Genomic DNA, 241,260 nt, shown 5'->3' with positions numbered 1-241,260 from the left:
ACAATTTAAACAATGTAATTCAACTGGTGTCAGTAAGAGTCCTTTCATTTGCATCAGTATGAAATGTGATTCGGCAACTTCTGATAAAAGTTTTGAAATAGTTGGTGTGCAAGGGTCAAAGTTCCCCCTTTCATTCTGTCCAGCATTAAAAAAAAAAAAAAAAAAAAAAAAAAAAGGTTAGTCAGAGTGGCCTTGATTCTGGAAAACTTCTGTTGTTCAAAATAGCACTTAAGTACATGCTTATGGAAACACTTGTGCTTTCCTGTACTGAGGCTGGGGATACTACGGCCATGTGTATATTACAATATGTCTACTGGAGGAATCAACATAATAGGTTAGCGGCTATTTCAAGCTGAGTCTTTTTACTGTATTAAGAATACATTATTCGTACCTTTTTCACTGCTACATGTCTACGGACCTGAAATACAGATGGAGCTGTTAGCATATAGAAATACTTTTTTTTTTTTTTTAAACTAGATTATGTAGGACAGAGGGTAAATGATCATTGATGCATTTCATTTCAAACATGCTGTAATGATAAAACATTTCTTTAGGCAGAGTATGTAAAAATTTCAGTTTCTGCTCTTCATCATCAGGAAGCACACATTATATATGCAGAGATATACTCAACTCTTTATGGCCAAAAGTTATATACTATTGGTAACATTTATTGCATATATTTCACTTTTTACATGCATTTTAAATGTTTAAGCACAATAAAATTAAAGCATTTGAAAGTACTAACTTGCTTCAGCATTTTTAAAATACAGTATGCAGAAGTTTAATGAATTACAGCTGCAGCTGCCTCAGAGTAGCCATTTGTAATGCAGATTGCTTCAATTCCTATCAGAATTTAATTGCTTTCTACCTGTGAGAAATTTTAATCTCCTCTTTAATGAAAAGAAACCTCTGTCTTCCTCATGCAAAACTGCGTAAGTGGCACATACAGCGTCTGCCTAATACAGGAGTGACCTTTGTAATCAGTGCACGGAAAAGATCTCACTTTTCTGTGTAGCAGAACTTTGTTTTACCAGGCTGAACATGATGTAGTTTGGGGGCTTAAGTACTTTATTCCAAATCTTCCTATGAACTACCAAGAAGAGGTACACAATGGTTGTTCTCTGCCTTGCAGCCCTGACTTAGAGAGTTTACATTTATTAGTATGGTACCTTGCTATGTAATTCTTTCTTCAGAAATTAGTTAGCATTTTCTGTCTCCAGTGTTTTGCATTTCTGTTTCACTAAATCTGTGGAAACATTAAAAATGTAGAATTTCAAATACCTTGATGCTCCAGCCTGTCTCCTTTTGAGAAGTAGTCAAGCAGTGTGTGGTGGCTGAGAAGGTGAGGCTTGCTATGAGGTGTTTTTAGCTGTTGAAGGCTGTCTATATTGAGGAATCATGTTTATTTAATATACTAATTCCAAAATGAGAAGTATGGAGCTGTTTTGTACTTTATACTTATCAAATAGCACCTCTAACTGAACTCCTAATAACTTCTGGTGCATCTAGATGAAATGGTTAGGAAAGGGGAAGGCTGAAGTACAACTGCAGAGTACTATCTGTTTGAGTGGTGGTGGTGATCTTTCTGCCAACTGGCTAATTTCCCAGCTGGGTAAGGTGGGCAGAACTGTTGAAGTTAGGCCTTTTTTTTTTTTTTTTTTTTTTTTTTTTTTTTTAGGAAATAGGATCCAGTCATGAAATAGATCCCCATTTTGATGAAGTAATTTCTGTATCTGCTGAAAGTTTTTGTCAGAGCAATTGTGGCCAGAAGGTTTTATCCTCTCGGAGTCAAGGTGGATCAGCTCTGTCCTTGTCTGGCTGCTCCTCTTCAGAACTTGCCTCTGTGCAGTCCTGTCCATTGCAAGCAGCTGTTTCCCCCTCACTTTGTCAATTGATTGATCTCCCTGTTGGACTTGAATATTTTTTCTTTCTTGCTCAGTCAATTCTAGAGGGCATGTAAAGCATTAAAATAGAAGTCCTCACACTTGTAGCTCTTTTTGAAGTATGACATACTGAATTCAATTAAAAGTTATTTAAGGATTGCTTCCATAAGACTCGAGAGGACCAGGCTTCGGTGTGTAACGTGATGTCCCTTACACTGGTCAGTTTGGAACAGCAGAAAGGAAATTGCCCATATGGAGGCAGTTTGTTTCCTGAATATGGATCCTGGCAATACTTCAAGAACCGATTAGGGTTGATGTGGTCGTACATGCTGCGCTAGAGATCTTGCATAGTCGCTGTAGACTGGCAACCCTTAGCTGTATATTGAGTGAGGAAGGCACGATGTTGCATCAAACTCGGTTTTTCCTCAACTATAATACTATGCTCAAACTTTAGGGGAATTTCTTTCAAACAAACAAACTAAAGCTTGGGTTGATGGATGAGAGGCATGCCCGTTGAGTTGCACCACTCGTGTTTTGTTTTGTTTTTTTTAATTTGCCTTAAATACAGGCAGAAATTATATGGACGACAGAGATCTTGCATTGTTTGACTGGTTAGTGTGTTTTTTGTTTCTCTGGTGGTTATGAACCAGCCAAAGTAGGGAAGAGTTGCTCTGGTTAAGAGTTTACCCTGGAAGAACTCCCAGAACGGTTTTGCTTAAACTTGTTGCGCGTGATAACATGTGACGTTGGGCTCTTCTGTTCAGGAGTCTGACAAGTCCCAGGCACATGATGTTCCTGATGTGATGGCAGGAGACGAGCAAGGGGCAGTCAGAGAAGCAGGGCTGCCCATCCTCCTTCGCAGAAAGTTGCATGTGGGTCTGCTCGCAGGAGTAATGGGCCCCAGCAAAACCCCTTTTCTGCTTGGAGTTTAAGCATCTTTCCTCTTACCTCATTCTGGTATCTGTTGTTAGCATGTGAATTCTGGACTTTAGAGAAATTTTACTTTAAACAAATGAATTTAAAGAATATCATTTTTTACAGTACAGCACCATTATGATAAAATGAGTGATAGATACGCATTTTTAGTTTTGCTTTAGTCTCTCCCTTTTGACGTGCTTTCTATACACCAGTAGATGAAATCCAGTTCAAATGGCATTTTCAGTATTAGGCCTGTATGGTTTTTTTCCTTTTTTTTAATGAAGAATTCAAATGAAGCAAAAATGGCCACAGTTTTAACAGCACGTCGGCTTAGGCTATGCAGCATTTTCCTTTCACTGTTATCCTCCAGAAATGCTGATGGGGAGAGATGTGAAGGAGGGAGAATATAACAACTGCCCTGAGGATTTGCCAGGAGATAGAGGCAGGTGTCTTCTCTGCTTTGTAGGCACACAGGTGCCATAGTTGGCCAGGGTGATCGGAAGGAAACTTTCCTCACTGTAAATCTTAGGTTCTGAATTTAATTCCAGGGTAGTTCATCCAGAGCTGTTTTAATGTCAGTGACCTCAGAATGTAGCCAGCGTATTTTTTATGTTGCTGTTAATAATCTGCCTGCTGTATAGGATAAAACTCGCTTCTCTACTAGGCTTGCACAAGATCTAGAGCTCTTGAGTGCAATAGTACAGGTTACCTGGACTAAAAGGACTAGCACAAGACCATTGCCTTTAGGAGTATTTTAACTCTTGTAAGCAGTTCAATTATTCTTTCTTGCACATAATTTCATAATTAGGTCCCATATGGATAATATACCTAATTATTTTCTGCTTACAGTCACTGGACAAATGATTACAGAATTAAAGCACATGTTGCTTTATGATTTGGTCTATGTCTTATTTGCTTTATAATATTAAGCAGTTTACCTACAACTTTGTTTTGAACTACTGCAATGTTTTTGACAGATTCAGCTGAAGCATGAAACAGGAACTTACATATCTGTTACATATTCCAAGCTATCATGATAGCCTAAAAATATCTCCTATATAGTATGTTTTTATGAACCATAGTAAACCATTCCTGGCACAGTTGCAAAAACAGTGCATCAAAATAACAGAAAAACATGATTGTTTTACATATTTAAAAGCAAGTGCAAGATATACAGTCCCAAGAAGTGGCTTTAGATTATTAGGACTTTGTTTCTTTGCTGATTTTTATGGGTATTTTACGATTTCTTTTTTGTGCACTTGTTAAATGAATAGAAATTCAACTCCAAAATCCCATTTTATTCAATCTTATTTGTCTTTGTCTTACTGAGACAAAGCTTTTAGTGACAGAGTCTATAAGGATTTCATTATTATTTACCTAAGTGCCCATAATGCAGTTAGTTCTAAGAGCCTCAGCATTGCTGTCTTAGGCACTATAAATATTCTAAGAGCAACTGCCCTTATCTAAAGAGGGCCTGTAACCTAAACCTGAAAAGAGACTGCAAATGATAACAGAGAAGCTGGTGAGCACTATTAGGAAAATGTCATTTATGAGACCTTAATGAGAAATTCCCCAAATCCACTGAGGAAACAGGGACATCACCTGAAGAAAATGGAGTATCCAACTTCTACTGGATATAAGCTGAAGCCAATTGTGTTTCAGAAAATATCAGCTGTGGCCTTTTTGGAAATACATTCTGCACAGCTTAAGGAGTAGGTAACTAAGGCATGGTGCTCCCCTTCGCGTGCTGCTTTCTTCTCACAGGAATATGCTCTGGACATTGGAGAGTTGAGATCTTTTTTACTTACTCAAAATCATGACCAGAAAGCCACAGTCTCTTGTGCATGTAGGATGCCATCTGGGGCAAGACGGGATTAAATTCTTTCACACAGAGATTAATCCCTCCTCAAAAACTGTGTGACATGCCAGATAGGCAGGAAAGAGCATGCCGGGGGGATGGCTGAGCAGGGGGTTGACTGATGCGCCGTGTAGGCGTGGGCAGCTGGCACCACCGAGGGAACTGCTGGAGACGGGCAGGGACCCAGACCTGCCCCACGGACACGCTGGGCTCTTCATTACTGTAAGGCTCTTAACTGTTTCCCAGCTGGAAGAGCGGGAGAGTTGACCACCACGTCAGCACAGCAGATCAGCATGGTTTGGTGAGTTTTGTCAGAAAGAAGTGTCGCAGTCTGCTGTGTTTACACTTGAATGGAGTTGCCCTCTGCCCATCCCGTTTTCCTCTAGCTGAGATTGGAATATCTTTCTTTCCTGCTTTTTGAATCTCTGGATCTAGCTTTCAAGTTGACTGATCAGCCTGTTGTACTCATGCTATCTTTACAGGGAGTTTTCCTTGAATTAGGACTTTTGGATGTGGTTCTCGTTCTGCTTGAAAATCACTTTGCTAGGAGACCTCTTTTTGTGAACACAAAAGTGCCGGAAAAACATTTTATTCTATTCTAGTAAAATATCCCTTATTTAAGGGGTAAAAAGAGCATTTGTGGCCTTTCTGTACACGATGAATTCTCCATCTGCAATCAATGTGTTTTTCAGTAGTTTCACCATGATTCAAATGCACATATACTGTTTTTGTTCTTTTATAGCTGAATGAAGTATGTACGGATGTGTTCAGCTTTTTCAAAAGGTAGTGCTTTAGCTTATAAACCTTTTAACAATAAACACTTTCAATAATAAAAAGTACCTCCAGAGCCATGGTTCCATAAGATGCTGAAAGGTGAAGGTTCACCTTCCTTTTGTGGTATATTTACAAATAAAAATGAACAAAATTTATTTGCTTCAGGGTTAGGGGATTCTTCAAAGACTTCTTTTATGCATCATGCAGATGAATTCACCCATTTTATCACCATGCTACTATTTCTTTTTAATTAACATTAGCAACTGCTTTGGATTGGAGCTTAACAATTTAGTTTAACTGCTTTGAAAATTTAATTGCAAATATAAATATAGCTTTTTAAAGTCTCATTATCTCAGTTAATTTTATTTTCTTACATAACAGTCTGCTCCTAAATGGTTTTGCAACTTTCTTTTTGTTGCTTATGAAAGCTCAATTAACAGTTCTTTCCCAATTTGGTTCTGTACTGCAATGGTAAAACAGACTTTGATCTTCATTGTTTTTATTATGCGTAAGCATGTGTTCTCAATACAATTACTTTTTTCCCCATCCCACAGAAACAGAGTGGCAAGCTTCTTTAGCTTGGGAAATTGAACTACAGTGCTTTAAGACTTTTATCTCTACTTTAGTAAGGCTTTTTACAGTCTCCCATAACATCCTCATAGACAAGCTGATGAAGTAGCTAGATAGACATAGACAAGCTGAGGCTAGATAAATGGACAGTGAAGTGGATTGAAAACTGGCTGAACTGCCCAGCTCAGAGGGTCGTGATCAGCAGCAGAAAGTCCAGCTGGAAGCCAGACACTAGTGATGTCCCCCAGGTGTTGATACTGGGGCGAATACTATTTAACCTCCTCATTAATGACCTGGATGATGGGACCAAATGCACCCTCAGCAAGCTTGCAGATGATACGAAACTGGGAGGAGTGGCTGATGCACCAGTTAGTTGTGCTGCTGTTCAGAGGGACCTCGACAGGCTGGAGAAATGGGCAGAGAGGAACCTCATGGAGTTGAACAAGGGGAAGCACAAAGTTCTGCCCCTGGGAAGGAATAAACCTATGCAGCACCAGCACGTGCTGGGGGATGACCATCTGGAAAGCAGCTCCACAGAGAAGGATCTGGGGTTTCTGATGGACACCAAGTTGAACATGAGCTAGCAATGTGCCCTTTGGCAAAGAAGGCCAGCAGTGTCTTGGGCTGCATTAGGAAGAGCATTGCCAGCAGGTCGAGGAGGTGACCCTTCTCCTCTGCTCAGCACTGGTGAGGCCGCATCTGGAGTGCTGGGTCCATTGCTGGGCTCCCCAGTACAAGAGAGATGTGGAGCTACTGCAGTGAGTCCAGTGAAAGGCCACACAGATGATTAAGGGACTGGAGCATCTCTCATATGAGGAGAGGTTGAGAGAGTTGGGACTGTTTAGACTGGAGAAGAGAAGGCTCGGGGGTGTGTGTGTGGATCTTATCAAATTATCTTATAAATGCATGATAGGAGGGAGTCAAGTTGCTTGAACCTCAGGGGTGCCAACTGGCGAGACAACAGACAACGGGCACAAATTGAAATACAGGAAACTCCATCTGCACATAAGAAAACACTTTTTCATTGTGAGGCTGGCTGAACACTGGAGCAGGTTGTTGTGGACTCTCCATCCTTGGAGATATTCAAAACCTGACTGGACACGGTCCTGGACAACCTGCTGTAGCTGTCCCTCCTTGAGCAGGGAGGTTGGACCAGATGATCTCCAGAGGTCCCTGCTAACCCCAGCTATTCTGTGATTCTGTGAAGGCATTGTATACTTGCACATCTGTATCTATACATCTTTTAGAGAGTAGTTATTTATAATATGCCATATAAATACATATACTCCTCCTGTGCTAAATGTTCCTTGTAACAGCAAATCTGTTGTCTTGTGTGATCATGTATGTTTTCCCTGGTATTCCAGAACAACTTAATTCAAGCCTCCAAACTCTCCCTGTTGCCTGTATATTACAGTAGTGAATTCCAGTGTGACAGTTTCATTTTTTTGGTCTCGGGTTGTTTACAGTAGATTTTACTATCTGTAGATATGTGTATATGGGTGGATAAAATTCAATAGATGCATCTTTCAGTCCTATATATCAATACAAACAAAAACAACAGAACTGTAGACTTTCAAATATATTCCAATATCAAATAATGTTTAAACCTTTAGCACGCCGTTCTTCCCTATGCAAGTCTCACTTGAGCTGCTCAGTTTTGTTCTGTCTGTTAGCCATGCTTCAGGCACACCTGACATCTACTGATTTTTTTCCTCTGCTCTTGTCCTTCTTTGAGAGTTCCTGACGGAGGGGCTGATGCAAACTGCAATTCAGGCATCACTGTTATTAGCCAGAAACTGTATTCATTAGCAAAAAACTGACATGTTCCCCGCTGACCCTGGCATTCAATGAATGGTGCAGATCTGAAGTCTTCTAGGCAACTTCCAGGTGACATAAGGGACTGTCCACCTCCCTGATCACCAGATCCAGTATGCTGGAAAGAACAAAAAAAACCCTCAATAACTGCATATGAAAAATAGGTAAATGATGTTAATGTGTTTTGGGGCTTTAATTGCTTCTAATTGTGCTATTTTGGGTGATCACAGATTGGAGTAAACTTCCTTTGCTGGAGAAAAACTTCAGTAGTTCTTTAATAATTTAATCTCAATAATCTTAATAAATAATATATACAAAAAAAGTCTAGAACCAGCTCACTTATTTTCCTTGTATTTATCAAACTGAAGCAAAGAGTAATCCAGGCAGATGCTAAATGATGTTGTTATCTAAACTTGCTTCAGATGTGACTGGAGGACAGCATTAAAAAGACCAGGACCTCTAATTTCTCAAAATGTGTCTTTAAGCAATGGGATTTTCATGCGCAAAGACAAGCAAGCAAAATCTTTTTGATCTTAAGAATCACGTGTAACTTAGGGCAATGACTTCAGTATATACAGCTACAGATGGGCTCTGTAACTTGGAGCTGATCCTTTTTTTCTTTTTTTTTGTGGATTTTATTTTGTAATTTTTGCTAGATGTTTGAGTTTACTTTTCAGAGCTAAAATCTGTGAACCTTTAAAACACAAAAGCAGTATGAAAGAAATTTATATATATATATATATATGCTAATGTGCAATCGACTCTTACCATCAAAAAAGAATAACCTATCCAAAGACTTCTCCAGTTCAGCGGGCAGGGAGGAACTGACTGATCTTGGCTATGAACTGCTACAGCTTGGGCTGGGGCCTCACATACAGCACATCTGCTTATATATGGTTGTATTTCTTCTTCAGAGAGTGGCATCATTGGTAAAGGAGCAGCACTTGACAACCAGTAAGACTTATCATTTCGACTGGCGTAGTAACAAACTTGGTTGATGTTACAGTAAGCAAAGGGCATGGTATTAAATATAGGAAGACAAGATCCTGCCAGACCTGAAAATAATAACAAATGATGAAAACTATTCCACTTTTTTCCAGGTAAGTTCAAAGCAGTATTTTGACCAATGTTGCCACAAAACTGTATGGCTTAACAGATGCCACATAATTCACAAATCTTAAATCTCCCACCATCTTGTTTACCAAAATGACTAGTAATACTGTAAATAAACTTTTTTTTACTAATCAGTATTTTCCTTTGACCATTAGCATTTCAGGACGTCACAATCCAGTATTTAAACATGATGCAGTTTGTCACTATGGGAAACAGTTATGCCAACAAATTTCTTAACTGTGACAACGCTGAAAAATAAATTAGGCAAGAGGTGGCAGCTGGTTAAAAAGGAGATTAGCTATTTACAAACTCACGAGGGGCAGTGAGAAACCAAATGCCAAAATTGATAAAATAGATAATTTTTGTAAAGTATGACAAGCCATTGCTACCAATGAATTAAGATGAAATCTCAGCAGCTGTTCTGTTGCCTTCCAGGTTGTTGCCTTCCTGGTTTCACAGACTCTCAAATTGAAGTAAAAAGATTGCGAGATTTCACAGAGCCTATCCTGCAAAATTCTCATCAGCCAGACATTAGCGGGAATTAAGGAGTGACTAGCACATACGTCAGATTCAAGTTCTTCTCCCAGAATTGGGTTTAGAACAGTTTCATGATGACTTTTTAGTTAACATAATAATCACTGAAAATGTATTCTGCCTTGAACTTCGTGCTTGATATATTATTTCCGTAATGCCCCAAAACCTTACTGTCTGCTGTAAAGACATATAACACTCCTATACAAAAGACAGTTTTGCTTATCACAGATAACATTCCATTCCAGTAATAAGAAAGCATCTAGAGTAGCCTGGGTAAGGAAGAGGCCTGCAAAAAAGAACACATTTTGGTCATAGGGAACAAGGATTTTATTTTATTTGGCTATTTTTACTGTTGTTATAAGGCACTGTGTTACAACTTTGGCTATCCTGGGGAATGCCAAACACATAATAGTCAAAACATTTCAAACCAACACTGTTGTACTAAAAACATCTATTTTTATTATTTTTAGTAAGTACTTTTAAACACTTTTTTTTCACTCAGCTTATTAACTCCTTGATCTTTCCTCCTAAGGGGCTTCTCTGCTCCTTCGTAAAAAGATGACAAAAATTAAAGAAATTTCTTCTGTGCAAATTGCAGCCACTCAGTTTTTAAGGCTGCAGGTCAGGCTACTTATTTAGACAGCTAACTTTAGTCAAGACTGGTACAAGTGGCCCAAGACACCAAAATGGACCTGTCTTTGGGAGAATTTTGTCTGTCTTGTCCAAAAAATATTAGCTTCTGACTATCAAAAGCATGTGATTCTGTTGTATGTGTGATGCCTAATTTTACTTGTAAAGTTTATTTACACTATCCAACTATAATCACCTAACTTAACCAGCTATTTTTCCCAAGTTGAAAGTAAAAAGGAGCAGATCCTCCAGGAGGGATTCAAAGCAGCCAAATGAGATTCCTGATGCAGGAAAATATCTCCAGTGAGTTCAAAGGCAGCCTAAAACAACTAGACAAGATGGGTGAAGCAAACCACTCATCTCTAATATCTATTCAAAATTACTTAGATGTAGAAAATTTTTTTTTCATTTAAATATAGTAGCAGAAAGCCACTTTTAAATCGGTCATGTAATAGGGAAACATAACTGAGTTCATTATAATCAATATAATAATAAATCTTGGAAATTAAGTATGGAATCTGCAGAAAATAAGCAATCGATGATGATTCTTAAAAGCATGCTCCATTGGACTTTTTTTTTATTGTATATAGAGCACATCACATTAGATCTTAACTGGAGAGTGACTACCATGTAGTGCAATACCTACCAAGATCTTGATTATGAGCTTTCTCTTGTCCTTCCAGGTACAACAGACTATAGCCAGTCCATAATTTTGGCATCCCCTGCGGACAGAGTGGTTCTCTGTCTGACTGACTGTGAAGAACAAGCAAGAATCCACTTGCAGATCTAATTTGAGGGCCTGGTGGTCCTGGGATACCAGTCTGGCCGGGTGGACCTTACACATAGGAGAAAAGGTAAAACAATTTTGCTTGCATGAACGCTTAACCAGTGGGAGCTTTTATCTTTTACTCTATTTTAGTGTTCAGTAAGGGGTTCCTGACTGAATATAATACAACTTCACATGGGCAGTAAAGGTAGCAGAAGACTCATGTTATCCTCATTATTGGAGAGAACTGAAGTAAATTGCCGCTGAATGCTTTGACAGTTGGCTTTTGTAGTCTTGCCTCTGTCCTGTGCTGCATGGATATTTGCCCATGAAGAAATGAACTTAGGTGGGCAATAATTTTATGGACTTGCTCACTAGGATGACATTGCTGTCTGGATTGGATTTGAATCCCTGAAGTAACAATCAATGCCCTTTCTTCGCATATGTATTAAATCAATAATTTATTAAACAGCAGTCACAGCTGAAATACAATTTTAATTGCTCACAGACAGTTGAACCATTAGTCATGACTCAGAAATGCATACCTATTGATATACAGTATCTAAACATGTATGCTTGCTTGGCGTTCTGGTTAATAATGTATGTTGAGATTTTTCTTGAGCTGGGGCCTTTTTACATGTTTTCATTCACAAGTGTTACTACCAGTGCTTGAGCTGAGGGGGAAAAAAGTGATATGGCATCTCAGGTCAGAGTGAATTGGGGTGGAGAACTGGGGTGAATGGGGGGAGCAGAGAGAAAACGTGGTTTGTACATCATCTCACATCTCCCCTCAGTCACGTGACTGGTTGCTGCATGAATAGCACTGATGGGTAAACAAACTCCCATCTCCCTGGTCCTGTAGGCTTCCCTCTCCTGTTGAACTTTGGTTTAGCTATGCTCAAATACAGTGCCCTTGTCAGTCTGTTCTACTGCTTTTGTTTGAGCTTGTTGAGAGCAGTAACTCTTGTGGAGTTCCTTGAAGGGAGTCACCACTACCCAGAAGCATCAGTAAGTTTATCTTCAAAATGAAGAAATCACAGTATCTGCTTATCCCATCCCATGGTGGTAAACAGACAGGAAAAAACAGCCATTCTTACCTTGCGGCCCAATGTATCCTTGTTCTCCTACAATCCCTTGATCACCTGGAAGTCCAGGTGGCCCAGGTAAGCCATCTTGACCTGGCAGGCCACATGACCCTTCTTCACCTTTTCTTCCTAGATAAAGTACGTACTTTTCCTTCATATGGCTGCATTTAACGGTTGGTCCAAACATACACAGCATGCAATGGGCCAGTTAGCAGAACTGAGACCACCAAGAAATGACACTTAAGGAACAAAAGGGTGTAGGACTGTTTTCTGTTGGGAATTTGCTTTATAGCTTATTCTCTTTCGTTGTGACTGCAGTGGTAGTTCAGAGGCAGGAGTGTGAAAACAGAGCAACTGCTGGTAAGATTTTATGTCCTCTGTAAGGAACTTGTGTAATTTAAAATTGAAATCAAACCTCTGACAAACATTATCATGCAATCCTCTTGCAGAGTTGCCATCAGTATCTACACCCATGTAATGAGTTACAACTCATCCTATGGCAAGCCTTCATCTTTTAGGACACAATTCGGCAAAGCCTTTAAACATGTACTGACCTTCCTGTGAAGTAATGCATGTAATAGTTCTTTACAGAACAGAGAGGGACTACTGAATTGGATTCCATCCAGTGGGGAAGGGCAAAGAAATCTTAGGCTCTCAATGTCCTCACCTTTTTTATATATATATATTTATGTGTGTATACATATATATTTTTTATACACTAGCAGATAATGCTAATGAGGTGTGGCCATGTCAATAATACATATGTCCTATATACAGGCCATAGATAGCAATGGTCCTGTCCATTGGCTACATTTAAAAATACCTGAATTGAATATCAAGTTCCACTTGTCAGATATTATTGCATTTGGCAGTGGTTTTCCTTTTTTGGTGAAAGAAATTTTTCAGCTGAACACGTCTCCTGTACCTGAGTTGGTTCTCATAAATGGTGTGTGCTTTATTCCTTGCAAACTATGCTAATTGTTTAGCCTTCAGACTTGAGTGTTTTTTGAAAAGCTGTCTCACAACATGGAGAATTTCCCCATATTACTTTTTAAGTTAATTAAGAAAATCTAAAACAGTCAAAACACTTTAACAGCTTTTCAATGTCTATTGCATAGTTATTTTGCCAAAGTTCAAGTATATGGAAGTTTCAGTAATAAACTTCACTTTTGCCAGTAAAATCTCCAGTTGTCTCATCTGTCTGTGTAGCTTTCCCAGCTGGGACAAGATTAGATTCTGCTGTTTTAATGAAAGAAATAGCATCATGAAGTGTTTCTTTTGTCAAACCAGTATGAGTATGTATCACTGTACTGCCAGGTTTTACAGAAACTATTTAAGGATGTATTCAGTGGAAACACACCATTTCAACCCCAGAGACAACTTTTAGTTGACAAAGCAATTAAAATTAAGCCAAACAAAACTAAATGGTTCACTGAAAACTGCCTTGTGTTCACTTCCATGAGAGCAATGAACCCTGCAGGGATTCTCCTGGGAGAACATGATGGGTTTTCTCTCTGGAGACGTTGGATGGCCAGTCCAGCCACCACAACAAACCTGGGTTTCTCAAATAATAAATGTCTGAAGGCACAGGAGGGATTCCACTATCTAAACTGAAAACGCTACTGCTATATTTCTATGAAGACAGTTGCTCTGTTGAAATCATCAGTACCTGCATCACCCCTTGTTTTTTTGTTGTTGTTGTCTTTTTATATCTTTCAGAAGAATGTTTCAGTTTTCAGAGTCTTAACAGTTTCTTTTTCAGATCTCTTTGGCCAGTTTTCTTTTGTTATAACCCTTTTCCCCTTGGTTTAAGAGGAAAGAAAGTGCTATCGTATCTGCCACTCTTGCCCTCAGTGGTCTTTCAGGACATAGGTTAGTATAGCTTTGTGAAACATTATTGCTAAATTTTAAAGCATGTAGGTTTTTAACATCCTCCAAATATACCCTGCCTGGGCCAAACCACCAGTTAGTGCCAAACCATAGAGGAGGTTTGAGGCATTGCATTTTTTTTTGCTGGTGAAAAGGAAAAATAACATTTGATGAAGTTTGTCTCAACAGTACATGATGCTTTTGCCTTCCCTCATCTAGGAAAAGGGAATGTAGTGCAGGCAGCCTCAAGCAGCCTGGTTCAGCCACACTTTGATCAGTCATCCTCAGCATTGACCAGCCCACTGTATGTTTCTGGAAACTGTTAATAAATGCTTAAGGAGAAGAGACAAGATAAAACATGGAGAAGGGACACTGACATGCTAACCCTTTCCAATACCTTGTCTGAAAGGCTAAAATAGATATCCAAGCTTGCAAAACATGAGCTTACCTTGGGGTCCAGGGTGACCTATTGACCCTGGTAATCCTACAGAACCATCATCTCCTCTTTGCCCTGTTTCTCCAGGAGGCCCTGGGATTGCAGGGCATGAGTCATTTATTTTTCCTGGTTCACCAGGGTCACCTGGAATGTGTAATAGGAAACAAATCAGACAAAAAATTGGGTAATAGCTCCCATGAGAAAAATCAACATAACTGTTAGTTGATTTTGGTATTCAAGTGTATATTTTAAGTGAAGTATTTTAAAAACTTGAATGATTGGGTCTCACTGTTTTTAACTTCACTCTCAGTCTTTAAGAACAGCATTTAAAAGGATGGCAAGCATGTGTTCATAAGCGTATGCTAGCTGACATTTTTCAAATGTTTAGTGTGCATTGTCTCTATTCTGTGTTAATGTGCCCAAAACTGATTACCGTTAAAGCCTAAAGTCTATCCAACTTCAGCTCCAACACTTTAGCACATGTTAATGTTTACAGTACTTTGCCTACACTGTGGCTGAATCCTGCAAGCCCTAAATGAGTAGGCCAAAGGAGGGGAGCTAGCTGTTCTATACCACAATGCTGAGAGAGAGAATGGCCACATTTTATGTGTTACAAGTTACTAAGAGTTATTGGCTATTTGCATCTTGGAACAAAAGCAAAATCAGGTCAGTTTTAATCACATTAAGGGTTAAGTGTCGGTCTGTACTAATCCTGTGTAGGATTCAAGCTTTGGATAGGTTTTTGGCTAGGTAGTGTCTGCTGTGACAAGTGAAAACAAAATACTCTAGAGTGATAAAAAACTTGAAATGAAAGTTTTACATGTCTCTAGACAGAATTATAACTAAGTGACATCTTAGCATGAGCCTTCTCATGTAGCACCATTATGATATTGCTCTGCTTGGAAGTGCTAGCTATTTATGTGAAAAATCCATTAGAACTGCATTGTTGTGGCAGTATACTATTCCTAGCAGCCTAGCTAAGAAGAGCTTCTAATTAGAATGGAGTGTATCTAAACAGAAGGAAGCCCAGATGAAAACAGTAATCAATAAACATCAACTTACCTATGAAACCTGAAAGATTTGAAAAATGGAAAGCAGATTGCAGCCATTGTGGTGCAGGTAGGAACAAGTTTCAGGCATGTAAATTAGAATAAAGAATGGAATGAGAACTAAAATCACTTGCATGAGGTGACATCAATTAAAAAAAAAAAACACAGTTCATAAATTTTTACCCAACTCTCATGAGAAACCAATTTAGATTTTCTAAAGTTGTTTAAATTTTCTATATCCAAGTAAATGTTAGAAAGAATATTTTATATATGAATACAAAGATCACAGTTATAGTTGAGTGACGAACAGCAAAAGGTTCAGAAGTACCTGAAGGACCTTTAGGACCAGGTTTTCCTTGAAAACCTTGGTCCCCTGGTTGTCCTGTAGCACCAGGTGGACCATGTGGGCCAGGTATTCCCATAGGACCTGGAAAGAAAAGAGCTGTGCAATTACATGTGATCACATTCCAAGGTGAACACACAAATAAGACAGACTGGCTGCTTGAGTAACACAAAATACTTGGGACTGCTCAACTCCTTTGTCTCACAGAAAGACAATGAGAGAGAAGACCTTTTCTCTTCTCTCCCTGCTCTTGAACTTAATTAAAATTTACAGCCTTTCCTTTTGTAGAGAATGGAAAGGATTTGTGTAGATACATCTTCTCTACCATCTGTATTGGAAGCACAGAATTTAGATCCCTGCTTCCAAACTAAGGAATCTGTTGAAAGCCCACAGCCATTTATATGGTGGATGTGAGAGACTGTTAGTTCATATGCATCTGTAGCTTCCATGGTTTCTCAAGATCCCTGCAGACAGAGCCATGTTTTGTTTTATCTGGCAGATTCAAAAGTTCACTGCTTCAGAATCTCAGGTTGATGGGGAGTGTTCCAACAAGTTGCTGGAAACAGTACGTGTGAATCTGGCACTTCTCCCCCAGCCCTAACATATCTGTAGATAAGAGGGCAGAACTACAAAATGTCCAGCCCTCCCTTTCCATCTGGGTACAGCAGACTTGCCAACAGCAGTCCCCTGTGCGCATGGCTCAGTTGCATAGGGCCTGGCTTATATCAGCATAAGTGCATGAGCCAGTTAAAAACTTCACATCATACCCTTTGGGCCTCTTCTTCCTTGGTTCCCTGGAAGACCTTTGGCTCCTTGTTGCCCTCGCTGCCCAGGAATCCCAGGTGCCCCTTGAATACCGGCATCACCTGGATCTCCTCGCACAAAGACAGTCTCTCCAGGAGGGCCAGGATTCCCTGGCTGGCCTACAGTAAAAGCATTTTATTCTGAATAAATGCACAAAGCATAAGCATCTAAAAATAGCCATGTTCCACTGATTTTTTCACTGGGATGTGGTACAGCCCTTGCATGTTTTTGGCAATATTAGCCTTAGTCTTTCTCCAAGGCCCTGTTAAGAAGGAAATCAGGGGAATAGCTCCTAAAACTACACAGATTCTGTGCAAGGAGAAAGCAGCAAGTCAGTGTTACCTGCATTGAAACACTGTTTCTCCATGTTTATTATAGTGGTGCTGACCCTTCCAATCTCCACCCCCTATTTCCCAATAGAAGGCAAGTCTTTTGACTAGGCAAGGAAAGGGTCAGATAATTACCTAAGGTAAAAAGGTCAGAACAACTGAAAGAGCTCAGTTTGGACCAGGGTCTATAGGAACTGACTGGATCCCTTGGCAAGCTCTGCTTGTAACAGAGGAAGTGCAGTCTGTATAAATGTTTACAGAAGAGTTACAACTTTAGCTCTCCCAGGGTTGGATTTAGATAAGAAAGCTTTTGTGGGTTTACTACCAACTGCAGGTAAAACTGTAAAGAGGAATCTGAAGAAAATGCCCGCACAAACTCTGGACAATGCATTTTATCCTTCTTGCTAGAAAGGGACACCAGTAACCTTATTTCCATTATGGCTGTGGGGAAATAGAGATATGTTATAGCAATGGAACTTATACAGAATCACCAAACAGGCCAGAAAACTGAATCTGGAGATCGGTATTTTATTCTTGCTCCAGTCATCTATCCACTGTTTCCTTCTCTGTGTATTCACAGAGGTATTGATTGGTTTCTTTGCTCCCTATGCACTTTTGTATGTTGTTCCACAGGCAGCAACCCAGTGACTCCTGACAGCACCAGGGCTCACATTTGATATTTTTGTTTTTTAGTACCTCTGATGCCATCTAAACCAGGTGGTCCTTGATCACCTGGAAGACCAGGAGGAGCACTATCAGGAGATCTTCCCATAGGTCCAGCAGGTCCAACAGCTCCTCTTCTACCTATGGGATCATGTAAGAAATGTGCTGAGTTTCCAGTCTGTTTTTATTTTAGATTACAGAAATAAGTTACTAAATAAAAGTATGCTGAAATGTGAAGTCACGGACATGGAGGTAACATGCTCTCAGTTGTATACTGAATGTACTGGTGATTAAGCTAATGAAGACTTTCACTTTGTAGAAGTGAAAATACTTGTTACCTTCTAAAATTTTTAATTCCTTTCTATAAAATCTACTTAAACTGAAGATGTCCCAGAATGTATCATCACACATGGACATTATTACCATAGATAACGTTCTACCTCTGAGTTCTAACAGTCACAGAAATTGTAAAAATGCAAGACTAGTAGGGACCCTAAGACCATCCTGCCTGGGGCAGCATAAGTATTCATGGACTGTTCCTGACAAAAGTGAGTTCAGCTATTTTCAAAGAACCTCCAGTAAATAAGATAAAGTTACGACTAGCCTTAGGTGTATTGTTTTTCTAATGTTTAATCTGAATTTTTGCAAAATAAGACTCTTAGTGCCCTATGCATGACAGGTAGAAAGAGCTACTAGTCACCATGCTCTGCATAACACTTTTGAATACAGGAAGGTTATTACCATGTGTTGTACCCTATTGCCTTCTCTTTTCTACAGAAAACGAATCTAATTTCTTCAAGCATGTTTTCAACTCCATCCTTCTATTTACTTTCTAGCGAGTTCTCCCTCATTTGTCAAAACTGGCTACGATATGCCAGAGGAGGCCTTGCCCATCCCATGTCAAGCAGTATTAATAACTCTTGGAATGAAACTTCTCTCTTTTTTTAGTCAACAGCATCATTCTGTTGTCTCCCTCAGTTCATGAAAACTGGTAGCTGTTTGAATTGAGAAAACAACTGATTGTGTGTTCGTCTTACAGTTATTCACCTCACCAGAATTCATCTCAGGTAGTTTGCTTTGATGATCCTGTGATCTTTCCATACTTGGAGTTGCCTGAATTTTTTCCTTACATCTTGTACCATTTCTTCATACCTCTCTCTCAAACGTTTGCTTCTTCCTATTTCTGTGCAATTCCTTCATCACCAAAGCGCTTAAATAATCATAGTAATCTTGTGATATAGTTCCATCTTTCATTTACATCAGGGCAGTTGATAAAGTTACTGTATTTCTGTGACTACAAGCTCTCCTGCACATTTTTTCTTTAGGAATTTCTTCCCAAGAGGCAATTCCTAGCAGTTCCCTGAATCTGTCCAAGTCCACTGCCTTCTATTCTCATTCCTTCCTGTCCTGTAACATAATAAACAATAAATACTGGGGTATCTGTATCTAGTCAGGAAGTGCCAGTGTATTATTACAGTGGTAATGGTTTTCTTAGTGAAGGAATCTCCTGTGTATGTATTCATGTACATGCTAACTGGGGAAGAGCCAGCTTCATTTCATAAGCTTCTTTTCAAGTCTGCAGGGCATGATGAGGAGAAAACCCTCCTTACCTGGAAATCCTGGGAATCCCCTTTCTCCAGGGGGGCCTGGAATAGAAATACCAGGCCATCCAGGTTCACCTCTGTCTCCTTTTGGTCCAAGTTCTCCTGAGTATCCTGGGGTCCCTGTTTCACTTTGACCTTTATAGGGAAACAATTATGTACATATAGCCTACAGTAAGTACAATTACAGATGTGCAGAACAGAAATACCAGCTGCAGATGTTCTTCCTTGCAAGGGTGGCCTAGCACTACTTTTCTGGTTCTCTCTTGGAAGCTGGATAGAGCTTTGTTGAATCTGGCCCTTATTCATTCATCTCTTTCAAAGGAATTAAGCTCTTTGCTTTAGGGTCCTTCTTCAGGGGTTATTTTATATGGTATTATTGTCTGTGATTTGAAATGTAAACTGACTTCAGGGTCCTAAATTTAATTTTCTATCAGCAGAAATTTGTAATCTCTAAATAGATGATGAGCACAGATTTTAATACTGCTTCAAAAGCACCTTTTGAAAGTTGCAAATAGATTAGCATGAGTGAAATTCAGGTTCCTCTGAAATCTGTGGCACAACTCCCATTGACTTTAATGGGGCTGGGATTTTGTAAGTCTCCTTTTAATTTGTTAGTTTATCTTTTACATATAAAAAAAACCCTGGAGACTTGGCTTTACTTTGAATCATCTGCACTGCATATTTTCATTGTAAAAACAGCTCTGAAAGCTTTCAACAAAACTATGTCAGTAATGGAAGTTTTAAAGTTTTCTCCACAAATAACTGCAGGTGTGTTATAAGGCTATTAGCTTTAGGTTCTGTTTGAAAGTTTAGCCTGACCCTTAATGTTCTCTTCTGGGCAAGGCAAATATCAAAATAACATGCACCATTCCTTGTACATTCAGTCATTTAAGAGATTTTCTGTTCCACATGGCTATTTTCATTCTTTACCTGGAGCTCCTGGGGAACCCTTTTGACCTTTTAGTCCATTCAAGCCATCTAGTCCAGGCAGTCCAGGAAGACCTGAGAGGTATTACAGGTGTGATTGAATGCCACAAAAATCCTTTCAACAGTCAGAATTAAAAATTATGCAGTTTTTGCTGACAACAGTCTGGATCAAGACAGAATAGTTGCTGAATTTGGTTCATATTGGCAAGTGAAGAGGAGACCACACTGTAACTTAGCACAGTCTTCTTGGAAACGGAAGTGTGAAGGAAATCTGAAAATAGCAGTCATAACACCCTTTCATGTCAAAGCAATTAGAAAACATACACTTTAATCCTTTAGGTATTTCTATACTGCAGCTAGCAGCAGAAAGCTCAGCATGGGCTAACTCACTCTGTCCTGAACCTGATGACTGTGGCTAGATGCAGGTACTGCTACCTGCGATGAACTAGTCCAAAGTTAGCTATGTTATCACTAAATGATGCTGTAATAGCCAGGTGACTAGAATGCAGACCTACCTAAAATGACTGTGAAGAGGGAACTTCTTTACAGCTTCTGTTCTAAGTTTAAGTGCGGTTTTAATCTACCTCCACTAGAAAGAAAGTTTTTACATGGCTTTTTATTTTTTCTGGCCTTGCAGATTTCACACAGAAAACTGGTGTTTTGCATCACACTATTGCAACAATTTTTTAAACTGAACAGCACAAAGTTTTTGAAGACAACAAAATTACACACCTGAAATTGAGACCAGCGCTAACATATGATAGTATACAGTAGCTTCGTCACTAGTGACATTCAGTAGGTGATCAGATCACAAGCTGAATGCTCATGGCAGTCAGAAATTTTTTTTAATAATCCGTGCTTTTTTGAAAATTACTAAAATACAATAAATAATAAAATAGATGCCATTATTACCTCCCCCCACCTTTTTTAAGAATTGAACTAATCTGAAGTTGTGCTCTTTTTTTTTCAGTAAAGGGTAAAATAGCACCATGTCATTAGCATTTTATAGCTTCCTAAATTGTATAGATGAAGTATCAAATAGCAAAAAGACATACACTTATTAAATACAAACTGCAGACTTACAGTGCCTTGTTGTCTCCATTTCAAACAATAAAGAACTACAAATAAAAGCACTTCATTTTAAGTGAAAGTCAAAGTTCATTCATAGTTCATTAAAAATAGTACCTATATTCAGGCACTCCTTTAGTTTTAAAAAAAAAGAAAGTTATTTTACACAAATGCTGATGAAAATCAGTAATTTACAAGACTTATTATAAATACTCTAGGATTAAGACAAAAAGTCTCATTAAAAATCCTTTCTCAGTCTTATTACTATGGTATTGTTTCTTGGGAAATAAATGAATTATGTCATAATGCTCCTAGTTCAGGCAAAACCAGAATTCAGAATTCTGCTACAATTTAAAACTGGAACAATCACAAGTTAGAAAATACAGGATGGAAGCCATCCTATTTCTTATACTACCTAACTTAAAGCTGCTTAATACTGCAGCCTATTTAAAGTTCTCTTAATGTAGCTTGCTTTTTGTATATTAAGATCTTGGTGTTTAAAATTGGGGGAGGGGAGGGGAGAAACCCTATCAGCTGGACATTCACCTGAGTAACAAATAGGAATGCAACGTTTGGGTGTGTTACTCCTGCTAAGGATGTAACTGGTAATAGGAATAGATTTGACTTAACTGATGGGACACTTGGCAACAGGTTTTAGAAAGATTTCAGACAGAGGAATAGACTCGAGATGCTTCTTGCTCTGGAGAGGAATAGACTACAGTGGACGCTGATCTTCAAGACATTCAACACTACTGTCAGTGCCTGTTCCTGTCTTTTCACCACTGTTGCTTACCTCTGCCTAGTTTCCTTCCGCTGCCGCTTCCTGATGCTACCATGCAGGCCTTCCAGTCCAGTTCTACTGTTTTTTCTCTGCAAGTCTTGAGTTTTACCTTTCTGTGTCTCTCCCCTTCCCTGCCTAGCCATTTCCTGACAGAAAAGATAGGCTGTCTATGCCAGTTCCTGTGCTTGATCCCACCATGTCCTGCACCATACAAATCTGCTGTATATCCAGAGCATGAATCATGGGAAAGTTTATTGCTCTACTAAGCACACATGAATGGATGTATATCTTTTTTTCTTTTTTTTAATTTATAAGCAGGTCAAATTTGGCATGGACAAATTGCTGTAAGAACAGCAACAGGAATGTCCTTCATCAAATGGTTCACCAGCCAAATATAAAGGTCAAAGACATGGTCATTTGAGAAGGGAAAAATAAAAGGTTACTAGGGTTCTTTAATAGACATAGAAAATAATAATCCAATGCTTTGTTCTCAGAAACTGCGGAACTATTTTAGTTAAAATTATAAAAAGGAAAAAAGCAGACACCTGCCCAGAAAAATTTCATTCCAGAAGATTGTTTGAAAACCTGCAAGACCTTGATAATATACTCTGCTGTGTAAGGAATCCCCTTTAATAATACGGAATGCTAGTAATCCAACCTGTAATATCTTTTGTGCCCTTAATTCATTGCTCTTTAACTTTTCATGACGTTTGCTCTAACTTTCAATCCTACTTTCCATAGCCTGCTTGTGCTGTGGGGATGTTGCCTTTTTCAAGTTTATGTAATAGTTGCATGCCAATTTGGGAAATTTAACAGTGGTATTTTTAAAATTATTATGAACTCTAATGATTTTTGGCACCCAGTTCACCATTTAAAACTTTTTTGATCTTTAGCTTATTCAGTCAAGATTGATGGCCTGGTTTACTTGCTTTCCAGGGAATTTCTGACACATTTGCCAACAATCCATTATAACATCAACACTTGTAATTCTAGATTTTGGACCGCTATAGTTTCATATTTCTAGGTACAGCTGAATTGGCTGACCTATATATGAACCACCGTTTCTGTGTTTTACAGACCAATTCAGCTTTTATTCACACAAGTAATTCTGCTGATGTTACTAATACTATTTGCTTCATCAGGGACTATTCACACAAGTAAGGTTTGTCAGCCTGAACCCTAAAGCAGTAAAATTATCTCTGTAATAAAGAAAATGTGATTGTTCTTTGGTAGATGCTATTTGACTAAATTTTTTAATCTAAAAGTTCTTCAGGCATGAGACACGTAACGTAAATGAGAAGCAATTAGACTAACAAGGCTGTGTCCTTAACAACGAACAACTGATTAACCATTTCGCTTCTAATGCTAGTTATTTACTAAAAATAGTGTAAGATCTACATTCTATAGTGAATTGGAATACTAATTCCATTTAGTTCTTATCATTGGGTAGAATTTGAAAGGTACTACCCCTTCTTTTCAACTACGCTGGCAATATAAAGGGTCTAAGCCTTAGCAGGCAACTTGGTCTCTAATGAATTTCCGTTTGGAACTGAAATTTCCTTTCCCCAGCATACGTGTTAATTTGTTATGTTTCCTTTGCAGGACCTGGGATAACTTCTGTACAGTGTAGGAGAGAAGTGTCTGACTGCCCATAACAAGACGGAAAGGATCCATCTGCTACTAAGAAGTTTTCCAGAGTGCAAAGCTTTTCTTTTTTCTTTCTTCTTCATACTTGGATATCGTTGTCAGTGCAGCAGCAAATATTGTTTGAGACAATGAAATGTTGTCTTGCAGATTATGCACCAGCAAGGAATCTGTCATGACAGTTTAAACCAGCACCACTTACTTTTCTACAAGCAGTCATAAATGGTTTCCATTTTTCATTCATTTTTTCAGTAGCTTATAAGAAACCTTCCCAGTTTCTCCTTAGGCTGAAACTGAAAAAGTGAATCTACTGTCCTCTCTAACCATTTGTCATAGAGCCAAGTGTTACTCTACTGTGATATCTGTATACGGGTCACTAATATTACTATTTTTACCCAGGAACAGGTTATGAAACACACTATCACAGTATATATAAAATTATAATGTAACTTTTAATTTCGTTATTAACATTTACTTTACTCATAATGATATATTCTTCTCCAACAGAAACAATGGTATAGATGAACCACTGTTCAATCTAAACATAACAACCACTGTGAAAAGCATAATTTAGGATTTGGGGGAAATGTTTCTACATACAATCCACCAAAAAAACTTTTTTTTTGCAAAAAAGTTATTTTCATGATCACAACTTGATAAAACAAATTGAGATGTTTCCTACGCTTGAAGACATTACTTTTTTCAGCATTAAAACTGTCCACAGCATTCTGCTCTTTTTGTAGGGTAACAGTGGCACTCCATGGTCAAAAGGTAGAACAGCATAATTGAAGTGAAAAATCTGAATTATTGCAGAAAATGCCTTTTTCTCTGCTTCACTTCTGTCATCAGTTACATCAGCTGAGCCAGAATATGTTTCTACTTTCTTCCTTACTCAGTTTAGACTGTTACCTAATTTGGGGAGGTAGCATTTGTGTTACTTGAGTGCGATTTTCAAAGATGCTGGGAACCGGCTTAACTCTTTTAGTGGTCTGTAGGAATATGGAATCAAAATCATGCTCATATTAGGCACGTTTGAAAGCTCTTTTCCATTTTCAGTGCTAAAAGGACAGTAATATCTGATGCTGTTACTTTACAAGTAGCACTGCACTGTATGGTGCTTACCTTTTCTGCCTTTGGGACCAGCTAATCCTTGCAATCCTGGAGGTCCCAAAAATCCATGTTTCCCTTTTTCTCCAGGTCCTCCTGGCAATCCCTGAGGGCCCATAGCACCTGAGGATGAAAAAAAATCTTTAATATGCAAATCCATTAAACCATTGGTTTTTTTTCCACACTATCCAGCACCAGCATTATTCATAGGTACCTGAAAGTGTATGGGAATGTCTGAAGAACTGACTGACTTTGCTCCTCTGAGAGACTCTGAGCAGATTCTATTGCTGCTCTCTGTAAATACCAAAATAGTCTCCTCCACAGAGGTGCCTCCTCAGCTGCATTGGCCTGTTCTGTATCTCTTTTGAACTGTTACATGACACTGCTTTTTAAACTTTGTCATTACCTGGAAATCCAGGTATTCCTGGGTATCCAGGCTGCCCCTTGGATCCTGGTCTTCCAGGTTGCCCTTGGATACCTGATGAACCCTTCTCTCCTGGGAATCCACAGAGTCCTTAAAGAAAGAAAAAACTAGCAGTTTCTCATTTAATAAGTTACCCATTCTTCATCTCATATTTAAAAATATAAAAGTTCAGTATGGTTTTTCTTGAATAGAAAAAGAATTCTATTTTAAATACTTAAGATCCTTGCATCTATTTGTTAGCACTGAATTTTCTGATCTCTCTGGTGATATCTTTCAAGAAAGAGTAGAAATGGCTAGCCAGATACAACCAAGCCAGGTTTTCTTCTGGTGGGTCTCAAGATGTTCGTCACTGGTGTACCAGACAATAGCAGACTGTACCCCCTACGTTCATGCTAGCCATATTGTATATTGTGATGCCTCTCCAACCCCTTGGTTTATAACTATAGAAAAGACAGCCCAATACTTAGAGAAAGCAGAGCTTCTTCCCGAGCCTCCCACTCCTCAACAAAACTTCTAGAAAATTTCTTATGTCCAACTTTTTCTTTAATAAAACAGAGGTACCTGGTAATCCTGGATCTCCTGGAGGCCCTTTTCGACCACGTGTACCAAGCAGAACAGTTGGGTCACCTTTCTCACCTGTTAAGGTAGGATGAATTTCATTTGATACAAGTATTCTTTTCATCCACAAAATCAAGACTGGACAGTTTTGTAGGACTGAATAATTTACTCACAGATATTAACAGCTAGAAGACAATTCTATAAATGGACTGAGAGAACAGAGAATGCAAAATGCTTTGGCATATGGAAATTATCTGCCAGTTCAGGCTACCTTGAAGTACTCGGTTTGTATTTAGCATGACTCCTGCCAGTATCAATGCACGTTTCCCATAATAAAAACACAAAAAACCCTGAACCATTATGGGAACTCCCCTAGTATTGATAGCATATACTGAATACGAAAGGTGTTACATAAATTCCCTATAACACTTTAATACAACACAAACAACTCCTACTGAGGTAGGTTTGTAAGGATCCGCAAAATCAATGCAGCATGAGTCCACTTACTCAGTAAAGAACTTTTAGGGGCCATCTGGGGGCTTTAAGCCAGTGCACCTTCTTCTGGTGGTGCTGAAATTCCTGTTTATCAGACTCAGTAATTCCAAGGAATTTTGCCTTACATTGTCTGTACAGATGTCTGACCTCTCCTACCTACTCATGCTGTCTCCAGCTTCTTTGTCTGATTTTACTGTGAAGGGTAAGAGGAAATAATTGAGTTCAAGTATTGCTAGAGATCTTCTACCATAGCAATCTCCATCTTTTTTGGCTATTTCCTGCTTTAGTTTTAAAGATAACTTTTCCAGTATGTTTGTTTTAAATCCATTTGATAAAAGTTCCCTTTATATCGAGTATTGTTCTTTGTTTCTTGTGGAAATATATTGCCTGGCTGAGAAGGTGTTGAATTTTTGAAGAAACAGAAAACATAACCAAGGAAAGAATTTCTCCAGTCACCTTACTTTTTTTTTCCCCAGATGCTGATTTAATTTCATTATTTATTGAGATATAAAATCATGCTCCAAGGAAATCTGGAAAAACATGGGTGACATTTTATATTTTGTTTAAATGTTAATTTTTTTAATCTAAATATTATACATCAAATTTTCAGAGTGATCTCAACCCATGCAAAAAGCACATATGTAAAATCTCAACTTTTCAGTTGAATGGCTTTGGATGCATGGATAATACAAAGTCTGCCCATTTTTTTATGTTACAGAAGTTCTAAGAATTCAAATATCATAGCCTAAAACCCTGGAAAATAAGTGATATAAAAGTAATTATAAATCATGTTGTACTATTTTAAAAACTCTACATATCTGTAAAATGCAATAGATAATGGTATTCTCTGTCATTTGATTTGACAGATTTAAAAGATATATGACAAGTGCGTTCTTTTCCTGGTTTTGGTTGGAATTTTAAAACTCCATGAACTTTAACACAAATTCATCTTCTAAACTACTAAGAACTATTTTAAGACGTGATACAGCTAAATGTGAATTTTGCCTTCGGGTATATCAAACTTTTTTCTAATGATATTCCCATTTGAATTCTGTTCACTTCTGTCCTGTTTCTCTTGTGTAGTGAGTGCTCACCATGTATCAAAGTATATACATCCTAACAATACTGCTCTTTTTCAAAAGCACGTCTATATCAACTTATTACCTTTAGGTCCTTTTGGGCCAGTCAGTCCTGGACTTCCAGGGATTCCTGGCAAGCCAACATCACCCTGATTTATTTAAATACAAAATAAAAATGTTTCATGTATGACATATAACGTGTAATAGGAATGATCTATAAGAGCATTTGATTCTCTTACAGTGGTAAAAAGACTAGCAATCAATCTGAACAGTAAGACTAAAACTCGACAGAAAAGCATGCTGTATTTGTTACTGGTCCAACAACGACCATTAATGCTTCCAAGAACCTCTAGAATTTCTAATCATTTTGAATTTGTGCTTTTATAGTTTATGCTAATACTTGGCTTGAACATTTTAAATTCCCTAAAAAGGGCTTGAGTAATTTGATTTAAAAGGTACTATGAAAATGTACCAAACATTATTATATTTTTACCCAAATATTACTATAAACATTAACCAGAAACGTGTTGTGATATAACAGTAAAAATGTAAGCTTTTTTAATTTTCCTTTTAAATAATGACCTAGAATCAGCAAAACACAGTTGTTCTTCTAAGAAATATAATAAAATACAGGCCAAGCTCAGAAAAAGTAAAGATATGTCCCTCTCCCCAGAACGACAACCCTGATTTATGCTTCATGTAATCTCACTGCCTGTCTACATAACGTACAAGCCAGTGAAGAATTTGCCCCTCCATCCACACATGATGTATGTTTGCTTTTGTACATTTGTTTTTGAGCAATAGTGCCTGCCTGGGTTCTGTTCAGTACAAGTTTTCAGTATGGGCACAGAGGACCCTGAGCCAGTGGCTTGACTGACTGCTCTCTAGTGAGACAAGAAGCAGCCATACAAACTTCAGCCTGGTGCTGCTGCTATCTCATGATCTGTGCAGTAAGTAACTTGTCAATCTGCTCTTTAGAATAATGTTAAAGGCTTGATTGTGCATCCATTTTTTTTCCTAAATAGTGAAATGTAGCCTGGAGTTCCACCAAGTGGCAATATAACAAGATCACAACATGCATCTAGGAGAGAGGCAAGAGGCTCTTCATTGACATTGACTACAGTTCCTTCACTAAAATGAATTCCAGGCATGGAAGTGTTGAATTAAGGAACTGACTTTTCATAAGAGATTGAGGCTCTCTTCTCAGGAGGAAGGTCTAATGGGTAAGTACAATATAAGTACCCTGTATCATATTTCTTGGATCAGGAGAGATGTAACTGCAAAGTCTAGGACATTCTATTGTCACTTTCAATTTACCTGGTCACCTGGTTGTCCTTGAAAACCCGTAATTCCTTTAAAGCCTTTTGGTCCTGGAAAACCCCGTGATCCTGGAAACCCCATCAGTCCGGTGTCACCATGGTCACCTGGCAGTCCCGGGAGACCATTTTTTCCTGGAAATCCTGGGATGCCTCTGGAACCAGCACTGCCTTTTTCACCTGAAGTTAATTGCAGAACAAGATGACCAATTTACTCAAGCTGTTATTTGACACTGATTTTGAGTATGGCTGTGCATTCACACTTTTTAATTTCCTTGGTAACTGCTCAAAAAACCTGATCTGCTCATATAGCTTAAGAATCTATAAATGCAATGAGGTAGCTAGATGTTACTGCAACTGTGAGTACAAACCTGTGAAAAACACCAGCCATTTTTACCAAATCAGATGAATGTGTGCCTGTGCACAGCTTTATTTTATGGACTTACCTCTTTCACCTCTAAATCCATTCTCACCAGGAAACCCTGGTTCCCCCTTTTGTCCTTTCTCAAGCCGAATGGTAACGCAGCCACTGTCTCCTGGAGGTCCTCTTTCACCTTTGAACCAAACATGGAATGTAAGTAAATCCTTGGTGACTAAAATGTCCTGAAAAGTAATTTTAGTGAAGGCTTCCCTCACAGAGAAAGTCTTCAGGTATTGATGCAGATACTAGTTGTTTCAGCAGGCTCACTGCTGACACCATTTTTTTTCTCTTCTCTTGCTTTTTATTTAAATCAGTAGTAACTGAGCCCATGTTAAATCAGAATTGTTCCCTGCTTGGCTGGAATATGAAAAAGGGCAATTGTACTGTCCACCATGCGGTCTGTGATTTTGAATGACTAGACCTTCAAAATGGTTATTCTCTTTTCCACATTAATACTGAAAGAAGTTATTTTCTGTACATTTTACATAGAGTGAACGCAGATAATATAGGAAACGTGAAAAATCTGAAGTTTCAGATGTGTATAGGACAAAGTTCAAGTTTTGTTTGAACTGGTGATCCTACTTTATGTTTGATCTACAGCAGTAAATGCATCTATTGATCTGAGTGGAATTAATTTTTCTTTAGTGAGTTTTCATTATGTATTTGAAAGTGAGAGAACTGGATTTGGTATATCTGGAAGTGGAAGAGAATATACTGTTGTAACAAGCAGAAAATGTAAATATATACCAAACACAGTAGTAATGAAACTACAGAGTGAAGCTGTTTTTTACATACCTTTTATTCCTAAATCCCCACATTGTCCACCAGGCCCAGGCAGACCCATTTCTCCTTCTTCACCTTTTAAACCAGAGACTCCCATTGGCCCTTGTGTTCCTGGGAGTCCTGGGAATCCTTGAGGTCCTCGAATCCCTTTGCTTCCTGGTAATATTAAATCGTTTGTTACATGTTGTCTGCTATGTTGTTGCTGTCATACTCTAAGAAAGAGTATAAAGCAAAAAGTAGGGAGTTTAGAAAGACTCCTTAGGAAATCAGCAAAGCTAGAGAATCAGTAATTAGAGCATGGCTTCATGCCAAGTCCAAACTTGTCTAGAAATCCAGAGTGGCTTGAAGCAAACATCCCCTCCACTCCTCCCCTGCCCCAAGATTTAGGCTATGCTTATTACTAAAGCAGTTATCCCCAACACATGCCTTAAATACAACACATAATCTAAGCCACTATATGATTTTGCTTGTGGCTACTAGAAATCATGACTCCTATTGTCCAGATTGACAGAGAAAAACAGGATTTTGCTACAGTTGCTCAGAACTTTTGCTCACAAGCCAGTGATGATTTGGGACCAAGGTTGTACTTAGATGTAATGAAAAGTGGTATCTAAAGCTCCTTGGCACTCTACCAGCCAACCATGAGGAAAGTTAGATCTCTCTGACTTCTATTTAGAGGTCATGTCCTCCAATTCCCATCAGCCATATCTTTCCACAAAAAAGAGAGCGGAGTACCCAAAATATTTTAATACTGCTTTATGCTGACATGGGGCATGAAATGGTTCTGGTGACTTTGGACAACTGCCCTATCAGTTGACATTTCACCTTCCCCTATTCTCATTTTTCTGGAAAATGTCCTTCCTTTGGGATTTAAAATCTCATACAATTCTTAGTTTCAAACCAAATAACTTTATTTTAAAGTTTAAGGAAGAGAATTTGGCTGTTTGCACATGTACACATTTTTAGTGCCTCACTAAACATCTCTTAGGATGTGTATTCATTTCAGAGTTACTGCCAGGTAACCAGCACTCAATTTAATCTAGGTGTGAATGTCCCCACAACTACGCCTCCTGTCCTTACTCACCCATGTGTTGTTGTTATGCTGTAGTTATTTGCATTGAAATAGTCTAGGATTCCTTTCCAGATAATGGGAAAGTTGCACAAGAACTTGTTTTGCAGAAAAAAAAAACTGTGGAAAGTGTGTCTGAAGATAACTGGCACAGTAAGATGGGCTTTTCTTTTTTGTTCCTTTTTTTTAATTCTCAGTGGGATCTAGCCTTAGTTAAATCCAAGCACACCTCTAACCTGTATCCCTGCTAACTAGGTTAGTACAGCCTTAGTGCACCTCAAATTTTGGATCTGTTTTTTCTGTCAATGGTAAATGTAGTTTTGGACTAAAACCTGTGGAAATGCCCAGTTTAAATGCTGCTTTCATACTTCAGCAGCTCTTAACCCAGCGTAAGCAGGGACTTGCTGCACAATTTCTCACATTCTAGAGTATTACACATGATGTGAAGCTACTTCTCCCCTTACTCATCAGCATATATCCTGGGCACAGAATACAATCAAAGACTGTCTTAGTAAAGCAGATACTCTAAATATAATAACGAGTATATTGTTGTTATTATAACATATTACAATAACAACCTATTACAAATAGTCAGGAAATAGTACATGAGTATATATCAGCAAGCTCTTATAAAACAAGCAAAATTTCAGGATGCCCCAGTGGTTCCTTAATCTTCAAACTCCTTTCATTCCTATGCTTTTACTATAAGAGAAAGAATAAAGGATGCTATTGTTATTGCCTTCGCCTGCTGCAGAGCCTTATTCTAGAAGCTGGAAAGAAAAGAGAGTGCAAAGTATTTCTTAGCTTTAACAGCAGCAGAAAGAGCTCCCCCTACAAGAGTGGTTACAGATGTGGTGGTTCGCATGATGCTCAACTACCTGTTTGGCCTGGGAAGCCAGGTGCTCCCCTATCCCCGGGAAGTCCTGGAACTCCTCGGGAGCCTGGAGGACCTGGGGGGCCTGGTGAGCCAGGAGAGCCTTTGAAACCTTTTAGTCCAGGTGGCCCTACGAGGCCTCTGTCTCCTCTCTGACCTTTAAATCCTGGTAAGCCTGAGAAAAAACAGTTTATTATATTCTATGTATGTAAGTTGTACATAAATGAAGAAAAAAGGCTCAGCAATTGTGTTTAAAAAGTAGAAAGTGGTGGATTTCGGTATAAACTTGAATATCATCAATCATGGCAAAATGACTTAAAAGCTTTGTCACCATGCTGCACAGGAATCTTGGTTCTGTCTAGATTTTCATCTGGAATATTTTGTTTTTTATAATGATTGAAATATCAGTGGAAGCTTCCTGTGAAAAATCCTAACTTTTAATTCAAAAGTACTTTCAATATACATTTCTTCCAGATCTTCTTAAATCACACTTATGCTTAAGAATAAAGATGATAAAATTCAGGATTAATGTCAGGAGCTAAGTTAAGTTAGTCAGGACAACAGTGTAAGAGATAATTTACTCTTCTTTTTATTATTCCACAGTAAACACATTGTGATTTGGCCAGTTAAAGAACAGTATTTCTGGGAAGGAAAGTTGGGCAAAATCTGAGATGCACATTATACATTCCCTGAGTAAAGGGAATGTATAAAATATAATGTACATCCCCCACTAAGGAGCGGCCACTGTCTATACTAACTATAGAAACTGTGTTTGTCATGCTAGCCACAAAAAACATGTGGTTAAGTTTGTTAGAAAAGATATGCAAAGCTTAGTGTTGTGAGGCAACCTGATGGATGTTGCCTACCTTGAGGGCCTGGCAGGCCCATGACACCTCTGAGTCCTGGTGGCCCTGGTAAGCCCATGACACATGGTGGACCAGGGAAGCCTGGACAGCCTGGTGCTCCTATATCACCTTCTGAGCCTCTAAAACCTTTGGCACCTGGAAATCCTGGGGTGCCGGGCTGTCCTGGAAACAAAAAATATTGTAAAAAGTTTCCCTTCCATTACTCACCATCCCTCAGAATTCCTAACTGTAATTCTGAAGTGACATATTCAGTTATTGGAATATTTTACTTAACCTCTAGTTTTTGCACAAGTTGCAAAAACTGATGCTTTTCTGCAATTTAGAATTAGCTGTTGTGGAGAGCTCCCTTCTCTAATAGAACAAATACAAATTCAGCTCTCGCCTACAGGTGAGGGGGGCTTTATGGCATGAGACACTAGCTGCTTCTGATGTGTAGGAGAGCAGAATGGAAGGAGCTCACAGGTATGCACCAGCTACAGAGAGCTGGATTCAGTTCTATAGGGGTTCTCTGCACAGAAGGGCATGTGTGTGTTGAGGCAAAAGGAGAGCCTACGGAAGGAAACAGGAATATCTGCTATGAACCAGGAAGGAAGTGGTGCTGTGGAGACACAGATTGGGGGTTATACTGTATAACTCTGGGCAAACAAATTCAACTGTCTCTCCCTCAGTGTTCTCTCCTCCTTTTTCAGATTTGAGTAAGAAATTTCAGGCAAGGACCATATGTATATGTATGGAGCAAAGCATAAGACCCTAATCACACATGGCCTCTAAGAGACAAATAACAGTAGTAACAATAGGAAGCTGCATTGTTACTCCATGGATTGGGGAAAGGCATCCCCCTCCTCCTGCAGTGCAGACCTTCCACAGTGGCTGATCAGCTGTAAAAATGCAAATGTAAAAATATGGCGTATCTTCACAGTCAGCATTATGGATCCATGTAAGGGTAAGTTACATCAGAACCAGCACTGACCTTGCTCAGACTTTCTTCTTTGAACATATTGAAATGCTTTATAAAAACTGGCTCATACCTTGAAGCCCAGGAATGCCTGGATCACCCCTTGTTCCTTGAGCACCAGGTGGTCCTGGCAGTCCCCTATAGCCTGGGATTCCTGGAGGACCATATGTGGTATCACCTGGAACACCTTTCTGACCATCTATGCCAGGTGGACCTGGAGGGCCATTTTTACCATCAACCGTAGATCCTCTTTCACCTTCATCACCAGGATCACCAGCTTTGCCTCGAAAGCCTGTCAGTATGATTTTGAAATTCAAATAGGGCATAATTCAGAGGGTTTTTAAGAAGTGTTGAACACTGTAATGCAAATTTAACAAGAACTAAATTATCATTTTGCAAAGAAAAATGACATAATACAGTAAATTTCAGATTTCTCCTTTACAGCTAATGATACATGAGGAATGAAGGAGGTTAGACATTATTCCTGTGGGAACTGACACTGATTTTGTTTGGGGCAGCATCTATTTATCTTGTGTACTGTCATTCCTTGTCCAGTCCAATCTATTGCTAAAATGGTACTAATTATTCTCAATTTCCAGTGCAAATTTTTATACACTGCACTTATTTCCTCCACTGCACTGAATTTTAGGTCACTGCAGTACCTGCTGGAGGAAAGAAAGGAAACTGGTAAAGATTCCTCTACCCATCAGCTTTAGTTGAAATGTACTTCCCATTCTAATGTACCATGATAGCTACCTTACCCTGTATGTGTGTATTATAGCCTGACCAGCAGGTCTCTTCGACTAAGAAAAGCACATTTCACCTTCTGGCCCAGGGATTCCTGCTCCCGGCCTGCCTGGCTGGCCTTTCTGCCCATCAAAGCCATTTGGTCCAGGACGACCAGGGAGTCCTTTTAAACCCTTTTGTCCTGGAAACAGAAAGAGAATACGCAACCTAATAAAGCTCTTGGGAAACAGTATTGCATCTTTATCCCATGCTACACAGTATAGGGTTTATATGCAAATACAGGTACTTTGAAGACAGGTGGTTCATGTGTTTCTAACATTCTGGGCAAAAGCTGCCACTTTGGCAATCAAATGAATGGTTGCTGTATTTCTAAAGGGACTGGTATTCTAATCCATAAACAGCAGACTGCAAATCTCCAGAGCAAACCAGTAAAAATAATCATTATGACATTTTAATGTCACAGGATATCAACAATATTAACCTTGTGAATGATGGGTGTCAACTCAATTTCTTATATACACCTGTGCTACATGTTTATTCCAGAATGGTGCAGATGAACTCAGTACCCTAATCCCTCTTCTCTCATCTCTGTATGAGATTTAGCTACTGCCTGCAATACTGATGTCAGGGAGCTGTGTAACACCATCTTAAAGTGACAGCTCGAAAATCCAGTCTCCTCATTTGTTCTGATCAGCATCTCTGTATTTTCATGAGATTTTTCCAGATGTTTTGGAGGTGATCACAAGCAACATTTGGCCAGTTCCTGGTTCAGTTCTTTGAATTTAAATTAATTTGAACGGGGGAAGTCTGGGTAATAAATATTCAGATCTTAGGGTTCAATCATAACTTTGCATGAACAATATCATTCTAGAAATTACAGACTTGCAGCATATCTTTGCTTAACACTCCTTTCTTTCCTGGTATCCCAGAGTAAGTATTCCAGGTCCTGTCCGAGTCCAACCATCTGCCTATTTTACAGCCTCCCTCATGCATTTTAATTGAAGCAGGACAGTTTCATGCTGCTACCTTCATGTAATCATTTCTATGGAGGCAGCCCGCATACCTTTTGATCATGCAAACTGCAGCTGTCAAGCCTTTGGTTGTATTAGATTAGTATTGTATGCACTTGCAATTTTACATTTTGAGACATGTATCTGTTGAAAATCTAGAATGCGTACTGTATACTTATTTTTATGATAGCTTATTTTTTTTAGTTAGCAATTAAAACTCAATTTCAATTAAGAAAAACAAAAAATTTCCCCATCTGCCCTTCAGTAAACATACCTTGAGCACCTTTAAAACCTGGGGGGCCTGGACTTCCAGGGTATGGTGGAGTAATACAGACAGTCTCACCTGAAGCAAGAGGAGAAAAAGGAACTGGCAACTTTATTTGTGAATAAATGGAGTCTGACCATTTACTGTAATATTTCTGTGAAATTAACCACGTGCACAGGTAAAGAGAAGGGACTATTTATACATATCGTCATTTCCGTACTATGCTTTCAGTGGAGGTTTGGTGGAGAATCTTAAACCACATTTTTCTTGCTGCTTATTTTATATGTGTTATATATGTGTTATATATGTGTTATATATGTGTTATATATGTGTTATATATGTGTTATATATGTGTTATATATGTGTTATATATGTGTTATATATGTGTTATATATGTGTTATATATGTGTTATATATGTGTTATATATGTGTTATATATGTGTTATATATGTGTTATATATGTGTTATATATGTGTTATATATGTGTTATATATGTGTTATATATGTGTTATATATGTGTTATATATGTGTTATATATGTGTTATATATGTGTTATATATGTGTTATATATGTGTTATATATGTGTTATATATGTGTTATATATGTGTTATATATGTGTTATATATGTGTTATGTATTCATTGGTAATGAATCGAGATGTTGTAATACAGCTGTGTAAAGACAAAGATTGTAATTTTACTTTGTGTCAGCATAAATTTGTCTTTACAATAGTCTGTGTTGAAAGAGAGAGAAATGATATTTTAATCTCAATTCTGTGTACATTTCTGGTTTATTCATGTTGATACCAATGTAGAATTTTTTTTTTAAACAGGAAATATTTATAAACAAAGACTGAGCCTCAAGCACTTGAGTTGTCCTTCCTGCTCCTTCGGCAAAAATGCCTTGCCCTGCAAATTCTTATATATAGGAATACTCTTCACTCCAGAAAGTAATTACTCTGTCCATGTGCAAGTAGCAGTTTGCAGGTTCAAGGCCCCTAATGATTCATATTCTCACCAGTGTGTGCTGCTAAATGCAGACAGCATTCTACTTTTTGGTGGACATATTTCACATGACCACTAAGCTTGCCATAATTGCTTTTCACTGTAAATGAATGAATAACACTGCATATAATACATGTTTGGTATGATCCATTACAGTTCCATAAGCATTTCATGATCTAGCTCTTAATGTAAATATTCAGAATTACCTTTCTGACCCTTTGGACCAGGTGGCCCAACGTTACCAGTATCACCAAAGTCTCCAGGGACTCCTCTGACTCCTAGTGGGCCAGGAAACCCCAAGCCAGGCAATCCCACCTGTCCTTTTACCCCAGGACTTCCTGGGACCCCAGGGAACCCTTTATCACCCAGCAGCGGTACTCCAGAGTCACCCTAAAAGAAAAGAAATTGTAGATAAGAAGTAACAAGACCTAATTTCTTTCCTCTCCTTGGTTATCAAAAGCTGTGTTAGAGAAGTATCTGGGGAAACCACTGTACCACAATTAAGTGACTGCATGGATGATATGAGCAGTTTAAAATATTCAAAGGCAATAGGAACAGAGGGCAGAGTTTGTGTCTTCCTGATCCCATAACATAGACACAGTATATGCAGAAATTATACCCAGGAATCCCACAATGAAAAGTAGTATTTATAAGGGAATCATTTTTCAATGGTTAATAACTATGATTTTTGTTTGACCAACAAAACTATAAAATGAATTAATATGCTTGGAATTTGGAATAAAATTATACTTTTCTTTAAGTAGCTAGCCCTTTTGTAAAACAAGATATTAAATGAAATGAAAAAAAATTCACTGAAAGTCAAACATACCTTGGCTCCTTTTTCCCCAGGCAATCCTAGTTCCCCATCTCTACCATCGTTACCTCTTTGGCCTGGAAACCCTGGAACCCCACTAGGACCTCTTTCACCTTTTATTCCTTAAAACAAGTTAAAAAATGAAATACAATATTTACAGCAGCTTTTTTTTTTATTTCTTTCTGCTCGTGTAAATGCTGGGTAATCATTCATTACATCTGAATCTGTACCAACAATTTTCACTTCCTGAATTCAGATTTCCTTTTTTTTCCTTTTTGGGCTTAGGGAGGCAGTATGTAGTTGGACACCTCATGGAACAACTCAGTCTCTCTGTAAAAGGCATGTTTATAGGCACCACAAGAATGCAGCTTCTGTTCATTTAATTTGCAGAGAGTAAAAACATTTTGCTATTGAAATCAGTCAGAGTTTTAATCCTTGATTTCAGTGAAATCAGCACATAGCCATGCCATGGGATCCATGGGAGCCATTTGCACCAATGTTCCTGAAAGGTTTTGGGTTTTTTTTGTGCGTGTGGATTTCTCTTCCACACGCACAAAAAAATATAATTTTTGCATAAAGGAAAATAAAGGATTCTTGACACAGCATAATAAATCTTTGGGTCAGGATACCCAAGGATTCATTTTGCTGTGTCAAGAAATCCTTTGCAAACAAACAGCAAATGTTTTGCCCTGCTTCAATGTCTGTAAATACACACAGGCATCCAAAGCTAAACTAACTCCTCACGAACAGTAAGATAGACTATTTTTTGACTAATTAATTTAGCATTTCTAATTAAGCCTTGCCATCAGATTACTGTAACTTGTTGTTTTCAGTTTCTTTTGCTTTTGCAAATCATAACCGTATCTGTGGAGGGTCTTTGATCTGTTTAACTGCAAGAATTTCAGCTGTGCAACTGGTGGCCTACTGTTTCTCTTCAATGCCTGGGTAAGAGTAATTTTTAGAAATAGGAGCAGGAACTTGAAAGGCCCTTAAGATTTTGAATTTTTCCCAGGGAGAATGTTGTTGGTTTAAGGGGAGGTAACAGCTGAGATACTGGCTTATAGCACTTCAGGAAGCGTGTTCCTGTACAATAATATTTCTTCATACTTTGACAAGAATTGTGTTCTGTTTAGTCTTAGCTATACAGCCTCGATAGGACCCTGATTATCACTCTGATTATCACTCATGATACGAAAAGTCATTTGTTACCATTAATAGCAAGTTGTTAAACCTGTTTCATGTCTCAAAGTAAAAAGCATAACTTGTGTTGAGCAAGAAGAAGATGAAAGAGATGGTACCAAGAAAGTAGTCTGGATAAACAGGACTTCTGGACTTCAGTAACTTGGCAAATAATGGTTTTAATAAGAGTACATGAATGCGGTTCTCTCATTACCTAGGAAACAAAAAGGCTAATGATAAAATGCAGACTTACCTTTTACTCCAGTTCTCCCTGGATCACCCTTCTCTCCTTTTTCACCATCTTGTCCAGCAGAACCAGGTGTCCCCTTACCATTGAACAACAACAAAAAAGTGTCAGTTACTCTCAAGCAATGAATCAATATAAACAATGGAAATTAAATATCTATATCTTACATTGGTTCTAAAGCTAGACCAGTTTAGGTAATATGTGAAAAAAGAAACACTATCTTTTTTGACATCTATAAAGACGTGTGTGAAGGCAGCCTGGTCTTTTCAGCCTACCTCTGCCAAATACGCAGAGATGCAACTATATAAAATTAAGTAATGCAGGAAAGAATTGGGCCTTGTTCAGCTGTAGCTTGTAAATGCAAGAATATTAAGATACAAACAATTCACAAACTCTTCCCATTGCAGACTGTGACCCAGAATCCACTAAGGCAAGTGACTGGAGCATCACAACTGCTGAATGAGGCTGCCCTCCCCTCGGTGAACGTGGCAGTAGGTAGGTAATGTTTATCTGCTTAGTTAAAGCCCACAAAGCTGCCAATATAAAACCTGATCTACATCTAGTTTGGTGCCTAGCATTGTTAGAAGAATCTACAACTTGACAGGATTAGAGGGGGGGAAAAAAGGACTTCTCTGTATTTTTACATTGACTTAGCTCTCAGTTCCCCAAGCAGAGTCTGTTTTATGCATCGTGATTAGTGAGGGTGATCTTGCAAAAGTACACCTGGGTAAATACATTTTCCCTATGAAACCTACACAGAATCAAAAGCCCACCAAGGCTGGAAAACTGGGGCATTATTTAGCCAGTTTCCTGTTATTCAAAATCTTTCACCAAGAAATAGGTGGAGAAAATGAAATTATAGAGTGATTGTAAACCATAGCAATTATAAAATATGCAGGAGAAAAATGTGGTATATCTGAAACTAGCAGTGACTAATTGTTAAAATGTCCACATCTTCAAGTTGGCAGTGCCCAGGCTTTAATGTTCCAAAAGCTAAATAAGATATTTGGGAAGAAAAGACAGCAAAAAAATGGAAAAAGTACATAGATAGGAAATGCATTAGACCACAGCACTCCTGCATCAAAGTGAATTATTTCTCTCCAACCTGATAACTTTGTCCCTGTTTTTTACATAAGTAATCTAAGAGGTACCTAAGTGTTCAGGACAAGGCTTCAAGCATTCCTTCAGAACCAGAAGGGCTAAAACGTACTTTCAACATACTTTCAGATGGGGTTTTAAGCAAAATAAAAACAAATGGAAAGCTTACAATGAAATCAATGGAACTAGAATGACAGTACCCCTCCAGCTCCTTCCTTCAATCTCACAAAGGTTTTTTTTTTTGAAAGTGAATGTTTTGAAAAATTTAAGCCATTCCTCTAAACATGTTAAAAAGCACTCTGCTATCAAAAAAAAAAAAAAAAAAAAAAAGAACTTGTGATGGACCAATCATCATAAAGTCAGGTATAGCTACATATATATTCAAAGAAATTGCTCTCACACACAGGAAAAACAAAAATCACCATCTGGCAGCAATTTGGTATGCAGTATCCTGGATGTACAGTCTATGTGCCAGACCAGAGCATGTTGAAGTGGAACAAAATCATAGCAGGTCCAATAAATCATCTTAAAATGTATACTAAAGGCAGTTAGATTAAGTGGGGTTTTGAATTATTGCTCACTGGTGGGAAATAAGATATACTTTATGAAGCACATTAAAGAAAATAAATCTGTTTCCAGAATTAATAGCTAGTTTCAGCGAGTTAGGCAACAAGCATCATCCAATAAGTTATCAACCTAGGAAATATCTAGGTCTCAAGCTCAAATTTCCTTTGATACGTTAATCCTGCTGACAGCCTATCTTGCACTGGAATATACATCTGATCTAAAGGTACCTTTAAAATATCATTATAAGGCCTTCCCCCCCCCCCGCCCCCGCCTTGTAAATGCATTTATGAAAAACTGCATGTCAGGTTTGATAAGACTGGAATGAACTGGTAGTAGGGAAAATGAAGACTGTATGCAGATGTGAAATGATTCTTATACTCAACCCCCCCCCTTTTTTTTTTTAACCAAAAGTTCATTCAGCTTCTATTCCTGAGAAACTTTGACCAAAATTATTATACTGCAAGGAAGCTATTCACACAAATTGAAAAGACTTTATTTTGATGGTTATAGTAATTTTTCCTTCTAAGGACTATTAAATCAAGGGCAAAATCCTGACTCCATTTCAGCTTTGTTGCTAATACATGTATCATAAAGAGACAAGCTGTTGCCTTTAGTGGCAGGTTCTCATGGAGAACAAACTTTGGCTGAGTAGTGACCAAAAATGGGAGATTATCCCTTCACTGTTCCATATTACTTTATAAACACAACTCAAAAAAAATAACACTGCCTTTCAGAATCTGTGGGAGTGAGAGACTCTGTATTCAGACTGCCTCATCAAAGAAATTAAGACTGTGGACACTGCTCTAAGTATTTCAAGTAATTTATAAAAAAGGGGAAAAAAAGAAAAGAAAATTGCTTGAAGTGTCTGACTAAAATGAAAAGTTCCTTCCCCCGCCACCCCCAGATGAACGTCAACATAAAATCTATCTTGACCTCCTGACATCATGCAATTCTTTGTCTTAATAACATTTTTCTGGAAATCCTTTCTTTTGAAATAACTGAAAAAAATCTTCAGTGAGGAAATTTGTGTGTCAACAACATTATCATGAAAAATGGTGGGTATTCAAAACTAAAAGTAAAAACAAGTTGAAACCAAAACAAAATGAACACACACCAGCCTTCCCAAGTCTCCCGACCACCCCACAGATACAGCATGGGATTCTGTCCTTCAGTATAAAACTCTGCCCCCTGCTGCAAGGAAAATCATAAACTATAAAACTGTGCAATAAGGAGAAGCAGATGCAACTTTCAGAGAGTTTTGAGAATAGTTTCTCCCACCCCTACTCACCCCCCCCCCCCGAATATCTCCTGTATGAGTGATGAGTTGATGTTATTTATTTACTGAAGCTCATGAAAACTACTCACAGGGAGCCCTGGTGAGCCCATTGCACCAGATAAGCCTGGATTACCCTTTTCTCCATGTCTTCCAGGGTATCCCACTTGTCCTTTCTTTCCTTGAGTACCTGGAGGTCCTTGTATACCACGGGGACCAGGAGGACCAGGCCTACATGAGCAGAGGCCTTGATTTCCTGTATGAATGTTGCAAAATTATATTCAAACAGTTGCAAAATTAATAACACTGCCTTTTTCTGTATGTGTAGTGCTCAGACTATTTTATTTCATCATGGCCTTCAAAAAAGTGAAGCGTATCAGTATCCTTTTGCAGTGTTGAGAAACTGCTGTATCAGGATGACTCTGCTAACTTAGAAGCCACAATGACAACAAGCCATTTAACTCCCCCTTTTGATAGGCCTGATCCTGCAAGTTACCATAAACTTCTGTAGATTTAGACCTGAAGTGCTGATAGGTTTGGCAAAGCTCTCATATTTAAAATGTTGCTATCTAGGCATACTTACCCTTTTCTCCTTTTTCACCTTTTCTTCCTGGAAGGCCTGTCTGACCTTTTGCTCCAGGTTCTCCAGGGATCCCTCTGTCAGTACAAATTACACCTTTGAAGAAACAGAAATTGTACAGCTAATATAAGTCAGGCTTACTGTTTCCACAATTTAATGCACATGTTCTCTTCTCCCCTATTTTGGCATCTTCACATGAGAACTAGAGATCTAATGAAATGCTTTACAAGTCATTGCTTACAGATCATACTACGAAAGTCAGTCTGGCTTGAGTTCATGTTCACACAAGTGCTTTTTCTTTGCTACTGTTTCTTCCCTTTCCCACTGTCGAATTTTAGGGCTCTTGTTTCTTTACTAAGGGATGCTGATTTGGGCTTCTCTCCCATTTGTTCTGTTTTCAAATTCAGGTGCTGTATTTTTAAGGGACTTTTTTCATACGTGCTAGTCTGTGGGTCTAAATCACCCAGAAAACTATGAAAATCTTAACATGACATTGATGACAATTAATGGGAAAAACATGTTTTCTATATCACACATCTATATCAAAAGTGGTGGAGAAAGAAGAAAATTTCTGTTAGTGCTTTCTCACTGCACTCTTGAGTCTATTAATGTGCAAAATGATGTTCTCACAGTACAAGCTGCTGTTGCTGCTGAACCTACTGGGTAGTCCAGGTAAGCCTGGTCTTCCCGGTTGTCCTGGTAATCCTGGTGGTCCAGGAAATCCTGGTCTTCCTGGGATTGATTCACCTGTTTCAGGGAAACCAGGGTCACCTTGAAAACCTTGCAGTCCTGGTGCCCCACTTGTTCCTGGCAGGCCAGGCAGACCTGTAAAGAAAATAATGATATATGGCCCATATAGCATCATAATAAGGATTACTACAAGATAGCAAGGAGGAAATTATAGGCCATTCAGAAGAGCTTCTATAACAAAGGCTTAACTGGCCAAAATCCCCTGAAATGCATCTTTTTTTGTCTAGTTTTGACCTCTAAATTTTTATGTTCTCCAGAATTCCCAGGAAGAAAGAAAATCTTGCTTTGGACCTTCAAATACCTCTCCTCCCCCTCCCCATTATCTTCTTCTCCAGTCACCCTAGCCAATCTTTTTGTTCCTTACACATAGCAAAGTCCACACCTTTAATCATCCACATCACCCTCGTTTATACCGTTTGAGACAGAGAATAGAATTTCTGGGCACAGCACTCCAGATACAGGCATACCAGGGGTTTACAGTGGACAGAAGCGTTCTGTTTGTTCCTTTCCTAGTAATTCCTCATGTTCTGTTTGAGGCTTCTTCATTCTTTCTTGGCTACTACTAAGTGTTGAGCTAACATTTTTATAGAACTGTCTGGAAAGTCCAAATCCTTACTGTTGCTGACCTGCATCAAACTAGAAGAGGTTTTTTTTTTGTTTTTTTTAAACTGACGTATCTCCTACTGGTATATTTCACATTTTAATGTGAATGTTCACATATACACATATACTGGTATAGTTCACATTTTAATCTCTACATCTCTTACCTGTTCCATCATCTCCCGGTCTTCCTAGTGGGCCTGCAGGGCCAGGTGGTCCAATTGACCCCATATCACCAATGGGACCTGGAAATCCAGGATCTCCCTGCAGACCTACACAGGATTTTAAAATATGTGAATTTAACATCTTATGCAATTGACAGCTTAGAACTAAATTAAACTGCAACTGAAATTATAATTCAGGAACTACACAAAAGTAAAATACAGTAACTTCTCTTTTGTCTTTATGAAACAGCTTTAAATGTGTAACAGCCTAATTTTAAGGTGGGAGGATTTGGTTGCTTATCTAAGGATTACTGCCCATTTCATGGACACAGTTTTAAATCTTTGTCACTCAGTAGAAGTAATATCTTTGTGCTACATATTTCAAAACACTTATGGAAGTGTTTGCCCAAATAAGTACATGTAGCATTTCCATCAATGTGCATCTGATGTTACACACAGTTGAGAAGGCACTCAAGGAGGTCATTTCAGGATCATCCTAGTTCAAATGATCCAAATTTTAAAAAGTGTATTTTGAACATTGCAATAACAAATAAAAATGCTTTTGTAATTACTTAGTGATAAAAAAACCCTTGAACCAGATGTAAAGGGCTTGATTAAATTGGAAAAGGAAAATATTGATAATGATGATGCTCTCACAAAACCCTGCTAAAAAAACTGTTTTTCTGAAAAATGTAGGAATACCTCAATATCCATTCACACACCGTGCATGTGATTAACTTTAAATGCTACTTGAGATATTAAAATTAACTATGGGGTTAAGTCTTTTGCCGCCTGAGCTGAAAACACACTGAGGCCAATGGAAAACAAATTTAACTGATTAGGCATTGAGTCCCTGTCTAATGGGGAGGTTCTGCTAAACTGGGTTTCTTTTGTAAATAATTTGTGTGTTCAGGATCAGCATTTGCTGTACTAGAAATACACTGTATGGGAAGTTCTTTATAATCCTCTTACAACAGAGATTACCTAATCGTGAAATGCCAACACAAACACATTGCAGGCAGTGTGCTTCGCTGCTCCCTACTGCTTCCTGCTGTGAAATAAGAACTTCCACACAGCATTATCACCAATGAGGTGATAAGGATGTGGATAAGGGAGGTAGAATTTAAAATCCAGTCTGAGGCTGTGGTAGGAAGGCAAGGAGATTAAGAGGTATTCTGTTGGGTGCACTAGTTACAGATGTGCGGGGTAAAGATGATATGTAGTTGAGGGAGGAAGAGAAGGAAGTATGGCTCCCTCCTGCAAATGAGTATGAGATAGTGCCAACTGGTATTTATTGATGGTATCAACAGCTACAGTTGCAGCTGCCAGGGCTAGCCAGGCAAAGAATGTTTGGAAATGCCTAGTCTAAAGCATTAAAGTTATTAATTGTATTAATGAGTGAAAACACAATGCTAAGGTAGAACCAGTGTGTGTTGATGCATCCTTTTTTTTTTGCAGAGAACCACAGAGCGCATCTGCCGTTTTATACACACATAGCAAATTTATTGCTTCTAGGAATCATAGGACCTCCTGTATGTGTGCAGGCTGCAAAACATGCATGCAGTTCGTTCAGCACTTCCTGAAAAACATTGGTTCTTCTGGATGTGTTGTACAATCATGGAACACATGCTCTGACTGTCCAGGAATTCTAGAGGTAAGGTTGAACAAAGCATCTCACACTATCACACACATACTCTATGGCACAAGAAATTCTGGGTAAACCTAGTAATTTCCCTAAATCTGCCCAGATTAGATTTCTAAGGAGGATAAAAACAGCATATTTGGGGAAGAAAGGGGAAAATGATGGCTTATTAAACTCTGAAGCCTTTCATTTTCTTATGTTTGCAGCACTTAATGACACACTGAAATACAATGGTAATAGTTGGAACTCCTATTAACCCAAAATAGCTTTTAAAAGCAGTGGAACTCCATAACAAAATCCTGTCTGAACCAGTGTCAGGGCTTTCCACAAACTTCTGAGCAACCAGGATTTCACCACTGCTATGCAATAGCAGGCTTAATTGAAGTCTAAAATCTGTGTGTTGTGGCAATTCTGAAAATAAGAATTCTAAAATACAATGGGAAGCCTGGCTTGCTTATTTGTAGACCATTACCTAGCATGGGCTTTTTTAAAATATGCTCAGATCCAATAACTAGAGACAGTCTGACAGATCTAGATGTGACTATATGCATAAAGATCTTTAAAGCAAACATTTAATCTGAAGTGTGTATGTCTAACATAGTTCAAGATCAGTGAGACTCAAATGAAATGCAGAAAGTGGCAATTAGGGACACAATGTTTTAGGATCCCTGGTGAATCCCTAGTGATCACTTTCAAACACCTTAGCGAAATAGGTCCTATACACTTTATACAGCACAAAGAGTAGTTAAAACTAGCTATAACCTTTTACAGGAAACAGTGGAGTCCCAACAGTTCCAGGAGGACCTGGGGGCCCTTTTTCTCCGGGATCCCCCTGTAAAAATCCAACAATAAAGTTTATGGATAGATACAAACATGCAATTTGCTATCACGTAACTGAAAATTTCAACAGTAGTGGGGGCACAAGAGTGGTTCTGCCTATACAATGTGTTATTCCTTCTCCACGTGTTGTCTCACATTTGTTAACGATGCCCCCAACTGAAGTAATATGCACATCAGGGTGAGTATTTATTAACAACACAACACTCAGGGTTTGATTCCAGTTTTGGGGGATAATGGACTGCAATGATCTTTCTGCTACCGAATGAGACATGCAATGTTTCCATCTAATTAGCATCTGAATGATCCTGCATTGTTATAAAGCTGACAATAGGTAAATGGCAGAAAAATGAACATCCATGGATATATTTTTTTTCCCCCCAACTATGACTACATAAACTCAGGATAACCATTGGCAAACGGGATTCACCAACTCCTGTGGTCAGCAATATGGCGTTCCCCCTCTAATCATATGCACTAAGCAAGAAAGTTTACTTCTATAGTTATTTACCACTACTGTACTGAGTAACTATGACTATCATGAAAATAGTAAATCTTAAAAGTAAATATGAATATAGATAAGGCAATGACCTAATAGGCAGGTATATTTGGGAGGAACCATTAACATTTATATAGATATATGTGTATATGTGTGTGTTTTTGCTCTTTTTACCTTTATGCCTGGATAGCCAACTTGTCCGGGAAAACCAAAAACTCCTGGTTCTCCCTGGAAAAGATTACATAAATATCTTTGGGTAAATCTCTTAATACATTAATATAATTAATGTTGAACAAAAATCAATATGCCAGTCATACTGGCATCTTACAGTAACATTCACAGTTTGTTTCAGAGAAATTAACTGAATTTGTACAACAGATAGCATGTTTCATAGAATCTCTTCGGTTAAAAAAAAAAAAAAAAAAGCACATCTTTTTATCTATCACCACGTTATTTTAGAGAGTGGTCAGTGGATCCAGTGCAGCTGGAGCACAGAACTAGCTGGAATACATACTAACAGACTCTGATAGACTGCTTCTGTTTAATATAGCTGAAATTGGCTCGCTGCCTGCTGAATGACCCTCTTAAACTATTACTGCATGGAAAGCAGCTGCATATCAGCTCCTCCTGTCCTTTTATGATCTATTAATATATTCATTTATCCAGTGTTCAAACTCTTTGAGCTGATGGTGGTAAAAAACAGAGTAAAAAGTAATTTTGCAAATAATACAGTCACCTGGAGAATAATTCCAGAAGCAAGTATCTGTACATTAATGTGATTTATGAATACTGTGACCATTACATTAACTAGATTTGGAAATAAATTGGGAAGAAGAGACAGGAAAAAAAGCAAGACATATCTGCTATGCTTTAATCTAGTAAGATGTTGTAAGTTCATAACTAACATTTCACAGACTTAACAGCAAAACTAGAAGTTCATGAGTCAGAAAGGCAAACAAAACATATACATAAGATAAAGTGATAAAACTTGCCATGCTATGTAACTTTTCTGTCATGCTATCTGCATGTCCCACTGGCTATCCCTCTTGCTCACAACCTTGGATCCCATTGCCAGTTTCAGCCCAATTTCAGAGAGGGCAGCAGAGGTCCCAAGACAAGGAGTTCATACAACTTTAGTTGCTACAGGTAGCAGAGGAGAAATGAGGGAATGCAGTATGAGCTACCAAGTATCAAGGAATTCCAAATCTGCCCAAATCCATAGGAAATCAGACCTCACTGATCCCACTGCTCAGGTTGCTGCTTGGACTTTCTTTCTTACCTTTATTCCAGGAAAACCTGCAGGTCCATAAGAACCAGGATTACCCTGATAAAAGTAAGCAGATGATCGAAAACTAAAACAGTGAAAGGCTATTCAAAATGGCATGTATTCAGAATCGCTGAACACTTAATTTTCCTTAGATAATTATTACTTGGCATAATATTTCCCAATAGCTAGCACTTGCAACAATTTTGCAAATACTTTATATGAGAGATGGGCATGAGTTTGAACTATAGTCAAGAAGTCTTCACTTAAATTTGTATTATATTGTACCAAGCATAATAACAGATATATTTCTCCATGTGAGCACTGTTATGAAAATCAAGTGGAAGCTGCTGCAAACACTTGCCACCAGTGTGTACCAAACACATTAAAATTAGTGTGTTAGTACTGTGCTACAGCACAGTAGCTTTGTGCAATACTAAATATTTGTCGGATAAGCCCCCAGATTTGTTGTCTTTCCAAGGACAGAAAATACCTATGAGTTTATGTTTAAATCTTGCCCTGGGAGTCACCCTGTCCTAGACATATGTAAATACTCTATATAGAAAGTAAGACAGATTTGTTAAAAAAAAAAAACAAAACTTAAAATCTTTTGAAATGCATACTTAAACTAACTGCCAAATATTTGCTAAAATAATTATAATGACTTTGTGAAATAATTTATTCTGCAGCTTTCTTACCCGCACTCCAGGGAATCCAGGAATACCTTTTTCACCCTTTTCTCCTCTCCCAGATACACCCTGGAGCATTCAAAACACTTTGTTTAAACAAACTGCTTGGTGAAGTGCTGTCATAAACTTTATTTTATGTGCATGTTTATTAGGTTATGTATATATTAGGTTAATGGAACTTGTTTCACTTCCTAGGTCAATCACTGGGGTTTATTTCATACAGCACTGCTTCAATTATTCAGTTATAGCTTTAGTTATTCAAGGAGCATAAACCTGCTAGATCTCTTCTCCTAGCTTAATGGGTCTTCAGCAGTTTGGGTTTTTTTAAGTTCTGAGTTTGTGACCTTTGGGGCCACATCAGGCACTTTCTCAGTTACTGGCTGCAACTAATGAGCATACTGTTATCTACATGGACAGCCAGTACCCCTCTTTTTCAAAGTAAAACTTAAATGAAAGGTTTGTCGCCTTTCCCAGGGCTGAGTAACAGTGGTCCATTAATTTACAAAGGAAAATGACTTCTTGAAGAAGTGCTAGACTTAGAAATGTGATGTTCAGGCTTCTTGCTTCTTCTCTTCTGCCTACAAAGTTAAATAAGTGTTTAACATAGATTAACTAGCCTTGTTCTTTTGTGCCCAATTATCTTCTGTTTCTCTGAGATCTGGTAGTTTCCTGTCTGTGGATTCCTCCCCCCCCAAATTTATCAGAAATGAAGACTCCAAAATCATCTCTGTGGCTGCTTCTACTCAGCATCAAAGATCTCCTTCCTGGCAGACCAACTTTTAAATGAATTATGCTGAGAGAAGAAAAGAAAGGCCAGATGGGACAGCAAATAGCATCTCTCTCTCTCCAAACAGGTTTTGCCTCTGCTACTCTTGAGGATACCCAGAATCCATGAAGTTAAAAGTCTCTCCCTAACATACTTATGTACCCTAATATGACCCATTAAGATCCCATAAAATTTAAATTTATCTTCTCTATTTCTCTTCTTGAGAAAGAATAATCTGTGCTTTTATTTTCTTCACTATCCTAGTCACTTATGTGTCAATGACCCAACTGGAAACAACACTGACCTTTCACTACCAGGCAACATTTGATAGGCAGGTATCAAATAGGACAGAATTTTTCCAAAGGGTTTTGAAACATTTTTGCTTTCACATTGATTTAGGTGGTGATTAAATTTCATAACACAAGTGCTATTATTTCTTACATCACCTTGTGCTTTAAAAGATTAACTTAATAACCATAGAAGTTAACAGAACTTTGCCAGCACCATGTAAAAAAAAAATCACATTACTTACTTTGGGTCCACGTGGTCCTCTGTATCCTGTCATCCCAGGAAGTCCTTTTTGGCCCTAAGAATACAGGGAAAGCTTCTAAGTGTATTTTAATATGCACGACATGCCTATGCGTCATTTAACTTTTTAAAGTCCTGTTCTGAATTACAGCTATTAAAATGGTACTTTCTTAAGCACTGGGCCTGTTCCTGTAGGTGTACCAGGCATAGGAAAATAGGAAAAATAAATATGTATTGATTTTTATTTCTGTTAACACTGCCAACCAGCACCGCCACTCTGCAGTAAGAAATATATCTTTCACATCCAGAAATGTGCTAACTGGGGCTTTGTTCCTACAAACACACATGACAGTAGTTCTGGTCTGTTTGTTGCTCTATCTAGTTTGATGCAAGTATTCACTGCATCTCAGCTTGTGCAGTTCAGCCCCAGTCTGAATGAGATGCATGGCTGGCATGTCACATTCAGCAGTAACAGAAGGAGTACATATAGGTTCTTGTGGTCCTTCACCTCGCCCCCACAGGTCCACAGCTGTACATAAGAACCATGTGCATGATCAAAAGCTAAGATCCAACGTGTGAAATTCTTAGCTCCCTGACTTGAGGCTGAAGGGCTGGCCATGCAGGATTCATCTTCTCATTTGTGTGTGTGAGCAAATCAGACTTGAGAACTACAGAGACTCCAATATAGGGCTCCATAAGGTAATTTTGGTATCTTCTGTTCTTCTTTAACAAGTATTCCAATGTTTTAGGGCATACAATGAAGAATGATCCAGGACTTAAAAACAGGGGTGTTAGTTTGAATCTATTTTGACCCATGAAGTCCTGTAATCGTGGCTACAGTAGGCATGTCATTGAAGAAGTACAGTAAATAACAGGATTTTGCATTAAAAATACACAACAGAATCACACTTATTTTTCATTTTAGAGGAGCAGGCTAGAAAGGTTAGAGCAGATAGTTCAAAATGTTACACTGAAAAAAATTCAAATAGAACAAATGCCAAAGATCTAAAAAACAGTGTTAGAACTATGAGAAAAGCCACAAGAGATTCAATACCAGAGTAATCAGCTTCATGTGAGATGCCTGAAACATTATGATTTGCTAATGATAAAAAGTGAAGAAAACCAAAGCAAGGGCAGTATCTCCTTACTGTGTTGAAACAGGCATCTCTCAGGTAATGAGCTACATCTCTCCTGAACGCCTGTGGGAAGGGTGCTGAACAGGATTTCTACTGAAGTTGATGGCTTATTACAGAAAGATATGTCCTGTTTATGCCATCCTTGCAAAAATTACATCACAGGATTGTACTTGACAAGTTGAGCACAGTTAAATGCAAATAGAGATTAACACCTTTTCTCCTTTGAACAGCTGAGCTCCAGGAGGTCCAATTAACAGTGGTGACCCTGGTGGCCCAGGAAGTCCAACATCACCCTGCAGAAGCCAGAGGAATGGCAGAAAGAAATCGTCTGTTCAGTGTAGCAGTTCAGTGAGACTTAGCACGTATCCCTATTGTACTGCAGAACAATGTATTTCTTTACTCACTGAACATGTGCTGACACCTGTAGATAAATCAGGGTTTATATGGAGGTCTGTAAACCTCTCTACATTCTTCAGCATGACTGAAAATCTTAATCCCCTTCTATTCCTCCCCTTCATTAAAAATAACATTACAGTTAAGGAAACAAATGAGAGCTCTGAAGTCATGGCTCCTGCTCTGAGTCTGCTATGGAGACAGTTACATGATTGTCAAATCTCTTTGCTTTCCATACAATTTCTCATGTTCCAGCCTGAAGCCTTTGAGCACATGGCTTCATGAATGTAAAGATGAGACCTGCTATGGAAAGTTATGCATGTTAGAAACCTATATGGATTGGATTGGACCAATTCATGAAAGAAAAATCAAATATTCTACTTTGGTGATGAAGTCCTGAATATGCTAATAGGTGGAGACTGGGAGAGGAAATATTACTATGTGGCTTGTCCTGTTCTTACAGGATCACTGCAAGGTCAGAAAGTCCAAAGCCACACACGGAACCCACACACCTGTGTATGTCCGAACCAACAAAAACTTGAGCATGCATTTCTGTTTGAGGGATCTTCAATAAATGGAACTTACTTTCTTAGGATGTGCTTCTAATTCTAAAGCAAGGACAGCTTTAATAATATTTGTTTTCTTACCGGCTCCCCTTTTTGTCCATCCACTCCAATGCCTGGATTTCCCTAGTTGACAAAAAATGTATGCAGTTTGAAGGTAATCAGAAAATGCTGATATTAGAATTTAATTAAGAAATTTCTTTGAGAAAAACTGATAACAGCCATAAGAGACATTTCAGATATCTGTATAAATTAATGCATTATCTCACTAACAACTTCAGGAAAAATAGTTGCCTACCTGTTCACCTGGCAAACCTGGGAAACCTGGAACACCCTTTAAAAGAAAGTGAAGAAAAGTTAGTATGTCTCACATAAAGAGACAGCTTTGCTTTGAAAATTACACCTACTTGATGGCATCACACAGGGTCAGAATCTCCTCTTGGCGTGTACCCCTCCCAAACTGCAATTTACCTCACCTGGTTGCTGCTTTCAGAAGGGCTGAACTCTGCTCCCCCCTTTCCTGTCTCCCACAAGGTGGCCTTGGGGAAAGGGAATAATGGAGAGAGCCCTACCAGCATTCCTCTATGACCACAGACTGCTAGGATCAAACACATTCACACAGGCATGGGAAGAAACAACGTATGCTCCAATTCCCATACTTCCAAACTCACAAGGTAAGGCAAAACCCCTCTTTTTATCATCTGCCTCAGAAATGATGTCTAGGCTTGAATTCACACTGCCTTAATTGACATTAAGGCAAGCTCTAAAAGCAGTAGACCAGAATTCATGCATATCCTGAAAATACAAGGCTATATAACCATGGTGATCTTACAGGCAAGCCTGGTTGGCCTGGGTATCCATGTGGGCCTGTTGTACCTCTTGATCCTCTAGGTCCCTGAAAAAGATGGCAAAAGGCTTGTTTGTGAAAATACCAATAGGTTATCCTTTTCTTCACAAAGACTGTCCCTCTAAAATGCCTGCATCACTTGGACTCAGTCTACTGGCCACTGACTGCATTCCACCCACGTATCCTTGGCCTGAAGTTTATACCACGCCTGAAACCTAATTGTCACTAGAGCAGCTCTGCAGTAGTTTCTGGATGATACTGTACACATACAGATACTGGGCAATGCACAATTATATAGTATCAATGGATTGAAAGAATACCTTGTTAGCAACTGTGCTAGAGTGTGGGGACTTGATACAGCTCATCAATGAATACTTTTCTGAAGGGCCTCAAAAGAGGATCCCAGAGCCATAAGAGTGTGAGTCCATAAGAGCTCAGCAAACACATTAAATCCTCTTTCCTCCCTCTGACATACTTTTATGGCCAAAATGTGGTAGCATGCTACATGTTCTTGGAAGACCCAAAAGATACTTTTGAAGAAGGTGTCACAGCTCTTCACGTCTTGAATTTCATAAATTAGATATCTGGCAAAATGTGAGTATATCAGGGGTAACAGCTGCTCAATACACTGCCAGTGCTTGGGCCCAAACCACAATGCAGTATGGGGCAAAATCCATTTCTGCTCCTTTGAGCAAGCATGAACTGGCCATGGGGGCAATCTATAGGAAATGAATTTTTGTTAGACTCTATTCTGGAATTTTGCTATTAAAAAAAGGCAGGGAGAAACCCCAATATTGCTTTATTATATCCAAAAAGCATGTATAGAACCTGCTGATTGTACTTACTGGCATGCCGGGAGGTCCAGGATCACCTCTGTCTCCCTGTAATGACAGTCATTTAGCAAATAGAGTATCACAAGCTTTGACTTTTAATTGTTGTGGGAATTTTCTAGCTTTATAGCTTTTAAGGTCTCAAGCTATCTGTTCTAGTTGTATATTTGCATTTAATTTTGTTTACAGCAAGCTTTATTAAACAGTTAGGATTTTTGAGAACTAAATGTGCCATACATATTTTTCTTTAAGATATATACATACGCACACACATATATACATATATATATGTATATTTGGTGTAACCATATACTCACTGGAGGTCCTTTTCCAAAATGGGAAACATATATTGAATTTCCTTTTTCTCCTTTTTGCCCTGGATACCCCTTTAAAGTAAAAGAAGTCTTGTAAAACATCATGCTTCACTTTCTGATACCATAGATTCATTGATAATTCCCTCAGCTGTGTTTTTCTGGTGCCCATACGTCACTAGGTAATCCATAAGAATCACTATCACTGCATTAGCATTTTGCAGTTATTTTGTCTAATAAGACCCTTAAATGTAAAATTACCTTCTTACTGGTGAGCAAAACAGCTCCTCACAGCTTTTGGACTCCTGCTGTTAGGGCCTCGTTAGCTCTTGCATGCGTCAATATTCTAGAGTCTTTCCAAACCTTGCCTTTCTATCAATATTGCTGTCTTTTATTTCACTGGGTCAGTGGCTTTATGTATTATGCACTCTGCTTCTCCAAAAGTTCATGCCATGATTTAGAAGAAGCTACAGTGATTCTGCATACAGTTAAAAAGCTGAAAGCATGGACTGCTTTACATGCATAATACTCAACATTTCCAGACACTAGTAAATACATTTTACAGTTTACACAAAAAGTAAATCCAATGCCTAAAGGCCCTGTTTTTCATAAAATTAAGTTCTCATGCTACTTGTAGTGGAATCTTCACATAACTTAGCCTATCCCAACACCCTCAAAACCTCAGTCTGACTTAGCAGGAATGATGATTGCTTTTGCAAAATTTTATTTTAATACTTAATTCACTATTATGAGCATAATACATATATATTTAAAGAACAGATATATAAAGGCATTACTTCTGAAGTTTTCTCACAAGAAATCCAAGTGTACTGGGTATAATTAGTTGGAGTCTTGAAACCAATTAGCTATTGGCTTCAATAAACTGGGTACTGTTATTCACAGAATTTAACCACTTTAAAACTGTATTGGTTTCCTGATATCTATGGTGGCTGTTTAAATCCTGAATCAGAATAAAATAGGTAAAGTCCTTACCCCTGGAATGCTACAATAAAGAGTAGAGAGTTACAGCTGCCTGCAGCTGCATATATCTACAGTAGACTGGATACAGATTACAGGTCAAACAACAGCTGCTTAGGAACACATTAAACACATGAAAAGCTATATTTGTCTTTGCATAATTTAACTCATGTTTCTAAACACATTTTACATCTCATCTCTTACATAATAAAACCTCTTTATTAGATTCAGTTTGTTACCTTCTACATGACTTAAGTAAGGGCTTACAAATAGAAACCCTGTTCTTTTCCAAGTTATTGGTGAGATAAATGTACAGATCCTAAAAGATAACAGAAGTAAAGCTGACAAATGCATATGCAGTGTTACATAAAATTATAAGAGACAATGTTATAAGTAGGAAATAAAATATGTTAGCTGTAATATAGAGTCAAGCTGGTACTTGATGCAACAAATTGATTTAAAAACAGGCAATTTGCATAGAGAGGCTGGAATGACATTCTTGTACACAAGTAAATATGGTTACTATGTCTTGCTTTTCTGGGTAGCCAAATTAATTTGCATCGGAATTTTAGTGTGGATATCCAAGGTTACATGCCTATTGTGTCTCCATTCCCTTTTAAGTTGCAAATACTTTTCTAGGCCTGCCAAAGAACATGCTCCTGGAATTGGAGGATTTATGCTATAATTTGTCCAGTGTCTCATTTTCCTTTTATGTCCCTTGGCTGCTGCAATTACAGGCAAATTTCATTTTGAAAGCCACAATAAGTGAGAAGAAGTGAGCAGAAGCCATTTTACCATTTTGGAGGGTAATGAGTTACCTTTTGAGAGGTGTAACACATCAGGTATTATCAAGTTTTTATCAGGTTGTGAGTTTCATAGCATCTATTATAGGTCCAAGACTGGAAATACATGGGTTTTTATTTACTGTATTTTAGTAATGTCTTCTCACTATCTCACCCTTCGCACAGTTTTTGATCGCCTGTGGCTGAATCAGCATGTTATTTAGCTCCCAGTAAACACATTTGACTTTCATTTAAACTGCAGTTGTTTTTTTGTTTTATTTAGAAAATTTTAGAGAAGCTCCTAAACCAACTAATGAGCTATTAATCATTCACAACTAAAACCTGTTTCCGCAAAAAGTCAAAGACTAGGGACTAGATATGTTCAGAACAATTTCTTTAGAGCTATAGCAATTTATATCATTTACTGATATGACTTTGTGTTTTTATCTTCATTAGTAGGCATTGCTAGCCTAAATATTTAAACAATGTTAAAATGCTTCCCATTTTAACAGGAAAAGTGAACAATATTAAAGTGCTCATTTTAAACATTTTAACTAAAAAGATGTCTATGTGCATGGATAAACACCCAGGCAAGACTGGGTGTGCACACAGCAGTCATGAGTAGATATGCATAACTAGCAGCACATGGCCACTTACAGTTGTAAGACCGTAAGTTTGGAGGAGATCTGTTGATATACTTGTGTGATCTGAAAATCTTCAATTGCTACAGAATTTAGACTTGCTGAAACTTTCACTGACTGCTGAGTCCTCTCAGATATATCCCTACTATTAAGGCTTTCAAGATGTTTTAAATAGTGACAAAAGGTACAACGGTTTCAAGCTACTCCTTCTCAATTATACTTCCTTAAAATGGCGTTGGCTTTGGTATGGTTATGTGTTAGGGAAACAAAGCAGAATTTAACTCTCAAGTTAGACAAATATACTTTAAGGATAAAAGAACTTATTTCACATTCAAGTTTAGACTTAATCTGGCAAGCTACCAAGTGTCCTTTATTCCCATTAGCCTTAGCAAGAATGGAAGGTGTCTGGAACTTCATGGTGCAGTACAGAAAAAAATCCTAACACAGCAGATGAACCCAAGGACCCACAGCCATAAAACTAGTGCCATAGTCTAAAACTCCTTTCATTTTAAGACCTATTATCTTGGAGGGGAAATGCAGATATATGTTACCAATAGACAATAAAAAATCTTGTAACATACATAAGGACCTCTTGGTCCAATGTATCCATTTTCGCCTGGGAATCCTGGATCTCCTCTTGAGCCATTGCAGCCATCCAAACCACGCTTGCCCGTGGGTCCTTCACTTCCTGGTAATCCCTGACAGACAGTTTAATATTTATTACAGATATACCATGATAGATAAGGAACTACTTTTTTATTGAACAGAATAGTTCAGAGACAAATATGCCAGAACTGGAACAGAGGACATCTCACAATGGTCCCAGCTTCATACTTTTTAGATTAGAAATGTTTTCTGTTGTGATCAATAGAAATTTTGTGTGTGTGTGTAACAGGCAAAGAATCTGGACTCTAAGTTTTTTATATCTTTTTCTTTGATGCCTCACAAATATGACAGGGAGAGCACAGGACAGAAAGACCAGAATCTGCTCTTACTTGAGTCAATAAATAACGTGTTATTTTCTAAAGGAAAGCAGACTCTGGCCCTCAAACTGTAATCTTTCTTGTGGCTGTAAGGAAAAGCCACCCTGCCTAGGAACACATAGTATAGCTTTATTATTTCTGAAAGACACACACAGAGGTCATCTCAGGCAGCCCCATATTTTTTAACTGATTAGGATAAAAAAATGAAAAACAGGACAGAGCTTGAATCAAGCATACAGTAACTGCAGAGCAATATAACTGTACATTCCAGAACTGAGGAACTGATTTTTCAACCTAGCATGAATTAACCAATATCCAGACTGGCTTCAGTTGTACTGCAAATGAGACACTAAACAACAGAAGCAGTGAGGAAAATTCCCTTGGAATGATCTTTCCATGTGAGAAAAATTACTTTCACAAAATTTAAAATTTTTGTAAGGAAAAAATAATTTTGCCCCAAATAATTTTTTTTTGTTTTGTTCTGAAAAATCATCAGGAAAGTATCCTGGCCATTTGCCTGAAATGCTCTTGTTGATGTTACTTTTTTCCTGTCTTTAAGACTCTTTAGCCCAAATTGTGGAAACTTATTCTTAATTAAATTTTTTCCTGAAAAGGATACCTATTTCTTGGGAGCTCTTCTTTCTTGTGCTAAATCTTGGCCTTGTGACCTGCCCGTTACACAGGCATTCTGGCAGTACTCCCATTGTTAAGTACGGACAGCTGACAAGCAGATGCTAAGGCACTCATTCAGTTTCTGGTTCTCTGTTTTCACATTCAAAATTCAACATTTTTACTTTGTTTGAGCTGCATGAAACCAATAACAGCATAGGAATTCAGTTACAATAAACAGCATTTTTCAAAATACTGGATCTAACAGATATTGTCTTTCTTCTACCACACCCATTTCCACACTGAAAACCACAGTCACAAAAATGCATAATCACATGCACATAAAGATATACCTAAGACCCACTTTACTTCCTCAGTCCCTATTCAGGTAAAACTCACTGGACTCAGTGGTTGCTTTTTTTCCTGCAAAAGGACTTCAAGCAAAAATCAAAAAGTTTGAACAAAAAAGGATACATAACTTGAGATACTTTTGGAATTAAGAATGCAGAAAGCAGCCTGCAGCCTGCTACAGAGCCTGAGAAAACAAACTCATTGTTTTTAATCCTAGCTCTGACACTTGCGTGCTCTGTGGACTTAGGCCAGTCTCTGCCTTCACTACCCCCCCTCCATGAAAATGATTTACTTTATTGGGATTTTGCGGAGTTTATTATTATTAATAAACATAGTTGTTAACACTGTATTTTACAGTTTTGCAAAATATGTAATTCCGTAGGTGACACAGTGATAATGGGTATAAAACCAACCAATTTATTGAGTATGTTATTCTATTAGAGAACTTGCTATGACTTTATAGACTATAATTCTTATAAAGCAATATTTACTCAATACATACAGGAACACCATCTAAACCAGGAAATCCCGGGACTCCTGTTGGGCCCTAAAAAATAGGTGACATGGAAAAACAAAGCTGTTGAGGTCATTAAACCTTAAAAAGAATGAAAAACAAGAATATGTGATACTATATAGTGAGAAACAAGAAACAGTCTTGTTTGAAATGTGAATCAAACTCATGATTGTAATCAAAAATAAATATCTGATGAAAGGTACACAGGCTTAGCATGAGACTAGCCAATAGTTACACATATACAGATGATCCTGGACAAATGTCAAATTTGCATACTTAAATTCATTCTTGAAAGACTGTAAAACTACACATAAGAGGAAGTTTGCTATAACTTATAAAATAATTGTGTATGTCATTTCACAACTCTGCTCCTGTTCTGGTAATACCAGCAGCACACTTTCTATCGACTACAGCAGCAGGGCTTACATTTCATGAATGCTAGGCACTGACCTTTGTGATTTGAATTACCCACCGAGATCAGTGGAATTAGATCATTAAACTAATATAAAGCACAAAGAGCCAAGCACAGGGATTGTACAACTATGAAAGATAAGGACCTGAAGCGCTATTTATACTCCCATCACAGAATAAGTGGCAATAATGTTTTGCTTAGTGTACAACACTGTTTTAAAAGCACCATACTCCTCCCCCAAGCTCCACATTCCTTCCACAGCCCTCGCTGAGGTTAATAAGGATGGTATGGTATATGCCAATCAGAGACTGGATCTCTTTCATTTTATTTGTTCTTCTGACAATTCTAATGTAGCACTCCACAGCAAACATCCCCCCCATACATTTTTTCAAAGAAAATTGTAATTGATTTCAGTGACAATTTTACGTGAGCAAGAGCAGGGTTTGGCAAATGTTTTTTGATCATTCAGGTTCTGTTTCACTTAGCAACCTTTACCATTACATATGGCATACACCCAAAGAACTCTCTGTGGTGTTTCCTACCTTATCACCTTTTTCTCCAGCTGGCCCAGGTTGCCCAGTCTCACCTCTCCAACCTTTTTCACCTGGCAGACCAGCTGGTCCTGTAGATCCCAAGGATCCAATTGGACCTTGAGCTCCCAGCTCACCAGGCTGACCCTGAAAAGATCCAAAGAAGTAAGTGAATAATACTATAAATCTCAGAGCAGGCAGCATTTTGGAGATGACTCTATGGATAACACAAGGCTTATGATGCACACATACTCATGAGTCAAAGCAGCTTGCTGCACAGACTGCAGACCTGTTCCATGCATTAGATGCTACAGGAACACAACTTCCAATTTAAAAACTTCCTCAGGATGGTAACTTCTTTTCATCTTCATTGGGTCTCCAACACCACCTCTGAGATACCTGTGAGAACTGCAGGTCCTCCTGGCTCTCCCAGTGTAAGTAGCACCTTCTGCAAGCCTAGGACTCCACTGAGCATTACATTTTTGCCACCAGAGAAGTGATGCTTCATTTTAGGCAAAAGGACTTTGTAGACATTAGAACAAATTGAGAAAGTTCACTCTTTCTTTCAAATCATACTGTATGTTCACTACCTTAAGTTTTTTTTAGCTCAAACATCTACCATCTCTCTCAGATCTTAATGCCTCATTTTAAAAGTTGCAAAGTTTCCAACAGGAAAAAAAAAGATAATTATTAGCAAACATATTCATGAAAAGTATCAGTTCTAACAGATTGTATTAACTGTATTAAAAAGGAGGTGCAGAATATCATTTATCTGTGCATAGCTCTAAAGTGAGTATCTGTACCTACAGCACCATACCAACCATTTCTATCTATTTTTACTAATTTTTCCAAGGTAATACATATTCTCCAGAAGAAAAAAAGCTTCCCAAGCCAAAGAGCAGCTGGATTTTTCAGTCTATAGGAGTGGTAGGAGATTGTTTTGGTGTTGTTGCAGTTTTTGTTCTGTGCAGCTAAGCAACTATTAAATCATAAATTCAAAGTGCAGAAGAAAATAAGCTTTCTAATCAAACAAGCTTGAAATGTGAAATGTCTACACTTTTAACCCTGCAAATCCTCTGCATTTACAGGTCTTTATTTCTCATCTTTAACATTCTGTATATTTGTTTTGCCCTAACTTGTTTAGTCTTCTAGCTGAAGAGTGTTTTGCTTTCTTTTTCAGAATTAACCTATCAATTATACCACATTATTAAAAGAAAGAGCAAAATTGAGCCCTGTGCTTTCCAGAGAAAAGTACAGGGCTCTAAGACCACTCAGGGCAGTACAGAATTTTTCAGTACAATCTCCATTCAGAGAAATGATGGATCATACATTCATTTCTATGAATGGGTTGAAGAAAAACAAATGTCAGAAATCAAAGGTGTTTGTAGACAGGTATGTTAGCTTCAGGAGTCAAATTACGTTGAAGCAGTAAACTGCATTATACTCAGAGTAAACATTTTAACAGACTGAATCCATCTGAACAAAGTCTAGTTGTAAATTCCAAGAAGAGTGCTAACCTTTTTTTATTTATTCTCTATTTTTCTTCTAAAATATGATTAAAAAGAATATTACTTGATATTTTGGGCATGAAGTGAAGAAAAGTATGGGATGCATCATTCAAACAAATTAGCAAAGAAATAGAGTAATGAGAATGTAATTGACTTCAAACTATTTGCTTGGTACAGCAACATACTGTTGGCCTAGGCAGTACAGGAGATAGGACTGGATCACTACTGGCCCTGAAGCTATGAGAAGTTTAGTCCACAGACTAGGAAAAGAAGTCCTACCCTTACAAATAACGATAGTAGAGGAATTCTTCGGAAAAAAATCCTTGTGTAACTCATGTTCTAGTTGTCCTTTCTGTCTCTCCTCACTTAAGCCTTGATCCTGCCGCCAGTAATGTCACTGGCAAAAATTCCAAGGCAGAATCAGCAAGTTGTCTTCAGCAACAGTTACAATTTTCTTGATACTCTAATTTGAACAGTGTAAAATATTATGCAAATTCAGGGCTAGTGGCAGTAGATTCTGCTGATCCTGAATCCTTTTAACAATGAATGGACAGTTAGGGTTCTGGGGGGTGTTATTCAATTTGAATGTTTGCTTGCATAAACAATTGCAGCCTGTCTGTTGGCATTTCAGCAGGGCCTGGCACATCCTCTGTTGTAAAACTGAATTTATTCATTTAAGAACTCCTAATGCAGCTAGTAAACCTTTTAAATACTTGATAAAAAAGACTAAACAGCCATTTTCATCAAAGCATTATTCTGAGTATAAGAAAAACAAAATGAATGAGACTAATAACATAGTAAAATACAACTGTTTCAACCATTCTTTCTAGTGGGAGAAGTACTGTTTTTTATTATACTGAATTAGCTGTTACTACACGAAACATAGTACTCATCAACAGGAAAAAAAGGCATTAGCTATTTTTCACTAATGCTCTAATGCTCTCAGTGTTAACAATGCATTTTGTTGACAAGAAGCTTCTGGAACAACTTAAATATTTTTAATTCATAATGTACATGCTCTGCTTTCATGAGTTGAAAGAGAAAAATTTCAAATCATGTTATATTCTTTAGACAGTTGAAGACATGATTTTGACAGTACTCTGAGAAAACCTCAGACACTGCATGAATTCTAATTATCCATCACAATTAATCAATAAACACCTCCAGGACAAGTGGTCCTTTAGGCTGATAAATTGTCTTAAGTTAGTTGCTACCTTGTGAATTTAATTGACTCCAGGGTTTATGTCTACAGTAGGAGGTAGTGAAGTCAAAAAACCAGATTCACTGAATCCAGAATTCACAGCAGATTTGACAGCTGGTACAACTTTAGCATGCCATGTGAAGCCGGTGGATTGTCTCTCTTTCTTTCAGCTCAAAGACTGATCATGACTCATAATGACTTTGTAAAGACCAAACTGATACCATGTCATAACATCTATTATCACATCTATTATTTGTGCCCATCCAATGTGACTACCACCGTAAAGGACAGCTGTCCAAATAAAGAGGATGAAGGTAGTCATGCTCATGTGAAAATGACAAATTAGCTCAGTTAAAATGGACCGAATATTATGCCTGCTCTGCCATCTGATGCCAACAAATTCCTTTAGGATTTCACTGACTTGTTAATTGTCTAGGTCAGGAACTACCCATGCCAAGACTATGGTCTGTTATTTTAGCATATCCTGGGCTTGACCTGCATTAAGAAACTGACTTTTGACAAAACAAGACTGTATTTTTTTTTAATTAAGCATGCTTCCTAAGACTAAGACTGCAAATACTTCAGAATCATGCAGCAAAGCATTTAATACTGTTTAGAAAGGGCGATAGCCAAGGTTATTTGGAATGACTCATCATTTTGGTTGCCTGATTTGAGACACCTAAGAGCACCTGATTTTTGGAGTGCCACGAGCACTAATTATGTAAAAATTAGACATTTTAAAGGAGTCTCAAGCTGGAAATGAAAAAAATGGAAATTCTCCAAATATCACAGATCACTGGGAAATCTTGACTCATGCTATTGGACTAAATTTTGTGACTCTCTTCTCATTGCTGATCAATTCAAAAGAAGTCCAGCTAGTCCCTTCAGTTAGAGCAGTACCATAGGTTACAGCCTATGTGGACGTTTCAATGATCTGTGAATTGCATTTACCTTCTGTTCACATGAACAAAAATGAAAGTACTCAGCAACTCCACAGAATTGGGTCCTAGGCAAATAATATAGTGCCCTTTTTCATTCTGCACTAGAGTCTGGCATGTAACCAGAGCCCTTCTGATATTACCAGGGCAGGATGGAGAAAGGGAAGGAAGTGGAATAGTTTGGGGGCAACAGAGGAGAGCACACAAGGACATTTGCAGACAGATGTTTTCTTATGTAATCTGCTCAGAGGGATGGGAGCATCTGCTGCTCCTCTCAGCTTCACCCATGTCCTCTCCACTTCTGGAAGAGTGAGTCTATCACACAGGGCCAAGGCACAGCTTCCAGAGTTTGTAGGGGTGTCCACTCCTCCACTGTAACTATGTAGGACTGGGACCAAAATCATTTTACTGTAAGCCAATGTTCCAAAATCCACCTTCTAAATATTAACTTTATGAAGACGAGATACAGATGAAAAAACACACAACTAATTGGCATTAAATCCACTCTCTTACCTTTACTAAAACAATTTTTTCTTTGACTGTGAGTTAAATAGTGATCAACTTATTCTAATATATGGGATATACTTTATTCTCAGTTTGTTCAGGAACAGCAGATCACTTAGTGACTTTTAAATATTAGGTAACTTCTTTCTATGGACAGATTTTGAGTTGGTTAAATGCAGTAGTAACCTTTAAAACTTGACTGGTCTCTGCATCTGGATCATGCTTGCACTCTGTTGGAAAATTCTATGCTCTTTCAGCATATTTTCTAATGATCCAATATGCTACAGGAACATACCACCTGGTTATGCAGCTTAGAGTTCACAGTGATAATTCACTAAAGCACCACAAAGCACAGTGAAGAGCTGAAAACATTTTTCACAGTGTACTTTTTGTTTTATTTTTAATCCTGTGCAACCATGTAGAGAAAAAGCATCCAATAAGCCATTGGGTGTCACTGTTGTGTTAGAGAAACACTGAATAAGAGGGAGTTTGGCACTGAAACTTTTAAGAAAGACTGTTAATGGCTGAAAGCAGAGAGCTGCAAATGGAGCATTTTACGCCACAAATACTTAACATCAGATTAGCTAACAAAATCAAATTTACTTTTTTTCTGATTCTGAAAAAAGTCAGTGATTGTGAATATTTGTGTCACTCAGATCTATGAAAACTGAATGGTTTTGTAGAGCTTTGCAATCCCTCAAACGGTCTTGCTCAGTGTGGAAAAGGTTGCCAATCTATAGCACTGAGGAAAAACACTATATATGGTATGGTGGGACAGACAAACCAAAATTATTGAGGAAAGAAAGATACCCAAAACAAAAGAAGAGATTATTTATCAAGATCAAAACTTTCAAAGAATCTGGAAACATATCTAATATGAAAAATGCTGATTTACAGATGCTCTAGGTGGACATGGTGTATGAAGAACAGCCTCAAAGAGACTTTACAGCAAGGAGAGTGGAGTGATCCTGTTGCTGTTCCATACCCTGGTAAGCAGGCTCCATTCCCTACCAGTTCAAAACCTAACTCCTGAACCCAGGCAACTGCCTGCTGCTCTGTCCAGTTATAGATTTGTGGTCTGCTTCAGATATAGGTCTAGGGGCCTAGTTTCTCCAGGAACGTTGTTCTATGGTTCTCAGCTAATGTATGTGAAATATGATAGAAACACTTCAGATATGTATAACTAGCTTCAGAAATCTTCCATTTTAAAAATGTATTGTAGCTAATATACTGGGGAAAAATGATCCAAGAGTATGAAGCAAATAGCATTTGAGGAAACTCAGATCTGTCCCACTAATGTGTATGCACCCCTGATAGTGGATTCAGCTAAAACGTGTATTTGATGTCAAAAATATGAATTTTATATATTTGCTTCCTGAGTGTGCAGCTTGAAAACTCGAATACAATGTTGGCTGTTCCATGTGAACAACAGACTGACATTTGTTTATGTTCTATATGTCCAACATTTCAATAACATACTAGCATGCAAATAAGCATGGTTTAACAAATGCCTCTTAATCCTGAAAACAGACAATTAACACAATTTTCCAGTTAGTGAATCTTAAAGGTATTTATACTGTTCTATAACTTGGACTCAGTTAACCCACAGGATCTATTATGGAAATGTGGTAAGAGTAGTGATGCCAGAAGACAAACCTACCATAGAGTTAAATTTCACCATTTTTACCTCACTGCCCTGAAGTATATACATCAGCTGACTTTCTAACTTACCTGTGACAACAAATTGACTCAGAATCTCACATGAACGCTTACTCCTTATACTTCATATGCCAAAAAATGTGAGACCTTCCTCTTAGATTTGTTTGCTAGGTTCTCTCTTACATGGTATCAAGGACAATTTTAAAACTACTGTGAAAACAGGCCACTTGCTTCATATGCAAAAGAATGAACCTCAGCCTTGCTGAGTTATATTTGCTATTCACTTTGCTCCAGGCATTTCACATGATCTCATAGCAGAAGCTAGATCAGGTCGGGTCATGAATAGACGCTTGCTTTCTAAATCTACTTAACTCCATAAACAAAGCCAAAAGAATTGAATGGGATAAAACTCCGGGGTCGGCACAGGACAGGTTTATAATCGGTCAGTGCTAACTGCAAACATTTTCTTTTAACCATCTAAATTCTGTTAGAGCATCCAGCATTTTTGGGTGCCTCTGATGCGGTACTGCAGGAGTTATCAAGGAACTGACTTAGAGAAAGGAGGGAAAATGGAGGAAAGGTTCCACCATCAGATGATGGACGTATCAGGAGAAAATTAAAATCAAGGACTGTAGGAAAGCAAAGCGGAAGAACAAAAAGTACTTATGTTTGCCTATAATTAATAAAATTGGCTGCTCTTGCCTCTTGAAAGATCATACATCTTGACTGGGAGAGAAGAGGTGGGAGGAAGTCTCAGTTATTCAGGACTGGTAGAGTAGCATGCTCATTGGTTTATATACTTCCACTAATGACTTTCTTTCCTCATTTAACTGTTCCATAGTTCTTAAATTAATATGTATAATGGCACACAGTATGTGCAAAGAGATTTAACAGCGCAGTTTAACAAAGCCCTATGGCAGAAAGAGTCCTTTCAAATTCTGACAAAAAATCAAGAGATAAATAGTATAATGCAAAACTAATTTCAACAAGGTTGTAATCCCAATTAAATATAAGTTGAACTTTCATTCTGATGTGTCCAACTGTAATGCTATTAGAATGGGATATACTACTAGGAATATTGACGAGAATGTTCTTCAGACTGTGGTTTCTTGCTAATGAACAGTAATGCAAATCTGTGTAGAGAACAGTGTTATCTAAGGGTGAGAGAAATAAAAAGAACAGGTACACAAGCTCTTCTAAAAACCAGTATAGCAACCAATGCACGTGTATGCTTGGTTATATAAAAATATTAAATAAAAGTTCAGATATTTGCTCCTACTTTCCTTCCAACTTGTCTAGTTTCTCTTCATTCAACTATGGCACCAGTTCTCCAATGATCATCCTTGTTTTAGCTACAACCTCAATTATCCTGTCCTCCTTCAGTGAAGAAGACTTCCTATGTTGACACTGTAAAAGATTTTCAAATGGAGAAATAGAAGTTAAACTTTCAATTCCCATCACATTCACAGTTGGCTATACAACTTTCTTACGCTTTCCTGCTAATCACAGCTTTAACTAATCATACTAACTAATCATACTTAAACTGCATGCAAAAAAGGATAGAAAGAAAGCTCATTATGTACTATGCCAAAGATACGGGGGCAAGACCTGAAGTCCTGCTTTCCTATGGAAACTTCAGAGTATATACCACACTTGACAGCCATTCATACTTACTCAGAAACTTAAATATATTTACAAGTCCAACTTTAGCTTTCTAATCTCTTATTATCCTAGTCTTTGGCTACTTTAGGGGAGAGAAGTTAAGGAAGTCTGCTCCAAACATGGAAATAACCTATTTCTTCACTTTACTAGCTAAATTTCCAGTGGGCAATGCTTCCACTGAAAGTCTAAAAAGGAAAGCAACTTTCTAAAATCTGTATAAGGGCAATGTCATCAAATACCTGTCACAGTGTTTTGTAGGTCAACAAAAATCCCTTAAATGAAACTAACAACAATATTTGGTTCACAGTCCACTGACAAAGTGAATCCCTTAACACACATGCACACTTTAACTTCGAGGCTAAAAACTGCTGTCTTATCAGGAGGTAGAAAGGTATCCTGACTTCTTGAAAAGTCCCCTTTTCATTAGTGCGAGGAGAAGGATGTAGGGGAGTGACCCCTAGCAATGTGTTGAAACATGTTGCTTGGATTCCTATTCAGATGTCGAGCTATTGCTTCTAAGTTGGCCCTACAACATTTGTCTAGCAGAAAGTCTATATAAAAGCAGTATCTTTCCTATGTATAATAATAATACACATTGAACCAGATCTATTACAAATAATGCACTTTGCTAGATAGCTTCTATCCCAGACTACTCTTTTAGGAGAGATGAACAATGTCATATATTAAGGCTAAATTATAAGGCATCTGTAAACCTGGTTAAATTTTCCACTGAAACTGGAACTGTTTGGAATTATACAACCAGCAACAAAGACTCAGAATAACATATGAATGGTCATGTTCTAGCTAGTCTAGTGAAGGATTTGGTTGCAGGCCTTGGATGAGTTATCTGAATAACATGTTTACTGAATTCAAAATGAGTCTGACCTAGTGTGTTTCTAACATAGATGATACCTTACCAGTACAATAACGAGACAGTCTGCCCTTGCTCCCCAGGAAGTCTTAGATTACCACATTCAATGCAAGATCATAAAGGGAATGCCCTACATTCGACTCCCTGTGGCAAAACAGATAAAAGCCAAAAATACACCCCTCCAGAAACAACACCCCCCCCCCCAAATGGGTGGTCTTGGTTACATATACTGATGTGGCTCACCCAAATCCTGCCTCTTATCCAGGCTCTGCACAGGCCCCCAAAACTGCAGTTGGTGTAACAGAGCTAAATAAAGATTTGGTATTTTTGGAGGGCTGCTACAAGGCAGGCTTTCCAGCTGCTCTGGATGGGTTTATTGTGGCGTTGCCTTTTGCTAGCAAGATAATTGAATGTGCCAGAGTCATTTTGTGCTTGCAGTAATCATTTGCTGAGGGGCTAGCTCATCCTTATTTTTGACAGCTAGCTAACTACTGAAAAAAGGGGAAAATATGGTACCAAACAACCGCATATATGCTGTTGCCACATTCCAGATTTTTAACAGAGAAGATTTATTTACTAATCTGTATACTTCTAAAAATTTGTGCTTGCATACTGTACAGTGCCAGAGGCTTTCAATGTTTATCTATTTCTTGCACTTTAGAGACAGGACTGAAAAAGACTGGAACCTCAGAGGAACCAGCCTAGCTGCAAAATTCAGACTAAAATGTAGATAAAACATTATGTTTTGTGTTCTGGAAAGCTAACAATGAGATAAACATGTCTTTTATTTTGTAATGGGTAGTCTCCACAAAAGCTAGGAAGCAAAATTAGTCAGTGTGTCAGAGTGCAAAGACAGAACACAGTAGAGTTCATAAATGAACAGGGCTATAGGCTGAAAACAAAGATTAAGCAATCCTATGTAAGAGAACTCATCACTGTGCATTAGTATAGAAAATATTTGCAACAATCTGAGGTGATGTTTATTTAAGTCATATTTCATTCAGTGGCTAATAAGTCCTTTTACTCTTTGCATTTTGATGAATGGTAATAATTGTATGGAGTATAAATTCATGTTACCTTGAAAATATTGTACCCATCAGTGCGTATTTGTATTTCAGTGCTGTTTCAGGGTAGGGTACAATTACCAGATTTAAATTTGCTTAACTGCACTGAATTTATTTTAAAAATATTTATTGTTCTACTACATGCCTATTTGGCACTTAGATCCAGATCCTTGGAAGTATTTAGAAAACTAACTGCAAATGCATGAACAGTTCAGTTCAGTTTAGCTGAGGTGGGGAGGACAGCTTAGTAAAGAGCCTTCACGACTGCAGTGAGTATTTATTATTCACTGAATATAGGCATGTGATTCAGAACTTCCAGGCTATTGAAAGAAAACTAGAATCAGGAGAAATTTCATCATTCATTTTTTTTCTCCAGTTTCAGTCAGTTGTTTTTAAATGACACTTCAGATCAGTTTTTTTGATATCCAAATCAGTCTATTCAGTAGCACTGAGAGACACTATGATGCTGCTAGCCAAAATACTTTTCCTGGGATGCCCCTTTGTTAACGCAGCGTTATAGAGATAGACACATCCTAGGCCCTGTATTATGAAAATCCTACAGCACAAGGGACTTTCATATAGACATAATCCTGGAGGATTAGGATAGTATCCAAGGACACGCGGGCAGTGATCATGACACAGCAAAGCATGCAGCTGACTGCAGCAAGCAGAAGCACGGGAAGCGAAAGGTGTGCCTTGCTTCTGTGGCCACTTTCCTCAGGCTGGGACACAAACAAATGGAGCAGGCAGCTGTTCTTCTCAAAACTGATCCACGGTCTTTAAGTTTTCTAACCCTAAACTCTAACATTAGTGCTTTGAATGAAAACAATTTCTTTCACTAACTGAAAATTTTCAGTTCTTTGTTAATCATGGAATGTATCTAAGTAAGTCCTTTTCTCATATAACACTTAAAATACATTTGCTATTACTATATAGCTAAATATATTTTGAGAAAGAATTGTCAATATATAAAAACTAGTTATAGCTGGACCATATTTCAATTGACAAATAGCAACATACACACACTTCCAAGAGATGGTATCCAGTTCTCACAGGTGGTCAAGTAAATATCAGGACAGGGAAGATACACAGGTTCTGGTGTATTATAAGAAAAATGCCTAGGCTTCATCTCACATTTTACAATTATTTATAAGGCAATGACAATTCAGATTTGATTTATATTTAGTGCATTAAGCTAGTAAGATGAAAAAAATCAAGCTTTTTCAGAATGACCTAACCAAAACAAGAAACACCTAAGTTATCATAAAACTGGTAAACAGCAAAAACAATTTCTTAGGAGAAAACTAGTATAGCTTTCTAAGCTTAATACATCTTAATAATGACCTTTGTCTAACCACCAGGTTGATCTTAAAGAATCTTTTCCTTAATAACAACAACAAAGCTACTGAGATTATTACAAGCCTAACTTGCTAGCAAACCTGCTCACAAGCAATCTTAACTTCCTTTGACTGTGGCTGTACTTCATACCAGTGATAGAATTATGCTAACTTGCTATATACAGACTTGTTTATTTTCACTTGTTTTTGTTCACCAGACATTGATTTGAAACAAGAGTGATGAGTACAAAGCAAGCAGTATTTACAACAAGAGTTATCAGTAGTTCTACTTATCACTTACTCTTGATCCTTTTTCTGGAAAGCACCGACAAACTGAACAATCCTGTCCCCCACATGGGTCAATATATGCATATTCTCCCTAAAAATTAAAAGTTTATGAATTTATTAATATGCAGTAGACAGCCGTTACTTTATCACATGACATGGCACTTCATTAGTTTTCTTTAAATTGTTAGGTATTCCTGAAAGGGTAAAATATTAGGAAGAAATTCTTATTTAAGTAAACCTATCTGTTAAAGAACTAAACATAATTTGTGGATTCTCTGCAAGAATGTTATCAGAATTAAGACTCTCTTACTTCTTTGTATACAACTAAGATACACCCTAAAACTTTTGATATGTGCAAATATTGTCTAAATAGTTGATTTTTAAGGCCAAAAAATTGGCTACCCTTGCATAGCCATAGGGCAATCTTCTGCTGAACAAGAAACTTGGCTTAGCAGCAAACTTCATAATATAGTGTAGCACTTCAATTTGACGCAATAAAGAGAGGATGTTTTTGATCTGAGGGAAAAATCATTATCTTAGAGGAGTGATGCCCACACTTTCAAGCTGGTGAGCCTGCTACCTCATCCTAGGAACAGTGGTGATTTGTATATCTATCTGTCATTTCCAAACATGTGCCTGTAATTGTCACATGGGTTGTACCTCGGAGTGAGGCTTGGGTATGTGCTTTGTCCCACATTCCCAGGCTTCATTTGGAAGGAAACCCTCAGGTGTAGGCAAAGACCTACACTCCATTAGATCCTCTGGTCTGGCAGTGGGGAACACTGGGAGCACAGGGCACAAGAAACGCACACCCTCTGCAGCTGGGAGGTGGCCGGAGAGCTTCTCTGCGGACCATGACAAATGCACAGCATGGACGCAGCTCTCCTGTTCTCAGTGAGCGTCGGCAGCACAAAACACTGCTGGAGCCTAAAAGCTGTTCTCATGGGCTAAGCTTGTCCTTTGTTTTGCAAGTCACAGGGCAAAGTGAGGGTGAATCTCAGTACCACAAGCAAGTGATTTGTGTGTCTGACCACTCATAATTGTTCATATTAGTGATACAGAAGATGCAGCAGATCTTTGAAATTTTGCTTCTCTGAGGACTGAAAAATGATGATGCCTCGGCATCTTTTGTGGCAATCCACAAGTCACATATTTGCTATGCTGATGTTTATTTAGGTGATGGGTTAGAAGTTGTCTATTAGTATCATATGAACCTTTTCCAGTGCTTAATTAATAGAACACTGCTACCCACATTTAAAATCCCCCTAAACTTCTTGGACATCTTATCAGCATAAACATGCTGGCAAAGTAGAAGAACAAGCAACAGCATGATGTAGAAGGTGTAAGGTATTTGCTGCAAGTTTCATTTAGTAAAGCTAAATATTACACCTAAATATAAATAAGGAAATAGGCCGCATCTAGAAATATTTTAACAAAGTCAGAATTGAACCTGTTATAATTTGTAAACCCATTGCTATTAGGCTAGGACATTAAGTAAGATGAAACGATAAAATGCAAAATAGGCTGAATATCAAGAAGACCACTCAGCAATAAGGCCTTATGTTTAACTCTTGTTGTATTAAATGAAAAAAAAAGTAGTATGTGCATGGTGTAATTATGCATTGCCTACCATTAATTTACTTTTTTTTGTATTATAACTTTCCATCGTTGCACTGTTGATAGCAAGGAAGCGACCATTTTATTTCACAAAGTTGAAATGAGGGGGGAAAAGTATACTTGAGGAGAACCTAAAATATCAGAAAATGTAAATTCAGTAGATTTACCTTGTGATAAATGAATCTGATTTTATTATTCTTTTCTATTTCCCAATGACTAGTATTAAAGTAAACACATACTAATTATACACACCATATAAATTTGTAAACTTTTTTAGGTGGTTGGAATGTCCATTAGGTCACATTATTTTTTCAATAGAATTTAGTGTGTAAATGATGAAGCAGTTTTAAAAAGGGTGACAAGAATTTTAAGATTTAAAAATAATTTAAGTAAACTAATAAACAGTGATAGCAAGAAAATAGTTGTTCAGCGTGGATTACATTTTTATCAAGGTCAACATTGTTTTGTTACTGGTTTTAATGATTAGCAGAACACAATAGGTTCATACTTCCAATTCTTCAAGGAGAAAGACACTGACAAATATTAGATAAGGAGGGAAAATTCTGTTCTTTCTATCTACAATATTTTTAGAATATCTGGTACTCCCAAACCTCAGAACAGGAGGGTATGATGGTCTCTCTCACAGACTGCTTCTCTTTCACATACTGGATTTCCCATGAAATTATTAATCTACTCCACAGTAGTCCCTCACCTAGTTATTAAAAACTTATCTCTACTGGAATGTCAATGGAATGCAAGTTTCTAATAACAGGTAGGCTGTTTTCCTTTGTTCTGTTAGGACACGTTTATTTTAAAAAACACATCCATCATCAACACTGCAGCTAAAAATGCAAATATCACAGCAGTCACAACAGACATTAAAGCAAACTGCTCCTACAACCATTATAATTCATTTGCATTAACAACTAGAGTCACACAGTTACTTGAAATCGCTACTTTTAACTTCCAGTCAAAGTTTATGTACAGATTTGGTATCCTGCTTTTGTATGTTCATTTTCAAAATGAGGTAAATATTTTCAGCCTTTTGATTTATTCCATCTTTAATCATTGCATAGGCCATTGCTCACTTTTTAATAGCAAATGTAATATGGAATAATTTGTGCAAATTTTTAGTGTCTATATGAAACGACAACTGAAGAATTTGCAAGCTCAGGCTGCTCTGAAATGTGACAAAAAATATCATTCTACTGCTTTGTTTGGGAGAAGCTATAGAAAAAAGTTAATTTTTGTGTTTAAGATATTAGCATCAAACTGCAGATAATTAAATAATGTCCTGAGAAATCATACATGCTTCTCACTTTCAGAGATAACACAGCTGAGGATACTAAAAAGAACAAAAAAAACAAGAGCCTTTTTTAGAAATATTGTTCGAGGTATGGGAGTTGGGTACCAGTACTGAACTTTCAGCTTCTTCTGTAAGCCAGTCATTAGAAGGAAACAGGATAGACACTGCTAGAGCTGTTTATGCATATAGTGTCAGTATTTAATATTGCCTACAAAGAAAAGTGGAGGTCATAAAGGCAGAACAATGGCAAAGAGGGTGAAGTAAATTACTTAAGAAGCCTCTGTTTGCTAAGTCTTGGTGGGTTTGTACCTGTGACCCATTTTTCTGTGGAAGCCCACCACAAGTAAAGGGGAAGATGGGTGACCCTTTGGAAAAAAACAAAAAAGAGCTTTTAATCAATATTTGAAAGAAGTAAAGAGGATGGACTTGAAGTTTCAGTGAGAGCGTTGCAAACATGAGGGTAATATAGAGGACAGCACAGGGAGGAAGGTAAAGTGGACATTGAGAGTATGTTATATATGAAATCGTGGCTTCAGAGAGATGTGAATGTACAGAGATACCAATTTAAGATCCAGTTTAACAGAAAAAGAGCTTGAAAGCTAGAATAAGTAAAATATACAGTATAATGTAGAGCCATTGAAGGGACTCATAAGGAAGGAGACAGATTCAGTGCATGACAGTTTTATAAACGAGCTTTCTGAATGCATCTAAAGATGCTGAAGTTAGAATCTAAAAGAATCCAAAGGTGAAGATTACAAAATAGTTGAGTTGGGAGATAGGTAGGGCATGCACAAGTAGCTTAACAACAGGAACAGAAATGAAAAAGAGAAGTGCAGAAATACTGAAACAGCACAGTTTTCCTACACAATTATAGGATGTTTTGGTGTACATAATGTTACTTGTTTGAACTATACCATCCTATTTATCAACTCTCTAAAGTAAATATCTGTATCACTTACCCCATCAATTTCTTGCACTGAAAAAACAATCAGCAGCCACCTGATTTAAAAGAAGGAAAAAGCTAGATTAACATTAAACTTCCAGTATCCAACCTTCACAAAAATGTATCCTCTAAAAAGTTATAAGTGTGTACACCTGATTAAGTCCTGTTTGAAGTGATTATTTACTAAACAAATACAATTATAAAGGGTACTACTTTTCATTAAGAAATGGTCAGCACATGCTATATAATTTTATCTTTTTTGGATATGTGAAACTGACAATAAACAGACAGGGATGCCTAAGACTATGTAAAAGCCCTCGTTTCACTCCCCCCTCGTAACCTACCCCAGTCCCAGAATTGAGAATGGCCAGAGAGCAACCATGCCAGACAGACCTCTGCACCTCCACACACACCATGGGCTGGAGCCTGAGCAAACAGACACCGGAGGTGGCTTGCATGGGCCCCCAAAATGAGCGAGATAATGAAAAGAAGGCTGGTACTGTTTCTGGAGTGGGGGGAGGAAAGGGGGGGCAGGGGGAAGCAGGGAGCAGAGCAACACTCAGAATAGCTACATGATCCCAGAGCAGCTGCTGGGGAAGCCCAGGTTCATGCCAACCATTGCTAGTGAACGTCTATAAAGTTGAAATCTTGCCCTTTATGATTTCTACGTGCACAAGAAAAAGATAAAGTAAGATAGAAATGTAGGCCAAAACTTCTGCAGCAATAAAAGAAATAAGCCTGATGTAAGTGCTCACTCACTGTATAAAAAGATAAATTATATCTGGCTATAATGTGTCGACTACTGTATATTGCGGCATTTCTACAGACTACAGTAAAACCTGTAACAAAATTACTCCAATCCTGCAAATATTTAGGCATCAGAATAAATTTCCCAAAGTCCTACTGAGTTCAACCAGACTCTACTTTTTCTTTAACTGTTTGCAGCATTGAGAACTGGGCCAGTAAACCTAATCTTACTGTTCCTGACTATTAATTATTCACAGATTCAGAATGCAAATTATACAACCTCTGTATGCATTGTAACATACTGATAAATTCAATACTGACAAATTTAATGTATTTTAGCTGTTTATATACATTTACTGTATACACTTTTTAAAACTGTTTCCTGCTGCTTTTTTCTAATTGCAAAACAAAATATTTATAAAAATAATAAAAATATTTATAAAAATATATTTATATATTTATAAAAATATTTATTAAAATATTTATAAAACTTTATAAAAAATATATTTATAAAATATTTATAAAAATAATTAGTGGAACTGAAGACAGAAACTAGTACTGTCACTTGCCAAATGAGAAACAAATGATTGATTAAACAATATGAGATAACCAGATAATCAGCTACAGTGGTAGCTGGTAGAGAAGTTTTGCATAATGCTGTTCTCCAAACACAGCTGAGAAAGTCTACTGAAATAAAATCAGACTTAGAATATATGTATAAATACCACGATTTTTACAGCCTTTTTTCATAAACAAACAGCCCTATAGTTCAAAACTTTTCTCTGCTGTCAGAGTTGCGTTTCATTAGATTCATTATCATTGGCTCCATGTTTAGTCCACTGACATGCATCTCTGAAGAGGTGAACTCTGAGAAAGCACTGGGTCTAATACTTTCTGTATGGAGAATCTAATTCAAAAGCCAGTGAAGATACCTAGTGTCTAAGCAATCAATGAAAACATTGCAAGGGAAGAGAGGGGAGGTATGAGAGAAATTGCTGGATTTTGGCATATGCATTATTGTTGGTGACCTTACACCCAATAGATTTATAGCATTATACCTACCTGGTGGGGAAACAAAGGAAATGCACTCTTGAGATAAGCTGGTTCAGTGAGCATTTTTTTTTTTTTAAAGTGCATGCAGTATAATAAATACAGAATACTATCCTAACTAGAAAGAATGAGATATGGAGAGATATGCACTAATTAGGAAAAAAAAAAAAGATCAGTGGGGTATAGCAGTTATTCAGAAGGTTTTGGTTTAACAAAGTAGCACAAGGTGAGGAGTAACAGCACTGCAGCTACACCAAGAGCTGTCCCCATGTCCCTATGCTGGTCACTTGCTACACACCTAGCCCCCTATCTGAAACTGAGACTATAAAACCAGAGATAGCATGGGAGTCCCAGACCAGGCTGTCTTTCATTTGCTTATATGATGGCAAAGGAATTTCTTACAGAAGGAAGATCTACTTTCCATTCTGTTCCCACAAAACACAGCAGTCTCCATTGCTGTGGGTATTACTAGTGACAAAGGATTGGTAGCTACTGTGTCCTTGCTAATCCTAGTAGTTCCTTCCTTAATGTATCAAGTGATTTGGCATAGAAAGGATTTAACTATCTGGGAACACTTCAACCAAGTAATCGAGAATAGCATTGGTCCATGCTGTGACTGAAATTAATTTATAAGGCTGTTTTTGCTTCTAACTTTCTGAACTTGCAGACAGTCTCTATAAATATTTTTTTCCCATGTTAACATTGGCCAGGTGCAAGTTATTCTTCATTCAAGAAAATGCCAAGTTTTCATGAAACTCTTGCCAATTGAAATGGAAATTTGATGATGATGTTCTTGATGTACTAGGCTGAAGTCTCCCCTTTTTCCAGTAATGTATGGCAGGCATGTGTTTGCCAGATTGTCAAGTGTCCTCTGTCATTTCAAAATCCCTGTCTCCCAAAGTCAGACAGATGTTGTCTGTGTACTCAAATCATCACAAGACCTTTAGAGGCAAGTCATTTGCAAATAGCATGAAAAAAAGGCAAGAACAGCTGCTTTGGGGAGATGGCTAGGGTGGGAGGCTGCTACACTGGGGAACTCCCAAATAGCAGGCAGACTGGGTTTGCAAAAACCAAATAAACATGAAAAAGACACTGGAGACAGTTCAGGCATATTAATACGATCGAAGACTGCCTAGCAGGAGATGTGTCCGGTTCAAGCAAGGCACGTTTGCTAGGCCAGGTTCCCAGGTAGAAAAGCATAATTTCACAGATCCTGGTGCAAGAAGGTGCATGAAGACCTGACGCAAGAAGGAAAACTGCATCCACTTTCTCTGGAAGATATTACGGAGATGGAAGAGTTGAGGCCAGAAACCAATCTTTGAACACTCCTGACTATAGTGACTCTAATCTTCTCCTCTAGGATGGCTTTCCTCCAGAAAGAACTCCTGCCATGGCTGCTAACAAATATTTCCATCCCAGGCCATGAAAGTTTTCTTCATCCCTTGTAATAATTCTCCCTCATCTACAAAATTACTGGGGACAGGCATTCTGGTTTGAGTTTGTCTTTACTTTTTCTTCCCCAAACATCTTATCACTAGAATGTATAAGCATCTTTTTCTACTATTTAAGTAGTGCCATACCTGAAATTTAAACGGTATAAACTGTTAGGCCAAGAATCAAGAACAAATATGATAAACTACCTTGCATGTTTATCAAATATATGACAGACTACAAATCATTTAACTGGTGATTTTTTATTGCTGTTAAACTGATGGCTAAGAATATATCTCAGTGACTGTAGTTAAAAATTTTAGTGATCTGTAAAACTCACCAGGCAGCTGTGATAATCTGTTTAATCCATTCAGATGAATCCTTTGTTAATGCCATTCACGCTGATTGAGGACCTGAATATGCAGCACTTTTTTTTCCTCTTTTTTTAGACAGCAGGTCTTCTCTTTTCTTATGTTAGTAGCTGGTCTATAAACACTGTTCCCTTCTGTTGTTTTCCCCTCTGAACCTGTTTATATTAAAATATACATTTGATGTGCAAATATGAATAACTACTCAATGACCAAAATGTGTCTTAACCATTGATGTATGTCATACTGCAACAGCTTTATATTGCAGCTACATTTTGTTATCCCTGTTCAGGTAACATTTTATTTTATCAGCAATCCAATCCAATTATTTCAAGGAGACTATATATGGGTGAAAGTATAGTTCAACATAGAAAGGGTACAAGATTTCACCCTAGAAAAGGTAAATCTTCACTCAATGTTTGAAATAATGAACAAAGAGTACCTTGCATGATTATTATTTTAAAAAAGCTATCATACCCACCATTTTTGATAAAAGCATAAAAAAGATGTGACCCCCTTTATTCAGTAAAGACTTAATGGACTTCAAAAAAAAATCAAGAAAATATTAGCTGCACTTTCAAGACCAGTCTTAGCAGTATCTTCTGCAAACTGGGCTGGACAACTGTCCATGTATGCATCTGAGCAAAGGACGCTACTCTGAGTGCAGAGTAAGTAATATGCATTTTGCTCAGACTTTACACGCACATATTAACTACACAGTGCGTGTGTGACATCTGACTTAAGCCCACCAAAATATATACAGTTTTATGTGCACATGTGTTGTAGCAATCTCTTTGTAAGCTCAAACTCCAGAAATCCAAAGAAGGGGCCAGTTACTGTGCAAACTTTCATATCTCTAAAATAAGAAAAAAGCTGAAATCCTTTGGAGTAAGGCATATCCAGCAGAAAAGTCACAGAGGATATTCCAAACTGAGGACTTAGAGGCTGAACTTTTCCTTTGGCATAGCACAGATTTTCATTAGCTTTTATTTTTTTACTACTGAAGTCTTCTAGATCTGGGGAGGTTAATTTTGAGGAGACTGAACACTGCTTAGAGTAAACAGACAGGGGATCACTTCCTTTGGAGAAGTCCCTTGAATAAGCAAGGCAATCAGTTACTGAAGAGGGAGCAAGAATGTGAACCTACAGCAAACTGGCTGCTCTCTGATAACTATTCAACAAACAGCTATTTTTTCTTTGTAAAGCAAATAAAAGCATACAGTTCCTGAAACATTACTGTATTTCTTTCAATTACTTAGTGTAATTAATGTCACAGCTAAATGATGTAACAGCTTTCTAAGCAGACCTCATCCATAAATAATATTAACTCCTATGTGTATGCATAGTATATTCTTATCCCACAGTAAGAAGAAGAGACTTGGTGAGCTACCATGCACTCGCTAATGAGTAAAAAGCCTATGAGCAGCTAATAAATACTGCAAGTTCACACCCTACATATACTGTAATCAGTTCATCTGCCAAATCCTTAGTCTCCTTCTGTGTCCTAGTTTCCCATCTGTAAAAAAAAGAAAAAGAAAGAAATAACAGCACTTTCCTACCTCATTGATTTTTACGGTAATAATATAAGCAAGGTTGTGAGGCAATAAAATAGTGTAGGGAGGGATCGTCTCAGATAGAAAACATAAGATCAGTCATAAAATGTTAGCCTTTACAGAAATTTGTTCTTGTTGCCCACTACTCATCTCATTATTTAATTACTCAAACAGCTTCTATCCTGAAAATGGAGAAGAAATGGGAATTTGGTACAAAGTTTGCTCAGTATTAGCAGAGAACCTTTTGATTTTCCAGTGAAAATCCATTCTGATCCAACCAGTTGACACAGTTTGAAGTCATACGTGATGCATGAATGGAAGATTTAAACCACCGAGCTTGTCATTTTCTCACGACTATCTAAAGCTTTAAATGGACCCATCGTTTCTGGACAAGCTTCCTATAGTTTGAAGTGTTTGGCAGCCAGTGCAAGAATATAAGGATTACGAAGTTATTTAGACTGATATGTCAAACTGATCTCATGTTTTACATTTTGTAGTGATCAAAACAGTTGCCTCCATAGAATACTTACCTAATTCAAAAGCAGATACAAATAACCCCAGGATAACACACACAACACTCCCGCAGGAATAGGTTTTATACAAGCATCACAAAACCTCAGCTTAAAGAATTCCCAAAGGTCTGAGAGGAAAAAGCTGGCACTTTAACATAACCTAGAACTTTAGCCTCTAGTGGATCAAAAGGAAAGATAATTTCATATATAGGGATTCCGATGAAATAGGACCACAGGACTTGAACCATAGTTTGAGGCAGACACACAGCTGCAATTATTGAAGAACAACAAATTAGAACAGTCCCAACTATATTATCATTATATACAAATAAGCCAACATCATGTGTAACAAGAACATTGAAGTTGAAAAGACAAGGATTCAGAAGTTAGGAAATAAAAATTAGGATTGTGTGTTCAATTTTAATGTATTTCTTTAATGTATATGATTAGATTAGTGGTTTTAAGTACAGGAACATATGCTGTTCTCCACAGGACTCCTGCCTCATTCATGATGCAGCTATTTCACACTCTTTTCGCCCTTTTCTTTAAATATCTAGCTCCATTCCTTATTTTACAGTAACATATAAAATCTTGCAACTTATATTAAATTCACACAACTGCAGTGTTTCCCACAAAAAAAATCCTTATCTGTAAAGAAATAAGATACTGATATCCTTGTTTTAGTATAGAGACCTGAGGAAACAAAATCAAAGCAAAAATTATTAAGTATCAAATAATGTGAAAAAGCCAAATTCTCACTTGTTGCAGCTTTCACCTGCTTTCCAGGATTGAAGTTGACTTCTCTGCCCTTCCTACACTGTTTTAGGTTTGTTTGGGTTTTTTTGTAAAACTCCTCTACAGGAGGATACAGTTACATATTTTCACACAACGCGTGCTGAGCCTGCTTAGCATGATGTTTTGCCAGGCAAGACAGTCTCTCTTAGTTCATAGCCTTCTGATGATACCATGGACTATTGCAATATCATCAGTACAGTCTGCATCAAGGATTCGTAAACCCTTTCTGGATGGATGTCATCAACTAAGGTAGCAATGAGCAGCAGAAAGAATATCAGTGGCAGCTCTTGCCTTTGTTCCAGCTACCTGCTACTTTGAAGTCACTTATCTGTCCTAGAAACACGTATACAGGCATGTGCTCTGTGTACTTTCCTATAATGTGACAAACTCACAAAGCAACATTACTTGGTTTTTCTTAACTATAACACATGCAACTAACATGCAGTTGGGTCATACTTCTTAGCAGCAAGCTGCTCAGGCTCAGAAGTCAGTGAAATAGTGCTGGGATAAGACTGGGGTGAAAAGGACTTTACTTAAATGCTCTGTCCTTCTGTTTTATATCCCCTGTGAGCTTTCTCCCATCTTTGCTTTCAGCGTGCTCACTTCTTGCTAAGAAATTTCCACACAGGGTTTTCATCATTTGAAAACTGACTAAGTATCTATTTATCATAGCAGCACTTCATTCACTAGGTCTTCTGCATTTATTCATTTATTTCTCCTTACAGTGTTTGGTCTGCTTTCTTCTACTTCTCTTCTGTTTTTTCCAGTATTTCTTTGGCCTTGTATTTAAGAGCTCTCCTTTAAGTATTCTCTTCTGTACTCAAAGAGAGTTATACTGTTCATCTTGCATCTGAAATCGCATCATTTCCGAAAACTTTCTTGCACTGTAGTCTCATTTTCTTCCTGTAATTTTGTTGTCTCAGAGAACTTTGTACCTTTTGTTTTCACATTTGTGTTAATGATGCTTTGCTGCCTTCTGTCTAACACCAGTTCTTCTAATATTAAATTTCAGTTTAACTCTATGAAGGCTGTGTTCACTGCTGCCACTGCTGCTCTCTAATGATCACTATGCCCTCATAGCTTGGACAGATGACCCACATTTGTGTTGATTCACACAAGACTGAGCTGGTATTTTTTTCCTGCCAGAAAAGCAAGATCCATTTTTATTCATGCATGCCTTTCCAACAGAGCGGTGTTTGCAAGGAGTAAGTTGGACAGTGAGCAAGTTTAAATGCTTCCCACAATTTAGGCTGCAATTTGATTCACAAAATGTATTTCACCATTGGTATTTTCAATTACTGACTACTATTTCCAACTTTGGCACAAAAGTTGGGCATTTTAACAAGTTGGGTAGACTTAGGTACTTGTCAGTTTAAGTGCCTGTTGCTTATAAACAACTGTAGACCTTATTTTTGTCCTTATTATGGTATTCCTGTGTCAAGAGCATAGCACCGTTACTGTTGATAGGTTTAGGAATCTGATAAATAAGATGGATCAATTTAGTGTTTTTTCCACAAGATACTATCTCCTCTACATGGTCATCATGAACCTTGCTTGAAAACAGGGGATTTTTTTTTTCTTTCTCTCTACATCTGCCAGCTTGCTGTCACCGATGCCTGGGGTTTTAGAGGCAAGCGGACCACATCTTTCATGATGCACAACACCAAGCCTGGGGAGAAACATCTCTCACTGCTCCTCATTCAAGCAGCGACAGCACTTCGTCCTGCGTGTGCTCAGCTACTCGGTCTCCGCTGTTTTCGTTAGCGAACACTTGAGGAAGAGGAAAGCGCTGCGAGAAGAAAAGCCCCGCTGCAAGGCAGCAGCCCCGCGGGCAGCGCCCTGGGCCGCAGCCAGTAACACCTCGGTTACCGCCTGCGCCGCCCCGACCCGCTTCGCCCCAGCCGCTGCCGCGGTCTCGCCGAGGCTCCCGGCCCCCGGGCGGGCTGAGCCCGCTGCCGGCCGGCGCAGGCCGCGGCCGGGCTCCGGGCGGGCCGCGCTCGCCCTCGCGCTCCCGCCGCCGCCGCCGCTCCCGCCACCTGCTGCCTCGCGGCGGGGCGCGGAGGCGAGGCGGCGACCTGCGGCCAGCTCCGGGACGGGGATGGGGCCGGCCCCCGCTCCGGCCCCGGCGCGCTCCCCGCCGCCGCCGCAGGCCGGGGCTGGGCGGCCCGCGGCGAGCGCCAGGTGCGGCCGGCCCGGGGCGGCCCCGGCGCCCGCCCGCCCGGCGCGGGGCCCGGCTCTCACCTCCGCTCCCCGGCGGAAAGCCGCGGCTCCTCGCTCACTCCATGCCCGCCGAGCACTGAGGAGCGGGCGGCGGCGCCCGCCGGTGCCCGGGCAGGCAGCGCGGGGGGAGAGCGGAGGGGCGGCGCGGGCGGCCCCGCCCCGGCCCCGGCCCCGCGCCGGGGCGGCATCCCCGGGCCAAAAGCCGCGGGCGGGGGCCGGAGTCCCTGCGCCCCGGGCCGAGCTCCGCGGGACGCCGCGCGGGCAGCGCTGAGCGCGGAGATGGCCGGCGGGGGCTGCCCTGGCCGCCTGGCGCCGCTGCTGCTCCTCGCCCTGCTCGCGCCGGGCCGCGCCGCGGCGGCGGAGGTGAGTGAGCGCGGGGACGGCCGGCGGCGCGGCGGGGCCCGGGGCAGAGCGGGATCCGGCCGCTCGGCCTCCCGCCGCGGCCCCTCTCTGCGTGGCCAAGTTGGGAGCATAAAACGGCGCTTCGTGGTGTTTAAAACACAGCGCCCCGCGCGCGCCTGGTGCAGCTGCCCCGGGCAAGGTGTACGCTAAACTAAAAGGCGTCACGCGCGTGCGGAGCGGCTCCCCCGTGCAGGGCGCGCACTAAACCACCTCAGGCGCGCGCGGCTCAGCCGGCGGCTGTGTCGCACCTCAGCGGCCGCCGGGCAGCGTGGGACGGGCGCTGCGTCACCGCTCGCCGGCTCGCGGCGGCTTTTCGCGCCCTTCGCGTAACGGCCGCGCCCGGCCGGCGGTGAGCGCCCGTCGGGCTGAACCCGCCGCCTGCGCCGCCCCCGCTGTGAGCTGGTTTTACAGCGCGTTCTGCCTGGTTCAGTGATCTCTCGGTGTCCGTGAATTCACCTGGGTTATACGGTAGCCTTTGCTGCTGCTTTCTCCTCTGGTTTCACTGCTCAGATTATCCGTTACCACTGGGGAGCAGAGCAGTCGACGATGAGAGTAGACAAGTCAGTGTAGCGCTCAGTGTTTCTCTCAGGCATTAAACCCAGGAAAATGCCAGCTTCGTTAAATCCCCAAATCTGCTTCTCTCACTGTAGTTACCAGTATTCGTTTCGCCTTGCACACTTGAGTAAAGCCCTAGGAGATAGCCATGATTACATCCAAATCCTTAACTGCCTTTCAAAGTATTTTGCAGTTCTCCTTTTATAAGTAGAAATTCTGACCATCTACTTTGTCATCACAAAAATAGAGCAAAATACTGTTCTCATTGTAAAGGTTATCAGAAGCAGACCTGTTAATAAAAAAAAAAAAAGATTTTCTATTAAAATGTTGCAGCTCTTTCATTCTTAACCCATTCTGGATAAAGTGTCTAAAAAACAATAAGCACCTCACAGATCATGTTTTCTTTCATGGCACTCTGCAACTAACGTGTAGTCAAGTTTGGTCATTTAACAAAGATCTAATTGTTTTATTTATAAAGTAATTAAAATGCCTCTTAGTTCTAATGTGGAACTGAGATACCAGATCCATTTGCCATTTCAGTCAAGTACACTGTTTTTTTTGCAAAGTCATTGCAGGCTCTGTGTAGATCTGTTCATTACGTGAAAGCAAGAGATGAACAAACTCAAGTCCTGACTCCCCCGCTTTGCAATTTATCCCATTTCTCTCTTCCTCTGCTGGAGCCTCCCGTAGCCTTCTCTGCCCTTACAAGGTGAGCATCATATACGCTTCAGGATGGCTGTTCAGTCACAGGCTTTATACTAGCAACTCCTGCTGTCCCCTACACATGCACACATTCACACACACTTGCACTTTCTATGCAGCTTCTGTGCTGCATGGCAGCTTTGATTTTGTCACCCTGTGTTGGGTTTTTATCTACAAGGCAAAGGATAAGAGGGTATATGGACCAGAGAGAGACTGAATATGTCCCAGTAAAGCACTTTCCTTCTATTTCAGCACTTTCTAGCAACCTCAGGAGGATCCCAGAATATTTGCAAGTCTTGCAGACTCTTGCATCTTACTTCATTGGCAGCCTTTCTGCTAAGGGTAAATCATGAAGCTCTGAGATCTAGAGTAATGTTGTCATTACTAGAGCCTTGTTTATGCTTAGGTCTTAAAGACAAGATATGGGAGAGTCAGAAGTGTCTTCCATGGAAATTTTGCTGTTGAGGCAAAGCTTGAACACAATGTATTGATTCAGTACTGCTCTAAAAATTCGGTGGATTTCAAATATGTTGTTTGAGATTACTTTAAATTTGATTTGCAACAGGTAGCTGAGGGCAGTTTAAGATTCAGATGCCATAATTTTTATTCTTGCATGAGAAAGCTGGTATTTTCAAGAGAAAAAGTTATTTCTAAGAAGTTTTCCAGATGATGGAGGAAATAAGAACTTTAAACCAAAACTTTTATCAAAAGCCCTAATTAAATATTTCTGGTTAATGTTAACTGACATGAATTCATTGACGAGTAAATCATCTAATCTTGACTGGGCTGTCCATTAAAAAAAATAGGCATTATTTATGTTTTAAAATAATGCTATGCTTTCTTATTAAAGTAAACTGGTATTTGACCAGCAAGCAATATTTTTGCTGTATGCCTAAACTGTAAAATGCTTCAGCACAGCAGGGATAAATGTTTCATGTCTCTTAATAACCCAATAAGTAGTTTATTCCCAAAGACAAGAAAGAAAATCACTAATTTGTGCCTGCTGCCCTTTGTGTAGCAGATCTGGGCCTTCAGACCTTTGCAGAGTAGCAAGGAGACATATGCCCTGCCCTGAGGAGCTTGAACTTTCTGGCACCTGCTAGGGAGTGTTATTAACTGCATTCTTGGCCATTGGCACGCTCTAATCACATCATCTGAAAACTCAGCAGAAGTAGCATCTTCCCATGTCAAAGGCTTTTCGGCTTGCTTGATGTATTCCTTCACTCTAAATACTGATGTTGTAATTCTTTGGATTTTTCCAATGTTCATTTGAATACTTTAGAATAATAGTAAAAAAGAATTGTCAAAATGTTTCCTCAGGGAACAAGATGGTTCTCATTCCTCATTTCTATTTTTTTTCATCTCCAAAAAAATAAAAGAAGAATTTGCTTCCTGGTTGTTTATGTAATGGCAGCTAGAGCTGTTATTATCTTGATGCATATGTATAATGTAGTTAATTCTCCTGCATGCATCCTGTCCTGTGATACCAGCCATGCACTTCTTTTCTGATTTTGTGTGTCTTGAAAGTAAACAAGCTCACATGCAAATACTTATAAGCCAGTCTTTCCTTCTTCATGCAATAGCTTTTTTCCTAATAATATGCAAATAATACTGCTGACACAAATAGGTCTTAAAATAGGGTTCTGGAAGAAAAAAGTGCAGTGTGCTAGTTCAGTCATGAGCATCTCCTAGTCTGGTAAGAATGTGATGCAGGATGGCTTGCTTTGTTTCACTGGGAATGAAAATGTTGGAGGGACAAAGTAGCGTCAAAGCGAGAATGCTCTTTCTCTGCCTGCCTTTGGATGTGCCCAGGTTCTTTGTCACACAAGGCAGCTGTGAAGGGAAGATGTGCACCTGAATATACAAAAGAGAGTTCACTGAGCATGGTAGACAAAAACAAGTTATTTTTGAAGTGCCCCCTTTGATTTGGTTAATATGATCCTGGCTCTGAAGTCAATGGCTGTGTTACTCCAGTAATTGGGTCCAATTTATATTAGCCTCTTCTTATCCTGATTGCCTCTATGATTAGCTGTGATTCAGCCATCATCACCATAGAGAAATAGGCCAATGTCAGAGCGTTGCAGAACAGTATTTTTCCTACTAAGCCAAGTTACAGTTGGCATGAATTAGCAGAGTTGCCCGAATGCTAGTGCATCAAAATCGCTGGTGGGCTGCTATCTTATACCACACCCAGAGGCCTGTTCTGCTGACCAAGAAACATTAAGCATTCTGTTCAAGCTGTATGATGCATTTTACAATTGCAGGAAGATGAACCTCCTTTTGAACGGCCATCTTAGTAAAACACCTATGAAAATTGAACTTGTAATGCTTGATGTGTAGCTTTTTTCTAACATATGTGCAAGTTAAATGCGTGCTTAAGCAAAACTATATGATCCAAGTTTTTTTATTGATTAAATAGTATTCAAATGATCAAAGTAGGCAGGCAAACACTGGTTCATTCTTCATTGCTCTGCATTTTATATAGATACAGCAGCGTTTTATTTCGAGATCTGTCCTAGCAATCTCTTCTGCAAGACCTGGAGCTGGTTTATCATAACATGTCTTTGAAACAAAATACTTTGCTATTAAGTGCAACTAGTATGAGATGTCCGGTCATCTGTTTTACTGTCACATTCTCACCCTACTGCCTAACAAAGTAATACTAGAAGGCTCGGTTTGTTGGCATGGATTACAGGAGCCTAGGAAGAAGGTGAAATACAAAAAGGCTTTTTTCTTCTTAACTGTTTACAGTCCCAGTCTCTCTTGCACACACTGAAAAAATTCCATTTTGCCACACTTAGTATATTTTCAGCTTTATTTTGATTGTCTCTTTTTAACTTAGCAGTTTTGTGATAGGGTACAAGTCCTACAAGTTTACAAGTCTTCCACTTGGCCTGGTTCAGTGAAGGCTTTTTGACTAGGGCTCTATGCTGCATTTTTCCACAGACTATTTTGGAGGAAATTGCAAGAAAGTAACTTGTAAAATCTTAGAACCTTTCAAAAAAGGAGAAACCAAAGCATGCACAATAAGCTTTCTCTGAACAAGCTACTGTTGCTTTCATTCCTGTTTGCACCACTTAAGAGAAGATGCACATCAGGAATTTTATGAATATACAAATATATGGGCCTCAAGGGACAACAATTATAGTGAATACTGTTCCTACACTCAGCAGTTGGGAAGAAATACAAATTGTTTGATGTAATGCTAACCATACTGTGGTAGGTTAGCAAAAATTCACTAGCTGATTATATGTATTCTTTACTCTTTTAAGATGACCCTCTGTTAGCAAGCAAGAGCATGGATGATGGCAGCTGAATAAGCTAATTAAGCACCTTTATGAGTTTGCTACAAAACAAAATTCTGTGGCCTGAATTGCCTGGTCTTTTTCACTTGTGGAAAAGAAGAATATTTATTTGTGTTGTTCCCAGCAGAGTTCTAGGTCAGGAGATGAAACCTGCAGCAGTGCCTCGTTTATTGGAGCGCCTTTGGATTCCAGCCTGAAGATACCATGAACAGTTTGATCCAGTTTCTAATAGCCCTAATCACAATGACTTTCACTCTAGTGAGATTATTTGTAGAGTAAGATATTGGTCATTATAAATATAAATATCAAAACTTTCCTGTGTTCTAACAGAAGAAAGAAAACCATCTTTCTCTCTGTTTAAAGAGGAAGTAATTCTGTCTTTTGCTCTTCATAGAACAAAAGCAACACAAAGAAACAACAGAGATTCAATTGAGAGTCTCAACTGACTGTTTTCCAAAAATACACAACATGCCAGGTCTAGTTACATAGATACTGAGTAATTTTAGGCAGCTTCTACAACACAAGCCTTAGTGGACATCACTATACAGTTCACCAACAATTTGAGATAGTGTGTACACCAAGGTGGTTTTTGCTAAATGATAACGTTTTACCTATATTGTCCTCAAGTAATCATGATCATATGCAGGCACAGTGGAGATTTCCAAGCCCTACCATTCCCCCGCTCCCTAACTCAGTGAATTGGGGAGGAGAAGAGAGAAGTTCCATATGATTAATTGTGCTGAATCTGCCTGGACAAGAATACAGTTGGCACTGTGGAAGTTGTGCGTGGAAGTATGAGCAAGGTGGCAGAATGGTATACTTACATAAGAATGGTATAAGCAGCTATGCTACAGTAGTTCCTTAGAAATCCCATACAAAGGATGCAGTATTCAGTAAGTATGATCAAATAAAAACTTTGCAGGCTGTTCTGTATGTTTTTTCAGGAACATGATTTACCTCATTTAAACACAGGTAAGAGATACCAGAAGTTGTATGAAAACTTTGCTTCCTTCTATTTTACTTTCTCTTACTAAAATTTTTTTGTTCTTGTTTTGTTTCTTGCAATAAAAGGCAATGGTTATAATAAAGAGATCTGGCTAACTTTACAGAATAGTTATACAAAATTCTTACTGAATACTTTTTTTACTTTAAAAACTAAGAGTAGGTTTTCAAAACTGTTTAAGTTTCTGAAGTTAGAAAGGATTTTCATAGACATGTTCATTTGACATCAATAGAAAGTTGTCTAAATGTTCATCTGGAGCAGTTTCTCTCATTTATCCATAACAGTCATTCACCATTGGTTTTGAGTTAGTTGACAAACACCATTACAAATATATCCTTTTATTAGACAGATGAAAGAATAACTACCTTCCAAAAGAACTTCTGACAGTCTAAAATTAAGGATAGAAAGTAAAGAATTTCTTATCATATACAGTGATAGACACATGTTGTATACTGACATTGCTTATTTTTAAGCTAGGCACAAAATTCTCCTTTTGTGAAATATTATGAAGGTTTTTTCCTATGATCGTGAATGCTTAGGACTTCTCTTTTGCACCTCATGTTGAAAGCAGCGCATATCCAGTAATACAGGGCCCATGTCGCCAAGGAGGGCTATTGATTCAATAGTTTCCCATTACAAGTGTTTAATGGAGTTTATTCAACAACTGCAGTGTTGTCTGTAGCATTACAGTTGTCTTCTGCCATGTCCTTTGAGATCAGCTGTCCCTATATAAGACATTATAGACTGAGCTGTTAAAGTTGCAGCTGTATTTCTTTTTAATTGAAGGTTAGAATGAAATAATTTTTGTCAAGTGCTAGATGTTCAACTGTTGGGAAAGTGATACAAATTCTGATTGCATGCGTTGTTGTTAATAGGAGTTGTCTAACGTAGGAATGTCTGGCTTCCTTCCAATTCACAAGTGACTACACAATGTTTCAGGGTTTGGGAACTGACATATTTTCCTTCATCTCATCATCTCCTATTTGTGCTCAATGTTGTCTATATTTATTGAAGGTTTAGTAATTTGGTTTTGTTGTACTGGTCCAGCGATCACTAAAAAAACATAAAGTTCATAGTGGTCTTTGAAAATTTTGATGAATTCATGTTTGATGCTTAGAATGCATGAAAAACTTCTAGTATACAGATTGTAATTGTGAGACTGGTATTTTGTTTTGATAGCAATGTTTTGGAGTGAGGGGACTTGATTTTCCAGTACCTTGTATGCTCTATGGTGATTTACAGTTGTGCAATGTGAGGAATATGCTGCCAAGGTCACATACCTACTAATGTCTAGATAGTATCACTAACTTTGCTAGTCTATCTATTCTAACACAATTGCACCTTAGACTGAGAAAAATTTTTCCTTATATAGCTTTTTCCTTAGTAGGAGCTCTTTTCTGTACATTCTGCTCTCAGATACTCTGAGCAGGTTAGGATAAATTGTCAAAAACATAATTGTGTCCAAGCTAAAGGCTTTAGCTAGCACCATAATGTCCTTCAGAAACTGCAGCTTTTCACATTCCTGTGCAGCATATCTATCCCAGCACAAGTCTGTAGTGTAGGTAAATGCTAAAGCAAAGTTTTCCACTTACTGTAATTAGCTGTACCACAATGTTTTGCATCCACTTTTATTAGATGTAATAGAAAACATACTGTAGAGAATGTTAGAGAAATGGGCCCTTTTGTAGTTTTAAGGGATATATCAACATCAATTATTTGAGTAATGTTATTTGTTGTGCTCAGTTGTGGTTTATAGACACAGCTGGAATGTGTAAAGTGATTGCATTGCACTGAGACAGCCAAGAAGAATTTAGAAATCTCAGTGCATCAGCAGCCCTGAAAATTTATAATTAAGACTCTTAAAGGAATTGGCTTACTGATATTTAATTTTTAATAAATATTGGAATTTTAGAGAAATTACAGAAAACTGGAAATGAGCTTATACTTCTACTTAGAAAGGACCATTGTGAAGACCTGCATAACTGTAGGCTGCTCAAAATACCATTCTTGGGCAGAATGGTGGAAAAGAAAAAGTATCACAGAAAAATAGATTTTGTCTAACACCTCTAATTTCATTTTTTGATGCAGTTTTACTTTAGCGACCCTAGAAGATAAAGACCTAATGAGAGGATAGGTGATATGCTAATAAAAATCAAGTTTAAATAAAAAATCAGCCTTGGATTTTTAATAATGAGCCTGATCAGCCATGAGAATCACTTAGGCAAGAAAGTGATGGCTTTAGCATGCACTTGAGAGAAGACTCCTGGACTGTTCCCACCGGCCATTGTAATTAATGGATATCACTTGTCCTGCTCTTAATTCATTTTAAAATTCCCCATTTTGCACAGTAATTTTGATTTATGTTAACCAGAATTTATCTCTGGAATCAGTGGAGTTCACCCATGAAATTAAAGACCAATCAGACCAAAATTGTAAATTTGAGCCCCACTTCAACCAGATTACTGTATTCTAAAAAAATACATTTAAATTCATCTAAGCTTTCCTCTGAGTGTCTTTATTAGTCCTCCACTGTCGTCTTGGCGGTGGTAATACCACATGGCACTGAAACACAGCTCCTGGTAACTACATAGGCTTCATGTGAAACATATTTAAAGATGGTGGTTGATCTTGCAGGAACATCCCTTGCTGGCTGGCTGTCCTAGGTGCAGTATTTTCAATATAAATGTATATATTTTTTAATTATAGCTGACCTATTCTGATCTTCTCCAGATCTGGAAAAGCAAACGTATTCTGACTACTTTGTCATCATACGTGTCATTCCAAAAAGAGATCAGTGAAGGAGTACTGGCTCATTACCGTCTCTGTCTCATTTTGCCTGTTCTCCCTCTTCCTCTGCCTTTAAACCACTCTCTGTATCCCTGTATTGCCCAACAGATGTAAGCGTCAGAACTCAGTCCAAGTTACTGATAGAAATGCCTATCATTGCTTATTTTTTCCTTGCATTAACACCTGCTATCCTTTGACATATTCAGGTTTAATAACAACATCCCTAAATACTTTCTCTGACATCCTTCATATAATTAGCTGTATTGCCAATATACATTGAACTACGTGAGATTCTCTGTGATACTCCAATTTAAGTTGCCACAGCTGCAATGTTAGGAGCAGTAGTGCCATGCTGAATCTACATGAAGCTCTGTGCAAGTGACAGCGTAGTCTGTAGTATGTTCTTTTTTCTGTCTTTCTTTGTCATTTCTTTGAAGGATTCAGCCTAGGAGAAGACTCAAGCAGCACTTTTAAAGCAGATGCTTAGATTAGTCTCTGGATTGGGAGCAGGAAGAGGTCAGAGCCTCACAGAGTCCAACACCACAGTGTGGGATGTGCAATTCAGTGTTGTAGGTGAGTTTACAGAAGGCCCCAGCTGTGGAGTGGCCCACTGAACAAAGCAGGAACCACTGCAAGGAGGGGATAGCGTTTATAACTGTCACGACATATACATAAAAAACTACTAGTGTCACCCAAAACACTTGACTTTTGAAAGGATCTCCTCTATAAATTACTCCAAAATAGCAGAGTTTGGGGAGGGTTTTTGGTTCGTTGGTCACTTCATTTGATTCATGATTCAGTTGAGTATCTGGCTTTGTTCTTTGGCCTCAGTGTTTTAAATCAAAAATCTAGTTCCATCTACAGTATTTAAATATTTTAAATTAAATGTAGGTGATTATTACAAAAGTCACAGAACTGAAAAACAAAGTAAACCTATGGCTGTGCTGTGGCATCTACTTAAGTAGATGTTATTTTGAGGATTTTGAATAAACTGTTGGTAATTATTATTAAACTTCCTTATCCTATGACCTAGCAATATACTATTGTTTTATGGTGAACCTTTGATCAAGGAGATTCAGCCATCTTGCAAGGATGTGGAAACATCCAGACAACATCAGTAGTATAAGTGAACAATGACTTTTTGGTTCAAAGCTCCTTTACAGAAGCAGTAATCTAATCTTATGTAAAAATCATATGCCAAAACATTTAGTGTTGTCTAATTAACTGTGTAATGTAAAATCATCTCTGGTCTTTTCAGCTTAGTTTCAACTTATATGCAAACACAAACACACCTGAATTGATCTGAAACTAACAGCAAACTAAACAAGTTCTAAGCATTATGACTTCTTGAAGAGCAAAGGTTCTTTTTCTTCAAATAGTTTAACAACATTGATTAATTATATAGCACCATAAATTTCTATATGTTCATGCATTTAACTTCACATCAGATAATCTGTGATTATAAATTAAAAAAACAAGTTTCTTCTGGATCTGTACATATCAGATTATACCTATTATGACTGAAATATTTAAGAGTGATTTCTCTTGGTGATTTCTCTGTGTGCTGAAAATTATGCTTGGCATGCAAATACTGTAAAGAATCTGCTTCTGACTTCACTTTCAGGGGAAAAGTAAGGTGCAGCTCCATGAAGGTCTATAGAATTATAATGGTAAATAACCAGTATTAGAAAGATTGGAAGCCAGCTGTGGGTATTTATCAGGAAAGCTCTCAAATGTCAGCCAGAATCTGCTCTCAGTTACACTGAATAAATTCAGAGAATCTGGAATACTCTAATGATTTTTTCCTCTGTAAACAACATCTTTCCTGGACTCAGTCGTGTCTGGTGCCCCTTTCCTCTAGAAGGGGGCTTGACAAGAATTTGTAGTTTTCATTTTTACTTACCTTCAATGAACTTTGGCAGTCTCATCTACAATCAGCAAATATATATCTGAATAAAACCTTTTCTTCTAGTCATACCAGCGTGACTTGATAAACAAAAGTAATGCTGGTTTGAGGGAGTAATTAGCTATATTCTGTTCAGCAGGCCTGGATTACTTCTAAAATACTACCATTTGCTTAGGTTGAACTGAGGTTGCCATCTGTTAAATACACCACTATGTAGGTTTTGCAAAAAAGTACAACTTTCATGCTGTGGAAGGGAAATAGTCTGTATAAAAAATATCTGATAGACAACAGTTGCACCATAAAGCGTAGGAGACTGCTTGTATTAATAAGCATAATCACCTACTACTATCCCCTACTACTACAGCTACTTTTCTATATGTATTTTGGTTTACTCTGTACACAGACTTTTGCCTAGTGATTAGTAATAAGTTTCAATCTCTCAATAACGCAAATATAATCTAAGAGTAACTGCTCTGATAAAAATGAACTTACAGTAGTACAAGTTTGAGAATTATGAAAAAAGAATTGCAATAGGTGCAAGTCACGCTCTCCGTGATTGTAAAGGCAGTTGTTTGCCCAAAGGAACAGAAGTTCTGTCTGTGACTGTGGACCCCTATGCAGACCTGCCCAGTTGAGCTATAGGGTTAGGTTACCCAGTGTCAAACTAATAGGCATCACAGAGAAGAAATCAGGATACTGCTTGTTGTTAGTTCTGAGCTACTGTTTGTTCTTGTGTCTCTGCTGATTTAGTTACATTGATAAGAATAAGTGAAGGTAACATAGTCACATGGCTTCTGTTTTACATGTCAGCTTAGTTTTCCAGATTCCAGATGCAGTGCCACTTTACTTAAATTGTAGCTGTCAGATCAGGGGGAAGAAAGAAGCTTTATATATGCCAAGAAATTAAGTATTTAATGTTTGTAACTCTTTGGAAGTCTAGCTAGAAACATCAAACAATCACCTATTAATCTGTCTAGAGGAACCCATACAGACATCATAAATTCTTGGAGGATTTTTCATGGCCAGCTGATTCCACGTTGTTTTATTTTGCAAATGAATATTTCAATAGCTGTTCTCTTGCAGAATCCCCCCTGCATGAATTCATCTCACCTAACTTCAGCCACCTACAAGAGCAGCAGCTACTGACAGTAGTTGCCTAGTCAAAAGAGAACAGCAGGTACCTGCAGCAGGTACCTGGAAAGGTACCTTGGGTACCTTTCTGAAAGAGGGGCCTAAAAGAGATGGGAGGAATTGTTCCCAGGTAGATGTTGAGTTTTCTTCCATAGTCAACGGAAAGAGACAGACAAGATCAGCTGTACAGGAGATGAAGGCAGTTTCCTGAGACCGGACACCTCATTTTTGAATGATGAAGATAGATGAAATTCATTCTAGCTTGTGGGAAGAAAAGGACTGTCTGAAAGATGTTTTCCAGTTCTGTAAAATGTTTTACCTGAACATACTGCTATAGGAAGATTCAAATGTAATAACACTGACATTATCCTTTTAAAATGTCATGGAGAACACTTTTTCCTCTCTCATTTTGTCTTCTGTTCTTTGAGAACGCCACTGGAAAAGTTATAAATTTGGAACAGTGCTGCTGTTGTATTATGACCAGCTGTAGGGGTTAATTAATTCTGTCTTCAAGATCTAAATAGATATTTCATATCATACCATCTTAAAGGCTGTAATCTTGTAAGCAAAAATACAGTTCTTCTTTCTTATCTGAATTTTATGCAACTCAAAAAATTCTTTATAACCAATATATGATATTTGGCCCCTTATTCAATGGAGCTGTACCACAGTATAAGTCATAGTGATAGACTTATAGGTACTAAAATGAGGGGATGATCTGAAAAATAATCTTCTTTCTAGAGTGGTACAATTGAAGAAATCATTCAGCAAAAGCTTCAAAAATGAAGGAAAGAGTTTAAGTATACAAAGAAGGACAATAAATACATTTTTTCCACATTTGTGTGAAATACATAACTTTGATAATCTTAATGATATTTTAGTATATATAATATTTATGTTAATAAAGGATTATTGTTTTTCTCCTCCATTCCAGTGACATAGGACATGTCTACATGAGTGTGGAAATATCCTTTGCAGAGTTATGCTAGCGGAACTGGGCTAGAGCACATGAGAGCTGTAGCAGGAAGAGGGCATAGAGGGGTTAAGTATTCTCATGTTCACCCAGGATCTCAGGCGTGTTTTGCAGCGCTGCTGAGTTCCACACTACTAAAACTTCGTAGTACAGGTGCTAGCTAATTTAGAGTCATGCTGGCTGTCCATTTACATGCTGAACTTCCTTGGGTTTTTTTTTCCACTTAACTTGAGTGTGAACAATAAAAACTGTATCTTTTTATACTTAGTTATTGAATTTTCCCAAATTCTTCTTGCTTCCAAATAAGTGTGCCATATTTTGGCAACTGAGGTCACAGAGCCAAACAGGTTGGGATGCTGCACAGATGCTGCCCTCCAGGAAGGGCTTTAAACTCCAGACATCTTAATAAAACCTCTGAGATCTAATTTGTCCTTCACCAAAGAACACAATGAAAAGAATAATTTTCTTATAAATTTTCTATCTTTTTCTTTTTCAGAACTGTGTATGCAAAGGTAAAAGTCCCTGCTTTTGTGATAGCATGAAAGGTAATAAGGTAAGAGGAAATACATTTTTCCCTTCTTAAGATTAGTTTATACCAGCAAATTGTTACTATATTAGTTGAACTTACACACACAGTGAGTGGGTTTATTTTGTGATGGTGTTCTGTCAACAGAGTCTGTGGAGAATTGTAAGAGGAATACATTACCTTACAAAATATCTGTTAAAATAACTCTAGATGCACTGTTTAACTAAGAAGACCTTTACATACTTTTTTAATTAAAAAATGCATTAGTTCATGTTTAAGGTGTTGCATGGTATTCAAATATCAGCAGAAGAACTGTCTGAAGCACTAGGTCCCTTTTACAAACTCTTAACAAATGCCCACAGACAACAGTACCCTGGCAGCAGCTTTCCTATTACAAATTTCATATCGTCATCAACAGAGTCATGTTCAGAGCCTCCCTGTCTCCATCTTTGGATCTTGCACAGCTCCCAACCTTTTCTGGATCCTGAAGGGAAGCTACGCGTGCTAGTATTAAACAGATAAGTCTCCTGCAAACCAAGATGAGATGAGTTTCTGGGCCCTATTCAGAAACACCTTGCCAGCAGTTAGGGAACAGTGTCAAGTCAAAAGTAACAGAGCTGTAGCTCTGCCTGTTGCCAATAGTAGCTTGGCAGAACTTCTGTGTGGCTTTTAAACAAATCTGAATTACACAAATGCCAAAAATTCTTTCAAACTCTTGCTTGTAGTTGGAAAACAACTGATGCAAAAATGAAGGGGACATTATTAAAGAAATCATGGCTGTAATTCAGGCTAATTCTGAACACAATGATTGGCATACTAAACCTTAAAAATAGGTTCCAGCTGTGCAACCCTAGGATGTCTGTATAAGCTTAGAGTTGCTATTAGTCTCACTGATCCATACATCTGGCTGGTAGAGAATTACTTGTATCTTCCTCCTGTACTTTTACTGCCAAGAAAGTATGTCATATTGCACTACCAGTCTTGCCTTTAGAAGCTCAATTTCAGTGGTGGAGAAGAGTTATCCGAAAGTAAATTACACGTTCATTATTAAAACATATTTTCATAAGTGGGAAAGGAGAATACTCATGTCTATAAATCTTTGTGTATTTTTCATGTTCTTAGTTTGTCTAACCTGACTTTGATCTAACCAGTATAAATTGGGACCAATTGAAAAATTAGAAAAAATAACTTAAGCTGCCCACTAAAAGCGAAATATTAATAAAAATGAACACCAGCAACTTATCTTCATCAGTTGCATGTTAAATCAGCTGAGCACTTAATAGGTAATAGTTAGTCATTGTTTACCCTGGTGAAGGTTTTCAGGTAGCTTTGGCAAATCAGGGCAATTAAATTAATCAGTATGTTTTAATAACTGTAGAATCTTAAGAAATTGTCCAAGACCTTAGCTGATCTGTCAATAAGAAAGCGAGGATAAAATTGCTTGTGCTGTATGGAGATGTGAGAAGGTGTTGGGAAGAGCAGACTGCTGCTCTGTAGATGGAGAACACTCTCACTGCTGCTATGAGGGGGCAGCAGGCTCGGTAGAGGAAGATCAAGTAAGGGCTTGATTCATTTTTCTGTGCGTTAGTCCCTCACCCCCTCCAGTGGCAAATCTTGGTATAGCTTTTTTTTTTTTTTTTTTGCCTTTCTTGCACTGTGCTAGATGAAATAACTAAACTATTTGTTGTAAAAAGCTATACCATTTTATAATTCAGAGCTCACAGGTACTTCATAATGCACTCCTCATCTTTCAGTTGTGTTCAGGTACTCCGGGATTATCTTCTATGCTTATATATTCTAATTTTTTTTTTTTTGAAATTCAGAAGCTATTTTAAATTTGGTCGGTTTGGGGGATTTTGAGGGGATAGAACTAGTGAAGGAACAAGCCAAGGTATTTTCACTTCCCCAAGGCTTCCTTTGAATCCTCTCTCTTGTACATCTAAAAATGAGATACTAGAATTTCTACACAGCAGCATTTCACATAATTTTTTGTGTAACAACTCCCCTCTGATAAAGCCATAGGAAAATTGGATCTGAGAGAACTGATAACCCCATCCTCTCTGTCATGTGTCCTGCTGTGCTGTAAAAGGTCTTGAACAGGCAACTCTTCACTGATGTAAAATTCAGCACACTGAATTGCTGCTATCTGTAGAGCTGAAACTTTTTTCTGTGAGTTTCTAAGCTTGAAGCACTGTATTTTCACAAGGATAAGACTTGCATCTTCATTATATTTAACTAAAAAACTACCCCAGTAACTGTAGCTTTAATCTTCTGTGTTTCCTCTGCATGGTTTGGTTATTTGAACTTGACCTTAAAAAAAACATAAAAAGGGGTTGGGTGGCTTCATCTCTGAGACTTAGAATAAAAAAAGTTGCCTCTTAAAGAAAATGCCTTTTTATTCCATATGAACAGTTTTGTTGTATTTGACTCCTACTGTTTCTTTACATGGTTTGCATAAAGAGGTGTATTGATGGTTTGGAACTGACCCTTCTGTACAGAAGCAGCCATTAAATTTGCCAACTACAGATTGGGAGTGCCAGGATGGTTTCAGGTTTGTGTTGTTCATATGGGCTAAGCACATTGTAGAAACATTAACAAGGAATGTATATCAGCTGCATAATAAACTTTCTATGCTGCCAGTTAACTTCTGTACTCTACAAAAACTTGAGTACTGACATCTGCTGGTATCTTCACCCACACTTACTACCATCTTACATTCAGTGGTACCACCTGGCCTAGACAGCACATAGGCAGGACCACAAGAACAGGTCAGTATGGTCAAGGATAATGTAATCTGGTAGTAGACAAATATATGTTAAGAGGTACAAAAAATAATGAAAACCTTAGAAATAAGTAATTACAAGGAGAGTTCAAGGGTGTTTTAAGGACTACGTTCTCTTAACGTTTACAGGGCGAAAAAGGCTTTCCTGGCATTCCTGGTCCACCTGGTCTTAGAGGCTTTCCTGGCCCGGAAGGGCCCCCAGGGCCACAAGGACCTAAAGTAGGTTCCCATCCGTGTGTGTGCACGTGAGAGAGAAAGAGAGACTACATTTGTGTTCATCTGTGAAAGAGAGTTGTGACAGAGTTAAAAATTCTGTCGAAAAATGAAACCTTTTTTCAGTCTCCCATTTGGTGAGGTGTGGTGTGTGTGGTCACCAGCTTCAGTGTTCATATTTGACTGAGTAGCTGATATGAACGTGGGGTTTTTTTGTCAGTTATCTGGTGGCCAGTGCTAAAGCATCTGGACCGACCTGCCAGAGGGAATGCACGTGGCTCTAAATGATTTATAGCATCATAACTGCAATTTTGTCTTAACAGTGCACTCTGACATCAGTTGCTGGAAATAGAGGAAACAAGCTACTGCTGAGACAAATAATGAAACAAAATAGATTTAAGAAAAATTGAATGAATAGATGAATTTTAAGAGAGATCTTGCTCTGTTTAGGTAATATCAAGTGTCACAGTTGCCTGCAGTATGGGGAGAGTATGGGGAGAGTAGCTTTGGCTTTCTTTCCCCAATCCCTAAAACAGAGGCCTGAAGGAATAGAAAGAGCAAGTATATTACTCATTAAAAATCATTTTATTTATATTTGTCTTGAGGAACATCACTCCTGTTGTCATCAATAAATTGACTCTTTGATGAATAGATTATTTGTGTGTAAGTATGGCCTGAACGCAGCCACAGTATAAATCAGGAAGAAAGACCAAAGGAACTGCCACAATCACATCATGTCTCGGGCCTGCATAATGTGGCCCCCAGCCCTCCCAGCCCTTATCCACACCTTTAAATAAATGTTGTTTATAATTCTCTTTTGGGTGTTGTTGCAATAGTCTATCCTATTTCCTTTTTAAAAAAAAAAAAACTTTGTGGCACTGATATTTGCATTGGAGCTCACATATGTTGATGAGCCATTTATTTAAACTCATTGTGAAGCATTTAATAGAGCGTTTCCCCTTCAATAAGTGATAACAACTTCTGAAAAAATGGCAAGAAATAAGGATAATTTAAACAGCAAGGGTATCTCTGTTAGCCTGAGTATTGTATATCATGGTGTATTCCAAGTAGCTTTTCCTATTCCAAGGCCTATGCATTATATTAAAATGAGTGCCACCCAGGATTTTAGGAGCTGTGCAGTTCTGTTCAGTTCCCCATTTCCTTTCTGGGTAAAATAAAAGTTGCTCCTTATTATCAGTAAAGCTGTAAGTTTCTTGAAACAATTCTAGCTAGGTTCTGTCCGGACTGTGCTGTGGCATGCTTCACTGTCTTCCTGCAGCTCTCCCATCCTGTTTAGCTCCCTTTCAGCCTCTGGATTTCCTTTCCATGCAAACGCTGCAGGGGAGAGTGGCTGGTGTATGCAAATACCTGATCACTATGTGAACATCAACCCTGCCTGGGAGCTCAGAAGCTCTCCTGAGTACCAGTGAGGCTTGTGGCTGTTTCCTCCCAGAGAAGCACTTCCAGGTCTCAGAGTTTGAACAGGTTCATAGCAGCTGCTTTCTCAACATACCCTGATTTTTATTTTTTGACCTGTGATGAGATATATATCCCCTGTAAACACTGAAAGGAAGAGCAAGAGGCCAGGATTTGTGCAAGTAGTCTTAAACGTTTGTTTTAGTGTCTATAGTGGACAAATCATGTCTTTATTTATATAATTTTATGTGCATGTGTTGGTACTAGTATTGAAAATTGGTGCATGTTATATTGGTATATGTGCAGTATATCAATTATATTGAAATAAGTTGTTTTTCATTTGTGGTTTAGGGTTCTCCAGGGCTTATAGGGTTACCTGGATCTAAAGGTATACGAGTAAGTATTTCTGTTTTAAACAAACCTGTATGTATTACTGTCATGTTAAATGCTAACTTGATTCAATAATTTGTGAAAAATAGAAACAATACATTATATATGATTTTAATGTATTTTTTAAAACTTACGACTCTCTAGTTTTTAGAACTTATGCCTTTTTTTGCTACACGTTATAGACAAGGTTCATGCTGTATGTATTTAGTATTGGTGAGTGCTGTGAATGAGTCAAACTAGAATTCCATAAAGGGATGTTGGGAGGGGGTTGTTTGAGCTGGGGGGTCTTATCTATGTTTAATAGTCCATAGGCTACCATTATACTTGTTACACATTCAGAGGAAGTCAGGTTAAGAAAGATAAAGTAATTAAACAACAATCTTTTGATAGAATCATTCTCAAATTCATTCTCACAAATAGAATAAAAAAAATCGCATCATGAGCTTTTCCCTAATATTCGTAATATTCCTCCTGTTTTTATATCATTAGGGAGTCCCAGGAATACCTGGATTTTCAGGTCCCCCCGGGCTTCCAGTAAGTAAAAGCAAATCTGATTTAACCAATTTCTCTCTTAACACAGTCTTCAGTATGCAAATGTCCTCAACCAAACATGCTCACTCTGCTGTCAACATCAGCATCGTCTCTATCAATTAACCTAGAGATAACGATCTTAGCATCAGCGGTTCTTATTCGTTGTAATGGTTAAAGAACACGTAATCTGTCAAGTCTTTGTGAAACTCTGCTCCAACATAAACTGTTTCAGTGTTGCTATAGGGGAATATGAATGTGCAAAAACAAAGCTTATGTCAACTTTGCACTTGTTCGTAGGGTGAGCCGGGAACTGTTGGTCCTCCTGGGCGCCTGGGTGTTCCAGGATGCAATGGCACAAAGGTAGAAATCAAGCTGCATGTTATGAGTGTGAGGATTGTGTTTGGCTATGCTTAGGAATGGCCAAAAAGTATTCCTAATTTTTCCCCCAATATACAACAATTTTGATTTGTTTTGGTTTATGACTTTATTGACTAGGACAATATTCAATCATGACAATAGCCAGAGGGAGAAAAAGTGCTACTTTTGTGTGTAAGATAGATAATTTAGTAATACATGTTAGTGGCCTTTGTCAAAAAGTTAAGAATAACCTGATACTTGCTGTTTTGACAGATAAAAATTCTTTCATTAGAAGTTCAGAAGATCTAATCAGTTTAGCCCAACCAGTCTTTCTATTGAAAGAGATTATAAAAGAGATGATAGTTAATTAATTTTACCTCACCAATATCTAGCTTGCGGTTGATAATTCATGCATCCTGAAAGGAATTAATAGAAAAGGCGTAATGTAATGTTGCAGGCTGTTTACTTGTTTTGCTTTGCTGATGGCTCTCAGCGTTCTGAAGGTGGAAGTCAGAAGAATGCCCTTTACAGAGAATCATACTTTTCTGGTGAAACAGTAGTTTGACACGGCCAGTAAAGCCTGGTCAATGGGCAAGAGATCAAGACACGCGTAGTCGGGCTGTGACCCACTTAGCAAATCTAGTGATAATGCAACTTATAATTTTAGCATGATAATGTAAAAATATCTTTTGTGATCACGTCTATTAAAATCAGTATCCAAATAGTAATATTCATTAACAGTCACCCTTACTACTTCCAGGGCGATCGAGGTTTTCCAGGTCCTCCAGGTAGAAGAGGTACTCCAGGTGTTCCAGTAGGTGTCTGTGAAGTTCATGATTGTGTGCATTTCTACCAGATACCGCCATTCACTGGAAGAGCATAAAGCCTCAAATTAACTGGTCTTAACAGTGCTTACTTATGGGTTGAAAAATATAGTTATCCTATTTTATTAATATAAAAACTGTGGGGAAAAGAAACAAAGGTTGAAAGTGATATCTAATCTGTTGCATGTTGGGCCTTGACTTCTTAGGCAATGAATGCATGCAAATTCATCAACTGCTGTTAGCTCTTTAGTGTCTCAAGCTGGGTATTTGAAACTGCAGTCTCAAGAGATATTCATGAAGATTTACCACTCAACTTTCAAAAGGTGTCCAATATGTATTTAATAGATTCCAGTTTCAGTTAATGCCTAAATATCTTTGAGTATATGGCCTAATTAAGTCAATAACAGAACCAGGAATCAAAGCCAGGTCTTCTGATTATGGCTCCATTGCTTTAACCCTAGGATTTGTTTTTTCTCTGTAGAAATATATATTAAAAAAGCTTCTAAACAGCAAATGGAAAAAAGAATGCTGCCTGTCAAGTTTCATTGGCTTCAAATCTGATACTTTCTAAACGTGATCTTTAATACTCTACCAGCTCTCCTGATTTTTTTTTTTTAAAGATCAGGCTTCAAAACTGTTCTGCATTCACTTGTAAAATTGTGACTGTGAGACTGGGCTATTTTTTGACAATATGCCCTTTCTTCTGAAATTGAAGTCTGGCACAGCAAACCTGTATGTGGCTATACACGGAGATCATTGCACTTAGAGAATATTGTGAATGTCTCCTTTCACCATTGTCTCTCTTGTCTTTCTGCTTCTGTAATATAATTATTGTTTTTCTCCCTAGGGTATCCCTGGCATCAAAGGAGAAAAGGTCAGTTATTTACAGCATATTATGTGAACTATTCATTGGTAATCAAAATTCTGTGTGTATATTTGCTGCTGGAAAAGAGTTCTTGATGTCTTCATCCACGGGAAATAGAAGGTTTACTTTCCAGAAGAAGGATCCACAAACTCTGGTGCCTGGTCTGTACTAGTCACGTTCACCCTGGAGTACAACACAGTATTTCTTTTTCCTTTAACTACTGTTACTGCATGTCATAAGTTTATCCCTTTCAAAACAAACAAAGAACTAAGCCCCTTTCCAAAACAGCTTACAAATTTGTATGGAAATCTACAGATGCACTAGAGAGTATTTTAAAAGAAAAAAATAAAAAAAAAAACAAATTTAAGAAGGTCGGGACTGTGGATGAGAGAAGTATATATGTCTGAAATGAAAACTACTTCTAACATTTTGGAGTGATATGCCTGAAAACGGTACATTCTATTTAATAAACCCTTTTTTAAAGGTAGAACTATCCATAGTGGGCAGTTGCCATTATTATGGAATTCTGATTCTGCTTTTTTTCCCCCACATACTGCATTAGAAGACTTGAAGTCTAAGCTCCAGTGAAGTGTTCTACAGCATAACCTTATTGTGCTTTTTTTTTTAATTGTCCAGGGGTGCCCTGTAGATGGCTATAACCAAGACTATGGTGCAAAAGGTGACCCTGGATTGCCTGGAATGCCTGGACTTCAGGTAATTCAGAATTCAAACGGTGATATATATTTTTTTATGTATATGTGTATGTCTGTATAAAATTTTACAAATATGTATCATTAATTTCTAAACCGGAAAATAACTCTGTGTCTCTAAATATTATTAACTTTATATAATCTGGTTAATATAATATATACAAAAGGTTTCTTCTGACTTTTCAACACTTAGAGTACATGAAGTCAGTAGTAATTAGTTTTGTCGTCAGAACCAGTAGTCTCCATCATGTGTTAGAAAAGTGGGATGGGAAAGTCAGGTGGCAGACAACATGAGCGATCATATATAGTTATTTAAAGTAACTGAAATGAGTGAAAATTCTAGTATATGTTAAAGTGGTGCAGTCAAGCCAGATAGATGTGCAGATAGCTATGGAAATTATTTTTCATGAATACATGCTAATGTACTTCGGAAGTAATAATTTGTTCAGCTTATATACATTACTGGTTTCCCACTCAGGAAAAACATCTGGGTATCAGTGGGAGCAATTTAATAAAGACATCTTCGTCAGTGGGCAGGAGATGACATAAAGCAAAGAAAATATTAGGATACTTAAAGAAAAGTGTTGGAAAAAAATACCAACAAAAATGTTGTCATGACAGTCAATGGTATACTTCCACACAGAATGTTGTACTCAGCTCTGATCACCCGGTCTTGAAACAGATACACAAGAGATAGAGAAAAACAAAAGTATTTTAGAAATAGAGACAACTGCCACATGCGGTAAGACTGAAAAAATTACTCTGGCTCAGCTTCTAGGGAAGCATTAGTACAAGACACTATGATCCATATTTACAAAACATAGATTAATAGAAGAAAACAGCGTAGACATTTCTTTTAAACCTTACAATAAATGGAGGACATTGCATTAAATTAAAAATAAATGTTTTTAGTTCTCCAAGTTTTAAAGTATAGAATTTATTGCATACAATATCCTAGAAATTAAAGGCTTAATAGGGTTAACAATAGGATTATGTGGATATGAGAATGTCCATAGTTGCATTAAATAGGACTTACACTCCCATTTGAGTAATTTAGTTTTAGAGTAGAAACATATTTTCATGTTTCAAATCATATACCAACCAATGATGCAGTGAGGAGGAATTATACTTCTATATTATCCTGAGACATGAAAAGGAAATCCAAAGACGATGCTGCTCCTCTGTTTGTTATTCAGTTCATTGAATTTAGCATTGTGAGTTGTTCATAATCTTGCCATGGCATTTATTCCTTTTTCTTTTTTAATATACAGGGTTCCCAGGGTATTCAAGGATATCCTGGGGAAATTGGACCACAGGGCCCTCCGGGAGTTTCAGTGAGTATGAACTTGTGGGTATGTGAAATCCATACCTCACGCACACATCTGATTTTTTTTTTTCCGGTTTCTTTTGATTATTTTTATGCTTGATAATTTCCACATTTTCAAAGGTATTCTCATCCAGTTAGGAATAAATTTTCATTTTCAAATAATTACTCATAAATTCACATTACGTAGAACTGTAGAGAGATATCTGTTGCAAACCAGACCACGTAAACATTCTGCTGCCCCTTGCTTTCACAACAAATTGTAGTTGTGAAAGTGGAAGAATGAATAAAAGTGTGATGTAACACAGGTGAAAATTGTGTATTTGGAACCTCCTGTGTAGAACTTGGTAGAGTAAGCAGAAATGCCCTGGCCTAATTAACTGGCCTAAATTGGTGCTGAAGATCGTAGTATTTTACACTATGCATCTTTTTTTCTGTAGGGAGTGCCAGGGAGAGCAGGACCTCCAGGACCTAAGGTAGTCTCAGATTGGTAATAAAAATGAAAAATTCCTCTTTACTGTAACATCAGTTTATACATTTTATTGGTATTTTTTAAAATAAATCATTAACATTTGGGTCTCTTTCACAGGGTCTCATGGGAATGAAAGTAATAGGAAACAAAGGAAGAAAGGTAATTGTATAAAACGCTTAAAACATTTTTTAAATTTTGTTTCCATTTTCTGCTTTTTCTGATATACTGTGGTGACATGTTTGGGGAAGTAAGTACTGTGAAATAAAGAATTTTCAGTAGGTATGTGAAAGTCTTATTGGAATATGGGAGCACAGCAATTTATATCTAAGGACAAACTGTTTCCACATAAGAGCTGATGATATAAACTTCCTGATAGTAGGGTAGAAACAGGCTCATAGTTTAAGAGGAGCCAGCAGTTAATATTTACTAACATATCTCATTAAATTAATTTATATATCATTAGCACACAGTGTTCCTAAATGCTTAACCAAGCAGGTAAACATTGGTAAATATATAGCATCTGTAGACTCACAACTTCTTATGGCCAACATCTTTTCCATGTCTGCCCTCATGATGCTAAAAAAACTCAGGGAAGTCTTTCTAAGAGAACCTTCCAGGATTTGTCTTTCATATTCTTACTTTGTGTCAAATATAATTTATGTTAAGTAGAAATGTCTATGGACAAATATATTGTTTTTTAGGACCTGATCCTGCAATTGTCAGGAATCCATAGTCAGTCTTAATGTCCCTACAGAATCCTTTTGAATGCTTGGAGCATCTCACAGTTATGCTAATTGACCAGTGCAGATTCAACTGTGGGCTGAAACAGCATTATCTGAAAGTGGGATTCATTTTAATATTGTAATTATTACCAGGAAGAATTTTCCTGTCAAAATTTCTATAAATAGAATTGATGACATCAAGTGAATGCTAGCTCAGGTGGCTATGGAGTGTCTTGCTTCCTTATGGAGTGTTACTTTCTTTGCAGTTAAGTTTCAAGTGCACACTTAAAATCCCTTAAAACTATGGATGACCTTTGAACTCCCCCGAAATATCCCATTTAGGACTTCTCCTGTTCTATAAGATCCTTTATGAAAAAATATACCGTAATTCTAATGTTTTAGGTCAAGATCACGTGAAAGCCAGTTGTATCTGTCAGTAATATGTTCCAATCATCTACTTACAGTATGTAGACTGCAGGTTTGCAGATATCACCGAAGACACTGCATGTATTTTATTGACTGACTTAATCAGACTGGGAGAAAAATGACAATAATTATAAGGGGGTATTTTTAGGTGATTTAGAGATAAAATGTTCATATAACTTTTAAGTAAATAATATTAAAAATACTTTCTCTTTAAGCTAATTCTAGATCCTTTAACACAAATGAGTATAGACATTTTTATAATTTCTCACTCAAAAAAAGATTGTCGTAAAAGCCTTAAATCCTCCATATGCCTTTTTATGGAAGATAAATAACAAGCAAAGAGAAATGTTAAGTTCATTAATGGCTAAGTGTAATGACAGAGAAATTTTCACAAATTTGAAAAAATAGGGATAGTAATTTGAAACAAGAACAATACATTACTTCCAATTGCTTCATTTTTCTTTCTATTTTCAGGGTGACACGGGATTAACTGGACCCCCTGGACCACCAGGAACTGTTATTGTGACATTAAGTGGACCAGACAACGTGACGGTAGTAAAATTTGTCTAAGATCAGATACAGATAAGCCATCTTACTGTTTTTTACTTTGAGAAAAGACAGCTTCATCTTCACTGTTCTGATAACATTTCCTTTTGCCCATTCTAACTTTTTTCTGACTGGTTTTTTAGATAGTAAGCTCTTCTTAGAGCGTGTCTGTGCAGCCAGCTCAGCTGAGTCCTGTGCATTCATATGCACATCTGCATGATGCCAGTGGAATGTTAAATGCTTATTAGTAAGCCACCTGTGTGAAAACTCTTGAGTATGTGAAAAATAAATCACTTTTAGCTTGACCAAATCAATATGGACTTTCTGAATAGCCGTCAAAGCCACAGCTGTGTTAATCTCTGGGGCTTGTCACTGGAAGTGTCAGGACCTCGGCTACTAGTTCCATTTCAGAAAAGCTTACGACATACTGGTATACATTTAATCATTTATTTTCTCATTCTTTTTAGTGGAACATGGGTACTCATGGAAAGCTTTGGAAAAACTAAGTATTTGAGGAAAGAAATACCCTGATTCAACTTTCATTTTAAATGTTACTTTGTAAATCAAAAATGTTCTATTTTGCTCTTTCAAAGAACTTAAAACTGTGTATCAGCTACTGCTATTTTAAGTCTTCACATATTTACTGAACAACTCTTCTCCCTGATTTTTTTTCTCTGTTTTCCTGATCTAATTTTCATGAAGTTATCAACCCACCTTCTCTATTATGGGCTAAAAGAAAAAGTGAATTCTGCATCAGGACATTAGTGAAGAGGAGAGAGAAAGATTGCAGGAGTAAGCAAGGTTCAACTTTAAGGGATAGCAGCTCTTTCCTGTTTAAATCAAGTGTTGACCACTTGGAGCACTTTCCAGTCACAGCTGTGGCAGTGTATCATGGGAGAATGGCAATTTTTCAGAGGCATAGAGTGCTGCAGATTAAAAAAAAAAAAATCAAAATTCCTGACATGTACAGTTTGGGTCATAAGTCCAACCAGGTAATAGACTTTGGTAATAGGTAGACCAGGTAGTAAACTTTGGTTTTACAATGAGCTTAGGATGTGGCCCACTACATAATAGTACTACACAATAAGGCAAGCTAATCTTGAGCCGACAGAGGCATCAATCACATGGGTAGTCCCTGACATTTACACATTGGAGGCAACTGTGGCTCCACTGAGCAACTGAGGTTTATTTGTTTTTCATTTGGGATTTGCTGCCAGTCCTTTGGATATTTACTGCCATGCTTCTGTGTACAACCACAGGTAGGTCCTTTTGAAGTCTTCACGTTTAGAAATAAGTGCAGAGCCAGTTCCTGATTCAGACAACATGGACTGAGCACTCATATGAAGTTCCTGTCTCTTAGACATTTAAGTAGAACCATCTCTGCTTACATAAACTTGTTGGTAATATGAGGTTTTCCTATTTGTAAAAATTGAATTTTTTGGTAAGCACAGAAAAATCCAAGAGACTGTATTAAATTTTGACTTTCCTTGTGATAGGACTTGAAAGGAGAGAAAGGAGAAAAAGGATCAAGAGGACTCCCAGGGCCAGTGGGGTTTACAGTAAGTGACCTGAAGTAAATCCCTAAAATCCAGACATTCAGGCAGTATCATCTAGTAAATGGTACTCTTCAGAGTCCAGTATTTACACTACTTATTCTGACCTTTAATGAATAGCAATTACAGTTTAATTGTACTTCACTTCTATAATTTCTGAAGATAACAAAGTGCTAGAAGATTTATTTAATTTAGAGTCTCAAAATATGTGCATTTTGGGGGCATCTTTGTTACAGGGACCAGTTGGTGATTCTCAGAGTGAAAAGGGTGACCGAGGAGAACCCGGAGTGCAGGTGTGTGCAAACAACTGAACATATTGATATGCTAGTCTTCCCTGAAGAGCAGTGTTGCACTGATGTTGCTCTCCAGCTTTTGTTTCAACACCATTCTGAGCAGATTTTCTGTGGTTCAAAAGCTCTTTTGTCTGCTATACCAGACTTGAGATCTGAAGGTCGAATAGCTGTTCTTTAGAGGTTCGTGTACCATGAGTACCTGAGGTACAGATCAGTTGATGGTAAATGCATTTCCATTTGTTTTGTTGTAAAGGTTCTGCTGTTAAAACTTAGGCAAAAAATATACTCTTCTGGCCACATACTAGCTTTGTAGTGCCAGTGTTTGAATAAAAGAGAATAAAAACATTTGTTTTAATTGAGGTAGCAGATTTGCATGAAACTACTCAACCAGCAGGTATGGGAAGATCTCAAGGAAGTTATCATAAGAGAGTTATTCTGTTAACAGGAGAATATTTTACATTATTCTACTGGCAGCATTAGAAAATTCATATGTTTATGAATTTTCTTTTTCTTTTCATATGTTTATGAAAAGTATATATATTAAAATATAATTTACTTGAGTATATCTACATTTTGAAAAGAAAGCGGCTTTGAAATTTTTGGATAAAAACTTCTGACCAAAAGATGCAGATTCTTATTAACTAAACCTGGTGTGAATTCATATCAGTTTATCTAATATGTAGTGAGGGGACAACCCTAAAATACCTAAATAAATCAAAATGTTTTGTGACGTTTTCTAATCAAAACGTTTTGATTCCTCAATTCCAAATACAGGTTTATACATTTTAAAAGCAATATTAAGAAAAATAATTTTAAAATTAAATATTTAATTCAATCCAAACATATGTATTATTTATTTATTCATTAATTAACTTTTCCCATACTCCTTGCAGTTGCAATAAATTTACTTACAAAAGGAAGGGTAGCAAGACAGGGTCAGTACTATCTTTAGATTGCACTTTTTTTCAGTTATAGTGATGATGCTATAGAACAACTCGCTTGTTACTTTTTATTACTCCTGTAGGTTATGAAAAACTACATTTCTATTTGAGTTACTGGTGTAAAGCACTAAAAGCTCTTGTTATTCAGTGTGCGTTATTCTTCCTCCATCTTCTGTGCTTCTGTATCATGTTATCTGTTTGCAAGAGCCCTGTCCTGTCAGGCAGTATTTTTTTGAATGTTTCTTAATAGACCTTTCCCTCTCTTGTCTGAAGAGAAAGTAGTAGAGCACCCTTGCTTTCCTGCCTATTGACATTGAAGAATGCTAAGGGAATACACATCATGTTAACACATCATGACTGGCTGTTATAAAATTAAAACAAAATGTTTCCTTTTGTATTTTAACTACATAAATGAATACAAAATATCAAATAATTGCACAGTTTATGTGCTAGAAAATAGGAGTATGTTGTGCTATTGACTTTGAGATGCTTCTGTCAGTTGGGACAGCATTGTTATTGCCAGCTCTGCCACTTCTACTTTTTGTTAAGTTCTGCCATCTTTTGAGTATTGCTCTTTCTTCTAATGTTTAGATTTTAACTCATGGTCTGGCCATCTCTTTCAAAATTATTTCAACTCTTTCCTTGATGTATTCTGTGCAAAAAAAACTTTAAAAATGTATTCTCCTCTGTTGTTCTGACCTCATAATCTTTCATTCTCCTTTTATCTTGTCACTACCCTCCTACTATGTGTTTTAATAAACCACATTTTGTACATTTCCACCTTTAAGGTGCCAAATAAGGTACCCTTATCCAGAATTATGTTCTCATTTTGTTCTGTTTTCTCCCCATTTTTCCCCCTCCTCTCCTTTCCCTTACCATTGTCGTCTTTTGTTGTTGTTGTTCTGAATTATTCAACATGTACTGTAGCCACATTAGAGGCCAGGACCCCAGCAGAAGGCTGCCTGAGGTTCTATATGCCACAGAAAGCAGCAGACATCTCTGGCACGCTGTCTCCTTCCATTCTCACTTTTCCATTCACTGCTCTACTTCCACTACATTTGAAGTGCACTCCCTATCATTTTTCATTATGTAATTTCTCTTCAAGGCATTTCTTAACCCCATTTCCTGAAAGTTTTTTGTACTTTTTTCCCTTCAGTATCTTTCCATGCTCACCGTTACAGGGCCTGCTAGCTACTATGTTGTTTCATCATAGTTTGTCTTGCTTTTGCAGAGACCTGATTTTTTACTGAGCTTTCTGCGCTTCCCTGGAACTTTGTGCTGATGAAGTGTCTGCCTCCACTAATCCTTCATAGGAGGAGGGCTCACGCATTGTTAGCTTTTCAGTCCAAGGAATGCCTTACTCTCTGTTTTGTAAAGTTCTATGAACACTGGTTATGATTAGAAATAATGAGCATTTTTAAAATAACCTAACTTGCTTTTCTAAATTCATAAAGATGTAAAATACAGTTGTATGCACATCATTTAGTTGTTATGCTCTTAGAATGCAGTGACACTTCTTTTGAATATTTCTTTTTATTTTTGGTAGGGTAAACCTGGAAAAGAAGGTGCCCCAGGTCCACCTGGCTTACCGGTAATGAAGGAAGCCTTCTAAATGTTTTCTAAGTAACATATGTTTAAGTAACAATATGTTTATCAGGGTCATATCTCCCTGTTACAGCTTTTTCCCATTGCAGTATGGGTTTGGAAATGTCGATTTGCATACCCTGTGAAACATTTCCTTTCGTACAACTGGCCTTGGGACACATCATGTCCCCATAGATTTATGCAGAAGAGAGGCTCAGTACATAGACCTTGTCTCTCCTCTATAAACAAGAGACCAGTTACTACTGCTGACTATCAGATGAGTTTGAGACGGGGTCCAATGAACACTAAGTTACACAAAATTAACTCTGCTGAGTTTAACTCTGGTCAGTCACATTGAAATTTTTGCAAAAGAGTCATACCTTCACTTCAGCAGAAATCAAGAAGCAAAATGAATAATTTTTAATCAGTAGAGTCAAAGACCTTCTCTTACAAAGAAAAGTTACTGTCACACTCGCAGCCTTTTTGGCCTGAATCAAGATGACTGATAAATATTAAAATTGTCATTTTGGAGAAAGTGCCAAAATATGATTCTTTAAATACGCCATTTTATAACCAAAATGATCTCATTTATGTACTAATTTAGAAGCTAAAGTTGTTCAAATATATTTGAAATACCTTATTCCATTGGTTAAATATCAATTCTTTTATATTTACTTCCCTTCCACTTTAACATCATTAGGTCACGGGGACCTTACAAATATGTTATCAAAACTCTTATTGTCAGAATAGCCCGATTTCATGTACGTTTTACTGAAACATCCTCTTCATTGTGTAAGAACAACCTCAGTGCCCAGTCTAAACACATTCCAGTCCAACAAAGAATGTGGCATGACAGACCACAAAGCTTTACTGTGTTACTACTCAGCTAACAGAAAGCAAACTTTCTGTCATGTCAAAGGCAAGTCATTGTTCCCTTCCCATTTCTGCTTTGCTCACTAGCAACGTATTCCACTGTGTAAACCTTTGAGGAGCCAAAGGACCTTTTCCTCACATATATACACTCGCAGAAAGCCTTAGCAGTGGTCTGCACTATTTTCCATCCTGGCTTGCTGAGACCTCTCGAGAGAGATCCGCATCGTCTTGGAGTCTGGATAAGTTCTGGGAGAGGGAGTCGCTGAATGTGAGAGTTTCAGATTGTGTTCAGTTTCTGCTCTTTCAGAAACAGTAGCTTTCAGAGGGAAAACAAACCAGAGCCTCCTACACTTGTGCTATCCCTAGTGTTTCCACCTTGGGAATGGTGGAATGTGCCATAATAAGACAGACTTGGATGTTAGCTGTGTGATATTTCGCACAGATGTGGAACTTTATCCCAAACTGAGTCATGTGAGTGAATCTCCATAGGAGTTTCTCACAAATTTCTTTCCCTGAGCATGTCACATTAATCTTGCCATCAATATGAAAGATTAAAGCTTTCAATTTTTAATCCTATTGATGACAGTGGTAAAAGATTAACCCTCCTAATAATTCTGTACTGTCACCTGCAGGGACAAAAGGGTGAACAGGGCAAACCAGGGTTGACTGGCAAACAAGGAGCTAAGGTATTGTCTAATGGTTTTGTCATTGCTTGTGAGGATGAATGTAGGGTATGTTTGTGGTTAATATATTGCCTTGTTTATCACTGCATATACAGTATGTTTTACTTTACTTAAAAGCTGACAACTAGTGATATCATTGAGTAGGAAATAGATCAGCTGAAGTAGATGATGTGTTTGAGCAGGTGTTTATCTATGCCTGCTGATGTGCTCCTGTAGTTTTTGGCTTGAGTATGTGGTGAATAGTTGGGTCAGGAACAGAGACAGATGGTGATGAAGGACTTTTCAGGAGCAGAAGTCCTTCTTGCATGTTATGAGCAATGTACTGAAGTAACAGGGGGTATCAAATGTCATGAGTGTATTTTTAATAAATAATCTTAAAGACCCATTTCTGTTTTCAAATGAAGGGGACAAAAGGAAACACCGGTCCACCTGGAGCTTGTGGTCGAGTAAGTGTAAATTATCTTCTTCTTTTTTTTTTTTTAAGCATTAGACTAAAAATAAGCCAACCTGACTGTATGTGGCAATAATGGATGCCCCATGATGCTATAATCAAGGTACGGTTTTCTCAAAGTAGCATCATTGCTGGAGATTTCACAGAGATGGGACTTCCCTTCATGTATACCTGAATGCAAGATAAGGGCCTCACCTCAATTCCACCAATTTTGACAGGAGACTAGACTGTTACAGAACAGTTACAGAAATTCACAGGAGTTAATTTTTAAACTGATACTCTAATAAGTTCCAAATGTGCTGTTAATTTTAAAATGTCAAGAAGACATTTAAAGAAAAACACAGGTGCTGTGAGTAAAATTTCTCTGTCATCTCCATGCCATAATGGAAACCTTCTGCCCAATTTCTTAACAGGTAACTTTTAAAAAGCTGAATCATTTGTGATATTGACAGAGTAGTACAAAAACACTACTCTTCTAAGAATGAAGAGAACAAAAATAAGAATTGTGAATTTTAATTTTAATCACATTTATATTCCATTTCAAATTAGTGTTTTGGTAGTTGTCCATTTAAATTTCAATATGATGTGTATATACTGGGGCATAAATAATACCTGTTCTCAGGTAGTGGTGCCCATGCAAAATAATCCAGAAAAGAGCAAGAAATTTGTAATTATAAAAAAGCAGCGTTATAGCTAATTGCATTTTGATTATGCCTGTCATTTATAGAAATTTTGAAACATAATATTAAGCTACCATAAATTAATTACATGCATATATAAAACAGACATTGCAATAAACATTAATATTCTTAAAGTAGATGATTTTGTCCCTTTTTATTTATGAATAATTAAGAGTGGTTTGGATATAGCTGATGCTGCCTGGAGGCAGTGGAATAGACTAAGTGATTCCTTCAGGTTCCTTTCAAGGATATATATATATTTTTTATTTCATGCTACACTAATATTCATGATTGGGTCTTCAGCTTGTGCCTGGCCAGTATGACTGCACCCACAGACAAAGGAGTTCTCTGGGAGCAGGGTACTGACCTGAACGTTTCAGCCCCATCTGTTTGTACAGGTCTGTAGTGTTACGCACATGTAGCAATTTCATTTCTGGCTGCTTGTGAAAAATTAGTATATGATTAGAGAGACTTCATGTTGTCACAACATCAGACTGATGAATGAAATCATAACATTGTTCTAACCAAATGGTCAGTATGAGGCACTATGCTTCTCTCTTCAGTCTTACTATTCTTTCTTTTTCTTACCATCTTTCTTTTAAGACAGAGTATTATGATAAAGTGGTTGGTGAAAAAGGAGATGAAGGACTCCCTGGACCTCCAGGACCAAAAGGTCAACGTGGTGTGCCTGGTGAGTGACATGTGAAAACTGCAATCTTTTAGCAAGAGCTGTCTACTCAAAGGGCTTGTTTCAAGCTAGCTTTTTCACAGTATGAGCACCTGGCAATCTGCCTCTGCCTTTCCAAGTTTATTTCTAAATTACTCCTGTCAAATTGCAGAGCTTAAATTTATCCTGAGACTTTCATTTATGGCCATATTTCCTATTAAAAGTAATGAAGCTGGCACACTTTCCTTGCAGATAATTGAGATGAGCACCTAAACTCATTTACCTCCTGCTTCATGACTTCAGTGGGATCCTACAGCAGCACATTATTTGTGTATGCCATAGACTAACCATCAGGGCTGTAGTTTCTTGTTAAAGATCAAACTAAGATTTGTTGTAGCCTTCATGGTTTGTCTTATGCCGTTTTTATTGCCTAACCTTCAAAAATAATAAAGATCTGCAAGTTTTTGTTTATTTTTGGCTATGCTGTAAAATTAAAATTTATTATTTCAGCTATATCACAGTATAACAGAGATTTGTGGACTGAATTCTGAGGCAGCATGTTGTAAGGTGTTTGTCTCATGCTCATCCTACTAAGTGCTTACTTACTTTTCTTTGAGTTCTGGTTTTAGGAATATTTATGTATGTGAGTGATCATGTTGCCTTCACTCCTTGCTGTTCTAAACCTACCTGAATGCATATATCCAAGGGATTGTGAGAGGAAAGTTGGGCCTTGAAAAGATGTGAATGCATTGTTTACTGAGGGTTTGTAGGGGAAGTTAGTATCTTTATTAGAGCAAGTGCAAAATAGTGGCAGAAAAGAAGAAAGTGTTCAGGCCTGTAAGTCCTTCTCAAGTAACTGAGCAGCATCCCCACCTAACATAAATGTGATGGATGCTATACCTATTGCACACATCCGTCTCTTGCTGGGTTTCAGTGAGAATTGTCTGTGTGCAACAATTCCATAAATGGTAGATGCCTACTCAGACAAAAGCCAAATTTGTAAAAGGTAAAATTAGCAAAAATGCAGAAATCCAAAGTTTGCAATTAATATTATTGTGATTTTGCAAAGTATGCAGTGGTCTAACTGAGGTTATAAATACATTGCTTTTGCAGGGCCAAGGGGTCCTCCTGGAGATGCTGGAAGACCAGGTATGTGTAGTGATCCAGCAGCACAATAAAATACATTGTTCATCCTGTCTGTTACACCTGATCAATTTTGTGAAATCTTTGTTTCAGGTGACTTTAAACTTATCTCTAAGTGGCAAAAACTCGTCACCCAAAAGTTTCAATGTGCCAGCTATTTAGAGAGAGGTTAAAGAACATCTTTTTTTTTTTTTTTAATTTTTACTTTCTCATTGTGATTATTTAATATATAACAATATAACAAAGATTTTTTGGCTGAACTGTGAGACAGCATGCTGTGATCTGTTTGTTTTATACTCATCCTACTAAGTGCTTGCTTACTTCTCTTTGAAGTTCCAGTTCAATTCTTTTTGCATTTTTTCTCTTTGGTTAGGTGTGTCAAGACCTGGTTTGAGAGGTCCCCCAGGATTTCCTGGACCAAAAGGAATAAAAGGAGAGAAAGGACGATCTGGCTTGCACATTGTAGGCCCTCCAGGACTACCTGGGATTACTGGCAGACCTGGTTCTGTTGGGTTACCGGGTCCCCCTGGAGAACCAGGTGATGTTTCAGTATTGTGTAACTGTATATATAATGGACAAGAACCAATCCAGAGCCATCTAAGTATCCAATGAACAAAAATACATAAATACATTACTTAAGGAGCATGTTTTGAGTAACATGGTTCAACAGACTTTCTTTTTGGAAATTTTATGCTTTAGAATATTCATGGAAAAGCATACATAACCAACGGCTGTGCTCTTTCACTAATATGAGGTTCTATAAGGAAGATACAGTGACTTTCCAGTATAAAGAGAACTGACCTTTTTGTGTAACTGTGACTATAAAAATCTGTTACATAAAAATGGGAAAGACTGGTGGGATAAAAGTAAGAGTAATTCTTCCAAAATTTGCAGTAAATCTGTAAAAATAACTTCAGAAAGGGCTAATCTAAAAGTCATAGAAATAAATTGCAAACTTCTGCTGGTACTAGTGGACCATAGAGCAAGTTTGAAGTTCCAGCAGCATGTAAATAAAGTGGTAGCAAAAGAATAGGTGAACCAGTTGAATAAGTGCAGTTTATAAAACTTCTAGAAAAAAGTGTATTAACTTCAACTCTTTACCTAGGAGTACCAACAGCATCACGTTTCTTTCGCATGTGGTATGGCCCAAACAAATTCTCCTGAATGAACGTCGGTGTTGTGCTTCTCTTTTTTTCTCTCTCTTTCTCTCTCTCTTTTTTTTTTTTAATATATCTACCCTTCAAATATATTGCCCTAGGAAGAGGTTGATGTATTTTCTGCTGTTCCAAAGTAATAGCGAATACACTAGAATGATGCTGCCAAAGACACATGAGCAGCGTTAATAGCTTAGAATTAAAAGAAAAGTTTCCCTTCTGTACCCAGAAGAGAAAGAATCCTTTTTCTTTTCTGTTGCTTCAAATAAAAAGTAAATACTTTCCCCAGCAAGAACTATGCTTTTAAAGGTAGCATTGTGGCTACACAGATGGATCCAGCAGTCTGCTGAGATTACCTCAGCATTACCAAATTTATCCTTGAGTACTTCCAGCTACAGATAGTTTGGGTTTGTCCAGGTTGTTCTTTCTTTTAAATGAATATTGTCTCCACCTGATCACTGCACCTTCTTCCCCTGTCAGCAAATAGAGAATTGTCTGAACAGTCTAGTGATGTAATGGTGCCACGCTCATTTTGTTAACAGGTAGAATAACATTTAGAACTGGCCTACCAGGACTTCCTGGAGAGCCAGGGTGTGTGGGACCTCCAGGACCTCCAGGAGATACTGGCACGAAAGGTCAGTTATTGTGTTTGCAAACAATGTTCTTGGGATTGGTATGGTGTTCACTCAGATGTGAAATAACAAGATGTCAGAAACACCATGAACTCTTACCATTATGCAGCAAACCCTTCCATGTTCAAGAGAGTTGTTCTAATTTAGGAGAAATAAAAGACAGGAGTAGAAAAAAGATTATGTTCAGTCTCAGTACAGGGCTGTATATATTCTTCTCTTTGTCAGGTTTCATTTTGCTACCATGTTTTCACATGGAAGTGCTTTCTCTGAGTGAGATCAGGACTGGATTGTATCAGTAGCTACTGGACCTTCCTTTTCAACTGAAAACCAAGATGGATAGCTGAGTGGAAAAATGACTTTTGCCATTTCTACATCCTTCCTTAAAATTAGCACTCCGAAGTAGATGGTACAATCTGGCAATCTTCATGAGTCCTCATGAAATTCAGAAATTAATTGACCTCTCATGACATTTGATGAGTTCAGAGGGTGAAGAAAATCCATTAAGGGTAGCAAGATGTCTTCCTCTCTTAGTGAACAGCAACTGAAAAAGCAGTACGTGTGCCAGTGCTGCTCACCAGTTGTCCCGCACTGCAGCCAGAGTGTAGATCTCCACCGGGACAAACAGTGATTACAGGTGGGTGGGATTTTCACATTCCCCCAGTGTTATGTCTGCTCACTAATAGTTGCTCTTTGAGAGAAGGAACTAGAAATAAAATCTTTTACCAATCCCCAAAAGGACATTGATCTCAAATCCTTTAGCTTCCTCCTGCAAATATCACCACAGGAACTACTGAATCTCTATGCCACCTGCCAGTCATTAAAGTCTCTCAGGCTGTTATTGCGCCATGTTAGTTTGACGCCTGTGTCCCTTTCTTCTCTTGAGAGAATTTGGCCTATTGGCAGAGTGATTGTATCCAGCTAGTTCACTGAAACTAGACTTCAAAAAAATCAAGTGAATGTTCCTACATTTTCAATTAAATGTAGTCAGCTCTGATAGTCGCGGTCTGACCACAGGAAAATTTACACTGTATTGGAAGTGATTTTTTTTAAGGCATGCAAAGTTTGATACGCAAACAGAATTAAGGCCATATTCATACAGCTCTTTGGCCAAAAAATATTAGCCATCCTCTATACCAAATAATGCAATACATTAATTAAACTTGGGAATAACTTGCTATAGAACAGTTAATGAATATACAAATTCATTCTAGGTGATGAAGCTTGCGTGTGTACTGATTGCAGCTATATTCCAGGAACACCTGGTCTTCCTGGTTCTCCTGGGCCACATGGCCAAGATGGCATACATGGTAAATTATCTTGGTGTTCCTAAGGGGATAGTGGGACATGCCAATGCTTTTGTTTTTTGCATGAGAATCAGGACTGGTGCAGGCATGTCCACAGCATGCAATATAAGCCTATGTTCGAGATCCTTGATCTAGCCCTGAGGATGTGATGATTTAATGTAGCATTATGCAGCTCTGTGCACTGATATGAGCAGAAGTCCTAAAAGGCTGAAGCTAGAATACTGTTGGGCTCAGGTGCAGCCTAAAGCCAGGTCAATCTGTGCTCATGCAGTAAATGGGAGAGGCAGTAACGTGCAGGGCTAGCTGTGGTTATCAGAGCTTGCCAAAATCCATTTCCTTGTTTTAATTTTTCTGTACAAAAGATGCTGTCTCTCTTGCAGGTAGAGAAGGAACACCAGGTCCCAAAGGATCTCCCGGTTCTCCAGGAGCACGGGGGTTTCCAGGGCCTCAAGTAAGACTTGGGTTATTTATGACTTGCAGGTTATTTTTCAGATTCAACAAAAATTATTTCAGAGAAACTTCTTGGCTAGTGTTACATGCAATGGCATACCAGCTGATCACAACAGTTGTCTCTCCTTAGTGATGATAATGAATGTCTCTGCATGGCAGACCTAAGTGGTGACTGTAATGTGAACATAGCTGACCTATCTTTAAATGAGCCTGGTTCTCTCAGTGCAGTAGGAAATCCAGCTCATGGTACAAGCCTGATGCATGAGGCTGAGCGATTAACCTGTGCTGTATTTCAGGATGGCTAGACTGCTTCTGCCTGGTCTGGCTAGTTTACAACTAGCTTGTGTACATCTGCATAATGCTATAATCATGGCAATGGCTGTAAAGCAGATAATTTGTGCACTCTCTGTGACCTTAATCAAACCTCTTACAAATCTTGTGTCCAGCAGACTCGGGGCTTCCCAGAGCCGCAGCTGCACAGAGGAACTTGCTTCTCGTAATACCCACTTCAAGGATGCAAAGGACATTCCCTCTTGGGGAACTTGCTGAAGAGAGAAGGCAGACACCTGCCACAGGCATACCACTTGGCTCTTCTAACTTGTGCCTGTAGTAATAATTATTTTTGAGGAATTGCTATCAGAACTCTTCAGCACTGCCCAATGCAAAACAGTCACACACAAGAGTTCATTGTGCTCAGTGCCATACAAATGCAGAATGAAAGAGCCTGCTAACAAGCTTTTCCCAAAGGCTCCCAAGAGTTCATTAGCCCAAGATCACTAGAGCCCAGTGTGCTTTCAGCTCCACATTGTACCCTGAGGGGGAAAGAAAAGACACCAGGAGTTAACAGCAGACAGAGCCAGCTGTGGCAGCTTTAGTCCCTGGGAGATATTTCCATGTGGAAGAGAAATCTCTGATCAGATACTTTCAGGGTGTTTTCTTGTCCTTTCTTCTGTGCCACAAAAGCACAAACACATAGCCAGCAGTCCCATCCATTAAATGATCCTGCATTATTCCTGTTTACAGTAGTATAAATGAGATGACAGTCAGGACCAAAAAGAGTAAAGGCAGAAAAAAACCCTGCTCATTGAACTATGCAGTTACAGCAAATAAGAATGAGACTAAAGAGAGCCACCCTCAAATATTTGCTTTAAAAGGAAAGCTTGAAAACAGTTGACATACATCTAGCACATAAATTCTCTTGATCGCTTTGTTCCAGGGACTTCCAGGTTTTAAAGGAGATCAAGGACATAAAGGATCAAAAGGTGATCCAGGATATGTGTATCCAGAAGGGCCAAAAGGTGAGCAAGGAGATCCAGGGGCCGAGGGAGACAAAGGAAGAAAAGGTTCAAGTGGATTTCTGGGAAGACCTGGCTCTAAAGGCTCAAAGGGTTCTAAAGGCGAACAGGTGGGTATGCACTGTTTACAATTATTATAGAACTCAAGGAAAATTACATCAATAATCCCTGTACAATCTGTCTAATCTGTTCAGATATTTTAACTGAATATCCTCCATCTGACTTAGTGATAATATACTCAGCTATAGCAGCCAATATGCATAAGGGGAAATGAAAGAATGAGAGTAAATATTCTTATGTAATACCAGCAAGAGGTGAGCTCTAGTAGACTCATGTTGCTGGAAAAACCTCAGCAGTCAATTGTGCTGTTAGTTTGGATATTTAAATTGGAGCATTGGCTTGGATTCCTAGGATGAATAAAAAAAAAAAAAAAAGACAATTTTCCTGTCCACTCATGATGCTTAAAATGAAATGATCATCTTCTCCAAATAATTCATGTTCAATCTTTAGGACTTAATCTTTAGTCAGGACAGAGAGAAACAATAAAAGCTGGGAGAACCCACCATGAGACTAGGATCCTTAGAGCAGAGCTCTTTGTTCAGCAGAATAAAAACCTAACAATTATTGTGCTGTGTTTGTTGAAAAACTGTAGAAGTGGTTCAGATATAAGTATCTCCAAGCCTGTATTCAAGGAGAATCAGAGCTGAGTTTTGGATTTTTTTTTCCCCAAAACTTATAAAAAAGGTGTACAGTATAATGCCACAGGGGTTGAAAATCATCCTCTTTATATTTATTTGCACTCTTTCTCTTTTAATAGAAAGGATGAATAAATGTCCTTTGTTTATAACCATTGTTATTAAAATCCATATTCTTTTAATCAGAAGTCACAAGTAAATCAGATGAATAAATCCTTTTAAATTAGCAGAGCTACTTTGTTGTTAAAATAATTTGAGATTATAGTCATACAGAAAATCAGACATTTTGTTATGAAAGCTGGCGTGGAAAACAAGTAATGCTTGGTATACTCATATGTGTAATTATTAATAGGGATTAGCTGGTTCGAAAGGAGACAGAGGACTGCCAGGATTGCCTGGTAATCCTGGTCTCGCTGGAGAGATGGGGCTTCCTGGACCACCAGGATATGGACCACAGGGAACAAGAGGTCTCAAAGGCTCTAAAGGAGTATCTGGTCCACCTGGGTTACCTGGAGAAACTGGTTTGTAACTTCTGATTTTACCATTCTTTACCTATATTAAAGAGCACTTGTGTGAAATTGCAGAGAGAGATTGAAGGCACAGAAATGATTTATGAAACACAGGAAGTTTATCTTGGAATGAGATTTCCATTTCCAGACATTGTTCCAGATTTGATTCTACTGAAGACAGTAGGAACCCCATGAGGTGTTTAGTCCAACTTCCTGTACAGAGCAGGGCCAGCTATGAGATCAGACCAGGTTACTCAGCACTTTATCCAATAGGGTCTTGAAAACCTCCAAGGATGGAAGACTGCACAGTCTCTCTGGGCAACCTGTTCCACTGCTTGACTGCCTTTACCGTGAAAAAAAAATATATTTTTAATATAGGTCCGGTCAGCGTTGTCAGTATGAGCTTAAGTCATCAGGGGAAATACAAAAGACTTAATCACTTTTGAGTGCCAAAAACATACTGGTGTATTTATAGGCAAGTATAATCTGGAAGAACTCGAAGCTGGACAGAAGAGATATAGTTAAGACATCTAAAAGAGATTTTTGAACTTTAAATCCATGGGATTGTGGGTTTTAGTGCTCATAACTGCTGTGATAGGTTGGACACCATATGTCTGTGCTATTGACATCTGATTGAAGATGTGAGTTTGCTATCCTATGGGATGAAATTTTCACTGTGTGTCTATTTGAATGTTTAGAACAAGGCATCTTTGAGACTCGTTCTGGTGTTGTCACATTGCTTCCAATATCTGAAAATCTACAGCAATCTGTTGGACATATTGTTATTTGTGAGGTTTTTTGTTTCTTTTTAGTTTCTTCTGAGGGCCTTCAACAATAGCTCTTATTCAGTGGCTTGAAATCTTTCCAGTCCAAACCAAATGTGGAGTCATTGATGTGTTTTCACCATCATTTCATCCAGGAGGACATGACACCTATTAAGTCTTTATGGAGCAGAGCTGCAGATTAAGGATCTCTTAATTGCATCATTTTTCTGCTGACTCTGTGCTTCCTTTTCTGGATCTCCACTAGGCTGCAGCAGGGCTGAAAGGAGAGTTTGAGATCAGCTTGATATCAATAAAATACTTTTGCTATTATGAAGCCAGGATGTGAAGGCTTTTCAAAATCTGTTGGAGATTCAGATGTATGGAAAGTGTGGAAGACTGCATTTTTAACTGAGTAGATTGCTCAGTTATACTTTTAAATGTGTAAGATTACACATTTCCAAACCATAAACCTCTGTAAGCTTTGATTATGTGTTTGCTGAAGGTCTGAAAGGAGAGACCAGTATGGTAACTCCATTACCTGGATTACCAGGACCACAGGGACCAGCTGGTTTACCTGGACCCCCAGGAGTGCCTGGTGAGTATGTCTACACTAAATACAGCAAAATTCAGAGATCATCTAGCTGGGATATCTCTCCCAGCTCTGGCCAGATAAAACTGCTGGGTTATTTTGTAACTGTAAAAAAACTGTAGAACTGTAAAACTGATCTCTGTCATGAAGAAACTGTGGAATTGGCCATAACATTCTCTTTCAAGAAAACTAGGGGAAGAGAATGTAAGTGTGAATAGGAAGAGCACAGGGGACATGTCCACAGTTTACAGTATGGCAGGGATTCCAAGCAGTGCTATGCTATGACTCAGTTCCTCAGAGGACCAGAAACCTCTGGTGCACATGCTGCAGCTCATATATCCAGGAAGGAGCCTCCAGCATAATTTTGACAGATCCTATCTTAAATTATGTTGAGACTGCTGCAGCCCTCAAAGAAGGAGGACCAAAATTAGCTTAAAGCATTCTTAAATTTCCTGAAGCCCTTGGGCTGTCATATGCCTTGTAGGGGCACAGTCAGAAAATCTCATAAAGGTATTTGCAAGCTTGCTAGAAAAAGTAGCTGTATGCCTGAGTTTCCAGGTTCTTTTTTTAAGTAACTGTTACTAACCATTGTTCTAAGATATTATGAGCCTGGGCTTCCTTTTTAGGTGGGTTTTGGGAGGGTTTTTTTTTCTTGCTAGTGTCTTACATGTTGCAGAATTTATAATGCCCAGAAAGACAGTGAACTAGAACCAGGTTAACCATAAGGTCTCTTTGCTTTGGTTTTGTAGAACAAGTGTCCTTAAAGCTGCCCTGAATAGCATGGGAGAATCTTTTGTCAGCTTTATGGTAGCTTCTGTTCTTACACTTGCTTCTGTTCTAAGCCTGTAATATGTGTTAGCATGTTCTCAACAAGTAGAAAATTTGTATCTGCACGTAATTGTTTGTATAAGTCTGAGACTTGGGCAGATTGCATGAAGGCTTAACTTACAGACTTGTGCCTGGTTTGATAATGTTAACAAAGAGATCACAATTAGCATTTTAACTGTGAGAACCTGTTGTGGAGGAGAAATAGTGCCTATGTTCTAAAGAACTTATCTACAGTGATGTCCTAATTAATAATGATATACTCGTGAATGCCCAATCATTACATTTTGAAGTTCTGTGGCAAGATGCATCAGAGCTCACTTGTTTTCTTTGTACAGGCAGAGTTGGAGCTAGAGGTCAGCCAGGTGATTCAGGACACCCAGGGCCAACAGGTGACACAGGCTTTCCAGGGCTTGGATTTCCTGGAAACCCTGGTCCAAAAGGTAAAATATTCTTTTTGATTTTTTTTTTAACTGTCTTCTGCTAGTTTGCTTTTTTTTTCCTCTCCAGATTAAAAACAACCAACAAGTTAAAAAAAAATCAATTAACATTAGTTAGACAGGCGGGTGTTTTTTAGTACTCTTACAATTTTCTGCCTTTGGGCTTATTAATTGTAAGTTTACAGTATTTTGAAGTATTTCAGAGAGTCAAGTATCAAAGCTGTCAGTAGTAAAATATTTTAAAAGATGTTTCTAAGGCTTTGCTGGCAAGAGTTACCCTCTGAAGAAGTGCAGAGATATCCAAAACATAGAATCTACTTCAAAGAGAGCCTGTTATTGTCAGAAGGGGGACAGGGCATTGATGCTTCTTGCAAAACTGGCCAAACAGGTGCAGTTCATCTGAGTGCCGCACTTATTTCAGATGGATTATCTTTACCTGTGTATGTATTACAGAGACAGAGCTGCATAAGTGCTAGTACTTTATTTTTAATCGACTTTGGTTACGTACAATGCAGTACCTGCTCTAATGTGCAGGTAATAGAAAGTGTTTCGAATGCTGTGAATGTGGCCGTTCCTCATGCTGTCATGCCCCACTTTTAAAATGTCTTTGGACACCAGAAATATTTGGAGCCATTTCTGTAATCCCGCCAGGAAAAAAAGACATTGAAATCTCTGACACTAAAACCACTACTACGTTGCTTTTTGAAGAAAACAGTAAGGAATAGATATCAGAAATGCTTCATTTATCAGTTACTTAATCTGTTTGGTTTTTGTTTGGATTTTTTTTAAGGCAGGTAAAAGAAAACTAAATAACTGAGCTGCGTTACAAGCAGTGCTGAGTGAACATATAAGGAATAAGATTCAGCATGTCGCATCAGCTCTGAAATCAGGGGATGCTGTCTTCGCATAACCTACATTAGTGTCAGAGCTTCATAACCACATCCATACAAATACCTATTTGCAAAAAAACATGGTGATAACCATAGCATTTTTACTGCCATTTGATTCTCCTTTTTCAGGAGATAAAGGACTTGCAGGAGGAAGAGGGTCACCGGGTTGTGAAGGAAAAATTGGAGATCCAGGCCGGTCTGGAAATCTAGGACTGCCAGGAGGAAAGGTTTGGTTAGAAATGCAGCACAAATTTTTCCATAGGTCCCATTCTGACACTAAGCAAAGCAAGAAGAGGTATAAGGAATATAGTTTTTATATTTCCTAACCAGTAACGTGTAAACTACAAAATGAAATTGTTTATAAAAGGGAGCTCAAGCCAAAATTTTAAATCCAGATACAGAATTTCAGAACTCCAGGTGTTTGGGCTGTTTTGGGAATGCAGTTTTCAGAGCACAAGGAAGATGTTTATTGCATTGCTTACAGCAAATAATTAAGGCCACAGCTTCTGCAAAGATTTTTTTTCAGGAATTGCAATTAAGCACATTTTTGATGGAGGTCAATGCCAGTAAGTATATATTCAATTCAAGCAAGTGCTTCACTGAACTGAAGCCTAAATGAAGTAGGTTGGAGGTAATATCTGCAACCACTCTTCTTGATTAACAGAAGCTAAGCTACTGATGGCATATGTAAGTGTCTTGACTACTCTGTAATCAGGATCCGAATTTTAACAAAATAATAACACTTGAATGTCTTGAAAAGGTGTCATTTCTTTTTTTGTGTCTGTCCATATTTCATTATCTTTTGTGTGTTTTTTGACATGACAGACAGTGTATGGCTTATGGTATTTTTTTAAATTATCTATTCTGTGCTTGAAGCCATCAAACAGCTGGATTTGGAGTGGCCTTTGTGGTCCAAATGAACCATCAATGACTGGTATAAGCTTCGCTCTGCTGGCCTGCTTTAAGATCATATGCATTTGTTAGTATTCAAAACTCCACCAACCAACAGTTCAATCAGCCAGTAAGAAAAAGCAATCTAAGCTTTCCTTTCAGGGACTTTGGACATTTGTCACAAAAAACAGTCTTCATGGAAAAAAACGTTCAGAAGAATGATAGAAAAAAGAAAACAGTAACTGAGCATTCTGAGATATATCTGGATGCTGACCTTGATTATTTAAACAAATATTTGGATGAAAGTAGGACTATCAGGAAAAATAAAGGAAAAATTGTATTTGCACAGATTTCAATCCATTTTTCAGATACGCATCCAAAGCTTCTCATAGTTACAGCAAACATCATAATGCAGTGCAGGCCAAATGGAGGGAAGTGCCTTGCATTGCTCAGTAGCAATTTCTGTAGCAGAGTAAAGAGACAGTGTTCAAAAGCTGGTTAGATGAATTATCCTTCTGGTGTGGGACCTCCAGCTGGGCAGCAGGGAACATCCAATGCTCTCCTGAATTGGAGCCATTACAAATGGTAATGTGAAAGATCCCTAGGGAATGGTGGTAATTACCTAATATAAGAAGCCATCTGTCCACAGGATGGAGAAAGTGATGTTTGTTAGATTTACAAAATGTACTGCATGTGGCTTGTTTACATTTCTCTGTGTGTTGCAGGGTGATCCAGGCATGGTTATTCCTGGAGAGCCAGGTAGAACAGGTTCACCGGGAGGTAGTGGCATTCCTGGCCCAAAAGGTGATATTGGATTTCCAGGACTTCCAGGCCTACCAGGGCACGCTGGGTGTGATGGTGATGATGGCCTAAGAGGTACTGTGGTCAAAAAAGCACAAGGAACACAGCAAGTTACATCCATATTTTAAGGAAAGGGAAACCAAGTCAAACAATGTTCACTCAAAGCTTCAAACTACTGTTTTAGCATTATGAAACCAATCTTCTTTCTTTTAGGAGATCCTGGGTCACCTGGAATTCCTGGGGATCCAGGTTTTCCAGGGAAACCTGCAGAGTGTCTTATTGGTCTGCCAGGTTTGCCAGGTGGGGAGGGAGCTACAGGCCCACCAGGTAGGACCTTCTGAATTAAATGCACTATTTGGCTGGGTGGGTCTGGGTGTTTGTGCCTTCCAGTGGTCTGAGGGAACTGAAGTTTTTTATGGTATTGGTTATACAGTAGTATGCAAGAAAATGTGAGCTCAGTTAAAAGATCCATTGTCTGCAGATTGGAGGGAAAACGTGTGGTGAGTGGACTCCCTGGATTAAGATTCAGATTCTGTTGTACAGCACAAAGAGTAATCACAAACTGGCCCAAATTCCACAGAAAAAGGATATTTCAGTGACCTCTTCTTCTATGGGGCTGAGCTTAGGTTACTTAGTGCAATGTAGCGGAGGACAGAGGAAGAACAGAGAAAGAGCTCAGCTATGTGGAAAACAAATTCAGGAACTCATAGTACCTGCATATACTGTTTATGATATCCCTTCCGAGAGGGGATAGTCTTAAGCACCCAGCTCAGTCCTTCTTTAATGGATAATCTCAGAAGGATTTTTTTTCCTGGGTGATGAATGAAAATGAAGTGTTTGGAGGATAAACGCAGAACTATATTTTTATGAGAAACAATAGGATTGTCTGCTCTGTTTTTGGTTTGGGGTTTTTCTTGGGTTTGGGTTTTTTTTTTTTAATCTCTTTAAGATTGCCTGAATGAGTATGTTATCTTACAGATCTTCTGTGTAGTCCTCATGCAGGCAAAACTCCCAGAGTTCAAGAAGAGTTTCATGTTCATGATGGCAAGATGGACATGATGATAGTTTCTTTCCCAGAAAGATGTGCCATACATACTGTGTCATGCATTTTTCTTAGGAGGAAGAGGTTCGCTAGGTTCAAAAGGAAAACTAGGCCCTCCTGGCCTGGGTATCCCAGGAATCTTTGGAAACCCTGGGGAACCTGGACTAATAGGTCCTCAGGGAAATGCAGGATTACCTGGTCCCAGGGGACAGTCTGGAAGGCCAGGAATCTCTGGTGTGCCAGGTAAGGATTCTGCAAATACATATTTTGACATAGAAATTAAATCAACTTCTGCAGAAAGGTGTCAGTCATGCTTTTCCAAATTGAAGATGCAGAAATATTTTTCCATTAAAAAACAAATGTTCGGCTTTCATATATCATTGAGATCTATATGGAAAACAAATTGATCTGCATTCCCTGAATGGCAAGTGTATCTTGAGGTTGTCGTGACACAGTATTGAATTGTCTAAAGCAGCTTTTTGAGAATAGAAGGATACCTGCCGTTGTTTTCTGTACAGTAATGTCCTTGCAGCAGGACATTAACTAGCTATCATTCAAAGTGACTCCCCAGCATAATGGAGCATTAGTAGAAGTGTTTAATAGAAGTATTTAGTATTTAGAAGAAACGGCTTCTAATATTTGAAAGAATGTTAGTAGTAGCAGTCAGTAGTATTTAGCAGAAGTTCTTATTCAGCCTCCCTTTTCAAACAGATCACTTGTCAATGCCATCTTCTTTTTCTAAAAAAGGCAAGTTCAGATCTTGAATCTGACAGAGTTGTGGCTCAAATCAAACTCTGTCATGTTAGCCAGAGCTGATTTTAAATAAGGCAGGTAAATCCATTTAGTTTTTTTCAGAAATTTGTTCAAAGTCGATATTGTAGAAGAAAACAAATCAGGTATGTTATGCTTCTTATTTCTGACAAAATTTTTTCAGTATTCTCAAACCCTTCGTTATTCTGGGGGAAGGAGATGATACATGCCTTTCTAAATATACAACCTGTAAACATGTAGGGCTGCACTCAGCAGCCTAAACATAGGCATCTAGTGTCATTTGAGATGAGCTGTCATATTCCAGCTGACCTCTAACTCCTGGGCCAGAACGGAACAACTTTCCCATACATCTTGTGACAGATCTCCCAGCCTGGTGTGAACATCTCAAATGCACAACACTCACTGTCAATTAGATCGTTGTTACTTACCTAGGTTGTTTGGGGTTTACCATGTGTGCAAGTGCTATTCATGTGGTGAAAGACTACAAAACTGTCTTCTACAAGTATATTAAAGAAATGGAGGGGCAGAAGGGAATAAAATGAAAATGAAAAGATGCAATTAACTGCTTAACTGACAGACACATATGTAATTTTCTAAAGTAATGTTCTCTTTCACTGATCAAATATTAACAAAATATGTTCCTGTTGCTTCATTTCCATAGGCCCAAGGGGAGAGCCAGGTATCATGGGCCCATTAGGAGTTCCTGGACCCCCTGGCGCATTTGGAAGCCCAGGCCACCCGGGTAACAGAGGCAAGTGGCCATAGTATCTGCCTTCATTATTACTTAAGACTATAGGAACTTTAATGCTGAAATAGTCTTGTGATACATCTCATTGCATGTTATCACTCCTGAGTACTCCTGCTGTACAGTTAATGACTAAAATTTCTTTGAGTCTTGCTAAATCCTTGGCTTCAGTATGTTGTGTAGTCTGCAGACTAAGTGACAACACATTTTCTTTTAACAGTTTTGAATTACCACATTTTCAATTTCATGGGTACTTGTGAAAATGTCTGGGAAAGTTGCTAGACAAAGAACAGAAATCTTTTTGCTCTATTTTTGTATATCCAATTTATTTTCAACTTATTATTGTATCTATTTAACAGATTTAATACTATATTTTTATTCATTATAAGAAATAATTACAGTCTCTTGCCATGATCCATCATCATAGATGTTTCATTGATGATTGGAGTAATTAAAGAGTCTTAAAGACAGTAGTCTTAAAGACAGGAGTTTCATTGATTCCTTATATGTGTTATCAGTTGGTAAGATGTCCTCAGAATAATTATTTTTATTTTATTGCAGGTTCTTTTGGCTTCCCAGGACTAAAGGGAAGAAAAGGATTTCTAGGACAAAAAGGTGAACCAGGTGATAAAGGTTTTCCTGGACCATCTGAGACTTTGGTTGGTATTGGGAATAAAGGAGAACGAGGCTCAAAAGGTATGCATTGTTGCTCTGTCATTCAAAACTATGTTGCAATTCTAGTGGGCTCTAACACTTCAAACTGATTCAAGTGCTCAAAGTATTCACAATGCTTTGAAATAATTAGTGCATTGTAATTGCCTTTTTATTAATTGGATAGTTGGATATTGCACTGAATATTTATTTCCATTTAAACAAGTCCATATTCCTTAAAAACCCTCTCTGTGTAACGTCAAATCAGTAATAATATTTCAGTAGTACTAGGAAACTTACATATATGCATCCTATATAGTCATATTTTAACACATTCAGTAGCCCATGAACACAAAAATGGATGTGCTCACTAACTGGATGCTGGATTGCAGAGAAATTGAGTCTGTTCAGAAATAATTGACTGTCAGGAGAACTCTTTTGTTTGCAGTGTTAATATAGACTCTCTATGAGTTGTACATGCTTAACTAATTCTATCTGGCTTTTTCTGTAGACATTTCCTGTAGAAACTTTCCGAATCTTCCATTTGTTTCCATATGAGAAATACTAAAAACATTAACTGTGAGCTTGTGTCTTGCTTTTGTTTGTTTACAGTCTGAAGATCCTATGTTCCATTCTGCTTCTCTGTTATTTTTAAAAGAGGCTTTTGCCCATATTCCAAGATACTGTTTTTTAGTTCTATTTTTATGAAACTTTGTTTTAGGATTTCAAGGAAGGATGGGTCTAAAAGGAGAAAAAGGAGATGCAGGTGTGCAAGGACCACCAGGTCTTGTTGGGTTGGAAGGAATACCTGGCCTACCAGGTATGGAGTATCTGTATTGAAAACTACTGTATCAGATGGAGGGTAGAGATTAATATTACCTCAACACTAACACATAAAATCAGCTTCAGTAGCAAAACTACGTTCTCTGTGTTAACTCTGGAGCTCTTTTGAGTATTCTGAAACTGAGCAATTGCAAAAACTGCTATTTGAAAGTTATAGTAGCTACCACCAAATGATTCTTTGTTTTCTTCCAAATACAGACCATTATCTGATCTAATTTGAGGTGATTAATAGAAAAATAATATGAGATCCTGATTAATAATAACTTTAGAATCCAAAATCTGATGAGACAAATGAACTAAAATTGGTATTTATAAAACTGAAGAAAAGTCTGAATTCCCAATATTATAAAGAAACAGTAAGAATTCCGAAAGTTGTACATTAAAGTTGAATGTAAAATTATTTTAGAAGCTTTTTGTATTTCAGTTTGGTTCTATTTCCTTTTTGAAAGCCTGCATGTATGACATATTATGAAAGTTGCCAGGCCTTCACTGAAGAGCAGTCTTAAAAATAAACATGTATAAATCATAAACCTACGTAAGACATTTCTCAAAGTTTTGCTCTGCCATTAACCTAATACATAATGATACATATTGGCCCTTGAGTGAGATAGCGCATCTATTTTATCAAAATAATGTTAATAAAATATCTTTCTCTCTCTGTATTCTGTATTTTTGATTCTTCGAGATAACTTCTTTCTAGAAGTCATATGATACATACTATAAATAGATTCTTAGAAATTGTGTCAATTAGATAATTAGAAATAACTTTAGACTTGTAATCAAAATGGCCCTTGACATGATGGCAATAATCCGTGCTATATGTCCCTGTGCCATTACTACTATATTTTTATTAACATCCTTTGTAGTCACTGCAGTGTAGCCATCACAGGAAAAACTGCAAATGCTCCAGTGCTCTCTGACTTCTCGTGGAAGAAAAACAGACTGATCTGCCTAAATGTTTAGTTGCCTCTACTCTAGAATTTAGACATCTGGACACTCTAAATGCAACCAGATCTTGCAGTCATTAAACTGAAAAAAACTGACATTGATACAAGACTAAGCTAAAGAGACGTGAGTGGAAGAACAGCCCAAGACATAGAAAAAAAAAATCTTAAATATATAGGCATGAGAAGTGTGTAATGACTAAGTAGTAGTGTGATTGTGACGTGCTCAGAAACCGAACCAAACTCAGGCAAACAAAGGAAGTGTTGAATGTGTAAACACATATTCCTGGTCTTGATGAAAATTTGCAAAGGTATATTGCAGTTGCCACCCATAAATACTGTGAATGATCACCCATAAATACTGTGAATGATCACAAGCCTTATTATGTTAATGTTGATACATGAGATGCTTTTTTTTTTGCCTTGACTTTCCAGTAACGATAATGATAATTTTATGTGTGTCTGGGGCAAGAGGAAGAATTATACTTCACCTATTAGTTGATTTATAAAATAATAAGATACCATATCAGGATGTGAGGTCAAATACAAAGTACCTTGTACAAATACAAGTACAAAGAGTTTGTTTTCATGACAGCTCTACCAGCCAGCCAGTGTCTAAACTAAAGATGTGAAAATAGTGTCTATTTCTTCATCTTACAGGTGTCAAAGGATTTATGGGTCTTCCAGGGATTCCTGGAGGACAAGGATTCCCAGGAGCACCAGGAAACAAAGGGGACATGGGAATTCCAGGTTATTTTCTATCAAACCAGGTTACAAATTCATAGAATTGTGTAGAAGCATTTACACAGATCTGAGCAGTTATTGTAAGTGGACTACACAATACTTACTCAGACTGGGACTTATTCTTTCCAGTACCTGTAAATTTCTACCCACCCACATAGTTGCTTGAATTGCAGAATGTAGTTCTCTCTCTCTAGTTATGATGTTAATAAATGTGTTTCAACTGTCTCAGCATATAGTCTGTAATCATTTTTTGGAGAGTACAGGGCAAGAATTAGTTAGGATATGGCACTATATAGTGCTCCTATATGTCTTTGTAATCAAGTGCTACCCCAGTGATCATAAGTCTTTCTTTCTGTAAGCTTTACTTATAATTATAAATAATAAATGAAATATAACCTCTATGATTTATATACTGTTAAATGTAAGCACCTCTTTTAATGTGCTTAGAATTAAAATCACTTACTGTACAAATCACTTTAATGAAAAGTCCATATCTGAAAATATTCAGATCATTTGTGGAATTTTACAAAACACAGTGTGTTTGTGCAATTGTGATCCTTGTAAGAATGGTATCAATATCTTTGTTTTTCCAGGTCCCAAAGGACAGAAAGGATCTCCAGGCTTTCCAGGACCATCAGGTGACTCTGGGCAAGTAGGCTCTGGTGGCTCTCCAGGTGACAAAGGAGACCCCGGGTACCCAGTTCCTGGGCCTCCAGGAGAACCCGGTCCAAAGGTATAAAGGCAGTGGACATATTGTCATATTGGCCCATAAGCAGAGCCTTTGACTGTAGAAACAAAATAACATGTAAGCAAGACCTGGAGAGTCTGCAGTAGATAAGTAGATTATTTGTTGGTGATGAGAAATTCTAAAATCCTATCATGTCAATGTTTAGGAGTATTTTGGACTTCCTTATATTTCATTTTTCTCTGTGTGCAAGAATGTCATATTTGTAAAGAACATCTCAGAAATAACTTTGATGTTTCTGAAAAAGGTATTAATCCATTGAGAACATGGACTTGCACTTAAAAAGCATACAGTAGGTATGCTTGTACATTAAGAAGTGCACAAAAAGTTATTTTAGAAAATGCAAAAATTATGATACCTAAAATTGTATTGTTGATTTTGACAGTTTTGTAATATCATTGCACAAAAATGAATTGTTTTTTTAGCAATATATATTTATTGTTGAATGGAAGTTAGATAAAATTAATAAAATTTTACTCCACATATTCTGATTGATGAACAACTGGAAATCTCTTTACATATGAGATTATCTGAAATATATGGTTCAAGCTGTAAGCTGTAGTACAATTCACTCTATCTATCTATGTATCCGTTTAGTTTCTGTATTATCTGGGTAGCCACAATAGGACCGAGTTTGCAAGTCAGTCTTAAATTTACATAAGCAGACTCAATCATCTGTCTGCCTCTGTTCTAATCCAAATGACTGAGACAAAAGTAGAAATTTAAGGAAAAATATGCATTTCAGTGTTCTGTGTATATGTGTATTATGTAAGAAATGTATTTTTGGATCAAAAGAGGAGCTGTTAAAATACAATTGGAGCGAAGTCTGTGTGTTTGTACAAAGTGCTGACGAAAAGAGCCTTTAAAGACTGAAGTTGTCTTCGTACGGATTAAACAAAGTTTTTAGTTCCTTGTCCAAACGTTCAGTGGTATTATGAGAAGACTTCATATTAGTCTACTTTTTTTCTGAAAATCATACTAAACCATGATTATACTCACTTAACCTTTAAATTATATATAATTTTCTGTTATACAAATTTAGAATGTAATGTATTTAATGATAAGTGATTCTTTATCCGTTTGTGTTTGGCTGCTGTTTCTCAGGGAGACCCGGGTCCCCCAGGAGGTTTAGGCAGCAAAGGAGAAAAAGGATCCCAAGGCCAGCCAGGACATACAGGAGTACCAGGACCAGATGGGATCAGAGGGGAATCTGGAGGCACAGGAATCCCAGGTATGTTTTATTTTAGAGAGGTGGTGAGATGCTGACATGCTTCTAGAAGAGAATTTCTCAATAAACCACAGAAGGTGCCTGTGACATGGCACGTTTATACTCAGCTGTTGTAAACTTAAACATCTTCTTTGTAGTCAGCACAGCCAGCCTAACTTACATCAGCTAAAGATCTGTCACAGCTCTCCAAAGTAGAGATGGTAGCAAAGTTAGCAAACTGAGTCTGAGGCTAGTCCTGAACTGAATTCCAAGAGATAATGTCTTTTCTCCTCTCCAAAACTCTCTTCTTACAGGGGAAGAAGGACTTCCTGGAGGTGTTGGGGCTAAAGGACTTCAGGGCCTCCCAGGACAAATGGGCACTAGAGGTCCTCCAGGTATGGTTTATAGCACCTCCCCCAAATCACTGTCCCCTGGTTTGTTATTCATTTCGTGTGTTGTAATGAGACAGTTGATACTCTTGCTCTTGCAGTTGAAGTTGGAGTCTCTGTTTATGTGGGTATGAGGCTCTGTTCACCTTCTCCAGTTCCAGCTAAGGTCCTTACCAGCCTGTTTCTAAAGTATCAGTTCAGCTCAGGCAAAAGGTTTTAGTTTTGTTTTCATTATTGTAAAACTTTTCATTTTTTGTTTTCATTCAGAAGTCTCAAGGAGACATGATATCCACATAAGTAGTAAGAAAGGCTTGTTCTACCTCCTGAAAGAGAATAATAAAGATCTAGCTAGACAAGGAGAAGAGGAAAATCAGTTAGAGTAGAAAGAGGGAAAAGACAGAGTTGCTGTTGTTAGAGCAACAGAAAAGATCAAACTGTTTAAAATATACGTAAGGGGAAGCGTATAAATATGCAGTGACAGACAGGTATACAATACAAACTTTATTAAAGTGAGTGCCTTTATTAAAGTGAGTGCCAGTTCTTGTCTTCAAAAAGAGCATTGAATGCTCTCATATTCAGATGATTGTCTAAATTATGTTGTATTTTTATAGACTTGGGTGAATTTGCACTGATTTATCAGCAGAGTTGGCAAAGATCACAGTCTACTCCTTGCTTAGAGAAACCTTGAATTTGTAATAAACCTAGGGAGAAAACCTGTACTGCCTGTCCCATCAGCATGGGTTAAATCAAAGGCAGGGTCCTAAAATGTCTCTGAAAGACAGGAAGGTATTGTCTGTGAAAATAATGAGGGTCCTAAATCCATTGAAGTCCAGAGAGCTCAATAAAAATGAGATACTGCACTTTACTAATGTTCATGTTACCAAGATAGTTACAACTATTTTTGAAGTAGCTGCACTCATAAAATTTTAATAAAGGAGACTCATTTCTTCTATTATTTTGCATTTTAAAGGGAGATGTGAAAATGATATCCTGGCCAATTATAATCCACAGGTGCTGTTGGAGACCCTGGAGAAAATGGACTTGTTGGTGAAAGAGGTAATCAAGGTCAGGATGGTGTGCCTGGCACCCCAGGAGATAAGGGAGAACCAGGTATAGCAGTGGAATATTTTCATTCTGTTTTAAAATTGCTTCCCCCCCCCCCCCCCCCCCCAGTTTTCCTTGTCAGTTTTGGGGAGGGTCACTAAGGAGCTTCTGTGGACCAAAAAATATGTTGATATGTAGAAGGTTCTTAACTTTTACATAATTCACAGGCTTTCTACGCAACTGTTGTACATACTGTCAACATCCCAAATGCATTCATTACTTTTCTATTATACATGTGATTTGCCATAATTTCCCCCCCCCCCCCAAAAGTTAATTTCTGCAAGAACCTGAGTGTTGATGTTAACAATTACAGGTTCAATCTTAAATTGATGAAGAGAACCAGATCTTACCTAGAAATAGGATAAAAGGGATCACAGTGATGAATGATCACACTTAGATCAGTAGTCAAGTTCTTCGTGACCTGGCCCTTGTGTTGTAAAATCTTTCAGTTAAATGTCACTCCTGATGTCATCAATGTTCACAGATTTATTTCTCCATTGCATTCTGCCAAAAAGTGTTTTCATGTTTTACAGTGAAGGTGTTTCTTTGTATGTGAGTATAAAAAAAGGATACTGAGATATTCACTTGTATTTAGTAAGCTTTTCCATATTATGTTTTTAGTAATCACCATTATGTAAATTCTTTTTTAAGTATTTATGTTTCTTCTCTTATTTTCTTAGTAACTAACTTAAATGCAGAATTTTTCCTGCTCCTTCTTCTGAAAGACAAAGCTTAGTATTATGGAATGTACCTCAAATACAACTGGGAAATAGGAGTTCTCACTTTAAAGAAAAACTTAAAATTTCATTTGTATTTCTGGATAGAACCAGTAGAAAATAAGCAAGAAAGATGTTTTACATATAACTAAAATATCAGTTTTGATTCAGTGAATATTGAAGAAATGTATGAAATTTTAAGCAACTATGATGTTTTCTAGCAGTTACTCAGGACTGTTGAGTATAATATGACCTAATATTTTGTAGGGGTACCAGGCAGAGGAATCCCTGGCCTGCGAGGTATTCCTGGTCGTAAAGGTGAGTTGTCTTTTCAGATAGCAGAAGCTTCGTTTTTAAATACTAGGCTCGTCATGTTTGTCTTTAAGTCGCAACCTTCTTAAGGAATGGCACTGAGGGAGTTAGAGGAAATAAAGGGTGCTTATGATCAATGATTTGGTGCTATATATTAAATGCCAAGAGTTCTTGCTTGTAAAGTTAAGACTTTAACAAAGGTACAGTGATTGCATTTTAATTTGGTACCATCTCTCCTTGTATATTGACACAGTCTCAAGAAGAAAAAAACATTGATTAGGGAGACACTTCCTAGTTTTTAGGTTTTGTACATCTAGGACTGGTAGAAATCCATTGAAATGCTTTGCTTTATTAAAAAAAAAAAAACTCCCTCCATACCCTCCGTATATAAACCATTCACCCTAAGATCAACACAAGAATGAACTGAATCCATCTGGATTATTTTCTTATTTTACAGCACTCATACTGATACTTTTAGCTGGAATTTAATTTAATAGGATTTGCAAGTTCTGATTTTCAAACTCGCTTTTTTTATTGCTGCATAAAGAAATATTCCGTACTCTGGTCTTTCTACCCTCTCCTTTCAAGTTGATTCTTTTGTATGAGCAAATTCTGAAGTGGAGTTTTAACAGAAAAGCAGTTTGTACGCTACACTGCAGTAAGTCCTGTCTTCCCACAGTCGTTTTCCTTTACTGTCGCAAATTGCTTTTGGGACTTCTCCGTACGAAAAACAATGGCTGTTTTCCACCTTGGCAGTACAATAAATGCACATATTCTGTGTAGTCCAGTTTTTAAAAGCTATCACACCATCTCACCATCTTGACAGTTCTTCCCAAATGCATTATGTAATATTCATGTTCTGCAGGAATCAAAGGGGACATGGGGCTGCCTGGTTTTCCTGGGCCACCAGGTATGAAAGGTTGTCGGGGGAATCAAGGACCCATCGGACCTCCTGGCTTGATGGGGTTCCCTGGATTCCGAGGTGCAACAGGCATGGCGATTCCTGGCCGAAAAGGGAACAGAGGTATTGCTGGTGCAGATGCAAGACCAGGTGCGTTGTTATAACTCCTTATTTATCTGAAAGGATATACTGATAACTGAAAGCAGAATTTAGCCTGTCCAAAACTCAAGATTTAAAGAGGTTCTGCAGCAGAGGGCTTCATAATTAAACAGGTAGTTTCTTTATCAGTTGATGCAGTGTTACCATTGTGAACATCACAGTTGTCTGTGCAGTGTGATGTAAACTAAAAAATATGCTACAGTTTGCAGCCCACCCACTTGCATGGTTCTGCTTTCTTCCTCTGCAATCCTTAGGGCAGCTGAGAGCCAACTTTAAAGCTGTGAGATAGCAAGAATGTTATTACAAACATAACTAGAACTGAAGGACATTTAAAAACTGTAGTGCTTTAGAGGACTGAAAGAACTCAGCTCTGATCTCAGATTAAATTAACAAGCTAGGGAAATTTTTTTGTTGTTGTTTTAAATCAGTATATTTCCTTTGGAATCACTGAGAGACAGTAAACATGAAGTACCGTAATAGAGTCATTGAATGTTGTACTGCATTGTATGCAATGTTTGTGAAATGCCGTTGGCAGTAGTCCTTACTTATTTTGATGTTTCCATACAGGTGCTCCCGGTTTTCCAGGGCCTCCTGGTCTTCCCACTCCCAGCATCAAAGGAAGCAAAGGTGTTAGAGGGGCAGATGGCATACCAGGGCCAACAGGCCCAAAAGGCAACATTGGTCCTCCAGGTCCAAAAGTCAGTGGAAAGGAATGCTCCTTATTTCTAACTCCATTGCTAATTTTCTCTTACCATAAAATCTACACCCAGGGAGGGAAAAAAAAAAGAAAAAGACTACCTTGTAATAGAGGAAAGATATTAAGCTGAATATGAAAAGTAGTTTTTGTGGGCATTTATGAACTGAAAAGGCATTTTATTGTGAATTTCTGACTTGTTATTTCCTTGTCCATTTTTTATTACAGAATAATATTAACAATGGTCTGGCTATTTCTAACGTCACAAACAGAGCAAATAATGCTTCTAGTTGAAGACATAATGCTTTGAATATTCTGAATGAAAAGAAAATATACTTTGTAGTGTGGAAATGCTGCTTCCTGTTTATTGATGTTACCTGGCTTGCAGGGAATGGAAGGTCGATCAGGTTTTCCTGGTGCTAGAGGGGATCCTGGATTTGTTGGATTTCCAGGTGTAAAAGGTATTCATACATTTATACACTTCTGTATGCCAAATACAATCATATACATATTGTGTTATTGTAGTAGTGCCAGGTGAGGTCCTACAGATATAAGCCTTTTCTATAAAGAGAGCAGGATATGGGTCAACTATAAATGAGATCCTTCATTAAGGGAGCAGGTTTGATCAGACATCATTTTCTTTGAGTTCAATGTCGTGGGTGTGTCTAAATTGATGTTAAAGTGAGGAAGGGCTAGAACTTTAATGGCCTCCATTACAGGCAACATCAGAACAAGTTTGTCCCTAGGGCTTACCAGTGACTAATGCTGTGTAAGGACTTTGGACTGGGTTTACTAACGCTAAATGCCACACCACCACTAAAAGATGTGGCTTTTGGCAACCCCTTAGCTACAGAACTCAACAGCATTAATCGTAATTGCAAATACAAAGCCCTGGGTCCTCTGTTTGCTGTCATAATGTAATAGGCCCAATTATGATCTCATTCACTAGTTTATCAGCAGACTAACTGTTAAATTCATTGCCTGCATTAACTTTGTATTCTTGAGGCTTAGCTGGATCAGCAAGTGGCTAAAAACCCTTGTAATTTAGACATTTTTCTAGTCGGTGATTTAAATCTGATATGGGTCTGCATCACTCAAATATTTTCATTTTCAATTACAAAATTTACAATGACATAAAATTGTCTTTACCTTTTTAGCCCATTGGTTTGTTTTCCATGTTAAATATTGCATATTTTAAATTTGTAGTTCTAATTTTAAAAATCACTATGTGGGCAGTAATTATACTTTCTTAAGCAAAAGCCCTCGTTCCATGGCGTAGTCAGTCAAGTCTCCTGACTTGATGACAAAACTGTTTTTTAATTCCAGCACCACCGTGGAAGAATAATCTGGATACAACTTGATATTTTGCACTTAGAAAGAATTTTTTATTAAGTTTAAAACATTTGAAAAGCTTTACATCCCTCCTAAAAACCATCAGCACAACTGACAGTTGGGTTTGAACGGACTGGAACTGCACAGGATCATGGAAGGCAACACTTGTCCTGCAAGCTCAGTAAAAAAACACATAGTCTGAAGTTAAGATTTTAAGCTAAGCTTATGGGACTGGCTATTATATGGAGACAGGCACAAAAACATTTTCTTGTAAACTGACTGCATTTGACCTATAAATAATAGAATTAACAGAAAAGATGTAGAGCTCCACTCTAGTATTTCAGATTGAGCCTGCTGACTGTTACTCTTTGGGAAGGTTGCATGGATCATGCAGGACTCTTAGGTAAGCCTCTGAACCTCTGGTAATTGTTTCAACACTTCAAACCACATATGTCTCCAATCTCCTTTTCCAGGCGAAAAGGGTAATCAAGGACCTCCTGGACCACAGGGTGCAGAAGGGCCAAGGGGACCAAAAGGCCAACATGGTAACACGTTATTACAACCCGTCTTGTTATAATACAAGCTGACTTAGCTTGGTTGTGTGGGTTGTTTCTTTGATTTGGGGGATTTTTTTGTTTTTTAGTATAAAACAACTAGCTCTTCATTATATTTTTGTTGCTAGGTCCACCTGGAGTCCCTGGGAGAGTATTCTCTGTCCCAGGAAACAAGGGATCTCCTGGACTACCCGGAAGACCAGGAACACCAGGTGATCAAGGAATTCAAGGGATTCCTGGACTACAAGGTGGGGTTTGGGGGTTTTTTTGTTTGTTTGTTCTTAATCCCTGTACATGTTTGTCTGTGTTACTTAATGAAACATTTTGGTTTAGCAGGAAAACATATTTCTGCACAGAAAATCAACATGTCTTTAAAAATACCTCTCTTTTTAAAAGTAACTATTGATGCCGTGTTAACTGCCTCATATTCAGAACCTGTCTCATTCCATCTTTCCACCACCCCCACAGTCTGCAAGTGAATAAGCAGTTCCCTCAACATAAGGCTAGGCAAAATAATGGAATAAAACGTAAAGTTTAGACAAAACATTCACCATTTTCGTATGAGCAGGCTCATGCTCAGTATGTTTGTCATCTTGAGAGGAAAAATACCACAGGTAGTAAAAGTACTGTAGACATGTTACAAAGTGATTGTCCCTCTGGTTGTTTGGGGAGATGGAAGGGAAGAAGAGGCCAGCTACTCCTCCAGTGGCACTAGAAAAGAAGCCTGCCAGTGCTGTGAGGAATGTGGGAGCAAGGAGCAGGTAGGAGGAGGAGGATATACAGCGAGCAGGTGCTCGGACACTCTCTCACACCTCAGCTCTTCACAGCAGGAGGGAGCTCCTCAGGGAGCCAGGCCTGCCGGAAGGCAGGCACCACTCAGGAAAGACAGAGCTCCCCCAGGGATAACAGAGAGGGCAGTATAGAATTGTTCTTCTACACTTTTTTACAGTTGTTTTACAAAGGAGCTGCATTATTTATGGCATTATGAACAGTTACTGAAATGATTATGGCTTCTTGTTATTATATTTTTGAAATATTTCTATTGTACAAGAAATGCTAAAGGAGAAAGCTATTCCCTTTGATTTTTGCAACCATTCTTTATGAGAATATTTTTCTGCAGTACATTCCATAGTGCCTTGTCATCATCCTGATATGAAACATGGTGACAGTAACACTATAGACACCAAGTTTCAAAGCTTAGCAAATTGTTACTCACACTTTTATTATAATGCAGCTACATTCAGGTGGGGATTTTTAACTTTATTCATAAACTGTTATTAGAATTTAGAATAATTACTGCTATATTACTCTGTTTTTTCCTGATTATAATTTAGGACCTAAAGGAGTAAAAGGTCTACCAGGAACTTTTGGGAGTCCAGGTCAACCAGGACTGCCTGGTCCAAAAGGAGACAGGGGATTTCCAGGTCAAAGAGGTACAACAAACAAGACATCTCTGATTTGTACTACCAAATTTGCAGATAAACTGTGTTCTCAATTTCTGTAAATCCTTCCTTTTGCATATATTGATGCTCTGTAACATCCTCAGTAGCTGTGGGCCACAAGTACATGTGAGAACATGCTTAGCTTTCAGCAGATGCATGTTCACCACTGAAACAATAATTTACAAATTTTATCCAAAATATGCCTTGACTGTGCTTCTCTGTTATTAATCACATTTATTTACCCACTTGAAAATCCATTTAAATCCCTAGGTATCAGTGTTCCTTTACATGACATCAAAATGGAACTGAATAAATATTAATATATTTATTCAAATATGTATTTTTATATTTGTATATATCCATTAAATATAACATGTAAAATAAATATATAATATAATAAATGTTTACTTAGTCACTATAAAATGTTTTTACTCTACAACTCTTCAATAAAGAGGGCCACGATTCTTTAAAATGTCTCACTATTTTGCAAAACTGGGCAATGTAAGAGTACCTGATCTTGGTCTGAAAGAGCTAATATATCTAATAAGAAATGCTACCAATTTTCAGGTTTGATCTTCTTATCGATTAATTTTTGGATTTTTTTTCAAGTGGCTCCACTAATTTAAGTAAAGTAAGAATGCAAACAAAATTATAGTATTTGTAATTCTATTTTTTTCCCTCCACAGGACCACCTGGACTGATTGGCTTTCCAGGTCTGCAGGGGTTACCTGGATCACCAGGTGTTATCATCCCTGGTCCAACAAGAAGAGGTTTTATCTTTACCCGGCATAGCCAATCAACCAAGATTCCTGCATGCCCCTATGGGACATCACAGATCTACACTGGCTATTCGCTGCTTTTTGTACAAGGAAATGAACAAGCACATGGACAAGACCTTGGTACTGTATTAGTACAAATTTTCAGATAGCTTTCTGTAGAGTGCAGTAATGCTAGGCTGCCTTCATGAAACCAAACTCACAGTAAATACTTGAAATAAACATTAGTTACAAACATCAGTCTCCAGAGAGCTCCATTGCTCTGAGAAAATGCAGGAATCATATACTCCCTTTTTGCTACCCCTAGATGTTTTTCAGGAGAGATTGAGTTACTTACACATAGGTATCTGCCAGGTAATGGCTGCCCAGGGCTGGCAGTAACGATACAGGATCTGTGAGAGAACCCTGCTTTCCTGGAGGCCAAATGGGATACTATAGGGAATCTAAAGTGGCACCAGAAGCTTGTATTTAGGCAACTGTATCCCTGCTGTCATCTCAAAGACTGATACAAGTCAGCAAGATATTATTGCTTTTTAACACAGATTTTGTTCTTAGCTCATATATTGTGTGTGTGTATATATATTTATTTTATATTTAACGTAAGCATTTTGCTTTTGTATAATTCCAATCTACAGACACTTTTCTTCTCTTTTGTTATAGGTACCAACTTTTTAAATTCTCACCATAGTAGATTGGATCCCACCATGTCTCTTCTGTTTGCTGTGCTAAATATAATTTCTTATTTGTCATGAACTCTTCTCTTTCATTTTTTAGGAACAGCTGGTAGCTGCTTGCAGCGATTTACCACCATGCCATTCTTATTCTGTGACACCAATAATGTTTGTAATTTTGCTTCTCGCAATGATTATTCATACTGGCTGTCAACTGCAGCAGCAATGCCGGTAGACATGGCACCAATTTCTGGCAGAGCACTAGAACCCTATATAAGCAGGTAAGAGTACAAGAATTTTGGCTTTTCTGACCTGGAGCCACACAGACAACAAAATTTATTTTGAACAGCAAATCTCAGAGCAAGATCTGCCTGTCTCAGCCAGCACAACAGTGATTTCAGCCACCTGATTTTTAATTAATCACCTGAATATTTCACATATTCAGTGATACCCTAAGAAAAGTTAAATTAAAGCTAGGGTCCCACAGCACATTTAATCTGCGTAGCTGACATGAGAAAACAACACACAATCTCCCTGTTTTATTTATTTTTACAAACTATTGTCATGCATGTTAGGGGCAGGCTAAACTAAAATAAAGACAGCTTCAGTATTTGGAATGTGGTACAAAACAAACTCCCAGTTACGTTTAATATAATTACTGTAGTCAGTGAAGAACTTTAGATGCTGTGGCTGAAGGATCTCTCCTATGAAACACCATTGTGCGAATGTGGTCCTTTCTAGCCTATGCTGCTTTAGGAAAGCCAAGAATGAAGGTCTTCTAAAGAAGGAGAGTTAAAAAAACATGAAAGATGAAGAGTAGTAAACTGAAAGATAGGAAGGCAAGCTTTGCACTCTGTATTCCAGCCTGCACTACCCAGTTGTTGCAGTCTGGTAGTCCATCTTCCTAGTTCCTTCCTTCAGGAAATAAAGATTACTTTTTTTCTTTTTTTTTAATCTTAGCAAATAAAGGTACAGATAACAAACTTTGATCTAAACCATAGTAACATAAAGTAGTGAGCACATGAAGAAGGTAAAATTTAGCTTGTTACTTTAGTAAAGGCAAAATTAGGAAGCTCAGATGATCTGAGACTAATCCTCATCTTTTACCAATTTTTGTATAGTGTTATTGGTAGAGATAGCAAAGCAGGTATTTGGGTTACCTTCAATTTACTTCTCATTAAAAAGAGAAAATGTTGTGTGCAAGCTGTAACATTTATACTAAGCCTTGCCATTAGCGAGTTACTATTCTCATGGTACAGGGCGGGTTTTGTCCACTTATGTATTTTCCCTCATCTCTGCACCAAATGCATGTGTGTTTCTTCCTACAGGTGCGTTGTCTGTGAAGGAGCTGCAATGGTAATAGCAGTTCACAGCCAAACAACTGTAGTTCCTGCATGTCCAGAAGGCTGGACGTCTCTGTGGAAGGGTTTTTCTTTTGTTATGGTAAGGGTATAAAGGCCAGACGTATTCTGTTTCTCTCCTCTCCCTTTCATTGACATTTTCATCTGCTCTTAGCTCGTTTGTTTTTTAATAATTGTGAAATTTTCTTTCCCTAGAAATAGACAATAATTCTATTAACCCTTATTTAATATCAGAAGCATAGGAACAATTATTCTGATCTGTCCTCAATAATAGATGACAGGAGGAAAAGGGCAAATGATGAAAGGAAAACCATAGAATTTTAGTCTGACAAAAATAACTGCCCTGTCTCATTCTCATGCATCATGCAAAGCTCTAGGAAACACAGGTTTGGGGAGTGGGATGGCTAGACCAGTTGTGAACACAGATATGCAGAAGTAACTGAGGATAAACCACCACTTCCATGCCAGGCAGTCCTTTTATAAACCAGATCTTGGGGCCAAACTCCACAGAAGGTTAAAATCAAACAAAAGTAGTCCATTGTCTACAAAGAAGGGCCTCAGCAATTTTGATGTCATAAAGAGGTGTGAGTGGAGAAAGTTCATAATGTGCTTCCAAGGTGAGGAAAACTGAGTGTGGGAATAAGTGTGCATCCATCCTGGGGGACATAACACTTCACCTTTGTTACCTCTGCCTGTGAGATGTCAAAGGTTGCCAGCAAGTGAGGGTAAATGACAGAATGAAAAACCCCTTTTGCAAGCCCACATTCCTATTTGCATGATAGGAAGTCTTTTTAGGTCTGGTGTGGAATTTATTGTATCTCCTGGGATTTGCCCCGAATTAATATTAAATATCTTGGAGAAAAAAAAATAAATTTTTTGCAGCATCTGGTTAAAATCATTTGCTTATTTCAAATATCACCAATTTTAATTGTAGTTTCTAGCCAGTTTTCTGCTGTCATAAATTATGCTCTAGGCATGTTCTATGCAACACGCTCTAGGTGACCCTGCTTAAGCAGGGGAGTTGGACTTACACGATCTCCGGAGGTCCCTTCCAACCTCAACCATTCTGTGATTTTAGGAGCATTTCTAGGAATGTTTACCAAAATTAGAGAAAGAAAATGCTTCTTTGCTTTTTGTGTTTGGAGAAGCAATCAATGCAACAAAAAATATGAACAGAGACAAAATAGGAGATTTGGCTTATTCATAATTAGGTTACTGTGGTCTTCAACTGGACAGATGCCAACTACTTTCTAGTCTTTGTACTGTGTGTGGTTTTCATGCCTTTTCACAAAGCAGGAAAAGTTCTTTGGAGGGGCTTAAGAAATAACCATAACTGTGCTTGAATTTTCATAAGGCTTCTGTGCTTTATTAGAAGTCTGATAAAACTTAATCTATGCTAACTTTTTGTCCAAGATGTACCGCACCATCTATGGTATGTTTTAGAGATTTTTGCCTGCAGTTTACTAAAAGCTGATGGACAAGTTCTTATTAAAAATTTACAGTATACAAGTGCTGGCTCAGAAGCTTCTGGCCAAGCATTGGCATCACCTGGGTCTTGCCTGGAAGAATTTCGAGCCATCCCATTCATAGAGTGCCATGGCAGGGGGACGTGCAACTACTACACAAATTCCTACAGCTTCTGGTTGGCATCGCTAAATCCAAGAAGAATGTTCAGGTAAAATGTACTTTCCCAGCAGCCCAACTCTTCCCCACTTCTTGCATCTTACCTGTCACATCCATGCTGCAGGTGGCCGAGGAGCCAATAACTTGGCCTGCCTAACATCAAGGGCTCCCCCAGTAATTCCCCTCAGATTAGACATCTCCCTTGGTTGGGCTTAGGGTCATTCTGCAGTGCTGGAACAGCTCAAAGAGGCCTTAGTGAGTCAAGGATTTGAATTTCAATGTCTGTAATTCCATCTCCAAAGAGCCTTTTAAATGCAGCATGTTTTCTGATGTAAGTACGTATAATGCCATCGTCTTCAGTAATTTGCCTTGAATTTTGCAACAGTGAGCTTGTCCCAGAATCTGGAGAGGAGTCATAATGTAAGATTAATTCTGTTGCCTAACGTAACACTTCTACATCAGAGCTCAACTCAAGGGAGAGAATCAGGTGCTTCTAAGGTGCAATGTATTCTGACCCATTTTAAACACCTTTGCTGGGAAGAGATGAAATCCATCCCAGTTTATGTCCATTGACTGTAAAAGAGTCTAGGCAGCTACTTCAAGCATAGATGTCTACATTTAGACAGATAAATCCAACACATTATGTCTAAAAATCAGATTAGCCAAGCGAATCAGTGTGTCATGGCTTTGATCCTGCACTGACTTCCAGCTTCTGAAACCCTAACAATTTCAGTGGGATTTCTAATGTACATTAGCCCATAATTGGGCCCCTATGTGTTAGTTTGGTATGGAACAGCCAAGGTGAATGATTTCTGTAATGCAGAAAAATTAATTTTATGTATCCTGGAGTCATAAACTAAGTGGGGTGGGGACGGAATCTTGCAGAAAGTACTTCTACAGTGTCTCTACAGATTCAAGACTATCCTTAGGGGTATGCACAGAGCTCAATATATCCCTGTGTTCTGAAGATTTAATTCTCAGCATGAGTGTTGGTATTTGCTTGTACTCAGTTCTTTCCTCAAAGCAGTTAACTGAGCTCATCTGGTCAACTACACTTTACATTGCCATTCCTCTCCATATTAAGAATGGGAAAAATACTTTTTAAGAACATGAAGATCCTAAGTACCTGCAGCCAACCCCATTTAAGTGTCTGAATGTACCTAAGTTCACAGTTATGTCACTGTAGTTCCTTTTTATTCCCATTGTGAGTCAAAATTAGCGTTCAGGAGAAGGAACCCTCTGAGCAAAAGAGATGGGGGAGGCGGGGGCAGGGGAGGAATAGAGAAAAGAGCAGAAAAATCCAGTAGTATGAAAACTTTCATCACCTCTCCCTGTTTTTAAGAAAAAAGTGAATGTTTGTTTTCTCTTCCTTTTAGGAAACCTGTGCCACAGACTTTGAAAGCAGGAGAATTAGAAAACATCATCAGCCGCTGTCAGGTCTGCATGAAAAGACCAGTCTAAACAATGGGCATTGCTGATGGAGCACAAAACTGCTTTTATTAAAAAGAATTGCCTACTTCTGATGAGCTATAATTTATTAAAGCCCAATTGCATCTGGAAAGAAAATTATAAATTGCCAGTGCAGCACTATGGTGAGGTAGGGCAACAGTTTGACTTTTTTCTTTGGCAAATGACAAAGCACTTTGTTGGAGTACACTTGTAATGGCAGTCCTGCAGGGTCTTCTCCTGAACTGTGTCATTTCTGAGCTGCATCTTCATGATAAAACTGTGGCATTGCCAGATCTTTAATGAAAGATGTTAATGCTGCCTTGCATCATGTGCTTTTCAAACTGCAAGACAAACTAAATGCTGTAATATCAGCTTACAGATGTTCAGTGTTCAAAGTAGATATAATTTAAGATGAAAATCTGGCAGTTAAGAGAGCTGGAGTTCAATAGGAAATCTTTTCAGTGCACTTTTAAATATATATTGATTCATTTATAGGGTTGTTTTGGTTTGGTTTTCTTGTCTAATAAACAAGTATCTCCCCACTTATCTCATCCCTCCTCTGGCTGAGACACAGGAATACAATTTTTTTTTTTTGTATCACTGCAATACTGATGGTTTGTGACTAGCCAGAAAGGTCGCTACGCTATGCTCTGTAGACAGTACAACGGTGATATGCACTAGCTCCTTTCTCCCGTGTAACTTTGGCTAAGGACTGACTAATTGAAATTGTTGGAAAGTCTTCTTTAGATTCAGTGGCTTTTGACACAGATTATAGAAAACCTTTAATTTCTTAACAAGTTGACAGTATCAGGCCTTTATTATGATTGCATGCTTTTGTCTCTACTGAAGAAGAACTATCATAATTTGAAATGTTGATGGAATTTGCAGTTACTGTATGGCTCAAGGGCTCCCATGGCATTATCAGCTTAGCACACACCCTTCCAGATGTAATCTGTCTTCCTTTTTTATTGTATTTTTTAATACACAACAAAAAGTAAAATATACACATTTTACAATATTCAATATTTAAATATTTATCACAAACATTTCTGGAAATGAAATCACTTATTCCATCCAGTTAAATGCATGCATCTTAAATTAAAAAAAAATTGATACTTAAATTGTACCATCTGAGCACTGACTTATACAAGAGAATACAACTGTAAATGAACATAAATACTTGAAAAGCACTTTCATTTACTCATATAATTTATATAAAACTGTAGCTCTTATGTTTTTTTATATTAATAAGATTGCACTTGCAAGGCTATTTAAAAATGTATTGTTAACATTTAAAAATGTTAATAACTTAATACTTGCACACAACTGTCAATTTCAGTATTTAGTGTTATAGAAGAAGCCATCTGAAGAGTTCTGTAAATGCATCATTTTAAATGTAGAGTCTAGCAATTCATTGAAATAACAAAGATTTCTCATTTAGATCCTTTTTTAAGCAAGTGAAATTTTATATTGAGTTTCTTTAAAAATACTTGCATTATGTTTGTCTTATTGGAATTTTCACTGTTAACCTAACTAGAAAATAGTTTTATCTGTATGTTTTTATGTCAGTATCTTCTGAGGAAACTAATTTGAAGACAACATTTATGTGGATTGAATGGATATTTTAAAATTATTGTTTTCTTGAACAGATCATAGCACTTCTGTTTGCAGGTGTAATTGTGAATTTACAGGGTTTTATGAAGAATATGCAGATGCACTACTGACAGGATGGCACTGTCCATGTCAAGTTAATACTTAATCTTCCATTTGAATCATGTTTGGGGATGGGGGCGGGAGGGGGGGTCCTTAAGACAATCATATGTTAGATTTTTCCCTGAACTCTGAAATCTGCTTTAAATATTCAGAGATGAAATCCACATCTGTTGCTTGGGGGGGGGGGGTTGTTATTAAGGCTGGGATAACATAAGCATCACTAGAGTCACCCAAAGGCATTATGTACTGTATACAGCTCATAACTGGGGAGACCCTCTGTAAAACTTACTAGTAAAACACAGAATTTAAGTACCTGAGGTTAAAGTCTGCTGGAGATGGTCTGTAAAGCATAATATGTAAGGAGAAGGGAATAGATTATGATTTTAAACTCAAAGGTAAGTTACAAAGAGGAAATTATGTCTTCTAATACAACACATAAGTGGAAGTTATGTCTTGTTCCCAGTTCTGGATTCTGTTGCTCCCTTATTGTGTGTCCTTCAACAAGTTACTAAATAAAGACTGCCATAAATACCTTTGGATTTTGAGCACTCAACCTCAGGCTTTCTTTAAAAAGCCTGAAACACTCAAAACTTGGAGGGACATTTATGATCATCAGACCCAGCATATTAAAAGGTAGACACTGAAAATCAGAGAAAAACTTGAAAAATGTTGATCCTAATTTCTCTCTCTTAATTTCTGCAGATGCAGATCATTTTACTTCCTTATTGCTAATGATTGTTGTGAGGATTAATTAGCTCATGTATGTAAATGCTTTGAGAGCCTTAACTGGAAAGTGCTAAAGAGGTGCAAAGTGTTAATATATTGTACTGAAAGAATGGCAAAAATGGAAAAAAAAGGAGGAAAACAAACCTTCTGCTAAATACAACCAAATAAAAATAATTTTGACTAAAAAAAGACCAATTTCACTTGCTTTTTTGTTCCTCAGAGTGCTAATGATCTTTTCCAGTACCTACTCATAATATAAAAATACTTCAATGCATGATAGTGTCATCTGAATAAAAGACAGTAGGTAGAGCTTGCCCTTGGGAAGAGCCCCTCTCTCTCCTACTTAGACTATGCTAGAAGTGTAGCAGTTCAGTGTAGACACACAAGCTGGATGTCTATACCTTTCCTTTTAGGTGTAATTCTATACAATGAGCCTGTGGTGGGCAGTGGTTTGGATCTGGAATGACTGAGCCATGTCTTTTTATTCTAACGGGTAGCTGAATCATGTGCATGAAGTGCAGGTGGGTTGCAAGTTGCTGTTAACAGAAATAGCATGGAAGAAAGGATTGTAAGGATGGAGAGAAATACCAGGTAAGATGAAGGATGCAGCCTCCACTTGCCTGGCCCAGCCCAGGCCTGGCTGCTGCATCTATGCTCAGCAGAGGCCTCCAGAATGGACATCCTTCACTGACCTTGGGTCTGACCTTGCACTTGCCTGGCAGTCACCGGAGGGACAGCAGAGCCGGTTACTGCATTGCCACGCTTGGTGCCCTGGCACGGTGTCCTGGTCAGAAAGGTCGCTGCCCTGCTGTCTTGGGGTCACCCCTGTCCCCTGGCTGGTCCATGGAACCAGCTCCCTGATGAACACACTCCCAGCTTGCCTTGGGAACCATTGTAACTCCAGATTCAAGAAGGGGAAGAACTGACCACCAAGGAAGCCAAATCTGTTAATAAAAAACAAATAAAAGAAAAAAAAGAAGAAAAAAAAAAAGAGCAGGATGTGCAGTGTTTCCTCACATAGATGACAGTACCCTGGGGTATTCTGTAAGTACACACAAACAGGTAGGCTGTGTGCAGCAGAAAGAAAAGGGCAGATCTAAACTTTTTACCAACATTATTATTACCAAGATTTCAATGTGAAAATAAGGAAGATATATCTGAAAATCATACTGACAGGTTGGAACAGAGGGTTGTGTAAAACATTCTTGAGGATAGCAGTTTAAACCACTGAACAAGAAAATCAGGAATATCAGTGGAGAGATTGCATGCTGTCAAAGAACATGGTTTGTGCTAGGATTTCTACACGATGATGGTTGGGAAGAACGTCCTGAAAGGGATGCAGATACAACCAGGGTACAGCTGTGTGCCATTCTTTTTCAGGTTAGACGTAACCTATAGTGGCTGGACAAGCTGACATAGTAGCGGTCTCCCAGGGATGATTTGTAGCATGCAACTACACTAGAATAACTGATGGGGCTGTTCTTAAATTTTAGGATACCTAAGTTTTACCTTGGATACCTTGTAAAAATATTGGTTACAATAACACATTAATAAGGAGCAAAGTCTAATAAGGTTACTGGGAAGCTGTAGTTGCTAAAGTTAGGCATGTTTATTAGCAGCAGGTCTAGCTGCTTGAATCCAGGAGTAAGCTGAACATCTGTTTTGACTGATAAGCTAATTTTTTATATGTCTTGGAGCACTGGAAATTTCCTGCAGACTATAAGAAAACTGTTGCGTCAATATTAAGTGACATGAAACTCTGACTAAGTGTGGGCCAACACCAACTGTATGTAACAGAATACCTGATGCAGGATTTCTTTAATGAAAAAATTAGAGGAAAGTAATACAGTGACAATGCCCATCAGTATATGAAAAATAAATCGGTCAAACTAACAGTCATTTTCGGTGTGATTGTAACTTTGTATCATAGAGATAAGGGTAGTGCTAGGATAGATATTTGCCTTTTGTGTGACAACTCAATTTACAAGTTAGAATCATATATTCAGTAGATTAAAAAGGGTTATATGATTGATCTCAAGATAAAATGATGTATGGGGAATTATGGCTGGAGGGCCATATTTCTAGTGGGCTTCCAAAGGTCAGTTTTTGGACTTGTAGGTTTGTGCGGGGGGTTTTAAGACAAAATCATTACTGATAGTTTGTAAATCTTACGGAGCCTGGAAGAAGTGGTAAAAATGAGGAGGACTCTCTCCAACAGAATGATGGGGATTTCCTGGTAAGATGTGCTTGGGCCAACGCTTTGTGTTTCAAGAAGGGCCAAATGTAAGATCATAAATCTAGAGGCAAATAATGTATAGTTTTTCAGTGCTGTACAGCTTTATTTTTAGCTGTGTTTGATGCCTACTCAGATCATATTTCAGACTGCTTACCTCTGTAAAACAGTGCTTTCAGCATCTGTAAAGAACTGAATTAGCAAGTTCCAGACCTTGAATCGATATACTTTTCAATACTTCTGGCATTTCTACTCACTTTCATCTCCAGAACATAGCTGTGACCATTAATCAAAGTACAGTGAAAACTCAGCAGCTTTTTTCCTCTGTTTAAGAAATTATCTGTGATGTATAATAGCATTTTTTGTCCTGTATGGAATTGGCAAATTGATAGTTATCCGCATCACAAGGAAACAGGCGGCCTTAGGCAGCCTGTGTTGTAAATGATGTTTGTTCCTGCAAATTTTGGGACTGGGCAGCTGATGAGGCCCTCAGGAGCGTTACACGGGGCTAACGGAGAGGTTGCTCTGCTGGTCAGAACCCACGTGTGAGCAGGGTTTAAGGGGCACGGGCAAGGGACAGCGTGCTTCGTGCGCTCCGTGCCTCTGCTAACCACCTTTGCTGACATTTTATTGCTTTCGAGTTAGCCCTGAGGTGATGCACGCCCGCCCGCCCGCCTGCCCTCGCGTGTGAGGGAGGCCTTGCGCCCACCTCGCGCGGCCCCGGCACAACGGTCGCTCGCGGGGAGACGCGAGCCGAGGCCGCAGCGGCTGCCGGAGCGTCACCAGCGGACGCATGCGGCGCTTTGCCGCGGGGGCAACAACGGCAACGCGAGCGGCTCGTCTCTCTGCGCGCACACGCAGAAGGCGGTGAGGGACCGCAGCGACGCACGCACGCAGCCCGCCGGCCTGGAGGCGCCCAGCGCGCCTGCGCGCCGCCCGCCTTCCCTCACTAAAAATGGATGCCCGGCGGCTGCCCCGCACGGGAGGCACCGCCAGGAGCCGCTTCCGCCCTCTTTCGGTCACATGACGTGCGGTCCCCGGCCCGGCAGCCCTTACGGGAGCCCGATGGGGACAATCGGGCCCCTCTTTGCGTCTTGCGTGGGGACTGTGGCGAACGCGCCTCGCGCCGCCTAGCCTCCCCCCTTCCCCCCGCCCCGCGAGAGGCAGCCGCGAGCGCCCGGAGCGGGGCAGCAACGGCCCGGGCAGGGGAGGGGCCGCGGGGCGCTTCCCGCCCGCCTCCGGGTGAGTACGCGCCGCCGGGCCGGGCCGAGGGGGGAGGCTGCGCCCCCCGCCCGGCGCCCCCGGGCCGTGTGGCTCTGCCCTCGGCCGGCGCCCGCGCCGCCCGGCCGGTGCTCCCCGTCGCCGCAGCCTGCGCCCCCTCCGCCGGTGCCCCCGCCGTGGCGCGGCCTCCCCTCCTCGCCCCTGCCCCCCCCCCCGGCCGTTACCGCCGGCGGGTGCCCCCTCCCCGCCGCGGCCTGCGTTTCGGGGCTCGGCCCTGGAGGGGCGCCTCCGTCGGCGGCGCGCTGGCCGGGCGCTGGCCGCCGCTGGACTCCCGGGCGCCTCGGGGGCTCTCGGCGCGCGCGGCGGCGCCGCCCGCTGGAGCCGCGTCTTTCCGTGGGGCAACAGCAGAACCCCGCAGCGAGCTCCTGTTTTACCCTCCCCCGACTTTAACGGGGTCAGTTAATACAGTCATAACACAAAGAATATCTGGATGTTTCAGAGCAATGGTTGTCAGGCTGCGTCACTCCTTCCCTTAACGTTTCCAGTAGTTTTCTCTTAAGCAAGAGGTGTTTTGTGTTAATATGTCCAGCTGGAGTTTCTGGTAGACTCTGGAGCTTCAGAGGGACTGTTTGCAAAGTGTAAAAGAAACGTGTGGGGGGGGAGGAAAGCGATCTTACGAGTTTTATGATTCAATAGCCTTGTTTATTTATTTTTTTTTTTTTTGGTTCATGTCATGATTGTGCTAAGGTAATGTATTTTAATAGTTCCACATACTTATGTAACTGTACTGTGCTGAACACATTTCACTATTTAGCCTAAACCTAGTTCTTCTTTCCCTCAAATTGTTCCATCAGTGATTTTTTTACATCATAGCTTCTGATCCTGAATGCTTCTGTGATGTCCAGACAGTTTTAGGAAAAAAGTCTTTTGAGTCCCATAATACTTTTCCCTAGCTTTGCTGAAAGTCCTCATCTTCTTCTTTCCCATGTCAATAGCTGTTATCTCTAGACACCTGCCAAAGGAGCACTTTGTAGCGTAGGCGCCCTTGAACAAGCTACCTTTGAAGTGGCCAGATCAGGAGCAAATAACAACGTGGCTGCCGCAGCTATTAGTTCAGTGCAGGCTGTGCGACCTGCTCTGACCTCGGTGCTGGCCCAGCTATACCATTATCAATACTCATCTTCATATATCTCAGATTAACTTGGACACGAGCACTGTGAGACTAAGTACCGTTCCTGACTGCAGCACAGACGTGGCCAGTGGCTGATTACTGCCCGAATGCTGGCAGAAAGTCATCCTTCAGATCCATGCACGTTGCTTCGTCCCCATCTGTTTGGGTACAATTCCTGTTTAGGAGAGGGAGGTGAGGCGGTACCCACGTGACTTTTTGATTGCATGTAACTCACCTCATACAACTTTTTCTGTTCTTTCCTCCCTTATCCTCCCCTGGATTTTTGTACTTTCTCTTCTTTATAAGCCTCTGACACTTGTCTGTGCTCTAGCTGCTCTCTGTCCTTTATATCTCTTGTATTCGTGTTTGTATTTTTATTGTCTCATCACTCCCAGACTTTTTTTTGTTCTCATAAATATCAATCTTAAAATCCTCTTTCCTCCCTGATTTATTATTAATGTCTTCTGTAAATATGGTTTGTCTAATAAGGATATTACAGAAAACAATGTGACTTTGAATTCTGTTCTCTTTAAATAGTTGGGCTTTTTGTTAACAAGCACTCTTTAAATATTTTAAATTTTCTTTTGCTGAAATTCAGTGCTTTTTGTTTTGCTCTTCTCTTGTAAAAAAGAGTCAAAATAAAATCAATTTGCTAGAAATTACAATTCCAAATGCCAAGGAGTAGGCAAGGTAGGAAGATACTGAGGTATTGTATCTGTAGGTGCTTGACAAGTGCAGCTAGACCCACGCTTTGATATTTAGTTTATAAATAATTTATAAAGTGACTGTTCTAATGCTGTCTTTTTTTGTGTGTGTTTTTTCTTACAGCTGGAAAGCAGCTGTCATGTTGTTTTGTGTTCAGAAGCAATGCCGAGCTTTAGGGAAGCTGTGGTGTAAAGTAAATGGTGCTGCAGTGTAGTGATACTTGATTGCAAAAAATAGAGCTGTGCAGATATTTCAAAATGAGCAAGTGAACAAGCAGTGAAACACATTTAGTCAAGTCTTATGAGTGGTGACTATTTTATTAACTGCTGCCAATCGATGTTCTTGATATTTTAAGTTCTTCTGAAAGCTCAGTCTTTTTATTGACATTATGAGTTGTACTCTTATATGTCTTGAAATGTTTTACTGATTGTAGACCCTGTTCTGGAACAGAAAGCACCTTCTGAGATGTGGAAGTCTCAGCAAACTCTGTACTTTGTTCATGTCACTGGCTGATCTACCCTCTGTGTCACAAGAGGGACAATTCTAGCTTGCGACACCAAAGGACAGGAGTTTAAAAAAAGAAAGAAAAAAAAAAAAAGTGAAATCTAAGCATTCTGAAGTGACAGAGCTGTTCAAGCACCTCTTGAGCTTCTATAAACAACATACACATATTTTCAAGTGTTTATTTCTAATTGTATGGATCCTGACAGTTTCCTTCACTTGAGAAATGCAAACAGTAAGAATTAATACAGGTTGATTAAACTTGTGCATCATTTCGGGTATTTTCTTTATAGATTGTTTAAAGTTTATGTAGAATAGAGACTTCCTTGCCTTGCCCCTGACCCGCAGCGCTCCTAGTGTGCTGGGGTGAGTGAGGTTTTCAGATGAATGAGGTTCTTTGGAGAAGTTCTGAAAATAGCACTGAGGATCCCTGGATGGATTCCCAAATGGATCACATCTCAAATAAGCTAAACTTGTTCATTTAATATAATTGTATACAAGCCAAATCTTTCTGTATGCTTCTTTCTGATGTATCAAGATTACTGTTAGTTTAATGGTCAGATTTGATTGATAAAGACGGGAAGCATTGCTTCTGTGTGATGTTGTCAGGCATATCAATCTTAGTCTCATTATAATTATATGCCAACAAATCAAGGGACGACTGGCTTCTCTGTATGCGAGTAGAATGTGCAAAATAGATGAAGGTGTTCTAATGTCTTGTGGTTTTCAAGAGACTTCAGAAAGATGGTCTATACCTGGCATCTGTGAAACTATAAGGTGTTGTAGGTACTTGGTTCTTTTTTTTTTTTATTCCCCAGAAAGTTGGCTTGGTTTGGTTCAGTAGGAAACAGTGCAACTATACTGTCTAAAAACATTCCAAATCTTCCCAGTATGTCAGGATTGCAGTCTTAGCGTAGACGTTTTAGAGGCTGATTTTTCCTTAGGTGATTCCAACTGTTTCAGGGCAGATGCTCTCTGGTGAAGCAGTGAGGGAGGTACCTGGGGTATGTGTGAATGCACTAAAGAGCAGGTTATGTTAGCTGAGCACGGTGGCATGCTGCTGAGAGGGTATGGCTTCCAGACTGGAGGTGTCTTGCATGGCCTCACGTTGGATGGTGGCAGAATGACTTGTGGTCTGTCTGACCTGCCGCAGATGGTCTGCGCTGAAACATTTTGTTGGCAGTGTTCTGTATGTTCAGCATACTAAAGCATGCACGCAGCAACGGGCATAGCCTTGCTGCCAAAAACAGTAAAAGAATGTAGCTGCAATTATAGCGGCGAAAAATGCCCTTTTGCCAGGATAGATTACTTCATTTAGGAAGCTACTTCAAACGATATGACTAAAAGAATTCTTGCTAGCATAAGGTGTGTTTTCTGTCAGTGGATTTGCAAGGATAACTATATATGTGTGCACATGTGTATGCATGTGTGTGTATGTATATGTGTATATATATTATATGTGTGTGTATATGTGTGTATATGTATGTGTCTGTGTGCGTGTGTATGTATATGTATCTTGACAAGACTTCACAGCCATTGCCTAGATGGAAGGTTTCTCACAGCCGAGTTCCCTTTCCAGCCCCACTCCAAATGCAACAGCAGGATTTCTTTTTCTCTTAACCCAGACCCTAACCACAGTCTCAGTGTGAGCCATCGACAAGGACCACCAGCCGTTGTGCAGACAAAACACAGCTCACAGCTCAACTCCCACTGCAGCCTATCGTTAGCTTTAGCAGCCCATTTTCAGCCCCACTACAGCTGCAGCTCTAGGCTTCCCCTTTTTCTCAACAGTTATCCTAACCCCTCTCCCCCCTGCCCAAAAAAGTTGTGTCAGTCAAAGCCTCCAGCCATTGCCCAGAAAAAGTGTCTTACATCCCTGTCTTCTTTGCAGCTCATGCTTCCCTTTGGCAGCCCCTTTCCAGCCACACTCTAGCCATAGCTCCAGGACTTCTTTCTCCTAACTCAAACCCTAGTCCTAACCATAATCTCAGACTAAACCATCAACAAGGGCCAGCAGTTGTTGCCCATGTAAAATGCTTTTCACAGCCCAGTTTTCTTAGCAACTTCCACATCTCTTTGGCAGCTCCTTTCCAGCTGCGTTCCAAGTGCTGCCGTAGGATGTCTTTCTCTCATCCCTACCACTAAAAATAACTGTTATCTCAGTCTGAGCCTTTAGTTCAGCTCCCCAGCAATTGCCCAAATACTAAGCTTCTCAAACCCAGTTCCCTTTGTAGCCTATTTCCTTCTCCCCTCCAGCTGCAGCTCCAGGATTTCTCTTAACCCAAGAACCCTGACCCTAACGATAATCTAAGTCAAACACATTGATAATGCCCCCAGTCTAATAAAAAGTTTCTCACACTCAGTTTTCTTTGCAGACCACCCTTCCCTTTCCAGCCCCACTTGGACTGCATTTCTAGGCTTTCTCTTTCAACCTTAACCCAAAAAAAAGAGCTGTAACCTCAGGGTGGGCCATTGCCCACGTGAAAAGCTTCTCACAACCCAGTTGGCTTGCAGCGCACCCTTCCCTTTGGTGGCTCCCTTCCTGCTGCACTCTAACCGCAGTTCTAGGCTTGCTTTCTCGCAACCTGAAGCCTAACCATAATCTCAGTCTGAGCCATTGACACGGCCAACTGGCCATTGCCTGGACGAAAAATTTCTCGTTGCCGAGTTCCCTTTGCAGCCCCCGGTTTCCATTAGCGGCTCCTTTTCAGCTCCTCTCCAAGTACAGCTCTAGGATTTCTTTTTCTTTCAACTTTAACCGTAAGCCTTCCAAAAAAAGATTATCTCAGTCTGAGCCTTTGATATGACTCCCCAGCCATTGCCCAAATGATAAGTTTCTCACAGCCCAGTTCTTAGGAAATGCACCCCATTGCTTCCTAGGAAATTCCCTTCCCTTTCTAGGAAAATGCATATATAAGTAAAAATAGTGGCAAACACTTTTAAGCTTAGACAAGCTCTTATTCTTTCCCTGCCCATCTGGTATGTGTTCTGCAAAAGTAAGATTTTACAGGAAAATTTAAAAGTGAAAAGTTTGCAGGATTGCTTTTGATCGGGAATGGTTTATGAATATGTGAAGTGTTCAAGCTGACTTGACAGGCTGTTGATAGGAAGCTCTGTACTGGTAAGACTGAGAGAGATCTGTTGGACTAATAGCAAACAGAAGGCTGTTGCACAGGCCTAGTCCGTTCTTTTGTTTTTCCACCTCAGCATGCAGTTTTGTAGACTTTATCCATTTTCTCAAATATTGGTACAATGGATCTGTGTAAATACCAATTAATGTTTCTGATTTCTCATCAATCCCCAAAAGACTTCTTACCAATCTTGCCAATGTTTTTTCTTTTGCTGCCAGCCGGTGCAGGAGTAGTATATTACATGCAGAATTTCTAGGGCTTTTTTGTCGCTGTTAAGTTTGAAGACCATCAGTGCAGTTTTGAATGTTGCATAAAACATCATTCTGTTTTTCTGCCATTGCCCTCTACCCTCAGCCTCTTGTGGTTAGACTTCCTATGAATTTTATCATATAGTTTTTTTTTCCCTAAATAAGTTTGCTCAGTTAGGATCATCTAATGCTTGCCTAGTAATCCGAAGAATGAATTTCCTCTGGGCACTTGCTGTTAGTTTTATATATTGCCATTATAGCTTTTGGTTTTCTTTTGTCAGAATGAGTGGGGCTGCATTTCCATCTCCAGCTGCTGAGATGGCAGAAATTAATCGCCTTCAGTATGAGATGGAATACACCGAAGGAATCAGTCAGCGCATGAGGGTCCCAGAGAAACTCAAAGTAGCTCCTCCAAATGCTGACCTTGAGAAGGGCATCCAAGAAGGATTTCCAAATGCCAGTGTAACTATGCAGGTTCCGGAGAGGATTGTAGTGGCAGGTATGTTTGCATCTCAATAGAAGAAGAATAGGCAAAAACTTAAATTAGTTCTTGAAATGTCTAGGAGTACAAAAATACATATCGATGTATTTTTTAGAAGAAAAATCTGTAAAATGCTTTCCAGTTTTCAAATGGAAATTGTTGATCAGCTTTGATCTATGAAGTTTCTGAAAATCTGAAAATACTTCTTGAATAGGTTTGGGGTAACTTGTAGTGGAGACAGTTAATGAGTGACTTGTGAACAGAAAGTTTAGTCACTGACTTTTCATTTTACTAAACCATTTCTGGATTGTGAGCAATAATTATTTAATGTTTGTTGATTTACAACTGATTTTCTTAATAAACTATAGGCTAAAGTAACTGTAACAAGTTTTGGGGATGTACTGTATCTTAGCCATTTGCTGCTGTTCATTTGATTATAATCAGAATGCTGATTATGTTTAGGATCTGTCTATTATTGGGTGGACTCTATTGATAATTCTTTAGTATATATGGTTGTGGGCTTTACGGTGAGAGATCTGGAACAGCTGAAGGCCTTACAGTTTGCAAAATTTGTGATATGTGTACATTTTATGCTTTGAAAGAGGGAAATTTTCAAACTCACCAGTCATTATCTCTGTAAACAAATAGAGCTTTAATAGGACTATGTCTTGAGATAAAAATTGCCCTTGCTTGTAAACAGGTGCTCAGGATTATTCAGGATTATTTTTCTCAGAGATACTGCTCAAATAAGAGTGAATTAATGTGGTCTTTATAAGAGCTTGAGACATAGTTTTTAACATACAAACTATGTGAGAGAAAGGAATACCTAATTATTTGGCATAGTCAGGGGAAGTGACAGATGAGCTGTCACTCTGTCTTTTTGAACTTTGACGCTAGCCTCTAGGCCACAAACCAGCTTGTTTTCTATTGGCATCTGATGTTCTTGCAGGTAACAGTGAAGACATTCCATTTTCCAGACCACCAGACCTTGACCTTCTTCAGTCTACTCCATTCAAACCACTGGCATTGAAAACTCCTCCCCGTGTTATTTCTCTTAGTGATCGACCACTAGATTTTTTGGACCTGGAAAGACCTCCACAGCAGACACCTCAAAATGAAGAGGCTAGTATTTATTTTGCTTTTTCTCTAGTTGAGAATGATCCATTAAAGAAGAAAAGTGGAATGACCAGTGGTGTCTCCACTGTGGTCCAGGTCTACTTGATAACAACATAAGTTGGGAAGGTATAAAAATATTTTTATAAGCACTGTAGTAGTTCTAATTATGACTTTTAAGTTCTATATTTATTTTAACTGACGGATGGTTAGGAGTTGGCATGCTCACTAACCTTATACAGTACCTGCAAAAATAAAGTCGTCATACTTAGAACTACTCAAAATATTTTAACAAAAAATTCCTTTTGACTACAGAGAAAATTGCAAGATATTTTTTTTAATTTGCAGGTTATCAGAAAGCAGAAAAGCAGTGAGATTCTTTTGACATGTATAGTTAACCTTTGGAACTCATTGCCATATGATATAACAGCACGTAGAAATAGTGAGTTTTCTTTTAACAAAACTCTAAATACCTACTTCAGAGAATGGTATAACATTGGCATCCAGACAGATGATATGTGATTGACATTTTATAAGCTGAAAAATATTTATGAAGTTGCATATTCCCTAGACTCATAAAACACAGTAGAAATATTAATAATATTAAGCATAGTGGATTGCTTCCTTGCACATTGAAAGTTCTGTTTGTTTATACATTTTGGTACCAGATCATGTGGATAGATGAGGGCAGGATTGCAACAAGTTTGAAGCTTGATTTTTAAATGTACCAATATCGGATCCTGTCATCAGATGTTTTCTTCCTAATCACTGTGAAACCTATGAAAATATGCATTTGTATCTGAGGGCTAATCAAGCTTATAAATCTTCAGTGCTAAACTCCTAAGATTCTCCTGGAATTCCTTGCCTTTTATTTCCCTCTTTTTCCCCTTTTACATAGGTCCGCTCAGTGGGAAGACTGAAGAGAGAACGCTCCATGAGTGAAAATGCCGCTCGGCAGAATGGGCAGCTGGCCCGAAATGATTCCATGTGAGTAGAGCAATGGGGTGCAGTGACACAACTATACCTTTGTTGCATATTTCTTCCCTATCTCCTCATAATTGCTTTTCTAACTAATATTTTGTGTGTTGTGGCAGGTACATAGTTTTAAACGTTATAAGGCTAGCATTTTTCTTAATTTTTACACTTTTCTTTAGTTAGGTGACTCATTTGTGAAGTAGTTTTCCTACACTGGATGGGTGGGAGTGTTTGGGGTGGAGGGAGGATTTGTCGATTTAATGTTTTTACCATTAATGTAAATTGTTACTTTAGGTCAATTGCTCTTTCATGTATCTGTCAGCCTCTGAATATAAGAGATTTTCGGTTCCTTATCCGGTATAATATTTTTTTTCCTGAGTTTTCAGATTATTTGCTCAAAGTAGTTGAGTTCTTTGTGCATTAGAAATGTTCCCATTTCTCTGACTGCTGCCTACGAAAGAAAACATTATATAATAACAAAGAAATATGTTTATGTCTCATAAATATTGCAATAAGTCATTTTACTTTGGTATCTATATGCTTTATGTATTGGAATCTGTCAGTGTATCTTAATCTTTTGAGACCAAAATGGCAAGTACCATTTAGAATCAGAAACTTCATCTATTGATACCATCTGAGGTAGCAATTCTGATGGTGCTTTCTGGAGACATATATGTCTGTATATTCTGATTAGATATGATAATCTTTGATTAAACATATTATTCTAAGTGACAACATCCTTCCACCTGGCAATAACTGTTTTTTCAATATAAGACTTCATATATTTATTGATCAAAATGATTCCTAACACAGCTGTCATAAAGAAATCACACAATACTTCCCCTGATGAAAATGTTAGATATAAGACCTAAGAATGGGATTCATCTGTCCAAATGTAGACTCTGTAACACAAACATCCATACTGAGCTAATCATCCTAAATTCCATTTTCAGTAAATAGAAGAAAATTAGTGCATTTCATCTGACCTACTTAGAGTGTACCTATTTTTAGTCTGAAATAGATCAAGTGAATTATGTCCTAGAAATGCCTGTTTTCTTCTGTTTACAGTAGGGGCACTAGGAGGGTCTACATGCATTACATACATGTGGTCCACCTGTGAGTTAATTTGTGTCTAAAATGGGTGAAATTAATATCACTCTGATGTATGTTTCAGATGGATGTTATAACTCTCCTTTCCTTCCTCCAAATCTTCATGAAAATGTTCTTGCATAACATCCTCTTCTTATTTGTCGTTTCTTTGGTTCATACAAGCTTACAGATTGCACATCTCTAGATACTGAAGCCCTACTGAGTCATATATATTCACTGAGTTGGCCAGAACAGATTCACGTTCATAAGCTCCTGATCAACTTGGTGTGCAATGTTCTAGCTGCGTATTAAGTGCCCCAGGTCCGTTTGGCATTGGTTATCCAGTTAGAGTATGTTGGACCAGATGTAGTAGAAACACACCGCAGGAGTGGCCTTTAGATGCCTGTTTGATAGTCTGCATTTGATGCATGCTGGAATAGATGGTCTCCCCATGGTGGAAGCTGCTTGTCAGTCAATTTACCCTGTTGGCAAAGCAGAGCTGGTAACATCAGTCTTTGATACATTGCTGCACTTGTGGGAAAAAAAGATGGCATATGAATTCTTGCAGTTTCTTGAAATCACTGTATGCTTGCTCCCCAGGTTTGTGTACTTCTCTGAAAGTCACGGGCAGTATCTGCCTAGCTGACTATGAGAGAAATTGGTAAAATCAGCCCTCACTGGATTTATCCAGCTGTGAGATATTTCTTACATATGTTTGGACTTCTTGAAACCTAAAAATCCTAAATACTGGCAAAAACTCGTCTGTGTGCTTTGCTGTGACCCTGTAGCTATATGTGGATTTATTGGTTTAAAACTATGTATTATTTGCTAGCACAATTGCTTAATCTACATGCAGTCCTTCAAAGAGGCTTAGCAATACAATAAGAACTAGGAATCCTTTAAATTAAAAAGGATGTGATCATGGGAGTGTGTAACTGGTAGTATGCATGATTCAGTTTGTCATACACAAAAACCCAGACAACTGACACATCTGGAGATCAGTTTTTTATTCTTGCAGTGCCCATGCTAATACTTGCATAGCATCTGTCAAATAAATGAAACTTCAAATGCTGGTCCGTTTCCATTATCAGTGTATTTTAGGAAAATGGTATAAATTTTAGGCTGATGAATAATTTGGGAAAACAGATTTGATAGTTATTTATCTGCATTTGCACTTGAAAGAAGCTATCACAACCATTGTTGATACATGTGACTGTCTGTATCAAGTAAATAACATCAGAAATGTTATCAGAACGATCCCATAAGGGTATGTAAATAAGGCAGCATCCATGCCCAGTTTTTTGTGGTGCCCAGTGCTGCAGTTGTGGTCTCATTTTCAGAAGGAGAGTTAGGAAATACAGTTAAGGATGTCCAGTCCTTTCCCAGTTGGCAATTCTTTGATGTTAATGCTGTAAGCATAGGAATATTCTCAGTGACTTCACAGGCAGAGTCTTTCCATGAAGTTGGTCCTTATTGCTACCTTTGGTTTAGTAAGGAAGTTGATTCAGATGAGTGCAAAGAATTTGTTTGATGTGCAACACTTTCTGTTTTCAGAATATTCCTGTCGTGAGATTGATTCAGAATCGCTCCTGTTTTGTTTGTACAAACACTAACAGCTTGCTAATGCTGAGCCTGCTGTAGCTGCACTCTACTGACAGTGAGGAAGAACCTATCCTTCTTCACTCTAGCATTCCACACTTGCTCACCTGCACACATTTTAATAGAATTTCCTATGTCCCTTGCCTTCTCAAGTACTTGTTTTATTATGACAGAAGTTATACTGTGCCTCGTGTGTAGATCATCTGTTTTGAAATTACTGAGGTTCCTACAAATTGTTGCTTTTTCTGTCATCCTTGCTTCTCCTTTTGACTCGCTACCATTCAAAAAACAAACAAACAAAAATCAATCATTCTGAAGATGCTGTGGTATTTTTAGTGATGCTGAGTCTGACATTTCTCCCTCATCCAGGTTTTGTCAGTCTCCAGGTAGAGAATGTGACTGAACCTGGCTAGCTCTCAGAATAATGTTCTGTGAATTTATCTTATGAAATTATTGTGTTCAAGGTGGAACTTGGCTTTCCTGCATTTGTGTGAGCCATACATGTCTTTAGTACTTGGTGAAAAGGTATCGCTTTGCTCCCATTTCTTCACAATTTAAGCCCACAGAGAATATGCGGTAAACTGCAAAAAAAATTACAAGCACCATCTGAATAAAATTATAAGTCACAATTGTACAAACAAAATTGATAACGTGGCATTCTGTTTTCACTGTGGTAGCCACCTCAGAAAAGATACCCATGTGGAAGTGTTATTCCGTGGTTCAAAATAGTCAGTACAAGCAAACACACCAATTTGGTGTAAATTATGCTACCTCAAATGGTTCTGGTTATCACCTAGCTGACACTACTATTTGTTAGAGGTGCATGGTCAATGTGATAGATTTCTTCTAAGTTTAATTCCCTTGTTGATAAATTAGACCATTTAAATAGGTAAATTCTACTATAAATGTATTCTTTACAGAAGATTTAATTCTATACCTGTTATGTCTCAGTTATATCACTTAAATTTCTTTTCCTTACCCTCTAGAAATAATCTTTTTTCACTGTGATGCAAAAACTCAAGAAACCAGCTGCTCCTAAAGTTCTTATTTCCAGTGTTGTTGGCTGAAAAGATCATCCTTGTTCTGATTATCATAATGAAATATTGCTGCTTCATCAAAACTGGCATGTCTTTTAAGCTCATGTAATGTTTGAAATATTTTACCTCTACAGTAACAAGTGTTACGGTATGCTAACTGACTTGACAAAAGTCAGCGTTTTATTCCTGTGTTTGTGCGAGTCTGGTTCACAACTTCAAGTAGGGAAAAATAGTCCAGATTTTACAGCTAATTTCAAGCTACTTCAAATATTTAATTCCTATCAAAGAAAATACCTTGCTTTTTAATGTTTGTTTCTCTTAACCTTCTTGATTCAACTCTGTCTAGTCTTACTGATAGACATGATAGTCTACTCAGATGCCTTGATAAGAGCCCCATTGAGAATGCTTATAGAGCACTGTCATTCAAAACTTTTGCTTTCTAAAGAGGAGCATACTCAAGTGTTAGTGTGGGACACCGTTGTCCTCCTCAGACAAAATGTTCGAATGTACTGTGTAAAATTTCAATGCCTGACCTACAAAAGTGACACAATTAAACTTTCTGGAAAAGCTTGTCAGACTGAAGCAAAGGAGTTGGCTTTGCTCCTTATTACTGTGTTCTCCATATGGTACAGATAGTTGTTAATTTTTTGATGTTTTTCTCCTCTTCTCATACAGTTGCATGCAGTGACTGCTCTGAGAATTTGTTGGGAGTTAGGCTTCATTAAATACAGTAATTCTCAAATGCTTTTAAAAAATGGAGGCTAACAAGTAGGTATCTGCTTGTAAAGTAACTATCTATTGGTGTAGCAATGATGACAGCTCTCTAAGTTACGTCCCCTCTATTTATAAGGATGCTTACTTAAGAGATTACAATTATTATTCAAGGTTGCACAGATCAGATACTGTCCCAAGAAATAAAATGCCACGGTTCCAGTCACCTCTTTCGACTAAGGATTGCACGTAAGCCTAAATATTACCTGGTATATGAAAATCAAGAGTGTGTTTAATTATATAGCTCTCTGCAATACTAATTTTCTGCCTAAGTATCAGTAGTTTAGAACATAAAATCTGAAACAGCCTTTGCTACACTGAATGCCTGGTTTCTAATTTTGCTGCAGGGTTTCTCAAACTTTGCCATGTCATTTCCCTGTGTAGGATACACAGGGAAAAATACCTGGAGGCAGAAGGAAAGGAGAGCTTCAACTAACAATAGATTTATAAATAAAAAGATTAATTTCAAATAGCTTTAGTCTGTTTGATTCTTTGTTCTTTGGCTGCTTTTGATTAGCTGAAGAAACAAAGCTTTCTTTTCTTTTTTTTTCCTTTCATTGGCCATTGGCAGCCAGTGCTGAATGCAAGGATTCTGTTTCTGAATCAGAAGTAAACAAACCGCCAAGACTGGATGAAAAAGCAGAGTATTTAATTTTCTGCTCTCTCCTGCCTTTCCCTTATGAAAATTCACATCTCCCTAGAGAATTTAGTTTCACAGTTTGAGAAATGCTGTTCTTCAGGCAAGCTGTGGGGGGAAGAGGTGATGGTGTGCACATCTTTAATGAGAACACAGTCTATCCCTATGATTGAATCTAAAGCAACTTTCATTAGTTAAATCTGTTTACAGCTCATTTGATATTTCTGGAACTGTGAGTCAGAGGAATATCTGAAATAAACCCATTGCCCTGTATACATCATAAATGTTTTGAACAGGCTTTTGGAAGTTACTGCTAAGCTAGAAACCTTACATACAGTAGAATACTGTTGAGCTCTTCCTTAGTTATTTCTGTAATTTCTTGTTTGTTTTGGTTCCAAATTCATATTCCCTACTGGTGCTTGCATCATAACAAGAGAATGCTACAGTACTAATTAGCTGGAGCTGTATATAGAATCATTTTCAGAAATCTGAAACAAAATTGTACTGAGGGCTAAGAGCATTTAACTGCAAATGGAGGAGAGAAGGGGGATAGCTACAATGTCTAATGATAAATAATCATGTTAAATATTAGAATTTTTCTTATGTCACCTTGGCAGATTTGTACATTGTATGTTTGCTTCATAATATTGCTTCTCCATAGTCTCTGCAGTAGTCCAGAGGACTACCACAAGTTTACAAGTGAATATTTTTGAATCCTGGGAAAGGAGCATAGAAAAGGAATTTGACTTTTCTTATTTTGTTTCTCTCCATATTCCCTAATCCTGAAATTTGAGCCTCTCATATAGTAATTCTCATTTTCAGACAGAACCAAAAAAAGAGAGGTCTCTCTCTTGCTATGCAATTTAGAAGGATACTAAGTTAGCAATGGCCTTATGGAGAAAACTGAATAATTTCAGGTCATACCCAGGAGAAAATAGATTTAAGTAATCTCCTAAATTAAATTAAATATTTTATGAGTTTACATAATTCTTAAGAGAATAATTAATCTCTTGAAACTGCATCCTCTTACAAGCCACCTATAAAGCAATGAGCATATAGCAATCCAATGACTAGACCAGAGGTTGAGGAATTATCTAGTTCTGAAATCTGCCTTGATTTTTCCTTATTGTAAAACTTCCCATTTACTCAGCACAGGTGAATGATGCAACTGCTTCAAGAGAAATTTGTGCAGTTTTAGTTCAATAGGTAGTATCTACAGAAGCCTTTGTATGCATATAACATTACTGTGGTATTTATAGTAGTAGCATTCCGGAGGGTAGGAGTTCTGTAACATCCTTTAGTATGTAATATGTCTAAATTCTCTGTGTATTAACTTTTTTAAGATGTCATTCAACCTATTCTATAAGTTCCTGAGGTCATGTTTTCCATTAGGATAAGAAAAATTACTTTTAATATAAAATATACTATGCTTTCAGGCCTTCAACTCTTCCCTCAAGGTATGCCTTCAGCTCTTTCTTCATTTGCCTCAAGCCAGGAAATTCACACAGAATAGAAAGTCTCATAGATTCACTTGAGTGTCAGTATTTCCCTACTTGTCTTTGCTTCTTGAGATTATTTTCTAGTGAATATTGGGATTTCCAGTCCAATTCAAGAGTAAAATAGTGTGGCTGTCAAACTGCCATTGATTGCGAAACAGAAGTCATAGTAAGCGTAGAAAGAAGATGAATTCTCTGAGTCTTAGAGAACAGCAGAAGCTGTAAAGAAGCAAAAGAGATGTTTATTTCTGTTGGTTTTTTTTTTCCTCCTTTTTACTTTTTTTTTTGGGGGGGGAGGGTCCAAACTTAAAGCATGCAAAGATATTTACACTTCAGTTAATAAATACTGATCATTATCAGTGAAGCAGCAGCTGCTGCAGTCTTTGCACTTCTCTTGAAGCTCAGGATGACTGTGCCCTTCTGTGGGTGAAGTGACATCTTTGTAGGCTTTGAAGTCTTTTTAGTTGTCTTTTCTTTCTTGCTCAGTTTTGTAATCTTGGTGACAGCCAGTAGCAGAATAACTCCATTCAAAATAAGAGTATCTAGACAGCTGGAGTTCTGACTGAGCTGGAGATTATCTGAATATCAAGCCGGCTTCCAAGCACCCAGCCACTAATGCTTTGCTGGAATATAATGATTTCTTAAAAATGCCGATAAGGGTGGGAAGATTCATATTGTAACTCCAAAACCTGTTGGAGCAAAGCATAAGTGGGAAGCAAAGAAGACTGAAGGAAATGTGTTGAATCATAGATAATAATCTTGGTGTAAAAACTATCCCAAGATTTAAAGTGTACAGTGACTCACACTTTCTTTTGTCATTACATATTAACACCTAACTTAACAGAATGACTTAAAAATTTTTTAATTAAAATTTCTATGTTTTATTTTTTTAAACAAAGTACCTTGATATGTGAAAGCCAATGTGGATAATGTCAGGTTGAACATGAAGAAAAATCTGAAAGCAAAGGCAGTTTATCAGAGTTCATTTCTGTCTGATAGAGATGAGGTTTGTATAATCCTGTAAACCAAAATTGTCATGTTTGCATTTTTATTCTGTGTATTTTTTAAGTATTATTTTTGCCTCACGGTCAAAAATTTAGATCGTGTAATTTGTTGTCACTATGATAATTCTGTGCTTCTTTTGAATTTCCTGCAGTTGCCTTTAAACTTCATTCACACACAAAATACTATCTTGATCTTTAGTCAGTGTTAAGAAAAAATCCTTGCCTGTTGCAGAGACTCTGTGAGATTCTCCTTATTGAAACAGACTCGTGTTTTCAAAGGAGATTGTGGGTAGGATTTTTAAAAAAGCCAAGGCTCGTAAAACACTTCTTTCATGTCAGTTAGGGCTTGACCGCTGACTTCAGCAAGTACAGACTTAGCTGGGCAAGGACTTTATAAATATATCCTGGATAACAGATCAAAACTCACCCTTTCATTATGATATGTGTATGTTTCTGAAGAGCATATACAAATGTAGCTCATGATTCCTATATCACTGCAATTTGGGAGTGTTACTGTGTAATGGTGGGAGAGAGGTAAAACCAAAAGCAAGCAATAAAAATTTTGAAATGGGGACTATCTGAAAAGCTTTTTTTTTTTTTTTTAATTTAAAATCTGACTGCAGTATTTCTCTCTTCATTTACTATGCTTGTACGAACAGTGTGACACCATCACTGCAACAGGCTCGTGTCTGTCCTCCCAATATGTTACCTGAAGATGGAACTAATCTTTACTCTGCTCGTGGCATTTTGTCGTTTATCCAGTCTTCCACTCGTAGGGCTTACCAGCAGGTCTTGGATGTGCTGGATGAAAATCGCAGGTGATTGGTTGTCACTGATTCTGCCAGCTTTTGCTGCTTTTTTTTTTTTCCCTCCTTTATAGTGGAGTGTGGTTTCTGTTTACTAAATAATGAGATGAAATTATTTGCTTTGCTTTCTTTTGCTTTCACTATTCATGCGCAGTTATATTGTCCAAAATTCACATTTCACAGTGCTCCTGGGTTTCAATCAAACATAGCATTGTTTTGATTTCCTTCCAAATAAGAATCAAAATAGGAAGTGTTAATTTGTGGCCGCAAGGGTTTGTGCTGTTCACAGGTTGTCAATGTTTTCTGCAATTAATGCTTGATCCCAAGGCTGTAAATTTATTAGCCTTGTCTACCACTTTCTGTTGGTGAGTAACAGCACAAATCAATAAGATTGGGTTGATATTGTCATAATTGATTGAAGCAAATGTACAGCAATAAGGTAGAATATTAAGCAGACATAGCAGATGCTGCTTTTGGAAATGTGCCAGGACTTTAGACTGCGTCAGTTTATATTCTGACTAGTTGTCTCTTGTTGCGATGTGACCGATGGTGACCATCGCTCTGCTGGGTATTTGCTAGGGAACAAGAAAGGAAAGACGTGTCTGATGAGAAGCTGGCTGCTCCTCTGTTCAGTGCCCTCTCTGCTTTGATGGATAAACAAGCCTTGCTATGATCAGCGTATTTCCACTCTCTTCAGTGGCGTTTTGCCCACTTGCTGAATCCTTGGACTGTTTTGATTTGGCACTTTTAAGCATTGCAAGGATGCAATGTTCAATACTCTAGGAGCATTTATAAAGACTAATAATGGCAAGGTTAATTTACCAAAAGCAATGTTTCATTTCAATAGTATGTGAACACAGAGATCCAGATAAGAATTGCACACGGCTCGTCCCTAGTCCTTGCTGAGAGGTCGAATTGGAGACACTGGGAAGCATTACTCATTCTTCTTTCAGTATTGCCTGTCTGTGTCAGGAAGTCCTTTCAAATTCGCCCTCTGCTTCTGGTTGCTAATATGCCGGCAGCACTCTTAATATTTTGTAGTGTTGAAGTTAAATGATTTCCTTTTTAGTTGTTTTGGTAAGAAAATGTCACTATTAAGCCAATCTTATTGTGCATGTCTGTGTGTGTGTGGTTGGTTTTCAAACTGGCATGTCCTCTAGCTCGCCATGTTTGTTGCCACAACAATATATAATTGCCCATTTTAAGATACCTGAATTGTGCAGAGCTCCAGACTTGCTGACCTTCATGCTCATAACCTGAACTTAAAAAAAATAAAAAATAAGAAAAATTAGATGCTCAGTTCCTGTGAGTTGGGTGTTTAACCCCATCTGAATCCTTGACATTTCAAACTGTAGCTGTTAAGATTTTGGTGGCTGTCAAAAGTTTGGTGGATAGTAATAACCTTTTTCTTGTCAGTACTAAAAGGTTAGCTGGAATTATAACTTTTTTGCAAGGTTAAGGCTTACAGATAAGGAGGAATTCTACTGTCTGTGCTTAATAGCACTCACTAGGCATATTTTGCCAAGGGTCCCTGTTAAAATGTAGACTGAAATTCTGATCCTTTCCACAGTCTGCAGTGAAGCTAACAGGTTTTATTCCTCATTTCCAATAGGCATGTTCTTGCCCATGTTTACTTGGATTCTGGAAAATATAAATCTTTGCCTGTGTGTATACACTTCAAACTTATTTCACAATTACCAAATAATTTCCAGGGTTCTGAGCACTTCAAAAGCTGCATTATTCTTTCTGGTTTTTTGTTGGTTTTTTTTTGAGGTATCCTTACTGAGTTTCCTAGAAGAAACTGGAAACTGTTGCTATCCACCTATGAGCAAATCTTGCCAAAAGCCTTGAAATTATCAATAAAGTGTAAAAGTGTATTCTTGTGGCTGAGTATTTAGATACCCACTGTGATTCTACAACTGGCATAGGAATGTGAAATTTGGATGATCCACTTGCATGGTTGCAAAATGTTGTTCATGTTAAATTGTTTCAAACTGCACTGTGTTCTTTTGCTCTATGTAATGTGCTTTCTATTTCAAAGTAAACCTGATATATTTTAACCTTTTTTAGATCTTTATTACTAGAAGAGATCTTTTAAAATGAACAAGTTTTGACTATGTGTTATTCACTGGAAATACTTTTAACTTGTTTCATGGCTTGCTTTTCTCTTCTCAAAAAATTTTCCAATTGTTTTCCAATCTTCTAAAACTACTAACGGTAGGTGCTGATTGTATTGCTGCAAATAATGAATTACTTCAAGTTTTGTCAGCATTGCTAGCATTGTAGGCTATTCAAATGAACAACAGTTTAAAGATCGCTGTTCATGCTGTTTGCTCTTGCGTTTCCTTCAGCTGGGACAAGGACCTAGGTCAGTTCCACCTGCTGCTTCTAAGCAGTTTTCTGCCACCTTCTGTAGACTGAATGCAGGGCTAAAACTAGTGTCTTTTAAAGGCTGATCTTCTTTTATGCTCTAGGCAAAGAAAAAGCTGCATTTAAGGAGATTTTAGAAATGTCTTAATAACTAAAGTGCAGATCTTAACATGATATATGATATATATACATATATATAATGTTATACATATATATGATATATATATATTTCATTCGTATATGAAATTGCCTTTTTTTTTCCTGCATTTTATTTATCTGACCACTTCACCACTTGGACCAAAAACTTCTTAGAAAACAATGCAATTTTTGTTTAGGAGAAAAGTATAGGAGCTTATTCAGTACTTCCTTTGTTCAGGATAACCCTTTCTAAACAGCCACTATCCTCCTCAAATGCCAGACTTAACATTGATCTGATAACATTTCAGGAACTGATTATTCTTTATATTGAGCAAGTTAACGAAGCAGACAAAATGGGGTGTGAGATAAGACCATAGGACAGGACTACATGTGACTTTGGGTTGGGGTACTGTGGGCTCAAAGGAAAATGAGGTCAGTCTGCAGGTGTGAGGAAGCCTGGGAAAAATAGTAGCCAATTGCTTTGTTGAGGTACCTGCACATAACACTGAGGCAAGCCGAGAGCGCAGTTTTAGCCTGTCATTGCGATTCTTCAGTGCACAAATCCTTTCCATACTGGAGAAGCTGAGCTTCTTTAGCCAATTCACCGCCAGATCACTTCCATATAGTCCTAATGCCCATCCTTGTGGCGCTTCTGAGGTTTCCAGAAGAGTTTTAACGTACAGCTGCTACCTCTGCTGAACAAAGGGAACGTGCTGGCCGCAGTCCCTCATGCCTGTGCGCACTAACAGCATAAGCTGGACCCGGATACCTAGATTATCCATTCCTGTTGTTTTCCTCCCAGACCATGTGTCTATGACTGCATCTTTATTGTGGTATTTCTGTTGCATGCTCTGTCCTAAACAGAGGAAGACAAACCACGTTCATTTGGCCATTTCATTATTGCCTGTTTTCCCACTGTTAAATTGCGTTAGTGTGTGCTCCATTCATGTTGTGGGCTGCCACTGTACCTGCAGTGAAATAGTTAAGTGCTGAATATACATGGCCTCAGAGTTGTGGCTTCTTCTGGTCATGTGTTAATGTTTAGGATGGTAACTGAAACAGGTAGCCAGGAACTTCAAAATTTTAATGTACTTTTGGCATAAATTATTTTTTTTAAAGAAGGCCATGTATTTAATAGCTTGACTGAAAGTGTATTATATATTTACAGAAAAACTTGGTGCTGATTTTGGGGGTAAGGCAATCTCACCTATGAGGTCACTGAGCTATAAGGAATGTTTATTTATTGATATCTGGAACCAAGCAAGTAAATAGGGTGGAAGAGGCAGGAGAATATTCTGGTGGCTCTTTTGGGTCCACCTGAAAAAGAAATAAAATGTGAACTGCAAAGAAAGAAATCATGTGCAGCTTCTTAAATGAACTTGGCTGTGTTGGGAAGTGGGATTAAAGACTTATCTTTAGATGAAATTAAGTGCCTGTTTTGGAGAGAACCCCGAGTGCTCTAGCTCCCCTTCCATGCTGTAGCCCTCAGCTACCTCCAAGCATGTGGCTTTTCTTGGGAAGGGTAGTGTGTAAATTAGTTCTGATTATTTCTACAGCACCTACAAAACCTTAACTTTGCCACAAAATACCAAGAAGGCCAAGATTTTAGAGTGTTAGAGAACATTTGGATTTTGTGTAATGAGAAGAACTGTTATTGTCCTGTGTTAGATGGCATGGAAAATGCGTGCTGGAGATTGGCATGCTGATGGTAGCATATCTGCCAATTACAAGTGACTTATGTTTGCGGAGAAACTCTGCAATCTATTGCCTAGCTGCTGTTTGCTTTTTTTTTTTTTTTTTGCAACTATTTAGTTCTAGCATCTGTCGGACAAATCTTTAGACCAGGTGAATTATTTTGCTGATTAAAAAATACAAATTTTATTTTTGATAATTTTCTGTATGATTCCACTCACTTGGTAAGAATATTAATTTATTCTGTGTTTTGGGAATAGTTTGTTTTGTTTTGTAAAATAACATCTTACTGACTTATCTTGTGTGCTAGCCACACAATGGGACTTCTTTATTTTTAATTTTATGGATGCATATAGATCTTCTGCAACTGGAGCACTTAAATAGTGCTAGTTAGAGCAGGACCTGATCCCAGTATGTATTGTGCCAAGTACATACTGAGGCTCCTAGATCCTGATCCTTTTAAATGAAGCTAGTTGTAATGATATTTTTGCACAGAGGTTGTTCATTTCCAAGCCAGACCACAGTATTCTCCCAGCTACCTCAGTACCAAGCCTCTGCCTTCTACACATACCTGGTCTAAAGATCTTAATGCCTAGGTTCTCTCTTTTCTTTTTCTTTCCCTTTTATTTTTATTTTTATTTTAGAGCCCATAGTGTACTTGGGTTAAATATGGGCTACAAATACCTGCTGCTGGCACTGGAGAAATGAAAGAAATTGAAAAAAGATTTCTCAGGCCCTTGAAGAGTTTATTACACAACATAAATGCCTCATTACCAGAGGTACTGAAAATACATAGTACTGGCTTGTCAGAAGCTACTGCTGGTGCTCATGTCTTAAGAAAATCAGAATGCAATAGCTTCTTCCTGCTTAGTTAAGGCATATTATATAGTTGCAGCAACTTAGAAAGCTCTAACCTTTTTTTCTTTTTTAGGCAGAGAGAAAGAAAAGGAAACAAAGAAATTGAAAGAGCAACACTTAAAGGGATATTCATACCAGCTACTTTAAGTTTTTAGTCACTTCTGGAGAGATCTACCTCTCTTGTGACTATATAAGGTCTTTAGGCTACTAGCTCAAATTTTCTGAATTAAATCTAGCTTAGATGAACAAAGAAAAGGTTAAAAACACCCCTTTCCTTAGTGGGAGGAGAGGAGCTTGAGAAGATAGTTAAGAAGGCTTTCATAAGTATATGTGGATATATATTTTCTGTTGTTTCATAGTTGTTGGGTGGGGTTTTGTTTTGGGGGGGCTTTTTTTGAAATCTGAAGTTTCCCATGGTTATAAGGTTGATACCCTCCTTCCAAACTTTTATTCCAACAGCACATCTTCCATAAATGAAGCTATACCATGAACAATTTGCCTACATGTTATGACAGCTGCATACACTTTGTGTTGATTAAATAAGAGAAATATAAAAGTATAATTTACAACATATTAGATACTATATTGTATTGAAATATTATACAATATAAATAGGAAATATTTTGATGTTCCTTTGTTCTGTGTGTTTTACCTCTTCTCTCTGTCTGTTCTTTCATGTTTCTGTCTTGTGCTTTCTGTCTACAAAAACCTGCTGTAGGCCAGTGTTACGTGGTGGGTCAGCTGCTACCACTTCCTCTAACCCTCATCATGACAACACCAGGTAAAGAGTATTTTTTTGTTAGTCATGATACACTAGTTCAGATTTTAAAATTCAGACTTAAGTTTCCCTATTTCTGGAAGTCCTTTGTTTTAAACATAATGCTCAATGTCATATTGTCCATCTCGACTCTAGAGGTACTTTAGACCCTTTCTTCTTGCCCATCCAATTCACCTGCAAAAACCCCATGTCTAACAGATAGAATGTGTTGCAGATCTCCGATTCAACATAATATGTCGGGGAGGTTTTTAAATTACATTAGCAGTATGCTGCATAGTATTTCCCAGTTGGTAGTGGCTGAGCTCAATTTTTCTCTTGCTTGAAAATCTGGCCTTGCATCACCTTATTCTTTTAATTAGTCATAGCATATCCATAAAATGCAGGTATTTTCAGTAATATGCCTAGGATTGTTTGTTGTAGCTGGATGCATTTTCACTGCCATTGTCTTGGTAGATCGACATCATTAGGTGGAACTGGAGACAAGTTTGGTGTGGTCTTATGGTCAGGATTAAGGAAAATAAGTATTCCCTTCCATATCTCGTTCCCATTTCCCGCCACACTTTTCCAGTTTCTTCAAAGTAGAGATTGCACTCCTGCTTAATTAGATGCTGGATTCATGCAGGTGATTCTTCTCTGACTCAGCAGTTCAGTTCTTGTGCTGGTCAAAGAGATTATCTGAAGGGATTTCTAGCTGGTGACCATCTTGATTTAATACCTGGACCAGATATATTCAGAAGTTGGTAAAGCAGCAGTGATATATTGTGAATTTATATTAAATTTTTGTGACCTGGAGGAATGTCTGTCTTGCCATTGAAACAACGGGCCTTTTCACTTTTTCCAAGAGGTGAGAAGGGTCACCTCTGCTGTGAACCTGGGGACGATTTTCTAATTGCTTTGCCATCTGCTATAAATAAAATGGCTACCAAAAGACCCTCCGCAGAAGTTTCTTTGGCTTTCAATTGACTTGTGGTAGTAAAGGGAATGAGTTGAAATGGAAGACTGAGCAACTGTGTAGGTAAAAATTAATAAATAAAGATACAAGCACTTTCTCTGGGAGATGTATAAAGTCCTTTGCTTTCCACAGTATCTGCAGTATATGTCACAAATGGTTTGGGATAGGTGGCCATTACCCAGTTAAAGTATCAAGCCTTTTTGTTTTAGGAAAGAATTTAGGTTTTCCGTATTTATCTTCTCTTCAGTCTGGATAAGTCTTTCTCATACAACAGTATGAGGAAGGAAGTTGGAGTTCTGCAAAGCAACTGAGGACCACCTGAGAGAAGAGAAAAGCTTATGAATTCATTTTCTAAACTGTCTCTGAGATTGTGTACACACAAAATCTCTCAACTTGAGACACCCTTCTGAAATATGAAATGTGTTAGTTTCTTTCTTTCTTTCTTCTTCATGTTATCTTTCCCCATTTACCTCCTAAATTTTAGAAAAGATACCAATGGATCTGCAGGAAAAAAAAAAAAAGCTTTTTGCCCGGATTTGTCAGAAAACTTGAATTTTTGTGCAAAGCATCAGGTTATTATTTTTTTTAAACAATAGAAATGTTCCTGCTGTTTTAGTATGAACTTAAGTTTATTTTTAAATAACTTTTCTCTGCTGATTTTGTGATATGAACTTCACAGCACTGAGGAAATAAAAACCAGTTTCAGTCTCTTTAATATTGCCCCAACTGAAAGAACTATAAGTAGTAAGCAGCATAAATTGCAGTGAAGTTCATGTTTAGTCGTCTTGTTTTAATTATATTAGCATTCCTAAGTATAAAAAAATTAATAATGGCTTTAATGAGAAATTGTTTGACTTGCACCATTCATTATCAAAACTTTTCTTGTCCCGTATTATGTTTTTAAAAGAGCTGTCTTTTGACAAATGATTGCCTAATCAAATATTCCTGTACTAAAAGTCATTTTACCCTGATCTGTCCAGGAGAAGGTTTCCCTCTCCCTCCACACCCTCCAACCCCAAGAAACACTGTTCAAAAACTAGTTCATCTCCTATCTTTTATACAGTGTTTCTCAAGGATCTCGTTGTTATCAAAGTCCAGGCTAATGCAATTCTCATTTAGAAACAACAGCAACATATTGATGAGCAATGGGACAGGGAAGCTTTTGAGAAATTGTATGTTAGGAGAAAAAACAAAACAAAAAAACCCATGAACTAAGGGTGTTCTGTAGAAGTTTCCTAAAAGCAGTGAAAGAACATGCGGTGCAAAACTATTAGCAGCATTTAAGGGCATTCTGTAAGCTTAAGGAATTCTACTTATATTCAATGTTAACCTTATTAGTACATATCAAAGTTGACAATGCAGCTGTGTAACTAAATGATAAACATTCTTTTCAGGTGTCTTTTGTTCTGAATTTGGTAGCTTTGACATATATTTTGTTCAGTTTCCTAAGCTGTTTGCAGCAGTTGTTCATACATCCTAATAGGAAAAAGTGCAGTCAGAAAAGAGAATTAATACTGGAAATTGAAACTTTAAGATAGTAAATGAGAAACTCAGCGATAGGTGTGGCATTAGGAACTACTTTTACCTGTTATTTGTTGGAAAAGAATCTGCTTAAGAGGTAGCATTTAGATGATCAAAACACATATACATAATGTAATCTGTCTGCCATCCTCCAACTTAAAATAAATGTGCTGTATTTAGTTAAATAACTCTCACTGGAGTTAGAAATAATGGTTTCTCTGAAACTTTTCTTGCCTTCAAGTACGAAGTAATTGCTTCATTAAGAAAACTGAGAAGTGCTTTGGAAACAAACTTCTTTCTAATGCATTTGAAGTTCAGCAGGTGGTGGCTCTGCACTAAGATTCTTCATTGCAAGAGTCTCAGTCTTTGTCTAAAATACTAAGATTATTGTGCCCGAGATCATTAATTTCAGTGGGTATCCACTTGGGGTATTTAACTAGTTACTAAGTATAAGACACAATTCTTTCCAAGTCTTTATTTGATTGTTTCGGATCTGTTGCAGGTTTTTTGCAACTTTGGCATTTTTAGCTCAGACAATTTTTAGGTTTCATGAAGACTAAGCCACAGCAAGAAGTCTGTCTGTGCAGAGAATCTTCAAAAACATTTAAATGTGGAAAGCAATAGGCTCAGATGCAGTCAAGCACTTACCCTTTTCATATGTGTTTGTGCTTTATTTTGTTAGGATCCTATTGAAATACACAACTCTGTAAAAGCTGGAAAAAAAGGGTTTTTTTATTCTCCCCATCACCACCAAAAAATACCATATTTTATGATCATTCCAGTAGTATTTGCTCATCTTTGCTATATGGATGAGACAGCTAAACTGTATCTCACTTATTTGATAGATATGGTCTTTCCAACTTGGATACTGCGCTTGAGGGAACACCAGATGACATGACAGCTGTGGATGCTGCCTCCTTAAGAAGACAGGTGTGTAAAGCACAGTGAGGTGAAATAGAGGTGAAATAGGGGAGCAGGCTGTCTGTTGCAATATAATGGTATGGCTGCAAAGGAAGCCGTAACAGCTGTGGTGAGCGATCCTCTCCATACCTGCTGCTGGACTGCCTTCACATACCCTGTATCTGGGAATCTGGAGATTCTGACTCCCCTTCTGCTCCTGTTTATTAGGGACTGCAAGATCTGGTTGTTAGTCATTGAAGGTAGGAAGTCAAGTTAACAAGTATTTAAAATCCATCTGTATAAAATGCTCATTCTGTATGCCTTTACAGAAGTTTTGAGAGTCTGGCACTTTTTAATAAAGCACTAAAAGCCTTTATTTATTTTTAGATAATCAAACTTAATCGCCGTCTACAACTTCTGGAAGAAGAAAATAAAGAGCGTGCTAAAAGAGAAATGATCATGTACTCGATTACTGTAGCTTTCTGGCTACTCAATAGCTGGCTTTGGTTTCGGCGCTAGACACAGCTCTCCAAAGGATTTAATAGTTGAAAATATTAAAAATTTGCAAAATTCTTTGGTTTTGTTTGTTTCTGAATTGTATGCTGTTTTATAATTCATACACTGGAAATTTCACCACAGAAAAAGGCAATAGAATTGCAGTGTTAAAGGGACACTTTGTTGTTCAGTTATACTGTATTTAACAGATTTGCATTGAAAATACTTGCAGGATCCTCCCTTTGCATGCTTCAATGTAAATATGGATCAGATGATTTAAAAATGAAATTTGCTTCTTGCAATGTAAGGACAGTGACCTACAGAAATAATCACTGGATGTTTTGTTGTGGGAAGAGAACAAAGGGAATGGGTTTGTAAAAAGGATTAAAAAAGAATAAAAATTGTTTTTTATTGTTCTGTTGTTAGAGGCAGTTAAACATTATTGCACTTGTTTTCCTTTAGTCAGACTAGTTACAGAGATGTACCATATTCAAGGAGTTTGTCCTGTTTCATGAGTATGTTCCTTGTTTAAGCACATGTTCAGGTCAAATAATAAAAGGTATTCTTTGCTAACATGCAGATTGTCCAGAGGTGTGTAACATGTATTTTTTTTATTTTAACTTTAATTTTGCAGATGTTTTTCTATAAAATGTTTGTAAGCAAGTCAGTCTGTGAGTGATTGAAAGATTATGGAGTACAAGGTACCAATGTAGCGTATTTAATAAAACTCTCAAAACATTGCTTAATGTTATTTTAAGAAACTTTGTTTATTGGAGGGTTTATCTAAACTAACAGTCATTGAAGCAAGTAGCGGTGATGGCCTGAACAACTCCACAGTAGCATTTATTCTTGCATGTGGGCATCCCGTAGCCTGCTGCAGTGCTACCATCCCTGAGTGCAGTAGGCTTGTTCCCGGCACGTGGGGGGGGCTAGACAGGAGGTCAGCCCCGTGTCCCCACGTACAACGGTGAGTCAGTCTAAAGATCCCCCAGCTCAGATGCACGAGCAACCATGTTTTTGGTAGCTACCACCCTTGGCGGGCTGTGCGGAGGAGCGCTGAGCCATGGTACTGCCTCCCCAGTGCTGGTGGCTTCCCCAGGGCCGCGGTGAGCACATCTGCTCATGCATGGAGCAGCCGCTTCCCTGCACGCCTGAGTCCAGCCATCGGGGCAAGCGCACCTGGAGAAAGCTGAACTGAGGACAGCAGTGACATCGAACCAGTACTTTGGACGAACCTTTCCTAGGACAGCTTTGTCTGTGCAGGACCTTTTGTGGGCCCTAGAAGTACAGAGGCTGGTGAGAAAGGATGCTGTGCACTGGCTGCAGAGGAGAAGGACAGGGCTGGCTCTTTCTGAGCTGTCCTTGGCACATGCGGAGTGGTATCACAGCTGCCTTTGGGCAGAGATGCACCCACAGCTCCTGCAGGGGTAATTGCTGGGGTTGGTTTGGCAGCCCTGTGGCAGGGGCCGTGGTGGAGCAGTGCCTCTCTCCTGACTGGGACACAGGGAGCTGGGGGCCAGCAGCCATCAAGGAGCTTCCTCCTCCTGCTCTTCCTCCTCCTGCTCTTCCCCTTGGCTGAGGTGAATGACATAAACTGCCTGGAAGACTGAAAGATGGCCAGTGCTTGGCTGAGCAATACCTGACTTTGATGATGACTGTCTGCTGTGATGCACAATATGTATGTGGGAAAATGTAAGAGCTGCGAGCCCACAGTACAGACGGGGATGGCACAGGCAGCCAGACCAATTTCCACTTCCCAAAGGGAAGTGCCAGGGCGGGTCATCCAGGAAGCATCGGCAGGAGGAGACCCGAAGGTTTTGCTGTAACCCTCCGAGTTTCTGGTTAAGGAACACTGCTCTCATCGTTTTCGCGTATTGTCATGAATCAAATACAGCCGGATTATCCGATACGTGGCTTTTGCGGTATCTTTGTACAGTTTGCTCTGCCTGCTTCCTTGTGCTTTTCTGAATTTTACTATTGTATATGTTGTTTTTAAGGCTTTGTTCACCTGTTCCTTGTATTACATGCCTCCACGGGCCGTTTAAGACACTTGGTGCGCCTATTTCCTCGCCGTGAATGTCCGAGCGTGTGCCTTTCGCTTTTAGCGACGCAGAGGCCCCGGGGAAGCGCCGGCTTTTCGCGGTCCCTGTATTTTCATGGAGGTTGTAGCAGGACCGCTGAGGTGAAGGTCCGCTGCGCAAACAAGGGCTGGGTCAGTTCCTACCAGAGATCTTACAGGGAGTTGTTGGGATAAGAGGAAAAAATAAACCTTTTTAATGCAGCAGAAACGGACTTTGTCTTGGAGGTGCAGATAGCGCATGAGCAAGAGACGCGGGGCAGGGGTTCAGGCCTGCGCTTCTCCTTGCGGCCGGGGCGAAGGCGCTCGGGGTGGATTCCTGCCGGAAAGGCTACAACTAGCACGTAGCTCATCGCGGCAGGTCGCGTTCCCGCAGCTCCGCGGTTTCCGTGCAGCAGGACGCCCGAAACTCGCCGTTTGGGACCTGTTCGGCAGGTAGCGGCGGCGGCGCCGTCCCGGCGTGCAGCGCGGCAGGGCGCGCGGCCTGCCGGGAGCTGTAGTCCGCGGGAGCGCGCCCCGCGCCGCGCCTCGGAACGCTTCTGCCCGGAACGAGGCGGGAGGAGGGCGTGTTTCCCGGCGGGCGGACAGGGCGCAGGGCGGCTCCTTCCGGCCTGCTCCAACCGCCGCCATGGCGACCCGGCTGATCCTGCGGGCGGCGCGGCGGCTCCTGGCCGGGGCCGGGGCCGGGGCCGGGGCCGGGACCGGGGTCGGGCGGGGCGCGCACGCCACCCCGCCGCGCCGCGACAAGAAGCGCTGGCTCCGCGCCTACCTAGAGCAGCAGCGGCTGCGGGCCCCTCCCCAGCGGCGGTGAGGGCCGGCGCCGCGCGGCCGTTGGGGGCGGGCGCGGCCGTTAGGGGCGGGCGCCGCCGGGGTGTCGGCGGGGACGGGGGAACCGACCCCGGCCCCGGGGGTGATACCTAAACTGATAATGTTAACAGAAAGAAATCTGTTTAAACTTTTTTTTTTTATCTTGAAGAACAATTCTCTTTTTCCTTTGTCTAGGAATTAGGAAATTATATTTATTCTGAAGCGCCTGAGATAATATCCTTATTTTCATTTCCCTTTTGTAGTCTCAAATGTAAGGTGCTTGCAATACATGTGACTTCTTATTCTATTTCTGAATCTCTTTTTTTTTCCATATCTGTAGATCAGAGAAGCCCAACTGGGATTACCATGCAGAGGTGCAAGCTTTTAGCCACCGGTTACATGAAAATTTTTCTTTGGATCTTCTCAAAACTGCATTTGTTAATTCTTGTTATATTAAAGCTGAAGAGGCAAGGCGCCAAGGACTTGGGCTAGACAAAGAAGCGGTTGCCCTGAATCTCCAAGATAATACTAAACTTTCGGAACAAGGGGAATCTTTTTCACGCTCTTACCTCACGCAGTGTTTTGAAGGCGCCTACCCAAATTTACCTGCAAAGGGGATAGGAGCACTTGTCGATTTTCTTAACAGTCAGGAACTTGTGTCTTATGTGGCTCAGAACCTGTCTATACAGGACCTGACGCTTTGCGCAGAGTTTCCTGTCCCACCAAATGTGCTGCAGAGGACGTTCTTTGCTGTAATAGGAGCCCTGCTTGATAGCAGTGGGCCGGAGAAAACAGGGATCTTTGTCAGGGTAAGTCATTACTTACATTTTTGCACTAACGACAATAATAGAAACATCTAAGGGTCTCAGTTAGAAAATACAAGAAAAAAAAAGCAGCAATTGAATATATTCTGATGACTGGAGATCCAGAGAGGTTGGCAGAAGTTTAACGATACCTGCCAAAGTACAATGAGATCTATTATTTGTCTGTTTTTTTTCTTTTCGAAAAAGCATAGGCTGTTCAAATACACAAGATCATTTACTTTGAGTTTATAACAGTGATATTTTAATATTTGCTGACACTTACAAGTAAACTTTTACTCTGCTAACCACCAAATAATGAGACTGTTCCAAGCAAGGTCACACATAACATACTTTCTGTTTTTACAAATATTTTACATAGAGCAGGTGCTGGATTCATAGGTCTTGCACTTAGGACTGCAAACCCCATAAGGGTATTTTTATACAAAACTGTTCAAAATTACTGTTTCATTAAAATGCAGTGTAACAAGTGGTTTTGGCAGGTACTATCCTTTCGATTGTGCTTTTCACTTATTTCTAGTCTTGCAACGGAGAAATGTCTGCTAAAATCTTATTTCTGATAAAAGACAGTCCTGAGGTCTTTGTAAGAGCAAGTAAGAATTAACTGGCAAGAGAATGATCTGAACAGGTGAAAATCCCATGGAATTGCACGTTCTGCTCAGCCTGTTTCCAAAAACCCTCCGATGGACAACTGGTTGGAACTGTCTGCTAATAGCACTGAAGTGCCCACCTACTGCTCAGAGTCCTGTCCTTCTCTCAAGGTGGTGCTGCTCCTTCTTTCTAGTTGAGCAGGTTGACCTTGCCCACGATGCACATCCTGTAAGTGGCTAAATGGGAAGCAGAGCTGCAGAACTTAGTAACACTGGTTGGCTTTGCTTAGGAGTGATCTACCACTGGGGCTCTTTCATTATGGATTTTAGCAATTTACTATTAGCTGTATTAATGCCTCTTCATGTTGTATTTTTATTAGCAGACACCATAAGCAAGAGCCTTCATTCCCTTTTCCATTAATTGTAACTTCTAAATATTTTTTGTTCAGGATTTTTTAATTCCTCAACTGATTGGAAAAGACCTGTTTGAGATCTGGGAAGTTATCAATCCTATGGGCTTGCTAGTGGAAGAACTGACCAAGAGAAATATCTCTTCTCCAGAACCAAGAATTACCAGGCAGTCAGGAGTCAACACAGTTCTGCCAGTGTACTTCGTTGGGTTGTACTGGTTAGTACGATATTAATCGCAAGTCAAATGGCTTTAATGTGCGGGAGAGGGAAGGAGGGAAGACCTTGGCCTTTTTTACTCATGTGCTCTTTGGTCCAGATATTACAGAGAAGAAACCATATAGGGACTTTCATATAAAATAAGCTACTTGAGCCTTGTCAGTAACTTGCTGTCATGATGCATAAAAAGTCATATAAAAAGTTTAGTCTCTGGCTAAAGTACTTCAAAAGCTGAAATGAAACACCAACAGAGGTGTTCACATTTGTATGTGTAAAGAAATTACCTTCAGTATTCACAGACATTGGAAAAAAAAACCATTAGCAGCCCTTATTCGTGGTACACAGTATAGTGCTCAGGATTTTATGATGAAAATGTATCCTTATTTATTATTATTATTATATGTACTTTTTTCTTTTTAGTGATAAAAAGATTATAGCTGAAGGTCCTGGTGAAACGCTGCTTGCTGCAGAAGAAGAAGCTGCCCGTGTGGCGCTCCGGAAACTATATGGGTATACAGAGAACAGGAGACCTTGGGATTACTCAAAACCCAAACAAGGATGGGCAGTAGAAAAGGCTATCAGCAGCAACTAGATAATAAAAGCTACTTCTAGTTTCTCCTGAGAATTCGTGGCTTATGTGCTGAATATAGATGCATTTTGGAAAACAAATTTCAGTTTGGTGTTCTGAACTTAGGTGCTTGAAATTTTCAAATCAAATGTGGTATTAACATTTTTTTCTGACTTGAAATAAAGTCTTTTGCACCATGTTTAATATTTAGTCATTTTCTAAATATTAAAAAAGCACTCTTTTTCTGAATTCATGCCTTTTGGTTGGGAAGGTTTTCCATGCATCACAGGAGACCATTCTTAATGATGTATAATAAGTTTCATGAGTGTTTTCTTGAGACTTGTTTCGAGTGTGTTAATAAGATCAGTTGAATTACATATGCAACATTGACTTTTGGGTTGCATTGGTTTCACTTGTCCTTGACATGTCGAAAACATGAAATACAATGTCCAAGATACAGACAAATTTGGTGATTCAAATTAAAAAAAAAAAGGTGTAAATGGCAATTTTGTAGTCTTACTGCTTGCGTACAAATTTTATTTGCCATATGCATTGGTTTCTACTGTTGGGAATACGCTCTGAAAGAAGGTCTATTTTTAATTATAAAAATTGTAAAAAGGAGAATAAGGTCATGAAGGCCTGAATTCAAAGAAATTGGAGAATACTATTTAATGCTAGGCTAAGGGATGATCTGCAGCCCCCGTCCACCCGCTCCTGTCTAGTCCAGGCACTACTTTTGGTCTTGTCTTTCAGCTGCTTAGTTTAAGTAGTCATATGACTAAAATATTGGATTCAGTGAAATCTCTCTGTTCCTTTGTTTTGCACCATTCCTAGCTGTTTTAATGTAACTCCATGTAAATGGAAAGTCACTTAGGAATAATTCAGTACCTGCATAATGCTCCTATTAAACTTTGTAGAAATTCAGTGCGCATGCCAGAAGACAACATGAGGTAAGACTGACGTTTCATCAGTAAAAACCTAAAGGATGATGTTTTCTGGAACTTAGGCAGCCCTTTCTGTGCTCAGAAAGATTCTGTGTGCAGGTCAGCTGTGCTCTTCACATACTTGTTTTCTCACCATGTCTGCTGTGCCTGGGGCTGTGCCTTATCCCAGGGGTGAAGGCCTTTTTGGGGTTCTCAGCTCCCAGGAGATGATGCTCACTGCAATGAAATGGGTTAGGATGCTCTGCCAGTTCTCCAGGTTGCTTCTGGGTACTTTTTAAAAAAAAAATTTGGCCTATGCTATCGTGAGGAGTGTGATTCTTGGAACTGTTTCTTCTCAAAATTTAGTCAGTTCTGCAAACTGGAAGTGAACCTTCAAAGGAAGAAAGGAAGAAGCCGAATGTAGGAGAGTGGTTGAAGAAGCATTTCCTGCCCTCTCCTGTTGTGAGCGCTGGTTGCACAAAGGCAACAGGTATATGTGCATGTGCTACTTGAAAAGGAAAGCATGCAGGTTGCCACACAGAAAAGCTTAGTGCTGTCTCCAACAACATGCCTCTGTTGACCTAGGCCCTCAAAAGGTGTTTGAAGGCTGCTTAGCAGTGAAAGATCCCAGGCTGCGTCGAGGCTGCTCAGCAGGTCTGTGCTGCAGAGCGGGAGGCGCGTTCCCTTTGACTGCTGATCCCTGCAGACTTCACCAGCGTATCCTGCTGCCCCCGCAGTGAGAATGGGATTTGACTATTCTATTTGATGAAAAATTTACTAGTAAATTCAAGCCAAGCAGTTGACTGTCTGCCATTCAAGCATGTCCCAGTATTTATTGTGACTTGCATCCTAAGCAAATGTAAAATGCTTATGTGGCTAGATAGCAGAAGAGTCTGTCTTCTGGTTTCTAGCATGAGAAATTACATGTATGAACACTTGAATGCACAATGGAGAGCAACAAGATCAGTCTAGCATAAAATATGCCAAAAAATGATAATTTTAAGTGAAAAAATTCAGCTAGGTAATCTATTATCACTTGCCTGAGCAGGGCCAACAAGGTTACTACATTCCAGGGAATAATAGCGGAATCTCAAAAAAAGAATAGGAATTACTCATCCTATTCTTAGTTTTCAGATAAGGTATTTCTCATACCTTTACCTATGTTAAAAGGACAATAGTGAGGTTTTTTACATCCAAAATTTGATCTACCTACTACTTTTATATACATATTTTAAGAGAGAGAAAAAAGAAAAGCTATTTTCTGGAAATTCACCTTAAATCTGCTTACTGTGGCTTCATAGTTTGGAATATGGGGATAAGTCCTAGGAGAAGTGGATTACTGAATAGAGTGCTGGAAAGAAATTGAGTAATGCAAGATAAATTGATTTTATCATATAGTATATATGTGGAATGCCTTGAATTCAAAGGGCAAGACAGTTTGGGGACATGGAAAGGATTGATGTGAGTGGAAAGATGGAGTTTTTATAAGACTATATCCTATTTTTCAGGTTTCCAAAGGTTAGAAAAGCATTTGCTATAGTAACTATGCTTTAATGTCTGGCACCTAAGCATGTGTTCAAGGACTTATCATTGTACTAGTGGGATCATTTACATGCTTCAAATTAATAACTTTTTTTTTTCTAAATCATGAGCCATAACTAATATCTAAGTGGCTTTAAGAAATTGCTTGGGTATACAGAAATCGGAATCTACAAAGTCTGATAAAATGGCTGCTTTCATTCTACTAGAAATTTTTTTCATGACATTCCATGGTAGCTGGTCACTATTATATAGATCCCCTGTCTTTTTCTTGAAAGAGTTTTAAAACTGACTTTGTTTTAAGAAAAGTGTGAGTTCTACTGTTTGTACCAACTAAGCAATGAGGAGAAAAAACTTTTTGATGTGATTGCATGCACTTTTATTCATTTATTTCTGTTTTCAGTAGGAGCTTTTGCTGCTGTGTCTTAACTGTTCAGTAACATAACCTCTGCTCTGTATATAGCCTTGTTTTCAGTTGCAGCTTCTGGTTACACTAACCAGATGTGTTGCTGTTTTGGGGACCTTCTCTAAAAAAAATTCAGAAGTAATTCTTGTATTTATTATTGCTATGACTTAAAGGCAGTAGATTAGTATATGGTCACTTTATTCTTCTCTCCTTCTTAGTTTGGAATGTGGAATTGTCAGTGAAGACCTAAAATTTCTATTGAAATTTCTTTTACCAAACACTCTTGCTTTTCTGTGATAAATGGAAAATTTAAATAAGCTGCTCTCCTGTCATGTTGCTATATAAAGCTGCGAAATCAAAACATCAAAAGACATTGTTTTGGTGTTTTTGGTTTTTGATGATGATGATGTAGTACAGAAACATTAGAAGAGCCCTACTTTTTGTCCTCAACTCTTACCAAATGCTGTGGTAAACTTTAAACAGGCTCAAACTATGCAGTTTCTCTTCTAAAGTGTATCTGGACTTTGAAGTTTAATATTAAGAGACGCATTTACTGTAGCGAAGTGAACATCCCAGAGCAAATTGCTTTATCTTTTCCAATTGATTCCACTGATCTTGTGGCATTGCTGGGTATTTGTACGTGCGTGTCTCTTAGGTTCGGCTGAACTTATCACAGGATAATGAGAATGGGGATAAGACGGGGTGGTGATCTGGTGTTCTTAACTGGCCAGAATGGTACCGAACGTTTTACAGACAAGGGAATACAGACTGGGCTTTTAAAGATACAGTACAATACAGACAATACAGTAAAGATACATGTTACTGATATCAAATAGCCTCCAGCATTTCTGTTTTTAACACTGTTTTGTTTAGCTTTAAGGGCAAATTTTCTGGTCTCTTGAATGTGAAGGTTTGGGTACTGCCACAAATCTGAATTTTGCATCTGATGTAGACAAAGAATGGACAGAGGACAGAAAAAATATAGATTATCAAAGCCCTGTAGTAGAGCAACCTTCTGAAACAACAAACAACAACAGAGTCTTAAAGTCTAACCTTTGCAAACTAACGGTCTTCTGCTGTGATCTGCTTGTCTTGGATTCAGGCTTACTGCGTGACAAAGTCTTCTGATTTTTATATGACTTGGTATAGTCAGGAAGACCTTAATGAAATCTTCTTCTAGCACAAAATGCAACTCTATCAAAATCAAAATATATTGCAAATTATCTCAGTTTCACCACATTTTTGTTTGAGGAGAATTGGGAAAATTTTAGAAATGATTTGATATTTTCAAAATTAGTTATTTTGATTTTTTAATTTTAAATAACTTCTTAGTTTTGTTCTAAAACATATCCAGAGAAAAATCAAGTTCTCTGAATTATTTTCCAGAATTTGACACATTTAAACTTTTCATTTTATATTGTATCGGAAATGCTGAAATTTCAGTTCTCAGCGGAGTTCAGTCCTCATCCTCCATATACCTCTGACCTAGAAGTTCTCACTGATTTCCACACTTCCAGAGAATGATGCCACCATTTAAATCAAATCAATTAAGTAATAATAGACCACTGCTATGCCGAGCTGACAGTTTTGTGAGCACAAATCCAGGTTTTAATTAATATCTGTGGAATAACGCAGAAGTTATTACCAGATTAAACAAATAATTAAGTCTAGGTCAAGCAAAACCACTGGATGTTGCTGAAGGCTGAAGGATGCACAGTAGTGGAACCCCACCGTTGTACATTAGACCTGAACCAATGAGGAAAAGCGAAGAGTAGTTACAGTTCAGAGATACCATTCTGCAGTCTGTTCTTGTGCAGTATTTTCTTTATGGAAGCAGTCCTACATAACTAAGGAAATACTAACGAAACTGAGGAAGTGGTAAATAATTATCACTTAAACTGAAGCAGGAGAAACGAGGTAGAAGATTGCCATCAGAGGGCAATAATCTAAAAGTTCTATTTTTGTCCAGTAAAGAAATTCAGTTATTAATGACAACTGCAATAGAAAGAACTAGGAGGCACAGCTTCCTTCTCTAGGTTATTGGCAGAAATATCAGTGCTTAGGATGATAAAGTTACAAAACCATTTGTAGAAATAACTCCAACATCAGAGGATGCTTAAGGAGGGAAAGAGAGCCTAGAAAGAAATTGGCTTAGTCTGAGAGTTGAATGCTAATGAAAATTATTCTCTTTAACTTCAAATGATACGAAACGAGATTGTTTGCAAAATATCTTGATTTATGGTCCATTAGGAATAAAATTCTTGCCTAATCTAAAACTGTGTATCTGAAGGTTTGCTTGTTCCATTACACAGGCCTCCTGCATCAAGTAACAACTGTGACAATGAGCTTAGTAAAACTACTTTTATAATTTGATCTGCCTTTCATTACTAGGGGGCTAATGGTTTTGGAGCCTGGTGTGACTGAAGTATCATTTTCTGTTTATAATATCAGAGCACAACTTGGTTTGCTTTTATGCTTTTTTTTCTGTTATGGAAATATTTATTAAATATTCCTTTTCTACCCAAATATCAGGAGATGCTATTTCAGCATGTTTCAAACAGGCAGGCATGTTCAGCAGCCTGTATCCCTAGGCCAATGAGACAGCATTTTGGAGGAAAAAACTGTCTTTCGTATTGACGTTTAGCAGATGTATGCAGAGCTTAGAATTCATTATTGCTTCTAGTACTGAAAAGAAAATAATACCTTTGGGATGAACATGTACTTAATGCATATATCCATATACTTTCACTTCAACGCCCTTGGCAATGCAGATTTCTTCCTCTCTATTGTTTGGAATTATCCATAAAAATCAGCACTGAGACTCTGTTTAGTGTCTTCAGGCATGATGGCAAAGTGAGGCTTGTGACTGATTTTCTTGATTCAGCCTGTGTGCAGCATTACTAGCAGATAGGTTGTTGAAGTTCATGAAAATCTGGGCCAACAGCAAAACTTTTGATTATAGCAAAGTTTCAAAGCTAGGCAACCTATTTCCTGCTTTATTTCTTGCAAGATTCTTGCTGAATTTGTATTTGTCCATTCTAAATTGGTTATTTTCAACTTTCTACTACAAGCTTGGCTGTAGGATCGAGTGTCTGGGAGACAGTCAGGGACCCAATTGAATTTGCTTGATCTCATTACCCCATGAGAGAGAAAAACAGGCAATTTAAGAATAACAAGTTTGAATTTCTTCTTGGCTGGAGTACTGTGGTCAACACTTCCCAGTAATCAAAAACATCAGGGACTAGGTAAAATGGGGAGGAAAAAAAACAAAACAAAACAAATATGATGAAATTTTAGAATGAAGCTCAAAGTTTTCCTCTAGAGGAAAAATTCCCCCTATCACAGAAGGCATTTGCTGGTAGTGATAGAACTCACTATTGGATTGTCTGACTCTTACCAGATTCTTTCCAAAACCTACAAACAGTGCTCTTCATGCTTCAACATAATTTCCATTTTTGATGCATAGCATCATGTCCTTTTAGTGTGAAGATGCCATTGCAAAGAATTTGTGTTGACAAACCATTTTTTTGATTTTATTATAGAAGGGGATGAAACTGGCTGTAGGAAGGGCCAATGGCAATGATGGCCACTGCCTGGTGGAAGGCTGTGTGTGTGAGGAGCAAAGGCTGGAAGCGCATGGTATTTCAGAGCAAAGCTCAAATTGTAGACAGTACTCTGAAAATGCATCGACTGCTGGGTGTTCAGTTTATAATGTGGATGAAATAGAAAGAATTAAAGCCTTTTCTAGGTGAGCTTCTATAGTCATCTCCATCAGTGATGGAAATAGTAAGAGTGTAAAACCAGAGTTTATGCTGGCAACATGTACAGATCAGTTTGTATTTATTTTTTTCAGCTGCATCAGCTGACACCTTTCATTAATTACTGTGAAACCTTTCTCTGTGAATCATTATTTTGCTTAAATAGTTGTATTTTAGAAAGATTAAACTCACAATCCTGACTCTGAATTACACAGCGCTGTGGTCTGGGCCTGCACCTGGAGCTAACTGCATAGCGGTGAACTGCGACTGTCAGCTTATCAGCCCAGGGCACGCACGTCCTCTACTGTATCTTTTGCCTGCATGTGTGCAGTTCAGTTAGGCCATTATCTGTGTGCAGAAAACATACACACAGGGAGGGCTAACTTAAGCTGAAGGATAATGCTGGCATGAGAACAAAATTTATAAACTGGCCATGAATACTTTGAACCTGAAAAACTGGAAAGCTGGACTCTAAGCAGTGAAGCCTGGAAAAAAAACCCTCACACAGAGAAGTAGCATGAAAAAAAATCACCTATGTACTTATCGAGCGGAACTCGATAATTTAGGAAAGTCTTTAGAAGTCAGCATAAACTTAGAGAGCTCCGGGGGAATTTTACTAACACAGTTACAAGAACTACTCCATTTGGCTGATAGCTTCTAAAAGACTTTTGTCTCCATATTTCTGGATGATTTATTTGCTGTCAGGTTCCTATTTCCTGCCCATTCTCCTCATCCATGGTATCCTGGAGGAACTTACCTTGGTTTCATTCATTTGTTTAAAAATCTCTTCTATTTTGGAGAGTGGCTCTTGAATTCCAGTGTCTGTGTCAGTAAGACTCTGCTCTTTAATACATAAGGTATTGCTCTAAACAGACGCTACCGCACGGTTTTCAGTCACTTTGCTGTTTCAGTATATTTGCTCATTCTCTTCCATCAACTCCCTTGTCCACAAACAAACCAAACCAAAACCAAGGTCATGTTGTAGTCAGGTTGCAATAATGTTCTGAACACTTGCTCTGTTCCAGTTCCCAAAACACACTGAGTTCTTTTCAGCAGAATATTACAAATAATATGCCAACCATGCCTTAATTGTTCACTTTGTATTTTTTATTTCATTAATTTACTTAATTAAAACAGGTAAGCATTAAATATTCCTGTTAAGTCATAAAAAAAGGCTTCTTCTCAATGTCAAGTCTTTTTCAGTTAAGGCATGTGCTGAGAGAGCATTTCTTTTTCTTTTTGGTTTAACAAGTTTTTCTAATAGGCAAATACTTTCAAAATCTGCATTTTAAATTGAACTTCATATACATTGTTTCAAAGAGGCATGCCTGTCTGTCATTGCCTCTTCACCAGAAAATAAATTCTTGAAAGAAATCTTTTAAATCTTTTAAAGCTGTTTGTATCTACCGCTATGACTTGCAGTATTGGAAATGGCCAGTTCAAGGAGAGAAACGGAAATGTACTCTTGCTGTACAGCAGAATGTAGAGAGAGGCCTAAATGTCATGAGCCTTACTTCTCATATGAAATTAATTATTTCTAAACAGCAAGCAAATGTGGGGGTTTGTCCTTTTGCTTCCAAACCAAATGGCATGGAGAGACAGTGCTAAAATACTACTAGTTTTAACAGTACTTTCCCCCATGTATGGATTGAGATTAGGTTTCTTCTGCATCAGAACCTCCCTTAAGAAGATATTTGCAGCTACCAAGGATTATCTGTATCTATTCACAGCAACTACATTAACCTTTACTATGTTCTCCAGGGGTTTTTTTTGGTTTGTTTTGCATCTCATTAGAGCTCTCTTACTTTTAACCTATTAATACCGCCAGTCACAATGCCCTTCTGTCTCCTGCTCCTTGAACACTGGAACGGCAGTTTGGACATGATAAATTCTTGGGGATTCTTGCAAAACTCTTGATGGCAGTACCTCCGCTCTTGAACATTACAGTAATGAGAAACATTAGATTTGATTTGAGAGATCAAGTTTCCTTTTGTCAATCAGCTTCTAAAATACCTTCTTTTAGAAACTGTGACTGAAGAACTTTGTTTTCCCATATGCACATTGCATAGCTTATTTTCTTTCATTCTTCTGTTCAAGTATCTGACATCTGAAAGCTCTATTTCCCAAGTTTTGCTGTACTGTTAGGTCTATCCCCACTACCTGTATACTGAGATACTATTCTTTTTCAACCCACTTCAAATCTAAATGGATGTTTCCATGATTTTTGTCATACTGATGTTTGTATGTTCATTGATTTGTTCACTGTAGTGTACGGGACTGTTTATCAAGCAAGATAAAAACACTATTACATTGGAGGAGTCAGTTATTTACCGTCTTAGTGTTCTAGATGACAAGAGTGCACCATAGGTATTTGGTGGCTTGTCTTGGTATTTTAGACTGAGCTCATTTTTTCCTTCATTTTTAAGCTTTTACATTTTCTTTAGATATTCAGGGTGACTTTATAGTCTGCTTTCTTTTGACTTCAACTACCAACATTGTTGTGGTAATAGAAGACTTGGAGTAAAAAATTTTTGGACCTATTTTCTGTGTGTAGACTCCAGTTGTAAACGCTACTTGGGGGTTACCATGAGCACCACAGTATGTCTGCTCACAACAACTAATTCTACTCCATAGTTCCTCAAGACAGCATTCAAGTGATGTTTATTAAAACAATTAAAATTTTAGGGAGGTCTGAAGAGTAATAAGTGAATTTTGAAAAGCAAGGGCAAAAAGTACATTGGTTAAAAATATTACTTCCCCTGTCTATTCTAACATTGCACTTCCCTCAGTGAAGATGCTTGTCAAATTACCCGTAATTCTCTTCATCAAATCTGAGGCAGTTCTAAGATAGCACTAACTGATAGTAGTTTCCATAAATTAGACTGACTGATCAATAATTTAGATTCATTAGTGGAGAGGAACAAAGGCCTTTCTTCATTCCTATGGGAGTCTTACAGAAAACAGACAGGAAATGCTCATTATCAAGTGGGAAAGGTACTGAAGCAACAGACTTGAATACAAATCTCATTTATAGCTCAAGAAATAAGTTGTTAGATAAACATTAATGTGAAAATTGATTTTTTTCTATCCAGAGAACCGGGAGAGTATCTCCCAGCTTAGTATTTAATGTAGTTAAACAGTAAATATTTTTTTGGTGGATTAGATACCTATTCAGATTCTGTCTCTTCCCCTTCTAATTTAGAACCAGATGTTAGATAGAGTGGATGCCTTAAACTGCCCTTCCATCTCTAAAACCTTTCACAGCTTCGTCTCCTAAGGTCATTTGTTTGCTTCTTCCTTGCTTTAGGTCATACTGGTTCCTATCCATTCCTCAACCTCTCCCATCTGCCTAACAGGCCCTAGACTGCCTTGTGTATTGCTAACATTCCCACGGAGCAGTTCCAGTAAGCATAAAATATGATATGACTCCTCATTTTTCGGTATTGCTCCTTTTAGAAACAAATGTGGCTATACTGCCTGTTCAGTGTCAAGTGTTTCACTTTCCTCTGGCATGTTCTTCTGAAGGGCAGCATGAAACAACCATTTCACAAAAAGCCCCGTGATCTGTGGTATAGTTTGTAAAGCATCGTTCAACTACAGGAACTTGCAGAATAATGATAAAATAAAACAATTTAAAAAGCATTAATAGAAGCATTGGCACATATCCTAGAATAAGGAAATGGTACTATAAGGATGAACTGAAAAACAAAATATTAACACCTGGAGTACAAGATGTTCCTGTGATGGATATTTTGCCTTCACTGCAACTGTATATAGGCATGTTCTTTCCACTACCTAGTCTGTGATTACGAACTGGAATATGACCTGGTACACCTAAGGCATGATGGAAATTCAAGAACTGTGTCAAATAAAGAGACAAGGTTGAAATATTGATAACCTTTCACCATTGCTGACCAGGTTAGTAAAGAGGAAGAGAAGGATGCTCCTGAACTATCACCTTTTCTGACTAAAATTAAAAAATGAAAAAAAAATCTGTAACTTTGGAACAAGACAGTCTGCTGAAATGGCCTCCCTGGATATGAAAGCCTCCTGTTGAACTAGACTAGATTACACAGTTAGTTGGGACACTCAGAACCCCCCCACTGAAAATACCAAGTCAGTTCTTCAGTAGTCACAGCACCTGAAGGAATTTGTCCATCTTCAGACAGTAAAGCAGTTGAAAACTTAGCAAGACAGACCCCAGAGGTCCCCTAGTAGTTCTAGTCCAGCCAAGAGAGCATAGTGTTTAATTAACAACTATGAACAAAATTTAAATAAAAGAGAAGCTGCTTACTCTTCTGAATGACTTCCTAAACAGCTAAATTTCAGTAACAGGATTAATGTCTTTATTTCGTTGATGGATATATATTTTTTGATTTTATCAGAAGAAAACAAAAGTAGAAGATGAAGAAAGCATAAGGAGAGTGCTTCCATGAGAGAGATGTTAGAAGTTAGTTTAGATAATTTGAGAAAATGAAGAGAAAAAGAGAGAGGTGCACGGCATAACTACTGCAGGGAAATCTCAGCCTTTCCCATTGCAAAGCTGCAATTAGATTCAACTGAATTAAATGGTAATAGATTTAGCTCAGGCAAAAGGAACCAGGTTTTTAACACCACTAACATAAGGATGCAACCGCTTCATTTCAGTTCAAATTTTCCATTCAAACAATTTAGAAAAAATAATTTAGAAAAATTACTGACTGCAAGAAGCTCATCTAAATTATTACTTATAATACTTCCTTCATTCTTTGGACTTATCACCAAGAGTAAAACATCAAGTTAAGAACAAAGAGACTTAAAGTCTTTTACCACCTCTGATGTTAATCTGTTGTGTTAACTTTGAAAAGGCATTCTACATCTTTATGATCCTTTCCTTAGAACTAGTCTGGTTTGTTCAGATTAGTAGGAAAATTCTAGTTTACTTTGCAACAGGAAGAGTGTGTGTCTTGCTCTTAACGCCCGATACCTGGCTCCACACAGCTTCAATCTATCTCACCTAAAACCTGTAAAAGCTATTGTAATAATAAAAATATAATAGAGTAGGTCATAAACTGCTGAGGAAAGAGATTAAGAAAGAACTGCTATTGCTGTCCATGTTTTTCCATTCTTTTTGATAGTTCCCGCTCTTCTGCTGTCTCCTGATTTTGTGTCTCTCAGCCCATTCCTTCATCTTCCTCCATGTCATCCTCAGAACCAGCACTTTTGCTTTGACTCTCTGACTTCCATTGCTGTGATGGCTGAAAATCGCTTCACATTTGACTACATTACTCAGAAGGAATTAGGTGTATGTTACACTACCACAACATGACACTCAGAAAAGTTAAAGACCACTAACTTGTGCGTTACAGAACAAACAAGCTGAAGTGATAGTGCCATTCTTTTTATTGTGAAATCTGTTTCCTACAAACAGCTTTTATGGGTAAAGGCAGAGTTATGAATCATTTACATTTTCTATTATGTTAATGTCACAGCAGTGGATGGGAAATGGCATTTCAAATAAGCACAATTTTGTAATTCAATCAGATTTGTTTGACTATTTCCCACAGTTAAATTTTCTTGATTTAAATACTTGTCAACAATCAATAATGATTTGTATAAATGTTACTATACTTTCTCTTATTTTGATCTTTTACTAAAATGTATCTATTTATTAACAACAAGATATTGCTCAAATAAGGCCAGGCAAAGACATGTTAATTTATGCTCAGTTGACTGAATCTTTAATAGAGCATATCAGTGAACATTCCTATCAGATAGACTTGCCATGATCTTTGTTAGTATTTTCAGAAAATCTTTCATATACAAATCTTGTAGTAGCAGTTTACCACAGATCCTATAATACCTAATCCCAGGATTAATTTTGTATGCCCATCAGTAGCGAAGCAAGATGGCTTAATAGCCCATTAGTCTTTCAGCACGATCATTTTCATGTCACTTAGCCTGCTGGGTTAATTGCTTTAAAATGGATGTTATTGACCTCAATCCTAGCGACAAACAGAGGCTGTCTTATTCATCTCCCAAATGTACATTCTTAGACACTTGTTTCTTTTGGTTCTGACAATAATTTCCTTAGACTATGTGCTTGTAAATTATAATTTATATCCATATTATCCCATATTCAAGGGCTTACTTAAGTCATGCCTTTGGAAATGATTGCCCCTGACTGAGCTAGCTTTTAAGTTTTGTTTTTTTGTTTTTATGTAAAAATGTTACAAGAATAAGAGGCCATTATTATACTTTCTGTTAGCAAATTAATGTTAATGCTAAAAGCTGCAGCAGGTGCAGCTGGGATTAAGCACTTTCAGAATAAACAGCTGGCCACTATATTTCCGACCACAAAAGCATAAATTTGATCATTAGGAGGAGAGAATGAAGAATAAATTTGGACAGAGAAGCTGTAGGAATAGAAAATCAGGGTCTAAGGTAGAGAAACAGAAAAATACATCAGGAAAAAGAAAACTGAAGAGTAAAGCCAATGTAGGGTTTTTATTAATGTGTATTATTTGTGCATTTTTGTCCTTAGTGATTTAGAGAAAAATAAGCTGTTTGCTTTGAGGAAACTAATGCTAGCTGTGAGTTTCAAATGAGAGCAACAAAAAATAGAAAAGGGGAGACTGGAAGAACAGCGAGAGTTACACTGTTGTTTTGGGGGAGGTGAAACAGGGCTTGAAATAATGTGGGATAGTACTTAAAGATGAAATGTCAACCTCCAAAGCCAGTTTTCAGACCTATATATGTCTAAAATATAACACACAAATTCATACTTAGTTACTTGTATTTTTCAAGCAGCTATTCCTATGGAAAACAAGATGGTATGATTTAGATGTAGAAACCCAAGATTTGGAGCAAATGTGCTCACACTCTCTGGAAGAATCCAAATCCCATAGATCTTATGGGTATTTGTAAAAGGGTGCATCCCCTTAACCCTGTGAAATCATATTATGCAATTTCCTGGTGCAAATTTTCATTATAAAACAGAATGGAAATGGCCAATATTTTTAAAATGTGATTCCTAAAACAAATGAATGCTAAAAAGGGAATTTGTCTACTAATACAAGTCCATCTTGGTACTGACTATGAACAATGTCATAGCTGTGTTCATGAAACAAATTAGAGCCTGATCTACTGTACCATGAGAGTAGGGAGATTCCTACTGAACTTTGTTATTGACTGAAATGGTACTAGGATTTTTCCTGTCATCTCAATCCTACATTTTAATGGCAATGACAACTTCCATAACAACAATATTTTTATTAACAACTGTTTATATTCATGCAAATGTATTCCTGACACAAACAGTTAAAGTTGGATATTCCCATTTCAGCTACAAAGCACCTCTGACTATGGCTGAAACAAAATCAAAGTTGTATTTAGCTTCTATCTGCTACAGCAGATGCCCTAGCCAATCATTGCTCTCCAAAGTATTTTTTCAAGAAAAAAAATGTTTTTTAACATTTAAACTTTTTTAAATTTAGGTCATCTTCTCATACACAAAGTGACAATCTCCAAGGCTAGCATGTTTAATAGAAGGCAAAAAAAGAAAGCTTCTGAATAATATGAATAATAGCATTTCAGAGAGAAGTGAAAAATGAAAGTGAGAATTTACTCCTTAAAAGGCTAGAAATATCTCGTTTGCTTTTAAGAGTCCTGTTTATGCATTTGTGATTATTTAATGATATAATGATGTTTATTTTTCACTATGAAAACTCCTGACATCTGTATTAAAAGTATTTGAGATCAGTGTATACCCTGGTTTTATGACGGGTTGATCAGCTCATGTAAATTGGCACTTCCAGAGAAATCAGTGGAGGAATGCCAAGTTACTGATGCTGAACACCTAGTCCTAGATTTTTTAAAATAAAACTATGAGGAAAACACTGTGGATCAGATCTGGCTCCCAAAAAGCCAACACTGAAATATGTACTGACGTCAGTGATGCAAAACATGACCCTAAATATACAGTATAGGCAGACCATTCAATCTTAGAAGATGTTAATCACATGGCGTTGCTAGGCAGTTCTGCAAATTAAGTCACTAAAAAACAAACTATGTTCAATAATTCTTTTTTTAAAAATAGTTTGCACTGTCGAAAAACATTCCTTTAGACACTGCACCTTTATAAATAACAAAGGCATTTTTTGCAGTTTAGTGGCAGATCCACGGCAGAAGCACGGGCTCCTCAAGGATACCTCCGGCAACACGGGACCGTCGGCTCCGTGTTCTTTCCCTGGGCGAGAAAAGCATGCGGGTGGGCACCGACAGCCACGTGCACCGGGGACATTGCCTAGGTTTGATCTGAGGAACAGCTAAAAGACGGAGGCCCGTAGCGATGTTCTTCTCGCAAACCCGACCGCGGCCTGAGAAGCGCGGTATCGCAGCCGGGCCTGTCCGCAGGGCGCAGCCCCGCAGCCGGCAGCGGCCGGGCGCGGCCGTTACTCAGGCAGCGGGATGGCCGCCCGCCGCTTCCACGGAGCCCGCAGGCTTTGGGGGCGGGCGGGCGGGCGGCCGCCAAGGCGCCCTTAGGCAGCAGCACCCCGCAGCGCCCACCCAGCCGTCGAGGCGGCGCCGCCGCCGCTTTCCCGCCCGCCGCGCGGCGCCCCCCAACGGCCGCGCCTCGCGCTCCCCCGCGGGGCGGGGCGGGGCGGGGCGGAGGGGGCGGGGCGAACCCCTCCTCTCCCCTCCCCTCCCCCAGAGGGGGCCACCGCCCCCCCCGTTCCCTGGAGCGCCCCGCCGCCCCCCGCCCGCGGTCGCAGCCGGAGAGGCCCCGCCCCCATACCCGCCCCCTCCCCGCCCCCGCCGGGTCACGCCAGGTAGCGGCGGCGGCGGGGGCAGTCGCGTGCGTCCTCCGGCGCGACAGGGGGCGCTGCCGCCGGGGCGCGCGCGGGGCGCCGCCGCCATCTCCTTGTCCGATCCCGTAAAGGTGTCGCGCAGGTTCCGCCCGAGCTCGTCATTCAGCCGCCCCGGGCCTGGCGCCGCCGCCGCCGCCGGCCTCCTCCGCCGCGCCGCCGCCCTCGGCCCGCCCCCGCGCTGCCGCCGGCCGGCCGGCGCGAGCGGCGCCTCGGCGGGCGCCGGCTGCCCCCGCCGCCCCTCCCGGCGCCGGCCGGGCCGCGGAGCGCCGCCGCCGCCGCCGGGTGTGAGCGGGCCCGGCGCCGTGCCGGGCCGTCCCGCCGCCGGCGGCGCCATGGCCGCGAGCGCCAAGCGGAAGCAGGAGGAGAAGCACCTGAAGCTGCTGCGGGAGATGAGCAGCCTCCCGCCCAACCGCAAGTGCTTCGACTGCGACCAGCGCGGCCCCACCTACACCGACATGACGGTGGGCAGCTTCGTGTGCACCTCCTGCTCCGGCATCCTGTGAGTGCGCGGCCGCGCCGGGCCCCATCCCGCCGCGCGGGCTGCGGCCTCGCCGGCGGCGCGTCCCCGGGGGCCGCGGCGGCGGCGGCGGCCGCTCCGCGCGGTGGCGCCTCGCCCCGGCCCGGCCCGGGGCCCGAGCCCCGCATGGCCGGTGCGGGGCCGCCGCGGAGGGCGGCGCGGCGCGACCCTGCCGCGGCCCGCGCGGAGGTGTTTCGCTGCGCGGGTCCCCTGCGGCCCGCCCGCCGGGGGCTGGGGGGCACCGGTTCTGGGGTTGTGGTGTTCTCCTGCCTCCGGACAGCGGCACCGGCGCCCCAGGGATCGCTGCAGATGGGGTTAAATCGGCGTTTGGCGAATCCTTTTGGGAGGAGAGGGGCACATGGCCCAACAACTCGGGCTCCAGCCCGTCTCGAAGACATGGGCAGGCTAATGCTGTATTGAATATTGAGGGTTCACTGTATTAAAAAAAAAAAAAAAAAAAAAAAAAAAAAAGAAGCTTTCTTTAACGTTAAGACCACCAGTGTAGCTCTTCAGGTGTCAGATTAGGCTTGACAGTACTCTGTGAAAGAACTCTATAAACTCTGTCTTAGCCTATAATCTCTAGCTTTAGGCTGTTTAGTATACTTGATTGGGAAATGTCGTAGGAATTTTTCTTCCTTTGTATTCATTATTTCCTGCAAAATTATACATTATCTTTAAAAAGGGATTGGCTCTGATAGACTGGCTTGCATTTTTCCTGTTCCTCATTCCTGCATGGGCCTCCCCCTACTCCTCCCTCCTCCACCCTTCTGCTGAAGCAGTGTGTATAAAACTAAAACAGTTGAGATCACTCAGTTCTGAATTTCAGTTTATTTCTTTAGGGTATCAGTTATGCATACATAAATTGGAGAAAAATTCTACTATCTTCAGTGATACTGTTTGCATAGCTAAATCTGTTTGCTTGTTTATTTTCCTGTGGCGTTGTGCTTGTGGAATGGAGAAAAATCAAAGAAGCGGGCAAACTAGGTAATAAATAATATGTCAGATAATTTAGATTTGTGTTTGTAAGGGTCTGAGTTCATGAAAAGCATTTGTGAGCTTAAAGAGCTCTTTTCTAGCCCCTTTCTAAGACACACTGAATAACTACCCCACAGATGTCTTCCAAGTAAGGTCTGCTTTTTTTAGAACAAAGTTGTCAATTATAAAGGGATTCAGAACAAAGCAAACATGTTAGTTCCATGCTGAATTTACATGGAACAAGCTGCCTTTTACACTAGTAGACTTGTAATTAGTCTTGTTCTTTTTCTTTCTTCCCCCCTCTCCCCTTTTTATTTATATTTTGTGTAGACTTCTGAATGAGCCTGATGCAAGTAAAAAAAAAAAAAAAAACAAAAAACCCTATATTGAGGTTGTGGAATGAAAAGAGAGTTTATTTTTTGACATATACATCATACTTAATCAGCCAGCTCTGGCTATTGTTTGTTCTGTTAGCAAACTGTTATTTGTGCTGGCATGTGAAACTATTTTAAGCTGCTGCATAGAGCTCATTTAATGGTTGCACATGTTCCTACTGGTTAAACTGACAGCATGACAAAACTACTCCATGAGAATACTTTCTTTTATTTTCAGGCTTCATAACCTTAATAGACAAATATATCATGAGTTTTGCTGAGACATTTAGCATGGGTTTGAGAGCACTTGTTCATTTATCTGTTGGCCAATAAGTTTGGTCTGTAAAGTCTCTAGTCCAGTTTACGGTAGTATAAAGGATGTACTTGCAGTGAACCAACCAGTAAGCAGGGGACAGCTGTCACTTGCTGTTAAGTTGGCCATCCTTTAGGGGTTACCATGCTTAAAGAGAGCAAGCAGTCTTCTGAAAGAGTTGTCAATGCCTTAGTATTGTAAAATGTAAATAGTTCTCTTGTTCTAAATATGCAGTGGCTTTGTGTGACTATAAAAAAGAAACCACAAACAACACTTTTAGTTGTTACAGCTAGGAAAACCTACACTTAGAGCTGGAGTAAAGAGCCATTGAAAGGACTACTTAAAGTTTTGGTCTGAAATACATCTATGCTTGTTCTTTCATGTTGGCTCGCAAATGCTTTCATAAGTTGTGCATGCAAGATCACATATAACGGTTAATGCCTGAGAACCTAGCCAGTGGGACTTCTTTGTTAATTATGAGACTTAGTGCGGGGATAGGTCATGCTTACTTCAAAACTAGAAGCTGTTATTTTTAATGCTTTAAGCCTTAAAGTCCAAGGATACTTCTGTCAGAACAGTTGTGCATGCGACTTGTTTATTAATGCTTTTCACTGTAGAATTCCACAGCGAAGAAAAGTGACTTGGGAAGAAACTGCGTAGTGGTAAAGGAGTGTAAAAGTACTGCTGCTTCTGTAGTTCTTAACAGCTGCTTGCATTCTACCTCACAACAATTTACTGTAAGGCTTTAATAATATTATTACTTCATCTTGTTTGTATGGTTTATGAGTTGTTTGCATTGCTTCCTATTTTAGTTAATTATTTTCTAATCTGATACAGGAAGTATTCTTCCAGTCTGGTAAGCCAGTTCTTTCAAGTATGAAGTGCTCGATGCAAAATACAGTAAGGTTGCTCAATTAATCTTCGTAAGTGGTAGTTAATATCAGTATCTCCTTAGACAGGCATGCTCTTCTAGATACAATTAATTCTAAACTTTCAAACTCTAATGCCTGGCTTGTAGCTTTTTGCAGTTTTTCTGGAGTATTTTTTCATCATCCTGGCAAGGACAATTTATTCAACACCCCCCCCCCCCCCCCAAAAAAAAAAATACAAAAAAACAACCCTTCATTCACATTCCATCATTAGTTTCCACTAAGGATTTTATGTGTATAGAAAGACAGCAACACTAAATATTGCTAGATTTTAGTTTTAAAAAATGACCCTTTTTCTCTCAGCTGCTTCCAAACAGACTGATTAGCTTGTTCAAGTGCTGCTAAAAACAACGAGGGAAAAATGGTGACTTTGTTATGAAAATTCTGTTTCTGACTTTAATATTAAAGCTGTGTCTTGTTAAAAGTATGAATAACATAGGAGGTCCTTTTCCATGATACATAGGGTTTAAATTCTCTCATCAGGGTTTAACAGAGGAAAAGTTGGGCTGTGTAAAATGAAGCAAGTAGAAGAAAGTATATGGCTGGTAGCTTCATCTTAAAATACCTTTACTTTTCCTCTGTGCTTAAATTCCTCTCATGTGGAAAGAAAGCATCATACATGCTGTGCATAATTCTGCTTTCTGGTGTTGGACAAGAGTGTAAGCCTATGTAGAAATACATACCCAATTTTTCCTCAGAGTGGGAGGGGATAGCTTACAGTTGCTATATTATTAGGTCAAAGATTACTGTGATACAAAAGCAAAAGGCTTCTTTTTATCATAGCAAAACCATGTCTAGAGGAATGTTTCCAGTTTTGTTTTGGCAGAACAGTTCTTTTGGTTTGGGGGAAATCCTTTGAATCAAAGGATTATGTTGGTAGCCATGTCTAGTGTGTCTTTGGATATTGCTGTGTATCCTGTCAGTGGCCATCCTTCCCTTTGTTTTATCAAATGCCTCTTTGCCTTGCTTCTCAGCTATCTGTGCATATCTGCTTTCCAGCACTTCTGTACTTCTCATCAGTCTGCTCCTAGCTTTCCTAAATTAATGTGTTTTAGGATTCTTGAGCAGACAAATTTCTATTTGACTGAAAGACTCCACATCTGTAAGTTTCATACTATTAGAAACTGAAAAAAATATATATGCAGGCAGGATTAAATCAAATATAGTCTGATGTGATAATTTGCTCCTCCCCTTCTCCAAGTTTAAGGAAGTATTTCATTCAGATGCTTGTGTCAGTAAGGAGCAACAAAGAAAATTTAGACTATTTTGTTACTCTGTTTCCTGGGTAAGGGACTTCTGTGTCAGCCAAACTGGAATGTTTGATGGCAGGTATCAGTAACAAATGTAAAAATATATAACTTTGTGTAATGGCAAATTATTGTCTCTTTCCCCAAAAATTATTGCAGAAATTAGAATGTTCTATATACGCAGTGTTGAAGCAAAGGTAAATCAGTTTGTGTCGACACGACATTCCAGTCCTTTTTTCCCCTTCTTAGGAACATGTTTGGAAAATGGTTCTATATGTGTACATACATGTATATCTTCCTTCATTAGGATATTCCCTGTGTGGCTATATTTCTCTTGTTTTTAGTGTCATGGCTGGAGAGCTAGGGAAGTGTCTATACCTCAGTGAATACTATGCAGCTGAGAAAGGAGGGGTTTGTTAAGGAAAAAAAAGTTAAATTACACATTTAGAAGCACAGACAAGGTTATGTGAGCTTTTTGCTGTTAAAAATAAAGTGAGTTCGTGAGATGATAGAGGGTCTCCAGGGAAGTCTGCAAGTATCAGGAATGGCCAGTCCACTGCTTATGCTTGCTTTCTTGTAATAACAATAGCATAGAAACAAAAATGAATACTGTGACATCGGGTTTTTTGAAACCCCTTTTTGCAGGCCCTTGGGGAGGTAGGGCGCTCTAATGTCTTGGGACTCTCCTTGCTGCACTAACTTCCTGCTGCTTAGCAGAGCAGATCGTGCTGGTTTAGGCTTGAGATCATATTAGAATCTGATAGAGGGTGACTTTAGGGTGTTGAATCACCTCCCCTCTCATGGGAATGACTCTGCATCCCAACAGAAGCCGCTTTTTTTCTCTCTCTCTCTTCTACTCCTCCCATCCCTGGCCAGTGTAGTGTTTTCTGAAACTTTGCTGACACCTGAGGTGAACACAGGAATGACTGTTCTTTTCTCTGCCAGCAGTCACAAGTTCAACCATAATTTGCTATTAAATTACGCTAATAACAAACATTTGGTGCCCATTGCTAGTGTTTTGAATGTTAATGTTTAAGTTACCAGACTTCAGAATCTTGTATCAGTGGTTTTAAAGCTTGCTTTGTTTGTAAAGGCTCCGGGTTTTAACAAGAGTAGTTACTCTGATGCTGCTCTCGGTTAGCTTCCCATGTAACAGGCTGTGCCACTGGCAGCTTGGAGCAGCCCAGTGGAGGACGGTCTCCTAGCTGAACGTTCTGGCCGCAGTGCAATTCCCCTGAAATAACAGTTGCTGCGTATAAAGAAGTTTGCATATATGAGTGGGATCCAAGTGTGGGGTATTCGAGCGCTGGTCTGCCGGGCAAGCGCAGGCTGGCAGAGTGGTGTGACTCGGGAGAGGGCTGCGTTCTGGGTTAGCGCTGTGGGGCGGCTGGCTGCTGGCCTCCCCGGAGCTCTGCTGCAGAGGCACAAGTCGTTGGTACTGCTCTACATGCGCAGGTCGCAAATCTTCATGCTGGTATCCATGCAGTCTCGTGAGAAGGAAGCGGCTGCCTGCTAGTGAGGAGTACATGCCACATAGAAATCTGGGCATTATTGACTAAGGAATTATCCATCTTGCTGCCTTGGGTAGGCTGTAAAGCACTAGCAGTGTGTGAAGCACCTGACTAATAGATGAGAAGAAACAATGGAGGAGTTAGATATGTTTTTCCTGTGGGAAAAGCAGGCTTATCTCCTCATAAGGGATAGCTGTACTTGGCTGTCTACCAGTAAGCTTCCCCCATATGCAGGCGAGTTGTTTGTGAATCATTTGAGTCATAAGTATTTTCTGTAGGTAAGGAAGGGTAAAATATCAGAATTTTAAAGTAAGAGTAGCTTTAGTACTTAGGTTTGGTTCTCAAGTTCTGCTTCATAAATTCCACAGCTGTTCTGTCTTAGGGAGATTCTAGTCAGTTTGTGGGGATAATGTGATTGAAAGTGTCTGATGCTAGCTGGAAATCATAAAAAGAGGTGTGTGGGTGTGTTTTTGTTTGTTTTTGTTTGTTTTTGTTGTTTTGGGTGGTTTTTTTTAAAGCTGTTCCTGATGGTAGAATCTAAGTACGGTTGTTTAGCTAAGGAACTTTGTGCATGTCTTTTGGGTTATATTTGTGTGCTGTGTAATGCAGCCTCTGGTCTTGCATGCTATGCTCCAGTCTGACTTCTTATTCTGCTTTTGTATAAGAGGCTTTTCAGAGGCTTTTTTCCTCCTGGCCATCTTAAACATTTAAAAAATAAATACTCATATATACCGTACTGCAGCTTGGTTGCTAGCTTTGCAATTCTGAGTATTAAAGTCATGCTCAAAATTTCCTGTCTTTCAGGAGAGTAAGTCTTCTGGATCACTAGTGGGGTGACATTCTCTTTTTCATCATGCAAGATATCTGACACTCCTGTGTCGTGACCCACTCTTTAGAAGCAGGGCATATTTCCTTCCTTTACTAGGCTGCTTTGGAGGGTGTAAAAGAAATGAGAATTCATCTTATTCCACATCTTGGGTGTAACTTTTAAGTCGGGGAACATTTTCGGGTGTAACTTTTAAGTCGAGAAACTTAAAGCTCTTAGGCAGTCTTCGTTGAAGAGAGGGGTATGTGGAGGGAAATCTTTCTAGTTAGACTATCAAGTGCAAACAATCTAGTCTGCTTTAAATATATTAAAAATTGCTGCTTAACAGAGCTGAAGATGTACACTTGCCTATGTAAATGCACATGGAGAGCACTAAGAGATTAGTTTACAGTAGGTACATGTGTTTTCTACCACTTAAGTAACTTGTGCAGTGCCTTTGAATTGCAAACAAGCATGTGATACAGCACTTAAACTGTATTCACTGTAAAAATGAATTTCCAGTGTAAGATAGTGTGACCCTTTATATGTACTATGCATGCTGAAAAACATGGGAACGTGTTACTGAATAATCCGAGCTTTTAGAATGTTTATGGAATAATAGTTTATAGCTGTCTAATTGTGAACATTCCTCAATGCGAGAACAGTAAATTTTAACAGACTAAGGTAGGCAGAAACACTTTTATACTTAGCTTAAAAGTAAGGGACAGTGATTATGGCATAATATTTAGTGAAACATACCTATGCGAGATGTCAGCTGGATGTCACTTTTGTTTCTGTGCTGTTCCTTAATATGTGATTCTACAATGCGGTTTAGTGAAATGTAGTTATTCAATTGTGCACACACACACAGAGCAAGAAGTTATGTTTAAAGAAAAAAAACCCAAAAAACTAATACCAGCAGCAGATCTGAAACTCAGTGGGTTTTAGCTACATAGAACTCTGAAGATTTTTTTAAGTTGATATGTCTTAAAATGAGTATTCAGAAAAATTTAGGTAATACCATATTTTAATAATAATATTGCTTATTTGTGAAATAGATATGCATTTAACTGATGACTCAGTGAGGGAAGTTAGGTTGTTAATTTTGGCTTAATGTGGAACTTGGACATCTTGAGAAAAATTCATTTACTGAAGAAATTGCTAAGGAGAATAAACAAACTACCTCAACCTTTCTCACAAAACTTAATAAAACTTCTGCCCTCTTGCTGAGATGCTGAACTGCTCAACCATGTAGTCTAATTTTAGACACTTAAATTAGAAAAATTTGCTTAAGCAAATAGCTTTCTGTAAACTTTTAATTCTTATGCCAATGGGTTTGCATATGACTTCTGCTTTCAGGATGCGCTCAATCAATTTCACTGTATTTCTTGGTAAAATACAGTGAATTGGTTTTCCAAGTGTTTCAAATATTAAGGGTTTTAAAACTTTTTTTTAATTGAAACAGGCTACAGTGTACTGATTAGCATTCTAAACAGTACCCACTTTTTAGTTCATTGTTTTTAAAAAATGGAGACAATTTTATTTATTTATTTTTTTAGAGAGAGGAACAGAGTTGTATTCTTTTTCCACGTACAGCGTGAATTTAGGCATCAATGTGAATTTGCAAAGTAAAGTCACAATAAATATATGTATTTTTCCATCTAATCCGCCTAACCAGAAGTTCAAAGTGCTAAATGTTCCCTTTAAAAATTCAAGGACTATAAAGGTTAAGATCTCTTTAACCTTTGGTGCATCAGATTTTTCTCATCCACTGTTTTGATGGAAAACAATTCAATTTACAGTTAATGTTCCTGGAACAATCGCAGGGAGTCGGGAGTATTAAAGAAAACTACTAGTCTTCTCTAATTACATGTCAGTGACTTGCATTCCTAAAGGCATTCTGAACCAAGCTTATAATTAATGCCAAGTAATAAATGTAAGCAATAAAGCTAACTCTTACCGTTGATTTGTTAGTAATTTGTTAGCTCTGTGTTACTTTCCTGGAAAGCCTCCCTCAACCTCTTTTCTGGAAACTTTCTTCTCATATACATAACTGCACAATTTTATGTAGCTATGAGATATCAAAGCAATGTATATTAATTTTTTTTAAGATGGTATCACATAAATGCAGGACTGATTATCCTGAGTGTTTAACTAACACAATTGTATTGCCTTTGTTAAACAGTAGAGATACTAGCTTATGTAGGTTGTGATGTTCTTGATTTCATTGAGCAAAACATGGTTAGATATTAATTAGAAGTATTTGTGGGCAAAAACGGTAGTTAGCATGTGTTTAAAGAAAAAGTTTGAGCAACTAACAGGTTTTTTACTGGCACTGTTGCTCAGCAGAGTTATTCTCTACACTTGCAAGTTTTGACTGAATTTGACAAGTAAGGCTTTGGCAACAAAACGGACTTGAGCGTCAGCCTCTGTGGTGTGGATGTGAGACTGGTGCCAATTTTTGCTTAAGGCAGAGCCGCTGAACCCTTGAGCTACTGCCTTAGTAATGGTAGCTGTCATTTGAGAGCACAATAGAAAAGTCTTCCTTTGGCTTCTGTTGCTGTTAGCTGCCTAGTGTTGAGAAGGGGGAAGACGACAAACCTTATGGAAAGAGGGGCAAGAAGTAAACTAGAAAAAAAGATACTGGAAGGTAATGGGAAATATAGGTTAGAGCAAGAGAAAAAGAGAATCTGGGCTGGGGAGTTTAATTTAAGAAATCTAGTGATTAGGTAGGAATTGTAGTGAGACTAGGTCCCTCTGTAAAGGAGGGGGAGAGGGAAGGTAAACAACAGAGGCACAAGATTGGGAGGGAGGACAGAGGCAAGGGCAAACGAATTTAGGGAAGTAGATGAGAGTTTAAAAAAAAAAAAAGTCTAGTTATATGTTCATAAACTTGCACAGAAAGGGCCAGGGTTAGTTTGCATGTACAAACATATACGTTGGTCTCATCTAAAATTCAATTATTTAACTTTGAAGGCTAAATTTTACTTTAAGACAAGCTTGTATATAGTGTTTAAGTTGTGTGGCAGTACAAAATGAGTGCAGTTTCCAGAGCCAGCTCTTTAATATTAAAACTGACTTAATTTTGCTTGTAATGTCAAAAGTGATTGTATGATGACAGATTTCCAGAATACTGACTAAATGCTTCTTGTTTCTTTTAGACGGGGCTTGAATCCACCCCACAGAGTGAAATCGATTTCAATGACTACTTTCACACAACAGGAAATAGAATTTCTGCAGAAACATGGAAATGAAGTAAGTATTAAATGGAGAATATCAAGTGTGTGGTGGCATTTTAATACCAAACTTTGAAATTCTACTTAAGCAAAACTTGAGTGTGCTTTGTAGCAAAAAGTAGACAGAAGCCTTCAGTTATTTGAAGTGATACTTCTAAGGACCTCATTTCACTTAGGTAGATATCATCATAATATTACTTACGTGTTGTTGCACAGCCTAGACAATCTAGATTTATACGATCGGTGCTTCTGAGCTGGGTTACGTTTTGCTTTTGCATGAGGCAGTATGCATCTGCCTTTTCTCAGCAAGCCCAGACCTTAAGATTGACTGCAGCAGTGTCTCCTGAAAGATTGTACTGTGACCAAAATAAATTTCTTGCCTGTAGCTGTATTTCTACAGAGTAGGTGTCAGAAAATCTTACAACTGCTTCAGTAGCCTCTTTCTTTAATGAAAATATATCAATATGCTTAAGGTCCTTGAAAAGAGGAAGAAAGGGGGAGATTTTTTCCCCTTTAAGGATCAGAAAATAAACAACTATGTTTAGAGTGGCTTGGGGCAGCTCTGAAGATGCAAGTCCCAGTGTGTGTGGTGTGTGTGAGGTCCCCCTGTCCCCTGGTGAAAACTAAAGCCCGGGTAAATCTTTGACACAGAGCATGTGAACCCCTGGATGTGGCTATTGCGCTCCTCAATTTGAGGATGAGCTGTATATTCTAATATACTACAGCATTGCGGATTTAGAGGCAGCTTTTGCTTCTAATCTTAATGACTGTTTTACTGAAAAAAGTTCTGTTTCACTTTGGATCTGTGTTCTGTTTTAGTAGAGCTATTGATTGGAAGCTATGGAGCATGTTACTGGTATCTTCTCTTGAAGCTTTGTTGGGATAAATCCAATCATTAGCTAAAATACTGATACCTAATGTTCTTAAGCTTAACCCAATTCATAACTGTCAGCTTTAAGAATGAAAAAAAGTAGCTGTTTCTTTTTCTGTCCTTGCAATAATATGCATTATTTATTGAAAAAAAACCTGTTAGCGGATAGTTCCTTTAGACAGAGCTAGGATAAGATCTGAAGTTTTCCAGATGTTATAAAATATTCTTAATGGATTTAACTAGTGTTTTGAAAATGTTGTGGTGTATTAAACCTGTGTAACATTGTGTATGATGTAGCATATTGTTGGCCTTTTGCATAGGGAGCGTGATAAAGGCCGTTTTCATGAATTTTGATAAAGTATGTTGGTAGAGTCTTTTGCCATAAGTGAAGCTTCATTTTAAGCTTCAGATCTGTACAGAAAAATAAATATCTATTTTGATCTCAGTTCTTCCTGAATCTGCAATGGCTAGAAAATACAACCAGCTTCACTTACCACTGATTTGAAACCTTAAATTATCCCTGCTCAGTCACTGAGTGATTTCTCCTTCTAGTTATAGTCCTGACTACCCCAGCATCAGAACTGTTGTAGTTTATATATCATTTATTATCAACATAAAAACATGTAACAGATATTTAGAATAGTACAGTATGCTTTGATAGCAGGGGGTTTTGTGTTTGTTGTTGTACTTATTCCTCTAATTAATAAAAGTACTGCAATGGTTTAAATGAGCTACCTCATAAATAAGTTGTCCTCCTAAGTTAGTTTAATTCGGGGTTATTGGGAAGGAGTGCATTGCCTTAGTTCTAAAGTAACATTGAATAGATATTTGTAGTTGCAGACTTAACAGTTGCTCAAAAACTGAACAAAAGTGAGACTGTCTTTGCCGTATTTGGAGACATCTATAGTTTGGTGTTGCTTACTTCTCTGCAGGCATAAGCTGTTGTCCAGACTCCATTTTTGCTGATATTGGGGCTAGCTCACTTTTGCAGAAAGAATGGAAACGCATTCAAGCTGATACTCTTCAAATGCCTTCTGGGGTTCCTTTTGAAGGATAAAGGCAATTTTTTTTGTGGTTGACTTGGGAGATAGGATTTTTACCCCTCCCACTATTTCTTCACATAGAGCAATGTTGAGGTATTTCTGTACTGTATTTACATGATAGGAATAAAGAGGAGAGTGGCTTAGGGATGACTTTGTTTGAACACTCATAATCAAATGAAGCTAAGGTTGTTGATTACACCTCTAATTCAGTTGGGTAATGTAAGTAGAAAGTGAACTCACTGTAGGAAGTGGAGGTGGTACACATCTCTTGTTGCCATTATATCTATGAATGTTTATTTGGAGGCTTACGCACCTGATACATAGCTATCTCTAATACATTCTTGAAACATTCAGTGCCAGACACTTAACTTTTTCGGATAGCTTATTCTAATACCCAAGTAGTGGTGGGAAATGATTTAGATGATCCTGTATTTAGAAAATCTGTATTGTTCTGGGGACAAAGATGATGTTTACCTGAGCTAATGAGTAGAATGCTGTGCAGGTATGTTCAACTTTCTGCGATAAGTTTAATAGTACTTAGTTTCGTTTTGGTGCTGACCTTCATGACTCTTGATAGCACCTGCAGATTTGTGCAAGTGTTTCTTTCCAGTTTCCAGGAGGACATGCAACTCCAGAACCACTAACGGTATGGGGCCGGTTCAGAGCTGGTGTTTGGCCTGACCAAAATGCTTTTCTAGGATCTCCCTTACTATGAAATACGGCTTTGAAATTCTGGAGTGGAAAGGGTAGGAGTAAGCTGGAGCTGATGAGTCCTGACAGCGTGAACTGTGCAGCCAGGTGTCTTCATAGTACATCCCTGGTTCTACTAATATGGTATAGAGATACACGAGCTGATTGTGTGTAGGACAATGTCGTTGTTCAGCAGGATTTACTAGCTTGCTCTCTGTGCTTATGAAAGCAGAGAGCTTCAGGACCAAAACAGACTTTGAAATCAGTATGCTGGAAGTATAAAATTTTTTTCACATACAGAGATTAATGAATAATATTGACATCAGAAGTGCTGATTTACTAAACAAAGCTATAACTTGCTTATGTAACGGAACTGTTTCCAAATCTTTCTTCCTGTGGTGAGTGTTATGTTTTGGAACATAGTTTTGTTGTGTGGTAATGTGCAGCTTTTGCACTGTCAGGGTTACATTTGGTGCATAACTGAGGATGGAGGGGGGAGGGCTTGACAAAGAAATTTAATCTGGCATTTACCAGACTCATTAAAGGTAATACCTCATTAGAGCTTTTTAAACTAGAGATTGATCTGTATAATCTTCCTATGCAGTGGAATGTCCAGGTCTAAGCAAGAAGTGCTCTATTGCTGTAGGTCTGGTAGTAGGCTTTTTCTAGTGTAGGTATGCCTTTTGCCAGCAAAAATACGTGTCCTGTTACAGCTTTTCTTTGCTGCACGCAAGAGAACAAGGCTTCATGAGCAAAAGCTTAGTTTTGCTGGCCTCGCTGAATCTGTATTATTCCTAACCAGCACAGCTATGCTAACAGGAGTTTCTAGTGTGGTGGCTCAGTGTGTTGTGCAAGCAGAAGGCCTTTGTCTGTCTTTCCATAGCCGCCTTCCCCCACACACTGAAAATCTGTGTCAGTGAAATAGTTATGACATGGTTAAGTGTTGTTTGGTGTTTGAAATATGTAGCACTGGAATAGAGGCAGCTGCCATCTCAGATTATTTCAGGCTTCCTGCAAAATTGGACAGATGCCGCTGAATTCTTTTTCTTTACTAGTGTGTTTTTTAAGTGGTCCTCTACTTCCCCACTCTCTCAACTCGAGAAACAAAACCAAAAGCTAGAAATTTATGGAAAACAATAAAGTCTGTTTCTTTCATGCTTTGAGCCCTGCCTGGAACTCCTGAAAGCATGAAATGCTATTAGGAGGCAGGATTTTAAACCTGAAGCCTTTCTGGGTGTGCGTGTTTTTGTATACAGGATGTGCAGTAGATGGGATAAGTTCTTTATTCCTTAATGCCAAACCTGAAAACAAAGGTAGTTACTCAAACTGTAGGACTACAAACCTAGATGATGTTTGGAAACAAGAATAGGTAAATGCAGTTATTCTAGCAAAACAATTCTCTCTCAAACATAACTTGCTGTTGAGTGTGGAAACCAGTGGTATGAAGAGAAGTATAATTAAAGGCTTTATTATAACATACAGTATGCACTTGGCCCAATTTTTCCTTTCCACAATATATTAAGTTATGGCAACTCACTGTTTCTGCCTTTCTACCCTCCTGGATTTTTATCTAGGTCGGGGTGAGTAGGTTGAAGGTGGTTGTAATTCTGTCTTTGCATGCTGCACTTACCTAATTCTGAACTTCCCAGTATCTAGCTGGCAAATGTCTAATGACGGCCCTTGCAGGACTGGAGTTCATTGGCAGAAAACAGGTGCTGTTCTTCCCCAAGCCAGTTGTAAAAGGATTCTTATGAACTTTCTGAATCTCACAAGGATAAATAATGCTGAATCTTGATTTCTACTTATTATTGTCAGCTGACAAGATAAAACTTGATTTTATCTTGTTATTTAACAGCTTCCACAATGTCCACTGAGAAGTAGTAGAGGCAGGCAAAACTTCAAAGTTTTGCTCCTGCCAACCTTTCCACAAAAGTAGACTTTAAAATACTGCATACTCTTAAATCATTCTGACTTAAATGCTGTCTTGGTAGTCATGTTTTTTTTTTCCTTTTTCTTCTTCCTACATTGGTGAACCAGTGGGACATGGATTAATTATACTTTTCAGGGGCAGCTAACAATGATTATGGATTGTTGGATATGTTCCACTGTTTCTAGGGGCTCTGACATAACTTGAATGTTTACTCTTGGCTCCAGCAAAGCCAGGCTCTTCTCCCCTAAGCAGAGTATTTTGTTTTAATAGACCTTTGGTTATCAAAAGGAGTACTACAGCAAGACTTTCGGTGAATGGACAGAGCTTTTGAGCAGAGGCTTATTTGTGCTGCTTTTGCAAAGCAACAATATTAATATTAAATGGCTGAATCAGAGTGTGGCCAAGGAGATGGTGAGAAAGTCGAAGAATTTATAGGCCTGGTCCCTCAAAGGTAAAGTTTTGTAACTTTGTGATGAGGTAGGATGCTTCTTTATGTATCATTTGTAAAAGCTGAGGAGTGACTAATTTTGTTACAAGGGAGTTTAAGATGAAACTGGGGCGGTAGCATTATCTGAATCAGCCCTGCAAATCTGATTAATATACAGAATTGTTACAGAGCAGAAAAGGGGTTTAAAATGCACATTGTTTGGCATGTCAAATCCAAAATTCTCAAAGCGTATATTGTTCTGAGTTTTTGCTGCTTTTGATAATTATGTCCTTGTGGGGGGTGTCCTTTTTTGGTATAGATCCTAAGTTTATATTTGAAAACTAAATTGGAGGGAAACTTCATGTTTAACAGAACTACTAGTCTCTCAAAGCTTGGTTTTGTATGGATTTATGTGCCCTTTCCTGTCTTTTTGCACTTTTTTCCCCTTATCCTGTAAGTAATAGCTGAGCACATGCTGTGTCATGCACATGCTGTGAATGACTGTGTCCTTGCTCGTTCATGGATCAGACCAGAGAGAATATATGGCTGAGGCTCATGCTGAAGTATTCTCTTCACTGAAGTTCCTAGTCTGGTTTTCTACTTTATCACTAACTTTTTGTTAAAATTAATCTTTTAGTATCTCAAGTACTGTCAAATCCAGGTAGGGGTTTTAAAAGCGTGGAGAGTAACTTATAGCAAGGATCCTTATGCCAAGGATATAAATGCTAAGCGATCTTTCCCCATTAGCAATCACCAGCAACTTGTATGACACACAAATGAGTTTCTTGATATTCATATCATAAAAATAAGTTTTAAATAGCTTTGAAATTAAAAAAAAAAGTGATGGTCTGGTAAGTAAGAATATTTGCATTTCTCACTTAGAGAACAAACTTTTCTTTGCGCAAAATTCAGTACTGTTAGTGAATTCTTATTTTAAGGCTATGGAAAGGTAACTGTTTCATAGATAATCGTATAATAATGCAGTTTCTGTCTCTGACCATAATTAATATTTTTTTGTATTTCAATTTCTAACTTTGATTTCGTCCCATGATATCCCATGTGCTGACAAGCACAGCGCACTGCTGTTTGCTTTTGCGTGTGTGTGTGTGGTGGGGCTTTTTTGATGGCTGAAAATTGGATATTGTGGCTGGCTTGAGGCCTAATCAATGCAGTATTGTGGATCCCTGTCAAGTCAGATGATAGCAACAAAAGTATAGCTAGAAAGAGCGTATAGGTCACTAGCAAATGAGTGAAGACAATGAGCCTTTTACTGTGGTCTGAATGCTTGCTTGGAACGGCTGCTGATGTTCAAAGCATTGGGTGGTACTTTATACAGACAGACAAAACTGTGCCCTTTATTAGTTTCTCTTGTGATATGAAAGCTTTATAAAAGCTGGCTTTCTGAAGAGCTTGTCTGTGTTTAAGACTTCTAAGGAATTGTACCTATGAACTCCTTATATAAAAAGAAACTTGCATGAAATTTAATTTGCATCTCTAAGTTTGCAGTTTGCATGTCTAAATAGTAAATGTTTTAACCAGTGTTTGCATGGCTGCTGCTGTCAAACCCTGCTTATTAAAATGAGAACTTCTTGCTGAAATGTGTGAAACTAAGTCTAGGTTTTTTTGGTGGTTGTGTGTTGTCATGGTGCCACCCTTGCCCATTAGTAATACTCTTCTCTCTGCTTCCAGTAACAGAGAATCCATAAAGAGTGCTTGGCAGACTAATTAACCAACACTGCTGTAATAGTGACTTAAGGCCTATTTCACACTTCTTTTGTGTTTAGGAATTTAAAAGAAATTAGTGGCTCCAAGAAACACTTTTGGAAACTTGCTTTCTGAAGGTTTAATATTCCAGAATTGACACCTTTTTTAAAAAAGCTTGCATGAAGCATCATTTTAAACAATGTGCTTGGACAAATAGTCTTCCTTGATACCTGTGTGCGCGGTCACAGAACTATTACCTACCCCACCTGTGTAGCTGGTGAAGATCTAAAGTCTCACAGGATCCAATTTACAGATTTCTCCTAGAAACTGCTGGAGTGATCAGGCAGACCTGTGACTATTTGAGATGATTTCTCATCCAGTTTCCTCCTCCCTCCCCCCCCTTCCCCCCACGCAAAGGAAAGGCTTGGGTGCATCAGGGTGGAGATGAAGCAAGGAATGGGGAGGAAGAAAGGTGAAAAACTGAGCTGTGGTTTCATTACTGCTGTGGGCTGATCTCAGTAGGGGTTTCAGTGGTACTAGTAATATGGTAATTGCAGTCAGCTTCTTTGATCTGACTTGCCATTTTGTGTGATAGAAGGGGGAAGAATTTCATGGCCTGAAGTGGGTGGGGAAGGGGACCTCCTCTTTCAGGTGCCAGCCTATGTTTAGGCTGGATGTAAACTAATCATCAGGGTACAGCCCCAAGTGCTTTTTGCTAGGCGCAGGCTGTTCTTAACACTTGTCTTTCTGCTTGTCTTAATCTGTGCAAAGCTGTTTCTTTCCTTCAGTGTTTCTGATGTTCCTCCCAGTGCTCAAGTCTGTAGGGAAGAGTTGTGCAGACTTGGCCGCTCCTGCCAGCTGCTGCTACCAGATGTTCTGTCATCATCCACAAACAGGACCTCCTCACTCCCCAGTTCACAGCTATCGCATGCATGCCACTTTGTACAGTTACACTCAGAAAGGACATCCAGTACAGATCTTGCCTCTTCTGGAAGAGGGAATCAAGGGATTTCTGCTGAGGGAATCCCTGGCAAAGGTTTTGGGGAAGTCTCCTGCTTTTGCTGAAATTCTCTCAAAGATGCAGAGAATTTGACTAGTATACTGCTGTAGCCATTCACATTCTTGCAATGTCTGGTCACCTAATTTTAAATATGGAAATACTGCTGGCTTATGGCCAATGAAGTGAAAGATAGCCCCTCTTTGTTAAAATAGTGCTTCATGCTTTTAGCTGCTTTAGGGGAGGCTTGTGACTTTTTTGACTGAGTTCCTAGCTTCTAACTTCACGTGAATTTAGTAAGTTTTGTGCCTCAGTATTAAACAGTTACCTGTAGTTTCATTTCATCCATTATCAGGCTACAAATTATGACTTTAAATATGCAAATTGAAATCAGTGCATTAAATTTACCTTTTTTGGAGTAAATTTGCTGAATAAATGTTGAATAGCTAAGAGGCTTGGTTAAAGTAAAAACTACTGGTCTGATTTTTAGATGAGTATCTAAATTACTAATTTATAGCTACCCTTTGCTCATAGCATCTGTTTCCCACTCTTGTTGTCAGCCTCTATCCAGTAGCTTACAATAGGGACTACTAAATGTTGGACACATGAAATGAGGCTAAAACTGAGACATAAGAAAGCATGAAACATACTCATGCTGTCTGTCTAATCTTTCTGTTGCTCAGAGTGATCTTTGAAATGACCTACCACATCTATCAAAATCAACAACCAGAGCTCCCAGTATTGCAGGGATAAAGTGGAACGCTTGCAGGAGTTTTAAAGAGGGATGGTCAGGACTATTTCAGACAAGGCTGCGGGAAGAAAGGAGATGCATCTTGGAAACAAAGCTTTTTTGGCTCTGCTTCTCAGAAAGAAACCTGTTCTAAAACAGCAGAGTCTGTTTTTAAAGGACAGCTCACGTTTGCATATTGTTTGGATGGATATTCAGGTTACTTGCAGAGAAATCCCTAAGTCCTTGAAGAAAACCTGTTGTTAATTATGTTCAGTATCCCCTTTGTCTTGTTTGGTTTTGAGAAAACAGTCACCTTTCCTCTTGTTCTGGTCGGGAATCAAAGCTGAACATACATGATGCATATTGAGTATTTTGCAATCAGTTCAACTTTTGCTGATTCACAACTACAACTAGAAAGCAAAAGCAGAGCAGAAGGATTTCTTCCCTCCCTTCTCTCATACCCCCACTCAAATTAAAAGTAATGACATCAAAATTGTATATTCAGTTTAGAGACTGCATCATGCTAAGAAAGGCGTTTAAAAAAAAAAAAAAATCCTATACCCAAATAGTAATTGTAAATACTAAAACTTGAGTATTTTAAAAGTTGGCATCTGGGACGTAGTAAACTGATGGATGGGCTCTGGGGAAACTGTTTAAACTCTAAAATGGAGGGTAACAGTATGTGTGGAATTAGGCGAAGGCTCTTGAAAATTACAAATAGAATTTAGGTGCTTTGTCCCTTCCTGAATATGTATTATAAATCTTTCGCAAGAGCAGTATTTGACAATGAAGTTGGATGGTAGGATTTGCTTGTGCTGTAGTGACAGGTGGTCTCAACTTTAACTATTTAGACCAGATAGGGTCCACCAGTCAGTTGTTAAAGAAGCTCAATCTGCAATGATTGATGTGCAGCATACTTTTTTTTATGGTTTGATGTATTAACTGTTGTAAATTTAAATAAGCTTTTAATTAAAATATTTTCTCTGAATAATCAATCTTTTTTTTTTATATATATATATATATATAAGGTGTGCAAACAGATTTGGCTAGGACTATTTGATGACAGATCATCAGCAATTCCAGACTTCAGGGATCCACAGAAAGTAAAGGAATTTCTACAGGAAAAATATGAAAAGAAAAGATGGTAAGATAGCTTTAAAATCTTTTTGATTTAAAAACTATTTTTATGGAGATTACTTCTCTGACCAGGAATAAAAATTTACTAATGTTATCCTTGCAATCTTGAATGTACTGTCCCTTTTGTGTGCCCTTTGGCCTCGATCACACAGCTTCATAAAGTAAAGAGACTTCTGAATAAAGTCCAGAAATCGTACAGGAAGTAGAGAAGGTAAACTATTTAAAGAAGTTTCTCAATGTGTAGTTTATCTTGATGGAACAGAAGTTGTTTAAGGTGGCATTGGCAACAGCATAAAAGGAAGTTTTGCAGGCTTTTATTAAGAAGTAAAGATGCATGTGGCCTTAAAGGGCTATAGAATATTGAAGGTTTGGAATTCTAGCCCATTTTTAAAAATATCTGGCATGTTTAAATCCTGGCTATTTTTCAAACTACTGATAGAATTTGTTGCTGGGCCAGTGGTTAAAATAGCAAAGCTGAGATCTCCTAGCAGTTTTCACGCTTCTGGTCTTGTAGATGTTGGGCAAAACTTTTCATGTTAAACTTATAAAATCAAATCCTCTTGTTCAATGTAGGTATGTTCCTCCAGAGCAAGCAAAGGTTGTGGCATCAGTCCATGCATCCATATCAGGGTCTTCTGCAAGTAGTACAAGCAGCACACCTGAGGTGAAGCCACTTAAATCTCTTTTGGGAGAAGCTGCACCAGCACTGCACTTAAACAAGGGCACACCTAGTCAAGTGAGTAAATAATGACAGAGCTGAAGAGCACAGAACTGTTCAGTTATACTGTTTCTCTTATTAGTAGGATGAGAATTTTTGCAATAGCAGCTGCTACCTAAAAATATGAATATCACTAAAGATAATTTTATGTATTGAAGATCAGACTCTAAGTTAAGCTTGTCTGAAAAGATGCTACCTTGTTATTGACCAAATGGACTTTTTAAATGGTTATTTTCTTGAAGCAGGATCTTTCAGTGTGATTGACAAATTTAATGATGATTGGTTTTTTTTGCTTAAATATGTCAATACTTTGAACCCAATGTGTTTTACTTCTGTGATTTTTCTTCTTTAAAGCAATAAAATGGCTGGTACTGTTAACTGCAAAATTAGTAGTATGTGTATGTGGATGAAAAGTATGCATTGTCACTATTACTTTGCGTGCATCTGCAACTGTCTCATCAAGGGACCTTCATGATGTGTCTGTATGTTATTATGTAAAGCCAAACAATAGTATAGCTTAAGTCTGTAAGAAAGGCTGTTTTTGAAAGGCTGTTTTACCATTAGGGAACAGACAACTTTTGAATGGACTTCTTACACACTCAAAATCCAGAGTCTTGCAACTTGTAGCCTTCCTATGAATTTTTTATCCTGTACTGAATTCTAAATGTTTTTTTCAGAATGCAGTGAATTTTTTTTTTCTAATTTGTAAAACTAAGTTTTATGGCTTTTATTTAAAACTGCAAATACTGTAGAAATGCATAATTTTGAAGTTGCTTGTTTATTTGCGGCTACTTTATTCTTCAGGGCCCCTTTAATGAATGGAAGCCTGCTGCAGAGTTCCCTTAACCATTCCAGTATCATAAATAGAATGCCTGCCTCCTACATAGCAGGAGGGTCTGTGCTGTACAGAGCGTCTTTAAGGCACTTGTTCCTGAAGATTTTGTCTAAGAAACATGCGATTTCATTTGATAAACCTTGTGGTTTGCAAGGAATTATCAGTCAGGAGAGTGCAAATATAGAACTGTTCTAAAAGTAAATGACTCTGTCCTTTTAGCATCTTGCAAAAAAGTCAGTTTGGTAAAATAGCAGCTTTTTTGTTTGTTTAGCTAATTAAAATGTTATTGGTAGTCTCCTGTTGTAGTTCGATCTCAAGGACAGCAGCAACAAGAAAAGAAACAATTTGATCTCCTCAGTGACCTTGGCTCAGATATCTTTGCTGCTCCTGCTCCTCATTCAACTGCTACAGCGAATTTTGCTAACTTTGCACACTTCAACAGTCATACAGGTAAGTATTCTGAGCAGACTATCCCTTTTAAACATGTAAAATATACTTTTATTTTTTGATGACTTTGAACTAAAGTCATTTATGAGGTGCATCTGATTTCTGTGCCTTGAGAGTGTTCTATTGCTTAACCTTTCCTTATAAAAATCTAAAGGAAGACTTGAAAGCAACCGATGATAATACTGTGGGTGTGTGTTTATAAGGCAGGAGTTGCTATAGCCATTTTCTGTGATATCTATGATTCAAATGTTTTCTGCCTACTACCAGGACTTATAATTCTTTGGGGGAGTGAGTGAGAATGAGTAACATAATGTGGGGAGAGGCTGATATTAGACCTTCAGTTTTCTTTCTGAAAATTAATAGGAAGAGCATTCATGGAAGGAAAGCAGATGTAGAGACTTTAAAGGAGTTCAAATCCATTGACAGTAACTGTCAATTTGTTAGAGAAAAACAAGGCTTCCTCAGTTAAAGAAAATACTCTTTTTTTTTTTTTTTTTTTGTCTGTATCAAACTGAATAAAGTCCATGTGGGTAGTATTCTGTAGTTTCAGGAAGAATAAACAACCCTTGAACATATCTCTTGACTGAGGATGGGGGTAGGCCTTGAATTCTTAAAGAATGTCCTCAGTAACATATATTGAGCCCTCAGGGTTTATTTTCAGCTCAAAGATCTTGACCCATAGAAGTCTATTCTAAAGAAAAGTTGATTCTGTGGTCACTGAAGTATGTTGTTGCTAACTTGCATTATAATTGTGGGAAAGTACCTTTGCCTGCCTTGTCTGAATGAGTTTTTCATCTCGTTTTTCTGAGAGAAACTGCAATGCCGCTAAGCAAGTAAGAATAAGAAAAATTTCTTAAATTGTATTGAAACTGCTAAAAGCTGAGACGAACTGTGGTTGAAGGGACACAAGTCATGTACCGGAGGAATTGAGCAAAGTATCAAGGCTTGCTTAAAGTTGAGCTTTTAAAACATGTTGTGAAATGATTGGCTGAATTCAGTAATGCTGAAGAGGAGTTGCTGTTGCAGTGTTTTTTGGTAAAATGCTCGACATAAGCTTTAATGTTAATCATCTTCTTGGAGGTATATTTAATTAAGCAAACTTGTGCTGACTGACCAATATTGCAGTGTTACTGAAAGAAGCTGCAGATACTTAACACTTTCCCATAATTCTAATTCTGTCCAAACTTGTGCTGAATGATTCTATATTTGTGTACTTCATTACTCTTCATGAGTTTCAGGAGGTGGAAGTTCTGTTAAAGCAATATTTCAATATTGTGCTCCAAATCTAGACACAATTCTGCTGCATCTTTTCTGGGTAATAGTTATAAGGATAAGATGTGATATGATCACTCCAGAATAAATTATATATATATTTTTTAAGATTCTGTTAATTTCTGGTTGAAATAAGTGCTGAAAATCACAAGGGTGAGGAATATCCAAATATACAAACTTTTTTTTATTTCAAAAATTGCAGATTGTGTTCATTCCCCTGACTCCTTTGCATAAGTTTTAGAAGATAAAACACTTTCAAGGCTTGTGAATTAATTTCTAAAAAAACAAAATCCAATTCCAAGCATGTGATAGCTGAATGTATATCACAAACCAGTTTTTTGTAAAGTTGTTTTCTGGAGCACTAGTATAAAATGTTGGTAAGGTTTGTGTTATGTGCAGTAACCACAGGGTAGCATTAACAAAAACTGGTAATGAAAGACTACAGACTCTTCCCTTTAGAATGCAAGGAGGAGGGTTTGTAAATCTATCAACTTTTGCAAAAATAAGTTTTAAATGATCATTTAGTGAGCCATGAACATGTAACTTGTCAGCCAATCACACACTGTAGCAGAGGATGGAAGATTTTGCATCTGATCCAGTGCTGCTTTCTCAGAGCCTGTGGTCTATTGGCTGGTGTTCTTGTTTGGGCCTTGGTGCTTTTTGCTACCCCTGCAAAATGGGGATGGACTGTTTGTCCTTCCTGTGTGTACGCTATGGCTACCTAAAGAACTTGCTGAAGAGCAGCAGCCAGGTTAATGTCTGCTAAAGCAGTTACTCTCTCTGCAGTTAAGACACAACTGAGTGTAGAAGCTGGGAGGAAAATATTCAGAAATCTCTGCTGTGATCTGTGATATCCACATGTAAAGCGTGAAAATAACACAGGCAGTGTAACTTCTGATATGTTCCTTTTTTGGAGTTTCCTGATACACCATGCTGGCTCAGGCTGTTGCTGCGTGTTGAAGGGGAAACATGCTGACCTCCCATTTACTTTATGTGTCTAACTTGCAAAGTTCCCTAACTTCTGCAAAATGATGAGATTTTGAAGGCGAATAGTAGATAACTATTCTCCCGGTCTATTGCTTATATACTGCTAATAGTGACAAAAGAAGTTAAGAATTATTTGGCGTGCAGACGTTCTATGAACTTAGCGTACCTGAACAAAAGGTTTTAAAAAGGCATGATGACACAGGACAACTCTGTCGTGGATCACGAGGAAGAACAGACTTCACTCAGAAGAAATATAGTAGTACAACACAATTATTGTCTTCTGGAGAATTATTTTCAATTTCATAAGTAAATAAATGCAGTCTTTATTACAGAGGCTTTTGTTTTGGAATATTTCATACCGTTATACTGCACTTTGTAGTGGAAACCCCGCAGGAGGAGTTGAGCAAAGACTGTGAAGGCTAGCTTGTGTTGCCATGACTGTGGTGGTGTCGTACCTCCAAGCTAGCTTTAGCCAGTTGGCTTTTGTGCCACCTCATTGATCTGCAGTCACCACAGCAGTTGCAAATTTGGACCTATCTGTAATCCACTGAGGTTCCTTATGTTAGTGATGTTCTTGGGCTTCTGGGTGGAAAACTTCAGTTTGGAATTGACAGTCCATCCTTAAAAACATGATGTACATATCATCCAGGCACAGAAAAGTACAGGTCCTTACCTGGTCTTTACTTTTGTGCTACTTTCTCATTGTAAAGTTTGAACCTGTGTAAAATAATGCAAGGTTAATATCTGAATACTCTGCAGAAGAGTCTTTAGGGCACTGTTGTTTTAACATGGGCTGTCTTGTAAATCATACTTTTGTATCAGCTGATTCAATAAAATCATTAAATGTAGGCTGTAATAGAATACATTCTGTTTTCTCAGTCTAGATTTGAAAGGTACTTGATTCAGGATTCTTCACGTAGTTGTCTGTGTGTGTGAGTAGTTCAAATACAGAACTTTTCCACAAATCTAGGAATGACATAAATTTTGTGAACTTAATACTATTCAGTAAATTAAACACAGATATTTGTGTAGCTCCTACCCAGTTGATGCCTCACTGTAATAGCATCATCTCCATTTTTAATCAAATTGTAATTGAATTCTTACAGTGGAATTTGGAGTCTTTAGAATGCTGTCTAATGACAGAAACTATTTTTCCTCTATTTTTGTCAACTTTTTCCTCCTTGCCCACTTTGAAGGGGAAAACTTCAGGGCTAAACTTAGTCCTGGGAGCTTGCTTTCCCTCTTCTCCCCCTGCCACTCCCACCGCCACCTTCCTTGTTGACTCTTGTGAGTGCTCTTAATAAAAAGTTTATCAAGTAGAGTTGCACCTCACCCTCTCTCCCGATCCCCCACGTGAAGGGGAAATACCTGTACTTGTGTTTGTATTATTAGCATTGTGCAGTAGTTGTATAAAAATGCCCTTTTAGTTTATAAACTTGTAGTACAGATGCTTTTTTAATAGAAATTGTTCAGTGAAATAATGCAACCTTTTCTTTAAGTAGCCAGCATTACCTATAGCAATACTTAAACCATCAGCATCATTTATTGTTCCCATGGATGATTTACTTGACTGCGAAATTCCTCCAGGCTAACCTGGAAGTGCTGACCTTAATAATAGAATGTATTCCCACCACTTTCCCACTAAAAGGTGTTTTGTTAGCTTTCTTTAAAGAGTGACTCAGCTTATCTCTTTATATTTGATTAAAAACATTTTCTGCTTGCTAGTAACAGTGGCTAAGACTTTCAGGGCAGCTTATCAGTTAGGTACTCAATTCCTGTTGAATTTTCATGCTTGAATGACCAGCTGTTTGAAGTTAGATGGATTTTAACTTTTATTTCCTCCTATAGTATGGCACGAAAGGAAGGACCAAACTGAAATTCTGTTTGAAATTTCCTTGGATTTTATTTTGTGGATTCACTCTATGCATGTTATCTTCTTGACATTGGTATTGATTTTCCATATTTCTGTACTTTGATTTTAGTTTTTATAAAACTTAATTTTACAGTAAAATGCATTTATAAGCCTAGCGGAAACTATTCAAGTGATACTAAACTAAATCCCCCCAAGGAAGAAGCTCTTTGTATAGGAAGAATTCAAATTGTTAGTATAAGAACACCTTCTAATTTCTGTTCTCAAACAAATGCTCAGTTAGTCCACAAATCCTACTTCTGGGAGGCAGTGTTTAGAGTGATACCTTGTTTGGCTTCTACAGCTGTCTTTGGTATTCTATGCTCTTTGGTTGTTTTTCCCCAAGCAATGTTCGCCCCAAACACTATAGGCTTAAGCTAGACTGGACTTCATTAGGTCATGTAGCTGTGAGGAGGAGAGAAGAAGTAGCAGTAACTGACCTAGGTCTGCGAAGGCGATTCATGAAAGTTTGTTTCAAAGACAACTTTTATTTGTAGAATATTATGTATACTTCTTATGTAAAAAGAAATTACAAGGCAGGACACAACCCTTGGAGGCTGTCATGACCATTAATTCACTTAATACATCTGTTTTTGTGTTTTTTCCCATATCCATTAACATGTTTTGTTCCTTTGCAATTTACAGCACAGAGCTCTGCAAATGCAGGTTTTGCAAACTTTGATGCATTTGGACAGTCTAGTGGCTCGAGTAATTTTGGAGGTTTCCCCACAGCAAGTCAGTCTTCTTTTCAGCCCCAAAATACAGGTAGAACTCCTAGCACTTCTGATTAATACTTAATTGAAATAAACCATACCTTTAGGTTGGAAGACACTTGAGTTTTTCTTGCATCTGCCTGCTTTAGTGCAATCAAGCCATCTGAAGCTCTGGGGAAACTCAAAATGAATTCCTTCTGTTTGGTGTTGATTTTCTTTTCTTTTCTTCCTTTTTTTTTTTTAATGCTACTAAGAAGTCTGATTTATGGGCACTGTATGTTTATTGTTAGCTCTACACCTGAAAGAATTATAAAAATAGAGCACAACCATGCTGCTTATGATAAATATTAAATTGACTATTTTCATCTTAGAAGGGTTTCAGTAAACCCAAAAGCACATCAGACTACTTAAAAAAAAAAAAAAAAAAAGTATGTCTCTGTGTGTGTGTGTGTGTGTATATATAATATGTATGCACACACTTTACTATGGCTGTCAAAGGGCTTCATGTGTAGAGCCTATTGCTAAGATTTATTTTGTTTTCCTTTAATTTGATCATGCTTTAAAACTTTTGCTTGAGCTTACACTTGCTGTTTGTCTAGATCTTTGGCTGACTGACTCTTTTCCTTTTTTTTGTTTTTTTGTCTTTTTTTTTTTTTCTTCTTTTGAGTGTGGTGTTGTTTTAAACTTTTTTTTCAAATTTTCTTTCTCCCTTCTTATGTTAACTTTAACCCCCACACAATTTCTGGCTGTCCAGCGTTCAGAACGCTTTCATCTAGCTGCAGTTTTGGTGAATTTACTTCAGCTTTTCCTCTTCAGGCTGTGCACAGTAAGTTCCACGCAGTGGAAAACTCAGCTTGCTTCACTGTTTGCCATTGTTGTATAGCATTTTCAGTTCTACTGTTGCATATGTCTTAACTTCATTGATTAAGCTATTAAAAAGTTGCGTGTCTTTTTTTTGTTGTATGAGTGGAATCCTCAACCAATTATTATATATTTTATATTTAATGTACCTAATGGAACAATTTAACACTCTGGACACTGAAGAGTTGGAAGCTCATAGTTTCATATTTAAATACAAGTTCTGTTATATGGACCTAAGCCACATTTTTCAAATTGACTTATATGTCTTTGAGGTCAGAAGAGACTTGATATAAAAAGAGCTGCATCTCCCCCTTAAATCCCACCCCTTTCTGACTGGTTGCAGTCTGAAAATCTGAGAATAAAAAACTGAACAAGTCTCTCTGAATCTTGACATGGTGGCATATCATACTACTTTTGGACTTTTGAGCTGTGTTTTTTGCCTGGAGTAATGACTGACATCTGAAATGGTCAAACATATCGTACCATTAAGTAAATTCAAATAGTAGCTATTCATTAGACACATAAGAAAGGAAAATGAAGGTCCTGCATTCTGAATTTTTAAAACTGAGACCAATATTTATTTTTCTAGTAAAATGTTATTGCTGAAATTAGGTACTACCCATAAACTGTTAAAGTAGTTTTGCAAGATCTAATTATGACTGTGATCAAGCTGTTAAAGGTTTTTTTAATCTCTGATCTACAGACTAAATATTATAAATTATTTAATCTGGTGATCCAACATGAATTTGAAGGATATGGGAAAGGGTTTTAAACCTGTGGGATGGTGCAGGGGGAAGATGTTGCTTCACGTAACCCCAAAGAGGTGGGATTATTGTGCCACCGATTGCAGTTGGAGAGACTTCTAGCTTTGAGTATCGATCATGTTTGACTTATTTTGTTACAGGTGGAAGTGCTGGATCAGTGAATGCTAACTTTGCTCACTTTGATAACTTCCCCAAATCCTCCAGTGCTGATTTTGGAGCCTTCAGTGCTTCTCAGAGCAACACAACGGCAACTGCAGTCAGTAAAGCTGCAGTGAATAAACCGAATCTCCAGTCAGCAGACAAATATGCAGCTCTTGCTAATTTAGATAATATCTTCAGCACAGGGCAAGGTATTAAATTTTATTCTTTGACATGTTTGTACTACAGTACTTTTATTCCATATCACAAGGATGGCTATGTCTGTCGAGATAGTAACTTACTGTGTTCCAAAATGTCTGTCCTCTAAACTATTGGTGGAATTTCACTTATTTAAACGCTGTGTTGCTGTGTGCCATAATGTGCAAGACATAAGTTCAAAATTAACATGGCCACTCCAAAAGGATTCCATCAGAAAATGAATTTTTGGGAACCTACTTGCTGTCAAAATGAAGAATTCTAGATTGAAATGTCTAAATAATGATTAGTGCAGTAATGCATTTTTTTAGATACTTGAGCTAAAAACCTGTGGTGAAGTTTCTTTAATGGAGAGCAGCAGTTATTATGAAGAACTGCAATAGTAGCTTTCTCATACCAGAATTTCACTAGCATACAGATTGGTTTTATTCTTTATATTGTTGAAGCACTAAACAAGTTTCATCAGCTACCAAAAATATTTATATGGTATGTGATTCTGTTAATCTTTACTTTAAGTTTGTAGGCACCTCACGGTTTCTGCTTGGGGTGAACCAGCGTTAATTGGCAGTGGATAATAGTTCTGCCAAAACTAAAGTTGAAATTATTTTTAGTTTGTTAGCACAGATGCAAAATTCAGCTTCAGTCTGTGTTCAATACAAGCCTACAAGAAGATTATATTCAGTCAAGTCACTCTGTCTCCTTGGCTTAGCAATCCTTATGAAGGGTTAAGTTATAGAAGTATAAAAATTCCAAACAGAGGTTAACTCTTTTAGTAGCAAAACTGCACTGGATATAAGGAGCAAAACAGATGACTCAAGGTCAGCCCTTTGGCAAAAGATGCTGTGGTATCGTACCTTTCTTCCTACTTATTATCTATAAAAATCTGTGCTTATCTTTTGGGTTCATTACTACTGTTGACGTATAGAAAGATAATACTTTGTTGTTCTGTGTATTTTTGTATCTTCTACTTCCCATTATCATGGTTCTTTGAACCTCATGACATCTTACAGAATACCCTATTCGCTTGGTGCCGTAAGAGTAGTCATTTGAGGACACTGTCTCTGTAGAGAGTGGCTGAGAAGCAGCATCTGTTAATGCTTGTAAATGTAAATTCAGGAGATGGAAAAACTTGAGTATGGATTTACCTAATGCTATGCTGAGGAGACATGACTAGTTATTCTGTAACTTTTTTTTTTTATTGCTTCTCAAATGGTGTGAAAATTCAAGTGTTGATCTGTAATGTAGAGGTTTGTTCTGAAATGGTATTTGTGTTTTTAAACAATGAATTCTTCTAGTTGAAGAAAAGACAATAGTATTAAGTCATTATATTCTGGGAAAAGCAGAGGCTCTTTGGAGCTGTAGAACGTGACACTTTGCTAATAGCAGTGGCTTGGTAACTTTTTTTTTTCTCTATAGGCCATAATGCATATTTCATTTTTAAGTTGGAAACTGAAATCTGTGTGTGTCTGAACTTCCATGTAGTATTCAACATTAGCAGAGCAGGGCAGAAAACAGAGATGGCAGAAAACCATCTTCGTTATTTTTAATCTGGTATCTCTCTTTCTAGGTGGTAGCGAGCAAGGAAGCGGCTTCAGCACTGTAGTGACAGCATCAGCAGGTCCTGCTTTGTCAGCCCCAAGTCAGTCAAGTGCATCTTCAGACAAGTATGCGGCTCTAGCAGAATTAGACAGCGTGTTCAGCTCCACAGCAACCTCTAGTAATGCATATACTTCCACCAGTAATGTTAGCAGGTACTTTTTATTAGAAGTAATAGTCTGTAAATTGACTTCATCAGTATATGGAAAAATAGCTCAAGGGAAGTTGCTTAAAGCTGATTATATTTTTTCTTACCAAAAATAAGGAAATAATGAGTTTAGAGGTACTGTTGAAACTGCATTTTTTTTTTTTTAAGTAATAGTACTGTCTGTTAGATGTTGTAAGAGAAAATGAATATTGTCTGTCAGCAGAATGTTCTCTGCGCCTTTCTAGTCATTACATACTAAACCTCTTAAATGGTAACACTTCTGTACAGAATATTTGCATGCATATTTAAAATCATAGCATTATCCCTGGCAAAAGGTTATTGGGATATTTGTAATGTATATAGTGCCAATCACTTGTTTTTAGATCATTAAAGTAACGAAAAACAAATGCCTGTTAGAGCTATGCTTGGTTTTGCAAGTACCCTAAAGCTTTTGCTTTGCAACTTTATGCCAGTGGCTTCTGTTCAATATTCTCTCTCTTGCTGTTGGTGGAAAGGACTTTCCATTGCTTAGTATAAGTATGTTAGTCTCTGACCCTGGCATCAGGGCCTCAGTTCCTGGCATCAGTGGATTATATAGAAATTTGCCAACTGTGCCTAAGCATTCCTTTCTTCTATTCTTTTACATGCCAGCAATAATTGTAGGTTGTATTTAATTGTTAAACAAGCAACACTGACTTCACTGAATGTGTGGATTATTTTCAGCAATGCTTTTGGAACAGTACCTGTGGCTGCTACTGCACAGACACAGCCTGCATCTTCGAGTGTGCCTGCTCCATTTGGAGGTATTTAAGTGTTACTAACACTTTTGCAGACTGTAAGCAAACACCTTGATGCTATACTTTGGACACTAATGATACTGAAGTTGCTAAAGGATGCCAAAAAAATATTGTTGTCTGTGTGGGTGATACATTGCAAGTTAATCACTTTATAATAAATTCTTTTTTTCTTTTTCTTTTTCTTATGCCATTATAGATATTTGTGTATCTCTGTGTAAAAATCATATAAATGTAATGCAAGTCAGACTGACTATTTTAAAAAGATTTTTGTATTTTACTAAAAATAAAATAACTTTTAATCTTTCAGCAACACCTTCCACAAATCCATTTGTAGCGGCCCCTGTTGCCCCAGTGGCACCTTCAACAAATCCATTCCAGACAAATAGCCGAGGAGCAACAGGTTAGAAAAAAACACTAATCCTTTAAGAAATTTACTTTCAAGACTTTCGTTGATTCTTTTTTCATAACTCTAATTTTTTTCTTAAAGGCTTTTTTGTATTACCTGTCTTTAGTCTTTATTTGGCATACTGTGTGTTTGTTCAATTAGTAAAATGGTTACAAATAGGATGCAAAAGTCAAGTGCTTTTTTCTTTGTTTTTTTTTTTTTGATTAGTGATATTTTTGTTGGGCTGAGGACATTAGGAGTTGGCCAGAAACAGGAAGCTAGAATTTCAAGATTCATCTTTGAAAAATGTCAAAATGATCTGTTTTGAGATGTTTTGATACTCCCTCAGCTATTTGTAGGTTGCATACTGCCAGTCGGGTACCTTCCAAGACTGCAAACGTGGCTTTGAAGCTGGCTTCTTGGTAGTTTGCCCTGAAGTTGGGCATCTTGAAAGCCCTGCTGCCAAGCTAGTACACTTGAATTTTTTTTTTTATTTCCAAGTCCTGAAGGCCCTCAAAACCAAGGCTGGCAAAGAGCTGGAGCTAGAACCAGGAAAGACAAGGCTTTGGAACTATTAGCTCCTCACCAATCCCTTTATTCAGTACTCCACCTAAAGAATTATGGAGTGATTTAAAATAAAAGGTGGTAGGGAGGAGAGTGCAGTATTTCAAAATGTGCCTAGACTTGGACCAATTAGTGTCTACTGTGGAGAGGAAAAACTGACTGAAGTTTTGGATTGAGTAAGAGTTTCGATTCCCCCACCACCACCACCACCATATATTTTAACTGGATTCTGACTGGTTTATCTGGTTTCTTTCTCAATATTTTGTTGCTGTGTTGTATGATATTTTACTAAACTAGTTTGGGGTGAGTTTTAAAAAAAGATTTAAAAAAAAAAAAAAATACCGTGGAATATACTTTAGTGGAAGTCTTAAAACCCCTTAGACTCTGTAGCAGATTGGGAGTTCCTGTTCTGCTTTAGTTAAAATTCAACTCTTGTATAAGCCATACAAGAGCCCGAGTGCTGATACCAAACTGTATTTGGAATAAAACTTGATTCTGGAGAAGCACCATAAAAATACTTCTTTCAAACTAATGTGAAGATGGAGCATGTTTACAGGATCAGTGACTAATTAAAATGAATGTGTTGAAACAGGTGAATTGAAAGTGTCCTTTATTTTTTTTCCCTCTTCTGTAACAGCAAAATAACAATGTTTGAATATATGATCTGAATGCTCATGGTATACATCTAATTTTCTCAGGATTCTGTAAATTATAACCTCATAGACAAAATAACTTAAGTCTTTTTAAAAACAAACAAACCTGTGCTGCTGCTTAGAGCACTAATCATGAATTTAGCTGCATGTTATTTTGTGCTTATTTTCCTTTCTTAAGGCACTGCTAAATTTTGGCACTTTTATCTACCTGGACTTGTGGGGGGGGGGGGTTGTGGTGTGTGTGTTTTTTGTTGTGTGTTTTTTTTTGTTTTTTTTTTGTCTTAAATCATTTGTCTGCTTTATATATGCATTTTAATGTTGAACTGTGCTTTGCTCAAAGTTTTAGGTAGGTTGAATTAAACTGATCAGGCTGAACTAAGACTGAATTGATCAGATGCTTGTCTCCTGCTAAAATGGATTCTGTTTTCAGTCCCTTTTGGGATGCTCTGCAGCTAAACTTACTCAACTATTTAGTGACTTTTTTTAAATCCCATGACTAACTGTGCTATTTTAGATCATCTTTAAGAACTTGTAGCCTTCAGAAGCAGCATTCTTAATGGACTGTGAAGGAAGTTACTTCAATGTGGATGTCTACCAAATGGCAATATAACAAAGTTAATTGGATAAATCCACTTTAAGTGTGTGTGAACTGAACCACTGTACCCTTCTTCCACCTTCTAAACTGTGCTACCCTTTGCTTGCAGAGGTTTCCAGCACTCGCTGCTGTACTGAGGTTACGTGCTAGATAATAGAGATACCGACTATAGATAATATTCTACTTTCAATGTAAGGTGTAAACTTGTAGCCTATCCTTTTTGCTAAACTTTCTTTTTGCATGAGCTTTGCTGTTTATTAGATGGGACATCTGATTTGTAGGATTTATTTCTAGTGTTATCTTATGTGAATCTATTGCTGGTCATACTATGGAAGAATTATTTGGTTTTAAGTGTTGTACATATGTAAAAGTAGTTATCTAAGAAATTATTCAAAAGTGTATAAACTACTTGACATTGTCTGGTCTCTTTGTGGCTTCCATAAGGCCTCTCGGGAGCAATGCACTCTCACATATTTCCTCAGGCTCATTTTGGTAGGTGGCCACATTTGGTATTAAGTTTTGTGTGGCTAGTTGCTCTTGCTTGTAAAAGCTTATTGGCAGCCATCTGGTTCTCTGCACATAGAATTTCAGCAGGCTCTTGCCCTCTTTTAAAACGGCATGGGTGTGGGTATTTGGCAACTGGGAAAGCGGGGGGAGAGAAGTATAGGCGACCTGTGTTAAGCAACTGAAACAAAACCATTATTGATAACCTCCACGTCACAGATAATGTTAATATGCTGAGTGACTCTTGAAGTTTATACTCATAGTAGCTTGATACCTTTTGGGATATCCCAAGTCACTGCTCTTTTTGTGCTTTTGGGTTTGCTGTTCTAGCAAGTTTTCCTGTTGAATAGATTCTCTGCTAACTGCAACTTGAGAGCAGTGCTAGTGTGTTAGTTTAGTACGTACTTTATCAATAGTTTATGTATGTATAATGTCTGCCCTTGGGTAATTTTGAGGTAAACTGGTAATTAAGCTATATTTATTGCTACTTTTTTTTTTAACTGGGCTTACTTAAAATCTGCTAAAACATGTAACATTTCAAAAGAACAGTCCTGTTTAATGTTGAAGTAGAAGAAAATGCCTGGTATGTGTTTGTACCAAAAAGCCTTCTATATACTTCTCACTACTAGAATAACTCCCAAAAGACTTAATAATGGTTTTGTTGCTACATTTTTGCACTTAATTTGCTCTTATTTATTTGTCTGAAGGCATGTGGGATTGCGTATGTGCTGTACGTTCTTTACTTGAAATGTTCAGCAGAGAATCAGATGAAAAGACTTCTTTTGTTGTTGTTTTGTTTAATTCTTACCTCAATGGTAAGAGTGTTTGCAGTAGGAAGCCTGCGCGCTAGTTGATGTGCATGGTGAGGATTTTATGTAAAGTGACGCTGAGGATGGGACAAAAAGCAAGGGGATGCATGTATCCCTTATGTTTTGTTTTGTTTTGTTTTGACTTGTAACTTCCTTGGAATTAGGGAGGTATTTTCATGCTTTTTTTTTTTTTTTTTAGTGAAAGGGAAACAGAGGGGCTTACACTGCTTGAAAATGCTTGCTTCTGATATACACACTCTTACCAGAAAAAACTCTGGGGGAAGTATTTAATAATGCAGAGAACGGAGAAAAGAATTCCCTTTTTAGAAAGTTTGTCTGAATGTTTGCTGAACTAGCAAATTTGAAATGATTCCATTCATTTTAAAATGCAGAAGTAAATCATGCATCTAGTTTGTGGTAATCTGAGCTAACAAGTCAATTCAGTGGCTGTAGAAGTTGAATCCAACTCCTGTATGGTCACTGAGGCATTAGGATATTCTTCTTAACATGATGTTATACTAATTTGTCTCATGAAAAAAGTGATTTCTTGCAAATAATTGAATGTTATTTTTCCCTACCAGCAGCAACTTTTGGCACTGCATCCATGAGCATGCCTGCAGGATTTGGAACTCCTGCCTCCTACAGTCTTCCTACTAGCTTCAGTGGCAACTTCCAGCAGCCCACATTCCCAGCCCAGGCAGCTTTCCCTCAACAGACTGCTTTTGCTCAGCAGCCAAATGGTAGGTTTCTACATTTTAGATAATCTTGTTTAGATGAGAAGAGCTTGGAGAAAATGATCTGCTTGTACATTAGCGCTAAAGGGTGCATATTTATTTTTATATGAAGTTAATAATAATGTTGATGCAGGGGGAGAGGTCCTATGCTATAGATTGGCTCTTTAGCTGACTTTTCTGGGTAGATTTTGTACAATGGCATAACTCAAGCTTCACCCTAATTTGATACTAAAATTGTAAATGTTCATAGGTTTAAAGGCTTTTTTATACAGGAAAACTGTTTTTTCTTGTCTTCATTTTGTAATCTGTCATAGGTTATAGTATTATATAGGTAGCAGTGTCTGCAACCTATTATGACACTTTCTCCAACTTTATAGGGTACAGGCAGGACAAAATTGGAAAGTACACTTTTTTCCTGAAATGGAAGTGCTACAATAAAATCCAAATAAAGTGCCTATGTAGAAACTGGAAATTGATTAACTCTGAACAGTTGGAAATAAAACAAAGTCATATTTTTTACTTACACTTGTAATAGTGTCTTATTGTTCATTATCATAAGAATTTACCTATAAAAAAACTTTTAGCTTTATGATATTGACACATCTGTGTCGTATAAAGCTTATAATCAGTTCTCTGGAGCTCTCTTGCACAGCACTTCTGGACATTAGCTCTAGGATGCAATGGTTCTTAGACTGTAACATTTACAGAGCAGTCATGTTGTCAAGTATCATCTGAGTGCACTGTTGATAAAACATTAATAAAAAAGCAGTAATTCTTTGGACCAATCTTCTGGAGAAAACAAAGCAGATCTAGTTTACACTTGCTGGTTATCTGAGTGAAACTTCTTGTCACAGACGCATGTATGTATACTTTACTTGAATATTAGAGCAGTAAACTCTTTATAGAACTGAAGATGAATCACTTTTGTCCGATTTGTGCAGTCCATATGACTGCACACTGAGGCAGACTAGGAGCATTCATATTATCTAGTAATACAGCTGAGGTGTGAAGAAGTAACTCCTAACTGAGGATGGTGAAGTTTTAAACTCTGCCTGTTTTCCAGATTATTTTTAATTACTAAATAGGGGCAAGCTCTAAAACCAAAAATGTTTAATTTGGAAGGAACACTTGCCAGGCTTAAACAGTTCCAACTTTCTTACTGTTTTCCTTTTCAACCAGTGGACTTCATACCTGGAACACTCAAAGTTCTTCCTGTACTTAAATTTTTCTAGTCTATGAAATGCTTTTATTTCTACATTCGGGCTAGTTGGGGTGGAGGAGAATGCTGCATATTTGAATTAGAAACAGGTCTTGCTAATGCATCTGTTTCCCTAGTATTGCAACCAACTTGTACATATAAGCAGTCCTAATATAAATAAAGGTTGAGTGATGAAGTCCAAACTTAATATTGTAAAATTTGTATAATACTATATAACATTTATAGGATCAGCCCTGCTGATCTGGTACAGTCCAAGCTTCCACTTATTTTTATGGGGGGAGATGGAGTAAAGAACTCTGACCATTGGTTACTAGTATTAATATTTTCACTGTTATCTTTCCAAGGAGCAAGTTTTGCTGCATTTGGACAGGCAAAGCCTGTAGTAACTCCTTTTGGACAAGTTGCAGCTGTTGGAGTATCTAGTAACCCTTTTATGGTAAGTGAGTTGATGCAAGATAATAATAACTTCTGCATGTCTAAAAGAGGACATAAGGTATAACACTTAATTTAGAGACGCATACAGATTGTTTTCCTTTCAAATAAGGGAAGGCAGCATGTGAATCTACCTAAATGCAATTCAGTATTCTGATGACATGGCATTCATAATGCTGCTCATAATTGAAAGGGAGATACATACCTACTGTGCTCTTTACAGTAGTCCAGTTTCAGAGAGCTACCAAAAAAATGAAAAGCTGTAACGTAAAAACAAATCATTTCTAGTAAGTTGTTTTTCATTTGATATACCATGCATTTAGGGTTTGTAGTATGGAAAAAAATCTTAAATACTTGTCTTATTTTTTCTCTTTTCTTTTTTCCCCAAGGCTGGTGCACCAACGGGACAATTTCCAGCAGGAAGCTCATCAACCAATCCTTTCTTATAGCCTTATAGACACTTTACCCAAAAGAACTCTTATGTGGTCACATAACATCTCTGCGCCTCTTGCACTGTTGTCTTGTTTCACTGATATTAGCTTTAAACACACAAAAAAAAGTCTTTAAGAAGTAAAAATAAAAGCCTGCATTGTGTACCTTAGGAAGAAAAAAACAAAACGAAAACAAAACCACCCCCCACCAGGTAATGATGTGCAAAACAGAGGGCTGTGGTAAACATCCTTGAACCTGTGATTTGGCAGGTAAAAAGTAGCGGTATCATGTATATTAAAATTGGCTAATAAGTTATTGCAGATACCACATTCATTATGCTGCAGTACTGTACATATTTTTCTTAGAAAATAGCTATTTGTGCATATCAGTATTTGTAACTTTAACACATTGTTATGTGAAAAATGTTACTGGGAAATAGATCAGCCACTTTAAGGTGCTGTTGTATCTCTTGGAATGAATGAGCTACATCATTTTAACCATTGGTATTGGAAGTCATGAAGTTAAATTGAAGGTTTGTTCATTTCTCAAAATGTTTTCCTTTCCTAAGAGCTCTTCTATTTATACATGCCTAAATCTCTAATGTTAGAGGGATACCTGTCTGCATAATAAAGCTGATCATGTTTTGCTACAGTTTGCAGGTGAAAAAAATAAATATTAGAAAAAACAATTGCGTGGCACTTATTTCTGTACAGTAACATTTTATTGGGTTAAAATGTACATATCGTGACTCTCATACACATGAGTTATCTAAAGCCATATGCTCTAAGGTGAGCTAAGCTGAAAATTTCCACATGCTTAATCTTGGATATGTTTCATGTTTCTTTTGGTGTCCTTGTGGTTAAACCTGCTGGTCTGGCTCAAGTGAAGTGACCTAATTAATGGTGAAACGTTTAAGTGAACTTGGATTATTTTGATAGATCAGCTGTTTAATGAAGGACACTGGAAGCACTGAGGAGGGTAGTAACTTGAGGGGAAAGCGTTAGCTGGGATAGATGCGTAATTATGGGCAGCTAATGTCAGTCTTTAAACATGACTTAGCTGTGGTCAGAACAGTTTGTGTGACAGCAGGTACTAGTGCTCTTTGTATTAAAAATGCATAGATATCAGTAAGACCTTCCATGGAATATTAAATTCTTTGATTCTTTTTTGATTTACTAGAATGTTTTCTATTATACTAGAATGGAGTTTGTAGAGTAAAAATGTCTGGCTTCTC

At 38.4% G+C, this 241,260-nt stretch overlaps 5 protein-coding genes and 1 long non-coding RNA gene across 14 annotated transcripts; 5 read left to right on the top strand and 1 right to left on the bottom strand.

Annotated features, from left to right (window-relative positions):
* Nucleotides 1-5,479: 5,479 nt before the first annotated feature.
* On the bottom strand, nucleotides 5,480-78,379 carry COL4A4 (collagen type IV alpha 4 chain). Its single transcript, XM_067301907.1, has 47 exons — nucleotides 78,279-78,379; nucleotides 74,727-74,766; nucleotides 70,858-70,935; nucleotides 59,825-59,959; nucleotides 58,859-58,903; nucleotides 56,995-57,111; nucleotides 54,019-54,087; nucleotides 53,717-53,752; nucleotides 52,857-52,919; nucleotides 52,323-52,358; nucleotides 52,109-52,150; nucleotides 51,281-51,361; nucleotides 49,937-49,990; nucleotides 48,648-48,707; nucleotides 47,965-48,009; nucleotides 46,860-46,913; nucleotides 46,112-46,181; nucleotides 43,711-43,815; nucleotides 42,854-43,018; nucleotides 42,197-42,289; nucleotides 41,706-41,869; nucleotides 38,682-38,754; nucleotides 37,265-37,371; nucleotides 36,642-36,825; nucleotides 35,442-35,510; nucleotides 34,234-34,338; nucleotides 33,484-33,702; nucleotides 32,456-32,617; nucleotides 31,594-31,764; nucleotides 29,659-29,802; nucleotides 28,889-28,996; nucleotides 28,444-28,622; nucleotides 27,212-27,275; nucleotides 25,556-25,630; nucleotides 24,977-25,084; nucleotides 24,586-24,693; nucleotides 19,974-20,045; nucleotides 19,050-19,178; nucleotides 17,473-17,580; nucleotides 16,411-16,566; nucleotides 15,629-15,727; nucleotides 15,314-15,322; nucleotides 14,264-14,395; nucleotides 11,959-12,075; nucleotides 10,742-10,930; nucleotides 8,587-8,873; nucleotides 5,480-7,936 (listed from the first exon to the last, which is right to left on the bottom strand). Exons 1-47 carry the CDS (start codon nucleotides 78,332-78,334, stop codon nucleotides 7,673-7,675), a joined length of 5,046 nt encoding a protein of 1,681 aa, XP_067158008.1. The 5' UTR covers nucleotides 78,335-78,379; the 3' UTR covers nucleotides 5,480-7,672.
* Nucleotides 33,249-83,080, top strand: LOC106485912 (uncharacterized). Its single transcript, XR_001292809.2, has 6 exons — nucleotides 33,249-33,398; nucleotides 39,083-39,170; nucleotides 45,166-45,361; nucleotides 52,559-52,698; nucleotides 64,861-64,952; nucleotides 82,766-83,080. It is a non-coding gene; the product is annotated as an uncharacterized lncRNA (long non-coding RNA).
* A 585-nt stretch (nucleotides 83,081-83,665) lies between these two features.
* On the top strand, nucleotides 83,666-151,314 carry COL4A3 (collagen type IV alpha 3 chain). Its single transcript, XM_067301465.1, has 52 exons — nucleotides 83,666-83,749; nucleotides 96,647-96,703; nucleotides 99,588-99,677; nucleotides 101,439-101,483; nucleotides 101,967-102,011; nucleotides 102,306-102,368; nucleotides 103,126-103,179; nucleotides 104,037-104,063; nucleotides 104,691-104,768; nucleotides 106,036-106,098; nucleotides 106,529-106,564; nucleotides 106,678-106,719; nucleotides 108,183-108,260; nucleotides 109,751-109,813; nucleotides 110,044-110,100; nucleotides 112,588-112,632; nucleotides 114,131-114,184; nucleotides 114,586-114,627; nucleotides 115,916-116,003; nucleotides 117,093-117,128; nucleotides 117,496-117,660; nucleotides 118,819-118,911; nucleotides 120,120-120,215; nucleotides 120,593-120,663; nucleotides 121,879-122,067; nucleotides 123,005-123,173; nucleotides 124,428-124,520; nucleotides 125,678-125,782; nucleotides 126,799-126,896; nucleotides 128,286-128,436; nucleotides 128,575-128,688; nucleotides 129,479-129,646; nucleotides 130,836-130,925; nucleotides 131,481-131,615; nucleotides 132,292-132,390; nucleotides 134,018-134,107; nucleotides 134,695-134,834; nucleotides 135,951-136,077; nucleotides 136,368-136,448; nucleotides 137,454-137,552; nucleotides 138,530-138,580; nucleotides 139,440-139,625; nucleotides 140,202-140,332; nucleotides 140,717-140,789; nucleotides 142,134-142,205; nucleotides 142,343-142,462; nucleotides 143,549-143,647; nucleotides 144,343-144,555; nucleotides 145,207-145,384; nucleotides 146,432-146,546; nucleotides 147,967-148,139; nucleotides 149,464-151,314. Exons 1-52 carry the CDS (start codon nucleotides 83,666-83,668, stop codon nucleotides 149,546-149,548), a joined length of 5,016 nt encoding a protein of 1,671 aa, XP_067157566.1. The 3' UTR covers nucleotides 149,549-151,314.
* Nucleotides 151,315-155,244: 3,930 nt separating this feature from the next.
* Nucleotides 155,245-183,942, top strand: MFF (mitochondrial fission factor). 6 transcript variants are annotated; one of them, XM_067301901.1, is made up of 9 exons: nucleotides 155,245-155,450; nucleotides 161,467-161,684; nucleotides 162,616-162,788; nucleotides 163,678-163,766; nucleotides 168,365-168,439; nucleotides 172,047-172,205; nucleotides 177,970-178,032; nucleotides 181,348-181,432; nucleotides 181,790-183,942. In XM_067301901.1, exons 2-9 carry the CDS (start codon nucleotides 161,468-161,470, stop codon nucleotides 181,919-181,921), a joined length of 993 nt encoding a protein of 330 aa, XP_067158002.1. In that variant the 5' UTR covers nucleotides 155,245-155,450; nucleotide 161,467; the 3' UTR covers nucleotides 181,922-183,942. The 6 variants fall into 6 exon arrangements, with proteins under 6 accessions (XP_067158002.1, XP_067158004.1, XP_067158006.1 ...); XM_067301903.1 differs by lacking the exon at nucleotides 168,365-168,439; XM_067301905.1 differs by lacking the exon at nucleotides 172,047-172,205.
* Nucleotides 183,943-184,602: 660 nt separating this feature from the next.
* On the top strand, nucleotides 184,603-187,591 carry MRPL44 (mitochondrial ribosomal protein L44). The gene is made up of 4 exons (XM_067301900.1): nucleotides 184,603-184,781; nucleotides 185,122-185,590; nucleotides 186,642-186,820; nucleotides 187,240-187,591. The coding sequence occupies exons 1-4, from the start codon at nucleotides 184,603-184,605 to the stop codon at nucleotides 187,409-187,411; spliced, it is 999 nt and encodes a 332-aa protein (XP_067158001.1). The 3' UTR covers nucleotides 187,412-187,591.
* Nucleotides 187,592-203,158: 15,567 nt separating this feature from the next.
* AGFG1 (ArfGAP with FG repeats 1) lies at nucleotides 203,159-240,714 on the top strand. 4 transcript variants are annotated; one of them, XM_067301896.1, is made up of 14 exons: nucleotides 203,159-203,361; nucleotides 212,695-212,788; nucleotides 222,190-222,305; nucleotides 222,872-223,034; nucleotides 224,145-224,301; nucleotides 229,112-229,231; nucleotides 229,934-230,005; nucleotides 230,945-231,154; nucleotides 232,726-232,909; nucleotides 233,626-233,705; nucleotides 234,007-234,099; nucleotides 237,794-237,949; nucleotides 239,507-239,598; nucleotides 239,984-240,714. In XM_067301896.1, exons 1-14 carry the CDS (start codon nucleotides 203,195-203,197, stop codon nucleotides 240,041-240,043), a joined length of 1,764 nt encoding a protein of 587 aa, XP_067157997.1. In that variant the 5' UTR covers nucleotides 203,159-203,194; the 3' UTR covers nucleotides 240,044-240,714. The 4 variants fall into 4 exon arrangements, with proteins under 4 accessions (XP_067157997.1, XP_067157996.1, XP_067157998.1 ...); XM_067301895.1 differs by having other exon boundaries at nucleotides 203,161-203,361; nucleotides 237,791-237,949; XM_067301897.1 differs by lacking the exon at nucleotides 229,934-230,005 and having other exon boundaries at nucleotides 203,162-203,361; nucleotides 237,791-237,949.
* Nucleotides 240,715-241,260: the final 546 nt, after the last annotated feature.

The sequence above is a fragment of the Apteryx mantelli genome, chromosome 9 (assembly GCF_036417845.1).
Source record: "Apteryx mantelli isolate bAptMan1 chromosome 9, bAptMan1.hap1, whole genome shotgun sequence".
Classification (NCBI taxonomy): domain Eukaryota; kingdom Metazoa; phylum Chordata; class Aves; order Apterygiformes; family Apterygidae; genus Apteryx; species Apteryx mantelli.
Note: the sequence above shows the minus strand (reverse complement) of the source record. Positions and strands in the feature narration are given on the sequence as shown.

What these genes read in the sequence shown, in the direction of transcription:
- COL4A4 (XM_067301907.1), bottom strand. Translation starts at nt 78,334, where the DNA reads ATGGCATTAACAAAGGATTCATCTGAATGGATTAAACAGATTATCACA. An exon ending in CAGGTTTTCCTGGAATAAAG is followed by an intron (nt 46,914 to 47,964) that starts GTAAGAAAGAAA and finishes AATCTTTTCCAG; the next exon opens with GGAGAACCAGGAGTTTTTGG. An exon ending in TCCACTGTTTCCTGTAAAAG is followed by an intron (nt 43,816 to 46,111) that starts GTTATAGCTAGT and finishes AATCCTGTGTAG; the next exon opens with GTCTGCAGGGAGATCCTGGA.
- COL4A3 (XM_067301465.1), top strand. Translation starts at nt 83,666, where the DNA reads ATGGCCGGCGGGGGCTGCCCTGGCCGCCTGGCGCCGCTGCTGCTCCTC. An exon ending in CAGGTCCACCTGGCTTACCG is followed by an intron (nt 112,633 to 114,130) that starts GTAATGAAGGAA and finishes TGTCACCTGCAG; the next exon opens with GGACAAAAGGGTGAACAGGG. An exon ending in AGGGTTCTAAAGGCGAACAG is followed by an intron (nt 122,068 to 123,004) that starts GTGGGTATGCAC and finishes AATTATTAATAG; the next exon opens with GGATTAGCTGGTTCGAAAGG.
- MFF (XM_067301901.1), top strand. Translation starts at nt 161,468, where the DNA reads ATGAGTGGGGCTGCATTTCCATCTCCAGCTGCTGAGATGGCAGAAATT. An exon ending in AGACACCTCAAAATGAAGAG is followed by an intron (nt 162,789 to 163,677) that starts GCTAGTATTTAT and finishes CCTTTTACATAG; the next exon opens with GTCCGCTCAGTGGGAAGACT. An exon ending in CTGCCTCCTTAAGAAGACAG is followed by an intron (nt 181,433 to 181,789) that starts GTGTGTAAAGCA and finishes ATTTATTTTTAG; the next exon opens with ATAATCAAACTTAATCGCCG.
- MRPL44 (XM_067301900.1), top strand. Translation starts at nt 184,603, where the DNA reads ATGGCGACCCGGCTGATCCTGCGGGCGGCGCGGCGGCTCCTGGCCGGG. An exon ending in AAACAGGGATCTTTGTCAGG is followed by an intron (nt 185,591 to 186,641) that starts GTAAGTCATTAC and finishes TTTTTTGTTCAG; the next exon opens with GATTTTTTAATTCCTCAACT. An exon ending in TACTTCGTTGGGTTGTACTG is followed by an intron (nt 186,821 to 187,239) that starts GTTAGTACGATA and finishes TTTTCTTTTTAG; the next exon opens with TGATAAAAAGATTATAGCTG.
- AGFG1 (XM_067301895.1), top strand. Translation starts at nt 203,195, where the DNA reads ATGGCCGCGAGCGCCAAGCGGAAGCAGGAGGAGAAGCACCTGAAGCTG. An exon ending in TGTGCCTGCTCCATTTGGAG is followed by an intron (nt 233,706 to 234,006) that starts GTATTTAAGTGT and finishes TTAATCTTTCAG; the next exon opens with CAACACCTTCCACAAATCCA. An exon ending in TATCTAGTAACCCTTTTATG is followed by an intron (nt 239,599 to 239,983) that starts GTAAGTGAGTTG and finishes TTTTTCCCCAAG; the next exon opens with GCTGGTGCACCAACGGGACA.